At 36.2% G+C, this 288,358-nt stretch overlaps 1 protein-coding gene and 1 pseudogene across 8 annotated transcripts; both read right to left on the bottom strand.

Moving 5' to 3' along the window:
- Positions 1–49,395: 49,395 nt before the first annotated feature.
- On the bottom strand, positions 49,396–252,620 carry KCNC2 (potassium voltage-gated channel subfamily C member 2). Of its 8 annotated transcripts, XR_006784637.1 has the most exons (6): positions 252,367–252,614; positions 250,524–251,238; positions 59,591–60,518; positions 57,344–57,508; positions 51,529–52,477; positions 49,396–50,711 (listed from the first exon to the last, which is right to left on the bottom strand). XR_006784637.1 is itself a non-coding variant. In XM_045829885.1 (5 exons), the coding sequence occupies exons 2-5, from the start codon at positions 251,217–251,219 to the stop codon at positions 52,341–52,343; spliced, it is 1,887 nt and encodes a 628-aa protein (XP_045685841.1). In that variant the 5' UTR covers positions 251,220–251,238; positions 252,367–252,617; the 3' UTR covers positions 49,396–52,340. The 8 variants fall into 8 exon arrangements, 7 of the variants coding, with proteins under 7 accessions (XP_045685841.1, XP_045685844.1, XP_045685843.1 ...); XM_045829885.1 differs by having other exon boundaries at positions 49,396–52,477; positions 57,383–57,508; positions 252,367–252,617; XM_045829888.1 differs by having other exon boundaries at positions 49,396–52,047; positions 252,367–252,616.
- On the bottom strand, positions 252,315–284,715 carry LOC123812538 (annotated as a pseudogene).
- Positions 284,716–288,358: the final 3,643 nt, after the last annotated feature.

Here is a 288,358-nt window from a genome sequence, read left to right as displayed (position 1 = left end):
TCAGTTTTATTTTTTCTCAATGAACCTAAACCAGTTACTATTAATAAAAATCCATGTTATATTATGTAATGCTTTTCTTTAAAGTTTAACCAACCTTAAATCTAAAGCCCTGGCACACTTTAATTCAACAAAATCTCACCCCTAAGATATGTGACATTAATGTCACTCTTTGTTGCATTCTGTGCATTGATTTAGTAATCTCTGGATTCTAAATGGAATTGTGCTGCTTTATCTATATGCTGCCTGTGGGAGAGAAGGAAGGAAAAGGCTACCATTACTAAGAAGGAGACTATATCTCTGCACTCACTAATTTGTAATAATTGTTCTATGTTTATGCCAAACAAGAGACACTTCTTATATATTTGATTCCAGTGGTAATAAAGATTCCAGTATAAATCTAACATTCAAACTGGAAAAAAAATTTTACTGAATCAATGAAGGAGTTTAGGTTTCATCTTAGAGAGTCTGACACATGAACTTGTGCTTAACCAGTAAATTAAACTTCCTCTTTTAGACAAATGTTCCCCAAAACTTATTATGGCATCACTTAAAAGTTCTTTATAATTTGTGCAAAATTAAAAAAGAAACCCACCCTGGCTGGCATAGCTCAGTGGATTGAGCTCGGGCTGGGAACCAGTGTCCCAGGTTTGATTCCCAGCCAGGGTACATTCCTGGGTTGCAGGCCATAACCCCCAGCAACCGCACATTGATGTTTCTCTCTCTCTCTCTCTCTCTCTCTCTCTCTATCTCTATCTCCCTCCCTTCCCTCTCTAAAAATAAATAAAATCTTAAAAAAAAGCACAAAAGAAAAAAAAACAAAAAAAAAGAAATCCACAAAAAACATAGAAATTTTCCAAATAATTTTTATTTGCTATTTCTGAAAATTACTAACATTTTCACCTTTTGTATAATTAATTGTCATATATTTATTATACATTCTACTTGACTTTCAAAATTTTTATATTCTTTCTAGGAAATAGGTGCCAATACATTATTTCCTTCATGCTACTACAAAAAATGAACTTCTCTTTTCCTCTCCTGATGTTACAGAATGGTTTCTATGGACAGACTTGAACATTTTGTAATCATCCAATTCCAAAACTCCTTAGCTAAAAAAAAAGTGTGTTTTAGTCAAAATAAACAATCTTTACAGGTAATTAGTGTTTAATTGTATGAAGAAATATGAAATAATGAAATAGTTCTAATATTTCAGCCCTGGTAACCCAGAATTTCCCATTCTTCAATTCTTACCTTCAGAACTATAACTTTCCCATGGGTGATATCCTTAGTGAGAGAAGTAAGTTCATTACATAAACGGTATCTTTACTCAGGGGAAAAATTTAAATAAGTACAATGTTTTTTTCATTGATAATGTTGAAGAAGGCAAATTCTGTCTTGATTCTGACACATTTTATGTCAATACGAAAGTATAAGCTTTGCTTTGATCTACTTCAAAATGAAGAACCTTCCAAAGAGAAATATCTGCATAAAGCTTTACCTTTTTTACCCAACTACATAAGAACAATGATATGGGAGAAATTTTTAATAAAAGAAAATGAAACTAGGATCTTATACTTCTGGCCAAGATGGGAAAACTGCCATTACCACTGACAACTAGGAAACTGAACAAAATGTATGAATAACCCTTCTGACATTGTACAAAAATGCAGCTCGTATCCTTGAGATAAGAAATACAAATGAGATGTTCAATATAATCATTTTGTCTTTCTGCCTAGAACCACAATGAAGGCAGAAGAAATCCAAGCAGAGAATAGCTATGTCACTGAATTTAGGAGACAGAGAATCAAGTGGGGTCAGGGGAGGTTAGGGCAACTATTATGCTGAAAAAAGTAATATACACAGAAAGAGCTTCAGAAATTTGAGCAGGATTTGCTTTGGGTCTCTATTTTTTTCCCACATTTCTGTTCATTGTTGTTGAAGTACAGTTGTTGGGTCTTTGGATGAACACTAAGCTATCCATGCCCAAGGTTAAGCTTAACAAGGCTAAGCAAGTGCCATGGATTTGTAAACTGAACAATTCCCAAAGCCCTCACAGAATAAGAGATACTCGAATTCCAACCAGGCACAATGTAGGAACTTTACTGAGGATCCAGCTTTCATTAGACACCCAGAAAGTTATGAGTTAGTGACAAAGACTAAGAGGTGTTAGGGGTTTTGGCTGTTCTCTACATATACTAACAAAGGTTAAAATCCTCAGAAAAGCAAGCTAATCCACAAGTAACTTAAATTATTGAAAAACAAAACAAAATGTCCCAAAGTACCCCAAATTTTTTAATAAAAAGGCAGAAAAATGTACTTAACAATAAAAAAGAACTTTAAAAGATAAATAAAAACCAATAAATCCAGACATTAGAAAACTTAATATTTACAGTATCTAACATCTAATAGAATCATATCAAACATGACAAAAAGCAAGAAAGTGTGATCAATAACCAGGAAAATAATCAATCAATAGAAACAAACTCAGAAGTCACAAAGATAGTAAAAGTAACAGAAAGGTACTTTTAAAAACTATCACAAATATACCCAAGGACTTAAAGCAAATTTTGAATATAATATAATGAAAAGCAGAATATGGAACTTCTAGAGGTGAAAAATGCAGTATCTAGAAAAAAATTTACTGAATGGGTTTAATATCAAATTAGAAAATGTAGAAAATAATAAAAGACTATCCAAACTTCAACATAGAGAAAATACTTATAAAATCAACAGTATCAAGTTTCCTCAAAAAAGTTAAAAATTGAATTGCCTATGACCCAGCAATTACACCTCTGGGTATGTATTCAAAAAAACATGAAACATCAATTCAAAAAGATAAATGCATCCCTAATGTTCATGGCCACATTATTTATAATAACATCTATATATAGAAGCAACCCAAGTACCCAACAATAAGCAAGTGGATAAAAAAGCTGTGGTACATATATACAATGGAATATTATTTGGACATAAAAAAGAATGAAATTATACCATTTGTGACAACATGGATGGACCTAGAGGGTGTCATGTTCACAGAAGTACAAGTACCATGTGATTTCACTTACATGTAATGTAAAGAACAAAATAAATGAACAAAGAAAATTGAAACAAACTCATAGACACAGAGAATGAACTAGTGGATGCCAGGGGGGAGGGTTCTTAGGGAACTGAATTAAAGAGATGAAGAAACTAAGAAGTATGAATTAGTAGTTACAAAGTAGTCATGAGGCTATAAAGTACAGCATAGGAAATAGAGTGAATATTATAATAACTATGTATGGTGTCAGGTGAGTACTGGAAACATGGGGTGGGGGAACATTGTATAAAGTATATGATTACCTACTATGTTGTATACCTGAACCCAAAGCAAAATTATATTGAAAGTAAACTATAATTAAAAGTTGAAATTAAAAATAAATTAACAGCTTCTGGGTAACATGTAGAACAATACCAAGCAGTTTAAAATCCATATAGTTGGAATTACAGAAGGAAGAAGTGGAATATTTGAAGAAACAATGAAAAATTTACATTCAGAGGAACAAGGATCAGAATTCTACTGACTTCTCTTTAGAAACAATGCAAACTAGAAGAAAATAAAATATATTTATGATACTGAAACAAAACAAAGTGAAAAATGTTTTCAGAAAATAAAAAGGTGAGATAATTCATTGCTAGCACACATGCTACAAAATACACTAAAGGAAGTCTTCTGGCTGAAGGAAAATAATTTTTCATAAAAACTCAGATCTACGCAAAAGGATTAAGAGTGACAAAATGGTAAACATGTAAGTAGGTGAAAATAAAATTTTTGTTATTTGTTTCATAAAGTATTTAAAGATAATAAAACACCCATTATTTTGACTATTTACCACAAAAGTTTATCATTAAATGGAAATGGGAATGTTCAGTTGGCCATATGCAAGCTTCAGTATCAGAAGCATGAGCAAAATCTGACTTCATGAATTCTATCAGTGATATTTTAATTAGAGGGTAATTAAAAGGAAAAAATTAAGACACAGGAATTAATTTGCAAATTTTGAAGACCAAAATTCAAGACTTTCTACAAAATGAACTCAAACTTTCCAGAGTCATTTTTCAATATTTCCTAATATGTATTCAGTAATAGAGAATTCAAGAAGGCTGGAATGCCTTCTGCATTGTTTCAATTAATTATAATTTCTTAGTGATTTTTGATGCTCTCACTACCTAGAATGAATTTTTCATTAATTCACCATACTTGATCATCTATGCTCAGTCCACCCCTACCCACCATTTGAAGTCTGTCTCAGATGTGACTTCTGTCATAAAGTCTTTCTTCTCTTTGACGAAAAAGTCCTTTTCTTTGAACCCCATGATTTGTTATAAGAAACTCTATAGCATACAATTTGCGTTTATATTACTTATGCACTTAGCTCATCTTCATTGGTTAGCTGTAAGTTTGCCTACTGTGGTACCATCTATCTTATGCAAACTAAAAGAAAGGGACTACCTATACTGAGTATTTATTATGTGTCTTTATGAAACTAATAATTTGAAAAATAATAATTTTCACCAAAACTGAAAGAAATGAATACTAATATTTCTGTTTCACACATCATGAAATAAAACCCATGTAACTTGTTCAAAATTAAATGGTTACTAAGAGCAAAGCCATAAGAACAACCCATGATTCTATGATAGCAAAGTACACACTTGTTTCAGTAAATATTGCATATAGTTAATTGGCAAAAATAAATATCTAACTGAACAGTTTATATCAATAAGTTGTTAAATTATTAAATGAAAGGAAGAAAGAAAGAAAGAAAAAGAGAAGAGAAGAAAAAAGAAAAGAAAAGAAGAAAAGAAAGAAAAGAAAGAAAAGAAAAGAAAGAAAAGGAAAAGAAAAAAAGAAAAGAGAAAAGACAAAAGGAAAGGGGAGGGAAGGGAAAGGAGGGAAGGGAAGGGAAGGGAAGGGAAGGGAAGGGAAGGGAAGGGAAGGGAAGGGAAGGGAAGGGAAGGGAAGGGAAGGGAAGTGAAGGGAAGGGAAGGGAAGGGAAGGGAAGGGAAGGGAAGGGAAGGGAAGGGAAGGGAAGGGAAGGGAAGGGAAGGGAAGGGAAGGGAAGGGAAGGGAAGGGAAGGGAAGGGAAGGGAAGGGAAAAAAGAGGGGAGGAAGAGGGAAAGAGAGATGAAGGGAGGAAAGGCAAAAAATCTCTGTTAGAAGTGGACAAAGATGCTAACAAGTATTTGAAGCAGAATTTCCAAGCGTTTGGGGGTAGAACATTTCAAACAGAACACTAAGGAAGTACAAAAAGATAAATCAAAGTACATTTCAGCTCAATACAGACAATGTCATTTAAGAAAAAAGCACAGGTACCACTAAAAAACTATTATTTTAAAGGGACAAAATTGCTGGTGATTTAGATTTCTTAGAGTTAGTGGAAGTAACCTGAATAAATCATGCCTTAGCATACTATTACCAATTCCTAAAGCAATCCTATGAATACCTGAACAAGAAACTACCTATATTTTTTCAGGTAGATCAAGTATTTCAAGATATGTTTTAAATGTATACAATTAAAGAAATTTATATCCTAAGAATTAAAATGATGATTATTAGACAGTTTTTATTTTATATATCAAAGTCTAGAAGCACGTTAATTAATGCCTCAGTTACTCCAAAAGTGTCAGGAATGCTTTTGTGTTATGAAACCTCAAAGGATATTGGGCAGTCTTCCTCACTGAAAGTGAGTTTTGTTGTAAAAAGCCACATGGTTCTTTAAAAATATGATTTGGAGCAAGTGCCACATAAATTCTTAAAATATTCACAAATATATAATCTCCAACCATATAATTTGAAAAATAGAGACATTCATTGAAGAAGACACAAGGTACAAGAAACAAAGTACATAGGACAAGGACACTTCAGTCCCCTTCAAAGTAGGCACCTTGGGACCTCACACATTTCTCCCAATTGCCATCAGCTGTCTTGTCCTATTTTCCTGAATCTCACTGATGGTCTGAAATCTCTTCCCTTTCAAAGATGATTTTAGTTTTGGGGAAAGCCAGAAGTCACAGGGCACCAAATCTGGGTTGTAGAGGGGCTGAGTCACCTGGGTGATTTAACTTTTTGCCAAAAACTGTGCACAAGATGTGATTCATGAGCAGGGGTTCTTGTGATAAAGCTGCTAATCACCAGTTGCCCATAGCTGCAGCCTTCTGAATCATCCAAATAGTTTCCACAGAGGAATGTTTAGGTTTAGTGCAAAGTCTAATACAGATTTGTTACTCTACTCAGCTTAGTCATTTTTAGTGTGACAGCCACACAGTACACATGCTCACTCAATGGCATCTACCAACCCCACTGACTACTATAGTGAAGTCCTCACTGTTCACATATGCACATTCCAGTCCACTCTCCTTGGCTGCCAGGTTACATCGATGTCATGCAAACCGTTCTTATTATATTAACAATAGCTGGACATTTTCCAGACAGGCCTCTGCTTGCATGTGTAAATGTAGGAGATGTCTAATCATAAATATGTCTGAGTCTTGTGACAGAAAAAAATAAAATATTGGGGATTACACCTACATATATGTCAATACATGGCTTATTCTGATGGATATATAATGACCAAATAAAAAGACTTACACAATCTACTAACATGTAAGTAGAATGATCAGACGTCACTAACTTCCATTTGGTTACATTATATCACACATGTGCACTGTAACCTGCCAGCAGTGCTTTGTCAAAATGACACACTAAATATTGAGGCACATGGAGCTAATATCCAAAGGATATACATCTTACGAAACTACACATTTAAATATACTTCTAAAACACATTAACAGAATTTTTCCACTATGCAATTTTAGGATATTTAATTTTATTTTTTTAAATGTATTTACTGAGGCTCTCTTCAAAATATACATGAAAGTGGTTCATAATAACAATTAACATTGAAAATAATGATGACCTTTTATAATAGGAAACAATTATTGTGATAATCTGTGGAAGATAACTTCAAGCAGCTTAATAGCAAAGGTGATATTATAGAAACTAAATAACCATGGTAATCAAGAGAACAATTTTCCTACAAATGATGTTTATTTCATGGCAACGTGGTTAATAAATAGTGTCAGTTGCAAATCAAAGAAAAAATAAACAAGTATATTAGCTAAAATAAACAGGCAGAAAACCTTTTAAAATAACTTAGGGAAATATTCCTAAGTATCACAGATATTGATAAATATTTGTAGAAATTTACTTCAATCAGGTAAATAGATAAAATATAAATGCAGTGTTGAGTTATGAATCATAATACTAATTGATATAGTTTGTATCATGTAACAAATATAATCTAATGTATTCCATGGACATTATCCAAGATAAAAGGGCAAAAAGATCACTGAATTGCTAATACAGTACCTAGAAGGTTATTTTTTTCTCTAGAATCATTTTACTAAACAACATGTGGCCCAGAGGGGACTGGAAAGCTCAGCATTTGAGTCAAAGTGTTCCTTTTGATGTTTCACTGTGGCACTGAACAGTAACATTTGATAAATTCCAGGAAAACAAAGAAAAACAGTAATTCAGATTATAGTCTAACTATCTCTATAACCTTAAGTTTTGTTCTCACAGCATGGACATTTTGGGAATTCTTACTAGAAAATTAAAATTTCTGAATCAACAGGACAATTCAAACACACAGTCATTTAACCCATCAGAGAGGTCTGTGTTACAGAGGAAGTTGGAATGGTAGGAACCTCTTCCAATTCATTCTTTTAGATGTCAGAGCGGGCACACGATTTCTGATTTCATGATTTCTGGTTACTAGAGCCCACAGAACCCTTATATGAAAGCAGTTCCTTTCAGTCCCCAGCCCCAGCTCTAGCAGGTATGCGCAAGATTTCCTCGAATGTGATAAATAAGAGATGAATACTGTCAATGCTTATGAAATTGAAAGTATTCTCTAAAAAAGTATTAAAATGTCTTAGAAAGTTCCTTGAAAAATAGATTCAGTTTAACAAAATGAGTATGTACATTTCACAATTGAGGATGAGAAGTTCATAGCTGGGCTAAGAAAAGTGTTAACCACAGATGCAAGAGGAGACACTGGAGGGAAATAAAAATATAGAGGAAAATTTTGATTTGGAATATTTTAACTACCTACCTATAGTTTATATGTGTAAAAGCAGCATGGGAAAGCCCACATTAATACAACAAACACTACGGAGCTTGGTTCTGGAACTTCAAAATTCTTCAGTATATTTTAATAGTTCAATTATATGTGAAGTGCTACAATTGGTATAGTAGGTGTCAGGGTTGAATCAATAAATTAATGTAAAAAATATTACCCAGGACATACATAAAACTTCTTAAAATTCATTTAAATCAATATTCTAGGCACATGAAATAAAGTTACTGGGATAAACTCCAGTTGGCTTTGTGGTTTTCTATTTTTAAATTGTATCAGGGTTATATGTGAAATCTTATCTGCTTCTTCCTCTGAATAGGGAATAATACAAAGAGCGCAGCTTTTTTAAGTAAATGGAAAGGAAGAATGACTAAGAAAGCAACCCAGGAGGGAGCATGTTAGGCTTCAGAGATGAGAAGAGTCAACAACCAAAGGATCACCATCTCCAGTCACAGGAGACACAGCCTATTGTCAAAGGGTCTAAGGATGATTTCAGATCCTCTGTGTAATGTAAATCTTTGCATTAAGAAAATACAGCTTTCCTATTAGTCAGTTTCCTTGCTCCATCCTTTGGCTTATTTGATACACATAATCTCAGCTATTGAGACACGGTTAAAACAGCCATATAATCCTGGATTTTCTGAATCAGTGATAAATTAAACTTTTCAGTCATGTTGTTGATTTGTGTGTCCTAGACTTGGACTCAGGAAATAATGTCCCCTTGTATCTGACATCAATATGCATTTAAAAAATCCCTACCTTAATCAGGTAGAGAAAGGAGAGGGAATTTTTCAGCTTTTTAAAAAAATTTTATTTATTTTTTAAAGATTTTATTTATTTATTTATTGAGACAGGGAAGGGAAGGAGAAACATCACTGTGTATTACCTATTGCATGTCCCCTACTGGGGATCTGGCCCACAACCCAGGCATGTGCCCTGACTGGGCATCAAACCAGTGACCCTTTTCTTTGCATACCCATACTCAATCTACTGAGCTACACCAGACAGATATTTTTATTTTTTATTATTTTTTAAATTTTTGTTAAATTAGCCCTGGCTGGCGTAGCTCATTGGATTGAGTTGGGCTGTGAACCAAAGCATCACAGGTTTGATTCCCAGTCAGGGCACATGCCTGGGTTGCAGGCCAGGTCCCCAGTGGGGGCCATGTGAGAGGTAACTACACATTGATTCTCTCTCTCTCCCCCTCTCTTCCCCTCTCTACAAATAAATAAATAAAATCTTTTAAAAAAGATTAAAAACAATTTTTTGTTAAATTACAGTTGTCCCACCTTTTTCCCACTGCTCTCCCCTGGCCCCCTCCCCTCCCCACTCCCTTAGTCAATACCCACCCCATTGTCTGTGCCCATGAGTCCTCTATTCATGTTCCTTGATTTGCCCCTCCCCCTACTTTCCCTTGTTAACCCCCTTCCCCCACCCCTCTGGTTACTGTCAGTTTGTTCTTCATTTCCATGCATCTGGTTCTATTTTGCTCATTTGTTTGTTTTAAAGAAGTGATTCATTCAGGCTTTGAAATATTAGAGACCAGAATAATGAAGAGGTTAGCAGAAAAATATGGATTGTTTTTAAATAAAGGATATTTGAAGACCATAGATTAAGCTGAGACTCATCTGTGATATTTCCTGGAGTGAAACTGGTATAGCTATGCATCTAAATTAATCAAATGATCTTATTTATCATCATTGGGGCAGTTTAAAAATACCCTAAAATGACTATAGAATTGAGGGCTGATATCATATAGAAGCACCTGCTCTTGTCTCGTCTATTTATTTTTTATGCTGTGTGTGTTTTCTCAGCATTCTCCCCACTACATTGTGAGTTTTCTTGGGGTGAGGATATATTTTTTAATATCTTTGTGTTCTAGAACCTGACACAGGATTAGCAGTTAACAGACACAGGTTTGTTGCATCTGTGAATCAATGACTCAATGCTATTCCCAAGAGAAGAAAATTAAGTAAAATAGTAATTACATGAGTTTTAGATAACAGACTCAGATACTCTGATAAAAAAGTAAAATCTTGTTTTATTTTAAAGTGGACTGCAATTCCTTTCTCTAGCTTGTATGTAGGAAGCCACAGACTCAGAATGGTTACCTAGCAACTGCTTACCACTAACAGGGAAAGGTCTTGGAGACAGACCCAAAATCACAGAATTTATTTACTACCTCAGGTACAGTCAGTTCTTGATTATTTAATTCAACTTTATGATATGGTTTATGACTAGCTACGACTACTTGACATGCCTCCTAGGAGAATAGAACAAGCAGTATTCTTCATTTACCATATTCAGTCAAGCCTTTGAATTTCTCTTTGCCACACTCAATGCTGAAGAGATAAGGCTGAGTCAGCGTTCTCAAGGAAGGGGTGAGGAGAAAGGTATATGGAACCTGCTTTTGTGGAATCAGGTCGAGGTATGGGGAAAAGACACATGGAGCAAAGATGACCATTCCTGATGATGCTTGGAGTTCATTGCACCCAATGTAACTGTATTATTCACTTTTCATCTTAAAATCTGAAGAAGGTTGCACTGTGTACCACTTCATGACCTTCAGACTGAATATATCTGACTGACATGTTTTCTGAAGTCTTTTCACTATTGGCACCATGGATTTTTTTAAAAAGTGATTTTTCAACAAACACAATTCAGTATACTTTACAAACAAAATGTGTGATTCTATACTTTTTGAAAGATTGGAAGTTTTGGCAACACTGGCTGATGACAGCTGGGGTTCCCTAGCAGCCACTTGCTTTAAACAGAGGAGATGGTCTCCAATCTCCCACAGCCTCCGTCACTCCTAAATGCTCAAACGACTGCCTGGTCAGGCCTCCTTATGAATACAAAAGGTCACGGTGGGATGGAGGCAGTCAGTGTACTGCTGGAGCCAGCTGCTCCTGCTTCCAGAGAAAAGTACGCACATCTCTTTCCAATTTCCAACTTGAATTTGGCCATGGTGGAAATATTCACACAACAAAAATCTGCAAATGTTATCAGCCAGGTTCTCCACCTCACATCAGAGACCAGGGTTAACATCTACCAGGGCACCACTGGCTCAAAGTGAAGTGAAAAGCAGCTACAATTCACAAACCCACTTTAATTATATATGTGACCTGCCTTATAAAATAAAATCATGGCCCTACACACACACACAAACACACTGAATCTATCATGACTGACCTCTACATTTATTCTTAAACATAATAGCAAACAATCCATTCAGCCATACTGAACAATTTGCCATTTCTAAGATGGGATACTTTTTCTCTTTGTTCCTTTGTAAATATTATTTCCTTTTTCTGGGCCTTTGAATTTTGTCCATGAGACTGATACCTACCTGTCCTCTAAGATTTGACTTAGGTATCCTATCCTCTGCTGACATATCTCTTTAATGGCCCTCAAGGCATATTTTTATGCTCTGTGTGTGTATGTACTTCTGAACAGTAAGCACATTCCTGTAATAGTCTCCTAGTGTTTGGCAACTGCCTATTTGATTTTCTTTTTTCCCCTAGTGGACTTTTGGCTACTTGAAAACACAGCTTTGCTTCAAATATCATTCCAGAAAGATGCATTGTCTATTACCCAGTAGGTGTTCATAAAAGTTTCTTAATTTTAATAAATATTTAGCATCCAGGAATGTAAGTTTTTGTATTTTGAGACATTTCATACCTGCTTGTTATAGTCATGAGTACTTGCCGTCTTGACTGAAAATGCCTCCCAATCCTAAAGCATCAGAGATAAAGTATGGTGTGGGGGAAGAAGAGCAGAGAAGATAAACAGCACGGCTCACCCAGAGCACAAGGCTCTGGGTAACTGAATGAATCAAGACTAGTGCAGGCTACGAGCAACAACACAATCATCTTTCCACTGGATTCCAGCTACTGCCCTTGGTGTTTAATTTTATGACTCAAACTTTACCTCCCTACTGCTAAAAATTCCAGTACAGGTATTTACCTTATTCTCAAAGGCACAGAGATTCAGTAAATGTCCTAGCTATCTCATTTTATTATTTAACGCCTTAAATCTCTACTTGTACAATGTGAGTTCATTACTACCTTTCCTGGAACTCCTCAGAAACATCCTCTATGGTCTTATCATTGAGATTTATTGGTATCATTTCATGTACCAACCACCCTTTTTGTTTTATATCACATGCAGATGTTCAATTGGGCATCTTCCCAGCTGCAATCAATGTGCGTGATGCCACAGCCCCTGATTGGCCATGAAACACTCTCCTGTCTGCAAACAGGAAAACGGTTTAAGGTGTTTGGTGACACATTTCAAGTGATGCCACTTAATTCATCACAAGTGATGCCACTTAATTCATCAAACTCCTCTCAATATTGTAATTTTTCCCTATTGATTTTTATAAATAGGTTCTGGAAAGTGGGAAGCTGAGAAGTGATCCTAAAAAAGTTAAATTAAAACCATGGTAGTGTAATATAGTACCAGCATTCTATTTCACTATGAGTATTAAAATGAAAATGTTGAATAAAAACCTAAATGTGTTGGCCATGAGAAGTTAGAGAACCCTGCTGGGTGGTAAAGTTGTTTACTGCAATAGTTGTTGCTTTCATATTCAGTTTCTCTTTTTAAGTGCTCTTACGTAGACAAAAATTTTCTTGGCATTACTGATATATGATTTCTATGATCTATAATAAAATTATAGAATGTTTTCATGATAATTCTCATATGAATTTTCTTATGTTAAATTAATACAAATTGCTCCAAATTTGTTTATTGTTTGTTGTACCATACAACAAAGCCAAAGTTTTTGTCATTCACCATTGAATTTGGCTCAGCTTTGACTATCCTCATCTCTCCACCTTCTAAGACAATCAAACCTGGACCACCCAAAAACTTTTAGTGTTAGTGGATGGATTATGAAAATGAGGTGACTTTTAAATGATCTTTCTCACAAAAATCAAAATAGGCAACAAGCAAGTGAATTTTTTTATTCCTCTGTTTTGTAGAGCTGTGTTTACTTTGTCTTCTTATTATAAAATGCCATTTTTAGGTAGATTAAAACAACCTGGTGTTAAAGAAATCAATTAGACTGACTTTTAGGTTTATGCTATTCTTTTTAAAGATATTATTTTAAAGAATTTTAAGCAGTATTTGCACTGCAGGGTGGCCAGGATATATCTGGAAGGTGGAATGAGGTAAGTGTTTTTGCAAAGTGACAGTTATAAGTGAGTGAGACATAAGAAGATGAATCACTTGGTCATCATATTGATCTGAATTCTTGGAGGGCATAGATCATAAATTTGAAGGAGAAAGGCAATGCTTCTCTGAGAATGGATACTGTTTATATCCCTAAAATGCTCCTTGAAATAAATGGGGCATAAACGAGGTTTCTTTACCCTAAAACACTCTCACCTTCATTCTTGACAGATTTCTGAATTCTCGAGATTTCCAGATTATCCTCTTAGATCAGGGTATCTTTAAGAAACTAGGTAATGGGGTTTTCACTGGATGCAGCATCAGAGGATTCAGGTTTGAAAATTAGCCATGCCTCTTACTAATCTATTAGCCTTAAGTCACTCAAAGCCAGGATGTTGCCCTGAGGATTAATTACCCCATTTTAAAAATAGTGTCTGTTGAAGAAAATCTTCACAGATCTCACAAATCACATAACAGAAAACAGTGTTATGTAACCTCAAACCAAAATCCATTCCATTTTCTTTGTAGAGCTGGGTCTCTGTTTTAGCGGCCAGTGGAAATATTCTAGGAAAACATCTAGTAATTTCTGAAAATTCTTGCTCTGGATATTATTACATTTTTGTTGTTGTATGATAAGGCACTAAATACATAGTTTAGATTTCACTAAAAATTTATAACCAGTTCCATGCCAGAAGAAGTTGGCAGGCATACACATAAATACACAAAATTTCGAATTTCATCTCTGCTACTTAATATAAGATTTTCATCTTAACTAAATAATCTTGGCCATCTCACTTAAATCCTCTGAGCTTCATTTGTTTATCAGGCATAGAGAACAATCCCAACTCTGATTACATCATGAGGTTATGAAAAAGTAAATAAAAATTTAGTTATTATATAAGCTAGGAATGACATATGAGAAGAAGCCAAGAGTCTCTCAGAAACAGTGAATTGCTTTAGTGTCAATGCTCAGAAGAGGGGCTGATAATGAAGTGAGACTCACTCATTCATCTACCCACACTGATATTTTTCCAATGTTGTACCAATGGGTGGAAGACACTGCCACCCATTAAACACATCCCCGAATGTCAAGATATGCATAGTCCAGAGAGAGTTGCAGACTTAGGTCATCATGACTCACAGATATGCTTTTTGCTAACATGGTTTATTTTAAGTTTGAGTTAGAAAGTCTTTTGCTATATTCTCCAGCTAGCCACATGCTCAACCTCTCCCATTCTTCTTATATCTTCTTGATTCAACTTAGTACATGTACTTGTCACCCAAAGGCCATGCAATGTAGGTACTCCTTCCCTTATCCAAATGAATACTGCAGCATACATGCCTTATTGATGTTGCAATTTGACTGTAAAGCTACTTTCAAGAATTTTTGTTGTGAGGCAAGCTGTTGAAGTAACATTCACATCATTCATTCATATTTACATATTTGTCCTAAAAGGGTTTTAAAATTGTTTTCCCTCTATATTATAAATACTTCTAAATATTTATTGGGTTTTCTGTCTTTCTTTATAATTTTGCCAAAATACTGCCCTGCCATACAGAGTATCATTCTCTTACATCTTTCTGAGGTCTCTAATTCTCTCAAACTCAACAAAGTAACTGAGTTCTTTATCACTAGACTACTCCAGTCTTCACTAATTGCTCCCTTTTCTGAATTCCTGTAGCATTCCTCATGCCTATGTGAAAACACTTCTTTAGCCCTGGCTGGTGTGGCTCAGTGGATTAAGTACCAGCCTGCAAACCAAAGGGTCACTGGTTCCATTCCCACTCAGGGCACATGCCTGGATTGTAGGCCAGGCCCCTAGTAGGGGGTGTGCAAGAAGCAACCACACATTGATGTTTTTCTTCTTCTCTTTCTCCCTTGCTTTCTTCTCTCTAAAAATAAATAAATAATATCCTTAAAAAATAACAAAATAAAAATAAATAAAGTCTTTAAAATAAAGAAATAAAACATTTCTTTAGCTAGTCCATATTCTTCTAAAACCTCACTGTTTTGTGGTTTTTTGTTTTTTGTTTTTGAGAGCAAGAGTTGGGTCTTACATTCTCTTATTTCCAGACCTTCTCCCAGTGAAATATTAGTGAATTGAAGTTACAAATAAAAGTCACAGAAACATGATGTGTCCAAAATTCAGGGAGTTTCTCCAAGTAGAAATGGAGCAAGCAAACTGCCAATGGCTAAAATTTATGCAATTGGTAACATTTAAGACAAAGTAGATGGACAGTCAGCCTTCACAGAAACTCAGTAAAATTTCAGTCTAGTCACAATAACATGACAATTAGCAGTAAAGACAATAAGATTCAACTGAAAAGGCCCAATTATTATAATGGTTAGTTAATTAATAAGAAAGAAAATTTTAAAAGAACTGGGGTTTTTGTTTCATTTTTTAAAGAAATAAGGTACAGTGGCTAAAATAACCAAAATCTCTGTTGCACAAAGTACAAGAAAGACTTACTATTTTGTTATATAGCAGTGACCCTAGGACTCTTTTTACTCCTATCAGCACTCTCAAAAAATCAGGTAATTGAATATATTTCAGAATACAACCACAGAAGGCATTGATAGACTAACCTACTAGTGTAAGAGCAGTTACATTCAACTCCATTGTATTTCTAGTCTTTAGCAAGTTTACCATGTATTAATTGAGAAATTAATCTAGGAAGAAACACACAAGGCTGTAAAATTAAACTGTTATAAGCACTATATCAAAAAGATGGTGATACCATTAAGCTTCTAAATGGAGCATTTACTTACTTGTGTATGGCAGCAAAATTACCCTGAGAAAATAATAATGAAATTGAAATATTAAGAACAAAGAAGTTAAATGATGGGGAAAATAAGACAGAAAAGGAAGTCCTCAGGCAGAAGAAGAGTATATAACCACTTATTTACCCTTATTCAAAGGTAAATAAGGCTGAAGTACTACAAGCAAAGGGAAGGGTGGAGAAAAATAAAGTTGTGAAGGTAAATAAGGTAAAAAATTAAAGACCTTGTTTGTGGGCCCTGCCAAATATTTTGACCCTATAAGTAATGGAAACTTTGAAGTGAGAGCTCAGTGTCTAAGTTTACATTGTGTAGACCAGTGGAGCCTCAGTGTGAAGAAGGGGTTTAGTGGTGCAACATCGGATACGGGGATCATAGTCAGGGACAATTGCTGTAGGAAGGAGATAATACTGTGTGAACTGGGGCATAGCAGTGGAAATGGGGAGAAAATTCATTTGGGAAATATTTAGGATGGAAGGTCTATTTATAGGGTTGAACTCTATTTGGCAGAAAAGAGAGGGCAATGGATGTAGATGCTGGAAATGCTGGAAGAGGTCCCTTTTGGTGGGACAATAGTAAGTTCACAGATGTTGACTTGTAGCTGCCTTTGAGATATCCAGATAGGAATATTGGAAACCTAGTTCAGAATCCATTTCTAGAATCAAAATATCAGGGCTATAAATATAACTTTGTGAGTGATTTGCATATGTTTGGTAGTAGAATGGTTGAACAACATCCAGATTTATTTTAATTTGGTGATCACTTTGCTGTATTGTAAGACTTTTCTCGACAGTGTATGTCTGGTCAAGTGCATTCACAGAGAGAGCCGATGACTGGCCTTCATTATAGTTGGGGTTTTGCAGGAAGGATGTGACAAAATATAAAGAGAAACCAGGGAATTAAGAGTATTGTTGACTGTTGTGAAATCTGAATTGTAGACTCTTGTGAAATTAGAGGTACTTGCAGGCAGGGAGGTAAGAAAGATGATCAGTGGACTTGAGATACCAATGAATACAAAAGAGTTGGAATGGGAGAATTCTGAGATCAGAGTGGGATGTGCTTTGATTGTGATTGAAGATGAAATAGTTACAGGTGGCAGCATGACACCCATCAGATTGAACGTGGGGATAGAGTGGAAAAGAAACATTTGGCAGTGAGCTCCAACTGCCAAGGAGCTGCATGTTGAATATTTCATGACTAGAAAGCAAAGAGGAAGAGAGAGGAGTTATGGAGATAAAATTTCAAAGGCCCACGTACTATTTATACTATTTTCACTTAAGGGTATTAAAGAAACAAAGGCATACGCTGTTCCAGGAGCTTTAAATAAATCATCACAATAAACGCTTTGGGGCTCCCTCAATTTTGAATATCAATGCCAACGATTTTTATATCAGAACCTAGTGCTTTTGGATATTTCACTTTCCAGCTGATGTTATGCTCATGTGTCTCATTATCACAAAAAATAAAATATAGTGCAGGAAAAATCTATATTGACAGTTTTGATCATTAGGAAACAGTGAAGACAGTCACACAATATTTCCTAGTAGCCTCTTGGACAGAGAAAGGAAATGTAATTAAGATGCTGAATAATTTAATGATGTACATTCTCCAGAGCATATCAACTTTTACTGCTGTTGCTATTTCCAGATCTTATTTTCCAGCCAGCGATTTCTTCATGAGTTGAGATATCTACTTGAAACCTGAATCATTTTCAGAGATCTAGCTCTAAAATGAAAGCTAGGGATTTCCCCCCCACTTGAAACTCACTTGAACGAACTAGAGCTGCTCTGTCAACCACTTTCGAGAATTATGGAGGGCAAACCAAGGAAAATGCTTAAGAATAATGTAATGGATTTTTGAAGGCACTGGTTACACAGACTTTTCCTGTGAAAACTTTCATGTTGAATTTTCAGGTCACAGATTAAAATTCTAGTTAAATGCACCATATGATCTAGATAAGAATCCCTAATAAAGACCACACCATCATAAAATAAGTTTCTGATGGCATACCTGAAATAATATAACTAGAGAATAATTGGGAAGCAAAATTTTTGCACTCCACTTGCTAATTTGAAAACTTCCATTGATTTTCAACTTGCATTTAATATTACTTCAATTAATTTATTTTCCAAATTCTATCATTGCTACCTAATACTATATACACATTTTTTACCTTTGCCCCTGACTTTAAAATGTAACCCTCATTCAATGCCAGATTGTTCGCATGCTCAGCTTTGTCTCTGTTAGTCTCCCGGCTCTACCATTGTTTTCATGCAGTCTTTACCTCATGATGTTCTGTTCTGCAAAGTGTCTCTTCAGTTTTGCTAACTTTTTTCTCTTCCAAGTGAAGTAAAATACATTGATTGATTTCATCCCATCATTGATTTCCAAGCTGCATCAGGCAGAACCATGTGCCTCCAGAGATATCTATGTGATTATCCCAGAAACCTATAAATGTGTTATGTTACATGGCAAAAGGGAATTAAGGTTGCAAGTGGCCTGACATTGCTTATCAGCTGACTTTAAAATAGAGAGATTATTCTGGGTTTTTACAATGTAATTGAAAGAACCCTTAAAAGTGAAAGAAGGCGATAGAAGAGGGGTCAGAGAGAGATATTTGATGGAAGGGGCTTTGAGCCTGGAAATGCAAGTAACTTCTAGAAGCTAACAAAAAAGAAAGAAACAGATTCTGTCCTAGAAACGCTGGAAGGAATACAGCCCAGCCAACACCTTGATTTTAGCTCTGAAAGGCCCACTCTAGAGTTCTCCCTCAAGAACAGTAATATAAATTTGTGTTGTTTTGAACAACTATGTTAGTGAAAATTTGTTACAACATAAGAGAAAACTAATACACAAGCTTTACCTATGTATCTATCAGCAATTTTCTGTTCTAAATTCTTACCTTTGTCAACAACACCCACCAATTCTCTATCCACATCAGTGACTAGCATTGCTCTCAAATCCAGTTGTTAGTTTACTGCATAGTAGTTAGGGTTTTTCATTACTAATGGGAAAAAAAATGGAAAACACAGCATTAGAGATGATGAAGGCTTACAGTAACACTGCAGAGAAGGATCGCTTTCCTCAATGTTTGTTCATGCATTCACCAGGCTGTCTCATCTGCCGGTTGTTTCGCCCTTATTCCTGAATTCTCTCCTCTCATTGTGTACCAGAGTCAGAGCCAAACCCAATGGAATGTACTCTGTTTGCGCCCTAAGTTGGTATCTAGGATACATCCTAATAACTCTTGTTGTTGCTTATTAAAGCAGCTTGCGAAGTATCTCTTCTTCCTGGGTATTCCACCACTAATTGGAAGAGACATGATGATCATCTAATTTATCTAATAATAACAATTTCCAAATGTATTAACTTCTAAAAATTTCTAATAATGATTATCTGAATTATTTGTCATAAAATCTCCCCAATTAGTATTAAGAGCTTAAAAGATGAAGAACTTAAGTCCAAAAAAGATAAAATAGGAAATGTAAGATACATACGAAGCCTAAAGTTTTAAATTTTTATCATTGGACCTAATATAACTTCTCACAGTTGTCAAATATTGAACTGTTTTTCTTAAGGTAATATCAAGGTTATGATTAGCCTATCAATGTTTATATACTTAAAATGTTTCCAGAGTGTGAGAAAATGTTAATAATTAATTAATTTCTGCCACCAAGGATGGAATATATTCCTTAGATTGATACTGAATCAAAAAGGTTTAAGAAAGATCTTTCCAGAGAAACACAATATCTCTATATTTTAAGCTGGTAGTTTGGAAAGAATCTAACATGTAGGTGAGTCAGCATGAAATAAACTCAGATCAAATTGTAAAACAACAAAGCCTAGGAAAAATATTCTGAATCTCCTTCTCTTACCCTTTCTTCTGTAAAGTTCAAACAAATAATCTTAGCTCTATTCTATTGATGGAAAATAGCTATTCACTTACATAGGTAGATGTTGAATAATACTGAAAAATAAAATACTTGTTCTTAATTACTTTAGGTAAATATTGTACTATTCTACAAATAGATGTCACATTACAGACAAACTAAGAGAGGATGAAAGAGAGAAAGAGTGGGGGAGAAAGGGGGGAGAAAGAGAGACTCTGTCTGAATAGAAGTGGGTTGTCACAGCATTTGATGATTAAAGCAAAAATATCCAAAAGTCAGGCCTTTTTCCTATATATAGATATCCCCATTGTGCCTAGTTAAACTTTCCAACAGGAATACTTGATGTCCAGTTACCTCACCTGAACTGCTACAGAAAACAATATCCTTTATATTCTATTAATAAAAATAGAGTTCATGAAAGGCTCACAGTTTTGCCATTCTGAGTCATTAAACAATCTACATCACCTGTGATAGATTTTAAAAATAAGCATATAAGTTTCCTTAATTCTTTTCATGAAGCTTTATATATGCCATACAACATAAGCAATGTTTCATTATTATCCAAACTTTCCTACTGCAATTTGGATTGTCATAGAAATAGAATTATTAGTATGCATCTTAAATATGAATGAAACTTCTATTTTCATTTATAGAATTAACCTTCAAATACTTTGAAGTTAAAACAACTTTAATAATTAGAATATTATATTAATTTCATCTTTGAGAAGTCATACCTTGAAGAAAAAGACTACTAGGATCAAATACAGTATATTACCCATAGGTTTATAAAACTAGTTTGCTTCTGGTTTAGATAATCAACTAAATTTGGCAAAAATTTCCCTTTTGTCTACTACCATACATTTCCATAGTTTACAAACCAGAGGAAGTTTTAAGGAATAAAAAGAAAAATAAGAGTAATTTGGATCTAAATATCTCATCACTAAGTCATGGAATAAAATACACCCTACTTTTATTCAATTATGCTCCAACAATATAAACCTACTTGCAGTGGAAAATGGCCTATTTTTCACTATATGATTTTTTCATTAGAATGTGATTTTTAAATATTTCATGTAAGTTCTATGTTCCATTTTCTGAACAGGTTATGTTGACGGGAGAGACCTGGTTCTTCTTGCTGACGCATGTAAAGAATTACATATCAGCAAATCTAGTAGTATGTAATCAGTTTATTAGTGGCTCACTTCCAAGGAAGAGAACAGGACTAGGTAGATTAGGGGGTGAAAGGGAAAGTTTCAGAGCAAAGCAAGGTGAGAGAAGCAAGAGAGGGTGGAGACCAGGGTGGCAAGCCCTTGGGCAGCCTGAGGCCAGGTGGCCAGAGGCCCTGTGGCCCAAGAGCCAAGAGCCCCTGAGAGAGCAAGAGCATCCTGAGCCCGAGAAAGAGAGAGAGAGAGAGAGAGAGAGAGAGAGAGAGAGAGAGAGAGAGAGTCATTTGTTCTCAGGACCTATATAGTTGGTGGGATAGGAGGGAAAAAGTTATATACCGATTAACGGGGGTCTGTCCGCCCAAATTCTTATCTTGCTCTAGACTCCATTTGGTCATCCTGTTGTAAAACAAATATGTGACAGGAGGCAGTTAATTAAAATTGGAGCACTTTCCAAAGTTATTTATAGGCTCTTTCTGTGAGTATCAGGGACCCTCTCCCACATTCAGGCCTTGGGATGAAAGCACAGTTTCAAGGCTTTCTTTCCCAGATAGTGTAAATGTTACATAGAATTTCAAGGACTTTCTTTCTTGCTGATATAGTGTTTCTTGTGATATTGAAATACCTGGCAATATTATCAGAACAGGCTTAGGACTGCTGAGTTAGCATGTGAGATTTGTCTCCTCCCTCCTCCCTGCCTCAGTTTACTGTTTATTCCACCTAATTGATAAAGGGCATTTCCTGGCAACCAGGGTGCTAAATGCTGGCCAGTGACATTATTGCAGTCTCAGAGTTCTTCCTATGCTGTCTCCTGCTTCAGTTAGAACATTAACTGTCACTTTGATTATTTTGTCAATTCATTGAAACATAAGAATCAATGTTTAGAAGAGAGAATTGTTGATTTTTGCTGATTGTTTTAACAGCCAGTTTGAAAATTTGTAAATTATATTAAAGCTCTATTTAAATATTATTAAAGTTATTAAATTTTTTAAATAGTTAAGTAATCTAGAGCATCAACTTCACAAAGGAAACCATCTTTGTTCACTAATGTAACCAAAGCACTTAGAAGACTGCCTGTAAAATAGTAGACAATCAGTACAAAAACAAACAACAAAAACCCAAAATTATCTTCTGGAGGTTGGGCCCCTTGTAGTATAGGTTACTTGTTGTGAGAAGCTGCGTTAGGCTTCAGTGCTTTTTTATTTTTATTTTTGAAGACTCTTTCAAAGCATTATTACCCATTTCATGATGGGTGATTCATGAGTGCACCTGACTGTTCAGCAGTTTTTGACAAAACCAGCAGGACCTTTGTGTCCCACCCTCACTGTTGACCTGATCTTGCCCCAAGCAATATTTTTTTGTTTCCTTCCCTGGGTGAAAAGTTTCTTTAAAGGAAACATTTTGCCTGTGTGGAAGAGGTGAAACAAAAAATGTCAGAAGCACCAGAAAGCATCAAAAGCAACGAGTTCAAAAACTGTTGTGAACAGTGGGAAAAAAATGTCTCAATACGTGCATTGCATCAGATGGAGAGTACTTTGAAGGTGACAGAAGTTTGAACATGTAAGAATAAATACACAATGTTTAATAAATAAATTCCACTTTTGGTGTCCCCCTAATATTTTTACCACTAAAGCTATCACACACTTTCTAAAAATTGCAGAAAATAATCACTCATTGCTCTGATCTTTGGAATCAATGTATGAATATTTATTCATCGTATTCAAATTTAAGTAAATAAAATATATTTCACTTACTAAAAATGTGATAGACATTTTGAAATATTTTTTTTAATTTTTTTGACTCTTTTGATGTGATATAGCAGAGATTCAAAATATAGTATTAGTGTATGAATTTATTATTCCATTTAAATTACTTCTCAATTCTATTTTAAGCTTAAGCTATGTGTCTTAAAGAACAATAGATTTATAAATTCTTCAGCAGTTCACATCAAGTTTTAAAAGTTGAAATATAAAGGTCTGTAGATTCTACTTTTAAAAATATTTTATTCATTTATTTTTAGAGAGAGAGGAAGTGAAGGAGGAATAGGGGAGAAGAAACATTGATGTGCCAGAGAAACATTGATCAGCTGCCTCCTGCACAATGCCAGCTGGAGACCTGGCCCACAGCGCAGGCATGTGCCCTGACAGGAAATCGAACAGGCAACTTTTCGCTTTGTGGTTGACACCCAACCCACTGAGTCTCATCAGTCAGGGCATTTAGATTCTACTTTTGAGGGTGTTTCCTTTTATAAAAACAACATACTTGAACTTTATATTTAGCACACTGAATATAGGAGATATTTTGCCTCAGGATTAGTTCTCTAACAGCCTTTTTTTCCCCTAACGTAGAGAAAATGAGAGCATTGATTCTTTAGTGAATATTACTTGTCCAAAATAATGAGCCCCATTTCATCATGACATTTAGTCTAAGGCACCTGGTTCCTTTATATTTTGTTCTATTTCAGATTGAAAATATTAGAACTTGCAAATAAACTTCAATTTGAAAGTTAAACTAGTCCTTTGAAAATCACATGCCTAAGAAAATATCTCTTTTATCATTGATATTTAATACAGAAACTATATTTTACTATGTAAGCCCAAAGTTTATTCATATTAGTAATTATAACATAAGCCCACTACCACAGCAGGGTTCTAGATGGAGGAGAGTAGGTGTGTTTTATTATTAACATGATATGTAGAGAAGGAAGCTCTATAACTTTCCCACTTGCGGGATTTTTCATTCCTCCAGTAGCAAAAACTTACGTAAAGACTCTTCTACTGTTCACAGTTTTTTATGTGTGAATATGATGAAATAAAATGCTAAAAATGTATTTTATATAGGTTTACTTAGTCACAAATAAAATCTCACTTTTTGTATGTGGTTTCTTTGTAGTATATGATTACTATTCAGATCTGCTATCAGACACTACCTCTGGACAACTGCAACTGATTCTAATTTCTACACAAATACTGTCCTGCTCATTTTTTCACCTCAAATTTTACCATTTTCTTATTCCAGCAAAAAAAAAGTATTTTTGGTAATTATTTTAAAAAATAACTGTTATCTGAATTCATTTTTTCCTCTTGGTCCCCCAGTGACAAGAATTGAATTAATCAATCTTTACAATTCACAGCTTTCATTTTATTTTGCTTTATTATTTTATTTCATGCTTATTAGCATCTACACCCACTCACTCTCCTTCACGGACAACCATTGTCAAGTATTTAATTTGTGACCTCAAAAGTGTTGTGTACATAGAAGATACATGACACCTTGTGTGTGCTTAAGTTGCTCTGCAGACCTCATTCTTTGTTACATTTTCCCCTTGACATTATGATTTTCAGATCTATTCACCTCATTGTTTGGTATCCCCTTTAGTGCTTCAGGTGCTTCATAATGATCCATATTTTGCTTTTCCATTATCCTAAAACTTACAAAACTAGGTTTATTTCCATTTTCTACCAACAAATTTGTATTCTGATGGAAAGCTTCATCATTCGGACATGGACGTATCGGTGAGAGATTTTCTCAGTGATCCATGACTGGGTGGTACTGCAGAGCACATGCACACTCCCCATCATTAAGTGGGGCAGGAATGCTCTGTAGAGCAGCTGTGACCATTTATACTCCTGCTGAAACATAGGCTTCCCACAATTCACCGATGCTTGGAAATAATCAGACTTGTTAAATTTACCAAGAACAAAATAGCACTGCATTGTCATTTTAATTTGTTCTTTTCTTTTTTATAAATTACTTTATTGTCATTATTGGTGGTGAGGAACAAATAATTTGTTCTTTTCTGATAAGCATAAGCTATGAGAATTTCTACATATGCTTTTTAGTCATTAGTCTTAGTTTATGAATTACCTCTTTTGCTTAGATTTCTTTTTTTAATTATATTTTACGGATTATGCTATTACAGTTGTCCCAATTTTTCCCCTCTGCCCCTCAATGAAACACTGCTCCACTCCCTCAGGCAATCCCCACACCATTGTGCAGGTCCACAGGTCATGTGTATAAGTTTTTTGGCTACTCCATTTCCTATAGTGTACTTTACATCCCCATGGCTATTCTGTAACTACCTATTTGTCCTTCTTAATTCCTTCACCTCTTCATCCATTTCCCCACACCACCCTCCCATCTGGCAACCATCAAAATGATCTCTATATCTATGATTCTGTCTCTGTTCTTGTTTCTGAGTTTGTTTTTTAGATTCAATTATTGACAGATGTGTATTTATTGCCATTTATTATTCATAGTTTTGATCTTCTTTATCATAAATAAGTCCCTTTAACATTTCATATAAAATGGTTTGATGATAATGAACTTTTTTAGTTTTTTCTTTTCTGGGAAACTCTGTATCTCCAGAGTTTCTTCTATTAGAATCTTCAATTCTAAATGATAGCTTTGTTGGGTAAAGCAATCTTGGCTGTAGGTCCCTGCTTTTCATGAATTTGAATACTTCTTGCCAATCCCTTCTGTCCTGCAAAGTTTCTTTTGAGAAATCAGCTGAAAGTCTTATGGGAATTTCCCTGTAGATAACTAACTGCTTTTCTCTCACTGCTTTTAAGATTCTCTCTTTATTTTTAATCCTTAGCATTTTAATTATGATGCGTCTTGGAGTGGGCCCCTTTGCATCCATCTTGTTTTTCAATAGAAGTTCCTGGGATGTGCACATTCACTGCATATTTTCTTGAAAACTAAGTTCTTTAATGTAAAATGACATTTCAAAAAAAATTGTTTGTTAGAGTTTAGATAAGGTGTCATTTCTTGTGCTGAAATTTTCTTATTTAAATGTAAAATCCATCATGTATTTGCATTATGATTGCCAACTACGTTTTTTATTATTAGTTTAGAATTATCTCTTTCAAATTCTGTTTTTAATTCATTTGGAAGTAAGAAATTGTCCAAGTATTTTCACCATATAGTGAGTCAATTTTTCTGTGGATGATACCGGCCAGCAACATCTATCTCTGCTGCAGATGCTCATCAAAACAGGAGAAAAACATACACAGAGACAACCAGGTCCCATGGGGAAATAGGGACAGAATGGCCACTCTCTCTAGTGGGGAGTGCCCCATATCTATTCCCAAGCAGATTTTTGTTGAGAATACAGACTTAGTTTGTGGATTCACAGTCTGGCAGAAAAGATCAAAAGAAGTAGGTGACTTACAATGGTGCAGACAGAATCCCCGTTGTGTTTCTGGGCAGTGCTTGGGGTTTTCTGTAACATGGCTCAAAGGGCTAGTTTTGGTTTCCTGTCTGTGCCTTCAAATTCTAATCTAATAAGATCCTCCAGCAAACAGATCTCACAGGATCTTGCATATTCTATGTCCCAGGCCTGATTACCCAGGGGACCTGCCGTTTCTGGTCTGGGCTGCACTGCCCCTGCTATGTCCGCAGGCTTGAGTCAACAGAGACAAAGGAAGCCAGGAGACATGGATTACTCACTTCTAAGAACAAGGACTCAGGTTTTGACAAAGCCAAGGGGGCAGGGGTTGATGTCCATCACCCCTTCATTTCCACAGCCCCAAGTCTCTTCCCAGAGGTCTCCACATGATCATGCCTGTCTTAGAGGATTCCCTCCATGGGAAATCTTACCCGTCACTAGCTAACTGATCAAGCTAAGGAGGCCAGGCACAGAACAGGCAGCATTCATGCCAGGGAAATAAGTTTTTGTCTCCTTAGTGGCCCCTGGTCCGGAGGTCTCTCACTCAGCCTAAGTCAAGGGGGATTACAACTTCCTGAGACCAGGCAGGGCGGTCCCCAACATTTTTCCAACAATGTTTCCTATTAAATAATATACTTTCTTGTGCACAGGGTCAGTTTCTGTGTTCTTTATTTTATTAAATTGGTCTATATGTCTGCTTTTCATAAATATTATATTGTATCTTTGAACTATATTCTAATTTTTGTACAGTGAGTCCCCTACTTTGCTCTTCTTTTTCAAAATTGACAAAGTTACTCAAGGAAATTTTATGCTTTTATAGACTCTTAGCAAATACTAATTATATTCTGTAAAAAATTCTGTTGGAATCAAATCTAATTTGTAGCCTAATTTTTGGATAATTAACATGTTTACATTAAGTTATTTTATCCATGGTTAGATTCTGTCTTTTAAAATAGATCTATATTTATGAAGATATATTTATGTCTTCTTTTATGTGTTTTAATACTTTTAATTTTTTTCCAGAAAGCATTTGTATATCTACATCTTTTATTCGCTTAATTTCTAAATCATTTGCAATTTTGTTATTTGTCCGACAGATATTCCTACTATAAGATCTACTTGATTATTTGTAGTATAAAAGGATATTATTAATTTATGAGTTAATTATACCAATTTATTTTTATCGGCTTTACAAACTACTTTGTAGTTCCATAGTGCTTCTAGGAATTCTGTAGAGTTGATCAAAAGTCTTAAAAAATGACAGTATTTTTCTTTTTACAAATCCTTATAGCCTTCCTTCCTTCCTTCCTTCCTTCTCTCCTTCTTTCTTTTTGAAGATTTTATTTATTTTTAGAGAGAGTGGAAGGGAAGGAGAAAAAGAAGGAGAGAATATCAATGTGTGGCTGCCTGTCATGCACCCCCCGCACTGGAGGACCTGGCCTACAACCCAGGCATGTGCCCTGACTGGGAAATCAAACTGGAAACCCTTTGGTTCACAGGCTGGCACTCAATCCATTGAGCCACACCAGCCAGGGCTATTTCTTTCTTATAAAATTAAGACATTTAGTAAAATGTTTTAAAGTGACAGTATTAAGGTATATATACCTTTAGTAATGTTTATCTTAAACAAAAGTAAATATTTCTGCCTGAATTTTCAACAAGTTTTTGGTATTACACCACTTCATAATCTATAGAAGATTATCTCTAACTATAGCTTCTAGAAATAATTTTTAAATAACTAAAGATTAATTTTATCAACTTATTTTTCTGATTCTGATAAGATAATTGTTTTCCTTCAATGTGTCAAGTTGACAAATTTTCTGATGTAGAATAACTGCATTCTTAGACTGGATTCTTCTTGATAATTTTAAAATAGTTTGAATACATATTCTACTTTTGCATCTGTTATAACTTAAATGAATCTATCATTTTTTTTCTTGTCTCATTTTCTAGTTTGAAATCAAAGTTACATTAAGTTCATAAATCTAAGTGGAAACTTCTCTTTTCATAATCTATAATGATATATGTAAGTATAAGCTGTTCCTTGAGTGTTTTTAAGAACTCATTAATAAAAGTCATATGGTCTGTGATTTCTTGATTGAGGGTGAGGGATGAGCTCTAACCATCTCTTGGATTTCTTTAGTAGATAATGGTCTACTCTTGCTTTCTATTCTGCCCTGTACCAATTTTGGCATTGTATGTATTTTCCAAAATTGTGAACATTTCTGTTAGGTATTTAAAATGTATTATTATGTAGAATTATTCAGATATTCCTTTGCTATCTTGCAATCACTGTTGTATCTGTAGTTGGACATTTCTTTTTTATTCTAGATTTTAGCTGTTTTTAAGTTCCTTCTATTTTTTCCCTTATTTCCTAATGATTGTGTTTTTATTAGTCTTTTCAATGAACCATGTTTTGTTTCATTAATTAATTTATTTTATTTATTTCTATTTCATTGATCTCTTCTTTACTTCCTTCTTGTTGGAATTGATTTTCCTATCATTCTGTCAGTGTTTTACTATTTTCTTGAAGTAAATACTGGCCTCAATTTTTTCTTAGTACTCATTCTTACTCTGACAAGTGTACTTAGAACTATAAATCTTTAAGCAGAATTTGTCTGTGCCACATAGGTTTTAACATGTCGGTTTCAATGTCATGCAGTTATATAAGTATTTTCTAATTTGTCTTATGAGACACTTGTTTATGCAAGGATATTTAGTATTACATTTTTAGTTTCCAGAGGTATTAGATTTTAAGTTATTCTTTTCATTGATTTTATTTTTTTGTATTACAATCAAAGAAGATACTGTTTAGGTATTGGTTCTTTAAATGTACGAAGCTCCTTTTAATTCTTAAAACAAAGTTGATTTCTGTAACTGGGATTAAAAAGAATGTATGAAGTTTTACACTCCTTCCAACTCTTGTGTACTGGATCTATTGTTTCTTTTAAAAAATACTTCTCATATCAAGTTTTTTGTTATTTTTAAATTCACTTTTCTGTTATTAACATTGCTAATCCAGTTTCCTTTTGTTTTTTTTGTAGGATATCTTTTTTCTATATTATTATATTGAAACCTGTTTTTTTGTTTTAAATGTGTCTCAGACTTTTGATGAATGCATAAATAATTTATCTCTTTTGATTACTGTTATCTGTCATCTTATTTTATAATTTCTATCTGTCACCCCTTTTATTACTTTTGTCTTCACTTATGCCTGCCATTAACTGCATAATCTTCTTCAGAGTTGAAAGTAAAGCATGTTCATTTTATTTATCTCCTATTTAGCCTTACCTTTCTACTACTACTCAGGCTAATATGTATTTATTTTATCTATAAATTTTTTTCAGTTTAATAATATCCTCATCTTCCACCAAATCAAAGAGATGCCTTAGCACATTTATAATTGTCCCTAATCTTCCTGCATCCTCAACTGCTTCTCATATTGTTATCTCCTATATATCTAGTCCTGGAATGTTTCACATAGAAAATTACATAGGTAGGTAGATAAATGTTTAGATAGATACATCAATATATTGATTGATACATAAGTTGTATTTAATTCTTATATTTTTCAATGAAGGTAAACTTTTTTTCATTTACTCAGTATTACTTTTAATGTCATAGGCAATAACTCTAAATTCATATTCTGGCATTTGCTTGAGTACTTTCTCCAAGAATGATGTGAAAGAGAACCTTTGGATTATAAATTCTTTGAGGACTTAAACCTAAGAATATTTTTAATTTCACTTTCACATTTAAATAATATATTACCTGAATCACTAATATTGATTCCAAGTCTCTTGTCTCTAAAATTTCAAAAATAGGAACTCCATCATTTTCTTGCATTGACACATGCTGATAAAATATCCAATATCATTTTTATTATTTTTCATTTGTAGATTATCTGCTTTTCTCTAGAAGTTCCTAACAGGTTTTTACCCTCTATTTTTTAGTGGGGAGGGAGTTGGAACCTCTAAGCCATTTCAGCCTGAAATATTTCTCTTTTTTTCTGAGACATCCTAGTCATTGCTTGTACAAATATTTCCATCTCTCAATATTTATCTCCTAAAGGGACTCCTAAGTTTTTTTCTATTTTTAAATTTTTATTGTTGTTCAGTTACTGTTGTCCCCATTTCCCCCCATTGTTCTCCACTGTCCTTCCCACCCCTCCCTACATTCAGCCCTCCCCCCTTCCTTGTCCCTGTGTCCTTTATACATGTCCCTTGATTTGAACCTTCCCCTCCTTACCCTCATAATCCCCTTCCCCCACTACTCTGATCACTGTCAGTTTGTTCTTTATTTCCATGGCTCTGGTTTTATTTTGCTCATTTGTTTGTTTTATTAATTAGGTTCCACTTATAGATGACATCATATAGTATTTGTCTTTCACCATCTGGCTTATTTCACTTAGCATAATGCTCTCCAATTTCATCCATGCTGTCGCAAAGGCTTGGAGCTCCTTGTTTCTTTCTGCTGCATAGTATTCCATTGTCTAAATGTACCACAGTTTTTTGATACACTCATTTACTGATGGGCACTTGGGCTGTTTCTAGCACTTAGCTTTTGTAAACAATGCTACTCTAAACATAGGGGTGCCTAGGTTCTTTTGAATTGGTGGTTCAGGATTCTTAGGGTATATTCCCAGCAGTAGGATTGCTAGGTCAAAAGGCAGCTCCAGTTTTACTTTTTTGAGGAAACTCAATACTGTTTTCCACAGTGGCTGTACTGGTCTGCATTCCCACCAACAGTGTACTATGGTTCCCTTTCCTCCACAATCTCACCAGCACTTGTTGTTTGTTGATTTGTTTATGATGGCCATTCTGACCAGCATGAAGTGGCATCTTATTGTGGTTTTAATTTGCATCTTTCTGATGGCTACTGATGCTGAGCATCCTTTCATGTTTGTGAGCCCTCTGTATGTTCTCCTTGTAGAAGTGTCTGTTCAGGTCCTTTGACCATTTTAAATGCAATATTTGTCTTCCTTGTGTGGAGTCATGTGAGTTCTTTATATATATTTTGGATATTGAATCCTTGTCTGAAATATCTTTGGCAAATATATTTTCCTATATGGTTGATCCTCTTTTCATTTTGTTGATGTTTTCTTTAGCTGTGTAGAAGCTTTTTAATTTTATGTAGCTCTATTTGTGTATTTTTTCCTTTGTATCTCTTGCTCTAGGGGACATGTTGGTGAAAATATTGCTGTGTGAGATATCTGAAGTTTTACTGCCTATGTTCTCCTCTAGGACTTTTATGGTGTTATGACTTGTATTTAAGTCTTTTATCTGTTTTGAGTTTATTCTGGTGTAGGGTATAAGATGGTGGTCTTGTTTCATTTTTTTGCATGTACCTGTCTAGATCTCCCAACAGCATTTGTTGAAGAAGTTGTTTTACTCCATTTTATGCTCCTGCCTCTTTTGTCAAATATCAATTGACCATAGAGACTTGGGATTTATCTGGGATCTCTATTATGTTCCATTGATTTATGTGTCTGTTCTTATACCAGTACCAGTAGCCTTGTAATATAGCTTGATATCAGATATTGTGATCCCTCCTACTTTCTTCTTCATTCTCAAAATTGCTGACTCTATTCAGGGCACTTATGGTCCCATATACATTTTTTAAATGTTTGTTCTTTGTGAAATATGTCACTGGTATTTTAATAGGGATTGCATTGAATCTATAAATTGTTTTGGGTGGTGTGGACATTTTGATGATGTTGATTCTTCCAATCCATGAACATGGTATATGCTTCCATTTATTTCTGTCTCCCTTAATTTCTTTCTTCAATGGGGTGTGGTTTTCTGAGTACAGAAAACTGTACCTCCTTGGTTAGGTTTATTCTTAGATTCTTTATTTTTCTTGTTGCTATAGCAAGAAATGGGATTTTTTCCTAATTTCTGTTTCTGATATTTCATTGTTGGTTATAAGAATGCCATCAGTTTCTGAATATTGACTTTGTATCCCACTGTTGTACAAAATTCACTTATTAGGTTGGGTAGTTTTTTGGTGGAGTCTATAGTGTTTTCTATGTACACTATCGTGTCATCTTCAAAAAAATGACAGTTTTACTTCCTCCTTTGCAATTTGGATGCCTTTTATTTCTTCTTCTTGTCTGATCACTGTGACTAGAATTTCTAATACTATGTTGAATATAAGTGGTGAAAGCAAACATCCTTGTCTTATTTCTGGTTAGTGGAAAAGCTGTTAGTTTTTGCCTATTGAGTACGATGTTGGCTGTAGGTTTCTTGTATATTGACTTTATTATGTTGAGGTATGCGTCCTCTACTCCCACTTTCCTGAGCATTTTGATCATAAATGGATTCTGTACCTTATCAAATGCTTTTTCCACATCTATTGATCATGTAATTTTTGTCTTTCCTTTTGTTTGTGTGATGTATTATATTTAATGATTTGTGAATATTGTACCATCTTTGCATCCCTGGGATGAATCCCACTTGATGGTGGTGTATAATCTTTTTAATGTATTGCTGGATTTAGTTTGCCAACATTTTGTTGAGGATTTTAGCATCTATGTTCATTAGCAGTATTGCCTTGTATTTTGCTTTCTTTGTTGCATCTTTATCTGGTTTTGGAATTAAGATTATGCTGGCCTCATAAAAAAGTGTGGGAGTCTTCCGTCTTCTTGGATATTTTGAAATAGTTTTAGAAAGATAAGTGTTAGCTTTTCCTTAAATGATTTGTAAAGATTTTCTGTGAAACCATCTAGTCCAGGGATTTTGTGTGCTGGGAATTTTTTGTTTACTGCTTCAATTTCAGTAGCTGTTATCAGTCTGTTCAGTCTTTCCACTTCTTCTTGATTCAGTTTTGGAAGATTATAGGTTTCTAGAAATTTGTCCATTTCACCCAGGTTTTCAAATTTCTTGGATACAGTTGTTTGTAGTAATCTCTTACAATCCTTTGTATTTCTGTGGTATTGGTTGTAATTTCTCCTCTTTTGTTTCTGATTTTATTTACTTGAGTCATCTCTCTTTTTTCTTTGTGAGTTTCATTAAAGGTTTGTATTTTATTTATCTTTTTTAAGATTTTATTTATTTATTTTTTAGAAAGGGAAAGGAGGGAGATAGAGAGAGAGAGAGAAACATCAATCTGCGGTTGCTGGGGGTTATGGCCTGCAACTCAGGCATGTACCATGGCTGGGAATCAAACCTGGGACACTTTGGTTCCCAGCCCGCGCTCAATCCACTGAGCTATACCAGCCAGGGCTTTATTTATCTTTTCAATGAACCAACTGCTTGATTTATTGATGCTTTGAATTGTTCTTTTAGTCTCTATGTCATTTAATTCTGCTCTGATCTTGATGATTTCCTTCCTTCTATTGGCTCTGGGCTGTTGGTTGTTCTTCCTCCGGTTCTTATAGGTGTAGGGTTAGGTTGTTTATTTGAAATGCTTTTATGTTTTTTAGGTAGGCCTGTATCACTATGAACTTTTCTCTCAGCACTGCCTTCACTGTGTCCCATAAGTTTTGAGCTGTTGTGTTTTCATTTGTTTCCAGAAACTTTTTGATTTCTTCCTTCTCGTTCTTAACCCATTCATTGTTTAATAATATGTTATTCAGTCTCTAAAAATTTGAATGTTTTTGAGTTTTTCCTTGAGGTTGGTTTCTACTTTCAAGCCATTGTGGTCTGAGAAAATGCTTGATATGATTTCAATTTTCCTGAATTTGGGGAGGCTTGTTCTGTGTACTTCATGTGGTCTAACTTTGAATACACTCCATGTATATTTGTAAAGAATGCATTGTTTTTCTTCTTTGGGGTGAAAGGTTCTGTATATATATATTTATTGAGTCCATTTGATCTAGAATGTCAATCAGTGCCACAATATCTTTGTTGATATTTTGTTTGGAAGATCTATCCTTTGTTGACAGTGGGGTATTAAAACCCCCTTGTATAAGTAAGCGTGTTGCTGTTTATATCTTTCTTGAAGTGTTCCAAGATTTCCTTATACATTTGGGTGCTCCTATGTTGGCTGCATATATGTTTATAATGTTTATGTCTTCTTGATAGATTCTTCCCTGGAGTATTATAAATTGTCCTTCTGGGTCTCTTTTCACATCCTTTGTTTTGAAATCTATTTTGTCTGATATAGATTTCTTCTTCCTGTTCATTTGCTTGGAATATTTTTTTTCAACCATTCACTTTCAGTCTATGTAGGTCTTTTGTTCTAAGGTGGGTCTCTTGTAGACAGTGTATGTGCAGATCATGTCTTATTACCCATTCAACTACCCTATATCTTCTGATTGGAACATTTAATTTATTTACATTTAAGGTTATTACTGATAAGCACTTATTCATTGCTATTTTTCCCCTTTGTACCTGTGTTCCTCTCTCTTGCTCTTTTTCTCCATCTTCTTAAAGCAGGACACCCACAAATTTTAAAAATTCTATTTTTATAATTGCAATATATTTTTTGAAATATTTTCCATGTCCATTTCATTTTTGATAACATCTAGAAAAATGTCCTAACTTTGTCTTCTAGAATATTATTTTCTGGTGCCATTCATTTTGTTGTACAAAATGTCTTCAGTCTCTATTCCACTTTTACACTTGTTTGATTCATGAAAGTGTGTGCATGAAACACAGTGAGAGACAGGACCAGTGTTATTGCAGTAATGGTGGGACACCTCCATGGACTCAGCTTTGACTGAGAATCATTCTGTACTGACACTGACATTATCACCTAGACCTTGAATGCAGATGTAGAAGAGTTGGAGGTTGGAAAACATTCAAGGCTGGTAGATAGGATAATATTTCTTTTTATATTTTTGCTACTCTAGAAAGGCTTGATTTCTACCTTTGATTTCTACCTTTATTCATAGGCCAGTGCCAAGTGGCACTGTTGGTTTCTGCCTCTCAGTTCCAATAGGACAGGCAAGGATCTTCCGAGAGAAGGAAAATGACAACCTAGTTAAAGCATTCTTCTTGGTAGACCTTCTGTACATGGCCTACTTTGTTGTCAACTTCTCCTCACACTTCAACCCCAACAGCTCTGTCTCTACTGAATTTCAAGTAACCTATATTAAATACAATACCTAATGATTCTGCTCTCTGTTTCTGTGGTATGTCTGAAATTGGGAATGGGAAAAAGAGGTGATAAACTGTGTTTTTTATGGTCTTCTTAGAAGTTAGAACTAAAATTATCTTCTCCAAGTCTCCTTTTGTCTTAATTCACTTTTTATCAATTCACATTAGAGGGAATAAAAGAGGTTTATGGTCTATAAATTTTATTTTAACCAGTTGTTATTCTTTTAAAATTTTCAGAGAAATAGCATTATAGCATGGGCTAAGGTTCAGGCATGTGTTTAAGAACAGAGCAATATTACATATGTTAGTTAGCAATTACTTAGTATTTTAAAATGTTAGTGAATATCCTTAAGAGAGTATAGTAAATGTCAAAAATAAGATGATGCTCAAACATAGAGTACTTTTCCAGGATATATTTTGCATATAAAACATAAAATTAAAAAAAATTTGGACATTACTATTTATATGAGACTGAGTCAAAGATGCTGCATTAAAATATCATTATTCTACTTGAACAGGTTCTATATATTAATAGGTCTCATATTTATGTATTATCTACTAAGAGCCACGCACTGCAACATGCTTCTGCTTATCACTTAGGAAAGTGATTTCATACACATTTTCTTGTATGATTCTTCAGCCACACAAAAGGTGAACTTATCCTAGAACCCAGGTCTCCTGCTTCCAGAATTTCAATACTTTTGTTCTAGACCATAATAGCAGCATTAACTCTGAGTGTTATTAGTAATACAGGCTAACCACTTTTCTCTTTATTTCCAGTGCCCTCACTCTGACTCCCAGTTGTCCAGGGATCCCTTTCTAGTAGTTTCCATGGAAATGACATGTTCACAAATTTGACATTCACCATTTCATGAAACCTCGCCTTTATCCCATCCCCAGTGTCTTAACAGGTGACTGCCCAGCTCATTTGTTTTGAGGGGTTTTGTTTTTGTTTCTGTTCTTAATTCTACTAAATCAGATTGCATTTTAAATGCATAAGGAGCTTACTTATTTAAAAGAAATGTGTCAATGAAGGTGAGATGATTAGCTAAAGAACATATATGCATAACTCATAGACTCAGACAACAGTGTAATTATGGCCAGAGGGCAGGGGGCTGGAGGCTGGGTGGAGGTGGACAAAGTGTAGGGCAGGGATAGTAATGAGGACATACGTAAGTGTCCACAATAAAAATAAAGTTAAAAAGAGAAAAATCTGTGATTAATTCTTTTGTAATAACTTTCTAATTCATCTGTTCAGGAAGATGAACTTCTCATGTATTAGATTGTCTTTTTAAGGGAATTTTGTAATTGCATGTATTAATTTGCCTCCCTCTCAAAGCGTATTTTGATAATTATCAGCAACCTGCAGTGCCTTAGCTCAAGGGAATGAATGATGTGTTAATTTCCAGTCCTGTGGCAGGCCAGTGGGAGAAGTGTGTTGAATCTTGGGGTGTGGGAGTAGCAAGAATTGGACTTGACATGAGATGAATTACCATGTGCAGGCAGCAGTGCCCACACTGCCCACTCAATGCTCTCTCTGAGTAGTCCACCTAAAGTTATAGGTATGTGAAGACTCAAGCCTCCACCTGAGAAAATGAAAGAACTCAATGCTTTTAAACCATTTAAAGCCATTTATACATGCCTTAGTTATGTGCATACGAAATTTAATTTTATCCAAGGTACATTACAAATGCACATTAACATATTTTGTTCTATACTATGTACTCATATCACTTGAGAAAAATTAGGTCAACTAGATTGCTAAAATCATAGTTTTGAGTTTTTGTTTTTCTTTTCATTAATAATGTTATTACGGTTGTCCCAATTTTTCCCCCTTTGCCCTTTTTCCACCCATCACCCTCCACTACATCCAACAGTTCCCACTCCTTTATTCGTGTCCTCAGGCCATGCAAATTAGTTCTTCGTTTATTTTTCACTGAGTTTCTTGCAGTTGCTTAACTTATGTGTTCCCTGCCTCAGCTCATACCTCACCTTCCTTTGCTCACTCTGTCCTAGCCACCCCGGCTCCTCGCTGCTCCGTGATGACAACAATCACAGTTCTGCATCTCGGTCCTCTCAGCTTCATACACTCTTGTCCCAATGTCTCCAGGCCTTTCCTGACTAGCCTAAACACATGGCACCCATAAAGTCCACTCCCTGTCTACACAGCCTATTTATTTTTTAACCCTTATCACCATCCAGCATATAATAGATATCATTTATTTATGTATTCTTTGTCTTTCCCTACTAAAATACAAATTCTCTGGGAGCAAAGATTTTGCTTCATTTGTTAAACCAATGTGCATGGGAAAATGACTGGGGATGCAATAATTATTTGTTAATGAATAAACCAAAAGAGAATTTAACCATGTTTTTTGCGGCCTTATTCATAATAGACAAGGTATGGAAACAACCCAAATTCATTTATCTATGAATAAATGAATAAAGTGTTGTGGTATTTATGCCATGTGCTTAGCACATCATGCTAAGCAGGGTAAGTCAGACAGAGAAAGGTTAAGTACTATAAGATACCACTTATATGTGGAATCTAAAAAAAAATGAAACCAAACAAAAACAATAAAACAGTAGTTACCAGGGGACAAGGGGTCAAGGGATAAGGCTGAGGGTGTTTATAGGTACAAATATGTAATGAGCACTAAATAAGCCAGAGAGACCTACTGCACAGTATACTGGCTATAGATCATCCTATTGTGCTATAAGCATGTAATGCCATCGACATCACTACAATGATAACCATATTGCAATATATAATTGTAACAAAATAACAGATTTTACACCTAAAATTTACACACTGTTACATGTTGAATTTATCCATTTAAAGAAAAAAGAACCTCACAGATTCCAGGCACTGAACAGGTTTGGGGGAGACCCTTATGAAATAAAAAATAAAAATAAATTCTTCTGTAAAATAAAAAATAAAGGTTAAAAACATAAAAGAGAATTTAAGTACCATGCATGTTACTATAGGAACCATATAATTCTGAAGTAATGCTATATCAATGAAAATGGCATAATGTTTCTTCAAATGCCTTAAAGTACATAGTTATTTATGTAAATAAAAGACCCTATTAAAAACCTACTCACTTCTGATACTTTGTACAATTCCTAAGTATTGTTTTTAACATGCAATGCTTGTGGAGAAATGAGATTTAATAATCTAAATCTTGCTTAATTGAAAATATTTGGAGACAAAAGCATGCCAATAAAATCAATGAAAACTAAGTATCTATGTGCAAGTTTTCAGATATTTCTTTTGTTCTATAATATAAATGAAAAAATTAGTAATTATGTTTTGTGATTGAGATTTTAGGTTATCAGAGTCAGTAATATAACAGTATCATAAAACTGAAGAGCAGATGTGATTTTAATTCCACCACATAAATCAGGCACAAAAAACATCATATTACTATATTTGACAGTCATATTAAATCTGTCTCTATGCCTTTCTTTGCCAGTGTGACAAGAAATTCAACTGCAGTCTTTATTGAGGCATTTCTCCTTTTCTGAACCTAAGATTCTATGAAGATCCCAGGGTCTTATGTATCCAGAAAATGAAAGATCCTTGGTCTTTTGTTCTCACTGATGGCTGAAGGAATGCTTGTATTTCAAGTTGACATTTTCCCTTGGAGGAGGCACATGCCACGTGCAACAGAAGTGATAAGGGCTGTGTGACTGACCCTCCACTGCCCACTTATCCTCGTGTGCCTTCTTTGAACGTAAGAGACTATAAACACTAAAGACTTAATTTACCAGGCTGTTTTGCAGGTTGGGTTAGACATATGATGCACAGTCTGGGCAACGAGCCAAACACAGAAGCTCACTGATACTGCATTTTCCATGGTCATTTCCCCATTCTGCTTCCTGAAACAGTGACATGAAGCTGGAGGGACATCCAGATGCTCAACAAAAAGTAAAAGGACAAAAACAAACATGGCAGAATAGACAGCAAGAGTCTATCATTGCTGAACAGCCGAGCCAATGCCAAGAACAAAATAATGAGGGACTAAATTTTATATCTGGAAAATAGATGTCTACTTGTTTAAGATATTTTTAAATCCTCTTTCTTGTACCTAAACACATCTCTAATTGAAATTCCAGCCTTGGTTAAGAGGATCATTGCCGAGCACGGCAGCCCTGCTGCCTAGGGTCCCACCTCTCTAGTATATCATGCTAGACGGTGTATTATGCTGTAGTTTTCCATAGTAATTGCTCTCTTTTTAATCAATTATGATAAAGTGGTACAGTTGTCTGTTATTCCTGGTACCACTGTCAAAAGCCTGACTCCTTCCCAGTATTGATTTCACCTTGGCCGAGAGGGAGAAGCTCCTGCCTTTACCCTACAAGCACTTTGTTTATTCTCTTTCTTTTTGGAAATGTCAAGCATATTCACTGCAAAAGGGCCTTTAGACCCCTAAATTTTTATCTCCTTTTAAGGGTAGGATAGAGGAAGCAATGGAGTAAGGAAAGTATAGCTGATACTAGATACTTTTCTCCTCTTAATTTGCTTAGCTACACTATTTTAAACTATCTTCTCTGGGGGTAGACAGACATTCTCAATCCCATTTGCCGGTCCTGACTGACAGTCTCTCCTACTCCAGGTGGAAGTGCCCTTAGGATCAGGGTGTTATCCACGCCAGCCCACTATGATAACTTGAAATGCTATCTTTATACCAACCACTCTTAAATGTAAATCTCTAGCCCAGACAACTTACCTGAGATCCAGGCTCAAATATTTACCTGCTTACTTGAAATACCCACCCGGGCAGAGAATGACAAGCTTATATTTACTAGCATAAAACTAAAAGAATTAAAAATGGTTTTTTCTTAAAAATAATGAGGCCATCAATTTATTTTCTAAGAAAGAATTCTACAAATACATAAAAATAATAATACCCACTTCTTATACCTAACCAGTTTCTTTAATAATTGAATTTTCACAGATTAATATATAGATATTAGACAATGTTATAGATATGTAAAACAATTTCTAAATTAGTAAATAATGTGTTTTAGAAGTGTTAACTTTTCTCTTCTCCCAGTTTTATTTTCCTCAAGTCAAAAAAAAAAAACCATGCCAAGCTACATTCCTGAAAAATAGTTACCATATCTCATCTTTGTTCATTTTAATCACAGAAAAGAACAATCCTAAATTGTCTTACTGCTACTGTTAACAACAGAGGCCACTACTTCCCTTTTCTTAAGCTAAATGAGGACATGTTTTCCATTTTCATAAGATTTTGAGAAATAGCTAAGCAAATAACTATGTGAGCATACCCATTATTTTAACCAGTTCAATATAGAAACTCTTCCTAATGTGAAAGAACCAAACAAGGTACTTTTGTGAATTTGATAATTTCCTGAAGAATCTAAGATTATGTTTAAGTTTGGATGATCTTAATGTGATCCTAGGGTAATCTTGGATTCTCTTCAAGATTAAAATAGAATCTTAAGTAAAATACAATAAAATAGAAATTATATATGTTATATTTTCATATTCTTCAGGAATTATGATAAGGCTTTCATCATATTAAATTTTTAAATTTCCAAAGATATTTTTTGTTTAATTTTTAAATATTTTATTGTTGTTCTATTACCATTGTCCCAATCTTTCCCACTTTGCCCTTGTCGGCCCAGCCCACCCTCTGCTCCCACAGTCCATGTCCGTGGGTCACTCATACGTGTTCTTTGCCTAGTCCCTTCCCCTTCTTTCCACCATTATCTTCCTCCTTTCTAACCGCCCCCTCGTCCCCTCTCCCTTCTGGTCACCTTCAGTCTGTTCCTTATTTCCATGCCTCTGGTTCTATTTTGTTCATTTGCTTTGTAGATTAGGTTCCTGTTGTGAGTGAGGTCATATGGTATTTCTCTTTCACCACCTGGCTTATTTCATTTAGCATAATGCTCTCTAGTTCCATCCATGCTATTGCAAAAAATAGGATTTCTTCATCCTTTCTGCTGCATAGTATTCCATTGTATAAATGTAGCAGATTTTTGATCCACTCATTTACAGATGGACACTTAGGCTGTTTCCAACACTAGGCTGTTGTGAATAGTACTGCTATGAAAATAGGGTTGCCTAATTCTTTTGAATTGGTGTTTCAAGATTCCTAGGCTATATCCTCATAAGTGGGGTTGCTGGGTCAAAAGGCAGTTCCATTTTTAGTTTTTTGAGGAAACTCCATGCTGTTTTCCACAGTGGCTGCACCAGTCTGCATTCCCACCAATAGTGCACTAGGGTTCCCTTTTCTCCACAAACTCACCAGCACTTGTTGTTTGTTGATTTGCTTATGATGGTCAGTCTGACTGGTGTGAAGTGTTATCTCATTGTGGTTTTAATTTGTATCTCTCTGATGGCTAGTGATGTTGAGTACCCTTTCATATGCCTCTGGGACTCTGTATGTCCTCCTTGGAGAAGTGTCTGTTCAGGTCCTTTGCCCCTCTTTTAATTGGATTGTTTGATTTCTTGGTGCTGAGTCATATCAGTTCTTTATATATTTTGAAGGCCAAACCCTTGTCCAAGGTATCATTGGCAAAAATTGTTTTCCCATACAGTTGGATCCCTTTCTATTTTGATGATGTTTTCTTTAGCTGTGCAGAAGCTTTTTACTTGATGAGGTCCCATTTGTTTATTCTTTCCTTTATTTCCCTTGCCCTAGGAGACATATTGGTGAAAATACTGTTGTGTGGGATATCTGAAATTTTATTTCCTATTTTCCTCTAAGATTTTTATGGTGTCATGACTTATATTTAAATCTTTTATCCATCTTGAGTTTATTCTGGTGTACGTTGCTGGTGTATTCTGGTGTAAGTTGCTGGTCTCGTTTCATTTTTTTTTTAAATGTACTTGTCCAGATCTCCCAACACCACTTACTGAAGAGGCTATTTTTACTCCATTTTTCTGCTCCTGCCCCCTTTGTCAGATATTGACAGTAGAGACATAGGTTTATTTCTGGGTCTCTATTCTTTTTCATTGATCTATGTGTCTGTTCTTACACCAGTACCAGGCTGTTTTGATTACAGTGTCTTTGTAATATAGTTTGATATCAGACACTATGATCCCTCCTGCTTTTCTTTTTCTTTCTCAAGATTGCTGAGGCTGTTTGGGGTTATTTTGGTTCCATATAAATTTTTGAAATATTTTTTCTAGATATGTGAAATATACCATTGATTTTTTCATAGGGATTGCATTGAATTTATATATTGCTTTGGGAATGCTTTGGGTAGTATAGACATTTTAATGATGTAAATTCTTCCAATTCATGTACACAGTATATGCTTCCATTTATTTGTATCTTCCTTAATTTCTTTCTTCAGTGTTCTGTACTTCTCCAAGTACAGGTCTTTTACCTAATTGGTTAAGTTTTTTCCTAAGTACTTTATTTTTTTTGTTTTTGTTGGTATAGTAAGCAGGATTTTTTTCTCTAGTTTCTATTTCTGATATTTTGTTGCTGGTGTACAAAAATGCCTTCAATTCCTGCTAATTTCCTTTTATGGTTATAAAAACCCCTCAATCTCTGGAGATTTAGTCTGAAAACTAGAAGGAAATCCTTTTACAGTATGTTCATATTGCTGTTAAGATGAATTTAAAAGGAAAATTTCATTATATTTAAAAGCAAATGGCAAGGGGTTTAGAAACTGTTGCCAAAATTTTATTCAATATTACCTTCTACAGCGAAAATCAATACTAAAGAAAAAATTATAAGTTGTTATACTATAAAATTTCTTTGTGAAAAATCCATAACATAATTATAATCATAATAGAAGTTTATGCAATAGCAGAATGTCTGTACACAATACTGTCCTAAGTACATATACATGTCTTTTCATTCAGAACTCATAACTAAATTATAATATAGATGTTATGATTCTCACCATTTTACAAGTTCCTATAAGACACAGTTTAATTATTTGCCAGAAGTTATATAGCTGGTTAAGGATGAGAACAAAATTCCAACTCAAACTTATTATGACTCTAAATGCCATTTCCTTCATTAAGTTAGCAGGGGGTTTTGTTTGTTTGTTTGTTTTAACAAGGTACAATAAGACCTAAGTACTTGTGCAAATTGGTGGCAAGGTATGATAGGGAACCAGGGCAGATCTGCAAAGTGAATAGTACTGGCAATTAACTCCAGCATGGCTATTGAAACCGATTAAAGGAATATGTAGGAGGTTTAAATTATAGAAATTATAGTAGCCATAGAATCTGAAGTTTCATTTAGACTGGTATTTGAGTCTGAGAAGGTCCAGTCCATTGGGTGAGGCAGGACAGCAAGGGACACAGGGACAATGATAACACTGCCTACTACCTCTCAGACACTTTGTGAGGCACTGGACATACTGAACCAAACAAAAAATGAACCAAACAAGAACCAAACAAAAGAATGACCCTAGATAGGTAAGAAGGAGCCAGATGATAAAACATCTTGAATGGCAAGATGGCAAGATTAAAAGTCTGTGTTGTATTCTGATACTACAAGATGAACAGCCAGGAAAAAAATGGTGAGATGTGAGTTTCAGGGGGTAAAAAACCAGTCTAAATTCAGCTTAACAAATATAGATTAGACTCTTCCATGAGACAGGCAATGGAGATGGAGAGCTGAATACCTGTTGAGGGACTCTAAGGGGCAGTGCCCAGGAAAAGAGTTGGCCTAACTAAATCACCTTATCAAGCTTCTTGGCAGTAGAATGTGAAGAGATGAATGGCAGCAACTTATCAGTTTAATTACAGCTTCCTGTCAATATAGTCATCTGAAAAGAAGAAACTTAACAGTTTCAAAAAAGAAAAGCAAGCCATAGATTTTTAATAATTTTCAAATAATATTTCTCATAGTATTCAAATCTTCTATAGATCTATTTCAAAATTAAAGTGACTAACATAGTGGTTGGAATCCCACCCCTATACACCCCTCCAACACCAATCCTTATAAGTTCTCCAAGCTGTTTTTTTGTGATTCACTACAATTATAATATCTATCAAGGAAATGTCAGAGAGAGATTATACCAAACCAAATAGTCCAAAAAAGATTATTTTCAAGACTGTTGCCATAGGGAAGAGAGGCTGAACTCAACTCTGCTGAAACAAAAGCAAGAGAATTCCTAAGTGATGGGGTGACAGGTGGGAAAGCTCTGGAAGACCTTAGGGGAGACAGGATTAGACCGTTTGAAGTTTGCTAATTGGCACTTTCTTATGACTTAAGCACCTACTTCCCCACAGACTGATAGGTAGGGGTGCTACCTTTCATAATTTTTACATTTTAAAGGAATGGCTCCCTGCCCTTGAGAAAGATATTCATGAGTTGTAGAACTGGCAAGGAGCAGAGAAAGACTTTACAACAGCAGTTTCCTATAGGATGTGCTCTGAGACAAGGGAGTCAGGGGCCTACAGTCAGGAAGAAATGTGTAAAAAGCTTAATGGAGCTGAGGGGAATATGAAGGCATCCTGATCCTAACTACTGATGGCAAATCAATGTTTCTTAAGAAAATATTCAACCTCATAGTTAATATAAGAAAGAGTCTCATATTTAACCTGCTATGATTAGATAAGGATTATCTGATGGGATGGTGTGAAGCTGCAGCAGTTTCTGCCTGTGGTTCTCTAGTGAACCACACATATCAGCAAATGCTGTCTATGTATTAATTCTGTGTTTTCTGTCATGTGTCCAACAAACCACATGTCAGTACCAGGACATCGAGTACTAAGGAAAGCTGCTGTCAAAAGCAAACCATCTTCTACTTTAATATTTTGACACTCAGGGTTATGGTTGTTATGCATAAAATTATCAGTTCTAAAAACATAAGTAGATAGATCTAAACCACAAAAAATAATTTTGGAAAGTGAGCCTTGTATTATTTGTCTCAAGACTCTCACTGGTGCCATTGAGAAGTTTTACATCAAAAGGCAGTTTGTTCTCAGTAGTACTCTATCACTAGCTGCCAAAAACTTGCGCAAATCCACATTTTACAAATCAGAACAAAAGAAAACCAGTGACATTTTTATATTTTGACAGTTATTAGTTGATTCTGAAAGTATTTAACCACAATATTAATATAAACAAAAAGTCCAACACAAATAATGACTTTTTATTACAAAATCTTTTATTACAAAATCATAAGCATGCAATTCAGTAACATAATAGCTTCACACTCAAGCACAGCATGTGACATTTTAGGCAAAATGTTCAAATTAAAACTATAAATTATTACACCCGTATTATTACCCTACCAACCACACTCAAGCAGGTGTTACTTCCACTGGACCCTGTATAAAGAAAGAATATTTCTCTGTTAAAACTAAAAGAAGAAACATTTTTTTGAAAAGCACCTAAGATCAAGTTGTGTAAAATCATTCCTTGCTATGGAATGTGAAAATTGATGGTCTCATCTCCTGCCCATTTTATGCAGTACAAACCTTTCAAGGTCTCCAGTGAAAAGAAAGGCTGGTCCTTTTGGGAAAATTTATTCTAACATGGTTTAGGAAGCAGAATTATAGAATTATTTCTTTAACTTTGACTTGTCTTTTTGTTTATTTCACACTACATGATCTTGTTTCAGGCAATATTTAGTTTTCAAGGCTTTTTATCTTAAGCCTTTTCTTATATGCCTTTTTTTATCTCTGTATATCCAGCTGTATGGAGGAGTGTGTGTATTTTTAACCATTATTACCTTAGATTCTGGAGCTTCCTACCAGCCAGCCAGCCAGAATCCCCATAACTTTTAGGCATCCTGCTGGCATCCAGTGGGAAAAGAAACAGCTACTGCAACAGGAAAGAACAGCAGGTAAAGCATTTAAACTAGTGCCTTGAAAATGTGAGCTCTCAATAGGAAAAAATATATCTAGTCATTTCTTAGGTAGTGGCTTCATGCTTAATCCTGCACAATAAAATTATAGGTTTGGTTTTCATTGGCTTTGTTTTGTTTTTGATCAAAAAACATAGTCTTCAGACTTGTCTTTAACATAACTTTTTCTCTTTGCCATCAAGAAAGAATGTGATTTACATTACATTTTAGATACTTGCTAAAGAATCTCAAAAGAAAATAAATAAAATTGTTGAGGCCATTCATCGAGGAAAGACTTCAGGTACTGCCACATTCAAATTATATTAAGAATCCTTCACATATAGTAGTGTTTGTAGCTGTTTTATGTCACTTCACTACTCCTAAGAGGAATGTAACATTTTCATTACTGCCAAATTATTTTGGTGTGATAATATTTCTTCCTGGCTTATAGAAAAAATTGTTAATGTTTACCAAATTTAACAAAGGTAAAATTTTTATTTTCCTCCAAAAACAAATTACTTGATTTTTAAGTTACATGGAATGCCCTTGTCTCATTATTTTTATTATGGGAAATACACTGAAAAATAAAGATATAACTTCTATGGTTTATAATACACACTATTTTACAAACAATGGTACATAAAACTTGATTCCAAAATTTAAAAAAAAGACTTTCCTAATAAAGATACTTGACTAGCCTACTAGTAAGTGACTAGCTAACCTATAAAGTAAATAAAAACACGATATTTATAAAATCTATAATGGTTCAGTTCATGGTGATTTCTATACTTTGAATTTAATCACAGACCATTAATAAATGGTCATTGCCAAAACCCATGATATTACTATGATACTCAATCATATCCACAAAGTCTGTACACAGATGTTTAGCCAACTTAATGCATGATCATCAGAGCTTGGAAACAACCAAACTGTCTTTCAGTAGGTGGCTGGGAAAACAATGGTGCATCTAGACAATGGAATATTATTACGCACTAAAAAGAAATGTGCAGTCAAGCCATAAAAAGACACGGGGAAATTTCAAATGCACATTACTAACTGAAAAAAAGCCAATTTGAGAAAACGATATACTGTATGATTCCAACTATATAACATCCTGGAAAAAAATACAACTGTGAGGAGAGTAAAAAGATCAACAGCTGCCAAGGATTGGAGGGAAAGGAGGGATTAATACGTGAGGCACAGAGGACTTTCAGGGCAATGAAACTATTCTGTGTGATGCTAGAGTGTTGGACGCATTTCCTTATGCAGTTATCAAAATCCATAGAGTGTACAACCCCAAGAGTGACCCGTAATGTAAACTGAGGACTTGGGGTGACAACAATGAGTCAGCATCGGTTCATGATGGAACCAAATGCACCAGGTGCATCACGCTGGAGTGGGAGCTGATAGTGAGGGAGGTTTTGGGGAGTTAGACGGGAACTCTCCGCTACTTTCCGCTCAATTTTTCAGTGAACCTAAACTTGTTCTAAAAAATAAGGTCTATTTAAAAAATGAGTATTAGGTTACCTGGGACTCTAGGAGACTACCATAGTCTTTGAAGATTTTAGTGCTTAAAATGCATAGTCGATGGTCCATCACTTTGACATGATAGTGTAATAAATATAAAATAAAATTATGTAATATTAATAAAATTATTTAATTTTTAGACAATAATGAAATCATCACAGCCTCAAAATAGAGTTAGTTTAAGGAGAAGAAGAAATTATAAAATTTAGGATCAATATTAATAATACTGAATCCATGTTAGAAAAAATTAGTATACATCCATAGTTTAATAATGATCAAGCATTTCAACAACTAATTGAATTTTGGCAAGGAAAATTGGAAGAAAAAAGTTAATTTTTTCAACAAGGAAAAAATTTAAACCACTTATTTTAATCATTATAAACCACTAGGGATTTTAATATTTTAAAGATCCATTTAGCTCTATCTTCAATCATGTTATAAATTCTCTAGAGTTCCTGCTTTGTAATATAGCATTTTAACATAGTCATTGTCTCTAAGACAAGTTCACCATTGCTATTCCATTAATCTGTCTTGTGATTTGTTTCAAAAATAAAATGAATATTTTTGCTTTTCATTTATAACTACTTAATTTATCATGTATTAAAATGTATTATATTATCATGTTTAAAATGTATTCTTTCCCTCTCATACATATTTTTTACAGTAAATCCTACATTCTGTCATCATCAATAAAAACATATTACCAGTAATTATATTTAGACAGATTCCCTTTCCTGAGCTCAGTTTCCTGACAGTCCCTTAAAAATCAACACTGAACATTTTTAGACATACAAAAGATTCTGTTGATTCATGATGGGAAAATGTTTCATTGGTCAACCTGATTTCTCTGTATCATTTTCCCTTCCCCTCATCCTATGGTTTCATAGAATGTTACAGAGAAAATGTACATGTGACCCCACAATATAAGTGGAACACCAGCTACATGTGGTGTGCAGCTGACACAAAGGTCCATTCCCCAACAGTGAGATAGCAGCTGCCTTTGGAAGGTAAGGCATTTACCACTAGAGGCTCAGTAAATATTTAAACTATGAGAAATTATGCCAGGGAAGATTCTCTGTGGCAAAAGTATAAGTGAACAGTTCTGCCTCTCTGATCTTTTGCTCAATCACCATAAAAAATATTGACTTTCAGAATGTCTGTGATGATTAAGTTGGAAAGTATAACTCATAAAATGCCATATAGATATCAAATACCATAATAATTCATAATTTGGTCATCTCAAAGTATAAGAAAAATTAGCCCTGGCTGGCGTAGCTCAGTGGATTGAGCGCAGGCTGTGAACCAAAGTGTCTCAGGTTCGATTCCCAGTCAGAGCACATGCCTGGGTTGCAGGCCATGGTCCCCAGCAACTGCACACTGATGTTTCTCTCTCAGTTTCTCCCTCTCTTCCCTCTCTAAAAATAAATAAATAAAATCTTTTAAAAAAAGTATAAGAAAAATTAGACAGACAGAATACTTAGAAGAGTAAACCACTGGCTACATGCTTAGGAGTTGAATGACACTGAGAGCTATGTATATTTGTAAGTCCTTCCATCCCAATTTCTTTATTATGTGTGAGCGTCTGGTTTGCTGCCACGAAACATAAAAATAGTAAAGAGAGGAGCTCAGAAAAAAGTGAATAATTTAATCAGATAGGATTCAAGCTTACCCCAGCTTAGGTGTCTTTTATTCTTCATTTCAGTGAGTTACATTTCCACAGTTATCACCAAGGTTGTGCATGCACCTTGAATTTTTCACAAAAGGTCCACAATACAGAGATTTATAACTAGGTTATATGTTATATTCAGAATCCCAGGGGAACTAATAGATCCTAGAAATACTGATTAAGCAAGATGAAGAATTCTTACACAGTTTCAACCACAACAGTTTTAAAGACAAATACAAGCTTCATTTGCCACAAAACTCACCAAAAAGTAATTCATTGAAGAATATCTCTCTTATGCAAAATATACAATTTAGGATATAATTTGATTAATATTCTACTATATACTGACATTATTCCTTGGTCATTTAGTAAAAAAATACTCTCATTGCCAGAATTTTTCTATAATATTTATAATTGAGGTAACAATGACAAAAGACAAACTATGAATAATGGTGCTTTTTGTCATGGTGATTTTCTAGAACTAAACAACTATGTGACTAAAACCAGGTCAGTTTCAATAAATAGGCACTGGAAATTTGACAACATAATATGACAAGCTGAAAACGTAAGTGCTTGATAAGAAAAGGATACAATATTCATGAATCCAACCAACAAAGGGGAAATAAGAGAAATTAAGACAGACCGATATTACACCGAAATCGCTGCCTTGTGTGATTCACAGCACAATCTACCGCAGGCCCACGAGTAGTGGTAGTTCACAGAGGTATGGGCCATACTTGAAGCTTCAGAGATGTGGATCATGAATTTGGCTTCCTTTGATGTGAGATGTCCAAAATTATTGACCCACACACACATGTTGGTATTTACATTTGTTTCACGGACAGTGGCCAGTCCACAAGCAAACCACTCATACAGGCAGCACCAAATGAGTTCCAGCCACAATCCTTTTACGAGCTTTAAATGTTTCTTGAAGACACGGGAACTTCTTCCAAGTGCATCCTGGTTACATCAGGGCACATTCAGCAGCAGAAGCCTGTTTCCAGTACAGTCCTTGATATGGCTAAATTCCACTGTCCCTTTTTCAGCCATCAAAAGTCCATGCTAAATTCTGTACAACACTGCAGTCAATAACAGCAGCACCAGACAGTAGAGTATTATAATTCCTTTACCATAGAGCTCTGAATAATTATAGCTTTCTATGTGTGGTGTTAACAAGAGGATCACTGAATCTCTAAACATCAGATGGGTACGTCTGGGTAAATACATTGCTGTACAAGGTCTCTGACATGCAGGTCATGCTCTAGGACTTGGGGATCTAGAGTAATATAAGTTACGTGGCCAAGAATAAAAGTGATAATTGTCCTCCTAACAAAAAATAAACATGAGAATTAGAAATTAATCAACAATCTCAATGATCCTGAATGCCTTAGAAATATGGTTTATCCCTCAATATATATTATGGCATTTTTCTTCCCTCACATATCCAATACACCAGACACACTGTTGCTATTGCATTAGTGGGGATGTGTAAACAGAATTTCTTCCACTTGGACTGAATAAGACTCCCTAGAAGTTTGATTAGAGTGTAGAGATGAATGCTGGTTGGTAGGCAGTAGAATCTGACACTTCAGCAGGCAACCAAATGCAATGGTAACATTGCTGCTGCCTAAATTCTGTTTATCAGAAAGGTTCACAGTATCGATTAACTTAGTCTATCGGGCATCCTTAATTCATACACAAAGCAGAGAAGCTGTTCCAAGTAGCAAGGAAGGCAAGGGGATGGGAAAAGGCCCAGTACTAAAATCATGAACACCTTATCAGGCATTTCTGTGCTTTATGGAGACAGATGGCATATACAGTTAAGACAGGGAGCTAAGACAGACAGACAGAACAACATTCAGGACAAAGCACCTGATTAAACATTGACTGAAAATCTGATTATTCTTGTGAGTCAGAAACTTAAGGCTGGTCAAGTAAGCCTCCTGTGAGCAACGATGTTCTTTGATGTTTGCACAAAAATTAATAAATGAAATAAAGGAGGTTTAAAAAAGGCATGAGAGCTTTGGAAATACTTGGCGCTCTGCCTCTGAAAATGATGACAAATCCTGGGATTTAAAAAAAAATGATTCAATTATCAAGCAGCAATTCCTGTTTCAGCAAGGCAAGCCTGGCTGACAGTTACCTGTCTCTCATGTTTTGTGCCTTCCCCAAGCCATTAAGTCAGGGATCTGGCCTCGGCTTGCATGTAACCAGTAATGACAACCTCTTTGTAGTTATCTGTGTGCAAACAACCAGAGACATTCAGAACTCCAATACAGCACTTTTGAAGAAAGGTAAATCAATCAAGAAATTAAGCTGTTTAAGACAAATATTTCTTTCAAACAATAAATGAAAAAATGTCAAAGAGAAACTTGCCCACCTGCCCCACCATTCAACATGCAGAACAGTCGACCAGTTTCATATCAGTAGGACAATTGGATGCAAGTACACATATCCCGAGCCCTCCATGTCCCCTGAACTCTGTGCCATCACTTTCAGGTGACAGAGACAAGATGGTCCATGCAAATGAGCTGACGGAAGTCATGTGGTATGCAAGCAAGATAGGATCCCAGACATCTTCAGAATTGTGTAGAAAGTCACAGAAATGAAGGTCCCGTGAAGTGGTTAGCATTTGGAAGCACACTGTTTTAAATATATCTCCCTGAAAATATGTTTATGTATTAGTGTACTGGCCAATATCTGATACTATCTGTTATTTTATTGCAAAAGGACATCAGGGCAATTAATATGGAGAAGTAATACCACTACTTTAGATAATCTTTAAAGCCAGGATAAGATTCAATAACTACCCAAATGGCATTTCTGACTTCAGAAAACGTCATGCAGATTTGTACTGTGTTAATGGAGGTTGGAGTAACTCTACATTTAATTATTCCCATGATGGAGTAGACTGTACTCGAATTAATACAATTTAGCCGACTGATGCAGTTTGATTTACAAGATAGATGGGATGGGAGATCGAGAGCGCCTCAGAGGACAAGGAGAGTTGTAGGGTGATGTTACTGGAGAGAGCCTCAGAGCATTGCCTGTCAAGCCCGCTATGTTGTTTAAGCTTCGGGATTTTTCATATCCTTTTATGAAAAAAGGCACAGACATAAGTTGAATTCAACCAGAAAATAGACACAGGAAAACAATACCATGCAAGATAATCAAAAGTCCTATTTTTGAGCTCAAAACAGAGTTTGTTTACAAAGAATTCAATATTTAGACAATGTTTAACTCTAGAGAAACTGAAGTTCACTGCAGCTGTCATTCCCAAAGAGTAAACCACCTATCACAAATTATGGCTGCAATACTTTCAAAATCTATTCTTTCCCAGATTGTTCTTTGTTTTGATGTAATTTTGGCCTATGCAATACCAGAACTCTTTTAGAATTAGGCAAAGCAACTTAAGTAAGATATACACTTGGCTAATATTACTAAATTTCAGAATATGTTCCTGGAAAAAAATAAATGGATTATTTCTCCTTTTTATGTTTTAGTATTTACTAAGCTGTTAAAGCATGCTTAACTTTAAATGGACAACTCTTTTTATAGCATATTTAATCTTCCAGCTTTATGGAGTTAAAAGAATGGTTCTTAAATAATGACATTTGATGCCATTATCCAAATGATGTTGAATGAATGTCCTTATCTAATATTTTCAATAAAAAAGTAAAGAAAATATAAAATGAATGAAATATAAATTGAGTCATAATTTCAGTGAGTTAAAGTCTAATTTTAATTATATGTTTTCAGCTGCCTTCTCTGCTAGGAATTGAAAACAATTTTAATTTAATTCGCCTTTTCTTTTTATTATTTTGCATTATAACCTTTTGTTAATGAAATTCATGGACTTACAGAATAAAAGGTTTTTCTCACAACCTTTAACCCAATAGTTCATCTTAACTACTCAAGAAACACTCCAACAAAAAATGAATACAAATAAAATACAAATAAAAGAAACATCCTATCAAAGTAACCTTTGGAAGAATTCATATATTGTAATACTTTTCATTAGAAAATATCAGAGGCAGTTAAATGAGGTAGGCAGCACTTAGTGTCAAGTTAGAGGAAAACTATCCTGAAAATAGGGCAACTATTGACAAGAGAAGCAGTCATACAGCCTAAGAAAGATATGTTCTGACAGCTCCATTGAACAAGTGTGGTGCAGCAGGAAAGTAAAATTCTCTGTTGGACAGCCAACACTGAGCAAATAGTCACAATTCCAGTGAGCGTCTTGCCTCCCTCAGACTGATGGCACAGTCCTTGGGCCCTGATTCGCCTCAGTGTGCCTGACGACTCTACAAAAAAGAAAGTGGGCCTGGTGTGTTTCCTTATGTTCCTCTCAGCTACTTCCTTCTCTAATTCTTTTACTCTCATGAAACTTCTGGGGAAGAAACCACAGCTATCTCTCCCCCTTTCCCTGGAAGAGAGGTGATTTAAATGATTTAGTGATTATTCAATTTACAAGGGCCCAGGACAGATTTGGATACGGGTATGGATGGCAATAACAGCTCCTTTGCAGAGTAGGGCTGGACTGAAGAGGAACCCCTTCCTCACATACACACACAGAAATATTCAGCAGACTGGATGTCTTCTTTGGTATTTTGTAGATGGAAATTTATGCCATCCATTAACTATAGTGAAGTTCTCCAGGAAATAAATTCTGCTAATGAGAAAATTATCTGCCAATATATTTTGTTAGCTATAAAACATGGGAGGTGGTATGTACTTTACTCTCCTCTGGTGAAGGATGGTATAATTAATGGGAGGATGTCTTAAGTCATTAAAAAAGAATTCTAGGTGAGTTATCCTCACACAGGGACCTTCATGTGCCTGGAGGGCTACTAATTACCTCTCTTTGGTAAAGTGATTGAAAATATAACTGGAAATTTCAGAAAGAATAATTTATCCTACTTGACTGTGTCACCTGAAAATATAAACTTTACCATAAACATTCATTGGGTTTGATGAAAAGCAAACTTGTGAATATGCATGGCTGGAAGGGGTTGTTACTACCTATGAATCATCCACATAAAAATGCACACTTTGTCCCCCACAATCTCCATGCTCCCTACCTGACCTACAAAAATATAAAAATCTGTTTGATAGTTTTATATTAATCATACTGGTTACATGTAAATCTTGGCGGCCATTCTAAATGCTCGATTATTTTTCTGAAAAGTAGATTTTAACATAAATATTATCTATTTTGTTTATTAATCCTTTTTTAATAACTATAACTTCATTGTTCATTTGAAAGGGCTTGCATTCTAATTTAATAACAAGTATTTTAATAGGAAAATTATGTTATTCATATAAATATATTTTTCTTTATTCTGCAGGTCAATTTATGATTAGAAAATTTGTTAAAATTTTCCCCAAACTTTTATTATGTTTACATTACTTTGAACTAACATCTAAATACATGGTGTGTATTTTATATAGTTCTGAAGAGCAAGTGTTTATTTGAGGCAATATTGAAACTGCCTATCCATGTATTAATAATGGGTATGTTTTTGTTTCCAATAATGTGATTTCCTAAAAATGACTGCATAAATAAAATCATGGATTCTAAGTACAGAGAGTTTACTCTTTTAGGGAATCTATAAGGTGTCTTAATGTATGCTCAACTATATTCATATCTGTTAATAGAAAAAGAAAGGTAATCCAATATTTTTTTCATCTATATAGGAGAGAATTTTCAGGACTCTAAAATCAAATCAGTAAAGAGACTAATTTGAAAAGTAGAAAAAAAGGGGGGATCATATAGGAAATAAACATCTGAGTATGAATAATAGGAGAAATCTACATCTACATAAAAGGAAATATATAATTTACATAAAAGCAAACAAAACACAGGAATGAATTCTTGATAAAAATGACAAGACAACACGCTAAGAAGATTAAGTGAAGTTAGCCAGAAATGTTACCAGACCTAGGTGAAAAATACAAAGCTGCAAAAGAATTAAACAAGAGTGAAAAAAGAAGTTGATTATGGTAAGAAATGACAAAGAATAAAATGTCATAGATAAATTTTCAAAATTTTTCCCATTGATAAAGAAAATTTGTATTTGTGAAATAAGATTGTATGCATAACTTTTCCATACAGACTAAATATCTTATTAATTGCTTTGCTCATGAAACTTTGCCATTTTACAAGAAAACTTTATATTTACATAGTGCTTTATAATTTGCAAAGTTTCATATGTGATCTCCTTTGACAGTTTAATATTCTTACATTAAAAAACAAAATGTTCTTAAACATGTAATATAAATACTGCGTGTTATATTTTATGACTATATTAAAATGCAAAAATTTAATGACATAATACATATAAATACATACATATGTATATACACTCATATACATGTATATACATATATAGTGAATTAAGATGTATAATGTACTTAAAATATTGTTCTACATAAGGTATTATTTGATATTATTATGATTATTTAATGCATGTACATATTTCTTGTTCAAGTACTATAATAGAATATTAACTACCTTTATCAAATATTTAAAATTTTTTAAACAATATTTATATGTTAAATAGCAATCAAACATATTCAAATGACTGAAGTACATTTCAGGGAAAGGAATGGATGCAGAGAATGGAAATAATTTAAATGAGGAAAGATTTAAAATATTGCATACTGAAGAGACAAAAGAAGAGTCCTTTGTCTTCTGAGACTCAAAGGCATGGAGACAGGATGATGTAAAGTGCTCAGAAGAAATCAAGTAGAAGTATGACAAGGGTAATGAGGTATTTCAAAGAGAGAGAGCATCATAAAATAAATATCAGAGGCTTAAAATAGTAACATTCAATAGGGGGAAACTGCAATGAATAGCAAAGAGCACAATATTTTTAAAATTCAGTTGCATGAATATGAAAGTTTTGGAGTGGCTTTTCATTTAAATTCAATCCACTGCATAAGAATTACTATAAATCTTTTTCCATTCTGTCAATAAACAGAGAAAATAATCATGTCAATACAGCAACTGGAACCATCAAAGTAGGAGTTAATAAGGAGCATATTGTCACTTTGACAAGGATGGGAAATGTAATAAAACTAATTCTTAAGGATGACATAAAAAGGGCTCAATTGTTCTAATATCTGTAAAGTTTACACAAAACGAAAGCAAAAAGCAACACCCAGGAAATGGTCAAAATGGCCCAGTCTAGGAAAAATGAACCATGTGAGGGAGTGAAGCTTTGGCATTACGTTATATTCCTTAACCAAGATGCTGGCCCAACAAAATTATACATTCAACATACTTTCTATGCACCAGGCACACTTCTGTGTGGGTTGAAAAACAGTAATAAATTTAAAATTATTATTACCTTGAAGAGAAATTATGTAATCACATTTTATAAGTACATAAGTAGCCTTTCAAGTGATTGAGCACAGTATTCTAGATGGCCAAGGATCTTGTACCTTTTCAACCTTCTAACACTCATGTAAACTACAGCAAAAACGTGGTCAAACATTGGGTAACAGACTTAATTACAGCCCATTTAGTGCTTTTCTTTGAAAATACACTTACTGTTTTATAATCATCAATTACTTATCAATTATATACATAGAGCCAATTAGTGAGTTTTATTAGTTGTGGGGAAAAAAGATAACTTTTAAAGATTGCTACTCAACAATTGGATGAATTAACTTTTAAATACTCCATTACATTTCTTCCCATAAAGGTATAGAAAATCAGAAAAAAACAAAGGAAGGAAGGGAGGAAGGAAGAAAATGACATTCAGACATGACAGCCAAGTAGACTGTTATGATACATATTTTTAATGTTTATGAGAAAAGATGTGATGAGAATTGGAAAAGAGCACTATGTGTAGTCTTTCCAAGAAAATGAAAAATAATTTTACATCACTCTGTATATTTGCAGCGCTTCATTTCTAAGTCACCTGTGAGGATCTGACAAAATGCATGCCTACCTTTCCTGATCCCTCCATCAGAAGCACACGCGTAATCACCTGTTGTCAGTAGGAAACATGTTTCCCCTCTTCTGTTTTTGTCTCTGGTACTAGAGCGTCTGATGGGGAGCCTTTCTGGGGGTGATAATGATGGCTCACGTCCCGAACTGTCATCACCTGATAACACTGGTCACAGCACCAGGCCCATTGACAGACAGTGATGGATGAGGAAATGAGACAGACAGTACAAAGAGTTTACACCAAATGTCCATAGTACAGTCACTCGGTATACAAAACAGAATAATCACATCAGGATAAGAAAAAGATTTTCATCACTCACCACGAAAATTTACATGGACCAAAAAATGGAAATGTATTGAAAGAGATAAAAACATTCTTTGGGAAGTTTTAATTACATTTTGGATTCTATCTAATAAGAAATTTACTTTTACAAAACTAACATGAACTCAAAGTAAGTGTGATCATGAAGGAGAATACAAATTAATATCTTACAGTTTTTGACATGCGATCTAGTTACTATAAAAAGGAACATTTTTTTAAGTGGAGCCTATTTAAGGAAAAACTAAGTAAGTATCTGTCTTCGCAGCTCTTTAATAAACAAACTTTTATTATTTTCTGGAAGTAGCTTTTCCCACAAATTATGATAAAAATAATCCAAAAGCTCACAAACTTTGTGTCCAGGTTCTATACTTTGAAGTGAACAAATAGTTTTGTACATAATGAAAGAAGATCAGGTTCTCCAAATGCCCTTGAAAGAACTGTTTACTTCTGTATGCTTGCCAAAGATGGTCACAACCCATCCGCCTGGTACCAGCTTGTTATAACAATGTTCCCTGGGCTGAGAGTGTGTGCTCTTCCTCCATGCCCTTCACAAGGTGCAGGTCCTCTGAGAACAGTCTGATGCAGCCAGCACCACCAACTAAATGCCACCTTTCTGAAAGACACTCTTCACCTGACAGTTTCTGATATATATTGACAGAATTTGCAGAGCAATCTACTGACTAAATATAAGGACTGTGAGTAAAATCTTTAAGAAGCAATTCAGCTCAGGCCACATGTTTTCCTATTTATTCCATAAAACCTTTGTAAACTAAGGAGAAAGCCAATGAAAATGTCACCTGCCTTTGTTTGTTTGTTTGCTTGTTTGCTTTGTTTAATTGGTGATATTTCTAAATTATCCAAAATGATTCACATAGGATTATCACAAATCATTTTTCTATAAGAAAAAAAATACATGTAATCAAGTTATAGTGAATGTATATATATCTTAAATTTTCATAGTGGGCTAAAAGGTAATTAAGTTGTTTAACCTAAAAATATTTTACTGGTACCAGACATAATAGACTAGAGGTGATAACTACTGATGATCACTTTTGCAAACGGAACATCAATTTCCAGTCAATCGAGTCCATCTATTCCAGGTTATCTATGGCAATGGAGAAGAGTAGGAATTCAGCTAATGTCAAACAGTTAATCATCCAGTGTCCAGTGTAGGAGGGATGAAAGCCCAGTGCATAGTGCATAAAAGAAGAAATCCCACAGAAAAATTCAACATTGCCATTGATTAGCCAAAAGCAGATCATCTATCCCCAGAATAGTGGTGAATTGATTATACAGCACCTTGCCCAATCCAAAGGTACTATGTTGATACACTACCTAATTTAAGAATAATTAAATGTAATCAATCCTCCAGAATATTATTAGGGAAGATCTTTGTTATTAAGAAGGCTATCTTCCATATCACCTCTTTGATGTTTATGCCTTTGAAATGTAAACATCCATTCTTCTTAAGTAACTGCTTCTTATGAGTTAGGTGCAAATGCATGGCCCCATGTGGCAAAGATAAAACTGAGACAAACACACCAAGCCAAATGATATGGGGATCAACATTTTGAGGATGAAGGATGGAAAATGGCCAGTATCATACCATCACATCATGCAGGGAAACAAAGAAACATTGGCACAAATGCAACACACAGGCAAAAGAAAATATTGGCACCATCAGCAAAGGACATTCCCACTGAAGCAGGAAAACTCTACAGACCAGCTAGACAGACTTCTACTTAGAATTCATTTAGAAAAGCTACAATCTCGCTACCCTTAAGCCTGACACAAACACAGGTTTTGTGAACGGGTAGAACTGAAAACTCATGAACATTAGTAGAAAATGGGAATGATCACCTTCTACCTAAGGGACATACTGGTCTATAAAGTACTTAATGGCATGCATGTGGAATTGTGCCTTACCTGATCTGCTACGTTCCAGAAGTCGATTGTCTTTGCCCAGGCATGTGTCACCCTGTGTGCTATTGCAGGCCATATTTAATTCTGTCTTGCAAAAAGTTGGTGAGCTTGCCTGAGGGGCAGGAGGGATGTGCTTCTTTCTTTTTCTCGGAAGTTTCTGCTTCGCCATTGCCAAGGAGTAGTACATTCCAAAGTTGTTGACAATGACAGGCACCGGCATGGCAATTGTCAGCACTCCAGCCAGAGCACATAGGGCTCCCACCAGCATGCCTGACCATGTTTGGGGATACATATCCCCATAGCCCAATGTGGTCATGGTCACCACAGCCCACCAGAACCCAATGGGAATGTTTTTGAACTGTGTATGCTCACTAGCTGAAGGGTCGTTAGGTTGAGCGCCTACTCTTTCGGCATAGTAGATCATAGTCGCAAATATCAAAACTCCCAGAGCCAGGAAGATTATCAGCAGCAAAAATTCATTAGTACTAGCTCGAAGAGTATGTCCAAGCACCCTCAGACCTACAAAATGGCGGGTGAGTTTGAAGATTCTCAGGATCCGCACAAATCTTACCACCCTGAGGAAGCCAAGGACATCTTTAGCAGCTTTGGATGAGAGCCCACTGAGTCCCACCTCTAAGTAGAAGGGTAGGATGGCCACAAAGTCAATGATATTCAAGAGATTTTTGATGAATTCAAGTTTATTGGGAGAAAAAACAATACGGACTAAAAACTCAAAAGTAAACCACACCACACACACTCCTTCTACGTATGTCAAGGCAGGATCCGTTTCAATTTCATACTGTAGAACAACACTTGTGCCATTGATGACTGGTTCCGTCTTGTTTTTAACAATGTTGAAAGCTTCGTGGGTCTCCAGGCAAAAAGTTGTGATTGAAACCAGGATGAAGAACAAAGAAGCAAAAGCAATAAACTGTAGTGGGGGAAAAGAAATATAAGAGACAGAGTGATTTAAACTATAACATACTTAGATTCAAACTGAAGAGCACCACTCCCTGTAGAGGAAAAACAATAAAGGCAAATGGTAAGATTTCCCTTGGGATGTTGCTCGAGCGAAAGAAAAGACTACAGGTAACATTAATTAGAGTCATGCATGCAGTGCATTTCAAGTTCTGTTTTCAGCTTATACAGGTAAAAAATTTGATTTATATTGGAAAAAAAAATTTCTTAACTGTTTTGTATACCTGTGAAGACAGCATAAAAATCACTCCTAAAGAATTTTAAAGGGCAACGGACTAAAAAGAATAACAAAGGTAGACTATGGTTCCAGATATTATTTATGGTCCTAGAACTCTTCACGTAGCAGATCAAGTTTCCCATCTATAAAGCAGATGTAGTCCACACTACAGAAACTTGGGAGCCACCCAAATTTAACTGTAGGCTTCTACCTAGAAATAATATGTTCCAGTTATCATCAAGTATGAACATGAGAAAAAAAAACCTCTGAGTTATGTTACTATCCAAATTATACCAATTTAAGGAGGAGACTTTTCCAAAAGATCAAATCTAGGCAAGAAGATAGGCAACATGGCTGAAGAGGAAGAAACGGAGTTAAGGAACAAATTAAAAGACAATTTCTTCCTCTCCTGAAAAAGAACTCTAAATGTTAGAGTATCATGTAAGTTACAAAGTATCTTTTACTCAACTTTTTCATTTCTTTGGTCATTAGTACATGAGTACACACAGCTACTAACACAGAATAATCATAAAAGTTCTCTTATGTAGTTCTTACTAGTACCAGACACTCTTAAAAGCAATTTACATAATTAACTCATATCAGTACTTATTAACAACACGATTCCTACGGCATTTTACAGTTCTGGAATGTTAGCTACAGAGTGTGTAGATTGGAACAGCAGGTTTTCCAATCTGCGCTTCTGTTCAAATTGCAATGAATAAATCCCAACCTTGCACAGAGACCCTGACTTTTTAAAGGTGAGCCTCTCTTTCTGAAAGGCCTTAAGTCAGCCAAAAACATTATCTTGGTTTTAAAATTAGGTTGTAAGGTGACTTTAGAGCAGCCTGACTGTTGGTAGCATTCCTTTTAACTTGCTGATCTATTGGAAAACCTACATAATTCAATTATCTTAAAGTATTCCTACCAGCCCCATTGTTCAGGATGAAGTGAAAATAATGATGTATATTGAAATGTTTTTTATTTAAAGTACTATACAGGTATTATAAATCATCATTATAGATGTTTTAGTACACATTCAAAATATAATTATTACTTCTTTAAGAACTACTAGAACTTTATGTTTATTAAATGAATTATTATGTTGTCAGTAAAAGATCAACAGAGTCTTAAGATACCACATTTGGTGGTTGGAATGACTAACATGAATCATCTTGCACTTGGAAATCATTTAAATTGCCCATCCATATTCCTAGAAGAGGAGTGTGACCTCCACACCACATTCATTAAATATATTTGGGGAGTTCACACCAAGAGAATTCCTCACCTCCTTATCAGACATCAGACATGTGGGAAGAAGACAGCTGCATTTGTGAAACTTCCTAGATGATTGCTGTGTGTACTAAAGTTTGAAAACCATGATAACAGTATTTTTTTTTCAGCAAATTGATAACACAATTGATAAATCATTATTAAAAGAACTGGAGGAGTTTTTTAAGTTATAAGCATTTGTGAAATCTTAAAAGAACATTAATAAGAAATGGCTACTACCTCCTCAATAATGGGGTGCTTGCACCTTTGTGTGTGTAAGTTGTGACATAATTCTGGCCTTCACACAAATACCTGTGAGCAAACAAAGGAACTGAACAGCCTCTCTCCATATATACACAACTCCAACACACAAAACTTTGGAAGCCAAAAGTTGTTTGTTTGTTTTTATAAGTCATTTGGGATTTGCATTTATCAATATTTTTTAAATATTTTATTTATTTATTTTTAGAGAGAGGGTGAGGGAGGGAGAAAGAGAGGGAGGGAAAGGGAGAAAGAGTGGTTGTTTCTCACTTGCCCCCTCCCCCACACTGGGGACCTTGCCCACAACCCAGGCATGTGTCCTGACTGGGAATCGAACCAGCGATCCTTTGCTTCACAGTCTGGAGCTTAATCTACTGAGCCACACCAGCCAGGGCTGCATTTATCAATATTTTTATTAGCATTACTTAAAGTACAACATGACAATTCTGTATTTGTATCATTATTGTGATTTTAATACTTCACTGTATCTTTACCTTTTAAATACTTTTTAAACCTGCTGGAGTATAACAATAATAGAATAATAAAAGTATAAAAAAACAAACTTTGGCATTCTGGAGACAATATTCATCTCAGAAATAGGTAATTATTTTGCTTTAAAAACTCAGCTAAACAATTTCTTTTTTTGTGTGGTAAAGAGTAAGGACACTAAGTGTGGTATAGAATGAGAGAGTTGCAACAGAGAACTCAAGTAGAGTGCCTAATAATATGGTAGGAAATTGGAAGTTGGTCTGACAGTGTGGAAGTCTGAAAAAAAGTTGAATTCTAAAGAGAAGAAAATGGGAAAGTTCTCAAAAAGAAAAGAAGAAACACCTCTAATATGATGACAAGAAAGGGAGAAATCCCTCCACACACAGAGCTGCAGAAGTTTGGGATACTAATGGGAATATTAAATTGTAAGATGCTGTTGTACGAACAGCTCAGCATTGACAGTGCTTTGAGTAACAAAGGTAGTGGGCCCGAGGAGGACAAATAGAGGGCAGCAGTCAACCATGGGAGGCAGGATACACAGTGAGGTTCAAAAACACAGGATGGTAACAAGAGTGAAAGGTAAATTTAGTCTGCATGAGGGTCCTGGGAGATATTGGGAATGACAGAGCTGTCCGTGAGATGAAGAATAACTCATTGTATTAGGAACTGAGCATGACTGTCAAATGAAAGGGAGACCCCAGAAACCCTGAAGACATGGAGTTACCCAGAGGTAACACGTGATTGCACAAGCAAGGAATCTGTGCACTTGATCTGAACTTCATTTAAAGAATCTTGGATACAGAAAATGCCTTCTTTCGTGTCTGACTCACTGTGCTTAGCTGAAATGGGAGAATATGAGGTTAGATTGACTAATATTGAGAAAAAAAATAAAAAGAAATAGGGGAAAAGGTTTTATTTACTTGTGTTTTTCCTCCACTGAACTGTGAACTCTTAAGGACTAGAATGATATCATGACCATTTTTGTCTCTCTTGCTTCTGGCACAGTTGTTAGTATTTAGTATAGCTGGATGAATGGATAGAAGGATGGGAAAATTAAAGAAAGAATGGGTAAAAGAACAAAATAATAAGGTAGAGTGCATTCTAATGGAAATACAAATGATGTTAAAAAAAGAAGTAACAAGTATTGCAGGTTCAATTCCCAGTCAGGGTACATGCCTGGGTTGCAGGCCATGACCCCAAGCAACCGCACATTAATGTTTCTCTCTCTCTCTCTTTCTCCCTCCCTTCCCTCTCTAAAAATAAATAAATAAAATCTTAAAAAAAAGAGAAATAACATATAGAAACCAGAAAGTATAAATATGGAAGCAAAAAAAGTCAAGTCTATAGCAGAAGCCAATGTAACTGGTTTATTGATCCAAATGTTGCTAATAGTAGCTTCCATTCATTCTGTTAATGGAGTTTGTGTCTTAGCAGGTAATGTTGGAAAACAAAATCACATTGTCATTTCTCTTTCTTTTCCCCTTTGATAAGACTACAAACTCTACAGGCATTAAATCAAACTGAAGTGAGGTATTATCACAATTTAGAAACAAGGTATGTCGAGGCTTCCAGCCAAGGTGGAGGCATAGGTGGATGTACTGTACCTCCATGCACAACCAAGATTGGAACAACAATAATTTAGAGGCAGAATAACACCCAAAACTGATAGAAATTTTATCTGAATGGAAGTCAGACAGCCAAGAAGTTGAAATAGACCCGTTCATCCAGACCGGTAGGAGGGAGCAGAGACCAGCAGCCGGGTGCAAGGCGCAGCGGAGAACAGGGAGAGAAGGGAGCATAAGGCAACCAGGAGCACATAAGGCATCTGGGGCGCACAAGATCACAGCGGGTGGACCCTGAGTACGCAAGCAGCAGCTGGCAGACCCAGTGAGGCGGTGATTGTGGAGCAGGGCAGAGCGCACAACCCAGGATCCCAGGGAAGGGACTGAGATCCCACGGAGAACAGAGCTACCGCCATTGTTCCCTCTCAACCCCGCCCCCACATACAACGTCACAATCTAGTGACTGGGGTGCCCAGCCCTGATGAACACCTAAGGCTCTGCCCCTCACTGTAACAGGAGCGACCAGACCAAAAGAGAGAGAGAGAGAGAGAGAGAGAGAGAGAGAGAGATGGCTCAAACAGAAGCACAAATCAGTGCCCCAGAACTCATCCTTTTGAGTGACTAAGAGATAGCTAACCTATCAGATGCACAGTTCAAAACACTGGTGATCAGGAAGCTCACAGAATTGGTTGATTTTGGTCGCAAATTAGATGAACATATGCAGGTTACCATAAAAGAAATGAAGAAAAATGCACAGGAAACCAATAATGATGGGAAGGAAACTGGGACTCAAAACAATAGAGTGGACCAGAAGGAAGAAAGAAATAACCAAACAGGAAAGAATGGAGAAATAAGAATTCAAAAAAATGTGGAGAAGCTTAGGAACCTCCAGGACATCTTTAAATGTTCCAACATCAGAATTATAGGGGTACCAGAAGGAGAAGAGTTAGAGCAACAGATTGAACACGTATTTGAACAAATAATAAAGAAGAACTTCCCCAATCTGGCAAAGGAAACAGACTTCCAGGAAGTCCAGGAAGCTCAGAGAGTCCCAAAGAAGTTGGATCCAAGAAGAAACACACCAAGGCACATCATAATTACATTAGCCAAGGTAAAAATGAAGGAGAGTATTGTAGAAGCAGCAAGAGATAAGGGGACAGTAACCTACAAAGGAGTTCCCATCAGAATGTCAGCTGATTTCTCAAAAGAGACCTTCCAGGCCAGAAGGGGCTGGAAAGAAGTATTCCAAGTCATGAAAGACAAGGACCTATATCCCAGATTGCTCTATCCAGGAAAGCTTTCATTTAGAATGGAAGGGCAGATAAAGTGCTTCTCAGATAAGGTCAAGTTAAAGGAGTTCATCATCACCAAGCCCTTATTTGATGAAATGTTAAAGGGACTTATCTGAGAAAAGAAGATACAGAAAAAACATGTGTAGTAAAAGGACAGCAAACTCACAATTCTTAACAACCACACCTAAAGCAAAACCAAAAGAAAGTAAGCAAACAACTAGAACAGGAACAGAACCACAGAAATGGAGATCACATGGAGGGTTAGCAACAGGGGAGTGGGAGGAGGAGAGAGGGGGAAAAGGTACAGAGAATAAGTAGCATAGATTGTAGGTAGAAAATAGACAGGGGAGGGTAAGAATAGTATGAGAAATGTAGAAGCTAAAGAACTTGTAAGTGTGACACATGGACATGAACTAAAGGGGGGGAAGTGGGTGGAAGAGGGTGTACAGGGTGGAGGGGAGTGAAGGGGGGTAAATGGGACCACTGTAATAGCATAATCAATAAAATATATTTTAAAAAAAAACAAGGTATGGCATGTTCACTGAAATTATAGAACTGATATATCATTTCAGGCATTTTCAAATGGATATACCCTGCTAAAATATTGGCTTGTGGGTCCAATGAGTAAGTTGCCTTTCCTCCATAAGCCCAGCATCCATGTTTAGACCCACAGAGTGCCCAATGCCCTTTTCCAATTAGCAACCATGAAAAGGAAAGTCCTGACTCCAAGTTCTACATAGAAGGCCTTATGTCAATGTACCTCAGTGAAAATATTCAAGTAGATCTCTAGGTATGTGTAATAGGCTGAGAGAAATTGGGGAGGGGGGATGTGATATATGTTTATGCTTTATCATTTTCTCTCCTATTAGTATTAAATATAAATGGACTTGATAGCTAATTCAAAAGTGCCAGAACTTTCAAAATGAAAAGAGCAGCAGACACATTAAGTGACCCTCCTCTGTGCTCTTGGAGCCCAGGATCACTGATGTTGTAGGAAGTGTCACACTTTTGTTGCCGATTCCACACATCTACAAGTTGTTCAAACACAGGGACTGAAACATCTACCCCCAGAGCTGAGGACAGGTCTGACCAAAGGCAAAAGGTAGATGCTCAGTTCTTCTGGAATCAGCAAAAGAACAAATATTAAAAATGTTTATTTGGTATATAAAAATTCCTTTGTCTCACACAGAATCTGTGCTTTAAAAGTCATTTTATCCACTTACTTCACAACTAGAAACCTCACCATACAGTATTTTGCAAATCTTAAAGGCAAAAATCAATTGAAAAATTAAACTCAGCTCTATTTGTATAATAAATGTCAGTGAGATCATTTAACATTTGGAGATTAGCATTACAAGGAAATTTTTTTCTGTTTGCTGTTGCTTTTATGAAAGTTAGTCATAGGTAGAAATGACAAGGGCTCAGCATTTTTCTTCAGAATCTGTTTGCCATCCACATGAAAACAAAAAAAAGTGAAGAAATTCTTCAAAAGGAATTTCTGCTTATTTTTTCCTTTTGTTGTTGCTGACACTGTTACAGGTGCCCTCCATTTTCTCCCCTTTATGCCCACCTCCAACCAGCCCCTGCCTCTCCTTCCCCAGCCTTCACCACATGGGCTATGCACATATGCATATAAATTCTTTGGCTAATCTCATCCAGTCCTCCCGACCCACTCTGGGATCTGCCAGTCTCTTCCATGTATCCATGCCTCCGGTTGTATTTTGTTTGTCAGTTTATTTTGGTCATTAGATTCCACATATGAGTGAGATCATATTTTAAGACAAGTTACTTAAAACTAAGGAATTTCAGTTTTTAATATTCCACATGAAATACATCTATTTTTAGTTTGTATTTCAAGGACATTATATGTTTTCTAAATGGGACTCCTTCATTCCTATTTTGTTTATTCTGCTTTTCTCTCCTAAATAATGAAGACAGGAAAGGTGTAGGTATTTCCAAGTATTGAACTATCTGGCCTCCTGATCCAAGATTTTCACTTTGGGAAATTTATTCTGGTAAAATATTTATATAAAAGTACAAGGGTATGTGTAATAAAAAAACATTCACTGAAGTATTTTTGGTACAAAACAAAATGTAAATATCCGTGGGTTGATGCCACGCCCATCATACAGCATTACAAAAACTGTCATAGCCACTATGCACTGGTGAGGCATAATCAATCTCCAATGAAACACTGAGCCAAAACCAAACATGACTGTGGCACAACATACACAGTTTGCCCGCACCTCGCTATGTGTAACTAATGCACGCACACACGTAGAAACGCTGTATCCTCAGCACTGGGAATGTCTGGGTATAAGAGTGTCACTGGTGAGTGTGCTATTAATGGGCAATTCTGATCTTATAAGTTTAATTTTTTTTACAAAAACTTTTATCATATATGATTAATTTTCAAACAAAGTTCAAAGAAAATAATGACCCAGACAGGATTAAACCTAGATCTTTATTCTTAGTGATCATTAAGCTGCTTTTACTAGTCTGTAGGAATTACACATTGGCAGTTTGCCATTTTTCTTTTCTATAGCACCTTAAACCTGGCAGATGCTCTTAATTATGCATGTATTCAAGGCCCATACACAGCTTCGCTATAATTAACAAGAGTGCCGTGGTTCATAGAACTGCAGTCTCCAGAGAGGAAAAAAGACTCCTTTCATTAGTAAGTCTATCCTCACAGGCCAGCCATACAGAGACAACTAGTGCCCGTGTCTGCTGGTTCCATGCCAAGTTGACAATGACTTCAGACTCTTCGTAGGCCAGCAAAATGAATTTTTCTTCACCCAAGTTTTACCATGTAAAAAAGTACTACAAATTCTACTGCATTTATGGTACAAATTAGGTTGAAGAAGGCTGATCTTTCTTCAATGCAGGCACCATAAAAACATGACTATTAAGTTCAAAAGTCAGTGATACCTGAAGCTTAATCTTCAGGTATCACTGTATAATCATGTGTGCGTTTATAGCACATTGTTTTACATCTGTAGCTACACATAAAATACATTTAGTATATGGCTGGATATGCATTATATATGTATGTAGAACTTACATACAGGTATAAGAATATTAATACATTTTAAAAATATAATGCTTAGATATTTCAAATCAAGAAAACATACCCAGCCCTGGCTGGTGTAGCTCAGTGGATTGAGTGCGGGCTGCGAACCAAAGTGTGTCAGGTTCGATTCCCAGTCAGGGCACATACCTGGGTTGTAGGCCATGGCCCCCAGCAACTGCACATTGATGTTTCTCTCTCTCTCTCTATCTCCCTCCCTTCCCTCTCTAAAAAATAAATAAATAAAATCTAAAAAAAAATAAATAAAATAAAATGAAATTGGCATTTGATTTTAAAAAAAAGAAAGAAAGAAAACATACCCACATATTACTTTTGGCTTCTGAAATTTATGTGGCCTCAGATAAATATTTCTATGTATGTTTTTTGATATCCTTGTCCAATATAAATACACACCATTCCCTCTCTCTGTATTTTTCCAGGTCACAGGCTGAGTTCACTGAAATTTTAATTGTTTATAGTTAAGGCTCATCCACTCACATCCAACTGTAATTTTCTGGGATACAGGAAAGGGGGCCTATACATATATTACAATAGCATTATTATAGTGAATTATGGTGTTTAAAGTTAGTTGACTTGAATTAAAAGCAATCAAATATGAATATGCAGTATCAATTTACTTCTCTAAGTCTCACAACAAAATTTAAAGTGTTTGTGAAGCTAATATAGTTCATTAAAATGATTTTTGGGAATTATTTCATTAGACAAGATAAATTCTCTACTTCCCAGTCATAAAATGATAAATTATATGTAATCGTTTCACTATATAAGCATGAATACAAATTGTAATTCCTAAATTTCAATTATTGAAAGCTCCCCCCAAAATGTCCTACTTTAACATATATTAATTTGTTTATAATTCATTTTTTAAATAGTTCAATTTGTCTTTGAATGATATGACCTATACCACCATGATCTGGGATTACTTAGAGGGCCATATTTTTTAGCCCTATCTGCCACAAGTTCCAGTATATCCTTCAGGAGACTAAAAATCACTTTCTAAAAGAAAACTATCCAAGAATCTTTGGCTTATTTAGTTGAAAATGAAGGTGGTGAAGGAATGATAAAATTAAAAGTGAAGGGAAGTGACCAACTTATAAACAACTGCCAGAAATTTGCTGATTTAGATATACCTGTTTGTTTCTACATTACAGCCCTGTGGTTATAACATACTTTCCAGGGGTGTCCAACCTTTTGGCATCTCTGGGCCACACTGGAAGAAGAGTTGTCTTGGGTCACACATTAAATTCATTGTAATACATAATCACAAAAAGAAACCTTATAATGTTTCAAGTAAAGTTATGATTTCGTGTTGGGCCAGATTCACAGCCATCTTGGGATCCATGAGGTCCGTGGGCCACAGGTTTGACACTCCTGCTACACAACACCATGTATGCCTGTCTACCAGGTATGGATGCTAAAGGGGCTATATACAAAGCCTGACAAGCTCAGGGGAGCCCTGCATGGTGGGCCTTACAAACTCAGAGACCAAAAGTCTTGTGTAGTAAACTATATAGAAAAGTCTGAACATAAAAATTTCTAACTAAAACCTGTCATGGTGGGTAGGCATCTCCTAAGCTAGTAGCTTCCTTGACAAAAATCAGTCTTTAAGTGAGCCTCTCTATTGTTTTCTTGCATCTAAGATAACATACCCTTGTGCTGTCAGTGGACATCAGGCTCTCCACAGGGTCATGAGGAAACTATTTCAAGGATCCATACACAAGAGATTGTGATGTCACAAGGTTTATTTGGGTAGAAATACAAGCTGCTCCCTGGGTTTTCAATGTCCCATCTCTCTCTTTGCTGCCAAGGAAAAAGTCCAACTTTGTATTTAGCAAGGCCAAAACAAAAGCCAAGGTGCATAGTTTCTGCTTCACATTAAAGGTTAGTCCTTTGGAGTCCAGGCTATCTGCTGCAGCCTCAGTATTTGCTAGACCCACATGATCACATGTTCCTGGGTGAGAGAGAGCACAAATGTACAGGGCAAGTGCATTGCCAGGTGGGAGAGAGAGAGAGAGAGAGAGAGAGAGAGAGAGAGAGAGAGAGAGAGAGAGAATGCTTCTGTGTTTCCCTGGGAATATACTAACTTGGGTTTGGGATGGACCAAGTGCTTTTTCAAAAGAACCAATCAACTTCCCAAGCTTTTGTGGGCTTTTAATGGGCCACCTCCCAATGAATCCTTTCTTTCCACAGATCAGATTGACAAACCTCTTTGGTCAAGCACCTCCCCCTGCATCCTCCTGCTACAATCCATTGCAGAGAGGGGAAGGGAGGAATGTTAATACCCTTGGAGGAGCAATGCTGTAATCCCCAGGGGGTAAGAAGCTGTAGCTTCCTGGTGAAGCAAACTCATGCTCCCTACTTTGTTAAGCTCAACACCTAATTTCTTCTGCTCCCATTTCTTAATAATTAGCTAACTACCTGTGATAACACTTGGTGCATCAAAGTAAGCCCTTTGTTCTGGACGCCTCAGGGTTCAGCCTTCCAGCAGATCAGGAGACCACAGAAACCTCATTGTTGTCTCTATGATTTGCAAATTGTTACTTTACCCACCAATGTAAAAGAAGATAGGTGTCTTCACTTTACTCTTTCTCCAATCTCAGAGATTTTCCTACTCTGCTTTCTACTGCCTCCCTAACCTACCATTCTCTGGATCAAAATCACAATTCATTGAGATTTTGTTTCCCACAACTGTAGTCAGTCTGGTTCAAATAAACATAAAAATCCTCTACAGATTTGGATGTTTCTTACATCAACACCTGGAGTGCCACTTTTGCTGCTCCAAGGACATTAAATGGTGTCCCGAGCTTCAGTCCCAATATTATTATTCTCTTTTTCCTATTTACTTGCTCAGCAATACTTCCTAAAAACATGCCATCATGCCCAAGTAGTCAAGCTCTATGAGTCTTCCCAACAAGGGTTCTGAAGGAGCTGGCCCCTCACCACACATATTTACATATTTGTTAGGACTTTAGTGCTCCTTCATCAAGTTCATTTCGTTTAGTGAATATTTGCTTTGGTTGGCTATGCAGTTAGATCAGGATCCTCCAGTCCACTCTAGTCTCTCTCAGCAGGCATTCTAAAAAGTGTTAGTTGTTCCTCTTCTGCCTAACTGTCTTGGTCAGTCTTGCAAATAGTTGCAAATTCTTCCCAGAGGGCAGAGGCAAATTTTCTATATTCCACAAAACAAAAGTTCCTGTGTAACTTGTAATTTTGTTACAAGATGTAGAAAAGCCATTTTCAAAATCTGGAGGGGATTGATTGGCTATTTAATTGGAAATCCAATACAGGCCAACATTAGTGTTGCTTGTCTTAGCAATTTAACTATTCCAACAGCTATCAAAGTGTAGTCTGGGGACTTCTAGTGAATCTCAGATTTCTTCTAGGGATCCATAAAATCAAAATTAGTTTTGTAATAATGTAATTTTTTTTGCCTTTTTACTCACTAGTTTACAGGAGAGTTTTCCAGAGGCTGCACAGCACATGTTATCACGGCAGAGCAAATGCTCAAGCAGATAAGAGAACCCAGCCATCTTTTATTAAGCCAGATGTGAAAGAGATTTACAAAAACATAAACCAATGTCACTTACTTTATTTCTTCCTTTTAGAATTTAAAAAAATATATTTTTCATTAAATGCATGTTCTCACACTCAAATGTTAATATCTTCTAGAAACACCCAACTAGACACAGTCAGAAATAATGTATTATCAGCCATCTGGGCATCCCTTAGGCTAGCCAAGCTGGCCCATAAAATTAAGCATCATGATGACTACTATACATTTAATTATTGATGGTTTCGAAGGAACTTCAAGCTTGGTTTGCCCAACACATCATTCAAATCTGATCTTCCTATTCCATTATATTCTTCTGTTAAATGGACCCATCGTTTACCAATCAACCCACTCAGCACTTGGACTCTTTTTCTTTCCTCAACACCTTCATCTGTTGAATCACTGAATCCTGTAGATCCTCAGACTTGACATATCTCTAGTTTTACTCCCTTCTCTTCATTCCCAGTGTCAGTTGCTTAACTTTTAATTTGCCTTCAATTAGCTTTTCCTGGAGTACTAGGACTAAGCACTCCTTTGAAGGAAAAATATGTTTATGTCATTCATTTGCTTAAAATAGTTTAATGGCTCCCAATTATAGGATAACACATAATGCTCTTACTATGTCATTCAAGAACTTTCTGTGGACTTCACATACATTTCTACTGTGAACATTACCACCCTCAGTGATGACAGGTGCTCCAGTCCTCATACTTCTGTACATATAGTTCTTCTCTGAAATACACCTCTTGCCTTTGAAGGGTTGGCAAAAAACTACTTAGTATTCAAAACTCAACTCCAAAAGCACTTGGTCATTGACAAAAGTTCCTGGAATCTGAGGCAAAATTAAACACTTTCTTGTCATTTCCTATTCATGTCCCTGCTATAGCACTGACCACATTTCTGTAATATTCTATTTTCTGATCCTTCGGTAGAACACACACTTGTGCCAGCAAGAATTTTTACCTGTCTTCTATGTCAAGGAGGCTGAGGTAGCACTTAATAAATATTTACAAGAAGTAATAGCAAAAACTATGGCCACACCAAAAAGAAGGCTTAACTCCGTTTTAATGTATCTGTTTACACCCATCTACTACCCCTAGATGGAATTTTAAGAAGGCTTATGAACACAACAGCATATGAAGACTATAACCTTTTACTTATTGTAAAAAGACTATAGTGTAAGACTAATGAAGGAACAAGTTGTCAGTTTCAGTGACAGGAGCAGGGCAATGTCAGGGACGAAAACAATACTTCAAGGAGGAGGGATTGTGATGCCAATTTCTGCAGAGTTAGGAGAAGATAAAAATAGAGAAAGGCCTATTAGGGAAGATAATTAGGGCATCATTAGTTTCACCTGGTGAGGTTTTACTAAAGAAGAAGAGAACAGAAATTTCAGGATTGACAAGTTAGTGGGTATTGAGAAGTGCAAGTGTCAAATACACACACACACACACAACTCATTCACAAAGGTTTAAGTCAGTTTTGTCCATAGAGATCATTACAAATTTAAACAATTTTTGGCTCTGCTCTAAGAAAAACAAAATGGGCTAATTCTAGACAGTATAAAAAGATAATATAGCACTGAACCATATTTTTGAAAAGGTAAAGAACTTAGTAATAAAAGTTGATACTGAATATTCCTGAATATTTTACCAAAACTATCTATAAATAGACATTTTCTATCCATAACCGATCAGCAAGCTTTCCACTTGTCTTGTATCATGTTTAACTAATTCTCCCAAAATCTAACTGTGCATCCATTGTCCTACAAAGCCTCAGGAAAGTAAGAAATTCAGGGCCATGATACTGATAACAGTTCTATAGGATTGATAACTAATAATAGAAAAGTGTGATAGCTTGAAGATGCCAGGAGGAATACAGCATTTGCCATTGAAAAGACTGCAACCCCAGCAAATACATGTATGTTTTTTCTTCTAAAAGCAATAGCACTACTAACACGAATAGGTAATATTCAGTGAGCACATCTGTATTAAAAAATAATTTTCATCTCATTTAACCCTGCAAACATATTACCTAGTAGGTTCTGTTATTCCATTTTACAGAGAAGTAAACTGAGGTATAGAGACTAGGGTCAAAACTGTCTGTTTTGTAACATATTGCTTGTCTGATTCAACCTCCTTTCTTCAAGACTCTTCTACTCTACTGAACATACATGCTAACAAAATAAGTGCTATAACATCCCTATAGTGTTTTATGCACATATATGCATGTGAACACGCACACATGCTAAAGTTTAGTCACCAATAGTGCAAAAACAATAAAACCAGGGAAGTGACATTCCTAAATTTTAATCCTGATCTGCCTGATGAATCTTTACACATGGTACCTTTTCAAGGGCTTTATAAAATAAATGGTTTACTAATCAAATGCTGATTCTAAATAGGCAAAGATAACCAAGCAAATGAGTTCCAGGCTAAAAAAGTAAATGTGTTTTTTATTATTTGAACAAAGTTAACTATACATTTGGGGGCTAAAGTATCTACAGAACTCTGAAACTTGCATGAATGGGCAAGTACAGGGAAGGTTCTTCCTTCTTCCTATGCTTTCCTTTTAAACTCTATTTTCTGGATGAAGAATGTGATTTCTGTTTTCATAGATTATTCAGCTAATTTCATAGTTCTCAGAGCAAGGTTTACAGAACTTGCCCTTGATATAGAGACAACAGGATGAAAGCTTCTTAATATTTAATAGAGCTAGAAAATACTACATTTAATATTCTCTTCAACTTGCACAATGCTGACTTAGAAGGAAACCGAAAGGTGTCCCTTTTCTACATGAAGACTCTTAAAAGTGCAGTCCGTAAAGTATTCTCTAAAGTGACATCCACAATTTGAATGGTTACATTTTTTAAAGATTTTACTTATTTATTTTTAAAGAGGGAAGGGAGGGAGATAGAGAGAGAGAAACATCAATGTGCGATTGCTGGGGGTTATGGCCTGCAACCCAGGCTTGTACCCTGGCTGGGAATCGAACCTGCAACGCTTTGGTTCGCAGCCCGCTCTCAATCCACTGAACTACACCAGCCAGGGCTGAATGGTTACATTTTTAAAGGTAAAACAACTCTTTAAAGATATGTGTTGAAAGCTTAGTTAATTGCAAACAGATAATTGAACCATGTTTTAAAGTTTTGTTCATGTTCTATTTTTTATCACCTTATTGCTTCTTTTAAAAACCAACCATTTGGCAACAGCCAGAATTTTATCTAGGCTTTGTTTATTTTTTTTCTGCTTTGTCATTTTTTTAGTAAAAATAAATTTAAGAATACCAAGCCAATCAGTTTTCCAATCTTACTTAACAGTTTCTGCACATCCAAAACGTTTTGTTGATTTTCATTGTAAGAATGTGAGAGTTCCCTTAGATAGGGTAAGCTTTTGAAAGACCTCAGCCTGGAAAAGGAACCCTTGCCCACATATCTAAAAGTACCTCTCAAATAGTTATATTCCTTCATAGGACCTTTTTTAGTGCCCTATAGTTTTGTTTTTCTCTGTTCTGCAATTTCTTTATAGGTTGTACAAGAGTCTGTAATTCATTTCAGTAAATATTTCTTGTCCAACTATTAAGTTGAAGGCTCTTTGTGGTGAGTTGTGGAGAAACAAAGACATTACTATGCGCAAGGAACATGCTATCTATGTGGGGGAAATGATATAAAAATAAATACTTCAAATAAAAGTAAAATATGGTTTATTCAATACAAAGAAACAAAAGGTTTAAAGTCAGCCATCAATCAACCCACCTCACTCTTCCTTCCATGCCTGTTTCTCCAACTAGAATAGCTAGCTCCTGCAGAGGTCATCAGGTGTAAGCCTGTTTCTAGTTCCAATGGATATTTTTATGTTCACACTCTCAAAAGCAGTAAGCGCTAAAGGTGCTGCTCTCCCTCTGAGATGCTCTCACTAAATGAATTCCAGGATACTATGTTCTTCTGATTTTCTTCCCACTTCTCTGGACAATACTTTCCTGTTTTCTTTGCTTGGCATTCTCCTCTACTTGATCTCCAAATGTGAGAGTGACATAGAAATTCACCCCAGACCTCTTTCTGTATTTAGGTACCGTGTTATGGTCCAATTATTAAAACCTACATTCACTTGCCCGTGATTCCAATTTGTATATCCAGCCCTGACCTCACTGAGCTTTTTAAGCTGCTTTCTTGTTCAATTTCTTTCTCGTCATTGTCACAGGGCCTGATGTCAAACAGGTGCATTTTTTAAAATTTCTTTTCTCTGAAATGTGTTCTGCCCCCCATTCTCTTTACTTCAGTAACTGAAACACTGTTACTGAAGTCAAAACTGAGAAATCATCTTGGTGCCTCCCTTTCCCTCCTCAGTCACTGCCTAATCCACTGACTCACCAGACTCCAAGTGACAGTCCACTCTGAGAAATTATCGCAGTCTGCTAACTAGTCTATTTGTCCCCACACTTCTGGACACTGTTGCAGTCATCTATCACTCTGTATATATGATGCCCCAAACATAGCAACTTAAAACAACAAATATCTATTATCCCAATTTCATAGCAGTCAGGGTGGGTCTGCGTGGGTCTGAGTCAGGGCCTCTTGTGGGTTGCAGTCAAGATTTTCGTCAGCAGCTGTGGCCATCTGGAAGTTTAACTGAGGCTCGGAGATCTGCTTCCAAGGTAGCCCTCTCATAGGCTGTTGGCAGGAGATCTCAATTCCTCCTTGTCCATTGAGAGAAGACCTCAGTTTCCTGCCAGAGGGCTCCCTGAATATCCACAACATCACATGTCAGCTGCCTCCCCAGAATGCAAGATTCAAAAGAGAGTGCGCACAAGGAAGACAATGTGATGCCTTTTGGGCCTAGTTTCAGATGTTATTTTATGTACCATCACTTTCTCCACATTCTGTTTGTTAGAAACACATCACAAAAGGCCAGCTTATATTCAAAATGGTAAAATTAAATTACCCCTCTTGCAGGAAGAATTACCAAGAAGTAGGAAAATAGAGCCCTGTCTGATGTAGCTCAATGGATTGAGCACAGGCCTGTGAACCAAAGGGTCACGGTTCGATTTCCAGTCAGGGCACATGCCTAGGTTGCAGGCCAGATCCCCATTTGAAGGCACACAAGAGGCAACCACACACTGATGTTTCTCTCCCTCTCTTTCTCTTTCCCTTCCACTCTCTCTAAAAATAAATAAATAAAATCTTTACAAAAGAAAAAGAATTACGGAAATATTTTAAAACCATCCCAGCTGTTCTTTGCCTAGAGTGCAGGGTCTTTACATGAAATAATTCTAAGACCATTGTGACATGTAATGAAATGGAACAAAAAGGTTAAGCAAATGAATAAACTCAAGAATGTGAGTTTGTGTGGATATTGATGGAGAGAATAGCATTGAAAGAAGTCTAGGTAAAACGTTTGATGTTAACAAGTAGGGTTGGAGGAGATTCAGATATTCCATGTGTAATTTCAATGATAAGGAATGATGTAAATGGAAAAAATACAGCTACAAACTCTATTTCAAATGAAGAAAGCTTCAGACAGTGATATGAACTTGGCAGCAGGGAAGAAAGTGAAAAAGTATTTTTTTCCTAAGGAATTGCACAAGGAGGAAGCACTAATAGAAAGCAACCTTGGGAAAATTTAGGTTTCATTTATGCAAGGACATGGAAGAATGACAGGAAAGTAAACTATAATCTGGATATATTATTCTGCTCAAGGAGCCATAACAAAACAGTGCAGGCTAAGTGACAAACAAAACAGCAAAAATTTACTGTTTCATGGTTCTGGAGACTGGAAGTCTAGGATATTGGCAGGGTGCATTTCTAGCAAGACCACTCTCCCTGACTTGCAGATCAATACTTTCTCTCTGTGTCCTCACATGGCCTTTCTTCCGCATGTGCTCATTCCTGGTACCTCTTCCTTTTCTTATGAGGACACCAGTCCTATTGGTGTCCTTAGGAGGCCCCATCATTATGACCTCATTTCACCTCAGTTACCATCTTAAAGGCTCTGCCTTTAAATATAGTCACTTTAGCAATGGGTGCTTCACCATATGAATTTTGAGGGTGAGGAGGGAAAAAAATTCAGTCCATAACACTAATGAATTAATTCATAGTAAAAATGAGTTACACATTTCATGGGACCAAGTGAAAGAAGATGAAGAGCATCATGGCCCAGGTTGTTGTAGGCACAAGTGGGAACATCTGAAATGGAGAACCCGGATTCAGATTCAGGGACGCAGTGGCTGAGGAACCATGAGATGCTGGTCTACAGGCAAAAAAATTTGCCAGCAGTACAGTGAGATGGCAAAAACTCTCTTGTATGAGAAATGGGAAATTAGAAGTCATTAAATGGTTTGAATTGGTGCCAAATTATTAGCCTTCCCAGATTATCTGCCTGCCACATATAAAAATGATTCTCAACACCAAGAATGAGAGACATAGGACAGTGATGCGTGTGTTAGCACTGGGCTGAGGGTACAAAGCTGAACAGGCAGAAGGCTGTCATTGCATAAACTTTGTGAACAAATTATCTCAAATACCTTATTCAATAAATAATAATTAACAATGTTGGTGGTAAATTTAATAAAATATTTAAGGTCCTTAAGTTTCTTATTATACATTTTGGAAGCAAAAATGTGCATGGACCAGAGACAGGACACACCCTTTCACAATTTATCATGAACTTGTTTTAATCCAATGAGAAGCAGATGGGAACAACTAGGTGCAAGGGCAAGACTCATCGAGTTTGCCTACACTTCTTTACCAATGTGTAAATTTTCACAATCAATTGTTCTTTTTTCAAAAAATGATACATAACAACTTGGATGAATTTTGAAGCTTTATAACAAAATTTCATATTTTTTTACCTTCTTGGTGTTAAAAAATTATTTAACTATTAGCATCTAGAATAAGAATACACTAAAAAAGCTTTTCATCATGTTTAATAGTTTTGTTTATTATGTTTCTAAAACTAGACTGATTCCAAGATAGATAAATACTGAGAAGTGAAAATCAATATGTGCCACTTATCTCTATTAAATTCTATTTTGAAATAATCTCTCATTAGCTCCCTTATTCCATCACTACACTATTCTAAAGTGCTACAAATTGCTATCTCCCTATTAGGTTCTGAAACATTCTAAAGACAGAAAAGGCCACATTAGACAATATCACTTCTTCATAACACCTTTGATCTTTCATTGTGCAGCCCTATGTTATAAATATTATGGTTTTAGAGAGGTGTCCTAATTACTATTGAAATAAATTTAACATTTTTACTTCCTGGGGGAAAATACACTAAATTCTATTAAGAAATATTCCATGTAATTGCAGTAGAAAGACTGAATAAATATTTCTCTAAATCATATGGATTATAGATAAGACAGAGAAATAACATACCTGATCTTTTGTTATTGTTATTAGAAGACAGGTTTAAATTTCTTCGATTGAATGTTGTGCTCTGGTATTAATAGCAGTGGCAATTGTTTTCAACAACATGGTGGCTTTCAAAAGTAGAGTTTGAAATGACAATAGAGCTTATGCTCAAAAATAACATTTCTAAGTTTATTTCTTCTGTCAGGTAAATCAATGTGGTTTGAATGTAGTTGATCAAAAAATGGTTTTCTTGCTCTTTTTTCAGTTTTGAAGTTTCATGCTGGAATTTTGTGAACTAACTCTCCATTAACATATATGATTTACAACTTTACTCCAGTCAAAATATTGTAGAATGCATTTTTTAGTCTGGGAGTATATACACTTCACTATATATGCATGTGTGTGTAACATAGCACCAACAAATATTGTGTACAGATTCTATAAAACTTATGAAACTGTGATTCCATTTCCCCAAATAACATAAGCAACTTGGTAGGTAGAAAAGAGAAACTAATGTTAGTGAATTTCTTTATTATATGAGCATCTAATAATCTTCATTCACTAATTTAATTTTTATAAGGTAGTATTTATATTATAAAAACAGAAAACGGAATTAAATATAATTACTAATAGTTCATGATAAATGGATTTCAATGGTACACAAGATGAGACCACCAGCAGTTAATGATTCCCTAGTGGAGATTCAAACAATAATGGTCAGTAATTATTGGCTCAGTTTCTTCAAAAGATGCCGATACCAATGAAAATATAGTCATTTAATGTATTGCTGTGCCTCAGGTGAAGTCCCATGTAGATTTAATTTGGACAACACTTTTGAAATTCATGAACATATGACTTTTACTTAAAGTTAAATATTTATAAAACAATTGCCAGCTATCATTAGTTTTCTCTACAACTTTAATTTTGCAAATGTTCAAAGATAGTATTTGAGAGAATCGGGCTTGCCTTGACTATTTAAAGTAAAATTACACTCATGTTTTCAGTTTGCTACACAGCCTTTTTGCACCAATTAAAACAATGTGAAATATATTATCAAAACCTTATCTTGAAATACTATTAAATATATGTGATCTCCATTAAAAGTAAGATATCCTTCTGCTTTTATAAAACCTATAAGAATAATTTAAGAGAACCTAACGTTATGATACTAATATTGCCTTTTCAGATTTCTTTATCATCTTCTGATTTCTTCAACATTTACCAACACTAATTTTTTATGGTTAGCCAATGTTTAATTTGTCACAATAAAATTTCTTCTCTGCATTTTTCAGTTTTGCTACAAATTTTGTTGTTACATAATTTCTATTATAGTTAAGATTAATGTTTTCCTACAAAGACAAAGGTTGAACTATGATGTGCTCCTTTCTCCATTGGAAGTAATAGTGTGTTTTCTTAATAGAGCAATTTCACTTATAAATTTGGATTATATGCATGTCACAACCTATGACTAAATTAAAGTTTCCTAGATAATTTAAGCCTTTGGATTATATTTGGTGCTCTACTAAAGCAATTCATTTGACCCTAGTGAGTCTGGGGTAGAGTATGCACAGCTGGACAAAAGTCAGGCTACGGAAGCAGGAGCAACTGCTTGCAGAGCAAAGGATGGGGGATGCACTGGATCAAAACTGGGAATGGCCTTAGGTGTCACAGTAAGCACAGTGTATTTTCCTGTTCAACACAGGTACCCAAAGGATGCTCTGAAAATAGTAGTGATATCTTTAAACTTTATTTTTGTATTATTTTAATTAATGAAAAGAAAGAACTTTGGGAAGAAAAGACTAAAAAGAAGTATTTTCCAATCAAGTAAGCAATGGAAAATGAGCACAAGAGTCAAAGCCATGGCAGTAGCCACTAGGATGAAGAAGGAAAACAGGTTCAAGATATATTTCTAAGGTAAAAGAGAAAAAATGTTAGTATATTTTGTTCAGAATTCTTTAATGAGGTTAACTATTAGTAAAAACCAGAGTTATAAAAGATAGGAAGTAAAGCTATATAGTCAAATCAAGGGTGACTTATTCCTATAGATACTGCCTACTGACAAAAAAATATATTTTTACTGATAAGAAGTTTGATTTCCAAAAAGCCAAAGGAGGCAGGAGATTTGAGGAGCAGAAGATAATTCACAGTTACAATTATCAGGAAAAAATCAAAGAGTACTTAAAACTAGTTTTGAGATGAAGGGAAATAATCAATGACCACAATGAAAATTCTTTTGTGGGGTTGTGAATCCCAGAGGCAAACTGTAATGGGTTCAGGAATGACTGGGGGAGGGAGAGGAAAGGAGCTAACTATTCTTTATGAAACTCCCTGTCATACAAAAGAGACAGTCAGAGCAGTGTTGAAGGAGAGGAACCATTAAGGAAGGTCTACTTGCCTTTGCTTAGTGTTTGCTCTTCTTTTAGAAGATATTTCAAGTATGTTCATAGGCAGAAGATAACAAATCAGTGGAAAGAGCCTGAATATACAACAACAGACACACTTATCTGTGAGCATATCGTAACAGAGAATTAAAATTAAAGAATTATTGAAACATGTCAAAAGATCTAAAACATAGCTTCAGTTCAATTCATAGCTTCAATTTTATGTAATCTAAAAATCAAAACAATTTTCACCAAAAGCTTAGAGTATTGTTTCCACTGAACAATTTCAGTGGACAAAGATTTCATATGCAACATAATTGTTGCAGAGTGACTTTTGTGGACAAATTGTGGTGGTTTACAGACACCTTATTTCTGTTCTTTCTGTCTCATCATTATTGGGCTCATTTAACTATTCTTTTTTATCAAACACTTAAGAGAGGAAAGGAAGTCCTTTAATGGGGTATACCAAGAAAAGGAAAGTGTGCCTTCCCACACCTTCCATTTCTGGGTAGAGCTTCTTATAAACCTTTGAAATAAGTAAGGCTTCAAGCTAATGAGGAGTTAATACCTCCTCTAAGCCTCAGCTACACTGTCTGCATCTTTCCTAATCAGGCAGACCTAGGATAGTAAGGTTGGGTCTCAGAGGGTCAGTTTTTGAGGCTTTAAAAATTTAGCAGCCCCATCTATACAGCAAGAAAGCAACTAAAAGAATCTAATCAATTTCTCTGCAACAAATTTCATGAGATATGGGAGACTTCTCTCTCTGGTGCCTTTATTCATGCATAGAAATGTAGCTGTTAACAATCATTAGCTAAACTATAATATTTGAGTTAACTTAAGAAAATGCCCTTAATAAGAATATTCTTCCAGTTAAAACAAAAATATGTCTATGACACATTTTCTGAACAAAATAAAGTCGTTGTTTAAATTGCATAACATTAAAAATTGCAAAGGCAATTTCTTCAAAGAGAATTAAATATTTTCAGGTGAAAATTTTCATAGTCTGATACCGACATTGCCATTTCATTTCAATACTTAGGGTCAGATATTCAAAAATTGAACTTAAGGCCCTGGCTGGTGTAGCTCAGTGGACTGAGCACAGGCCTGTGAACTTGCCAGTTTGATTCCCAGTCAGGGCACATGCCTGGGTTGCAGGCCATATCCCCAGTATGGAGTGTGCTAGAGGCAACCACACATTGATGTTTCACTCCCTCTCTTTCTCCCTCCCTTCCCCATCTCTCTAAAATAAATAAAATCTTTTAAAAAATGTAAAAAAAAATTGGACTTAAAATTTTTTTTAATTTTTTAAAAATTAAAAAACATTTACATATTCTAAATACAGTACTATCTATGATACTATATAATATATAAGTGCATTTATAGTACACTTAATTTACATGCACCCTTTATAAGATTTGTATTTATTTAATTTAAAAGAAAATGATTGCATAAATTATAAATTATTAAAATAGTGTTTATGGGAAATAAATAAAGAGTACAAATATTCTGAAAACATTTTCAGACTAAGATGCTAAAATATACCCATAAGACATATACATGCTGATGCAGAAAATTATGTATTAAAAATACATGCCTTAAAATTAATAGTCCATTTCTTATCAACAGACATATTTTTCATTTTAATTTTTATATTTATTATGCTCGGTTTTAAATTTTCATCTTCCTATATCTAATTACAGTTTCATGGTATAGTAGAAATAAATTTTACAAGATTGGAGATGAATCATTTCTTCACCATTTACTATTTGTATAACTCCAGGCAATTTACTTAGGCTGCATCTCACTTTAGGGATATCAATAATAAAACTCTTTATACAGTTACTATTTGTTCCTCAGAATTATCGTATCTATGTAAAAGGCATTGCATGATGTGACGGTCTCTTCTAGCATAAAAGGTGCCTTTGCAGTAATTTAAATAAACATTATCTCTGGGCAGACTAATTTATAAAAACTCTCCCATACTTCTCCAGGTTTCATGGCTTAAGGAACTGAGAGAGGAGATTTCAGTTCCCCACTTACACCCCAGGACAAGGGCTGTTCCATAGGGCACACCCTAGAAAATCTATACACAGCCCCGCGCATTGATCGTGGGGGTACTCGGTATGCATGTTTCAGCTCCATGTCCTCTTAGAAGTGCCAGGTTGATGAATAAAAGAGTATTTTTTAAGCGATGGTATATATTTTTCATGAATTTATAATTTTATTTTTATAATTTTCCATAAATCTATTTGTTCATATACACAATTCAAAATGCACATCCTTTATCTTAAATGGTTGAGTGTGTATGTTATTCTCTTATTGAGAATTATATACCTTGTGCATATTATGTAAGTTTTCAAAAAATTAGAAAATGATGGACTATGCTTCCTGCTGAAATTGCATCCAACCCAATGAAGCCTCTCTTGAGATTCAGTAGACACTTCAAAATACTCTAATTCCTCAGTGCTGTGATTATGAATGATTAACCTGACATCCCAGTGAGATTAGCTAAATTGCTGGATAATAGACCACCAAACACAGAGATTTTGTTTAATTAAATCTCTTTTTATAAAAACTCAAATGGAGTATTCTTTAATATAATGTCAGTTTGATATGTGTGATTTTGCTGATGTAGAATTCATATGTCATGGAGCTAGTTGTGAAGTTACATGTAGTTCTCTTCATCTGTTGATTTGTGTGTTTGTAGCTGTCACTAAACTTCATGTCATCAAGAGGAAGAATTAAAGTGACCTTGACATTTGTGAACACTGTGGCAAGAAAGGTGTCTAATTTGATTCAATTAAGAAAGTTTTAAATTCTCAGTGGATTGAGCTTGGGCTTTGAATCAAAGGCTCACTGGTTTGATTCCCAGTCAGGGCACATGCCTGGGTTGTGGGCCAGGTCCCCATTAGAGGTCATGTGAGAGGCAACTGTGACATATTGATGTTTCTCTCCCTCTCTTTCACTCCCCCTCCTCCTCTCTCTAAAAATAAATAAATACAATTTAAAAAAAGAGAAAGTTTTAAGTTTTGGTTATCACTGGTAGTAGATCCAACATAGGCAATTCAAATTGAGAGTAAAGAAAAAAAAAGATTTAATGGTTAAAGGAGAGGAATTTAGTCTTCTGTAATTATCAAAAACGTTTGATACGATACTTCAGAAACATGTCTGAGATCCTTCAGGAAGTCCTGCTGTTTAAATGTGTGTTAAATCTTAATCTCTCTACATAGTTGACATCTACATAATAGATATCTGGGAAATCCCAAAATATAAAATTTTAGAATATTTAAAAGAAAAGCAACAAATAATTAAATAAGTCCCAAGTACAAAAGGTTGTTATTTTATGATTAGCTTTTCAGGAATTCTATAAAACTCAAAGAATTCTCGGGAGCTTGCCGAGTGCTTGGGGATGGCGACCTTACCTGCCGCTTTCTTCCCCTTGTCAGTTTAAATCAGACTTTTAATGTTATTTCAGGAAAGGTTTTTCAATGAAACATCTTGAAATGGCTTTGATCTGACATGATTTTAAGACACAAATCTGTCAAAACTGCTGAATAAATGTAACTTGCTGACTATTATAAAATTTAGGATCCTTCCACTGAAGTGAACAGAGTGGTGCCATTCAAAGAAATGAAATTATATCCTTCCTAACAAAAATGTCTACTTATATCAAAGAAAAACAAGTATCACCTTAACTTTAGCAAACTGAACTGGAATTATAAAGCTCATTCCCTGATTTCACAATTCTATACATGTCGTTTATCTGTTGAGACTTGATAGTCTATCATTGTTAAAAGATCTACTGCCATACCTCTGATTGTTCTAAACATACAAAGCCTGTCTGACTTTAAGCTACTGTGAAACAAATGTAGTCCTATAAAAATAACAATAATAATAATGTTATTTTTAAATTAAACATAATTCTAAAATAAGTGTTTGGCTGGCTACATTCTGCTGGAAAGATCTTTTAATTTAAGTAGGAATTACATAAAATAGCTTGCAAAGTCAAAGCAGTATTTCTATACCTATTTCTTAAACTCATTTTACTTGCAATTTCACATGTCTTCTCGTTTCTTTGGATTGGCAAGATTTTTACAAAATTAAACTTAGGAAAAAACTCAATGAAGGGGCATCATCATGTTTAATAAAAACTTTCTCCCTATAGTTACAATATTACATTAGTTTCAGGTAGATCCAGATGATCTTATTTAAGGATCTGGTTTCTTGTTTAAAACATGCTATACTATTATAAAGGCTGCACATAAATTTAGGAGACTGAATTATTCACATAAACTATATGTAATCAGGCCCTAGCTGGCATAGCTCAGTGGATTTAGCTCGGGCTGTGAACCAAAGTGTCGCAGGTTCGATTCCCAGTCAGGGTGCATGCCTGGGTTGCAGGCCATGACCCCCAGCAACCGCACATTGATGTTTCTCTCTCTCTCTCTCCCTCCCTCCCTTCCCTCTCTAAAAATAAATAAATAAAATCTTTAAAAAAACTATATGTAATCAAGATAACTGTTTAGAGGAAGAAGAATATAAAATTCCAAAAGTACACACATAGATGATTTTCAAATGCCTTTATCAAATAAACCATGACAAAATTTTAAATTCTAGATAGTGTATAAATTTATGGGATATTTAGATCTAGGTAGTAATTATCCTTAAGATATTACTATGCTTTTTAATACACAATTTTAACTCAATGAATCCAAATAAAAGTAATATAACTAATCTAATTGACGTTGCTGCTTTGTATTGAAGTTCTTCCTGTACATTCTGGACAGGTGACGTTTCTCTGCTTCAGTGTCACACGTCGCAGAGGCTGACCATCCACCCTCTTTTGTGGCTTTCAGTTTGCAATTGAAAGCAAGTTGAGAGAAAAGATGATGTCATAAAAAAGTCATCAACAAAAATAGAGTTTAAAATGGTTGTTTGGTTTTAGGATTATAGTAAGAACCTATTTAAATAAAAAACAATCTGTTACAATAACAGTTATCAGTAAAATTAAGTAGGATATCAGCAAGCTGGGATAGTCTAACCATGGCTTGAACTCATGTATAGTCTTTTGTGGATTGATAAAATCGTTATTGGCGTTCTGCAAAACTCATCAGTGGACTGTTTCCAGGGTTTCCAGGGTAAGATGTGTAAAAGTGTTTTTTATCCAGATCTGAGGTAAGCACAGGGAGAGGGAAGGAAGTATTATGGTCAGGGTTCTCTCTCTAGGGTGCTCTCTCTGATATCCAAATCTTTATGAAGTGTCTGCTACTTGATCAATTCCATTTCCTTATCCTTTGGGAAATCGAGAATCAAATTAATTTGCCTCAAATCAATAACTGCATTGACCCTTATAATTTCAGCCTCATTTAGAATTTGGTCTTGATCTGTCAGCAAAGTCCTAACCTCTTCATTCCTGTGTGTAATTCAGGATTTGGATATGATCTTGGAAATCCCTTTCCAGTTTAAATGTATCAGCCTGGCCTCATAACTGAGCTTTATTCAGGTCTTATTCATTTTATGAATATCAATTATATACCAATCATGTTCCAAACATTAGTATGAGATATTGACACCACAAAGATATATATATTTGCTGCCCTCAAAGAGACTGACACATTAAACCAGAGAGACATGAATTACTATTTAATATAATGATACAAGAAGTGTTGTTTTAGGGAAGCACAGTGTGCTTATGGAAGCACAGAAAGATGCATAACTAGCTCAGGAGGACAAGGGAGCGCTCACTTGAATCCAAGTCCAGATTACTGGAGAAAGAAAAGGTGTCCCTATATGAAAAAAAGAGAGAGAGAGAAGAAGGGATAGAAATATTAAACAGCAAGAGGTGTTGTGCTCTTGGATTAGAGTTGCATGTGAAGCAGTAGAAAAAGGTGAATCCAAAAAGATTAGACAAAAAAAAAGAACAAGTCATTTAGGGACATGAATGCTAATCTACAGGCTTGTAACTTCAATCCCAAAACAACACTGGAGGTCTGTGCAAGAGAGTGATAGATTTGTACATTTGAACTCTATTAAAATGAGAAACAGCCGTATGTCATGAACTTTGTTGTTTTTCATCTTGCTTTATCGATTTATCCAACCCCACCAAATCAGGCCAGTGTTGGTGGTTACGCTCTGCTCTTATCAAGAAATGCTATGGTTCTTCCTCTCTTTATCCCTTCAGAATAAAACGTCTCTTCAGTAACTGAAGAATCTCCTTAATATCTTTGGGGAAAATTTGAATGTCTCCAAACTTAAATTCCAATTCTTAGGAAAGCAAAACAGAAAAAATAACTCAGCATGTAACCCTAATATGAAGACTGAATGGGAATTAGTGGAAGCTTTTTTTTAGAGAGATTTATTATCATTTATGACAGGAATTGGCTCACATGGTTATGGAGGCCACAAAGTCCCACGATCTGCCGTCCGCAAGCTGGAAAACAAGGAAAGCCAGGGGTGTGATCCAGTCCAACTCCAACAAGCCACTTTTGTAAGTCTCAGAGCGGTGTGAAGTTAGGAGAATCAGGCGATAGATGCCCCAGCTCAAGAAAAGAAGAGAGTTCACTCAAAGAGAGTTTGCTCTTCTCCCTTTGACGGGTAGGCCCAGTGGATTGGATGACTCCCACCCACAATGGTGAGGGTGATTTTCCTCAGTGTACTGAATCAAATGCTAATCTCCAGAAACACCTCCACAGACACACTCAAAATGTTTTACCAGCTCTCTGAGAATCCCTTAGCCCTGTCAGGTTGACACTTAAAAAGAACCATTACAACGACAGTTTTTAAATTTGAATGTTATCACCTCCAGCTTATGCTAAGTCATTAACTCTAAAACTGCATTCATGAAAAATGGCAACACTATTCTTCTCAATAATGTTAGGGAGAGATTGTTCTTTCTTTTCTTTTTCTTTTTCAGTTTTCTTTTTTTCATATTTCTCTCTCTCTTTTTTTGTTGGTCAAGTAAACTTATCTCAGTTTTCCCCCCACCATTTCTCCCCACCCCAGCCATTCCCACCTCCCACCCTGGATTCTACTTCCCTTTGGCTTTGTCCATGTGTCCTTTACACATGTTCTTTAATGACCATTCCCCTTTTTCCCCCATAACCTCCTCCCACTTCCCCTCTGGTTACTGTCAGTTTGTTCTTAATTTCAATGCCTCTGGTTATATTTTGCTCAGTTGTTTGTTTTATTGATTAGGTTCCACTTATAAGTACAATCATATGGTATTTGTCTTTTACCGCTTGGCTTATTTCACTTTGCATAATGCTCTCCAGCTCCATCCATGCTGTCATAAAGGGTAGGAGCTCCTTTCTTTCTGCTACATAGTATTCCATTGTGTAAATGTACCATAGTTTTTGATCCATTCATTTACTGATGGGCACTTAGGTTGCTTCCAACACTTGACTATTATAAATTGTGCTGCTATAAACATTTGCATGCTCAGGTTCTTTTGAATTGGTGTTTCAAAGTTCTTAGTGTGTAATCCCAGCAGTGGAATTGCAGGGCAGTTCCATTTATAGTTTTCTGAGGAAATTCCATACTGTCTTCCACAGTGGCTGCACCAGTCTGCATTCCCACTAACAGTGTACTAAGGTCCCATCTCCCTACAAACTCTCCAACACTTGTTTATTAATTTGTTTATGATGGTCATTCTGAGCAGTGTGAAGTTACATCTCATTGTGATTTTAATTTGCACTCTGATGGCTAGTGATACTGAGCTTCCTTTCATATGTCTCTGGGCCCTCTGTATGTCCTCCTTGGAGAAGTATCTGTTCAGGTCCTTTGCCCATTTTTTAATTGGGTTGTTTGTCTTCCTAGAGTGGAGTCATGTGAGTTCTTTATATATTTTGGAGATCAAACCCTTGTCTGAGGTATCATTTGCAAATATATTTCCCCACAAGGTTGGTTTCCTTTTCATTTTGCTGACATTTTCTTTAGCCATGCAGAAGCTTTTTATTTTGATGAAGTCTCATTTGTTTATTCTTTCCTTTATGCCCCTTGCTCTAAGGGACAGATCAGTGAAAATATTGCTGTGTGGAATATCTGAGATTTTCCTGTCTATGTTCTCCTTTAGGACTTTTATGGTATCATGACTTATATTTAAGTCTTTTATCCATTCTGAGTGTATGGCATAAGTTCGTGGTTGAGTTTAATTTTTTTCATGTAGCTGTCCCGATCTCCCAACACTATTTGTTGAAGAGGCTATTTTTACTCCATTTTATGCTGCTGCCCTCTTTGTGAAATACTAATTGACCATAGAGACTTGGGTTTATTTCTGGGGTCTCTGTTCTGTTCCATTGACCTATGTGTCTGTTCTTATGCCAGTACCAGACTGTTTTGATTACTGTGGCCTTGTAGTACATAGCTTGATATCAAGTATTGTGATCCCTCCTACTTTGTTCTTCTTTCTCAAAATTGCTGCAGTTATTCAGGGTTGTTTATGGCTCCATGTCAATTTTTGAAATGTTTGTTTTATATCTGTGAGACATGTCATTGGCATTTTAATAGGGAGTGGAAGCTTCTTTAGAAGAAAACCACATCATCTTGAATTTGTTCAGACTGGGTGGAAGGCAGAGGACAGTTATGATTGTATTACTGATTTCTGAAATGTTAAAGTCTTTGACTCATGTGTTGAAATATGTGACATTATAGTTTTAGAAGATGAAGGTAGTGGTAGCTGTATTCATGCTCCAAATAATACTATGTACCATTATTCATGTTATCTCCTCAATAAGTACCCCTGGGAAGAGACAGAGTATAGGATCTTTTTTTCTGATAACCTTTTACAAGTCTCCTTTAGAATGGATTTGAATAAAATAATTCTTATTTAGATCTGTCTTAACAAAGATAACCTATCTTGGTATTTATACACTTGAAAAACTGCAATGCACATTACCATAGTTTCAGCAGGGAACTTCTTGACTTTAAAAGTGTTTATTTTAATATTTTGTATTCTAGGTAAATATATCTATTTTCTCTATGTATACACATATATGACAAGCACTATTAATTGGGTTTTAACAAAGATTAAGAGTAAGGCTTTTTTGTGGTTAGACGTATTTTCAAACTTAATCTACTCAATGAAAAAAATGAGTTAATTTATAAATGTTTTAGTTGTACCAATGTTTACTAATACATGTATTATATCAGTAATACACCCTGTTATCACCAGTGCTAATTTCATTAGTGTTTGCTGTGGGAAAAAAAAAGTCACCTTAGTCTTCATTATTTAAGTAAGAACACAACCATTTCTTTATGGCAAAATCTGTTAAAATCAGTCAATTTTCTAAGACTTAATATATTCCTGTTTTTATGGATCTGAGTGACTCATGCAATAATTACTTTCCACACATGGCCATTTTGATAATATTTCATCCCATGCTGTCTGAGCAAATTTAAGTTTGTTTCCTTAATGGGATGTTCCAAGGCTCTAGTAACCATAATGAGAAAACAAAGTAAGGTTTCTGATGCAAATCAACTTCTTAGCATTACCCATTTGTTCTTTTATTGTTTAGTGCATGATACCTTTGAAGGACTAAAATTTCTTTTCTTCTAAAGGACTGCAAGATTCATGTTAATTCTTAACTATGGATCTATTAACTAGCTTTTATTTTTAGTTTATTTTTATTGTATTTTTCTCCATTAGCATTTATCCCTCTGATACCCTCATCCCCGTCCTCCCATCCCCTCCCTCCCCAGCAATCACCACAGTCTTTTCTGTGTCTATGAGCTCTTTTTCTTTTTTGCTCCATCCCATTATCACCTACCTCTCCACCCCAAGCTGTCAGCCTTCTCTCTACTCTCTTAAAATTAACATGGTATCATTAGAATCTTATGCAATGTAGATAATATCTTCTGTGTTAGAATAGCTAAGTAATGATAGGATAAGACCAATAAAGTATATTTTACAAAAATACAAATACAGGGGCAAGTGAGTTGAATCCCTACTTCCTCTGGTAATTCTGACAAGAAAAGAAGAGGGAGAGTGAACATGTAGGGATTGAAATATGTAGTATACAGGCATCCCAATAGGAGACTGATGTTGGAAAAAACTGAATATCACATATTCGTTTATTTTCTGAGTTACAAGAGAAGATTCCCAATTATCATTAGTATCACATTCCACTTTCTACTTCAGGACTCAAGCTCTCTGGCTTCATTGTTTTTGTTATTTGTTTTCATGTTCTGTGTTGTTACCCTCAAGCTTCTATTTTTGTGTGAATATGTTTGATAAATAAAAGATAATGAATTCACTCATATTAGGTACCTTATATATAATGCCCATTAAAGAGATTGGGCAAGAGTAGGAATTCACAAACTGTAAGTGCTAAGAGAACGTAGTCTAAATGAAGACTGGAGAATGCTGGTTGTGTTTCTCCAAGAGGACAAAAGTCCAGAGCAGTACAGACCAAACCTGGCAGGAGGGCCCCGTACGATAAGTCAGCTGGTTAAGGTACATAAGGAAAAAGGAATTTAACCCCCACCTCTGCTCAAACTTATATATTTGAACATTCAAGTCAAAAAGTTCACATAAACCTATCTTCTTAAAACATTTTATTTATTTTTAGAGAAAAGGGAAGGGAGGGAGGGAGGAAGAGAGGGAGAGAAACATTGATAGGTTGCCTCTGGCCCACGCTCCAAACAAGGACCGCCCTGCAAACCAGGCATGTGTCCTGACCAGGAATCCAACCAGCAACCTTTCACTTTGTGCGACAATGCCCAACAAACTAGGCCACACCTGTCGGGTTATAAACCTATCCTTTATCATTGTAATAACTTTCAAAAATGTAATCAAGAGAATATAGAAAGAACTGTTGAATGGCAACAGCAATTTCCTTCAGTATGGTCAGTCCTCACCATCATAACAGTTCAACACTTACTGAGAGCCCCTATTACAAAATCAGCACTGTTCTAAGTTCTGCACATGTGTCAACTCCTGTAAGACTCAGAGAAGCCCCATGGGGAGCACATACTACTCTTTTCTTCATTTTATAAGTGAAAAAAGGGAAGCAATAGACATTAACTTGTGCAATTCACATAATAGTAAGTGGAAGAGCTGGGATTCCAATCCAGTCAGTCTGCTTCTGTATTAACCATGAGAGTGAATCTGGTAAGAAAAACAAATGACTAGACCATGTAGTAAGGATTCTTTTAACATATTTGCATTCTTGTTATATTGAAGTTTCCAAGCTTCTCACTTAAAATGGCCTTTGAACTCAACAAGTTAATTAACTGGGGTATGGTTAGAGAATGCCTAAGATATGGTAAGGTAAATTCCTCTAGATTCTATCTTTGCCCAAGTTTACATAAGGGCATAGTGAATTTTATTAAAGTGTATTTTTTTTACTTCACTAAGATAAATATGTATTAAAACACAAAAGCTTCAGATTTTACCATGAAAAGTTGCAATTAAGTTAGGATGGAAAAGAAAATTGAATTTTATTTGTTTTAACATAAATCATATAATATAATGTCAAATAGTGTTTGAAATCTAGAGAAATGTTTTTGATGTTGCGAATAAGAAAACATGGGAGTATGTTAAGTGGCATTTATGGCTGTGCCTCCTCCACTGGGGAAACCTGTTAAAAGTTGAAGGAAGTTCAAACCTTTGATTTTTCACATGAACAGATTCCTAAGTGCCCTAAAGCTACAATTTCCCCAGGATTCCCCATAAATTCTCCAGTGACCTATAATAAGGATGAAGTTTTCTCTATCCCTGAATGGAAACACTATATGTAAAATTTCAATTTCAGAAAACAAAAAAAAAATGTTCCAGTGTGAGAAAAAAACCAAAGGTCTCAAGATCTTAAAAACACAATTACATATTTTTGTAATTAGTATATAATACATATTAAGAAATAATTTGTTAACTAAATGACTGAATAAATAAATGCATACTGAACTGCTTTGTTAGCATATTTGTATGTTTAAAGTATATATGTATGTGTGTACATGAGGGTGAACAAAAGCAAGAACGCTGCATTTGTGACATTGTTTTTGTTAATAAGGCTATTGTAATAATCATAACCTGCATGTCTTTCCACTGGGGCAAATGTAAACCTACTTATGCCTCCCCTGTATATGCTTATGTACTGTTTGATCATCATAACTACCTGCAAGTTAAATGATGTCAGACATGGTAAAGTAAGCAGTCTCCATACTAGGCTGGAATTCTAACCAGAAATAGAACAAAAACTCGATTACTGGATAACAAAACTTTGAAAATATCTAAGCATCCAAATGACTAACTGAAGTTTATAGCTCTTAATCAGAGTTCTCAATATAAAATAACTAAATAATCAAAGATAATTGATAATTAATCAGATAATTCCCTGAGACATAGTTTTCAACATTTGAGAAATAGAGAAAAAATGTAGCATCTCAATATGATATAAAGCAGGGGTGTCAAACTCATTTTCAGCAGGGGTCACATCAGTCTCATGGTTGCCATCAAAGGGCCAAATCTAGAGCTCCTTGCCCCTAGTTAAGGAGTAGCTACATTTATACAGTCCTAAATTACATTTGGCCCTTTGAAGGCAACCGTGAGGCTGATGTGGCTCCCCGTGAAAATGAGTTTCACACCCCTAATATAAAGCATTCCTTCATCGATGCAACTCTTTCAAGGGAGACAAGGGGTTCCTGCTCTTGTCCCTAACACTTCTACATTTCATCAGCAGTGAGAATAAAAAGGAACAGATGAGATGCTAGATTTGGCAGTGATGGCAAGAGAGGGAGCTTGGGTCTATGACTATCTGGATCCTCTCGTGAAAACTTTCACCTCATTTAATTCTACAGAAAATTGGTTTGGATTTCAAAATATATTGTTCTTCCTATTTTCTTGCTCAGTCTCATGAGATACGTTGGCAATAAATTGTTCTTCCAAAATAATTTAAGAATTTCATTGAAAATGATTTGTTAAATCAGAAATGTAGAAAAAGTAATTAAATAACTTGCTAAGACAAATGCAAATGTGCTATGCTGTGGAAATAACTCTTCCTTTGGGGTTTTTGTATGCTAAGAATTCAGATTAGAAACTGTTTTATTTTTAATCTGTGAGAGAATGAGTGTGTGTGCTCATGACCATTCATAAGCCCCACCTGGAATGGCAGTGCTATCAAAGAAAAAAATGTATCTCTACATAGAAGAAAAATGAAACTCTTAAGAAATCACTCGAGTCATCTCTTGATATAAACCAACTATTCATGCATAAGGAGAACATGCAGCTCAATCTAACACTAGAGATTTAGCTTTACAATAAAAACAACAAAAGGCATTATTCAATATGTGTAATTTCTCTATATCGGAAATGTTGTATTGTGCTGGAATCATACCAAATGACACATAACAGATTCATTTTTTGAGATCTGATTATCCTTCAAGGACTAAAGCAAGGACCAACTCTACACTGAAACCTTTCTTGGTCCTTTAGCACACAGAATCTTTCTGTATGTGCTAGTCATCTAGTGTTTCATTCCTGCTTTCTCTCTTTCTCTCCCTCTCTCTCCCTCAGCACACAGTGTGGGACAAAGCATGTATCAGAAGCCATCTACGTTAATTGACGGTGATTGATGGTTTCTTAATCTTCTTATGGCAAATACTACATTAACATGGGGTAAATTTGGCAATTTTTAGAATGCCTTCCTATTTTCTGTAATTATATTCAGTAGTCTCTTGCAACTCCATACACTAAATATATTCTCAGTATCCATCTTATTGGAAATGAGTGTATTTTTAACAACTTTCCCCAGAAATCTTTAAATATCTTGGAACAGTATTTAAATTGAGCCAAATCCCATCCTAGAGATTTTTTTTATCATCAAAGAACTGGCATATCAACTGATTTTAATAATCAGTGTATTTTGTCAAATTTAATTAATGGGCAATTTAATTTTTCATATCAGTATCTTACTGGAATAAAGCAAAGCACAATATAACACTGCTTATATTTTTCTTTTTCAAAATGGACACTTTCTAAACATTTATTTTGACCTTAGAATCTCCTTTAGCCAAAGACTAGCTTTAAAAAGACAATAAAGTATAATAACAAGACCCTAGACTGCCTGGACCAACCTGAAAATGACTTTGTTCTAGAAATTTATAGCTCTTTCTTAACATAATAATTTGGTTACTGGGAGTAGCTTGCTAAATATTTTATCTACAAACAATCTGATTTACTTCTTGTAATAAATTTACCTAGCTACCCTGGAAAAGCCTAGCAATAAAAATTTCCATTGTAGGTAATGAAGCCATGACTATATAATAGTTTGAAAATATAAGAATATAAGAACTAGTTATACCTCAGAAAAAAGAAGCATAAATGCTTCGGTAGAAGCACACATAATTGAAAATTATGATGCACATATGCTACATTTAGAAAATAAGCAAGCATCACCCATATTAGTCGACTTCCTCTGGTCTAACTAGTTGGCATCTAGAATTCTATGCTGGACCCAAAGCCAGTCTCATATGAACTTTCCCACTGGTTTCTTCTCATCCCAAACATCTTTGGAATTAATATGCTTATAATACTAAAAGATGATTCCAGTTTCCTAGATGTACACATTTTCACATAATCTCTTGAAAACCACATAATTTCTGTTTAGGCTTGAACAAGTTGTCTTTCTGCTAAGTATTTGCAGAATACAAATACTAAAAGAAGCACAAGAATACTTATTTTTTACTATTACATCACAGGGGTGCTGTGAAGACCAATGAAGGCACTGCTTGCTGACAACTCTGAAAAGTGTTATATAAACTCAAGGTATTATAATTTTGAGAAATAAGGAGACATCTCAGGATAAATCCTGGAAATTCAAGATGCACCACCAGGTATGTGGATGATAAAATCCACAAAATAAAAATAATAAAATTTATTATAAAATTATAAACAATTATATTATGATAAACATAATAATATTAAGTAATATAATTATTATTTCACTTAAAATTAAAGAATGACAATGGAAATGAGTTTCTAAACCTGATCTTGCTATCATCACCAATGCCACTTTTGCAGTAAAAGACAAGTGTTCTATGGACAATAACCACTAGAAAAATACAACAATTGCACTCTTAATGCATGTATGGGGGAAGGACAGACTGCATTATTCATTGAGCACTACATTGTGTGGTCGGTCATATGCCAATTGGTTTTACACAATTGTCTCACTTGGGTCTTACAACATTCCTTAAGGTACACAGGTATAGTTTTGATTATTTCAGACTGATGAAACCATTTCTGGCACTTTTAACAGTGTGCTCAAATTAAAAAGCTTTTAACTACCAGAGCTTTTCCATTTAGGTGTTCTGCCCTTGGCATTTCAATATTTTGTGAGTATTTCTTTTTCATAGTTATTAACCAAAATATGATTAATATTTCTCCTATTTAATGATAATTTAAATGTTCTGAAATGAGAATGATTGCTATATAAGATTAGGCCCTGCTCTATGTGGGCGTGACTACCACTTGGTGTGCAGGTAAATACTGCTCTATGTGTCTGTACATGATCAAAACTTAGCTGTGACTGCCACTGTAAAGAAGGACAATTTAGATTGTTAACATCACAAATAAAATGAAGTACAATAAACAACCTCAGAAGAAAATGACATTTGGGACATACGTGACCTAGATTAATTCTTTACATACCTTTAATAAAGAATTCTATTTCTTAAAAAATTCAATTATACAATATTTTTAAATATGAGATATGAGTCAAAGAACACAAGCAATGAATTCACAAACAACGAATATTAATATCCATTATGGTTTTTAACATTTAGCTTCACTAGTAATAAAAAATATACAATTCACCCTGGTTGGTATGGCTCTGTTGGTTGGAGCATCCTTCAGTACACCAAAAGGTCACCAGTTCAATTCCTGGTCAGGGCACATACCAGGCTTGTGGGTTTTGTCCCCAGGCAGACACCTCCAGGAGGCAACCAGTTGATTTTTACCTCATATCAATGTCTCTCTTTCTCTCCCTCTAGAATCATAAATTATTTTTTAAAATGTGTAGTTCAAAACAATGTATTTGTTGTCAAATGCATATTTGAATGAGTGTTGATGAAATTCAAGGATATCCGGTTGGAGTGCTAAATGGTACAATCTTTCAGAAGATTAATTTAGTAATAATGAAAATTTAAATTCTATTTGATCCAGAAATTCTTCTAGAAAATCACCCTAAGTAATTATGCACTGATGTGTTTAAAAAATTGGTTATAGGAATATTCATTATGATGCTGTTTTTTATGGTAAAAATATGGAAATAACCCCAGATCCAAGTAATAAAGGATAATTTAAGTAAATTCTGGTACATTCATATATTGAACTACTTTGTAACCAGTTAAAATGATATTCTGGAAAAACACTTAATTTTATGATAAAATGTTCACAAATTAACTGAAAATATCAGGTTACAAAAAATACTAAGCTGATTCTATTTTTGTTCATGTAAAGATAGCATACACTTCATTTTTGCATCCAGAGATAGAAATATCTGTGTAGAGAGACAGAAACAGATCTGTACAGCGAGAGTAGAACTAGAGGTAAATTGAGAGAGACAGAGACTGACACACCAACACAGACAGACTTGGAGATAAAAATAGAGATAAAGATATCTACAAAGAGTGATAAAAGTTTATCTATAAACATATCTATGGAGATAGAATTATCAATTCGAGTACACACAGGGTAAAGCAAAAGTAGGTTTACAGTTGTGAGTACATAAAACCGTTTACTCTTGTACTATTATTTCTTAATTATTGTATCATTTTCCATATGAACCACTGTAAACCTGCTTTTGCCCCACCTTGTATGTATATATGTCTGCAGGCATGTATTTGTAGGTGTGTAGAAGTGGTTATCTATAGGTAGTGAGGACTAGAATTTTTTCTTATGTTTATCTATATTATTTTGTTTAGGAATGTAGAAACTTTAGAAAATTTCCAGATAAATATGTATCATTTTGTAAACAAAAGATAATTTGTAAAGGAAAAGGCCATCATTGTACCAAAAACAGTGCCACTTCCGTTTTCTGTTAGCCATCTTAATTGATAAAGAATTAAAAGTAAAAACTGAAAAATCAAGACTGTTTTAGTCTTCTCTAATCACAATTTAATTTGTCTGTTAATTTATTGGTAATTAATTGGCATCACATTTGAAATTTTTCAAGTTTAAAGAAAAATCCTTAAAGACAACACTAGGTGCATTTAACTGGTTGATGTGTGAAGAACACACTTAGTCAGTCATTATTTTGATACCATCAGTCGGGTACATGTTAAAGTTGAAAGAGAATAACAGATTAAAATCATGAAAAAAGGAGCTCCAATCCTGGTTCTGCTATTTGCAAGGCATGAAGGCCTAAAATGTTCCTTAAAAATTTCCATGTCTCTTTTCTTCATTTATAAAATTGGGCTAAAAATAACTGCTGTTCTACCTTAAGAGAGAGAAGTGAATACAGACATTGATAATAGGCATAAAATATGAAGGTTTATATAAGCATTATAATCAGTGTGATTATTATTTAAAAATAAATCAGGAAATTGGCAACTTAATTAGCACCTTTGTACAAAAATATTTAAGTCTAACATCTTTACACCTTTAGGAAGATACTTTAACAAATACATGGTTTTCTAATGTCTTCTTACTCCTTTTTTACAGACTAGAAACACACAGTACTAAAATTAGTAGAAATTCAGAAATATTAAGATATATAAAATAACATTTAGTTAAACTCAAAGAAAAATATATTCATTTTTATTCCTTCCCTATTGTCTTCTTGAGCCTAGTAGAATATGTGTAGTCAATGATGTTTCTAAATTGGGTGCATCTTTTTAATTAGAATCCTATTTAACTTTTGACTTGAGAGCCCATACTTCTCTTGAAGTATCCTAGAATCAAACCACTCTCACATGTGTTCACAGAGAAAGTTGAAAAGATGTGAATGTCAAAGAAAGTAAATGGCCCAAAACTATCTAACAAACACTTCCTCCGCTAGATACAATACATAATGGGAAGGTTGCTCTCCAGGGACCCATAAACTAGTTGATTTCATGTATACAGGTATGTTTTATGTACATATTACACAGAGATTAATATATTTATACATATATTATATACATTATATACAAACCAGGTAGGGCAAAAGTAGGTTTACAGTTGACAGTACATGAAACAGTTTATTATCTTATATTATTATTTTCCATATGAACCTACTTTGCCCTACCCTGTAATTAGCACAGGGTCTGGCATATAGTGAGATCAATGGGATTTAGCAAACCGTACAAAGATGAAATTCTAAGTTTCAGTTTCCAAATCTGTGAAACACATGTAAAAATAATCTACCCCACAAATGTTAAGAATTTAATAAGGTAGTGTATGTAAGCATTTAACTTGGTGTCAGGCCCATTCTATGAGCACAGTAAGTGTGAATTCTTCATGTGTATACAGGCATAAAGTTACAGGGGAAACTCTCTTAACTTCCAATTAACTGACTACCCAGATTACATATTTTTCAGACTATAAAACACACATTTCCACCCCTACTAAAATTTGAGATGAAAATGTGGGGGCAACCCTGCTCCTGCCTCCCATGTCCCCGCTATACCACTGCCCCCCTCCCCACAGCAAGCCAGGTAAGCTACATTCAGACTATAACACGTACCCGCCTTTTCCTCCCAAAATTCGGGAGTGCATCTTATAATCCAAAAAAAGGTAACTAAAAATTTTATTTTTGTGTGTAAAGCATATGAACTAATATCCAAAGTAACCAAACACCATGGCTAACAATATAACCTCTGGTTACGGTAACCATAGGCCTCAGCTAGTCCAGGCCAGTTGGAGTTTATGTCCCCTTCCCCTCCCCAAAGCACCTAGGCTTGGATGGTAAGTCACATGACCACCTTTCCAGGGCACCCCTGGTTTCTATCCTGCCAGAAAATGTGTATGTTTACCACCTACTCCCTGTGTCAATTCCCAATGCTTTCTTTTTTGCCAGTTTAACTTATTATAGTAATGCTATAATTCAATTAAAATCTACATATACTAATGAAAATTTCTATAGCATTTGACATGAGAGAAAAGACAAAAGATCAAGAGATGGGGCTAGAGAGATTTTGAAAACATAGAAGTTTCTGCACTCATTATGTCTCAACTTTCTCTAATCCAGAGAAAGTTAAAGTAAAAACTGTAGAGAATGCAGAAAAATTTGAAATTTATCAGTAGACGCATACTCACATAGCTACATTACCATTAAACCTCAAAAGAATCTTGCAAGGGAATAGTGTGTCCAAGTCCACTCATCTAATACACAAGTGCTGACTCACAAACCCAATGTGTCTGAACAAGTAGTTCTTGCTTTCAGTTGCTAGATAGTAGCCTCTGCTGCCCCCATAATGAGGAGACAATCTATAAAGGCCAGAGTGAACAAGAAGATACAATGTTATGGTTAGAATGTAATTTGTTAGTTCTAGTAAACTGATTACAAATTTTTATAAGAAAAGAGCATCACAAATTAAGAATAAATCATTATTCTCTATTTTGGCATCATATATGTGTAAATTATAAGAGAAAAAAGTGAATAGAGATTGGGTACATCCTGGTGATTTATTTTCTCTGGTAATATTCGACTAAAACTAAGTGTCTATATAATCCTGCTGTAACACACCAAAGAATACAGATAATATACAGTTAGTCAAAGCATAAACTTTTATGTGGAATAAGAACTGTCATTGCATCCTCAGCATTCACAATGTAATACTCCCAAACTGAAATTGTCTACTTGAACGCTATAACTAGAACAATAAAACAGACTCCAGTTTCATATGTAATTGAGTTGGGCTGTGCTTTGAAAGATTATCTTAATTATAGTGACACCAAAAAAATTAAAATGCCAACTAGTTAGGTTTAAAATATGGTTTATGAATTTTTAAACATGGAACATTGGTTCACCTACATGTTTCATTAACATTAATGGGAGATGTCTAGCTAAAAGAATGTGCAACATGGAACAATGTTATACTTTATTGGATTCTTTTTTCTATTTTCTTTATCAGTGGTGAATTTTATGAAATTATTACAAATAAAGTTTTGGTCTCCAAATTGTTAACAATGTGCTAGCTTTAGATTAAAGTATTTGCTAACCATCTTGGTAGCCACTAGCCACATCTATTTACTTTTAAAGGGATCAGAATTAAATAAATTGTGAAATTTAGTTCCTCAGTTTCACTAGCCACATGTCATGCTCTTAATAAACACACATGACTAGTGGCTACCACAGTGGGCAGAAGAAATATGGAACACTTCCACCATCTCAGAAAGTTCTACAGGATTGCCCTGAGCTAGGCTTTAGTAGCAACTATTTTCAGCTTTGATTTTTTTAATGCATTTGGTCTAGTTTAAGACTTTCTAAGAAGCTGGAATGAGATATTTAAATATATTGCTACTATTATTAATAAACCAGTTGAATATTGGATGTCACCTTATAAGGAGCTTCAGATCCTCATTTCAACAGTCTAAGTGATATCTCTACCAAAAGTTTCTATAAACTCTCAAACTCATTACTTACAAAAATTCTACTCACCTTTCCTACACTGTTTTCAAAAAGTTGTTTTCCTGCTTGCTCTTTTTATGTTTATAGTAACATCATCTCCATAGACACCTAAATGTAAGCTTTCTAAATCATGTCTTTGATTTTTTTCTCTTTGTCTCCTCATACCTCTGAATTTGCCACCATGCCCTGTACAATGTGCACTCTTTTGCCCAAATTTTTTGAGGGAAAAATAAGGATGCACATTATACCTGTGTAGGGCTAAATCCCTATCCATATAAATGTTTTTCATTATTCTACTTATGTTTATCGGTTAAAAGTATAACTCTAGAAAGCAATAATGATATCTATATGTTCAAAAATAAATGCTAAAATTCCTTTATAATACTAAATAAATAAATAAATAAATAATTGAATTCAAAAATTAAAATGAAAGTTATTTTTCCTGAAGGTTTGAGCCAGAAACCTGGGTGTACTTTATACACGGCAAAATATGGTAATTTTTGTCCTTTCTTCCTCTCCACCCTCACTGCCACTGGCATCCATCTTTCTCTCACTTTAATCCATCTTCCAAACAGAAGCCACAGCAGCTTTCCTGGAACACAGTTTTGATGACACGTCCAGTTACAAAATGAAGTGCAGACTACTCTGTATAGCATTAAAGGCTTCATAAACCCTTACACATGCTACCAACTGCTCTCACAAAGCCATGGTAACTACTGTTGGGATTTTTTTTAAAGCTGTTTCCAAATACCTGAAAATAAGTTCAAGGCCTTTCATCTCTGTGACCCTCAGTTCCTTCAACCATAAAGCAAGGGGAAAGAATATTAACTTTCAGGGACAATTTAGAGATTAAAATTAAAGTAAGTAATAAATTGTTATTGTTAATATCATTGTAACTGTAGAAATGTAATTTCTTTAATATGACCTTTTTTTCTTTCTTTCCTTTTGATTCAAACTGGTCTCATCTGGCACCCTGACTCACCTGCCTCCTTCTCCCTTGTGGGACCACTTCCTTAAGGATTAAGCCCTCAGGACAATGGGTTTCTGACCTACATCTATTAATCTTAAAAACAAAGCATCTGGTATGTTGATGTCAGAGACAGAGTTGCCAAACAAACTGAGATAACATGCAGTCCTCAGTTGCGTTTCAGGTCCAGACCCTGAGAAGCAGCCATACCAGACAAAGTGGCTGACATCAGGAGCGGATGTACTGCTCAATGATGCTCCTTCCCTAGAGCCAATCAGTAGAGACCATGACATGACCACATAGCTAACTCCCTTAGTCACAGTGATTATTTTTAACCTGTATAACCCACGTCCTGGAAGCCATCAGGGAGCCAGGTCTTTGTGAATTAGCTGACCTGTCTCCGGACATGGGCCACTTCCTAAAAATAAATGCTTACTTTGCTCCAAACTTTAGTTTGTGTCATATTGGGCTCTGATGCACACAGGCAAATGGACTCCTTTAGTCTGGTAACATCATCATCAACTTCTACGTCATCATTAATTTGGTTCTAGCCTCCAAGCTTCTAGCTGCATTGTCAAAGAAGTCTGCATAGACAAATTGGTAAAGACCTGAGTTTCATTTCAGTGGTGAAGGAAAATGGGTCAGACAAGGCACCATCCACTTGCCAGGACTCATCATATCACCGACGAGTAGCCTCAGGATACCAATGACCTTCTCCTTATCACCAAAAGTTACTCAAAGGTTGTTGAAGCCCAATGCTATAAATAACCTCACATTGTTTTTGTAGGATTTCTGAATTTAGAGCAAAGATTTCCACTGTATTTCTACCTCCTGGTGCAAACATCACATCTGTAGTCTGCATGCTTTATTCTCAGACACAATACCAAGCCTATCAATATAGAGAGTAATGTTATCCCATTACCACTAAATAAAAATTATTGGAATATTGTTACTGTAAGACTTGTGTCAGTTTTCATTCTTTCATTTTCATAACTTTCAATTGAGCTTTTTAATACTTTAAGACCCTGTTTTCAGCTCTTCATGTAGCAACCATTTAGGAGCAGTCTTCAGTGAAAGTAGCTGCTTTTTGATTTAACAAAGCAGCTTATTAGCAAAAGCATTGGATTTGCTGAATGACTATAACATCTGTGTGAAGCTGTCTTAGCAAGTTAATATTGAATCTCAGCTTTCCTCATACACAGTCCTATTTTGAGTAATAATAAAATAATGCTTGAAAACCAAGTTATAAAATGAGAGGTCTTTTAAAAAATAGTACTTTGATGCTCATGGAAAATGGGGAGTGAGTTAAGTAATAAGTTGCTCTAAATAAGAGGTCTTCAGTTTGTAAGATGCAAATTATGCTTTCCCTTTGTTTCCTCTTGTTTCCTAAATGAGGTTTAGCAGTTCTTAGAGTATATGGAGAGTTCTCTCTCACTGACAGTAAAAATGTGGTTCTAAAAATAACTACGAGTGAGTGGGCCCCTATAGAATGCTCATGTATTAAATACACACACACACACACACACACACACACACACACAGCATGTACAAAAAAAAGAATGCCATAAGGTCTGCAGGAAAATATAAAATTGCACCCTTTAAGATACATCTGCAAAGACTATCCATTTTGCTTGTAGGACAGAACTTAAAGACCTCAATTATTTTTTCACATATGGTAAATGTTCAGCAACTGAATTACAGTAACATGGATTGAAGGGGACAGTATACATGTTGCACTTCTGTATAATTTGCCTCAAATACCAGCATCATTCCAATATATCCATAAATGTCAGAATTTTGCTCCCTGAATCAACAGTATCAGATCTACCTAAAATGCTTATTTGAAGTGCAGATTCCTGGAAGTAACTTAATTTTGGAGATGGAGCCTGATCTGCATTTTAACAATCACCCCAGATAATTTCTAGGTACTCAAAATTTTTAAAAAAGCGCTATATTGTTTAGAATGAAATTGATTGAATTACAAAACCAAAGACAGAGGAAAGGCCATGTGGAACTTCATCTCTCTCTCCAAAATCATGCTTCACAACTGAAGTCCTTACTTCAGATGTCATGAATAGTCAGCCTGTATAATTATCCATTACCATAACATCTGGTTTTCAAATTTTCTTGACAAAACTTTGATCAATTAAATAATAAAATAGACTAAGGCTTATACACCCAACATAAATTTATTTGTAAAATTATTTGAATTAGTGTAACACTTCTCTGGGGAAAAATAGTTTTCATTGCCTCGCAAACATATTCAAATATATTTTCCTCGAGTTTGCATTAAAATTCATTGATGAAAACTTGTATAAGTATTTTTAAGATAAATTGAAAAAAGACATCTATCCTGAAAAATGAGACTCCTATGGGTAAGTGATGATTATGATAATTGGTTGTACAAAACTGTAAGCAACAACAATAAAAAAATAAAATTTCATAGTTAAGAAAAACAATTGTCAATCTTCCCTTCCCCTAACTCTTCATATTTCCATCAGAATCTCTAAAGGAAACACATATCAAGTACTGCATTGTAGTTCTGAAGACAACATTCTTTTAATAAAAGACCCAAGTTAACAGCTTTGATCAGAATTAAGCCAAATAGGTGGATAAGCTTATATTTCCATAGAAGTCATTCTTGCATATAGTGTTCAATCAGTTCACCACAAATTTTTATCACAAGAACGACTATAACTGTGAAAGGTCCTGAATTCAGTGTGTGATTGTAATTTGGCCTTCAGATTCTTTTTTAAAGTTGGTTGCATAGCTATCTTTTCCTTCCCTTATATTTAAAAACTCCCAGTGAAAATGAAGGTGGAGGGTAGGAAAAAGCTAATGTAGCAATTGAAATTGTTCCTTTTTATCATTTCATGAATGCATAGAACCAAAATAGTCTGGCAACCATAACCGTTAGGAATGTGCATATTCAGATGGAATAGCAGGGATTCCTAAATTAAATGAAATTTGGAAAAGTCTTTTAAAATCTGTTCTCTTTTTTTCACATTAATGGCCTCAATAGTGTCAACTCTGCATATGTTACAAAATCAGTTTATATCCACAAAAAGAAAAAAAATATCTTTAAATGTCTCTTTCCTCATGTGATTGTGGAAAAGCAGTCTCTGTAAGAAGCCAATAGCCCAGCAAGCCTGATCTCTCCAGATACAACGTCTGTTCTTGTTGAAAATCAGGTCTATTTACCACACATTAGTCACTCGTGGATTTTTGGGTTATTAAAAAAGGCTTGAAGCCCTTTTTCAGTTTACTTGGGAATGGAAGGCCTAATTTCATCTACAAGTATGGACAACAACATACTAAAAACTAAATTATTCTTCATTTGAAAGGGTTACTAAAGTTGCCAAAGATGATTACTTCACAGCTGGGTCTGCGTGTAAGGAGATCCTACCACAACATGAAAATGAGTAGAGCTTATTGCCCTGTTTTTGCTTCAACTTAAATGGCCAATAGCAACTAAGATGCACAAGTACCCACAAAACATTCAAGATTTTAAGAAAAATTAAGTTTTGAATCATCATTGTTTCGATTAATAAACATTGTATCTACAGACCAGCAAAAAACTGAGGTAATATGAGACTGTTTTCCTAGGAAGTTACATTTAAAGGGTTCAGTGTAACACATTGTAAATTATAACAATGCTTAGGCCGAGTGTGGTGCTTTATTAGATCTTTCTTTTAAATTTTTTATTATTTTCCTGTCAACTAAAAACGAAACTCTTGCCTTCTTTTGGTTTGAGGTTCAGAATGTCAGTGTTGCACATTTAGCTCTGGTTCACAATTTGAGTGGGTGCAACTTTATGCTTGTTAAAAGTAGAGTTAAACCCTGGTTGGTGTAGCTCAGTGGATTGAGCACGGGCCCAAAGAGTTGCCGGTTCAATTCCCAGTCAGGGCACATGCCTGGGTTGCAGGCCAGGTCCCCAGTGGGGACCACATGAGAGGCAACCACACATTGATATTTCTTTCCCTCTCTTTCTCCATCCCTTCCCCTCTCTCTAAAAATAAACAAAATCTTTTTAAAAAGTAGAGTTAAATATGATTTTTAAAGTTGTATTTCAATTTTTCAATTACATAAGATTTAAACACACACAAAGTACATATCAAAAAATGAAAAGTTATCTGCTCCCCTATATGAACATCTACTAATATCAAATACTCCATCAACTAATATACTTTATAAATGGACCACCATAAAACATAATTCTGCAAAGATAATACATAAGTGAATGAGTTGTAATTCTCAGCTTGAGCAAAGTAGTAGCCTGATTTGTTAAAGGTAATAAAGCATAGAAAAATTATTCTGCTCTTCTATGTATATATTCTCATATTCGTCTAGCTCAAAAACATAACCTGAACAGCAAAACTCTCATCCACCCTTCAAAATTATGTTCAATATGTTGTCTTTTCTAAATCAATTAGTCAATATAACCCTTCCCTTCAGGGAAATTCTGACTTGTAAAGTCCCTGTTTCTATGTAATGAGGACTTTCACCTTGCTCATAGCAAGGGTTCCATAAGACAATTCAAGAAGATAGTGAGAAGTTTCCCAGAATTTTTTAATCAATTCAGAATTGATAAGGATTAATTAACTACATGTCTTCCTGACAGTACTGATGTGGAAATAATAATCAAATGAAAGCTCAGTCAATAGAAATTGGCAGTGATAAGTACTTACTGCATCTGTCTCTCAAAAGCAAATCCCCACTTCAAAGACATTACAGAAAATAATGCTATAGTGAGGTAGAGGATACAGTTCCACTGAACTCAGAAATGGACCAAGGTAGTCTAGGAACATTTAGCTCTTTTTAAAGTAACTGAATAATAACAGAAATTCACCACACCCAATGTCCCCTACATAGAAAAAAGGCTTAAGGCATCATGCTTCACATGGATGGACTACACATGGTCAGCAAGTTCAAGTACTGAAGACAGAGGGTCTGTACAGAGGTGGGCAAAAGTAGGTTTACAGGTATGAGTGCACAGTTTATTTTTGCATTATTATTTATTTATGTGTTACATATTTTTTGACATGAACAACTATAAACCTACTTTTGCCCCACCCTGTATTTACTCATCTCTGTTTTATAGATAACAGAAGTATAAGGATGGAAGATGGTTTATAGCTGATCATTAATAAAGAAAATTATACAACTATACGGATTGACTGTTCTCATATCCACCATGCAATCTTAACCTTTAAGTAGTTCCTCAGTACTGGCAAGCAATTTTACTGCATTCTCTTAGGTTAAGATGCATGGGTGTGGTTGCACAGGGCTCACATGAAGAAAGCCCCATGTTTGGTTTAATGCTTAGCTGTCACTCCATTGAATTTCTAACAATTTAACAACAGAATTATGACACTTTGCCTTTTTCCCCAGTCCCTGCAAACTCTACTGCCAGCGCTAAGCTTTGTCAAATCACACCTACACTCTTCAATTCTCCCAAATGACTATTTCATACATTGTTTACTTTTCTTCCTCCTCTTTCTTGTTTTCAGTTGGATAGTTTGTGTGTATTATTTTACTACAGAGAAAAGGAAACAATCAAAAGAGAATTTCCACCTCCTCCTACAACCATATGCAATAACCTACCTACATCTGAGCCCATATAATCTTGGGTTTTTGCCTATTAAGTTGGGTAAATGTTTCTTCCTTATATGTAAAGCTATCTATCTAACCCACAGGGAATGAGTTTTACTCAGTGTCTGGTCTATACAATCCCATGACAGCCAATAAATCAGCCTAATTTTGGAAGACAGTATTAGGGACCCCATTTTACCCTCACCGCTGAGCCACATTCTCCATTTCTACCATATTAGCACTAGGGATGATATTTTGGGTTTCTGTATTTTCATTTTTTATTTTTCAGGGAAAAAATACTATGTATAGGAGTCCCTCAAAGGCCTTAACAGCAATCACTTAATAAATATCTGTTCAGAGAATGAGTAAATAAGGCTAATAATTTTCATAAACATTTGTTTAATCTGCCAAGTAAGCTTAAATTTTAAAATTTCCTAATCTTGACTTTCTTACCATAATTATGATGTTTTATTCTCATTTCCTTAGAGAATAATGTGGATAGGTACTGTATTTGTGATTTTGCCAGCTATATAAACCTATTTCAAGTAAGATGATAGTGTCAAAGATTCAGTTTCCTTGAGAAAGTAACCTACGATTTTTTTTTGGTGAAATGGTAAAGCTATGTATGACTCTACTGAATTCAGGCTTTACCCTCTCCCTGTCAAAGGCCATCTACAGTCTGGATGAAATCCTTAATATTCCTCACACAACGAACAAATCCCACAATTTGTTCTTTCATCACCCCACTTCCAACCAAGCCAAGTGCAAACAGCTCAGCTCAATCTTAGTTGTCTTCAGAAATAAAGATACAATTCAATTCCCTATACTTACAGGCAATTCAACTTACATGTGAAAATGAGAAGAATGAACTAGATGAATGTTTTCTAATTGTGTCAGTTGCATAAAAATATTTTAGGAACAGTACTTGGAAAGTGGGGAAAGTAGGAAGGAATCCAGCGAATTCCCCACTTTGTAGCAAAGCAAATCCATATTTATCTTCCTTAATCATTCAGCAACATTTAAGATATCCTTCTGCTAAAAACTGCCTTAAGATCCCTTACAGTTCTAAATGCTTGCATAAAACATTTTTTGTTGAGTATGGGAAAATCATATAGTAAATTTGTTATTCAAAATATCTATATCAAAGAAAGAAATGGTATATTTCTTCAGAAGAACACTGAGTTACAGTAAAAAAGTGCAGTGATTTTAGGCAGTTACAGGAGAAAAAGAAATGAGTAACAAATGTCAGAGAAATAAGGAAAAGTTGTAGAAAGCACATGCCTACCATGACTATCATTATTCCACTATCCTTAAGTACTTAGAAAATGAGCTTACCCAGATTTAAAAATTTGAAAAAAATTGGAATTTCTTAATTAAAAAAGAATTAATTTAAAAATCTGCATAACTCCTAACATAACTCCTAACATCACCCTCCTCACCAAGCCCCCAACCCCCTCTTCTCTGACAGCTGTCAGCCTGTTCTCTGTACCCATGAGTCTGTCTGTCTCCACGTTGTATGTTAGATTATTTTGTCCATTAGATTCCACATACGAGTGAAATCACATGGTATTTGTCTTTCACTGACTGACTTATTTCACTCAGCATAATGTTCTCCAGGTCCACCAATGGAAAAAAAAGAAAAAAAGAAAAGATTCATGGATACATGGAGTACAGTGATTACCAGAGGCAAAAAGGGGAGGGAGGGGGTAGAAGAGGATAGAGGGGGAATAAATGGTAATAGAAAAATATGCGACTTGGGGCGGTGAACACACAATACAATATACAGATGATGTATTATAGAATTGTATATCTGAAACCTATCTAATTTTATTAACTAATGTCACCCCAATAAATTCAATGTAAAATAAGATGAAATCATTGTGAATAATTTAATTTATGGAAATGTAATTTTAAAATCAATGAAATATGTCAATGAAAAAAGAAAAAAACATGTATGTAATTATATATATCAGCTTTTATTTTATTGCCAAACCTTGGAAGAGACCAAAATATCCTTCAATGAATGAAGAGATGAACAAATTGTGGTACATCCATACAATGAAATAATGTTCAGTGATAAAAAAGAAATGAGCTATCGAATCAGGAAAAGACAGAAAAATGTTAAATGTGTATTTCAAAAAGGCAAAACTATGGACAGAATAAAAAGATTAAAAAGACTGGTGTTACCCCGGACCCCGGGGGAAAGGATGCCCGATGAATAGGGGGCACACGAGGGATCTCTAGCACAGTGACATTATTCTGTGTGATATTTTAATGGTAGAGCTATATCATCATACATTTGTCAAAACATATGGAATGTAACACAAAGAGCAAAGCCTAATGTGAACTTAACACTTTAATTGATTATGTTTATCAATATAGACCCATCAATTGTAACCAATGTCCCACACTAAAGCAAGGTGTAGTGACAGTAGAAGAAATGGGAGGAGAGGAGGGAAGGCATATATGGGAACTCAGTACTTTCTGCTTAATTTTTCTGTAACCCTGAACTGCTCAAAAAACAAAACAAAACAAAAATATATCTATTTTTAAGGCCCATTAAAAAATAAGAGAACAAAAGTGTACCAGTAAAGCAATTCTACTGCACAAAAAGGATCAGCAACCACAGAGCATGTTTTTTAGCCACAAGGATTTTGAGGAAAATAGACAAAAACAGACAAACACTTCAATTTAAGCTTTGCTGTTCACCACCCAAGACCTCTGGAAAATATGTTAACTTCTCAAAATCTAAGTTTCATCATTTGCAAAATAGAGACAATATCTGTAGGTATATCTGTGTCAATATAAAATATTCAAAAAACAAAGTTTACTTGTTCTTGTGAAAATCAGAATGATATCAAGTTATGATATGGTTCAGTTTGAGCCAGTGGTATAAATTTACTGCCTTTTACCTACTGGAGTTCTAGAATAAGAAAGTTTATTATTTACATTATTATGAATTGTATAATTAAGAAGTCTTGCTGATTTTTAAGTCTTAAAGAGATGGGAAATTTACAGCAATAATGCTCCAATCTGAACTTCATAAGTAGGTGCTATCCTTTTCTAGATAAGAACAGCTTAGGGACATGACCATTTTGTTGAATATTTTATGTTAAAACACATTTTCAACATTCAGTAGAAGAGGAGTTTGCCTCTGTTCTTCCTAATAAGAAGCATGAGCAGCCCTTTAAGTATTCACATGTCTTACTGAGCACTTACATTACTGTGCAATCTATTGCTATTTGTAAAATATTTATTTCACATTACTCTCGTAGCTTGATTCAGGTTTTATTTCCACAGAGAGCTGTAGAGAAGCTTTTCAAACATTCTAAACCTAACTGAAATCCCTTTTCTCTGTGGAGTTCTTAAATTGTGTTGGTTTGCTACCAGAAATTATTTCTCAGAAATCATATTTGAAGTATTCTGGAGCTGCCCAAAATCATAAGCCACGTGTGGCCTGAGAAAGGCTTGGAGAGTGGCTGATTCACAGAGTGGGGTTCTGCCCTCAGAGAACTTGGAAAGGCTGTTCCCAGTGTCCTGCTGATTCATGTTTGACCTTGCTCACGGTCTCTTTCGCTGGAGGTAGGAAACGAGCAAAAAGTGTCAATATCTTCTGCATTCTTTAATAACAGCTTATAAATTAATAGCATAATCTTCAGATAAAAATCTTAAAAACACATACTACTACTAAATATCACTATTATTTATGCAAAATGAAATAGGAAAACTAGAAGATATTAATTCTTGATAAATATGAATGGAGGGCTGGCACAAAGGCAAGATGCCATTTGTTCCAAGTTAAATTTACTTTCTATTCTAAGATTCAAAAGAAAGAAAGAAATTGAATATTGCACAGAGAAACCCACAACTGTACAATGCATTCAGGGATTTTGGAGTTGAATTTAGTTGACACTTAAAGTTCAGTTTTCACACATTGTTGCTTTGTGTTGTCCATGAAAGGCCCAGCTGCTTGCCCAGCTGTCTATCAGTCATACTTGATTGTAGCTTTATTTGTGGAATTCTGTACTCCTGCAATTTCCTTTGGAACTAAAAATGGTAGACATATTTTCTTTGTTTGAAGGTCATACAAAAAAGTTTCTGACTCTATGAACATAAAGATTACAAAGGAACATTACTTAGAGATTCTTATACAAACATATGGCATTTATAAAAATTCAACCCTAATTGAGTTATTAAGGCTTCATTAGATAGCTGTTGAATGGTCCATCATGGCAAGATAAAGAACTCAGCTTTTGCTCAAATACTAGATTTCTGTTATTTTTTATCTCAAGTCTCTATGGAATAACTTCAAATTAATAAACAAAACATATCACATGAGACAATGCCACATTTCTTAGACTTACCATTTGTCAAAATGAACAGAATAACTGTGAGCTGTGGGAGAGCGGGGCAGTAGACCAAAGTTGGAGAGCTTTCCCTGACACCTAAAGATCATGTGGCCATGGGCAAGGATCTAGGCCCCTGCCTCCACAGAACAATGGAGGATAATGGACTCAGTGAAAAATTTTCTAATTGTGTTCCAGAACCTCTGGGTTCTATAGTGTTGTTTTAGCAAAGGCTAAGATGGAAGAAAAGAAGTTCAGATGGCCAGGGTTTTTATTTCCCACTTCCATTAGAACCACTCCGTATTTAACTTTTTTATTCTTGGGGTTCATCATAAAATTTAATTTAATAAAAAAATTTCCGATTTTACACTTTAAGTAATTAGGTAATTTATATACTCCATATATTACTAAGTGTGGGTCAGAAAACATAAGTCCATATTATCTTTGCAAATCTGATCAAATCAATTCACCACAATGGTACACATTTTATTTAAAGTCTCTTTAAAGGTTAAAATATCTAATTCTCTTGGTTGCCAAGAGAAAAGGAAGAAAATGTAATTTTCCAACCAGTTATGTCATGACATAAAATTTAAATTATACTATTAAAAAAATCTTAAAATTTAAAAAATGTTTAACTTTTCAAAGTAACTTTACACACATTACTTCATTTTTAGTGCATGAAGTTATTATGTGTTTATATTTATCACATATCTATGTGTATATATATATAAAAATGTATTTATCAAAAATTAATCAATGTAACCTATTAGTGAGAACTTACTCGTTAATAGATTAGAAAAAGTAAAAGTAACCTGGATATTGTCAACATAGTGTGATGACAATTCCTGATTTTTCTGGACAATGGTATCTGTATTAAAAGAACCACCTGAATGTACACTAAATAATTTTTATTGTATTGAAAATGGAAATCAGCCTCCAAAATACAGCAGGTTGAGACACATCTTCAATCACATTTTGGGGTACTAATAAATTGTGACATTGACTATATAAGATAATTTATTTTTAGGGAAAGAAACTACATTTAAGAGGAGGATGTTTCCTTTCCTCTGTTACAAGTATATTGATAATTTTAAATTAATGTTTCAACTTTAAACTCTTATTTAATAGCAGATTCATTTGCTATCTTGGACATGAGTTTTTTCACATACTTTATACTGCTTGTGTTGTCATTGCAAAGCCCACATATACACAAAATTAAAAAGACAAGCTTTTACATTAAGGAGATTTGTGACTCATGCTCCACATACCTACTTAGAAATTCAATCAAGCTCAGTATAAAAAGACAGCTTATCAAGTTTGACTTAATAAAAATATGACTTTTACAATGAAAATGTTTTCACTTTGACGAGAATGGTTAAACTCCAGGTCACGACAGTGTTCAGAGACAAGCTAATTCATTCTGGGACAATTTCACAGGTTGGCACTATTCTGGGGATACCCACAAGAAGTTTTGATGTGATTGGCCAAAAGCTGCCCCTTGTTTCAGAGCTGGCCATCTTGTCTGTTACACCCATTGAGAGTGCGGCTCTGTACTGAACAGAGCAACAAAAAAGAAAGAACTAGTTGATCCACAATCTGAGCATAAATAAACCTCTATTTCCACAAAACAATTTCCCTAAACAAAAGAGAAAACTGGACTAGTCCCTAAGATCACCTCTTCTTCCTAAGTTAACTAATATAAACATCCTTCTTCTTTAGTTAATTAAAAGGACCAAAAATAACTCGTCCATACCATCCAGTTTAATGCAGATTTCTCAAAGCTTTAGGTATATTACTAGAAATTCTGAGGACTCATTCCCTATCCTAAGCACCATATTTTCCTCTGTGGCTTAATCTTACAAGCCTTGAAATTGCTAGAAAATGAGCTTTCATTGAAGAGGAAGGGATGGTATTTAAAACAAATCATCAAATTCAAACTTCTTATCCTACCAGTGCAAACTGACAACACATGTGTACCCATAATCAAATGAGAAATAATAATTGTCCATCTCAGTGGATTGCCCAGCACAAGAAAGTCTACAGCCTAAAGGATATGTCAAGAATAATTTCTTCTCGCACATTGCTCTCGTGCTGTGCTTTGTTACAGGGTGACTGCATCAATGGAGAGTGTATGAAGCACTCAGGCAACAGGATTGGATCTTTATTCTTATGCACTTCCTCACATGGGAAGAAGGAATCAGGTTATCCTCCAGGAGCAGGCAGCTCTTCTCTCAGTCTAGTGGTGGAAGCTTTTCCTAAATAGCCATATTTTTGTTTTGCATAGAAATTGAAAGAGAAGGAAAAAGAGCTGTTTTCCAAAAGTGAGCTGGGACAAAAGAGAGAATTATGTAGCAAGGCTAATTTGACTCTTCTTTTACAGAGAAATATTCCATCATGTAGAGTATTTTTTCAAATATAATCATTAGATGCAAATTGGATGACTAAGGTGTTTATGTGCCTCTAATTTTGGAAAGGCCCAGTAGCAGCCCAGGAAGAAAACATGCCAGCAGCCAAAACAGTCCCCCAGAAAAGCGACAGCATGCAAATGTTGTCTGCATGTGTCCTCAAGGTCTGTACTTTTTAGGACTCCTTCCATAATATTTATTACCAATGGCCAAAGAAAAGTAGGATTTATAATTATGTGTGCATATATATGTGCAAACACATTTTTCTAATTATATATACATGTACTTTAAATTATATATACATGTATATTTCTAATGATATATACATATATTTAAAATTACATACATATTTCTAATTATATATTATATGTTTCTATAATATATACATATCTATTCCCTATTACATATGTATATATATTTTTTACATGTGTATATGTTTTTAAGATAGAAGATTTACCCTGGCTGGTGTAGCTCAGTGGATTGAGCGAGGACTGCTAACTAAAGTGTCGCAGGTTTGATTCCCAGCCAGGGTACATGCCTGGGTTGCAGGCCATAACCCTCAGCAACCGCACATTGATGTTTCTTTCTCTCTCTCTCTCTATCTCCCTCTCTTCCCTCTCTAAAAAATTAAATTACATTAAAAAAAGATAGAAGATTTATATCTTAATGGAGCTAATTAGTGGAAGTGACAAAAAATTATGTTCTCATGAACATGGTGAGCTTCTGGAAGTTTTCAGAAAGTGCCACTGCCCACGTAACACATCCCCTCCTGTACATGTTTACTGATACTAGACCTTCTAACAGAGAACAATGTCTTCGATTTCACAAGGTAATTTGTATCAAATAGCAATGTATGGAGTACAATTTTTTATTTGAATCTCCTATATGACATAAAATATTATAACTAATACTTTCCTCAGAACAGGTCTTTGTGGTTGGATGATGGGCCCTGGGACATCAGATGCCTCGAAGGAGTTCAGGCAAAACCAACAGAGCCAGGAAACCAGGAGGGGAGGCTGAGAATGTTGAAGACACATTCTGGTTTTCCCTAAGAGGGTACTGAGTTGCTTGAAAAACAATCTTCAAGGACAAAACATAGGCTTTCTAAATGAAGACCATAAAAAAGGTTAAATCTAACTCCACAGAAAACAAACAAGCCAATGAATGTAACTGAAAATTTCCAACCATAGGCAGACTAGATGTATGGGTTTTATATCCACTATTGTAATTCCCAGATGCATGGAGGGTTTTTTTTTCCTTTTGTTGTTAAATAGAATTGTTAAGGAAAGCCTGTGGTTTGTTCTTATTGCTTGTCTTGAAACCTGAAAATATAGCCATTCATAAAATACCACCAGTAACTTTCTATAAGATACTGAAGCGAGGACAATAGTTATGTGCCCTGGGGGCTGATCCTTACTCTTCACTGCCAGAGTTTCTGATTTATTGGTTTATTTAGTATCTACCGTTCTGCAGGGTACTCTACATCTGTTCCCTCACTTGTACATTATATAGGCCTATGGTGTGTAAATACCACTTTAAAATGAAATGGATAAAGTTTAATATCAGTGACCTGAAGCCACATAGCTAGTGGGAGAACTGGTACCACAGGCTTATTCTAAAAAATTACACTCATTGTATAATATGATACTAATATACAGCGATGAGTACCGCATATTCCCTCCCAAAATAGGTCCTGCTCCAAACGCTTTCCAAATATCAGTTTATTTACCTTTGTAAATAAAGGAAATTGAGACACAGAGTTACATAACTCACCGAAGCTCACACAAAGTAAATCACAGGGCCAGGATTCAAACCTCAGCAGTATGGCTCCAAAATCAAGAATCTCACCACCAGGTTATACTGCTTTTCAGTAATAAAAGCATGCTCTTAATATTAATGGCAATTATTATAATACATTTATTCAACAACTATTTTTGAGTGCCTGCCTATTTCAGGTCCTGATCTAAGTGCTTGAGATGAAGCTAGAATCAAAACCCATCAAGGCCCCTGCCCTCAGATTGTATTCTAGTGCAGAAGTCAGAAAACAAGCATTATCGACAAGTAAAATCTACTGCATGTCATTCCTGTGGAGAAAAATAAAGCATATAGATGAAATAAGAAAATCTAGGTGTATAGGGAGTAAATATTTACTATTTTCAATCCCCTTACTGTAGAGATGACATTTAAGGAGAAGGCTGAAGGAGGTGAGTGTGCGAAACACGCAGATGTGTGGGGGAAGAGCGTTCTATCAGAAAACAGCAAGTTCGAGGACCCTGAGGCCACAGGACATCTGCCTCTGTGAGTAACAGCAAGGCCAGCGGGGCAGCAGCAGGACAAATAAACAGATAGACTTAAAAAGTGAAGTGAGAAGTGACCTAGTTTTACAGAGCCTTGGAAGGACTTTAGCTTTTACTTGGAGAATAATGAGATGCCATTGTTAGATTTCAAACTGAATGGTGTTTTGGTCAGGAGTGGACTAAGCAGGAAAAGGTGAGAGTGGGGAGGTCTGTAAGAAAGTTATTGTGCAAATACAGGTGAGATGACATTGGCCTAGGCTTGAGTAGTGGGGGTGGAGATGGAGAGAAGTATCAAATTCTAGCTGTATTTTGAAGGCAGAGCAAATAGAATTTCCTAAGGAATAGAATATAGGGAGTAAAAGAAGAGAAAGAGAAGGGTTGAACTTGACTCTGATGTTTTTGGCCCATACACATTACAGGATAAAGTTGGCTAATCTCAGAGAAGAGGTTTACAGGAACTGATTTAGAGCTTACTAGAATTTCATTGGGAGGTCTGTGAAATCCAGTGGAGACTATAAGGCAACTAAGAAGAAATGTCAATTAAAGCAATTGAAAGAAGGAATCCAGAACTTGGGAAAGAGAAGTGTATGCATTGCCCCGTAGGTGCAATTTAAATTTCTAAGACTGGCAGAAATTGTCTAAAGAGGGAAATCCAGAGAGTAAAATTTTGAGAACTGAGAGATTGAGAGAACTCAATCCTTAGAATATTGACAAAAGAGACAACCACAAAAGAGATGGAAAAAGAACAGAAAGAAGGTAAAAGGGCAACCAGATGATATGTGAAGCAAATCTTTCAAACAGGATGAAATGATCAATTGTGCCAAATGCTGATGATAAACATTATTGTTGTCAGAATCAATCATTTCACCTTAGTTTTAGCAACTGGTAGTCAGTGGTAACCTTGAAAAGAAACATCTCAGAAAAGGAGGGTTGAAAACCTGAGAGTGGTAGGTTCATGCAAGACTGGTAGGACAGGGCATGCAGAAAAGGAATATGGAGTACTTTTTGGAGACATTTTTCTGTATAAGGCAGCCAAGAAGTATGTTGGAGGCTGGAAGACATTAGAGTATGTTTCTATACTGTTGAGAATTACTACAGGGGTGAACAAGAAAGCAGTGATACCTGAGAGAGGAGAGAGATTTCCTGGAGAGGTGTTACTGATGAGATAAAATGAATGGGACTACTGAACATGAAGAGACACTGTTACCCATAGGAGAAGGAGTTGTTCATTCATAGAAACCGGAGGGAAAGCAAAGAGGGTGAGGACGTGGGTGAGAGAGGCAAATAAGTAGGTACATGTGTTGCGTGGGTCACCGGCCAGCAGTGACCATGGAACGCTGTGGATGGCTCGATGAAAACACGCGAGAAAAAACAACATGCACAGAGACAGACCAGTTTCTGTGGGGAAGTAGGGACGAAATGGCCACCCCCCCTAGTGGGGAGCGCACCGATTTACAGTCCACACCTGTTTTTATTGGGCTCATTTTGCATAATAATTCAGGTAAAGTACAGTACTCATTAGGGAGAAGTAAGGAACCATAGAAAACAAGGAACTCTGCTGGTGTATTGAGTCGGGGTCAAAGAGCTGTAAGACTTTGAGGAACAAACTTCCTCCTTGGACCCCTCTCATTCAACTGAGAGCATTCTAAACAAAGAAGGTTTCACAGTAATTTACATATTCTTTCTTAGGCCTGATCACCCGGGGGAATCCACCTTTTTCAGCACAGGGCTGCACCACCCTGTCATTGTTTCAGGCTTAGATGGAGCAAGGGAACTAAGGCAACCGAGAGACAAGGAGGTTTTCTCCCAGATGCTGAGAACTCAGGCTATGTCAAAGCTGAGGACCTAGGGTCCATCACCCCCTTTTGCTGTAGCCCCCCAAGTCCTTCTTTTGGGGGGCCTCCCAAAGTGATCGTGCCTGTCTTAGGTCATTCCCCCCGTGGGGAATCTTACCCGTCTTTGGCTAACCGACCAAGCTTTTTGGGGTTCAGTTATGAATAAAGCAGCAGAAGCAGCATTCCTGCCAGGGAGATAAGCTTTTGTCTCCTTGCTGGCTTACAGTTCCAAGGGCGTTCCCTTAGCCTTAGCCTAGGCGGGGGTTTCAGCTTCTGATACCAGTCAGGGCGGTTCCCAACATACATGGACACGTAGGTTCCTTTCAGATTAGTCCTATTTCATTTTTCAATGAAATATGAAGTGAATATAAAACACCACAACTACCACTAACATTGATCAAGCATCAACTATGTAACAAGCACAGAGTTGGGTCCATTATGTCATTTAATACCTCATAATTTATAAAATAGATACTGTTCTTGCATTACTATAGAGAAACTGGATAGCAACAAAACAACTCCAATTTCATTTCAAAAATGCATTTTTAATTCAACACATGTTAATAGGAAAAGCTAGTAATAATAAAGCATCTATAAATACTAATAAATAATAGTTTTTAGAGCAAGTCCATTTTCTATCAGCAAATTTAAAGTTAATTCTTGTTTTCTTTCTTTTATATTAAGAAGATGAAAATAATACAACACGGGAATATAAATGGAATTGAAAGAGTGGGGATTATTACTTCTTATAAAGAGCTTTTATTATGAAGTTTACTATAAAATAAAATATACATAAAAGTAAAATAATATTTCCCATCTTCTCTGTATTATCTGAAATGTTTAGTCTATTTTAGTAACCTCTAAGTCAGAAAAAAAGAAAAGATTTCTCTAAGACTAATCTCCAATTAATGACATGGCCGGTCAATCTTCTCAAGTCTTTGCTGGATTTATGCTTTCAGAGAAAACATAAAATGTGTCCATTTATCCAAATGTGCTTCTTGCACTACCTTTCACATGACACAGCTATAATATTTAAGTTTAAGAGTCAGAAAAGTAAAAGGAATGTGATGATGGCAACCTAAAAAAGGGAATTTTAGAATAAGCTATAGGAGAGCAAACAGAAAAATAAGGCCTAACTCACTGATGTTTTCCCTTCCCTGAAACATTCAGGAAAAGCATCAAAAAAATCACTTTTACTTGACACAATTAAAGCACCAAGCTCCCCGGACACTCTCATTTTCTCAAAGTAGCAGACAGCAATCTGTGTATAACCCTCATTTACTTTAAAATTCTGATTCACATCACAACAAATTGAAAGAAAAAAAATGGAAGAGAAAGCAAACAATTACAGAGTAGAAAATGAAGTCGCCAGAACTGTCCTAAGGCCTGTGACCTCTGCGAGCTGACGCATCACTTCAGTCCATAGTGAGAAGGAATGTTTGCTGAGTAAGTCAATGAATAAATACCAAGCAAATATTTGGTACATTTTTAGCTATTTTCCACCTACCTCTTTATAAAATGATTTCCCAAAAGCTAATGAATACATTAAAAATTTTAACAGTTTGTATTTTGACCCAGAATGGCTAGAGTTTTCAAAAAAGAAATAGATATGCAACAGCCTAGGTGTGCCCTTGGGCAAGCTACTCAGACTCTCCGGTCTTCAGTTTCCACATTCACCAAAGAGGAAACAAAATTACTTAATGAACGATTGTAGCATACCAAGATAATACAACGAAAACACTTAGGAAGGTGTCTGAAACACCACAGAATGAAATCTCTGCTGCCATAATTACACCCTAGCCTCATGCAGCCTTCCCAAACCTTCCTGTCAGGACATATTTCTTCCTTCTGTTTCATTTTTAATGGATTTGGAAACACCCATAACCATTCTTTAGCCATCCCACTGCCCCAACTACTGAGTTCGTTGTATTATCTTATGGCAGTGAGTTTCAGAGAAAATTGTATTAAAAATTAGAGGAAAGAAAAGAATGGCTAAAATTTGGTTCCAATTAGAACTATATAAAATGATTACTTATATTTGTATACTCGTGTTTATCTTGTCTTTCCCATGTGTATTGAACTGAAGAGTGTTTAGGAGCACGAGAAAGAAAACCTGTCCTCTTCTTGCTTTTAATCCTCCACAGCTTCTAGAACAATTCTTCTAATGCTGTTGTTTAACCACCTCCAAAGCACTTATTTTAAAAGTAAACTCAGAATGGGGACTACTGTTTGCCACCATTAAGCCTTTGACTGCCCTTATCCATTCCAAAGCAGTTGCTGAATTTCTTAAGACCAGCAATTACAACTTGCCTGCCCAAGCCCTCACAGCTTCTTGTAAATGGACTTCTTGCTTAAATGTACTTTGAACCAGAAGGAAATGATGTTTTTATGAGTCCAATGTGCCAGTTTCAAGGCTGAGATAGTTTTGTTGGGCATGGATATTTAAGCATTTTTTTCCTAAGGTGTTTGACTGAAATTCAAACTCTCAACTGCAGCCATTTAACTGTACAGTAACTATCTTCCCAAAGTAATATTTATATATATATATATATATATATATATATATATATATATATGTGCTGGGAGGAAACGGGGAATATTAGCAACATTTACAATTTCTCAGCAATGAAGTTTAGGCTGACTTGGAAAGTAAAACACTTCACCTACTGGAAGGAGGGCAAGTTTAGAGTCCAGAAAAATTGGAGTCAAAATCTAAGCCTCTTACTAATGCAGTTGTGGGCAAGTAACTTACTTATCTAAGCCTCAGTTTCCTCATTTAAAACAGAGCAATTGTTACATACCTAGAGAGACCTATAAGATGATTTAAATATAGATATGGCTTGACACACAGTAAACTCCATTAATACATTAACTTTTATGTGTAACTGACCAGTCTTATAGAAAGACCTGGAAGATTCTAGAAAGACAACATCTCCTGAACTTAAATATTAATGTTGCCACCATACTCCCTCATACTCTGTGCTTCAAGATAGCTGTTACTGAAGACAAACTGTTCGCTCTTTTCTGGGTCTTGATGGGAATCCCGAAACCAGTGGTCTGGGGGCATTATTTAGACCTTGGTGCACCCACGGATAACTTCATCTTTGAGGACCTGTGAATTATTTTAAGGAACACATGCTTATGTAGTATTTGATAGCCTATAGGGGAGCCATAATTAGGGCCACATTGCTAACAATCTTGGAAGTTAAGGGAATATTTAAACTTGCATCATACCCCAGCAGGTCTGGGAGCATCTGAGAAGCTCCTTTAAGTTGTCTCATCAGATTTCAGGGGCCCCATCTATTCACTGCAGGCCCAAAGGAACAAAACACTGTTGGGCTGATACCTTTTGCCGGTTGGCCAGCACTTCCGAGACCATTATAATCTGACCTAGTGGCTACTAACAGGTAATGGAGCCCAGAAACCTGTAGGGGGACTTTAAACAGATGGTCCCAGGCTCAATGCTTTTATTTTAAATAGTTTATTAAGAGTCTGATGATCATTTGAAACTAATAAAAAGCAATAAGATCACATAAGGATATCCTTTAGGTCTTGAAAAATAATCTGGATTTTTAACTCAGCAAAGAAAATTAAAAATGGTGACAATGTTTAAGAATTTGTAAAGATCACAACAGCATGGGTGGATCTGAAGAATATTATAATTAGTGAAGTAAGCCAGGTGGTGAAAGACAAATACCACATGATCTCACTTACATATGGAATCTAAAAACCAAAATAAGCAAACAAAGTTGAAACAGACTCACAGATACGGAGAACAGACTGGTAGTTGCCAGAGAGTTGAGGGTGAAGGGATTAAAAAATACAAATTTGTATTTACAAAATAGTCACGGAGATAGTCACAAAGTACAATATAAGGAATATATTCAATAACACTGTAATTAATAACAGTGTATGATGCCAGGTGGGTAATGGAAATATTGAAGGGATCAATTTGTAAAGTACATGATTATCTAACCACTACCCTATACATCTGAAACTAATACAAAATAATAATGAATGTAAATGGCAATTTTTTAAAAAATGGAAAAAATCAATAAACAAGAATATATAAACCCACAGAGAAGAAAATACAAGAATATAAAAAATCATGGAAGAAAATTTAAGAGTCTGAAGGAAAAATACAAAAGACTTGATATGCAAATAATAAGATTTTCAGATGAAGGGAAAGGAACAGATGGAGGAGAGAGAATAATCAAGCCAACAATAGACAAAACATTTTCTAAAATGAAGAAATATTTGAGTTGCAGATTGAAAAGATTTAATACATTCCAGACATGACTAATGAAAAAAGTCCACCTCATTTTTTTATGCATTCTGGCAAAATATTCTGAATTCCTAAAATAGGATAAACTCTTGGAAGCTTCCATACAAAGTAAGGAACTTTCACAATAAAAAGAATGAGACTAGCATTCAAACTAAGAGTCACAGACCATGAGATAAAAAGACTGGAATAAACAACCCATACCCAGACGAGACACCTGCCACCTGGGAAAATAAAAGAAGTATATCTCTGAATAGGCATGGATTCTGAGAATATGTCCACCCTGCATTCTCATCTGAGAAGAATATGTAAGAAGGCACCAAACACCAACTGAGCAGCACCAGAAACCTGGGGATAGGAAAAGCTGGAGAGAGGAGGGGGAGGTGGGTGAGGTGTGAGCCATAAAAAGCACATAGATAAATCTATATGAATGATATCCATGAAGTGACTGACAATTTATATACTATGTTACAAATATACATTCTTTTCTGTAAATCTTTTTAATGCAATAGTTGTATTTATGAAGTATGTTACATAAATAAAAGGTAGAAAGCACAATAAGAAAATGAATATCCATTAACCAACCACTTGACTGTTAAAACACCTTGACTCTAGGCTACAATTCCTCTGCCTCACTGTACCACTAGTGTTTCCTTGCTTTTTCTGAACTTTTGTTTTTTAAAAAAAATGCATGTGTATATCTTTATATGTTCCTTGCTTTTCTTGTTTTTAAAATTTATAAAAACTTGTATTACACTATATGAGATTTTTCTGGAACTTACATTTTATGCAATAATATGACCCTTAAATCCATGCATGTTTTCCTGCAGATGATCTGTTTCCACTGCAGGAGTATAACCCACTGCATGAACGCATGGCACTGTGTTCATTTTCCTATAGGAGATCCCTGGTGGTTAGCAGTTATCAACAGTACTGTTATGATCAATTTTGTTCATATTTTTCTGGTACAATAGTTTTTCTATAGAATGTTCAAAGGTAAACATACCAACTTATTATATATTAATAAATATCCATTCCATAAGGTAACATTAATTTTTATTGTCACTAGTAGTGTATAAGTTTTCATTGAAAGTTGTCAAAACTTGGCATTGACACTAGGGAAGTTTTAAAATCTAAAGTGATATATTAAGAAAGAAAGCTTTATTAGTCTACAACTCAGACTATTAAGTAATCTTCCCAAAATCTAGGGTGTGGAAGTGAGTCAAAGAAAGATGAGGAATAGATGCATTCTAAAAAGTTGTCCTCCTTTGTGAATAGAGGAACCTTATACTTGTTTTGTCTTTAAAATAATAATCACATAATATAAACTTGAAAATTAACAACGTGAATAGCAAGGTAACAGCAGCAAAATGGAAAGATGGACTCAAAGGTCTAAACTGATCAGTTTAGAGGAAGAAAATTCCTTATTAATTTATGTGAGAAAAATAAGAATAAACATATATAAATCCAGAGGCAGAAGAATCATGTGTTATAATAAAGCTATCATTAGTTGCATTAATGTGATTGACTTGGGTGACCCCCCTTACAGCAGAAGAGAGTCCACTGGAAAAAAAAAAAGCACTACAAAAAAAACCTGCTCTATTTTTTCTTTTCTCTCATAGTACCCAAAACAAAGAGGTTAAAATTAAAATGATGTTCAGTTACCAGATGAATGCAAACAAAAGCAAAGCAGAAGTGGCAATGTCGATAGAATAGAATTTAAACTCAAAGTATTCAATAGGACAAAGGTACATGATGTAATCATAAAAGACAATTTACAAAGGTCTATAAATTTTGCAGTTAAATATAAAAGCTCAAACTTACTAAAAGTACAAGGTGACCTAGATAAACATATAATTATAGAATGAGATGTGAACTTACATCTTTCTGAATAGAGAAAAATCATTTTAAGGAATGAGGGGTTTTGGGAATGCAGGCTGGTGCAGCCACTGTGGAAAACACTATGGAATTTCCTGAAAAAACTTAAAATGGAATGGCCTTTTGACCCAGCAATTTCATTGCTGGGATTCTACCCTAAGAATCCTGAAAACACCAATCCAAAAGAACCTATACACTCCAATGTTCATAGCAGCACAATTTACAATAGCCAAGTGCTGGAAGCAGCCTAGGTGACCATCAGTTACTTAGTGGATCAAAAAATTGTGGTACATTTACACAATGGAATACTATGCAGCAGAAAGAAAGAAAGAACTCCTACCCTTTGCTACAGCTGGGGTGGATCTGGAGAGCATTATGCTAAGTAAAATAAGTCAGGCAGTGAAAGACAAATACGATATGATCTCACCTATAAGTGGAACCTAACCAACAAAACAAACAAGCAAGCAAAATATAACCAGAGACAGTGAAATAAAGAACAAACTGACAGTAACCAGAGGGAATGGAGGAGGGGATAACATGGGAAAGAAAGGGAAGGCTCATCAAGGAATATGTGTAAAGGACACATGGACAAGCACAGCGGAGAAGGATTGAAAGTGGGAGATGGGGGTGGGTGGGGCAGGGGAAAGTGATGGTGGAAAAATGGAAAAACTGTACTTGAACAACAATAAAAAATCTGTAAATAAAAAAAGGAATGAGAGATTTAAGAAAATACAGCTAAAAGCCCAGTTATGTTAGCCATTTCTTCATTTATTTCTGTGTTTTTCTAATTATGTTTCATACTAGAGTACTAAATTTCTATTCATAATTTATTGCCAATGAATTTTATAAAAATACATCATGTGGTTCATGATAAAATATATTCAACACTTTTAAAGAAGATATTTTATAGGTGATTAACCAATAAACTTAGAAATGATAAAAAGATAACTGCAAAGCTAACTGTTGGGTTGGCTAAAAAGTCCATTATATTTTTTCCATAAAATAAAAGACACATTTTTTATTTTCACTATGAAATTTATGGATTTGGATATTTTGAATATATCGGCTATCTCCCGCTATTGGCTTCTTGTGGGTGGAGGCCAGGGGCGCGGCTAAACACCTTCCAATGCATAACACAGCCCCACAGCAAAGAATTACTTGGCCAAAATGTCAATAGTAACAAGGAACTTCGCAAGCCACTTTGACACATTTGATCAGTAACAGCACCTTCTCCATACACTGCACAAGTTTTTTTTGCATTTCATTTGCATTTTTACCTTTTTTGAAATAATAAAGCATAATACGTTGAAAATGTTGCATGTTTTCTCCATCTTCAATATTAAAATGGCTGCACAAAAATTCACCAATTTTGGTAAGTTTTTTTAATGCATGCTGATATGACAGCTGACACAATACAATCTAACAAAACTGTTTCAAATGAAGTTAAAGACAGCTATGCACTACCAGGGCCATCTTATAGAAAAAAGTAATAGATTTTCAACCCAATCAAGGGCATTTTCTAAATGTTTTTCTTAATCTTTGGTTCAAAGAAGTAATCAAAAGTTAATTTACAAAATGTATTTGAAATTACATTTTGAAATAGCTAAAGATCTACTCAGACAAAAATCTTATGGACTAGAGTAGCATCATTATCATATTAATAAATAAGAACTAAACAAAGTAATCTCATACTTTCATACTCATCTTAAGAAACTGGAAGATTTAAAAAAAATAAATGAATGAATATACTAGGATGCAATTGATAAGAAAAATATTAAAATACAAGAAATGCAAAATAAAAAGGAATTTTACAAAATATCTTTTAACATTTCATTCTAGCTGCCTTTATTTTCAACATGTGCATTAATTACACTTTATAATTAACTGCCATAACACATTCATAATAATAAAGGGTTTGGGGTTTTTAAAATGATGATTGATCTTAGTTCATCATTGTCACTTCAACTGATCAAAATGTGTCACAAACTCAAATGCCTAAAGAGATCGTCTACATGAATAAGTAAGTGGAGCCAGGAGTGAGGGTGGGCAGAGCAGGGAGGACACAGTATGGCAGTGCCATGAGCTGTTTCCCCGGGGGCACCCCTGCCTCAGGCAACACACCATGTGTGTAGGCCAAGTCTGCAGGCCAGTGTGGCCACGCCTTCCAGCTTTTCAAAAGAGCCTATTAATTCAGTTTTGTTTTGCTTTTATAGAAAAGTACTTGACTACTAACTGTAAATTTTCAAAGCACAGTGAGGAATTCATATGAACTAAACAAACTAAGACTACTGGGCCAGATCTACAGCAACTTGGTCCATGTTTTCACCCACTCTTGTATTCCAAAATCACATGCAAAGAGTGTTACAGCAAACAAATAAGCAGTGAACACAGTGATTTAATTTTAAAGTTCCTTCAACAAACTGTCCCTTCAGTGTTGTGTGGAAAATTAGCCAATTTTAAAATATTCTTATTGTTCAAGAAATAGACATTCTATAGACAACACAAAGAAAATTATGGAAATTTTGGATACTCCATCGAATTTATACTACATTTTTTATCTTTAAGTAATTTTAGAAACATTTACTATTAAAATATAAAATGCCTGTTACAATTTCTTTTAATTTAAATTGGCTTTATCACTTTATGTAATGTGAAGAAAAATAAAATTACCAAAAGGTTACTAATATCTTAAAGAAGTGTATCCAATTCTAATCCATTCTTTCAAAATATTATTCATGATTCACAAATGAGTCTCTAACTATCAAGCATTAAACATTTTTCAAAACACAAAAAAGAGTCCAGTTGAAGTAAAGTTCTCCGAATTAATATAAAGATAATTCCACCTTGATAGCAATGATTGCTAAAAATTACATTTAGTTTAACAGGACTTCTAAGAACCAGAAGATTTTTTTAAATATTAAAAAAAATTGTGTGTGATTTGTTAACCCCACCTACAATTGCCCTGTCCCTGTGTTTTATTATTGTCTCATTTGGCCATTCCATGTTTGTTCTATCTCATCTAAAAATTCTATTCTGTTCTACTTCTTCTATGATTATTGATCTTTGATCCAGTATTTCTTTTCTTTACTCCTCACCTGCGACTTCTTACCTATTTTCTCCATTTACTTATATGACTAGAATATACTCGAATTGATCGATGCAAGCCTGAACTTTGTTTACAAGCAATACTGCCCAGAAGTGGGCATACCACAAGTATCACAAAATGTAACAAGCCATCAAAATACATATCACTCATATGATTGAGCATAAAAAAACCAAGAGTCTGATAGAAATCTTAAGAACATTCCTTTTGAGTTAATTGTAACCATACAAAGGATACATGAAAATAAAAATGCACCATGCCAAAACTAAACACTTGAAAATGTGGGAGATAGTGCTAACAAATACCTAGAGTATACGAATACTCAGTCTTTTCTTGACAATCAGCCTTGCCTCGGTATTTAAGTGCTAGGAAATTGAAACTCCACAGAAAAATCCTCAAATATACACAAAGTAGAACCAATGTAGTTTAATTAGGAAACCTGAATTCAATCCATTATTTAGCTTAAAAGCTAAGCAATAAGCAACCAAGTGTAGTTCAGAAGACATCAAAAGGAAAAAAGCATGTTATATGACAGAAAACGATGCTTATAATTATGCATCTAACAACCTTTGAACACCCGATGGTTCAAAGTGAATCTGCACACATGATGGCGCCTATCATTCGATGCATTTAAATGTTTAAAATTAATGTGCTGACATTAATCACAATTTTCATAGCAAGGGATTTGGACCATCAAGGTGAATATACTTGATTTTCATGGGATAAGACCTCAGCATTACCCCTTGAACACTGAACTCCCAGCCTTAATTCAAATGTTATTAGTCATTTGGATATGCAGCTTCTGACCAATGGAACACTAAGACCACTATTTCAGCTGTAATTATCCAAAGAAAGAAAAGAAAATTTAGTTCAGTATAATCTTCCAAAATATTCTTGCATTTAGGGTTTATATTTATAAAGGAATCACACTGTCTTATGCCAGAAATCCCAGACTGGTAACTTCCCCACACCGCAACCCAACTTCCACACCTCCAGCTCCAAATGCTATCTCCACCCCCTCTTCACCAGGAGCTTTGAGTGACTAATACTTGGGCTGCCCACTAGTTATGAAAGACTGTCACCTAAATTCAGAAACCCATTTTTGTAAATTCAAATGTAATAGATGAGGCAAAAAAACCTCTTATCCACTTGTATTTTGATTCTTAAGTTTAGTCTTGCTCACAGGACTTTGGTCCATTCTCCAGCCGGCATCACATGAATACTGTGTTGACGCTAAGACATGGAACACTTAGCCATTTCCTATCTCCTCTGGAAGGCGTTTTTTTTTTAATCAACAAAACCACAACTTAATTATGGTGTATTTATCTGTAACTGTATTTTCTCTTTCCCAAAGTAAGTCTACAACACACATACATATTGTTTATGAAACGTTAGGTCCTCAGACCATGACTTAAGGTAAATATTTTTTAATCAGACAATTTAATTAATTTATATTTGAACTTCAGCTAACCAAATTTTTAATTTGAAGCAGAATGGAAGACTCTCAAAATCTGATGGAATAGTATGTAAAAAATTCAACCAAAATGAGATTTCTTTTGACACATTGGCTAAGACACTCAAAACCAATAATGGATAGATATACTTTAATATTAAAAAAAATCACTAAACAAAAAGAATCCCAAGTTAAAAGATGAAATTGTAGATGGCTGCCCACTTTGGCCCTGGTCTCTTCTGTATTCTATAGCCAATCTGTCAGTAAATATGGTAGGCTCTTGTTTCTAAATATCTTGGAGGCATTATTCATTCATTCAATGAACAGAGAGAGAATTTAATGAATTCCAGGCCCTGTTCTACCTGCAAGGATATAGTAGTAAGCAAAATTGATTAATATTGCCCCCTTGAGCCTGTGTTCTATAACGTACTGCTGTTATAAATTTTATTGAGAAAAATAAATCATGACAAGAAAATGTTAGAGGATAATATTCAGATATTACCCAAAGAAGTAACATTTGATCACAGCCTAAGGGGTGTGATGAACTGAGCCTTCCTCCAGGTGGGTGCAAAGGACTTGGGGTCTTCTCTGTTCCTAGAGTTATTCCCATAATACTATTTATTGTATCTATACTTGGGCTTGTATTGTTTTCTCCCTAAAATATCCACCAACTTTTCTGCTGCCTTTTGAAATCCAATCAGTTCTTCACCTGCTTCCATGACCTTGACTCCAAAGAGTCCAGACAGCACTCAACTTCTTTCATGACTAGCTATTCTACTAATTGTGATTTGTATCAAGTATCATTGCACTTGGAATCTAAAAGACAAATAATACTCAAAGGACTTTTAATGTGAAGCAGGATCTCTGCCAGTAGCTTTTACATATTATCTCATTTAATATTCATGACACTTCTATCAGATAGGTATTACTATTCAATTTTATAGATAGGGCAACTGACCTTTAGAGTTATTTGGCCTGTACAGCTAGTAAATGGCAAAGCCAAAATCTATCCCCAATTTCATTTAATTTCATATATTTCATTTATTTATTTATGCTCCCACATCAAAAAAAAAAACAAAAAAAAACAAAGTTTGTCCCATCTCTTATTTCCAAATAAGGAGGCAGATAATTTTCACAACCTTTTCCTGGAATTCTGTTGAGCTTCTCCTCTGCATACACATTCTTCAAGCCCTGGATGCTACAAGGTTTTCCCAAAAGAGTTAAAGCCATTCTGATGGCTCTTCTCTGAATTGATGGCCCATTTGGAGCCAGAATTGCAAGAGTTGGTACCATTTATTTCTGTCTTTGTGTGATTTTAATCCTTTTATTCTAAACAAAATTATTTAAGAATCTAATGAGAGCCCCAGATACCCTCCCAGAAAAAAAATGAATATGATAACAACATTATACATACCTGAAACTCATCCCTGGACTCCTTGGTTTAAATTCATTTACTTCAACTACCCAGAAAAATTGACAACAACAACTATAATTTATTTTCTCTTGAGCTTCCTGCAGTGCCTGGCACAAGGCTGAACAAATACTAAGTGACTAGCCTGTCAAAAGACCTGTGCTGCAGATGATGCAAAGTGATAGGTTTTCAGCATAAACTCATCTAATTCTATCTTGCTAAATAAAAAATGATAGATCCACTTTGCAGACCCCCCAAATTGGGACATTATAACTTTTAAAATGTTCAACCCCACTGTATCAAGGTCCCTGAGCTGTGAGTTTCAAAGCTGGCTGCAGCAGCTGGAGTCACATGAGTGTCTGAAGGAAAGTTTAGGCTCAGCTGCGTTCAACTGGGACTTCATACTCCCTGCCCCAAAGACAGTATCAGATGAATATTTCCTCCTAGTGATACTGTTGAAATTGCTCATTATAAAAATAATAATAATAAAGTGAAGGGAATTATTAAATTTTGAAAGAGAAGACTATAAAAGCAGCTACTAAAAACTCACTCTTTTTTTTATGGAATACTGCATTTTTTAAAGATTTTATTTATTTATTTTCAGAGAGGGAAGGGAGGGGGAAGAGAGAGAGAGAGAGAGAGAGAAACATCAATGTGCGGTTGCTGGGGGTTATGGCCTGCAACCCAGGAATGTACCCTGGCTGGGAATCGAACCTGGGACACTTTGGTTCCCAGTCCGCCCTCAATCCACTGAGCTACACCAGCCAGGGCTAAAACTCACTCTTATGAATTCTTCCATAATATAATTTCCTTACTCAGATTCAAATAAGATGAACATTCTGAGGGAACTAGAATATGCACATGAACATTCGAATAGAGAAAAATACTGTAAAAGCAAAAACAACTTTTAAAAATAACCAAAGAGGAACAGTAGGAATAAAAGACAAAACACAGTATTTTGTCCTGAAATTTAGATCACTAAATAACAAAAGGATATTTACAAGTGGAACAAAGACATCTGTAATAGTGTTAACAATAGGAGAAGAAAAAGAGGAAAGAAGAAAGGAAAGTAAGAAAGGAAGAAAGAAAAGAGAGAGAGAAGGAGGGAGGGAGGAAAAAAGAAGAAGAAAGGAAGAAAAGTGAACAAAGCAGTAATGTAGAAATAGCTGGGCTACAAGATAGCCCAATTTTTAACATGCTCAACCCACACCCTGGGCCCACCCTCATTAGCAGACTCCTCACTTACACATCTCCAGCACAAGGCTTGGTTCATACAACTTGTTCTCCACTGCCCATCACCTCCAAAGAAAACTGCCTTGCTTTAACCGTCTAACTTTAAAGGGTGGCATCTCACTTGCTCTAGCTATAATTTCCAGCCTAGCAAAGAAAGCTTCCTCTTACAATTAATCTAAGATTCCATTCACAGAGCAATGATTTTTTTTCTGTCTTAGGCACAGTTACTCCTTGACTTTCATTATAACCGATAATTGAGGTTTTTTGCATTTCAGTTCCAAAATAAAGAAGATAGAGAAGACAAGAAGAAAGAAATAACTTCCAGATTTAATTACATGTTTGTCTCCATACATTAAGTTTCTACATTTAAAGGCTTAATGTTTTTTGTGCTCTCTGATGCTCTGAGAAGGTTTTGCTTTGAATTAATTTTGCCTGCTCCTTTCAAAATATACAAAGGAGAAAATCTGGGGAAGCTACAAGCTGCACTGTCAACAGGCTGGCCCTGCATTGCTTTGCCTACAGCCACCAACAGGATGGCAGATGATTTACATAAATTACCAAAAACAAGTGTCCTCCAAAAAGACTATAACACTGATTTTCTATTGTGTCAATTGTTAAGATCATGGATAGTCATGAAATATCCAAATGACTTTTATGGTCAAACACTATTTTTCTTTATCTCCAAGCTCTTTACTATAGTGTTCATCATGACTCTTTAGCAAAGGTAATGCTAAAAAGTATTCAGGAAATTTCTTTTAAAGAGGAAAGAAACCAGCAACATTTGAAAACAAACTAAAAATTAGAGCTTTTGGTTTTGCAAAAAAAAAAGTCAAAGAAGGTAATAAAGTTAAAATTTATGCAATATATAAATAATAACAAAGTCTTACATTTTAATGAACTGAAAATTTGAAAATTAAAGTTCCTTCCTCATCAGTTTCTTATAAATATCTGCTTGAGTTAGTATAAAGTGTTTAAAAACAATGCATAAATTAATTTAGGGCAATGAAGTTGGGCACTACACACCACACATTGAACAGCACCTCCAGAGCTGCTGCACTCTGCAGTTCTGCATCGTAATCAAATGTGCCAAAGCTATTTGTCCAAGTACGTGCTTACCTCATTGCACTGTACACTCCTGAAAACAGGACCTGTCCTTCAACTGTACATCTCAGTTCTACCTTTTGAGGAGTGTCAACAAGGTCTTAAGATGTAAGTGATAACATTTTTAGACAGTTTCACTAATCCCTAAGAATTAGGAAGAGCAGGTATTATCACCCCCTTTCAGAAAAAGAAACCAAATCACAGAGTATGTGTGACTTAATCAAGAACTTCAGTTAAAATGGTCATTAGCCATTCTCTGAGCTCCACTACTAAATACCAGTGATGTGGCAGACTCCAGGGTACAGCCAAGAACAGTGTATAATCACTGCTGTGAAAGCTACAGGGGCACTCACTTCACATGCAATATGGCTCCAGCACCAAAGATGTCTGGGAAATGTATGACTCTGTTTTACTCTTTGTAGCCTCAGGTTTGGCTGACTACCCAGAAAACCAGAATGCCACCTAAAGATAAAAGTCATGCCCTCAGGAAGGAGGTTAATGACTGTACAGAGTATGATAACTGCCTGATGAGTCTGTTAACTCAGGAATGTGCTTCTCTTTCTGGTGGTCTACATGACTACTCACCATGTGGCTTTACTATTAACCACCTATATGAAAGGATGCAGTCCAGGGAGGGCTGTGGATTCTTCCCAGCCAACCACCACTGGGAGCAGCTGCTGTGTATGTAAGTTTCTCCTATCAAAACTCTTATGAATTTGAATAAGACTGTGTGTCAGTTCTTCAGAATCAACTCTGGATTTAGACATTTTGGGGCTTTCTCCCAACAAAAGCTAGTATTCTAATGGGGGGAAATAGGTGATAACATGTAAGCAAATAAGTAAAATAACTTCAGATACTCCTAGTGAGTAAAAGGAGAACAATAAGGTAGGGTGTTAGGGTCTAGGGTGGCTTAGCTGGCAGGTATATGTAATGAACCTGGGGAAAGCCTCTCCAAAAGGTGACCTTTGAGTTTCAACCTCCATGCTGAGAAGACAGCCATGCCAGAATCAGGAGATGGAGCACCCCACACAGGAGACCATCAAGGATGAGACCTGAACACATTGGCAAAGAGTACAAAGAAGCCCAGAGTGGCTGGAATGCTGTAAGGAAGCAGGAGATTTGTAGGAAGAAGTCAGAAGGAAAGGCTGGGCATTACAAGTCATGGCCAAGAGGATAGATTTTATTCTGGTTACAATGGAACTCCACTAGAGGCTTTAAGGAAGGAAGCAGTGGAATTTCTTTTCAACTTTACAAAATTTAACCCAGCTAATATGCAGAAAATAAAGGAAGAAAAACGTAGAAAGGTCAGTTAAGGGCCCAGTGCTATAATCCAGGAAAGAGATGATTTGGGGCATTACATCCCTTACTATCACCATCTGAGAAAGAATATGTAACTGAACAGAACATAGTACTGATTGAAAATGATATTCTGAATTTTATGTTTTTATGACTTATAGGCACAGGAAAAGGGTATGAAAAGGGTATTCGCTTATAAGCCAAATGTGGTACCTACATCTTACTTTTGATCAACTTCACTCTAGGTTACCAGACCCGGTGATAATCCATCTAAATCACAGCATAACATCGAAAATACAAAGAACAAAATGGTGCATCAATTGCATTGAAAGATTACGTGGGATGTATTCGCTGGATATTCCCTCCCATTATGTCCTCTCCTTTCAGGCCTTCCTTTTCATTCAATGGCCCTGTTAAGTAGATTAATATTAAATGCACAACTTGGCAACGGCAAGACTGGGATCTGAGGCTGCTCACCACTGTTTTCAGGAACACAACCAAAAACCCAGCGAGAGACTGCCAAATGAGCCATTCCACACATAACTTCAAAATTTAGATTTTCTTTTAAAAGTGGCTACGACTGAACCTAATCACAGCTAGGAAGACAGATTATTCTCTAGCTCTAATAAAGACAGTGAAAAGGACTTGGTTTAAAGTAACTGATTATATACCACTTTACATTTGTAAAGTACCTCCCCACACAATGCCTTATAAACTCCTCAAACTCACACTGAGATATAAGATGATGATGATGATGATGATGATGATGATGATGATGATGATGATATCCAATACAGAGGTAAACAAATATGTTCAGGGAAGTTAATACTTAACTAAGAAAAGTCAGCCAGTAACTGGCCAACTCGGCCAGGACTTGGCAACCAGTTCAAAGTCATGCTAGTTCCATCACCCTATGTTGCTGCATTTAGTGCAAGTCTCTGGTCCCAGAAAGCTGTGCAGCGCCAGGGTTAAGAGTGCAGGCTTTGGAGCCCCATATATCTACATCAGACTGTGTGCCGATTCCGCTGTTCACTGACAATCTCTATACCCGCAAGTTTTCAATTTCCTTATAGGTAAGATGGGGATAACAAATTCCATCTCAAAATAATTTTGTTATTGAGAACTAAACTAACATATTCAAAGATTTTAGCACAAAGCCTTAAGCAACAACAATAGCTCAATAAATGATAGTTTAAGAATTAGATGACCCTTGCAACTAAATGAAGAATATACTCTCATTTGGCTGGTGGCTCAGGTGGTTGAAGCGTCATCCCATACACCCAAAGGCCGTGGGTTTGATTTCAGGTCAGGGCGCATTACCTAGGCTGCAGGTTCCATCCCTGTTGGCTGTTAGGGCATGTTTGGGAGGCAAGTGATCAACGTTTCTCTCTCATATTGATGCCTCTGTACCTCTGTCTCCCTTCCTCTCTCTCTCTCTCCCTCTCTCTATCTCCCTTTCTCTCTCCTTTCCTCTCTCTCTAAAACCAATAAATATATCCTCAGGTGAGGATTTAAAAAATAATAATATACCCTAAATGATCTTTAGGACACAACTGTAAAACCAAACCAGGCATAAGGTGACCCAGACAGTTACTATACTCTGCATAAAACTTCCAAAGACAGTTTCCAGCTAGGGATTCAAATGTAATAAATACAGATTAAATAAAACAGAAAGTGAAGTCTCTTAGGAGCTTCAATTTAGTATTTCTAGTCACCTGTGTTTAAGGGGTGTTCAGAGCATCTTGCTTCCCATTAATCCAAAGTACGCTATCATTTTAGTAGTCGCAGAGATTTCACCATGTGACAGCGGTCTCTCACCGATATCTAGGATTGATTTATGTTGGAGCACAGACCACAGGTTCCTGGGCATCCTGGCAATGAGGCTTGGCAGACACAGCATCCTGCCCTGGCTTTCCACCAGAAGCTGCAACCTCCTGTGCTGGTCGCCTTCAACTCCATATTCTAAATCAAGCAGGATGTACAGCTAAGACTGCATGCCACAGCACTTCCCTATATGCAATTCCTCGAGCCCAGCCAGCTTTTTGCAACTGGAACTAATCTGCTGTATGCAATCTCCTAAATCCTAGGGAATAGCATACCTTTGAGATTCTGAAGCTGTGTGGACTGAAGCCAGAAATGAGGCCAAAGCCATCAAAGGAATGCCCTGACCCTGACACAAAATGCTACATTTGATGAAAGACTCTAACAACAAGGCGAACCTCTTACAAAATATCCCTTAGCACACGGCTATTAATAATCCTGCCAGGAAAGCAGTTGCTGGTCCTCAGAAAGTGCCTCCCTCGGAGGATATGTGGGAATTCTTTGAGAGAGCTTCATGTATCTTCAGAAGGCTTTGAGAATATGCTCTCATTTTTTTAGCCACACACAGCTTTTCACTTACTTTTAATCATTGCAACATTTTTTCCTTAAACCTAGTTCTGGGTATAAATCCACAAAAGACTGACTCCATACATTTCCTTAACAATAAGTGATGCTGTATTTTATCCCTTTCTCTGCAGCTAATGTGAATTAACAGGAGCATCCCGCCGACAGCAGGCTTCTGGACAGCGCCTGCCTTCTAACTGCACCTCTGTGTGCACCTCTCTCTGGGCCGCACGGTCCACAAAGCTAAGGTTGGCCTTGACACCTTCTGTTTTTCCTCCCAGCCCTTACAATATTTCAAGTTCTTAATTCATCTCACCCCTAGTTCCTAATGCCACAGACTTCTATGACCAGTGCTACTGACTCAACCATTTGACTCTTCAAGACTCATCTGTTTTCAGTGGACCTCCTAGTCATTACATCTGCTTTGTTTCCAAAATTCTCCCTTTTCAGACTCACAGAGAAGCTAAGCATTCTCTACACCAAGTCAGCTACTTTAGAACAATTTGCTAACAAGTCCTTTTCATGGAGGGTTAGTTCTGAGCACAGAGCCAGGCACAGGGTGAGACACTAAGGACATGAAAAATGGACATGATCCCAGCTCGCAGGAAGGAGCGAAAGCTCAGCAAATAATCACATGTCTAACTAGAAAGTGCAAGTTGCAATATGTGCTTGGAAAACATATAACGGGTGGGAGGGAGTCAGGGAAGGTCCCTGAGGAAGTGATTGCTTTTGTCACAGGCCCATAATCACTCTTGTTTGTTTAATTGTGCTTTCTGATTAGCAATTGAAATTAGAATGTTGTATTAGTTGGGTTAATATTCAGCATGTGACTCAGATATTCTGCAGCTGTGTCTGGAGAGCTGGTCCTGTTTCTTTCAGAATTCCCCATGGAACAGAGGCATTCATTTCCCATGAACACAGTTTATGAATTAAAATTAGAGCTACTGATTTATCAGCTCAGTTTTCTTTTTTTATTTTTTTTATTCTTACCAAGGACATTTTTTCATTGCTGTTAGAGAGTGAGTAATGGAGGAGAAGAGAGAGAGAGAAACATCAGTTGGTTGCCTTCTCGTACGTGCCCTGACTGGGGATCAAACCTGCAACCTGGGGTATGTGCTCTGACAGGGAATCAAACCCACGACCTTTTGGTCTACAAGACAGCATTCCAACCAACTGAACCACACCAACCAAAGCATCAGCTCAGTTTTAATGTTAGAATAAAATTCTCCAATCCGTTTCTGATATCCCCTGCTATCCTTAGCTACCTCCGCTGTCTAGAGGAGAAAAGGGAGGTCCTCTGTGCTTAAGTGATCTCATTCATCCAAGGGCTTTTGCAAGCTGTTGATAGAGAAAAGGTCAGAACACGGAACTCTGAGGCTTTTTGAACATTGACTCAGTGTTTAGAGTGCTGCTAATGGCATTGCTCGAGGTCACACCTGCCGTGATCCGGCCAAAATGCTTAGAATGATGGTGCACTGAAAGAGAAAGATCATTTGGAGGAATTAAAAGCCATGTTCCACCACCACCGAGGCGAGAACATTAGTCTTCTCGCCAAAAGGAGGGAACCATCTCTGCTCTCCTATAGACTGATGGACAGTACAGTTCATTTGTCAGTGTGAAGGAAGAAGGGGGAGGGGGGTCTGCTTTATGGAGTCATGAGCAAGGGCACTCTACAAAACTTGTCATTGAAATCTTGCAACAGTCCTAAAGTGTAGGCATGGGATCTTGTTTTACAGGTGTAGAAATTGAGTCTCAGGTCCATTTATACAATAGAAAGCGACAGACCTATTTTAGAACCCACATACAGGGGAGTCCAGAGCAATCAAGCTTCTCATTATACCTAGAGAGGTTGGAAAAATATAGGTATGAGTTAAGAGTTAATTTTCTTCTAATTTCTGTAATATTTCCATTAATTTTTTAATTGTTGTTCAAATACAGTTGTCTCCATTTTCCCCTCACCACAGCTCCCCACCCCACCCTTGAACCTACTCCCTTTGGCCATGTGTCATTCATACATGTTCCTTGATGGACCTTCCCCTATCTTCCCCCATGACAAGTGCCCATTTTAAATATTGATTTATCAACAGAAAGTTTTAACTTTTAAAAAGTCAGAGATCAGGAAAAGCAGTTCAAAGATGAAGGCTCTGAAGTCCAACATACTTGTATTTTCATCCTAACTCTGCTGCTCACTCACTTTACTGACTGTCTCCCTGATTTTTTTTTATCACTGATAAAATTGGATAAATAATGGTTCCTCCCCATTAAGATTTTTCAAGTACTATATTGATAATGCAGATTTACTTATTGCTTAACTCAGTGTCTGGCACACACTTAGGAAATGGTAGCTATCTTTTTATCATCTATATTCACATGAATAAAATTGTTTCTTGAAGCTACATAAATGATTTTGTAAATCTAGCTGAATGCGTTCACACAAAACATTTTTAATAATAGCTGGGCTTTACAGTATATATCATAAGGGTCTATAGACTTTATATTCCATTGTTTCTCTCAACTTTCTAGAAAACCTAGCTGATAAATCCTTGGAGCAAAACGTAAGACACATCATGTAAAAAACATACATATATGGAATCCAGGATTCAGTGACGAAGGTTCAAGTCCTAAGTCTTCCCATCTGTAACTGTAGATCTGAGACTTTCATTCAATCCTTATGAACTGATCAGTAGTCTCATATTTAAGATAAGGAAAATAGGCTTCACCTGGTCCACCTGGCTTCACTGTCAGAGTGAACATGAAAATCTATTCAGTATGTTTTCAGTGAGTAAAACCAAAATTCAAGGGTAGGATTTCTGTTATGGCACATAAGCACCAATATCATTAAAAGAAAGCAAAGGTAAATAGAATCCAAGCAAATATAAACATTATTTTTTCACCTCTGGAATATCCATTATGATCTAACATTTTCTAAGGTTGTATAATGAACATCAGAAAGTTGGAAAAATATCAGGTAGTGTTTTAGGTCATAGTTTTACTAAAGTAAATGTATTCTTTGGAACTCAGATTTTTTAAATCACAATATTTTCATTGAGGTCTCAGGCTGGTCTGCCCTCGTGATTTATGAAGATATTTTGTCAAATATTATATTTTTAATTGAGTGCTAACAAATTCTAGGTGAAATAAAATTCCTATCTAGTGAAATCAAATAATTGCATCAAATTAAATATATTTCTTTAAAAGTAAGTACAAATTTTGCAGGAAAATTCTGAAGATTTGTATATAAACCTTACTCATTTTAAAGAATGAATGTTTCCCTAACATCATTATATGTATTTAAGATGCCATGTTAGAACAAAAACAAACATTTCCATAACATTTCAGCTTCAAATTTGTGTATAGATGAGATATATTAGGTTTTTTAAGGCAATTTTAATTGCATAGATTCAGCTTAAACACTGAGCTTATTTTAATTGTCTTAGAACCAGTTTTATGTAAATCTTAGTCTAGTATCACTTGAAAGCAATTTTATTCCTCATGGTACAAAAATAAATACAGTGCAATACTTCTCTGCTAATTAATGTTTAAAAAATATATTTAAGGAAAAGAGCAAAACAAATAACTTGGTATCCACCCACCACCTTAAGCAAGTACTTCTCCCAAATGCCTCTTTAGGGCTAAATTTGTAGTCCTCACCCTTCACCTGCAGTTCTCTTCCCTACTCATTCATTCCACAAAGGAACTGACACAGCAACACCCTGTCCTCCTTTTCACATGGGAACATTCCAACTGTATCTGACAAGCTTTAAAGTCTTGATTCTAGACCACCAATTTTTAACCTTTTCAGCTCATGGCACACATAAACTAATTACTAAAATTCTGCAGCATATCAAAAAATATATATTTTTGCCAATCTGACAAAAAAAAGGGTATAATTTTGATTCATTCACACAAAATAGCTACTGTGTTGTGTTAGCAGTTGTCATTTTTTTATTTGACAATCTAAGGGAAAAGAGGTTAGTGCCCCACTAGCCATGGCACACAGTTTGAATCGCTGTTCTAGACCAATGCAGTCCAGAGTTAAAAGGTACCAGGTTCCCTGACCTGGTATCAGCCCAACACAATGAATATAATTCTTCCCCTGGGTTATGTACCACCCCATTCTTCTTTCTTTTCCCTTCAATTCTTTCCTACCATGGTGCAACCCTTAGGGACGTGATTCTCTTAGGGACACAGGAGTCCGTGAGTATCTCTCAGGATCACAAGGAAAGCAGAAGAAACTTCAATATCAGCCAGCCCTTGGCAGGTTGGTTATAGAGGAAGCCAACCTGTGGAGATTCCAATGGTTATTTGTCAAGAACCAAAATTGAACACCACTTTTGCAGCACAATGGAGCCATCCTTCAATAAACACTATGTTTTCTGAAGGCTTATATATTCCCCATTCATCAAGTCAAAGGGATAAAATTTCATCTAAAAGTGTTAAAGGAAGATAATAAAAAATTCCATAAAAGAGCCCAAATCTTTCAAATCTTGCTACATGAAATTTTATTATCATCTGTATACAGGATCTGGTTGCATACCAACTTAAATCATCTTCATATCTCCAAATCCATTTTCTTGTTGCATATAACTCCACAGGAAAAAACAATGTGGCCTCTGCTGATCAATTTCTATGCTTTGAAAAAAAACAGGAGTATGATTATTCCCACTTCACAAGCCTGTCTAGGCTATTTATACACCCTGAAATGCCTTTACAGGATATTTTTTAAGTTAAAAGGTTGCAGGTTTACTTGATCATAACTTTCAGCTCTATGAAGATTTATTACAGAGAAGGAAACCAGGTGTTTTTATACCTTCACTGAGGCCAGGACAAGAGTTTAGATTGCAATGAGAGGGATTTTATGAGATTGAACTATAAATATGAATTATTGGTAGGGGCAGGAGATATTTTAATGTGTCATTGAGGATTAACTGTCTGAAATGGTTCAAATATTTAATCATACACAATGAGTTCTGGGGACTCCTTGCAGACCTATGATTCTGTAGAAATGGACTATGATCCAGGTGAATCTTTGAAAAAAGAAAGGTTTTTCTATGTTAAAGAAGGATCAGAAACATAGACTCCCCACGTACTGTGATTAAACTAATATTTCTTACTGGCCTCATAAATCTTTCAAAATGAAAAACAATCTACTTTCTTAATAGTGTTTACAACATTCTTCGAAAAAGTTTGTAATCCTCCCACTGAAATTTACCATCCTTAACAACTTCATTACTATTTTTACTGAAAAGACCTGAATCACACTGCACCAAAAATTGAGGACAAAATGCTTACTAAACTGGCAAAGAACATCCAAGGGGCTCATGTGATGGATGCATCTTCCACCACGTTGGGAATAACTATGACAGTTCGCAGATGCATGGGGTTACCATACTCCTGAGCAATTTGTTCACAGTGTGGGTGATAAGTAGATCAAGAAAACACACAAAAGTACACATCCAAATTAATTATTTTTTTAAAATATCCTCTCTGTCTTAGACTTGAGACCAAATCAGAACAACCTATTTTAGCCAATCAACCAAGAGTTCAGGGCTACATGATTATATGTTATTCTTCTTCACAGAAACTTTCTAATATACTTACAATTAAAAGTAATCAACTTATTTTTCCTTAGGAAAGAATGCAAACCAAGAGAAGAAACAGGAGCATTTGGGTTTCTTAACTGCACTATTTTCATATGCTTATGGAATTGTGGAATCTTTCGTGTTTGGATCTTTCTACTTCAGAAGGTAATCATTTGGAACATGAGCTACCCCTCTATGACTTCTGTTTTAATATTACTTTTGTAAGGTATTTAGCCAAAATTATTACAATGTGCAGGGTCAGTTGTGGGAGTAATAATAATTGTGGGAACTAAGTTTCACAAATATGTCATTGATATTTTTTGTGCCAAACATACTTTTTCCTCTCCTTTTGCCCAGTTATGTGCACCACTATCAAACCCACACACTCAGGCTACTGGCCAGGCCTTTCAGATTCAGTTCATCTCTTTTTCTTGTTCCTCATCAAAATTCTCAGCTCAACCTTTTCTGGGCTCATCCATTAGAAATGTCAAGTGTTAAAATACATATTTCACTTGAATATTAACTTTAGATTTATAAAGCATACATATGTAAGCTTATATACATATCTCATTTTATTCCACATAAATAGTCATAAATACCCATAGCATGAATATTATTTTCTTCCTTTTAAGTGGTGAGGGAACTAAGACTGCAATGGATATCTAGTGAGTGTACAGCCAAGACTAAAAGGCAAGTGCCTTTCTCAATGTCATGACCTTAGTACACAAAATAGGAAAGAAAGTCATCTTTGTAGCTTAGTCCAGTGCTACATGCACTAGTTTTAAGTGGGTAGTTGTTGCACTGAAGGGAGTAAAACTAATAGTGACGTAATGTATTGCCTCATTTTAATATATGCATTTTAAAAGAGAATAATTTGGTAAGTCAAGTCTTTCAAACAACAAAATAAATTTCTAATGTTGAAATATTAAGCATTAATTTATCCATTCACACATTTACTCAAAAAATCCTGTGGATACCACCAATGCATCAGACATTGTGCAAGGTGCTAAGAGCACAATGTGAAAAGGCATTTTTACATGTCTAATGTCAGCAGAGATAAGCAACTAACCACCATTGATGACAGGAGAGTGATAAATAATACAAGAGAAATTTACACAGGAAACTAAAGACACAAAGAAGTCTGGGAAGACACCTGTGAAGGCTTCGTGTGCAATATGACAAGTGAGTGGAGTTTTGTACAATGAGGAAGTTGGTGATAAGAAAGGATGTTCCAAACATTTAAGATGACGTGAAGAAGACACAGGTGTGAAACATCTAGACAAGGCAGGAACCACAATTGTTAAGAATGTTTCTGAACAACATGTAAGGCATGAAGAGGAGATTAAAAATGAAGTTAATCGGCCTACTTAGGATCCTGAAATTTATCTTGACTTTTAAGGGGGACCATCAGAAGATTATAAGGATAACCCTTTTGTTCCAAAAGGTTACTCTAGCAGTAAGGAGAATTAGAAACATGCTTTGGACAACCATCTGGGGCCAGAAAGATTTCTTGATGGTTTTAAACCACATGGTAGAGAGCCAACTCTTCCAAATGATCTTGACACATTTAAAAACAAAACCTCCTTCCCCCGAAATCCCTTATGTGTAATAACCAAACACTTCAAAAAATTTCCATCATGCCTACTAACACAAAGCTGTGTTAAACACTGCTTTTTCCCCTGAAAGCACTGTATATTATTAAGGAATTTTGCCTTCTAGTTTGTCTGAGTGAATGCTTTGGCCTGGCACTTTTCTCAAGGATTTATGAATGAGAACTCACTGTGGAAATTACAGAAGACAGGTAGTAACACTTTCTGTGTTTCTGTCAAAAGCCATGTTTTAACAGTGAGAATTAGTGGCTACATGACAACACCAGTTTGAAATGCAGCTCAAATTAAACTCAAACAATACTTAAAATTAAAGGATCTCTCACTTGCTTTCATAGAAAAAGGTCAGTTCTCCAACTGTTGACAAGAAGAGAAAAAGGAGCTTGATATTTAAGGGAAATTGTCTGTGGCTTTAGGAAACTATAAAGAAAATTGACAGTCTCAGTGGTCTATTTTATTTAGTTCTAGTGAGGGTTTGGAAGTAATAATTGAACATGTCAATTGAAAAATATAAAGAAAAAATGATGAGAAAGAAACTAGACCTTAACTGGGTAATCAAGACACATGGCCTCTCATTTCCCCACTAAAAGGTTTCAATGAGGATGATGAGATGAATAAACACATTGTCTTTAGGAATGAAAATAATAAAGACCAGAAATGATGGAGAAGTAAAAGAAGAAAAAGAGGTGGCAAACAGTATTTCTCTAAAAAGAGGAGGCAAGTTAAAAAGAGTTAATTTAACATTTTTTTTAAAGATACAGATGTGAGCGTGTTTGGAAGACAAATGTAGTGCTAAGAGGGTTGACCTCATGAAGAGAAATTGCAGGAGAATATTTCCATCTCACAACTCAATGTACCTTTTTCAAATAAGTTATCGATTATGAAATTGCTAATGGAATTCTCCTTTCATCTTTAAGTAAAATATTAAAGATTTCTCATGGTTTTTACCTATAGAAAAACAAAGACTATAAGCATGTGAAAAATACATGGATATGAATTTTCTCCAAACTAAGAAATATTCCAAGAAAAACCATTAATAAAGGTCATAATGATGAACATACTTTAAAAAATTATTAATTGATTGGAGAGAGAGGGAGGGTGAGAGAGACTGGAGCAGAGAGGGAGATAATCAATTTGCCTATTGATTCTCTGCTTATTTATGCATTTACTGATTGATTCTTGTATGTGCCCTGACTGGAGATTGAACCCACAACTTTGGCTCTTTGGGAAAATACTGTAACCATCTGAACTACCCAGCCATGGCATAAACATATTTTTAACATTAAAATAGTATAGCAATCAAAATATCTAGTAATGTAATTGAATGTCCCAGCTTCAAACAAAATTCCGTGGCAAATTCTTATTCCAGACTACCCTCTGCAACCTATTTTCTATCACTTTCTCTCCTAATAAACATTCTTTTCTTATTATAATATCTTTAACTTGAAAATATTTACAATATACATTTCAAATAAAGGAAAATCTTCCATATAATAATCACAGAATTAACCAATGAAGCATAATAACTCAAATGATGTTTAATTCTCTAAGGCTCACATTAGAAATCTATTCTCTAACATGTTCAGACAGAAGTAGAAATATATTCAACATAGAAAGATATGCATGCAAAGATCTAATATCTTTACTTAGGTAAAAAAAAATCAATGCCACAGCACTTGTAAGGTTGAAAGGTGTAAATAATTCTCAGGCCAGCTTCACACCAGCTGTGCTTTACAACATGTCAGGGAAGAGCAAGATTAGATTAGTGTGTGTGGACCTCTCAGAGTCCTCAGAATCCTATGATTCCAATACATAACTTACAAAATTAATTTGTAACAAATTCCACCATTAAATAGATATTGTTTAAGACAACTGAATCCTTACAGAATGAAAGTCACTTGATGTTGGGAACAGCCCTGCCTGGTTTCAGAAGCTGTAATCCCCCCATGACTAAGGCTGGGTGAGCGACCTTGGAACCATAAGCCACTGAGGAGACAAAGCTTACCTCCCTGGCAGGAGCACTGCTTCTGCTCCTTTTACTCCATCCATAACTGGCCCCCAATGCTTGGTTGGTTAGCCAATGACAGGTAAGATTCCCCAAAGGGGGAAACGATGTAAGCCAGTCACGATCACATAGGAGGCCCCCAAGGAAGGACTTGGGGAGCTACAGCAAAAGGGGGTGATGAATCCTCACCACTCAGCTTTGACATAGCCTGAGTCCTCATTCTGTCTGCAAGAAGTCTCCTAATCGCCTGGCTGCCTTACTTCCCTTGCCTGACTTAAGCCTGAAACTATGGCAGAGGGGAGTGCAGCCCTGTGCTGGAAAGGGCGGGTTCCCCAAGCAATCAGGCCTAACAAAGAATATGTAAAATCTTGTGAAACCTGCTTTGTTTAGAATGCTCTCAATTAAATGATAAGGGTCCAAGCAAGAAGTGAGTTTGTTCCTCAAAGTTTTGTAGTTCTTTAGCTATCTGACCTTGACTCAAAATAGGCCCTCAGAGTTCTTTGTTATCTATTGTTTGATCCTTACTGCCTGACAATGATTAATGAGCTTTGCCTGAATTCTTTTGCAAACAAACCCAATAAAAACCCATTGAGGAAAAGGCTCTTGGCCCTTCTCCTTTGACAGATCAGCCACCTTTCCTCCCCAAGTAGATCATGTCTTAGTAGACTTATTCTCATCCATGGCAGATGGGGTGGCCCTGCGGGTGGAACCCCCCCCAACTTGAAATATTCAGTGTAAGGCACCTATTCTCCACATTTAGAGACTTAAAGAAAACATTGTTTGTTACCAAAAAGAGAAGTTCATGTTTACACTTCAGGGACTTTAGACTTTTATATCTATTTGTACCCAGGGCTAATATCCTTTGTTAATAAGAAAAGATCATCGTATCCAGGGTTTTGTCCTTCAAATTGTACATGAGGAAAAAAATATATATTCAAGCCTCAAGATGAATTTCTGTGCTGATATTATTCAAAACAAAAGTTAAGCTTTAAACTAATTTATTTTACATAGGAGGCATAGAGAAATGCACACAATCAGATAATCACCACTGGTGAGTACTGTTATCTATTGATTCATGCCTTCTCTATTTTCCTTGATTTCTCCAGAGAAGATGTAATTAGCTTCTCACCTGTTAATCAGTTCCTGGCTTCAAGCCTCCATGATTTCCATTGATATTGATTCACAACATTAAGGGAAGATTTTGGGGGAGAGTGGTGATGAGAGGAAGTGGGGAGGGTTGGGAGGGTGGGCTGGATTGGGAGTAAAAGGGAGAAAACTGTACTTGAACAAAGATTAAAATAAAATTAAAAAAAAGAAAGATTTCTACCAAATATGAAAATCTTCTTCACTGACTTGTACAAGCCAGGTACGAGAAGCAGGCTGAAGAGCCCTTTAAAGTATGGGTCATATGATCTCACCTATAAGAAGAATCTAATAAACAAAATAAACTAACAAACAAAACAGAACCATCAGCATGGAAACATGAAACAGACTGACAGTGACCAGAGGGGAGTAGGGAGGGTGATAATGGTGGAAAGAAGGGGAAGGGACAAGTCAAAGAACATGGACAACAGTGTGGGGACTGACTGTGGGAGTGTAGGGGGGTGGATGGAGGAGGGCAAAGAGGGAAAAATTGGGACAACTGTAATAGAATAATAATAAAAATGATTAAAAGCTAAAAAAAAGGTTTACAAAATGAAAAAAAAAATAAGTGTAGATCATACTGTGGCTGCCAAGGTGCCAACTTGAGATCCTTGTAAGCTGGTTATACTTTCGGTCTCAAGACCATGGTTATATGCTTCACCCCTAACTCCTAACACACTACTGTTGTAACAAATGACCCAAAGGCAGGCCATCAGTCTCCAGGGGAAATGACAGATGGTGGCAGATTAGCACAAACAAGCACATTGACACCACTGGCTGAACAATTCCTCAAGCACATGTCCCAGCCAAAGAGTCAGGACACTCACACTGTCTGAAACCGTCTTCCATCCCCTTCCCAGCTCTTCCACGGTTGTCGGGGAGCCTGGGGAATAAGTCAGGGCAAATACCCAGTGATATTATGGATAAAGTGGCTATATTGATCTCGATGTTCCCTACCCCTCAGTTTACCAAATGCTAAATATTAATTTAATACTTAGCAGAAAGCATTTGTCCTTCCATGGGAGTTTATAATTTTTCTCTTGCTTACATTCTAACTTCCTTAAGGGCAAGAGTGTGTCTTTACCCTAACTAGAGGGTCCCTTTCCAGTGCATAAGACAATGCCTGACACAGAAGAACTGTTCCTTGTATGCACCTTGAAATTGAGGAAACTCAGGAGTGAAAGCAGAGAAAGACTGGTGGAACAAATATAATTATTTTCTAAAATCTGTACCATGGTGTGGAAATCATACAGAAAAATGGCATGGGAAGTGTTTACTAGAGACAGAATAATCTGAAGGGCCATGGCAATCAGTAAACTAATAAAGTATTTGTATGATGCCTAAGAGCTTACTGTACTTTAATATATTATAGAATGCTGAAATATTTATGGCAGAATAATTTAACTATGTATTTGCTTGACAAGGTAAAGAACTAATCTAAATACATATGTAGAAAAAACCTCACACAGTTTCCTAAAATTATTAAATCTATATAATGCTATTTAAATTTGGTGTCATGGCTGTGATATGCCAGTAGCCTTAATTTTAAAAAGTATGGGGACTGCCCTAATCAGTTCAGAGGTGCTATCCCAAAATGGGTTCTCATATTGCTCTAAAATACATAATGTGTATAAACACAAAGATGTACAATTAAACATATATATACATATAAAATTGCCCAAGGCAAGCAGAAATCCATTTGCTTATAACACATTTTCAGTCATAGTACACCTCCTTTATGAAGGTGCACACTCACACACAGATATTCATATCTTTCATGTTTTTAGTCTCAATTAGGTCTGTCTCCTCCCTGTTCTTTTAATGCTCTTAATTTTAGCCCTCACTACAATATGAGTGCTACAATATCACAATAACTTATTTATATATTATTCTTTCTTTCTAGTCCACAAACATTTTTGAGAACCTGTTTCTTATTTCTCTCTCCCCTCCCAGGTCACGCCCATGACTAAGATAACATAGGCCAACAAGAGTCCTGTGCAAAAAGAGTGAATGAATGAATGGTGGGACTAATTCAGTAATGATAAAAAGTAAGTGCTTGCTTCATGCTAGAATCAGTATTAAGAACTGTTAGGGCTGTAAAGACAGATCACATGTAAGCCATGACTTGTATAAGGTTACAAAATCATCATAATGTAGAAAGTGCTACAAATGGTCAATAAGACATTCTTGTAAGGGTGTGGCTCACAGCCAACTCATCTGCACCAGTGTGGATGTTGAAGGACCATGTTATTGATATTTGCGAAGGCAAGGATTTTTTATTTGACTTGTGTATGTCTACTTTTAATATCATATAGTGGTTTTCATATCTTGTAAAAGATCTGTTAATAATTAAAAAAAAACACTAAACAATGCCTATGCAGGGCATGGTAAAGTGAAGCAGAAAAGACAGATAGAGAAGCTCAGCTTTAGTCCATCCTAGAATTCATATCAGCTCGCTGGCATTTCTGAATGAATGAGCAATATCTACCATCACAGATAAAATCAGTCCCATCTGTTGTGCCTTCTGAATTATTGCTGTTTGGATGCACCAATGCAATGATGTGTAGAATACCCTTCAGAATAACTGGAATAAACATGTGTTGAGAGAAGACCTAAGACTTGAGGGCAGTTGTGGTACTTTGTCTATTCTCCACTGAAATAAGTTTTTAGACACATGATACAAGTCAGCTAGACTGTCTCAGATAAATATAAAATGACTCAAAGCATTAAAAAAGGAATATGTCACAGGGAAGATGACTGCCATTTTTATTGACATCTTCAAACATTTGGCTTTCAGAATCTACCCAGAAATCAAAATGTAAATATAAACTTTATAATAATTTCATATAGATCTTATCCTCAAATATTAATTATATTCTTTATACTTGACGCTTAGTAAAAAGTATGTCTTTAAAAAATTGTTGGATGATCAGAAACCCTTGCTTAAAATAGAGGGCTCCTGAGGTTGTTTGAAATGCCAAACAATAGTGGCATTCTATTGTTTAGGCAGAATGACACACACCCCACTGTTTGCAAACTCTTCAGATTTGTGATATGTTATATTATACAAGAATGGGGACTTTGCCAATGTAATTAAGGTTATGTACCTTAAAATAGGGAGCTTATCCTGGATTACCTGAGTGGGTGCAATCTAATCACATGAGTGCTTAAAAGCACAGAGCTTCCTCTGGCTAGAGGCAGAGAAACGAAGCAGAGGAAAAGTTAGAAAGATTTGCTGTGTCAGAGGAACTCAACTTATTATTGATGGAATGGAGCTGCATGGAAAAGCAGAGAAAGAATCATGCAGCCTCTAGAGGGGAAGTCAGTGCCCCCCACTGATGGCCAGTGAAACAAGGGAGACCTCAGTTCCACAACTGCATGGAACTGAATTTGGCCAACACCTGAATGAGGCATAATCTTCCTAGAGTAATTAGTTAAGTGTAGAGCTCAGGGAACACTTTGATTTCAGCCTTATGAAACCTTGAGCAAAGGACCCAGCTGAACCACATTCTGCACTGACTTCTGATCCATGAAACTGTGAGATAATAAATGGCTGGGGGTGGGGGTAAGATTTTAATGGATTTTAATTTTGTTTTAATGGATTTTAAATTTTGTTTTAATGAATTTTAAAACATCCATTAAAATAAAAATAAAATCATTAAGGTTTTTTGTTGTTGTTTTAGGGAGAGGGGCAGAGAGAGAGAAAGAGAGGGAGAGAAGAAATATGGATGTGTGAGAGAAACACTGTTCAACTACCTCTTGTACGCCCCCTGGACCAGGCACGGAACCTACACACCCAGGCATGTGCCAGGATGGGAAATCCAATTGGTGGCCTTTCACTTTATGGGATGAAGTCCAACCAACTGGGCCACACTGGTCAGGGCTAAATGGATTATTTTTAGCTACAAAGATTGTGGTCATTTGTTACAGCAGAAATAGAAAATCAATACAAAAGCCCTGGCTATGGAATCAGACTTTCTAGGTTCAAATTCCAGCCCTACAACAAAGACATAATCTCATAAAGTTTACTAATCAACCTGTACAAGTTGACTAATCGAACTTGCAAGTTGATCAGTCTCTACAGGTAAGCATATGCTGGGAAAAGCTATGTCTGCATTCTAAGGTTCTGTATTTCTACTTGAAAAGTTGATTTAACAAAAGTAATGACTTCCTCCTAGCTCTGTCAGGGCATCACTAAGTCCTGCAAGTGACATATTTAGCCTAGCACTTGGTATCTAGTATGTATTCAACAAATATTAGTTATTTCTATTTAAAATTAATTACATTTGTTGACACATTCATTGGGATGTGTGTTTGTCTATAATTTACCTTAAAGTATATCAAAACTAAGTGGACTAATGAATAGACAGAGGGTTGGATAGAACAAGTATAATATAATGATAATGGCAGAATAGAGGTGGTAGGGACATGGATGATCACTGGGGAATTCTTGCAACTTTTTGTGTACTTAACAATTTGTATTATAAAAATATTGGAATAAAACAAAATTCATGCCAGAGGTGTTTGAACAAGGAAAAACCTTATGTTAGGGTAAAATACATAGTTATTTTTAGCAAAATTAATACAAGTTTAGAGAAGAAACCTAGAGTTTAGCCCTTACTTTTTCTCTCTCTCCTGACTCTGAGCTGCTAACGAAATCAAATTCTATAAGGTATGTACATTCTCAACACAAAACAACAGTGCTGTGTGGTATATTTTTATTATACAATTAATAATTCTTCATAAAGTAATTCATTCATATGTTTTAAAATAGGCACATTAAAAAAGCAAAGTAAATGATTCTACACACTGCTGAAGACACGTAACATGAATTAAATGCATGCTCCCCTACTAATCCATGCCCTCAGCCCATCTGCAGTGTCACTGTGGCGGGACCCTGCTCTCCTCCATTCCTCTCTGATTCCCACTCACACACACATGCCCATCCTCCATTTGGTTAATTAGCATGTGAGGTTGCTTTGAATCTTAAAAAATAATTAATAATGTTACCACAAAGATTGACTATAGGCTTTATCAAATGTATTATATACTTCATTTTTATTCAGACACCAAAAAGTTTAATATAATTAATAATTAGCTACTTGTAACCAAGAATTATAATTTATGAAACTATAAATATCTTATCATAATGTTTACCCTTCAAGTCTAGACTGAATATCATATGTCTACCATTTAGCAGCTGTATTTCATATGGGTACATAAAATGGCAAAAATTTTACTTTCATATTTTACTAAATCTGATATAGTTTTTAATTTAGTACCTTGAAATACAGAGTCTAGGCCTTATATGCAGGAGCAGTGTATACTAAAAATGAAAATTTAGGGAAAACCTCTATAGCCTTTAATAATAAAATGATATTTACAAAATTCAGCCTATGTGTTCCATGTTCTGGATGCTATAAGAATTGATAAGTCAATGAGTAGAGTATCCAGACTGCAAAAGCACCTCAAAATAAAAAGATGTAAGCACTTGATTTAATGTTCACCCGGTTCCCATCAATACACCTCAGAGTAATACTCAACAGAACTAGTTCAGGTATAACCTAGTTTGTTTGGTTTTTTTGATGACTCTTTCAAGAAGAGAGAAAACTAATCTTCACATGAAAACTCTTCAGTGAAAACTCTTTTCACGTGGAGAAAACTTATCTGACATTTTTCTAACTCATCTAGAACAAACTACTTGTTCTCTGAGATTAGTGGGGAAAATTATATGTCTGGTGTTTACATTAAAGTGATTCTGATAGATTATTCATTACATTTTTTTTAATATTTTATTTATTTATTTTTTAGAGAGGGAAGGGAGGGAGATACAGAGAGAGAGAGAGAAACATCAATGTGCGGTTGCTGGGGGTTATGGCCTGCAACCCAGGAATGTACCCTGGCTGGGAATCGAACCTGGGGCACTTTGGTTCCCAGCCCGCGCTCAATCCACTGAGCTATGCCAGCCAGGATTCATTACATTTTTAAATAAGCTAAATTTAGCTGATTTTTACAATCAGCTAAAATGCAAGGGAAAACTGTAACCTCAGTGACAATACATTTCATCATAATTAAAGAAGTGTTGAGGAATCCCATTGCTTCCACAAAGTCCAGCTTGATCATAATAAGCAGAAATAGCCCAGCTACTAAAAAGTCAATGTGGATGCTATAAAACTTTTCAAATCTACTTCTGATGATGACTACATTTCACTTATACAGGATCATTAAGACCAAGTAATCATTCTGTGTATAGAACGTTAACACATACAAGCCAAGTGAGTCAGCTTAAATCCTGGCTCAGGAGCACTCACTATGTGAATGGTAAACACAGAGGGAGGACAGGAGGCAAAGCAGAGCCCTAAAAGGTCACTGACCCCCAAAACACCTTTGGCCAGTGTGTTAGGAAAAGGCTATGGAATAATCATGACAGTGATGTCATGATCTCTTCAATCAGATCTTCTTCACATGAACAACAGCAAAACCAACATCAGGGCCAGAGGTATCTGAATTTTAATTATTCCCTCTGCATTTGAACTGTATGGTATCCTCATTTTTCTCTGTATCAGTTAAATGGCCCATTCAAGACTGGATAATTGAGGATCCTGTAATGAAGGAATGAGACAGTATTTATGAAGCTGTGAGAATGGTTATGGAAATCCACGAGGGGAAATCCAGCGAATCACCCTGGCGTTGGCAACAGCAGAAAGTGGTTACCATCCCTGGGCCTCAGGAGACAAATGATGGGACAGTAGCAGGGAGACCTGAAGCTTGCGGGGAGAAGCATTTGGCCAAGAAATGCAGCTAGTGCCATTTCAAGGTGCAGCAGGGAGGGAGATAGAGGAATAAATATAGAAACTTCTGGGCTTTGCCTTCGGGTGTCTTGCCAGCCCCTCCCATTGACTGATCTTATTGAGACACAGAGGGCAAGGAATGAAGACCTCTCTGGAACACAAAGGGAAGAGTGGGAAAAAATCTAGAAGATTCCAGAGAACAAACAAAAATATTCTACATGATTCCTGTTGCCCAACACAATTCATTCTTTTAAACAGTGAAAAAGAATGGGATGAGCAAAAATTCTGAGGAGAATTCAAAACGTGGTGATAGAATTCTACTGCATTCCAACAGAGGCTGAATCAAGTGGCTCAATAATTCCACTGATGTGAGAGAGCCAAGCCAGCCCTCCCCCAAAATGGTAAAAGTGGTAAAATAATGAATTTAAATGATAAAAGGGAGCTGTTCCCCATGAAACAGTAAAAAGCATTAAGGATTTTACCATTAAGTATGAGGATATTAGCTGTAGTATTTTCCTATATATATATATATATACATATATATATATATACACACACACACACACACTCACACGTACATATATATGTATATATACATGCAAATACATACATCTATACACATTTATACTTTAACTGATTGAAGATAATTCCCTTTTATTCCTAACTTACAGAAAATATTGCTTTTTTGCATCTATTGGGAAAATTATATTATTTTCCTTTGTTAGTTTGTTAATGTGGTGAATTATATTGTTTTATTTTCAAATAATAAACTCACTTCGTATTCCTAGGATAAAACTCAGTTGGTCAACATATATTATCTTTTTTATATATTGTTAAATTCAACTTGACAATATTTGATAATGATTTTCAAGTCTATGTTCATGAGAGATATTTATCTGTAGTTTTTTTTATTTTTTTAAGATTTTATTTATTTATTTTTAGAGAGGGAAGGGAAGGAGAAAGAGAGAGAGAGAGAGAGAAATATCAATGTGCGGTTGCTGGGGGCCGTGGCCTGCAACCCAGGCATGTACCCTGACTGGGAATCAAACCTGTGACACTTTGTTTCGAAGCCCACGCTCAATCCACTGAGCTACGGCAGCCAGGGCTTATCTGTAGTTTTCTTATTTCTAATGTCTTTTATTTGAAGTCTGGATAAAACTGGCATCATAAAATGGGTTAGGAAACATTTCCTCCTCTTCCATTTGCTGGATGAGTCTTTGAAGGATTAATATTATGTCTTCCTAAGTTGTTTTACAGGATCTACCAAGTGAAAGTATCTGAGTCCAGAATTTTCTTCATAGAAATACTTTAAAGTATAAATTTAATTCATTTAATAAGTTTGGGCTACTAATTTTATCAATTTATTTTAATAATAATTTTATTGAGATATTTTGCATCTCACATAATTCACTAATTTAAAGTGTAAAATTTAGTAGTCTTTAGTATATTTATAGTGTGCAACTATAACTACTATCTAACTTTATGACATTTTTATCACTCCAAAAACATATTCCATGCTCATTAGCAGTCACTTCCCATTTCTCCCTCCCCCCAGTCCATGTCAACTACCAATTTATTTTTTGCCTCTGTGAATATATCTATTCTTGGCATTTTATATAAATGGAATCATACAATATATGGTCTCTTGTGTTTGGCCTCTTCCACTCAGCATGATGTGTTTATAGCTCATCCATTTGGAGTGTATGTCCGCTCTTCATTTGTTTTTGTGACCAAATCACATACTGTGGTGTGGACATACCACATTTTATTAATCCATTCATCCGTTGATGGACATTGGGTTGTTTCCACTTTTTGGGTTGCATGGACATATGTTTTCAATTACCTTGTGTATATAGGTAGAAGTAAACTGCTAGGTTATATAGTAACTCTGTGTCTAACCAGTTGAGGAAGTATCAAACTATTTTAGAAAGATTCTACATTTTACACCCTCACCAACAATGTTTAAGGGTTACAATTTCTCTACATCCTCCTCAATGCTTCTTATTGCCTGCTCTTTTAAATTATAGGCACCTTATCAGATGTGGAGTGGCATCTCATTGTGTTTTTGATGTACACTTTTGTAATGACTGATGATGCTGAGCATTTATTGATGCATTTGTTAGCCATTTGTATACCTTTGAGAACTGTGTATTGAGATACTTTGCTTGTTTTTAAATTATTTGTCTTTTTATTACTGAGCTGTAATTGTTCTTTATGAATCATGGTGCCAGTTCCTTATTAATTGTACAATTTGCAAATATTTTATTTCAATAAGTGGACTGTCCTTTTACTTTCTGATTAATGTTATGACTTAGTTTTCACTCTCTTATTCTTTTTGTAGTTCATTGATGTTTCTCCTGATTCTATATTTTCCTGCTTCTTTGCATGACTTTTGATGATTTTACTAGATTCCCTCTGTGAAATCTTTCTACTCTTCTTTATTGGAGCATGAGTTGGCCCCAGTTCTATGTGACCTTTAAGATTGCTCCACTTTTCACTTTGCAGTAGTTTTTTCCCCATACGCAGATGAGAACTGGCCCAGAACCTGAAAGGGAATCTTTTGCATATGTCTGAAATGATTCACACTTTGCGCTGCAAATCACAGAGCTCTCCCCAAGCACACACTGGACTTTGTCTCTACTGTAAGAGATTAGTGGATTCCTTTTGGATTCTCTCTCTCTGCCCTCTAGTCCGGAAGGTATCTCCAGGGGGGCAGCTGGGGCAATGGTAGAATGCACCCCATTTGTTTTCTTTCTCTCAGGGATCACTACTCTTGGGCCTAGAGACAGTTAAGATAAGAGCAAATCAAGAGTTTGGAAAGTAAGGAGTCACAACTTCCATGCTGTGAAATGTATCACTCCTGTTTTTTTTATTGTTTTTGCACTGTTTTTCCCCAAAAGGGACATAATCAAGTTAGTTACATAATCAGAAAAATCACCAAGTAGTTGTGTGAAAGGTAGACTACAAGGCAAAAGTTATGATGAGAGCCTGAAATGGTAACACATTGCATTTAACACTCACTCTAGAAATAAATTTACTCTGATGGGTATACCACTGAACCTAAAGAATAACACAAATGAGAGAATCCACAATGATGCTAAGTTTTGTCACTTAAGAAAATCAGTGATAATTATTCTAGGGGAAAAACTAAGGAATGCAAAAGAGTAAAGACTATTTACTGGAGAGGAGGCTAAAGAGTTAAAATTAGGATATATGTTAAGTATTCTATGTGATATAAAGCTAAATTCATTAACCCTAAAATGTTTCTCTTTGATATTTGTAAACACTATTTTTTAGTTGGTTATCCCATAATTATACAGTGGAAAGAAGTTGAAATTCTAACAAGGGTCTGCCTTGAAACCACTGCTGATGAAGATCTTTAATCTCCCTTGAGTACATTTGTGCAGTTTAGGCAGAAGAGTCAAAATGCCTATGGAAAATATTGACTACTTTGAACAAACTAAATTAAAACATAATCTTACTTCAGCAGATACTTAGAGCAAAATTGAGCCAGAACTTTAAAATAAATCTTTTCTGTATTGACAACAAGAATAAACTTCTAAAAGATATTCTTCACTGTGTTCTGGCCTGAGAACCAAAGGGTCACTGGTTCAATTCCCAGCCAAGGCACATGCCTGGGTTGCAGGCCAGGTCCCCAATTGACGGCACACAAGAGACAACCACACATTGATATTTTCCTCTTTCTTCTTCCCTCCACCCTCTCTCTAAAAATAAATAAATACAATCTTTAAAAAATAATAAAAGATATTCTGTGTAAAAACAAAATAAGGAAAGAAACAGTATGTGCTGGAGGATGGATAATTCCCCCAGCTGCAGTATTTTCTTTTTCAAATGCAACATGTACTGAAAGTTAACTTGTGTTTCAAATGAGACTATAATTTATCAAAATTGCCCTTATCCCTTATCAAAGGAAAATGAGTTAAACTTACATTTACACTATAGCCAGAAGCTTTTCCTGATTAATCAATTGTTCATTTCTGTTTCAGGGCTCCTTTAGAGATTTTCTAATGCCCATGGAGGCATACATTTACATTAAAAGATTATGATCTTTTAAACCTATGATAGAAAGATCAGCAACACTGCATTACTGACTTTCAGCAGTGGATTTTTTATTTTTATTTTTAATGTGAGTGGCTTTTATTAACCCAAGAACTACTGCTAGCTGGTGAAGTATGAAAATGTACTCAAAGTTATAAATAAATTCCTGACTTCATCCATCACTAAAGAAATATCTATTTGAATTTGCCTTGAGTAATAAAAAGTATTAAATTAGTATTTTCAAGTTTAAAGGATGTGCAAGACTCAATAACTTCAAATAAAAAAAACATATACAAGTTTATAGAGGAGAAAAATTTCTATTAGTTATCTTTCATGTTTAAATAAATCTTTAAGATCTGGCTACCAGGTAACAAATGAATTAAGAAATATGTAACAGAATAATTTATAAACCAGGTATTTGATATTAATTGAGCATTGTTTATGTAGGGGAATTTGTAGCTAAGCTCAAAGGCTTAAAAATGGTACTTTCTATCATTTAGGACAGAGGAACAGACATTGAATTTGTTATAATTTTCATAAAATGAATGTTTATAAGAATCCACTCAAACCAATCCCTTGTTTATAATTCATATGACTAATAATATTATTTTCTCTGTGAGAGTACTTCAACAATTGAGTATTAGTCACTAAGTTTCATGTGTGAATTTGGTTACTATTTTGGGCACTCAGACAGAAAGGTAAACAGTATATAAATGGTCCAGTGGGGAAGGGGAGATTTGACACCCAAAAATGAGAGAAATAAATTCTGACTCTGCTTCTAGTTAGACTTAAGCACACATTTTGATTTCTTTGTAATTCACTCTCTGATAAAAAAACTTACTCATCTATTATTATAGAAATATGTCCTGTGACAAAAAAAAAATATATATATATATATGTATATATATGTGCCATAGCTACCAAGGAAGAAAGGGCATTAGTATTCTGTTTTCATATTAATTATGTATATTATTTATATATACTTTCAATTAAATATACTGGGTTCTCTATTTCATCTGCAAATAAAGACAGTTTTCCTTCTTCCTTTTCAAGTTCAATGCACATTATTTCTTCTTCTTATCTGATTGCTATGGCTAGGACTTCCAGGACCATGTTGAATAAGAGAGGTGAAAGAGGACATCCCTGTCTTGTACCTGATCTTAAGAAGAACACTTGTAAGTTTTGCCCATTGAGTATAATGCTTCAGTGGGTTTGTCATATATAGCCTTTATTATGTTTATGTATGTTCCTTGTATTATCACTTTGCTGAGAGTTTTTGTCATCAAAGGGTACTAGGTTTTATAAAATGCTTTTTCTGCATCTACTGATATGCTTGTGTGATTTAATCTTTCATTTTATTTAGGTGGTGTATCACATTTATTGATTTGTGAATGTTGTACCATCCTTGCATTCCTGGAATAAATCCTACTTGATTATAGTGTATGATATTTTTGATGTATTGCTGTATTCAGTTTGCTAATATTTTGTTGAGAATTTTAGTGTCTACATTCATCAGGGATATTGGCTTATAATTTACTTTCTTTTTTTTTTAGTGTCTTATCTGGTTTTGGAATTAAGATAATTCTGACCTCATAATGAGCTTGGGAGTCTTCTGTCCTCTTAACATTTTTGAAATAGTTTGAGAAGGACAGGTGTTCTTCTTGGAATACTTAGTAAAATTCCCCTGTGAAGCCATCTGGTCCAGGGCTTCTGTTTGTTGGGAGTTTTATGATGACTGCTTCAGTTTCACTAGGTGTAATCTGCCTATTTAGATTCTCTGATTCTTCCTGGTTTAGTTTTGGAAGATTGTGTGTTTCTATAAATTTATCCATTTTATTCAGGTAGTCCAATTTGTTGGCATATAGTTGTTCATAATTATATTTTCTTACAATACTTTGTATTTCTTTAATGTCAGATGATATTTGTTTCTCTTTCATTTGTTTTATTTATTTGAGTCCTCTCCCAGCTAAATATTCCACCAAGAAACTACTAGAACTGATAAATGAATTCAGCAAAGTAGCAGGACACAAAATTTATATCTAGAAATCAGTTGTATTTTTATATGTCAATAATGAACTATCAGAAAGGAAAATTAAGAAAACAATCCCACTCACAATCACTACAAAAAGAATAAAATATCTAGGAATAAATGTAACCAAGGATATAAAAAACCTGTCTTTGGAAAATTATAAGACACTGAAGAAAGAAATCAAAGAAGATGCAAATAAGTAGAAGTACATACCATGTTCATGAATGGGAAGAATATGCATCATTAAAATGTCCATGCTACCCAAAGCAAGCTACAGATTCAACACTATCCCTATCAAGACTCCAGTGATATATTTCACAGAACTAGAACAAATATTTCAAACATTTAAATGGAACCGCAGAAGTCCTGCATAGCCACAGCAATCCTGGGAAAGAACAAAGTTGGAGGAATCCTACTATGTAATATCAAACTACATTGTAAGACCATGGTAATCAAAACAGCATGTACTGGCATAAAAACAAACACATAGATCAATGGGACAGATTAGAAAGCCCAGAAATAACACCACAACTTTATACTCAATTAATATTTAACAGAGGGAGCAAGCACATTCAATGGGCTAAAGATGGTTTTTTCAATAAATTGGGTTGGGAAAACTGGACTAATGTTGGGAGCCCACAAACAGCTGATCTTTGACACAGTCGGGTCGGGTGAGACGCATCTGCACAGCAGAAGCAGCTGTGGCTGGGTGTCCTGTCTATCTCTTCCCGTATGCCTGTCCCTATTAACATCAGGTAGTGGGATTTTTGGACGCCTGTGCTTATAGCAAGGGACCTTGCATGATGCCTCTGGTTCTGCATGAAGTGACTTGTTGACCACTAACTGGGGGCCACTGGTAGCCATGGTGCTGCCCAATCCCCCCACCTGGAAAGTTAAGGATAGATTTAAACTATGGGCAGACTAGCCGCCAGAATGCTGGAGGAGGCCATTGCTAGGAATGCTTAAGGAGTCACCATTCAAAAGCTCAAGATTTATTAGAACCACTGTCTTTCCCATGCCCTGGGCAGGAGCGGTTATTTATGGGACCAGGTAAATAGAGGAGAAAGGAATTTTAATTTAAATATAATAATCTTAGTACATGGAAACATAATATGCCCCCCCAGATATGTAAATAGATCTAGGCAAAAAATCATTTATCTAATTTAGACAACCTAATTTCTATAAACAATAACTAATTTTTAAATCACTCCTTGTATCCCTTTGATTTAGACCAATCTATAGAAACTTAGTAGATATTTAATTATAATCAGCATTTGAAAGTTTGTGCTTGTATAGCTTCACTGGCTATCTGATTAATGACCCTCTTGGTCAAAATAATCTTTGTTTAATATGGTTGATCTGTGGGACTTGTACTTTTTGGTTATTTCTTTGTTTAACATGATTGATCTGTAAAATCTGTGTTTTTTGAAATTATTTCTATGGTAACCATTTCTGTTTTAATAATCATATTATGCATTGAATGTTGTATAACCTCCCCTATAAAAATAAAGATTGATTTTTCTCAGTGAGTCAGTCGAGTCTAGAGAGCCTGGCTGTCCTCCAGCATCACATCTGGTGTCTTTGTCTCCTTTCGCCTGAGCCGTTCCTCCTTTGGGGACCCAGAGACCCACTGAGGCTGGACCCCGGCAGACTAATACGTGCACAAAAATGAAACTGGAACACCTTCCTATGCCACACAAAAATAAATTCAAAATGGATTAAAGACTTAAATCTTAGACCTGAAACCATAAAAGTCCTAGGAAAAAATAGACAATAAAATCTTGGACATTGGTCATAGCAATATTTTTCCTGATATGTCTTTATAGGCAAGTCAAACAAAAGAAAAAATGGGACTACATCAAACTAAAAAGTTTTTGCACAACAAAGGAAATCATGAACAAATTAAAAGACAACCCACTGAATGGGAGAACATATTCACTGATACTTTTGGTAAGGGATTAATATCCAAAATTTATAAAGAAACTTAACACCAAAAAAAATTAAGAAATAGGCAAAGGACCTGAATAGATACTTCTCCAAAAAGGACATGCAGATGGCCTATAAATATATGAAAAGATGCTCAACATCATTAATTATCTAAGAAATGCAAATAAAACCCACAATGATTATCATCTCACACAGTTCAGAATGGCTATTATCAACAAATCAACAAACAATAAGTGCTGGAACCAGTGGTAAAAGTGGAACCCTTTTGCACTGTTAGTGGGAATGCAGTCTGGTGTATCCACTATGGAAAGCAGTGTGGAGATACCTCAAAAATTAAAAATGGTTCTATCTTTTGACCCAGTGATCCCACTTTTGGGAATACATCCAAAGAAACACAAAACACTAGTCTGAAAAAACAAAAACACCCTTATATACATTGCAACATTATTTACAGTCACCAACAAGTACAAACAGGCCAAGTATCCATCAGTATATGAGTAAATAAAACAACCATGAGACATTTACACAATGTAATACTACTCAGCCATAAAAAAGAAGAAAATTTTACCCTTTGCAACAGCATGGATGAACCTGGAGAACATTATGCTAAGTTAAATAAGCCAGTCAGAGAAACGCAAATACCATATGATTTCACTCATACATGGAATCTAGTGAACAAACTGAACTAACAAGGAAAATAGAGACCGATTCATCGATGGAGAGCAGGATGACAGCTGTGGGGGAAGGAGGGTGAGGGGGTAGAGAGATGGAGCAAAAAGGAAAAGGGACTCATGGACAACAGTGTGGTGACAGTGCAGGGAGGAATTATAAGGGGAATAATGATAATGGAAAAAATACAATAAATAAAAATACAAAATAGAATACAATTTAAAAATATTCTGTGTTAAACTCACAATGGATTCTCCAAGGCAGAAAGACTATGAACTCTTTTAAAGCAATATCATTCTTTCTAGAAACATCTATCCACAGGTAATTAATTGATATAACATAATCATCTAATAATAGAGTAAGCTTCTTAAAGCTTACTCTTTGAAAATATTTTCAGTCCCATATTAAATACAATGTGTATTTGCAAGTAATTACATCACATTTGCTTTACATGTTCTAAAATTCAAATTCAAACTAGAGTTATCTCCAGTTAGTCTGATTAATCAGGTTTTGTATAATTACAATACATGCACAAAAAGAATGTTTTTTAGTAAACTCATTCATAACCAGTGTCAGATCATTTTTCTCTAAATAAATCCAAAATATTTTCCTATTTGCACTCTCAAATATTACATAGTCCAAGTAACTAAGCAAATATTTTATTGATTCTTAAGATCTGAAGATGCAAATAACTATCCTCCTTAGAATCCCTATTCACAGTTACACAGAAAACGGGATTAAGTCCAGGACAGGACAGATGGAGAATAGCTGGGTTCATCAGGCAATGTTCCAGGTGTTTGTTTCTGGCAAAAAAAAAAAAAATGTGAGGAAAATAAACGCCACTGAATCCCTGACCAGTATGCACTCACAGCTCTGTGTGAATGTGATAATGATGGCAGTTAAATTAATGCATCCCTTTTTGTTATATGACAGGTCTGTATTATTTCAATCATATACTCAAACTATTACTTCGTGCAAACTCAATATCCAACTTTCCTAACATTACTGTCCTTAAATTCTTTCTAGAAAAAGTACGAGAAATAAATAGCTAACTAAATGAATAAATAAGTGTTTATACTCAAACTTAGGACACCATTTTGAAAAATAAAAATACTTTTAGTCCAAAAGGGAATTTAAAAACTAGGATACAATATTGATGTAACAGCAATAGCCCTGTAATGACAGGATTTTAAATGAGAGCTTATTATTGAAAATCAGAGGAAGAACTATAAGGACATTCCACATTGATTCTTTGACAAATGGCTTCCCCTCTTCACACATCACAGAATTGTGGTTAACACAATGGATGTGATTTCTGTGCACTCATTTCCTCATATTAATGACATATCTTAGCTCTTTGAAATCATAGAGGTTCATTATAAGTCCCCATTTTTACCATTAATTGTATACTATGGATAATAGCACTCTACATGCTCCCTGAGCACGATGATACTCTAATTTAATATGGTTCCTTCTTTTGACAAGTTTGTAATAAATTGAGAGAGAGCTAAGCATTTTTCACTCTACACATCACATTTACCTTCAACTCCTTTTCTCTAATCTCAGAGTAAATGGGCCCCCTCAGTTAAGACTGGTCAGTCAATTGTGTCGCTCAGGTTTCTCCATATCATTTAGGACTTAGTTCCATCTGTTATCCTTTCTCTCTTTCATATATTTAACTTTTCTTCTCACTATCATCTTCTCTTCAGCCGACAAAGAAGCTCCAGCTCCTCCCACTCTTTAAACTAAAACAACTTTCACTTTGTGAGCCATGCCCCCACTGCAACATTCCCAGTCCACTGCAGCCTTCTCTTCCCTTCTCAGTCAGACTTGCAATAATGGCCTACTCTAGCTTCCTCTTTCTCTTTCAACTCACTACAGTTTCTCCTGAAAATGCTTTTGCCAATGTCACCAGTGACCACCTAATTTCTAAATCTAATGAACACTTTTAGGGCTTTTCTTCTCTCTTCTCTTCGATCCTCAGATGCTGTCTCACCTAGCCCTCTCCTACCTTTTCAACTATTCCTTTTAAGTCTGGAACAGTAGGTATTTTACCCTGTTGTCTTATAAATGCTAATTTCTCAAGAATTATATCCTCAACTCTTCTCATACTCCACAAAACTTCCTAGAAAATGACATATTATCTACTGGTTTTACCTACCATCTACATAATAAAGACTTTTTCTAACAATCTGTGTTCCTGGCTTGTTCCCAAAATTTCAGGATCTTATCTTTTGTCATAACCAAGTTTCCATCAGGTCAAGAAAAAAATGGACAAATCATATTTTAATACGATAAATAAAAGAAATGATGACACAGTCATTTCCATTAAAATAGGGTTGTAATGAGTATTTTATCTCAATGCCCCATTTGCAAATGTCTTTATGCTTAAACATTTCTGTACAGATCATTTCTATTTCTGCACGAAGAAAGCTTTATAGTTAGTGTGACCTTTAAAGAAAACAAAGTAAAGGATATAAATAAGACATAAAGTCAGTTTAAATACCTTTTTTCAGTTCACATTCCATTAACAAGTATTTTTAATTATATTTTACTGATTATGCTATTATAGTTGTCTCAATTTTCCCCTTCCGACACTCTCCATGGAACACCCCTCCACTCCCTCAGGCAATCCCCACACCATTGTTCATGTCCATAGGTGATGTGTATAAGTTCTTTGGCTACTCCACTTCCTATACTGTACTTTACATCCCCAAGACTATTCTGTAACTACCTACTTGTCCTTCTTAATCCCCTCACCTCTTCACCCATTCCCCTAAACCACCCTCCCATCTGACAACCATCATAATGCTCTCAGTAACTATGATTCTGTCTCTATTCTTTGTGTTTGCCTAGTTTGCTTTTTAAGTTTTAATTGTTGATAGATATGTATTTATTGCCATTTATTGTTCACAGTTTTGAGCTTCTTTTTCTTAAATAATCCCCTTTAACATTTCATATAATAATGGTTTGGTGATGATGAACTCCTTTAGTTTTCTCCTGTCTGGGAAGATCTTTACCTCTCCTTCAATTCTAAATGATAGCTTTGTTGGGTAGAGCAATCTTGCCTGTAGGTCCCTGCTTTTCATGACTTCGAATATTCCTTGCCAGTCCCCTCTAGCCTGCAAAGTATCTTGTGAGAAATCAGCTGACAGTCTTATGGGAACTCCCTTGTAGGCAACTAACTGCTTTTCTCTTACTGCTTTTAAGATTCTCTCTTTATCTTTAACCTTTGGCATTTTAACTATGATGTGTCTTGGAGTGGGCCCCTTTGTATCGATCTTGTTTGGAACTGTCCGTGCTTCCTGGACTTTCATGTCTATTTCCTTCACCAAATTAGTGAAGTTTTCTTTCATTATTTTTTTCAAATAGATTTCTAATTTCTTGCTCTTTCCCTTCTCCTTCTGGTCTTCCTATAATCCAAATGTTGGACCTCTTGAATTTGTCCCAGAAGGTGCTTATACTACCCTCAGTTTTTTGGATTCTCTTTTCTTCTTCTTGTTCTGGTTGGCTGTTTTTGGCTTCCTTATGTTCCAAATCATTGATTTGATTCTAAGCTTCATTCACTCTTCTATTCTTTCCTTATAATTGTTCTTTATTTCAATTCATGTCTTTCATTTCTGACTGGATCTTTTTATGCTGTTGAGGTCCTCACTACATTCCCTTAGCATGCTTTTAACCAGTGTTTTGAACTCTGCATTGAATAGATTGCTTATCTCCATTTTGTTTAGTTTTTTTTTTCTGGAATTTGGACCTGTTCTTTCATTTGAGCCATGTTCTTTGTCTCTTCATTTTGGCAGCCTCTTTGTGTTTGTTTCTATGTATTAGGTAGAACTGCTATTACTCCCTCTCTTGGTATCATGGCTAAGGCAGTAGGTATTCTGTAAGGCCCAGTGGTACAGCCTCCTCTGTCACCCAAACTGGTACTAAAGGAGCACCCTTGTTATGGCTTGAGTACACCCTCCTCTTGTATTTGAGCCTTGATTGCTGTTGGCAGATCAATCGGAGGGACTTACCCATGCCAGTCAGTTGCAAGGATTGGCTATGATCACTGACCACCAACCTCTGCCTTCTGTGGAGGATCAGCTGTTCAGGGGCAGGGTGATGGTACTCTGATGTGGTCTGTACCTGTCCACTAGGTGTGCAGGCTCTGGGGTTTCCCAGGTGGTACAGGCAAAAATCAGCCCCCATCTGTGTTTTGCCCAGGGCTACCCTGCCTGATCTATAAAGCAATCTGATATGGCTATTACTTGTGCTGGGCTTGGAGATGGCCAGGTGAAGCTAAGCTGGAATCTAGGCTTGTTGCTGCTAGTGCCAGGTCTGGAGCCACTTAGAAAGAGGTACAAGACTAGGGGCTTACTGAGGGCAGATATTCCTTGTTTGGAAGGATTTAGGCAGTTGTGAAGCAAGTGCCAAGAACAACCATTCATACTGTTCACAGTTGTAAGTTGGGTGGGACAGAGCGTCAGGGGATCTCCAGGGTGGGGCCAACAGTGTTAGCCAGGTTGATGGAGTCTCAGATATGGCACCTGCCTACCTGCTTTGTTGTTCTGTGTGTGGAGGGGGAAGGGGATATTAAGAATATGGACAATGGCTTCTGTCTTCTTTTCTGTCTGCTGTGAGAAAGTTGTCTCCCAGCTCTCTCCTTGACATCAGACACTCCCATTCCTCCCTGTATGCCACTGGTGCTGATCTAGCTGTTACCCTGGTGTTGAAGCTCAGAGCGAGGGAGTCTGATTGAGTTCGTGTGTGGTTTCCTTATGAGGAACTGCTTGGGACTCGATAAGTTTCTTCCACCAACTCAACCCCTGCTAGTTTTTGCAGCCAGAATTTATGTGGACTTATCTTCCTGGCACTAGAACCCTGGGCTGGGGGGCCTGGTGTGGGGCTGTGACTCCTTGTACCTGAGATATTGTAACAGGGTGTAGCCAAGAGGGGGAGCCCCAAACAGGGATTTGGAATGGGATCCAGAACTCAAGGTGTCCAGGAAATATTAGGATGTCCTCACCACTTCCCCCCATAGGTGTGTGTTAGGGGAAGGGACACATGGAACAGGGACATTGAGTTGTTTTGCATAGCAACAGCTTTGCAGCTAACCTCTGGCATGGTCATTTAGTATATCTTTAACCTTTAACTGGTTTCATAGAAATGTTAAATAGCTGTGGCCATGCTTTGAGCCACAGGGATGGAAGTGACTTCCACCCAAGAGGTAACTAGGAGGCAACGCCCCCTGGATACAGGGCCTGCGTGAGAGATTGGAGATGATTGGCTCCATGCCATGGGGTCACGCCTGCCCAGACTCACTATGGCAGCCCAGTAAAGCTGGAAGGATATGAAAATGCTAGCAAATGTAGCTGATTGTGGGAGGAGTTGGAAATGGGGCTGCAGAGGAGGATTGGCACAAGGATTTAAACTGAGATGCATTAGCCACTGTGGGGAGAACCACACAGCTTTGGCAGAGTTGAGACCCCCTCTCAGCTTTGCCAGGGAGAACCACTGGCTTGATCCTGGCTGAGGACACAGCTGATGGTGTCAGGAGCCTGAATCTACTTCTTTTCCAGAAATACAGTACCCCAAATTAGGGCAGAGGGAGAAGAAAGCACTGTGTGCATATGTGGGTATCGTAAAGGACTTTGATATTTTAATGAAGACATTAGGTTACTACTTTAAGTCTGTATAGCTTTAAATAAACATTTCCTTTCCTTTTCACAAATCTCTGGCATTGAGAGACGTCTTTCCTCTGGCAGCAGACAATGTGAACCTTGGGGGGGGGTCCTTTCAGTAATAGTATATTGTACCCCCTTTGGCCCTGTTCTGTAACAATATCACTCTTGAATTTTTATCCAACACACGTGGATATGGGACCAGCTTATTCTGTGTCTCTGCCCATCCTACCAGTCTGGATAGATGTGATTTTTTAAATTCCATAGTTGTCAGACTTACATTTAACTCATTTTCTGCTGGTTCTGAGTCATGGTTGTTCTATATTTTTAGTTGTAATTTTTTTTAAGATTTTATTTATTTATTTTTAGGGAGGGAAGGGAGGGGGGAGAGAGAGAGAGAGAGAGAGAGAGAGAAACATCAATGTGCGGTTGCTGGGGGTTATGGCCTGCAACCCAGGCATGTACCCTGGCTGGGAATCGAACCTGGGACACTTTGGTTCCCAGCCCATGCTCAATCCACTGAGCTATGCCATCCAGGGCTTCTAGTTGTAATTTTGATGTAGTTGTGCTAAGAGGTGAACCAAGTCTGCCTATCTTAACTGGAGGTCTTTCCATTTACAAATATTAATCAGCATTAAATACTCTCAGCTTGTCAGACTAAGAAGGAGCACAACATCAATAACTGATTTAACTTTGATTCACAAACTTGTGCCTGTTAGTGGTCACATTTATTTTAATAGGTACCAAAATGAAAACACAATGTTGAGTTTATTTCCCTAAAGAAAAAAACGTAATTCATCAAGATTATGAGCATTACTGAAAGCCAAGTATGAGAATGTATTGGCTGCTTAGAATAGGTTGTCATTAATCAACAGTCACCTGCGCTGTACCCTCACGGGAACTAACTCTCCCATACGTATATAAACACAATCTTGCAAATTCCATTTTAATGCTTAATTTAGGATTGCATATCTGGAATGCTTCTTGACATGAAAGCATAGCAACCATCTGATATTTTTACTGTTCCTTTTGTTTTTATTTTTTGCCAAGAGAAAAAAATCTACTTTCTAATCATTTGCATGTCTCCTATCCACTACAGAAAGCTCCACCACTGATTGTTCTCACTTTTTGTAAAAGGCCTTAATATATTTTTGAGACATATGTGTGACTTAGCAATATCAATTGGAAGATAACAATATGAGTATACTGAAGGTTATGAAACTTGGTTTTTAGGCCAATTGCTTTAGAATCTCCTAAATCTTGTTTCAAAACAAAAAAAAACAGATTCTTGGAGCCCCAGAATATTTTCAGTGATACAACAGTCTATTTTTTAATAGACATCCCAGATAATTCTATGCACACTACAATTGAGAACAAGACACATTTTAGTTATGTTTTATGAGCTGACTTTGAACAAGAAATCAGAAAGCTAGATGGAAGGCAGAGGAGGTTGTCAAAATGTTTTACTTTTAAAAAAGAGGGGGAGGGACCTCATTAAAAAAATGTTCAAGGAGATGTCTGCCTGTGCTGACTACTCACCTGAGAAAATGCCAAAGCAGAGAAGGCATTCTAGCATGACATCCTGGACACCTCGGGGACCTAATAAATCACACTATTTACTGTCTACATCCTAAGTTCAGCTTAACTGCCTGTGCTCTCTTTAGGGTTAAAATAACCATTTCACTTCACTTCATTCTGTTACACAAAGAGCAGTCACTCCAAACATCTAAGATGGCCCAGATGTAATAAGACCGTGCCTCAGCGTGGTGATTGCTGGAGGGTGGGGGTATATGGGGACTAAATGGTAATGGAAAGAAATACAATCAAAATTAAATTTTAAAAAAGAAAATTAAAAAGAATAAAAACATGAACCAAAATTTTATATTTCCCTCAAAGGAAGCTTTGAATGAAAGTTAGAAAAAAACTGATAAAACTGTAAGTGATGCTTTGCTTTAAAAACAGCAGCAAGTGAAGTACAAGTTGGCAACCAGGAGAAAAGCACAAAACTCTCTTTAAAAAGAAATCACGATTAAGGTTGAAATTTTATTGCATGAACAAGAATTTTTTTGCAAATTTAGTTCAACTCTCACAGCTGTTCCACATTCATAATTACTACCTTCACTCAGGCCTCCTCTCTTTTTTAAGTACATTTTCTAGTGGTAGCTGATATAAAGGAGGTGTCTTAGCAGAAATATATTAAAGATAACTTCTCAAATATAAAATTAAATAATTTTACTTTAGAAATATAATTTATATTTCATTTAGATTTTTAAAAATTTCTGTAGAAGCTTACAACATAATTGCTAGATTTTGTTTTTCTTCTAAAGCAACTGTTGGAATTAATACAGTACAGTAGAAAAAAAAAAGAATAACAATCCCATTTGAGCCACAGATTCCTCAGATACAAAACTGGGACAATACCTTCCCTAACTGCTTCACAAGGTTGCTATCCCCATATAGAGTGGGGCACCCAAAAAACACCACAATTATCTTTTGGAGGGTGGGCCCATTATAGTACAGCTTCCCTCACTAGGCAAGTGTTCTTATGAACCCATCTGTATCACTGTACTAGCTGGCATCGTTGAAAGGAGCTGCATTCTGATTCAGTGAATTGTTTTTGAAGACTCTCAAGGCATTTGCCCATTTCATGATGGGTGATTTACAAGTGCACCTGCCACACCATGCTGACTATTCAGTAGTTTTTGACCAAAAATGGCCTAACTCCTGTGTCCCACCTTCCCTATTCACCCAACCTTTCCTAGAGTGACTTCTTTTTGTATCCCCAGGTGAAAAAAGTCCTCAACAGGTAATGTTTTGCTGATATGGAAGATGTGAAACAAAAAAAAAATTGAAGCAGTAGAAGGCATCAAAATCAGTGAGTTCAAAAACTGTTTTGAGCAGTGGAAAAAAACATCTGTGAGTTTATTGCATAAAATGGAGAGTACTTTGAAGGTAACTGAAGTTTTAAACATGTAAGAATAATTACACAATGCTTTAAATAGCTAAATTCCAGGGTTTTGGGGAGTTGCACCCCGTATGTTTGCTATAGCAACATATGTATCAGCTACCTATTATATAAAAAAATCTCCCTAAAACTTAGGAGTCTAAGTAAAAATCATATATTAACTCAGTATTCTGCTTTGGGAGGGGTTTAGCTAAGGGGTCTTCTAATGGTCTCCCCTATGGGCACCCATGAGATGGGTCTATTGGATCTGGAGGGAAGAAAGTGGTCTTATCGTGTCTGGTATTTCTCTGGGACTTTTGTTCTGGCACTTGTGGCCTTTACATAACTTCAGCATGTTCCAGGTGGGCAGACCACAATGCACAAACATTTTCAAGCCTCTGCTTGCATCACATTTACTAATATCCAGTTGTCCAAAGCAAGTCACATGTCCAAACCGAGAGTGTGGGAGGGATTGTGCAGAGACATAGGGGTCATATTCCTTCATGTTGATTCATCAGGGATCATAATTACCACAACCTGCCAAAATTATTATAATTATTTAGTTAACTATAAGAATAACACACACATAAGAAGCCTAATAGTAGAAGTAGTAGAAGAGTAAAATAACAAAAATAGTAAAAAAATATTGTAAAAATAAATTTGGACTAACTCTATCAATGCTTTCCTCCCTGGACCTTGTTTGCTAACAAGTAGTAAATTTGATTTTGCCAAAGGCAAAGTTTAAACATGCCTTTGGAAGTACATGGTAATGGAGACACATGTGAAATACGTATCTGCTCAAAAAAAAAATGAAAAGGCCAAAAGACAGGCAGACAAAAAGGATAAAAAGGTTAAACAAATGAGTAATTGCTAATTCATAAAATAAAAGTCAGAAACAATACACAATCTACCATTGTTTAAAAGCAGAATGAATAATGTCATAGACCCAGAAAGATGAAAACAACAGAGATATTGCCTCTCTCCTTCAAAACACCAGTTAATGTCATTCCAGAAATTCCAAAAAAAATCAACCAATGCTTTAAAAAAAAGTGAAGAGAAAAATCATCTATCTCTTCTATAAATTTCACTTGATTGTTAATAATTGCCAGTGAGATACAGACACTCTTGTGTCTGGCTGACGCTGTTCATGCTGAAACTTGAGCTTGTCATCTCACTCCTGTTCTTGGGCAGCTGCGTGACACTGGTTACCTCCTTCTCACAGTCTCACAACCCTCCATGCACTTGAGAGCCATTCTTATGACATCTCTTATTTTTCTCTTCTTTGACTAAATTACAGTTTCTAAATTCTTCCTCAGGGCTTAAGGGCTTTTATTTTCAAGCCCTTAAATCACTTTCACTACCTCTTTCCAAAAGTTCAACACTCATCTCTAAAGAGTAAGGATCCCTCATCCTAGGTCGTGATTAACCAGAGACAAGTATGAAGCAGTCAACCTCTCCGACATTAGATTGTTTCAAAGATTAAATAATTGATGTTTCCTTAGCGTTAGATTAAAATGGTAACTAGTATAAAATGTGGTTAGCAAGTATGTGTTCAGGTACTGACATTTTTACTAATAGTGTTATGTTCTCAACTAACAAGCATTTTCTCAGCCACTTTGCCTACTAGATCTTCACCTTTATTCACGCAGAATCAGTGATTTCCCATCTGAGCATTCTATTTTTTTAAATTTATTCAACAATCAGTCATTCAGAATTTAAATCTCTCTTCTCACTTTCAAAGCATTTTTTCCACGTGTGACTAAGGTTGTAACTAATATAAGTTTATTATAATAGACTAAGGGAGCAGTGAGGTCCTGAGAAGGAGGTAAGATAAAGACAGTACTCCTTAGTAGGAATCACTGTGTACCAGAGTAGGAAATAGCTGTATGCTTTAAAGGATCAACCAAAATGATAATAATGAGTAATAGCTATCATGTATTAAGCATTTCCTATGTACCATACTAGGCTACAATTTACATGAATTATCTATTTTATCCTCACAAAATTACAATGCTGGACTAGGTACTCATACTGTTTTATTTTACAAATGAGAAAGTTCACTCTTACAGAGATGGAGTGACCTGCTTAATGCTTCACACTTTGTAAGTGTCAATGTCTGATTTCAAATCTAAGTCAGATGCTAGAAGCAGAGTGCCTAATTCTTGAATAACCTATTGCCAATACTATTGCCAATTGCCAACACTATTGCCTATTGCCAATACTAATACTATTGCCAAAAATAGTCTTGTGTGAGAATTATTGGATCTACTTCATAGGTGGGGAAATTGAGGCAGGGTAAGATTAAATACCTTGTCCAAGATCCCACCATAAATGACAGATCTAAGATTTGCATCCAGGACAGCTGGGCATTAGGATAAAACAAACAAATAATAGACTGCTGTGGCCCCAGAAAGCACAAATCTGAAAATATGCACTCTTGTTAAACTACAAAGATAGACTTGTCTGTCACAAGTCCAAAACTAAGTTTTGAAGCAAAATAGAAACAATGAAACCTGTAAGCTAAACAGTTTTTAAAGGCCTCTTGAATAGAAGGCCTTGCTGTTATCCATCACTGAGTAAACAAGAGCACTGCATCTGACCTGGCAAACCACTCCCAAAGCTTAGCAGCTTAAAACAGTCACCTATTTTTTCTCATAGGTAAACAGGCCACTTCTATTCCATGCGGCATCAGCTGTTGGTTGTTTGAATGAGGTCTAGAGAGTCCACTTTCAAGATGGTTCAATAGATTGAAGATAAGTGCAAACTGCCAGCTGGGGCCTCAGCCAGGGATACTGAGCCCTTGCTAGGACTGCTCAGGCTTCCTCGTGGCATGATAGCTGGACCCCAAAGCAAGAATCCCAGCAAAACTACCTACAAGCTGTATTATCTTTTATGATCTAGCCTGGGAACTAACATAGTGACACTTTTTTTCATGTTTTTCTTTTTTTATTAAATCATTTTATTGTTATTCTGTTACAGTTGTCCCAATATTCTCCTTTTGCCATCCTGTGCACATCCCATCCTCTGCTCCCACAATCAATTCTCACACTATTGTCCAGGTCCATGGGTCATTCATACAAGTTCTAGTCCCTTCTCCTTCTTTCCACCATTATTCCCCTCCTCCCTCCTCTCTGGCCATTGTCAGTTTGTTCCATGTTTCTGTGCCTACGATTCTATTTTATTCATTAGATTCCCCTTATAGTTGAGATTGTAGGGCATTTGTCTTTCACAGCCTGGCTTATTTCACTTGGCCTAATGCTCTCCAGTTCCACCCATGCTGTCAGGAAGAGTAGGAGTTCCTTCTTTCTTTCTGCTGAGTAGTAGTTCATTGTGTAAATGTACCACAGTTTTCTGATCCATTCATTTACTGATGGGCTGGACTGGTACATGCAAAAAAATGAAACTAGACCACCAACTTACACCATACACCAGAATAAACTCAAAATGGATAAAAGACAAACATAAGTCATGACACTGTAAGAGTCCTAGAAGAAAAAATAGGCCAGAAAATTTCAGATAGCCACATAGCAATATTTTTGCCACTATATCTCCTAGGGCAAGGGAAATAAAGGAAAAAATAAATGAATGGAACTATATTAAACTAAAAAGCTTCTTCACAGCTAAAGAAACCATGATCACAATGAAAGGGGAACTGACTGTATAGGAAAACATATTTGCCAGTGACACTTTGGACAAGGGTTTGATGTCCAAAATATTTAAAGACCTGAAATCACTCAACACCAGGAAGACAAACAATCCAGTTAAAAATAGGGCAAAGGACCTGAACAGACATTTCTCCAAGGAGGACATACAGAGGGCCTATAGACATATGAAAAGATGTTCAACATCACTACCCATCAGAGAGATGCAAGTTAAAATCACAATGAGGTACCATCTCACACCAGTCAGAATGGCCATCATAAACAAATTAACAAACAACAAATGCTGGTGAGGATGCGGAGAAAAAGGAACTCTAGTGCACTGTTCGTGGAAATGAAGGCTGATGCAACCACTGTGGAAAACAATACAGAATTTCCTTAAAAAGCTAAAAATGCAACTAACTGCCTTTTGACCCAGCAATCCCACTGCTGGGGTATACCCTAAGAATTCTGAATCACCAATTCAAAAGAACTTATGCACCCCTGTGCTCACAGCCTAAGTGCCCAACAGTAAATGAGCGGACAGTAAATGAGCGGACTTAGCGACACTTTGCTGTAGTTGCAAGCTGTCTGCCCATATTCAAAGAAAGACAACAGGGAAGGGAGAAGTGTCAAAGTGATAATTATACCCTCACATTCCTTTAACTTTAAAAGCTGAAGTCCTTTAACCCCAATTAATAACTTTAGTCCCATTCCCAATTCTCAAGTTAACTGTCTCTAGCAAAGAGTGTACCAAATCCTGTTCAAGCAGCTCAGCAGCTTCATGATGAGTCATTCTTGCAGGACATAGAAATAATAATGCCGTTCAAAACAGAATTCATCTCAGAAGGTAGGAGATCCAAGCTCTAATTCCAGGAGGTTCAGTAACCTATGTGAGGGAGGCCTCTGTAGTCCTCAGTTCTCTCATCTATAAAGTAATGTTCTTGGTCTAGGTCAGTGGTTTTCAAATGATGTGCCACGGAAATTTTTAAAACATGCCATACCTGACTTTTTAGTCAGGGACACTGACCCCTTTGCCTTTAGATTATCAAATTAAAAAATGACAACAGTCAACACAACAATAGCCATCTTGCGTAAATGAATCAAATTATTCATTTTTCATCAAATAGGCAAAAAAATATATTTTTGGTGTGTGAAGACTTTTAGTCATTAATTTAAGTGTGCCATCAGATGAAAATGGTTAAAAGTTGCTGGTCTCGATGGTCTCTCAAACCTCTGAGATTAGTAATCAAAGTAACTCTTTGCCTATCTATCCTCTCATACTTATATTTCACACCATCCAGATACAAAATCTATCTGCCTCTGGAAACCCACCTCATTGATTAGGCAACTAGTGGTAACTGTTCCTAGAGCCCTCCCAGAGCTCAACCTGCTTCCCAGGGTCTCTGAACATGGACCTCTGTTATTCAGCTGCCCCACCTATTACGAGGCAGATGCTAGTTTGGGTTACTGATCCGGATGGGGTCTATTTACCTGTCCCTTCTGTTGATTGACATGTTAGAGACTTATCTTCAGACTGGTGCCCTGTGTGTCTTTCCCTAGAATAGCAAACCCTGTCTTCAATCCCTGCTTTCTTTGACCTTCACCTGACCATGGAAGTTCTGATAGAAATCTCTCACTTTCTGGCCTAGATCCTGGGTTCTTATATTTATTTTAAATGGCTTTCTCTTTCCATAACTAATGTTAGCAAAAGTACCAGTGTGTTCTTGTATTTTCACCTTGATTTTGGATTATTTTTGCAAAAAGAGCAGCAAAACCTTTTCACAAAGTCTTCCCTACCTCAGCTTGGAAATTCCTTTGTGTATAATATGCTGTTATGGGAGTTTGAATTAACATATGAAACTAATTTCAGTGATAGCAGTATTTTTTCTAATATTCATGTAGACATCTGATAATAAAAATGATAAGAAGGTAAAGAATTATTGCATGGGAGTAAAGATTGCCTAAGAAAACCTTGCCATTCGTGATGAATACCCACTTTTATATGGTTGACATTGTGTTCATAATTATAACTTTTACTTGTCACTGAAAGACAAAAATAAATACTAGCTTCATTGTACAAAGATTCAACAAACATATTGTCTCATGACTGCATTGTTTATTTTTTAAATTATTGATTGTTTTCTCAATTAGTATGTCATAATTAATATGATATGGGTATTATCCTTCAATACCTTTAAAATGCATCATAATAGGTTCATCATGCATTCACATGTAATACACCAGGTGTAATTAATGAATTGGCAGAGTGGTTTTCCACTATTATATTAATTTTGTATTAATTTATTAAACAGTTGGCTACTGTACTAAATTGGGGCTACTAGAACTACAAAATATGCTTGTACAATACACTGGAATACATTCCAGAGTTTCCTCACTGTTTTTTTGTTTTTGTGTGTTTTTTTGTCTGTTTGTTTTGTTTTAGATAGAGAGAGTAAAGAGAGGAAAGGAGAGAAACATTGATTTTTTGTGTGCCACTTGTTCATGCATTCATTGGTTGATTCTTGTATGTACCCTGACTGAGGATTGAACCCACAACCTTAGCATATTGATACATCACTCTAACCTAGCTACCCAACTAGGGCCCCCTCACTTGTGTGATATGTCCTTATTTATAGCCTAACTTTGTTAATATGTTTTAGATATCATTAGACCCTCAAAATTCTAGTTGCTATCCAAAATGTGAATTGTCTCTGGGAGTATCTCTTCTTTTTGTCATAGTCATTGCATTACCGAGACTCAGGAAGCCAAAAACCTCTCTATAATCAAAATATTCAGAGTTCTTCACTACCTCCAAGTCCCAATAAGCTTTATCTAAAGTGAATGGGAAAGTCAAGGAAGAAGGTATTGTTTACAGTATTGTTTACAACATCACGCTTCTCACAAATCCATTGGGGAGTTTTTAGGTCTCCTCTGATTTTCTGTGGTGTTTTTACTGAAAAAAAGAGTTACTGAACCAGAATGCTAAAGTCTTGCAAGGGCTGTGTGTCAGTTATGAATCCATAACCAATTCATTTACCTACTGACCTCAATTTTCTCATTTCCAAATTGCAAAAGTTGGTCTGCATGTTAACTCCATCGAAACTCTGTTTCCTCTCCACAGGAAATGTACCTAAAACTACTAATGAATGAAATTTCAAGATATGCAACTCCTTCTTAGAACTTCCCCATGTTCTCTTTAGAATATCCACAAATGCCAGCTAACATGCCTGGCCCAGTGATTTCTAATATGCTATGTACAGGTTCTAGAATTTTATGTTATCTGCTGTTTACTTCCACAGTGAGTCTAAGCCACTTTCATTAAGTTCATATCCTATTTTTTTCTCTTGTAGAAAAACAAAATGACAGGTATCATAACAGTTGTATAAAATAATGTTCACATCCTAAGTCTATTCTAAATTATTAATCTTACTTCATAAGGTCAAAGCAATACAGAGTTTTGATATTTCTTTGATGATCATCATTTTTTAATTGGTGAAGTGTGAGAGCAAAACTAAATAATTTAAAAATTTTTAGGGTCCTGCTTGCTATGTATTTTGGTAAATATGCAATATATGTTCTAAGATTTTTTGTAATTGTGAAATGTTTCCAAAATATTTTACATAATTCAATATACTATAAGGAGCACTTATGTGTCCATTCAGAATTAATGTATATTAATATTGTGTTCTATATTTGTTTCATGTCTTTTGTTGTTATGGTTTATTTCATTTAAGAAATAAAATATTATAGCTATAGCTAAAGTTCCACAACATATAGACACCCACAAACAAAAAAAGGGACACAATAGTTCAGGGTGATGTTAAAAATGTATATAAAAGACTTCTCACTATTTATTTGAAACTTGCATTTTATGCAACATTTTATTTTTGAGATTCATATGTTATTAGAAATAGATCTCATTTGTAATTCTAACTGCTATATAATAGTCCATTGTACAGATGAACTATAGTTCATTTATCTAATCTGCCACCAAAGCACCTTAGTTTCATATTTTGACAACTGAACATAGTGCAGCAATCACCATACTTGCTCAGGTGTGTGAGCCTCCCTAGAATAAATACCTAGAAAGAGAACTGCTAATTCATGGAGTATATGCCCTTTCAGCCTCAATAAATACTGATAAAATGATCTGTATAGCAGTTATACCAACTGCACTTCTCCCATCAATGTGTGAGTTTCCATTTCCTCACATCTTGCCAACAACTGTCAGTGTCAATAAATGTATTGATCATTTGCATGAGTATGCAACATGTCCATCACTGGTTTAATTTGCATTTCCTCAGAAAACACTTTACACTTAGTCTCTTTAACATAGTGCTGAAGTCTTAATATGAGAAATGAGAAAATAAATATAGACAAAACAAAAGGTGCAAAAGATTGAAAAGAAAAATATTTGCAGATCATAGGACTTTACACTTACAAAATCCAGGAGAATTTACACAATTTCAAATCTATTAAGAAAGCCTGGCCAAGTGTGTTGACTACCTAATCAATATATGAAAACTCTTAGCATCTCTATAAAAATGGGTATTTCAATTTTGTTGACAATAGCAATAAAATCATAAGACACCTTAAGATAAACAAAATGTGTGCAACATATTTATGGAAAGAAATAAAACTTTATAAAAGTTATAACTAAATAAATGAGGAGATAAATACTTTTCCATGGGAAAGAAGATAATCTTCCTCGCATTAATCTAAATTTTTAATGCTGCTTTGATCATTATCTAAACAGGATTTTCATAAAATTTTATTGTCTTACCATCAAATTAAAAGGAAGACTAAGGCCTTATACTAAACTAACTTATGGTTCTAGTTGATTTGAAGTCATACCACATGAAAATAAATTCCTCACAGTCTAAGAAGTGGTCATTTTTAAAAGAATAGTACAAGAAATGAAAGCTATAGCACCCCTAGGAAAGACCTTGCACTGCATCTAAGCTGGCCAGAGAAGACGTTTACATAGATTAAAGTTGGACCCAGAATTCTGTATAAAATTTGATTAGACGAGAAAATAAAAAAAAAAAAAAGAGGCATGCCTGAAAGGTCAGCTGGCCTAAACAGAGCACAGACATGATGCCCGTCTTGACCAAGATCACAAACATAATACTGAAGGGAAAACACAGAGTTAAAGTCCTGGGCTTATTTCGCCACACTTACACATTTCAGTCTCCAAATCCTACCCTTGAAAAGACCAAAGTAACCCAGCTTTCAGATAACCAAGGCACACAGCATATGTGATATAAAAGGTGTTTCTGGGGCAATCATCCAAGGTTTAGGGTCCTAGAAATGAAAAGTAAAGGTAAAAAATATTTCATCCAAATTATAAAGGCCTTTAAATCCCAGGATTAGAAGTTTGAACTTCAAACAAAAATTAGTAAAATTTTATCTGTTGCATAAAAATGTGATAAAGAACACACTGTGCTAATTAAGAATGTATAGTGTCCTAATGGTAAAGGAAGATGGCACAATATCCTCAAAAGATACAAAGTTATGATTCATTGTCACATGAAAATTTAACAAAGTCACAGTTTTCGCCTTCACATGACTAGTAAATGAGATAATCTGACAAAACTGTATAGTTTTTCTATGGCTGACATCCAAACTGTAACAAATATTTATTTAAAATGAACTACCAGGAGATGTTTTTCTCTGTTGATTTGTTTTAAACTTTTCATTCTTAAGTCAGGAGTCTGCCTGGCTGTGAATGTGTAGATGATACAGAACAAGTGTTTTGTTTTGTATGGGGTTTTTTGGGGGGAGGGGGGAGTAGGGAAGAGAATATGACTTTCTAATGTTAAAAGTAATTAGTTATTTGAATCAAAAACTAAATTGATGACTATGCTTCAATATTTCCATTTGGCAGACTAAAAGAAAAAGATTTCTCATGTGTTTTATGTTGCATTTTATAGGCAAAATAAAACTGCATTATTTAATTGTTTTTTACCATAAAAAATGAAAGCTCACTGGCAAGAGTTGTTATAGTTTTATAGTTTCTCACATAACTTTCGCCCGATTTTAAAGGAGAGTGAAATCTTCGTGTGACTTAATTCTCCTTCATATCTACCTAGGTAAGAAATAATGAGTCAGCATTCCCAATTCACTTTTTCTCCTTAATTTCAACTCAACCATTTGAGGATTTTTCCCTGACTGCCAATGAGAACATTTTTAAAACTGGCATTATTTCTTACAATTATTATGTCACATTAAATTTCATGATGTAAATGAGTGTGAAAATCTTTTTGATGATTGATGTGCTAAAACAGAAAGACTCTTGATGGAAACTGAAAAAATGATATCATCTTATAACCGTCTACCAGAATATTAGATTGTTAAGTGCAAGCAAGAATGGCCAATTTCCAGTAACTCAATGAATCCAGGATGCATTTTAAGGAAAACTTTCACCAATCATTTAAAAAGGTAACAATGTAGCAAAGTTGGAGGAACTCCACAAGTATGTGTTGCAGGTATGCATTTTATTTTATGTTGTTCCAGGTTACTCTACTCCTTGTAATTAGTCATCTAAATGTGCAAAAATATGGGACTCTTGTGTCCACAAATGTCCGTTCACAAATCAAGGCTCTATATCATCTGTTTTTCATTAGTCTTCTGAAGATCCTACATTAGCCTCTCAACTAAAAAATATGTTCAGTAAAATGAAGGAAGCCCCCCAAAAATGTACACCATTGTAAATGTAAATAAAGTTTCAGGTTCAGCCAGAACCTTAACCTGTGCAAGACTGTTTTCTTTGCCGGTCATTTAAAAGGTCACCCACAAGAAGAGCAGTCACTGTATGTGGCATGTCGTTTCACAGATAATCCACTTCTAATCTTATAGTCATCATTTTTACCTTAATTAGTGCTTTACATTTATAAATTAAACAGCCAATGTTTGTTTTTATTTATGTTTTGATCTGTGTCTCAGAATTGAAAGTATTCATTGGAAGGCATTTTAATTATCTGCTAAAAATCCATTTTTTCGGACCATAAGATGCACCTAAGTTTTGAAGAAAAAAATGTGGTAAAATATTTAATAACATAACATAATATTTCACCGATGTAAATGTAAACAGAACTCAACAGCAGCATTAACAACCATTATTACTAGCTTTAAGCTTTAAGTACAGAAACTACTCTAATCATCAGGGAACCCCAAGAACTCCTCGTCACTGCTGTCCACATTTATGAAGCTCGGTTCCTCAGAATCACTAGTATCACTGTCTTCACTCTGCTCATAGCAGATGTCATCTTCAGAGCCATCTAAGGCATTGCTGATGCCACATTTTTGAAGGACCTCACAACGGTTTCATCCTTAACTGACTGTCATGAGGTTTTCACCCACTCACAAACTGGGGTAATAGTGGGCCTCTTCACTTGTCCAGTCGGTGTCAGATTGTGATCTCCAGCGGCCATCCCCTTGTTCCATTCTTCTCTCATGAAAACTTTAAATGGCTTGTTGCTGGCAACACCCAAAGGTTGCAACTGGCTGGTAAGCTCCCCAGGAATTAAGGCTAGATGGGTTTTCTCTTCTTTAAATCTCTCTTTTGTGGCTTCAGTGATATGTGCCCTAAACTGGTCAAGCACTAATAGAGCAGGTGTTTTCAGAAGTCCTCCAGGACATTTGGACCACACTTTTCTATCCATATCTTCATGCCATTTTCGTCTATCCATCCTTTGTCATGAACATGAACAATAACTCCTTTGGGATTGCCTCTTTTGGCATGCTTTTTCTCTTGAAAATCAACATTGGAGGCAGTTGGTGCCATCCACACAGCAGGACAACACAACCATGGTTCAGTTTTATCAGGCTTTTCACGTCAACAGTCTTATTTGATGGAACATCAAAGGTTAACGGAACTTCATCCACATTCCCAATCTGGCTTATTTCAAATCATTTTTCTTTCTTGCATCCAGTGCCAATTTGTGAAAAGACACAATCTTGGATTCATATTCTGTAGGCTTTTTTTGTGCAATCCTAGTTTTGGTGTGCAGAGCCAGGCCCATCTCTTCGTAAATCTGTGGCACCGTGATGGTGATCCAGTGAAGTCCTCAATGCCTTTCTCTGCAGCAAGACATTTGGCTTCACATATGATCATTTCTGTAGATGCTGAAAAGCCATTGTTCCTGTGACATGTGATCCGCTCTTTCACAGTGACTTCTAACTGTGGCCATTTTGCAACATGCCCACAAAAACATTGTTTCATTTTGTTTTGCCCATTTTTTGCAGTTGATCCTCCTATTTCCTCCATTCCCGTATCATTTTTTCAGTTGGAGGTGGCCCCAAATGTCTCTCCACTGCTCTGTTTTCATGTTTTTTGGCTACCATGTACTTCACTACCTCCAGTTTAAAAGGGATTTTATAGGAAATCCTTTTCTGCTTTGACATCTTTCCACAATTACAGTAGATTCAGCAGGAGACTACGGTATGCTATCGTATCTTTCTACAACCAAACCCAGTAATGACAGAACTATCAGCACTGTGTCCTTCACAGTTATGGGTCACTATAGCTGAGAACATCAGTGAATGACACACTGTTATGGGGAGATCTGCTGCTGGCACTGTTATGAGGAGATCTGCTACTGGATGGTCACAGGCTGTGTAACACTCTTGTATGGAGGCAGCAGTTTTGCACAGACTGTGTGGCTCTGCAGCTGTTGCCAAATTACAGCTCCCATTATCCCAACCTGCCCAAGCATGATGGGAGTTGTAGTTTTGCAACAGCTGCAGGGCCACATTGACAGGTGACCTCTTTAATGTTAATGGGGGACACACAAGTCACGTGATGGAGGTGTGATCAGGTGCCACATGGCTTTCTTCTCCTAACGTGTCGGCACCGCCTGTACCCTCCTCCCTAACACTATAGTGTGCTGAAGTGGGGACTCTACTCCTGCCTCCCTTGCTTCGCACCCCTAGGACACCCCTCCTCACAGCCCAGGGCCTGCAGCATCACCTTACTCCTGCCGCCACTGGCTTCCTGCAGCTGCAGCCCTGCTCCTGCCTCCTGTGATCCTACCCCACCACCACCCCCCCACAAAGCAAGCCAGGTGAGCTACATTCAGACTATAAGATGCACCCCCCTTTTCCTCCCAAATTTGGGGGATGAGTCTTACAGTCCATATTTATAACATAAAAAAGGAGATAATGACTTAAAATACATATATATGGTCCATATATATGGTGTGGCTCAATGGTATGATCCCATAAACCAAAAAGTTGCTGGTTCAATTCCCAGTCAGGGCACATGTCTGGGTTGCAGGCCAGGTCCCCAGTTGGAGGCACGAGAGAGGCAACCTCTCAATCTTGCACGTTGATGATCTTTCCTACTCTTTCTCTTTTCCTTACTCTCTCTAAAAATGAAAATAAATAAAAATTAAATATTTAAAAATAAGACATATACATGGTTATAATTTGAATTAAAAAGAACTAAGTAAAAACATTTTAAAAGCTTAAAACAGTTTCCTAGAACAAATGATCAACAAAGGTTAGCTATTTTTATTAATGAATTTAAGCATAGAAATAATACCTTTTAGTAGACATCATAAATATAATATTTATAAAGGCAGACAAATAAAACTGTGTAATTCTCACAATTCTTTGATTTTTAACACAAGTTTTAAACATCTTGGAAAGGTTTTGTGGCCAAGCATATTTTTACATATACATATGAAATATACAGTCTTCAAAAGAAAATATGACATGATCATATTCTAATCAAGAGTTTGTAGTTGTGATTAATCTAGATAACATACCAATGTCTTTTTTAACTTTATCTTTACTGTGCACACTATTACAGATGTCTCTATTTTGTCCTTTGCTCAACTGCACCCAACTCACACCCTCCCTTCCCTCTGGCCATCAGCACACTGTTATCTATATTATGAGTTATGCATATATGGTCTTTGGTTATTCCCTTCACCTTCTTATATCCAGTTCCCCTTCACCGCTCTGACAGCTGTCAATGTGTTCCATATATCCATGTCTCTATTTCTATTTTGTTCATCACTTTATTTTGTTCATTAGATTCCACATATAAATGAAATCAGGTGGCATTTGTCTTTCTCTGACTGGCTTATTTCAGTTAGCATAATCTCCAGGTCCATCCATGCTGTAGCAAAGGCAAGATTTCCCTCCTTTTGTATGACCACATAGTATTCCATTATATAAATATACCACAGCTTTTTTTATCCACTCATCTACTGATGGATACTTGGGCTTTTCCAGATCTACACATACACTAAATATAAATATATAAATATAAATATAAATATAAATAGATATAATTCTTCAGTGAGAAGTATTATACAGTGTATAATCTATCATACTGATAGAAATAGATATCTTGAGTGTTAAGAGCTACAAATGAATAGAAGACTGATTCTACCCCTAAATTTTACTGTAAGATTTTAAAGATCATGTTTTACAAAGCTGAGGGTTTATTATAATATACATTTTATTCTTTTAACTACATAAAGCACTATTTAGTGAATGAAGTGAATGAAGCACTATTGATATTCAGATACCAATATATGGTACCAATATCTTATATATCAATACCAATACATTTACCTTTAATAAATAATGCCCTTCTGAATGTGTGTGTAGTACATGTATTATTTTGAACACATAGTTTAAAAAAGGAAGCAGAAACTCTGGAAGGTGAGCAAATATAAAAGATGCCTTTACCTGGACAGATTCTGTCTAAAGCCAAAAGATTTTGAGCTTGATAACTAACTGGACAGAGTGACAAGACTAGTAAAGCTCAACCACACAGGGAGACTAACAGGAAAACCTTTCACAGAAGATTAGTACAGAAGAAAGAAACCCTTGCACTTGAAAAAACAGATCGGACAAACACAGCTCTCTAGACCTTGGATGTGGGTGAAGAGAAAAATAAAAAATTTCCCCTGAGAATCTTAACCACTGATTAGCTCTCCCAAGGCTTGCAGTTGGCATTCACACTATCTCTTCAGTCCCCAAGTGCTCAGATGGAGAATATAAAGGTCTCCTAGGCTGGTGCCCTGCCAGCTGACTGGCAGAAATGAATATAAATCCTCTCAAGAAGAGCTCAACCAGACCTTAAAGAATTTCCACACTTAAACATTCCAAGAGAAATGAATATCTCACAGTCAAAATTCACAACCTGCACAAACACTGAGCCACAATCAGTAAGAAACAGCAGAACAATATATAAAAAGACAGATGAGGGAAGAAGGAAAGAGAAAAGATTAGATAGATGATAGATAGATGGATAGATAGATAGATAATAAAACAATATATTCTGGAATTATCAAATACATATTTAACACATTGAAAGCAATTAAACCCCCTAAATAAATAATGTTTAATAATATGACCAGGAACAAGCAGATTTGGAAAAAAATGAATAGAACTTACAGAAATGACAGAAGAGAACATGAGACATGGAGGTAGTGAAAGAAAGTCTAATGCATGTATACCCATAGGTTAAAACAGTAGCCAATAAAGAGAAAGGGGCACAAATGATATTCAAAATGATAATGCTGAAGGTATTTCCATGACAATGATTAAAGCCTCAATTCTCAGATCTAGGGAGCTCAGTGAGTCCTAAGCATAAAAATAAAAATAAAAACACACAAACACATCATAGTAAATATCCATTACCAAAATGAATGGGTAGATCATAATATCAAACAGAAAGAAAAACACAATCTTTAACAGAATGGTTGTTTAAATATCGCTGGCCTTTGAACAACAATACAAGCCAGAAAAGAATGGATCCCATGGTTACTGAAAGCAAATAATTGTCAACATAGTTCTACTTTCAGTATTAGATTTCAAGTCATTTTCAAACAAAAAATAATTGAGAAAGTATATTACCAAAAGATTCTCAAAAAGAAATTTTCATTTATATACTTTAGGCTAAAGGAAAATTATGTCAGATATAAGATGTGAGATGTAAAAAGAATGGTAATTACTGGTAAATATGTGAGCAACTCTAAACAAACATTGATTGTACACATTAGCAATAAAAAGTGTATGTTTGTATAGGGTAAGAGATACATAGCTAGGATTAAACTACTGAATAAGAATAAGAACAATATGTAAGTTGTTATCATAGTGATCAGATTAAGAGATGCTAAGGTTTTTGATTTGTTGCAGAAAAAAGATATGGCCTAATACTTTAGAGGCCTCGAGTAAATTAGGCATATGATACATGCTAACTAAAAAAAGTCATAAGACCATATAACTCAAAAATTACAAGCAAAATATATAGTGAGACAAATAAGTTTTAAAAATGTGTGTGCATATATATATATATATATATATATATATATATATCCCAAAAGTCTGAGGCGGGGCCAAGGCGGGGGCTGAGGACAAGGAAAGAGTAGGTTAAAAAAGCAACAATAAACATAAATGAACTTCAAATTATTGCGATGAGGTAAAATCAATGAAAAATAACTATTGTATGATTTCATACATTTCCTTTTTAAGTTTTTTATTGTTGTTCAATTATAGATGTCCCCATTTCTCTCCATTACTTTCCCCTGCCCTACTCACCCCCCACCTCCTGCAATCAATCCACGCCCCCTTTGTCTTAGTCCATGAGCTCTTCATACAGGTTCCTTGGTCCTTCCCCTTCTTTCCCCCTTTATCCCCCACCCCCCTCCCCTCTGGTCACTGTCATTTTGTTCTTTATTTCCCTGTCTCTGGTTCTATTTTCCTCACTTGTTTGTTTTGTTAATTAGGTTCCACTTATCTCAGACATTTAAAGTTCACAAAAGGTCAACACCAAACCATATACTGTTTAGGGATGCATTTAAAGGAACTTATTTGAATAATAGATATCCAGAGAAAGAAAGGGTGGTAGATGATGGGAGAGGCAGACATGAAGGGCTCCTAATGTATAACATTCCATTTCTTAGTCTCAATGATGTAACAAATATATTTATCATTTTCCTTAAAGTATGCATGTATTTTTATGCACTTTTACTATGGTATATATTATAATAAAAACATTTTACTATCAGGACTCTTTATAAAGAAAACTTACTTTAATTTCATTGAGTAGTTTCCTGATAGAACTGGCTGGAGCATGCTGAGGCAGGTGACTCCTTAGGGTCCCTCCTCTCCCTGACATGTAAGTACTTAGCACAACATACAACTACGACATTTGTTGTATCAGGAGACTCAATGGTGGGCAATTTAGATGGGAACATCTGAAAGACAGGCATCTCAACGCAGCCACATTCTTTGGACAAAACTGGCTGTTCCAGAAGGAGCAGCTGAGACAGGGAGGCTTTGGTTGATCACCTTTCCAGGGATCATCACACCTGTCTTTGCAGTTGTCTGTTTCCAGGCCCCCACCCTGACGCGCTCATGGGGGTTCAGTGGTTCTGATTTTATGCAGCCTTTACACCTTGGCAAATGTCAGGCATGCAGGACTCTGGCATTTGTGGCGTATGGAAGATAAGCTACAATAAATCAAACTGACTAAATTCCCCAGTCCCATCTGGTGCTCCTGCCATGTAGATAGATGCCATCATGTTTTAAAAAAGAAATCTGACTGGCAATAGTGTGTCTCGAGTCACGAAATGTGTGAGCTGGTCACCCAAATAAGTACGAAAGAAAAAAAAATCACTTAATGTTTGTATAATTCTGAGCTATTTTCATTTTGTATCACTTCATAAATCATATGGTACTGGTGCTATAAGTAAATACACAGTATATAAATAGACAATAGAAAAGTCTGGGCTTTCTACAATAGTTGAACATGGCAACAGCTGTGTGAATTTTCTTTCGCATTTTAAGTATTTGGAAAAACTAACATTTGAAAAATGAAAATGTTTCTGCCAATGTTCCTGTTTTTATTGATTCCACCAAGGAGCGCCTTTCAAGTTTCAACACCCTTTTCACTGATGTCATGCTGTGTGATGAGTATGAAGAAAGTTCCATGACTACCATGAGTTGTGAGCTCACTCAAGTTCAGGGAAATTGCAAGAAGCTAGAATTAGTCCTGTGTTCCAACTCCCTCACCCAAGAATATTATCCCTCCTCATCATGCACAAATCTCTGGCCTAAATATTGCAGTAATAATCATCAATGTGCAAATTGGATTAGGGATTAATTTTACAAACTGACAAATTCTCTCAATTTCTCTCACGCACTCTAACATTTAACAGCTGAATTGGAGGCAGTGGGACAAATTAAAAACAAAGAAAAACTAAGAATAGCAATACTTTTCTCTCAAAAACTGGTCTCAAATTCAATTTTTAAAAATATGTCAGGGACAAGTAATACAAAGAAAAGTAAACTCACAATCACTCAAGAGAATACTAAAGTCAGTACCGGCGTGATCGCTCAAAGATAAAGTCCCAACAAATTAAGGTTGATTTCCTCCCACATTAAAGTTCCTGGTTTAGAAATTAGGAAAAAATAAGGATAATTTCTGTTGGCAAGGTTTTCTACCCAACCCTGACTTGTGAGGTCATGTGTTCTATTTACCCACCGATGACAGAAAATGACCCTAACGTGAGAGGGTCTTACAAAGGGAAAGGACGGGAGAAGAATGAATGAGTTAGACATTGCCCAAGCAGTTGAAGGGAAGCAGAGTACAGTTCCATAATGATGAGGTTAGGGAGGGTTAGGTCACAGGGCTAAGTCCTTTAGATACAGTTTATCATTTTCTCTCATACTAAGGGTTTGAGGTAAGTATTACTTACATGTGAGGACAATGTGAAATCCCAAAGAAATGGGACCACTTACATCTGAAAAAGGAGAAAATATTGTCATCTAGCAGCATAAATAAAAATAAGTACCTATGATGCAGCACTGTTTAAAAAAAACAAACTTGGGCTTCAATGTTTGAAAAGAGATTTTTAATGGTATGATTTCAAGTCACTGAGGAAGAAGGTTGTATATTTCTCCCTTGCAGTTTTTGAAGGCAGAGATGTCATAGAGAGTGCAGACATCTAGGAAATGCCAGCTTGATATATCTATAGTGGATGCCCAGGGCACAAAGTAGCTATAGGATATAGAGCAGACAGAGCACCAAGGTCAAGTGTACAGGATGTAGAGCACTGGTCAGCAAACTCTATGACCCATGGGCCCACTCTGACTCAGTCCATTTTTTGTACAGTCCACAAGCTACAAAAGGTTTACATACTTTAAGTGGCTGAAACCTATGAAAAGAAAAAACTTTATCTCGTGTGAGAGTCGTGGCTCCCACAAATGGAAATACTTACCATCGGACCCTTTACAGAAAAAGTTTGCCAACCCTGCTCAGGACTCATTGGGTTTTAAATTCAAACCTTGATTATTGTCTAGATGTGATCTTAAGAAAGTCACTTAACTTCTTTGAATCTCAGTGCCCCCATCTTTAAATGATACCTACCTTGTAGGTTTATGAGACAAAATGATAAACTAAAGCACTTAACTAAGTGTTTTGCATGTAATAAAAACTCAAAAAAAATTATAGCCATAAGTCCTTCACTCAGATTACTCTAACTCTCTATGTAACTCTACAGCCTGTCATTTTCACTGTATATCATGGGCTCCAAAAGCCCATTTAGATTTTGTCAATATCATTATCACAACCAAATAAGTCCATCATGTTGCCGTTTTCCCAGTGAAGTGGTTAATGTGTTTAAAAGGCAGACAGGGTGGCTTAGCTAAAATGAAAGCTCAGTGAGATAGCAACTATATCAAGTCAATCAAGAAATGTTTATTGAGAATCCACTATGATCTAGAGAAAATCGTAGGTGCTGCTCTGGCTCCTCCCTGTGCAGAACCTGATGGCTGTATTCTTCCTTCTTCCTTAATGACCAAATTTTGGTTTCATCATGAGTAGAAATGTGCCCAGCTGACACAAAACACTGCATTTTCCTACTTACCTAGAAGACTGTGGTAATGAGAAGTGAGAATTACTGGGTAAAAGGCTTGAATTTTGGGCTACATAGCCCCTTCTGCACTTGGTTTTTAGCCCTTGACCTTCTTCCTCCCTGAACTGTGCACATCATGGCTGGAGCTCTAGCAGTCATTTTGTGGTTATGAGAGAAAGTCTTAAAATATTACAGAAACCTAGCTTTGATATCCTTGAGCTGATGAACCAGCAACTATCTGCCTCAAGATTTCTTTTTAAATTTTTTTTATTGTTGACACTATTACTAATGTTCCCCATTCCCCCCTCCTTTGCCCTCTTCCATCCAGCCCCCCACCACCAGCCGTCACAATATCGTTGTCTGTCTCCATGGGCTTTGCATATATGCATATATGTTCTTTGGCTAAGCTTTTAAAGTCCCCCCACCCTCTCCCCTCTGAGATCTATCAGTCTGTTCCATATATCCATTCTGGTTTTATTTTACTCATCAGTTTATGTTGTTCATTAGATTCCACATATGAATGAAATCATATGGTATTTGTCTTTCTCTGACTGGCTTATTTCACTTAGCATAATGTTCTCCAGGTCCATCCATGCTGTTGCAAAGGATAAGAATTCCTTCTTTTTAATACCCATGTAGTATTGTGTGAATACATCACATCTTTTTTTTTCACTCATCTACTGTTGGGCACTTGGGCTGATTCCAGATCTTGGCTGTTTTAAGTAGCACTGCTGTGAACATATCAAGCTTCCTTAAGAAATTAGAAAAATAAAGACTTTAGTTGTTCATTTACTTTTTATAATACAACTCACCCATTTCAAGGGTACAATTTACTGATTTTTAATATATCCACAGAGTTATGCAACCATCATGACAATAAATTTTAGATCATGTTTGTCACCCCAAAAAGAAACTTCATATCCATTAGCAGTCATTTCTCATTCCTCCTGCCCCTCCTCCCAGTCCTACACAGCCAATAATCTACTTTCCGTCTCTACGGATTTGCCTATTCTGGACATTTGATATAAGTGGAAGCATAGAATAAGTGGTCTGCTGTGACTGTCTTCTTTAGCGTAACTTTTTTATTTACTAAATTGATTGGGGTGACTTGGATAATAAGATCACATACAATTTAGTTTGTCTTTCAGTTTCTGCTTCTTATAGCCAGATCTGATCTTAACTAACATATCCACTATCAAGAAGTTATTTGATCCATATAGTACTTCTTTGGGCACAGGTACTCAAACATACAGACTATATTTAGGAACATTAATGTTTCTAGCCCTGGCTGGCGTAGCTCAGTGGATTGAGTGTACGGGCTGCGAACCAAAGTGTCACAGGTTCGATTCCCAGTCAGGGTACATGCCTGGGTTGCAGACCATGACCCCCAGCAACCGCACATTGATGTTTCTCTCTCTCTTTCTATCTCCCTCCCTTCCCTCTCTAAAAATAAATAAATAAAATCTAAAAAAAAGAAAGATTAATGTTTCTTTTTTTACTAATTTTTATTGAATTCATTGGGGTAACACTGGTTAATAAAATTATATAGGTTTCAGGTGTACAGTTCTATATAGTATCATCTATATATTGCATCATGTGTTCACCATCCAAAGTCAAGTCTCCTCCCATCACCACTTATTCCCCCTTTACCCCTTCTACGTCCCCCACCCCTTTCCCTCTGGTGATCACTGTACTGTTGTCTGTGTCTATCAGATGGATTTTTTTCTTAATCCCTTCACCTTTTTCACCCAGCCCACTAAACCCCTTCCTTCCCTTTGACAGCTGTCACTCTGTTCTGTGTATCTATGACTCTGTTTATATTTTGTTTGTTAGTTTTTTTTATTCACTAATTTCCAAATATAAGTGAAACTGTGTGGTATTTGTCATTTTCTGACTGGCTTATTTCACTTAGCATAATATCTTCAGGTCCATCCATGCTGTGGCAAAGGGTAGGAGTTTCTACTTTTTTTTCCGCAGCTGAGTAGGATTCTGTTGTGCAAATATACCACAACTTTGCTATCTACTCATCTATTAATGAGCACTTGGGCTGCTTCCAAATCTTGGCTATTGTAAATAATGCTGCAGTGAACATAGGAATGCATATATTCTTTCAAATCACCATATTTTGCTGTGTATAATGAACACCCACATTTTTGTGCTCATTATACACAGGATTACTATACCCATTATTATACCCATGGTATGTAATCATTATGTGCATCCTTATTTTTCCCTCAAAAATTTGGGCATTATACACAGCATAACACAGTAATGTTTTGATGCTCTTCAGATACAGTCCCAGAAGTGAAATCAATGGGTCATAAGGCAGCTCCATTTTTAATTCTCTCAAGGACCCTTGACGCAGCATTCCACACTGGCTGCACCAGTCTGCATGCTCACCAACAGTGCACAAGGGTTCCCTTTTCTCCACATCCTCAGCAGCACTTATTGTTTTTTTTAAGATTTTATTTATTTATTTTTAGAGAGAGGGGAAGGGAAGGAGAAAAAGAGGGAGAGAAACATCAACGTGTGGTTGCCTCTCATAGGCTCCGACTGGGGACCTGACCCGCAATCCAGGCATGTACTTCTACTGAGAATCAAACTACAACCCTTTGGTTCACAGGCCAGTGCTCAATCCACTCAGCTACACCAGTCAGGGCTATTGCTTGTTGATTTATTGATTAAAACCAATTCTGACAGGTGTGACATGATATCTCAATGTGGTTTTAATCTGCATTCCTCTGATTATAAGTGTTGTTGAGCATCTTTTCATGTCTATCAGCCATCTGTATGTCCTCTTCACAAAAGTGTTTGTTTAGGTCTTACATCCACTTTTTAATTGTTTTGTTTTCTTGATGTTGAGTTGTATAAATTCTTTATACATTTTGGAAATTAACCCCTTGTCAGATGTATCATTGGCGAATATGTTCTCCCATTCCATGGATTGTCTTTTCATTCTGTTGATGGTTTCCTTTGCTCTGCAGTTCCATTTGTTTATTGTTCCATTTGTAGATGTAGTTCCATTTGTTTATTGTTCCTTTTGTTTCCCTTGTTCAATGAGCTATATTAGAAAAAATATTGCTAAGAGAAATGTCAGAGGTTTTACGCCTATGTTTTCTTCTAGGACTCTTATGGCTTCGAGTCTTGCACTTAAGTCTTTAATACAGTTTGAATTTATTGTGTGAGGAGTAAGAAGGTGATCTAGTTTCATTTTTGTTGTACATATCTGTCCAGTTTTCCCAACACCATTTATTGAAGAGCCTGTCTTTATTCCATTGTATTTATTGCCTCCTTTGTCAAATATTGCCTGTAAAGGTATGGGTTTATTTCTGGGAGCTCTTTTCTGTTTCATTGATGTATGTGTCTGTTTTTATGCCAATACCATGTTATTTTGATTACTATGGCCTGGTAGTACAGTTTGATATCAGGTATTGCAATATCTCCAACTCCATTCTTCTTTCTCACAGTTGATGTGGCTAGTCACAGTCTTTTGTGGTTCCATATAAATTTTTGGAATATTTGTTCTCATTCTGTGAAACATGCCATTGGCATCTTGATAAGAATTGCACTGAATCTATAGATTGCTTTGGGTTGTGTGGACATTTTAATTATGTCCATTCTTCCTATCTATGAACACAGTATACACTTTTGAAGATACCTATTTATATCTTCTTCAATTTCTTTCTTCAGTGCCCAATAACATTCCAAGTACAGGTCTTTTACATCCTTGGTTAAATTAATTCCTGTGTATTTTATTTTTTTGATGCAATTGTAAATAGGATTGTTTTCTTAGTTTATCTTCCTGATAGTTCATTATTGAATATAAAAAAATGCAACTAATTTATGGATATTTAGTTTGTGTCCTGCTACTTTACTGAATTCACTTATCTTCTAGTTTTTGGTTTTTGGTTCTCTATAAACAGTATCATGTCATCTGCAAATGATGACAGTTATACTTCTTCTTTTCCACTTTGGGTGCCTTTTATTTCTTCTCCTTGTCTGCATGCTGTGGCTAGGACTTCCAGTATTTATGTTTCTTATTTTTCATACTTGAATACATTTACTCAACAAGCACCAATCATCAAAAGTGATAGAAAAAGATAAAAAATACACTGTATCATTCCTTGGAGAAAAGGAATTGGAGATGCTGAACTCTGAATGAGACTTCTTGCCAGCTGACTACTGACAATGGCCATCTTAACTGACAGAATCTTGGTTTTGGGAGCTTGAATTTGAATTCTTTGCTTAAAATCCACACTACAATTATATTACCACTTAATGACATTTTTTAAAGATTTTATTTATTTATTTTTAGAGAGGGAGAAGGGAGGGAGAAAGAGAGGCAGAGAAACATTGATGTGAGAGAGAAACACCTATCAGTTGCCTCTCATATGTACCCCCCTGACCAGGGACCAAAACTACAGTCCAGGCATGTGCCCTGACCAGGAACCGAACCAGTGACCTTTCGCCTTGCAACACGACACCAAACCATCTGGGCCACACCAGTCAGGGTTAAAGATATTTTTAATTGGAAACTTCAAGCCTCAAATCATTTAGGTCATAATTCACTCAGACAAGTCACTGGTTCAAGTCACATCTGACTTGACCTTGGCCAACCTGTGTCATAAGTAGATTCCCACCAACCTCATTTACACAATTTACACTTGAAGTCAAGTCAGTGGGAGGCTTATTTACATTTTCTCAGCATTCAATAATAAATGGATACATAAATTTTACCAATCTTTTAGCTTAGTAATTTATTACCTAAATAAATCCATCATCCACCAAAACTCAAACTGTGAAATGGAACAGTAATAAAATAAATAGTATTGCCTTGTAAACCAAAAAATGTAGCTCCACTTTTCTGAACTTATGGAATCTAATTTCTAACTGTAGTTGAAAGTGGGAAAAGACTTTTCCACACAACTCTGCTGACCACCTTTAATAAGAATGAAAGCACACCTATATTTGGAAATCATTCATTAAATTGCTAAAGATTACACTTTCAGACATGCTTCAAAAAGGAAAAAGGAAGCAATCACAGATTTTTAGGTAATAGCAAAAATAAAGTAACAACCTGCATCCTCTTATTTTTACATGGCTGTAACTTTGGTTATTTCCTACTAAGAGGGCCTGGTGCTTTGAAATCCAAAAGGAGGTTATTTTCATTGTTATGACATTTCCCATAAAATTTACTTAAAAAAATCAATGTTTTTTTTTTCAAGCACTGGAAGGTCTTGTGAAATGAGGAAATCATAACAAGGCTTTTTAGCCCACAAAGTTACTTTGATTTTTTTTTTTGTGGCCCAAATACCTTCTGAGGAGTTTTACCTGAAAAAGGTTCTAATAAACTTCAAAGGCAACAGACATCTAAGAGGCATTTTATTAACAGCAAGGTTATCTTGGTCTACAGATTTCATTTTAGTGTCCAAGACTTTAATCAAGGCTTAGAGTCAACATTGAGCAAAACTTAACTTGGCCTTATCTAATCAGACCCAAGAGATACAACCCAAAGGGCAAAAATTTCTGTTTTTAAAGGGCGTGCAGGCGTAGGGTGAAAATGTGACTCTGGTAAGGGCTGAGGGAGCACCTGGAGATCTGGGCAACACACTTAAGAAATACGTGAACTCTAAGTTGCAAAACAATGTGGGTCTTGGTTTCATTTTTGTGTTTCTTCCAATAACACTTCCTTAAGTTCTAGTAGAATTTAAGAAACGAGGGCTTTAGGATAATGGTATCGCTGGCAAATGCATGCAGAACCCGAAGATAGAGCCCTAATGGACCCAATGGTTTACGATTATCTCACAAAATAATTAAAGTGGTATTTGTGTTAGGGAAATGAAGTAGGAAGGCTCAGTCCAACCCCTGACTCAGACCAGATGGGTAATCTTAGGCAAAGAACTTAAGATTTTCTTAGCTCAATTTCTTCCCTCATTAGACTGTGTAGGACTAGAGGGCATAATAATCACAAAAGGGCTCAACCACCTAGAAAGCAGTCTCTCTCTCTGTATAAATTTCTTTATGATTACTATATATATGTAGTAATTATTTCTGATTTAATTGGTGGTAACTGAACTCCCATATCTCACGGAGAATTTTCTTGTGACATACTCAAAGCCAATTCAGGGAGATCCCCACCCACTCAGGAGCCTGTGTAGCCAAGTTTGCAAACCACTGAAACTTTACTGTGAGTTCATTGAGGGCAGGCACAGGGTCAGAACCGTTTTTGAATCCCTGGCACCTTGCTCACATAGGTGTCTGCCCCAGAACAGTATCTTTATAAGTGAATGCTTAATGAAAAATATATAAATGAATGAAAAGTGATAAAAAAAATTCTTAGTTACTATTATGGGCTAAATTGTGCCCCCTTCCCCCAAATTTCACAGTTGAAGCCCTAACCCCAAGTACCTTGGAATGTGACTGTATTTGACGATAGAATCTTTAAAGAGGTAATTAAGTCAAAATAAAAGTGTTAGAATGGACTCTAGTCTAATATGATTGGTGTTCTACAAGAGGAGATCTGGACACACAGAAAGATACCAGGGTCCTGACCAGTGTGGCTCAGTTGGTTGGGCACTGTCATGCAAACCAAAAGGTCACAGGTTCAATTCCTGGTTGGGGCACATGCCTGGGTTGCAGGTTCAGTTGCAGAGTGTGGGGGGTGCAGGTGCAGCCAGGGCACATAAGAGAGGCAATTGATCGATGTTACTCTCCTATTCCTCCCTCCCTTCCTCTTTCTCTAAAAATAAATAAATAAAATCTGAAAAAAAAAAGAAATGAAAGATACCGGGGATGTGCCCACACACAAGAAAAAACACAGGAAGAAAGTAGACATCTACAAACCAAGGAGAGGGGCCTCAGGAGAAACCAGACCTGCTGACACTTTCACGTCAGACTTCTGGCTTTCAAAACTGTGAAAAAATAAATTCCTGTCATTTAAGCCACCCAGTCTGTTGTATTTTGTTAGGGGAAACCCAGCAAACTAACAAATTTATCAAGGAAAAATCAAAGCCATATTAGGATTTGCTATAAACTGACAAAGAATATTTTATACTTATTAGTTATGTTAATTACTTCAACATGAGCCAAAAAATTGAATGCTTTAACCAAGATCACATAGCCAGGAATCCAAGTATTTCCTAGGCAGGGTGTGAATACAGGTTTAACAGGCTTTGTGATTTTAACCCAAATAATTTACCTACTGTACCACAGCACTGGAAAGTGCCCTTTCTAGTCATAAAATTGGAATTATAATTATTTTCTAAAACAGGATCCAATATGTAAAACTGTGAAATGCACATTGATATCTGGGGCATTCAGAGCCCCATTTGCTCATCATAAGATAAGTACACTAAAGACTTCATTAAAATCTAAAAGAAAAGATGCAGTTAACATCTCAGTCAAAGGCATGCTCATAGTTTCACAAGTGACATGCCTGGGCCATAATAACTGCAAAAAGTAGTTTTAAAACATGTAACAATTTTCAAGTATAATCTCAATTTAAAAACTTTGCACCTACCATGAAAAGCAAATGAGACAAAAACAAATTTAATAAGGTAGGTGTTTTGTGTCTAACTTTAAACACAAATTACAATAAAAATAAACCAAAACAGAGTAAGTTTCATTCCCATTTATTACTGGGTTATGCAAGGTAGCAAATCCACAAACTGGGGTGGTAATGAGCCCACCTCACTGAAGTGGTAGGCACTTCCACAGATTAGGTCTCCTCTTATGGAGATGGGTGGACACACAGATACACTGAAGTATAAACTCAGATTGTGTTTGCTTTCAAAAAGAGTCACAATGGCAACAATAATAGACATTATGTAGAACTTTATATTTTCAGAATTAAATCAAAGTATCAAGTCTAAAATGTTTTTGTAAACATCTATGGCTTTATTTCTACAAACACACTTTTAAAATGTAAATGATATCTACTCAAGTAGAAATTAATTTTACCCAAAGCCAAATGGGAAACTACTTTCAAGAAGTAGTACAAAAATGGAGTTCAAAGACATAAAAAACAGTGCCAAAGGGAGCACTCTATCTTTTAAATAAAAAATTCCCTGTATCCAACATCAGGGTAGTTTATGTAATAAACTTTGGAGAAGTTTAACAGCATGAAGCTGAGGTGTCCCAATTTCTACTTAGTAAAGAGTGTCATTGTCATATTCTCCTCCAGCAATGTAAAGAAAGAAAAATTATGACTTCTACTGAGTTGGTAAAATTTATGGGCTGGTGAGTTTCGCAATCTAGAAGTGTCACATACCGTTACTCAGACTGGCCATTGCCAATCTGGAGAAGTCATACCCATGGACTTGAATGTGAATTGCACGCACCTGGAGTCATGCAACAGTGTTTCTAACTAGGCAACACAGTTTTACCCTAACTTTTCTTACTAGGGACAGCCTTATTCTTCTAACCATGGTGTATTACTATGGTATCTTAAAGTGTGTGTGAGTGTGGGGGTGGGGGGGGACCTACTTTGAGGAAAATCCCATAATCCCCCCTTTTTTGGGGAATTTGCAAGAACAGTATGAAAAAGGGAAAGAGAAGGGTACCCAGATTCCAGAACTCTCAAAAGTCTCTTTAAAGAATGACCTTTAATATATGACTTAGTTCTTTGTTATGACCAGCTTCTTTTTGGTCATTTGATGAGACTACAGACCAGCATCTGAGCATTATTGTCCTCATATTTATGTTTTTGTTGTATTTTTTCCTATGTGTTCTCAGTGGTGGAAGTGGCCTGGACTTCATGCAATACTCAGGTGTATGTGCCGGCCCTGGCTGTGTTCACTCAGCCGGGCCCCACACACCACCCTCTAAAACTGAATTTAATTCACTTCATTTCATTCACAGTAAACTGGCATCCATTTTGAGGACAATTCTGGTCATTTTATCATATAAATATCATGGGGTGTCACATGTCAAATTGTACCCTCAGCTCCACACATAATTTAACACATTTCACACATTTCACAGTGTGCACTAGCTAGAAAATACCAGTTCCTAGAAACCATTCAGATTTCTGATCCTTTGCCAGTAGCCGCTGTCTTTTCAGGCTTTCCCTTAATGCATTTGGGCATAAATATTTATCCTTAACTGGAATGCATTCCTCTGGACTAAAGTGCTGCCAGATAGAATTTCGGTAATAGGGCCACTAGATATCTACAGGGAAGACATGAATGTTCTCCGGGTGAGTAAATTACAGTTCCTTAAACACTGACGTGTAACAACTGCTGTTGTATTCAGTCCTTCTCCTCTCAAATCTATTTTTGATCTATGAGTTTGCTAATGGTACGGTGGCTGGAGTTTTCTGTGTATTATTCATAGACCAAAAACAGTTGAAATAGTATCACAGGTTCGATTCCCAGCCAGGCACATGCCAGGGTTGCAGGCCATGGCCCCCAACAACCACACATTCATGTTTCTCTCTCTCTCTCTTTCTCCCTCTCTTCCCTCTCTAAAAATAAATAAATAAATCTTTTAAAAAAAAACAGTTGAAATAAATGTATCTTTATCTGCATGAATTGTTCAAAATGGAATATTTGAAAACCCATTTAACAAAATTGGTCAATCTCTCAATTATGTGCTTCCCTAACTTCACCACCAAGGGACCCACAACCTGCTGCATGTTTCCTAAGCCAAGCCATGACTGCTACACATACTTAAATTCCTACTTCATTTCTTAGGAATTCTTATTTGTTGAGGTTGGACAGTATCTTTTACAGTTGCCTCATAATGTCTCACAAATCCATGGAGCCCATTCATGGAAAATTCTAAGGGAAACTGATAGAAGGAGGTCTGTATTGTTATTTTTGAGTCTGATCAGAAGTATTTAGAATATCTACTCTTTAATGATTCTTTCCCTGTATGTTGTCAGTGGCCCAAATAGAACATTTCAATAGCCCTATACAAAGTAAAAATATTTTCTATCAGTAATTTTTAAAACTTTCCCCCCAAAACCCAACCTAGACATGAATAGCAGTGAATTCTACCAAAAATGCAAAGAGTTTAATGTCAATCCTTCACAAACTATTGCAAAAATAGAAGAGGAGGGAACACTTTACAATTAATTCCATGAGACCACTATTACCCTGATACCAAAACCAGAAAAAAAAAATCACAAAAAACAACTACAGGACAATATTCCTTGTGAATATAGACCCCACTAGAAAGCATCTTCAACAAAATACTAGCAAGCTGAATTGAGAAAAATATTAAAAAGTATTGTGCATCTATGACCAAGTGAATTTATCCTAGCTGTACAAGACTAAATTAAATCTGAAAACTCATCAATGTAATACATTATATTAATAGAATCTAGGACAAAAATTACAACTAATTTGATAAAATTCAACACTCTTTCATGATTAAAAAACACCAAAAAAATTAGGAAAAGAAGGGAACTTTCTCATCCGGATAAAGAGCATTTATAAAACAAACAAACAAAACAGCTAGCATCACACTTAATAGCAGAAATTCAAGACCAGGAACAAAGTTTAAAACCAGGAACAAGACAAGAATGTCTGCTCTTGCCAGCTCTATTCCACTTTGTGCTGGAAATCCTAACCAGAAAAATTATTCACAAAAAAGAAATAAAAGGCATTCAAATTAGAAAGGAAGAAATGTTTCTATATGCAGATGTCATGATCACAACGATAAGAAATCCACTAAAAAAAAGTTATAACTCATGAACAATTTTAGCAAGTTCACGGGATACAAGATAAATATGCAAACATCAACTGTAATTCTATGCACTAGCAATAAACAATCCAAAATTGAAATTCAGAAAACAATTCCACTTAAAATGACATTGAAAATACTTAGGAATAAATTTTTTAAAAGATGTGGAAGATTTATACATTAATAATTACAAATATTTTTAAAAGAAACTTAAAACTTAAATACAGGAATGATTACCAAAGTTCATGGATTGGAAGACAATATTGGCAAAATGAGAATGTTTCCCAACTGATTTACAGACTCAGCAAAATTCCTATCACAATGCCAGCTGCCTTTTTTACAAGTATTGACAAGTGGATACTAAAATTCACCAGGAAATTAAAGGGACTTAGAATAGCCAAAACAATTTTGAGAAAGAACAAAGTTGGAACTCATTTCTCAACTACAGAACTTACTACAAATCTACAATAATAAAGACAATGTAGTATTAGCATAAGAATAGATATATAGATGATTTTGACAAGGGTGTTAAGAAAATTCAATGGGAGAAATCATTGTATTTTCAACATGTGGTGTTGATGTAACCACAGGCAAAAGAAGAAAGTTTGTAGTTTAACTTGGACCATACACAAAATTAACTCCAAGTGGATAGTAGACCTAAATATAAGAGTGAAACCATAAAACTCTTAAAAGAAAACACAAGAGTAAATCTTTGTGATCTTGGTTTAGGTAATGGCTTCTAAGATGCTATATAAATACACAGAACAGTACCTGGCAAATAATTGGGTTTTGTTTCTTTATTTTTTAAATCCAGTTAAATTGCATGTCTTTTAGATGAGTAGATAAAACAACTATGGGGCATGTATAATGGAATAACACTCAGCTGCAAAAAAGAAGAAAATTTTACCCTTTGTAACAGTATGGATGGACCTAGAAAACATTATGCTACGTGAAGTAAGCCAAGTCAGAGAAAGACAAATACTGTATGATTTCACTCATACGTGGAATCTAATGAACAAATTGAACTAACAAGGAAAATGGGGACAGACTCAGATGTTGAACAGGATGACAGTTAGCTGGGGGGTGGTGAGGGGATGGAGGGATTGAGCAAAAAGGAAAAAGGGCTCATGGACATGCACAAGAGGGTGGGGATTGTGGTGGGGTAAGGAAGTTATAAGGGGACTGAATGGCAATGGAAACAGTTGATAAAAATTTTTTTTAATTTTTAAAATTATTTTATTGTTGTTCAGGTACATTTGTCTGTATTTTCCCACCACCACTCAAAAATTTTAAAAATATGTCTTTTAATGTAGTATATTCAGTCATATAAATAATGTATCTACTGATATATTTTGTTTTAGGTCTACCATCTTACTCTTTTCTTTCTCTTTTCCCCACTATTTCTTTGTCTCTTAATCCTTCTTTCCTACCCTATTTTGGATTAATAAAGTTTTCATTATTCTTTTTACACTTATTAATATTTTAGTTATACATTTTTGTATGACATTGGTAACCCTCAAGATTACAATATGCATGATATATCTTAAATTAGTACTTTTACCTCTTCCTAAATAATTCAAGAAACTCAAATTGTATAGCACCATTTCCTTCCTCCTGCCCTTTGTGATACTATCATCCTATGTTTTAGTCTACATAGGTTACAAGCCCTGTAATACACATTTACCATTGTGGCATCAGTCAATGTTCTCTTATATTTACTCACTTCCAGCTCTCTGCATGCCTTCCTGCAGTTTAATGCTTACTTTCTGCGGTATTTTCCTTGACATACATAAAGAACTTCCTTTAGTATTGTTTACTCTACTGGTATGCTGATACTGAGTATATTAAGCTTTTTTAAATCTAGAAATGTATTTATTTCCTTGAATTTTTGAAAGATAGCTTCACTGAAGATAGAATTCTGAGTCGGCAGGTTGCTGTTTTCACTCATGCTCTATAGATGTCATTCTACTGTCATCTGTGTTCCATAGTCTGTTAAAATGTGAGCAGTTCTGTTATTCCATTCGAGGCAATGTCTCTTTTCTCTGAATGCTTTTAAGGATGTCTTTTTATCTGTAATTATCATCAATTAAAATATTATTTGCCTAGGTGTGCTTCATTTTTCCACTTAGGGATCTCTGAACTTCTTGAACCTGAATCTATCTGTTTTGGAAAATCCTCAACCACTATCACTTTAAATAGTTTCTCTCATGCATTCCCTTCACTTTCCAGAACTCTAGTTTTCCAGGGTTTACAGCATTTGATTTCACCCCCAGTATCTCCATTTTTTCTGTTTCTTTCATTCTTTTCCCCTCTGTGTTTCAGTTTGTGTTTTCTATTGACCTGCCTTTCGATTTCACTAAACATGTGTTTCAGTGTCTCTAGTCTGCTGTCAGCTCGATCTAATAAATTCTCAACTGTAGAGTTAGTAGAATATCCATTTCAATCTCTGATGGTTTGTCTATGAAACTCTCCATTTTTAAATTTATTGTATTCTTCATTTTCCTTAATGTATAATCTGTAGTTAAAGTTCTTGTCTGCCAGCCCTACCATTTATATTATCTGTGTATCTGCTTCCATTATCTATTATTCTTTTGAATTTTTGGCCCATTAGCATGTCTTTTAATTTTCATTTACATATCAAACATTATGTATTAAAAAGATAGGCTGAAGTTGAAAATGTTTTCTCCAGAGCAGATTAATCCTTTCTGTTAGGTGGACATTTTGGGGAGTATAAATACCCAATGCAATAAGGAATTGAGATGGATCAGGAATACTCTGCATTTCCTATATGCTCCAATACATCTCTGGGTTTAAATGTTTAAAGATGAGACTCCTAGAATATTGGTTGCATCAGCACTGAGAATGTGTGAGATTTCACACTGCTTTCCCAGCCTAAGATTAATTGTAATTTACAAGTGTTATAATTTTTATCATTAATTGATTAAATCTTTAAAACAACCCTGACATAACTGCTATTACAATTTTTGTTTCACCTGTGAGGAAGTGATGAACATAGTGATTGAGAAACTTTTCCCAAATCACTTATCCATTGATAGCAGAGCTGACATTTGAACCAAAGAAGTCTAGATCCGGGAACCACACTTTTAAAAACACTACACACCCATTGCTCCCTTTCATAAACATTCCAAATGTTCAACATGGGGATTGGTTAAATCAATGATGCAGCTTTCCAAGGAATATTATGTATTATGTTATCATTATAATTTCCAAGTAGCTATATATGTGAGCATATAAAATAACAGTATGTGTATATTGTTATGTAAAAAGAAGAGAACCAAACTATATTATAATTTAATTTTTGTAAAAAAAAAATGATGTGGTATATGCATTCATGCATATGTGTGATAAAGATGTGTGAACACATGAAAAATATACAATATATAGCCAAATAATACCAGTGGTTATCAGCAGACATAGGACTAAGGTGAATTTTTCCTCAGTTACCTGTATTTTTATTTTCTGCTTTTGTGTTTCTTTAACAACAAGTATAGAACACTTATTTAATGTTTTCACTTGTAAAATAAAATTCATTCAGTAAATACTACAAAAAATAAATTGATTTATTAAAAGTGACCTGGCACTTTTCAAAAATATAAATAAAAGCTCCTATGGGCCCCATTTTTCTCTTTAGAAATAATGAAAATTACAAACTAGGAATTATTCATAAGTATAATGCATAAAAAATCATAGATAAATGCAAAGTGACAGAATGAGGAAACTGCAAAGAAAATAACCTCAAGGTTAAGATATGTACAGATGCATGAATTTTAAAGTAAATAATAAAGGTTGATAACAAGAGTGGCCTTAGCAGAGTGTTCTTTCTTCCACCAGTTCAAGCTGTAACTGATGCATTGTATTTAAATGGCTTTATCCTTTTGGCTCTAGTGTTTTCTCAAAAGTAGAGCTGAGAAAGATTGAAGTATTAAATCATTCATTCTACCAAATAAATTTTAAATTATTTTCATTAACATCTTTTCTTTTCATATATCTCCTATTTTATAATAGAATTTAATCATGGTTGCATATATGACAGTTAATCGAGATTTTCCAACTCTCTGATGGCCTTTAATCTATAATGCATAAAAAGGTTATGTTAAACCCTCAATTATCATTTCCAATTTTACTTTAATCTCTGTATTTTATCTTCCACATTAGAATGACAACACTTTGTTAAAAATGTGTAATAGGAGGTTGCCAAGGGCCAAAATGAGCTCCATATACAAATAACCTGGAGTTACTCCCTCCAAAAATCTAATCTCCTTGGTGTTTATCATTTACCCTCCTATAACTAACAAAAATGAATGCAACTTTTTCTTTTAATTGTAAATAGTTTGAGAAAAACTGAAAGGCGCTGCTATGTATAGCAAAGCAATCAAACATTGGAGAAAAAATTCTATAATGATTTTTAAATGTTTTGAGTATGCATTATTTGTTAGTCTAGTAGATGTGCATATTAAATATATTACATAATAATATAATAATAATGCATTATCAGTTAAGCACTGTCTATTTGCCAGGCATTGTATTTCAATCCTCTACTAAAGCAAAACAAAAGCAAACATATCACCAGCCCTGTTTTGCAAAATAGAGAACTGTCAGGGAAGCTTATTGCCCAGTCTCATAAAGAAGCTAGATGCCCTGACTGGTGTGGCTCAGTGGACTGAGCACCCACCTGAGAACCAAAGGATTGTGGTTCAGTTCCCAATCAGGGCACATGCCCAGGTTGTGGGCCAGGTCCCCAGCTGGGGGCGTGCAAGAGGCAACCACACATTGATGTTTCTCTCCCTCTCTTTCTCTCTCCCTTCCTCTCTGTCTAAAAATAAATAAATAAAACCTTTAAAAAACAAGAAACTAGAAAGTGGGGATGCCAGGCTGCAGACTCAGAGAACTGGTAGTTGCTCCTCCATATAATTATCAATTGTATGGTTTCCACACACCAATAAATTTCAGTTTCATATAAACTTACTAGGAAAATATAATTAAGTAAAAATCAAAGAAAACAATTGTTTTAGAATCACAAATGATAAATATAATCTTTTAATTTTCTTTATTTTGACAATTCTATTTTCTGTTTCTTACTAAAACCGTACTGACAAAAGAAAGATAATTGCATGAATATCTTTGAGAAGTCATTAGGGATTGTAAATAATATATCAGTCTATGATTGGAAAAAACTGGAATCTGTTCAAATGTATTTAATTAAGCCAAAATAAATATTAAAAATCAGTTTCAATATTTTGGAAGCAAAATTTACACTATCTCCATGTAAAGATTGTCTTATTTGCTTGAGGCCATAGCTATGACTATGTGTAAAGACTGTCTCACAAATATAATCCAAATAATAAGACTAACAGAAAGACTTCCCTTTGCAAAATCAGGCAGATGATAATATTTTAATCATTAATCTTCCCTTGAGATAGATGCCGAAAGGAGGGAGCATTTTTGTCTAAGCTCTCTCTCCACCAGACAGTTAATTTACTGCATATAGCCTCCTTTTTGGAACCCAGAGGTCAATGCAGTCGTAAGTAAATCATAGTAATTAAAGATCTCTTTCAATCATAAAGATAATTGGGACTTTGGTCATCTGTCCCAGGTAAATCTCCATCCTAGCCCCTAGCACAATGCCCGGCACATAGTGAGCACTGAACAAAATATTTCTGAATAAATGGATAAATCACTAACTATTACAAAATAGATAAAAACTAGAACAACTCTGTTGAATTAATAATAATTAGTAAAACAGCACAACTGCCCTGGCTGGCGTAGCGCAGTGGATTGAGTGCAGGCTTTGAACCAAAGTGTCAGGGCACACGCCTGAGTTGCAAGCCACAGCCCCCAGCAACTGCACATTGATGTTTCTCTCTCTCTCTTTCTCCCTCCCTTCCCTCTCTAAAAAGAAATAAATAAATACAATCTTTAAAAAAAAACACAACTTATAAGATCTTCAGTGATGTTCCACTATTAGTGACAATGTCATTCAGGATGTAAAATAAATTATTTTAAAATTCATCAAATAAAAAAAATATGTATAATTTTTTTAACCAACTGAATTTCATTTGTACTTTCTTGTCACTGAGCATCAAGGTAAAAGCCTAAAAAGGAATTTTAACCAATACAATCAGTTTCAGGGTACTTTCATCCTCTGAGTTTATTTTATTAATCTTTAATATATACTTAGTCCTTCCCCCTCAGAAAATTTAAAGGCAGTGATTTATTTAATATAGATTTTGATATAGGTTTGGTTAAATATTCCTCTCACTCATAGTTCTCACATTTCTCCAACCAGTTTCCTTAATTTAATCAGGTTATCAAAACAACAGCAAACTTGAATATTGTGGATCATTAATTAAATTATTAGAATTCTTCAGTATTATAAATACATGGCTAAATTGTCATAAAATGGGTACACACTAATATATAACACTAGTTTTTCGAATGTTCTTGAATATAATAGATGAATGTCTTCATCACTCTTGATATTGCCTATGGCATATATGGATTCCCCTAGTAAATGTAAACAAGGAGTAACAAGAACGTATCTTTGCTCGCCTCTTTCTCACCACCAGGGAGATGGAAACTTGGCAGCTGCTGTTACACAGTCTAAAAACATCTCCTATTGAGAAACAAATGAACTTTCCTTGACAGAGTACACAGCTTGGATCTAATACCCTCTTTTTCAGGTTCAAAAATAATCATTTAAAGCCAGACTTCACTTGATGTTTGAATCCTTCAAATTCCTTCCATTCTCCAAGTCTTGATATGTATGGAAATGCATCTTCTCAGTTGTTAGAAAATGAAGTCTATTTCTGGTAGAAATCCACCAAAATTTGGTTATTTATCCCAAATTGATTCAAAAGAAGTCTCTCACTGGAATAGCCAACATATTCCCTAATACATTCCACTGAATTTAACTCTGGTTTTCTACACATGTGCTTATCTGTGTGAACATCTATTTATTTGATCTGGTTGTAAGGATAGCAGAAAAGTAAAAGGTTAAGAAAAGTAAACTAATACCAGATTTACTCCTCCGAGCTGGACATAGCTATAATAAAGCAGTACAAAAAGCAGAGCAGCTGTAGTGTTCAGGAGCAGAGGAATGTGCTTCCTGTCTGTCATACAGAACCTCCAGAAAAACAGCCCGAGGGGACAGCCAGGCAAATGGGAAGGAAAGGGGCCTGTGTACTGGAAGGTCAGTGAAGGTCACAGCACTGGGCGCCTCCACAGAACCCCTAAAATGAAATCACGCCTTTACACAGGGCTGGACCTAGGGTGAGGTGAGTGCGGTACTCACCTCAAGCACGGAATGGAAGATCAATGCAGCATACGTGTATTGAAGGTCTACTCTCTGTCAACATAATTCTCATATCTGCTTCTCAAATAATTTCTTAGCCCAAAAGGATTAAATAAGTAGAAAATAATTAAACTGTAAATTAAAACAAGATACATATCATTAGGGAATTATAAATAGATTACATAAAAAGACAGAGGTTCTGGCCCTGGGGAGATACCTCAGAGTGTGCCTGGGTAAGCCAGGGTGGTGGGTTTGACCCCGCCCCACACAAAAGGCACACACAAAAATCTACCCATGAATAATGCATAAATAAGTGGAACAACAAACAAATCAGTCCCTCTCTCTCTCCCTCTCTCTCTCTCTCTCAAATCAATAACTAAAAAATTTTAAAAAGAAAGCGATTCCACCTCTGGAAAATTGTATCTAGGTATTACATCACTGGTATACTCTAACATAGTTCCAGTCTTTCCCAAGATAAGGTAGGGTTGAACATCCTGTTCTTCTTCTCTTGGTAGGGCCAGGGGACTCTTTCTGGCCAAAGAGTAACAAAAGGCACTGATGTTTGTTCCTTCCAGGCCACCACATTTTATTGCTAATGTGAGAGTGCACAGCTCTCTTTCCTCCCCTCTGGCATAGTAAGGAACATCTTTGAAATGGCAGTCTGGAAGAGCTACAATTAATAAGGCTTTCCTGCTGACCCACAACATACATTTATGAGCAGGAAATAAAACTTTGCTGTCTAATATCTCTAAAGCTGTGAGATTCATTTTATTGTGGTATAATATACATTTTCTGACATAAATGACATCAAACTTAAGTGTTCAAGAATAGTTTAAGAACAGGATTGCCAGATAAAATTCAGAACTCTCAGTTGAATTTGAATTTCAGTAAATGATAAAAAAAATTAGTACAGTTATGTCCCATGCTGTTTTGGGGACATACTTATACTAAAAATTATTCATTGTTTGTGTGAAATTCTAATTTAATTGGACCTTCTATGTTTTTACTTGCTGAATTTGTCACAACCTTATGTATGAAGACAGTGAGTGGATCAAATTTGTATCTGACACAAATTTTAAATTAATAGAATTTTGACATGTAGGAAAAAATAAGCAGGTATTCAAGCAAAGGGCCAAAGACCAAAAAGTACAGGAAAATTTTCAAAGATTTGGAAGTCTAACAACTGAAACACTATACCTGGAGTGGCAAGTGCCCTTACATTTCAATTTCCTAGGGTTTCACACTTGGTATGACTGTCATTATTCTAAGTGACTGCCTTCAGCATTATCATCCACTCCAGCCCTTGCTCTCATATGAGCTGGAATGCGACCAGAAAGGTAGGCTGGGCTAAAACTCACTTCTAACATCTTCTCCCTGGTGAAAGCCACTATCTATATTCTTACAATAGCCACACTTACAGTGTGTTTCAATACAGTGACCTCAGTAATTTTCAAACAGAAACCAGGTCACGTCACTCTTCTGCTCAACACTTTACGTGGCTTCGATCTGACTCAGAGTGAAAGTTGCCGTGCTTACAGAGGCTTATGGGCCCTGCACCCTCTCGTGCTCCACGTGCTCTCGGACTTCCTCCACTAAGGCTCTCCTCAGCCCGCCCGGCCAGATGGCCTCCCTGATGTTCCTCAAATGCACCAGGCACAGTCACAGCATGGAACCTTGTACTTGCTCATATTTCTCCCTGAAAACATTCTTGCCCTATTTTACACAACTTGCTGCCTTACTTCCTTCAGGCCTCTGCTCAAACGTTACCTTTCCAACAAAGCTTTTCCTGATGACTATAATGTTGCAACCCTCATCTCTTATCAAATATTTTTCTCCATACTTTTATCCCATATGATATACAATATATTTACTTATTCATTTACTTACTGTCTGCTCCCTCAGTAAAATGTAAGTTCCATAAGGGTTAAAAGGTTTGTCTGTTTTATTCACTGCCGAATCTCCAGTATCCAAAGCTGTGACTTGCACAGAGAAAGTACTCAATGAATACTTAAAATGAGTGAATGCATAAATATTTTGAAAGACAATAGCCTTTGACAGTTTAAAGCAGGTGAGCGTATCATCTGCGTTGTACTTTAGCAAGATCACTTTAACAGAGTGGAAGAGGAATTGGGGTACCCTAATAAACTGTTCAAAATTTATTAAGTGTAATGAAGTCCAATAAAGTTGATTTTTTCTAAAATACTTTTTTCAATTTCTTTTTAAAATAACTAATACCCATTTTTAATTACATTAATCACCTTCCAAATCTTTTGTCCTCTATCTGTTAGCAGAACATGTTTCAATAAGCTTTGTTCATCCCTATCCTGTATCAATGGTTAGCAAACTGTTTGCGTTATCTCAAGAAAATAAAAACAGTTTTATTGTATCCTAATTTTCAGTAACTATAAAAATGTTTTCATGAGATATACTACTTTTTAAAAATAGTTAAATTTTAGATACCTACTTAGTTTTATTTCAGCACTACATTTTTTATTCATAAGCTTTAAAAGTAATCCTTGTGATTTATAACTAAGAAGAAAATATAGAATAAAACCTTCATAATGTTGGATATGGCAATGATTTCTTAGATATGACATCAACAGCAAAGGGAACAAAAGAAAACATAAATAAACTGGACTTCATCGACATTAAAAACATTTGTGCATGAAATGACACTAACAACAGAGTGAAAATGCAACCCACAGAATGAAAGAAAATATTTCCAATCATATACCTGATATGGAAATAATATCCAGAATATATAAGAACTCCTACAGTCAGCAATAAAAAACTCATAAAAAAGACTTGAATAGATATTTCTCCAAAGAAGAAATACAAATGGCCAAAAATCACATGAAAAGATGCTCCACATCACTACAGACATTAGAGAAGAGCAGATCAAAACTACAAGGAGACACCTCTTCACACTCATTTAAAATGACTCCTGAAACAAAATAAAATAAGTGTCGGCGAGAATGTAGAAAATTTGAAACCATGTGCATTGCTGGTGGCAATGTAAAATGGTGCACCTGCTGTGGAAAATGGTACAGTGATTTCTCAAAAAACTAAACGCAGAAATAGCATATGATCCAGAGATTCCTCTTTTGGGTATAGAAGCAAAAGCACTGGAAGCAAGGATTTGAACTTATATTTGTATACTCATGTTTATAGCAGCATTATTTACCATAGCCAAATATAGAAACAATCCAAGTGCCCATTAATAGGTGAATGGATAAATAAAATGTGACACATACATATGATATTATTCAGCCTAAAACAGGAGAAAATTTTGACATATTCTATAACATGAATAAAACTTCAGGATTTCATGCTAAGTGGAATAAGCCTGTCGCAAAGGACAAATACAGTATTACTCCTCTTATATGAGATTCCTAGAATAGCCAAATTCATGGAGACGGAAAGTAGAATAGTGGCTGCCAGGAGCTGGGGGAAAGGGAAAGAGATGCCAGTGATTCACGGGTACAGAGTTTCAGCTGGGAAGATGAAAATGCTCTGGAGATGGATGGTGGGGATGGCAGCATAACAGTGTGACTGTCTTTAAAGCCATAAAACTGTACATTTAAAAATTATTAAAATAGTAAATTTTACATGATGTATATTTTTCCACAAAAAAGATAAGCCAATTCACACTCTTTGCAGCTTCCAATTAAAATACTCTTTTAAAAAAATCAGTAACAACTCTATATACTAAAGAAAAAGAATACAACATTCCATATCCCATGACAATTACCATTAGCTGTCATCCTGGTGACAAAGATGAGAATCAAAAGATTTTTCCTACTCTCCCTCTCCACTCCTGTCCACAATCATCCCTCTCCATTGACAAAACTCTCCAAGCCAGACAATATCATAATAATTGTGTATCAATCTTTCCTCCTACGTTTCCTTTTTCTCAGTAATTTAATATGGTACAAGCATTTCATAGCCTCCCAAGTGTCCTATTCAACTTCTCATTCCTACTTCATCATAAAAACCAAGGCTTCAGACATGAAATGGTTCATCTCCTGGCCCATTTGGAATTTTATCTAACATTAAACCTAATGCTATCCAATTATTTTTATACTCAGAGGATATGTAATTCTTGTGCTGTTCATTAATCCTTTCACCTATACACATTCATTCAGTCATTTAGGATATATTAATTAAGAGTTTAACAGGAATCATTACATATTTTGCCTTTTCCTTGACCCATTTCAAAAACTATTTCCCTTTTATTCAATTTCTTGCTCTCTCCTGGCTCTGAATATGTTCAAGTCATACCCAAACCCAAACAATAGCTTCCCTTGAATCTAAATTGACAATTCTCTGAGTCTGCAACACCCTCTTACTGGAACCCTACCTTTACTTTCTCTTCTTGGGAAAATTTCTTAAAAGAATATTTTATGCTACACATTTTTCTTTTTAATTATTATTTTTATTGTATTTTTCATTACCATTTATCCCCTTTACACTCCTCCCTGAACAATCACCACACTGTTGCCCCTGTCCATGAGTCCTTTTTTTTGGGTTCCATCCCTCCACCCCCTAACCTAACCTTGCAGAGCTGCCAACCTGCTCTCCATCTATGAGTCTGTCTCTATTTTGCTTGCTAGTTCAGTTTGTTCATTAGAGTTCACATATGAGTGAGATCATATAGTATTTGTCTCTCTGACTGGCTTATATCACTTAGCCTAATATTCTCCAGGTCCATCTATATTGTTACAAAGGCTAAAATTTTCTTCTTTTTTGCAGCCAAGTAGTATTTCCACTGTGTAAATGTCCCATAGTTGTTTTATCCACTCAACTACTGATGGACACTTGGAATGCTTCCATATCTTGGCAACTGTAAATAACACTGCAATGAACATAGGGGTGCTTATGTTCTTTCAAAGTAGTGTTTGGATTCTGTTGGATATTCCTAGAAGTGAGATTGCTGAGTCATAAGGCAGTTCCATTTTTAATGTTTTTGAGGTATCTCCATACTGCTTTCCACAGTGGCTGCACCAATCTGCATTCTCAGCAGCAATGCATGAAAGTTCCCTTTCTCCACATCCTCACCAGCACTTGTTGATTTATTGATGATAGATATTCTGACCAGTATCACCAGTACCATATCACTGTATGAAGTGATATCTCACTGTAGTTTTAATTTGCATTTCTCTGGTGATTAGTTATGTTGAACATCTCTTCATATGTCATTTGGTCATCTGTATTTCTTCTTTAGAGAAGTGTCTATTCAGGTCCTTTGCCCATTTTTAAATTGGATTTTTTGTTGTTGTTGTTTTTTGGTGTTGAGTTTTATAAGTCATCATTAAAATGTCCACACTACCCAAAACAATCTATAGATTCAATGAAATTGCTATCAAGATACCAATAACATATTTCCCAAAACTAGACCAAATATTCAAAAATGTGTATGAAACCACAAAAAGCCTCAGACAGAAACAGTGATCTTGAGAAAGAACAAAGTTAGAGGAAACATACTACCTAATATCAAAGTATGCTATAAGGCCATAATAATCAAAACAGCATGGTATTGGCAAAAACCAGACAGATCAATGGAATAGAATAGACAGCTGAGAAATAAACCCACATTTTATAGCCAATTAATATTTGATGGAGGAAGCAAGCACATACAATGGACCATCATTCAATAAATAGTGTTGGGAAAATTGGACAGATACATGCAGAAAAAATGAAACTAGACCACCTTCCTATGCTACACACAAGAATACATTCAAAATGAATTAAAGACTTAAGTGTTAGACTCAAAAACATAAAAAGTCCTAGAAGAAAACACAGGCAGTAAAATCTCAGACAATGCTCGTAGCAATTTTTTTCTGATCTATCTCCTCAGACAGGGTAAGCAAAAGAAAAAATAAACAAATGGGACTTCATCAAACTAGAAAGTTCTTACACAGCAAAGAAAACCATCAACAAAATAAAGACAACCCAAAAAGACTACGGGAGAACATATTCGCTGGACATCTGATAAGGGGTTAATATCCAAAATTTATATACTGCACTTTTCTATTTCCTCTTGTCCCACTGGCACTTCAGCTTACTGGAATATGGTATCTCCCCACATGGAAACTGCTTATCCAAAAGTTATCAATAATCACTATATTGACAAATTGGATAGGTATTTTTCAGGCCTTAAATTATTGGACTCTAGACTGTGCAAAGCTTGTTGGCATTTGTTTGAAACTTTTATAAATCTTTTGTTCCCATAGTTCTATGGTGGGCTATTTCTTCTGTGACCATATCCTACCACCACAGCCATTATTTCTCAAGCAACTTTGTGACTACTTCTCTGACACTCTTTAATTTTGCTGTCTCCTAGAGTTCTATACTTGGGGTACAATCATATTACTCTACCTGCTTGCCTTCAGCCATCTAATCCACTCCAGTCCTTCCTCTTATCTGTGCTTCAGAGATATATTTAAATACCTAATGGAGACAACCATATACATGTCTAACAAACACCTCAAATTCAACATGCTTAAACTGCATTTATCATCTTTCTCTTATAATGCCAACGTCAATTAATGACATCTGTCACTCAGAGCAAAATCTGGGAGTCACATGACTCTCTCTTTCATTCTCTACATATAATCACTTCAACATCATGTTAAGATTACATTCTAAACACATTTTAAGTTTAAGTCTCTTTTCCATATTTAGTAGCTGCACTGCCTGAATTGACATAATGATCATAGCCTTCTAACTCCTTACTGCCATTCTTGCGTTAATTTCTGCAAACCTATCCTACTCACTACAGTAAGAGAGGGCTATTGATCTGACTTAACTGTGTCTTTCCCCTGCTTTACCGAACAATGAATCACTACCACCTTAACTTCAGAAACAAATAGAATGATTTATTTCAAATGATAATTTAAATTTATATAATCTCTTTGCAGATGAATTTAGTACTTTTTTAAAAGCCATTTAAATATTTGTGACCTTTGAAACAAATTCCAAGTCCCAAGAGCTGTCCAACAAAAAGGTATATTTGTATTTTCAAATATGTCCTTACCACTAATCCCCAGTGTTGTTCACAATGATTCAACTTATAATAATGAAAAAAGCATGTTGATGGAATATTTTATCTCATTAAAACTGGAAAAAGGAAGACTGTATCAACATAAAAAAGTAAAATAATGCTCCAAATTATTATACACTGCAGTTCACTGTTGTTCTTCGGAAAACAGGAAGATATGAAAGCAATTGTTTTAGAGTGTTTAGTTTGCTAGGGCTACCATAAAAACATACCCTAGACCAAGTGACTTAAACAACAGAAATTTATTGTCTCATGATTCTGGAGGCTAGAAGTCCAAGACAAAGCCATCACCAGATTTGATTTCTCCTGAGGCATCCTTCCTTGGCTTGCGATGGCTGTCTTCTCCCTCTGTGTTAGCTTAGTCTGTGTTGTCTCTGCCCTAATCTCCCTTTCTCATAAGGACACCGATCATGACAGTTGAAGGCCCAACCTAACAACCCCATTTTAACTTAACTATGTCTCTAAAGGCCCTATCTCTAATGCAGTCATATTCTGAGGTACCAGGGCTTAGGTCTCTAATGTGCGAATTTTGGAAAGACACAATTCAGTCATAACAGAAGATAACAGATTTATAAATGAAATTTTTTTATTATTTTAAGTCTTATTAATATTATAATCAAGTTTTAACATTAAAAACAAAAAATAAGAACTACTTTCCAAGAAAAGTTGCTATGAAAAAAGTGAGAATTACAGGGAAGATTTAATAAACTTACATTAAGGAATTTAATAAAATCTGATCTGATCTATTCCCTACTTCCTGGAAAAAAGGACAATAAAGAAACACCAGGCCCTGGCTAGTGAGGCTCAGTGGATGGAACACCAGTCTGCGAACCAAAGAAACACCAGGAAGAGGTAATACTATTGAATAAACATAGTATTGAATAAACTCAATGAATAAACATAGGGTTCAGGAAATGATCATATAATTCTGTAAGCTTACTGTGGAATCTCAATAATTATTATCTATTTACGCAATGTAATTATATTTATATATTACATATTGTTTAAGTTATTGATTTGGAGTAAATTTAGGAACTGTATAAAGTAAGATGTTTTCAGCTACAATCATCAAAGACAGGGAAATCCATCTTAAAGTTTATGGGAGCAAGAAGAAGAAGTTTCAAGGTTGGTCGTCTCATCAGCTCAGCAAGGTTGTCAAGGGGCCAAGTTCATTCAAGTGTTCTGATATAACATCCTTTGTGTTCACTTCATCTTTTGTCAAACAACAGTCTCATTCATCACATCCAGATATAATGTCAAACAAAGAATGAAAATTAAGTTCTCATCCTGAGGTGCGCTGTTTAGAAAGAAGCTGTTTTCTCCCAAAAGTTTCCTTGGAGCCTTGACCCAAAATATCATTGTTTTATTGACAAATTCACTGTTAAAAGAAATGGGATTGTTCTCAGACCTGTCAGGCCCTCCACACTATCTGGGTAAGGGTCAGCATCATCTGAAACATATAGCTGCATGCAGAGAGTGGTGGCTACCTGAATGAAACTGAAATTCTCTTCTGAGGAAGGATAGTGCAGAATGGAGGTAAACAACAATATTCCTTGTCTTGCACATCAATATACTAAAGCCGATATCCAGACAGATTAAATATCTTGTCCCCAAATCGAGTGAAAGGTCCACCATTGATGCTCATGTCTTCTTGAATGTGAAGTACCCAATGATAACACCGGTTAATCCTCTCAACTTTCATAATATAACTTATCCCTGGGAACACACTGAGGGCATGGTCCAGACTTGAAATGCTAATGAAAAAGTATTTCTCTACTTCCACTTTTATCACAGTCTCTGTCTATGCTTAGTGATCCAGTCCTACTGTGCCACAAATCAGCATAGATCCGTAGGTCTACCAGCTGTCACTAGAAGCTAGACCTTTTCAAAAAGAAATCAGGTGACAGGAAACAGCTAAACTGGAAAACTGATCTACAGGGATGGCCAAGTTATTCTTGAAGCTCCATGTAACTGACATCAAATTTTTTAGTAGAGTCATTATTGGTGAAGGCAGTGTGGAAAGTCTACTTCCTGAAATTGTGTCTTGTTGACTGTTAAAAATCTTTTGCAAGACCTCATAATAGAGTAACAAGTGTCCTAAATCTGAAGTCAAAAGTCCTAAATTCAGAAATTACCTTTGCAGCTTAACAAAACTTTGTAAACATGGAATTCTTTGGGGAGTCCTGTAGCCCTCAAATGGGAATTTAATCAAACAACACAATGACAAAATTACACCACCACCACCACCACCACAGCAGGGAGGAAAACTGAGTAATACATACGAAAGCATTTAGAACATAGGTTAGCACAAAAAAATACACTTCTGCCATTGATACAGAAGGCTCCAAACTGCCAGTGTGAAGGGATTAATTCAGAGTCATAATTGACATTTCGTAATTGTCCAAGCATTTCAGCACACCTTCGGTCAAGATGAAAAATCATGCATAGGGAAGTTGTGGGATCAATGAGCTAATATATCAGGAAATAGCCACCCAGTGCATGGCTATTCTGTCTCTGTGCTTGAGTGTTTCATCCTTATAGAAAACAAGCCAGGAGGAAATCTCACTTCAAGATTAAGTATGAGAAACAGAAATATACTGAAGAAAGGATAAGGAAGGAATAAGAACTAAATCTATCATTCTAAAAAGTTTCACCCACATGTTCCAACAATTTTGATCTATATAATACGTAATCAAACAGTTCACTTCTAAGGCTGAATCACAGTACTAATAAAAATTATGTTTTATGGAGAAAATGTTATTTATCTATAGACATTCAAAGGGTAAATAATTTTCAAAACGTGAGAATAATTGCAACTTAGAAAAAATTTGCTTACTTTTATCAATCTCATTTTTTTATTTTGGTTAAAATATATAAAGAGTAAATCTAAGATATTTAAAGAAGTGTTCTATAAATCAGATAACAAGAAGAAACTTACAAAATCTTAAAAAAAAACCATGATTGCATGTCAATTCCAAAATGTGAGAAAAAAGTTAAAGTTAATATGTTTTTTCCCTAGACCTATTGATGTATTTTGGATAATTTATGTGTATGTCTCCATTTTTCACAGAAGCAAAGCTTTGGACTAAAGGTGTTGCATGTATTTTATAAACAATAGTTTTTATTACTATTATTATTGGAAAATACATGAACTGTTGCTTTTTCAAAGGATATTTCTACTACTATTTCAACAGCACACACAGTTTCTTTAGTTTAGCATTCCATAAAAACTCTAAAGCTTCTAATTGCATTGTATCTTCATCATCATCAACAAAAAGCATTTATGGAATATTATCTATTTGCAGATTTTTTGCTGACCACCAGGAATAGAAATAATATTAAGGCATTAAATTAAAAGCTCCAATATTTTACTATATTTTTCTTATTTTTTTCTATTATAAAAGGAATAATACATGCTTGATATAGTCATTTTTAAATACAGATGTATAAAAATGTTAAACACTCAAAATTTTGTATGTTAATATTTTGGCACATATTTGCCTTATTTTTAAACAATATTTTATATACCTAGTATCACACTCACTTTTTCCTTCTAATATTACAAGTTCTGTGTGAAAAATCATATCTGCATATCTATCTATAGCAGTAGAGATCTGACAGATCCTCAATAATGCTGCAGAGTAACTAAGTTATATTTAATATTTCTGTCTCAGCCTTTGTTTTCTCCCTCCTCCCACTAGTACATGTGTCCTCCTTTTCACGGATACCTTCCCCAAACAACCTCTCATTCTCTCAAGCTTTCCATTCCAATCAGCACATTAAAGCTCCTCCTTTTACAGAGGGGCGATAGATACTCTGAGGGGCAATGGCAAAAATAATTAGAGATTTGGTGACCTCACAGATAAAGATTCAAACTCTTCTCAATGACTTTCCAGCTTTGTGAATACAGACAAGTTATTTAACCTCATCAAATCTCAATTTTTCCATCTATAAAAAGAAGATCTTTGTGCCAATATCACAGTTTCACCAAAATGATTAACAATGATTTGTGAAGGCACACTTTTAAGTGCTTCACGACTCTTAAATCATTTAATCTCCATCACAAGTCTATAGGGGAAATGTTATTTCCTTTGTTTTAAATGAGAAAGCAGAAGTAAAGGGAGGAAAAGCACCATCTCCAGAAGCACACAGGTAGTTAAAGGTAAAGCCGGATTCCCAGCCCAGGTAGTCTATCTTTCAAATCCCTGCTCCTTCCTACCACTCTTCAACAGCTGCCTTGCACTTTAACAAGGCAATGTGTATAAGTGCTGTGCTCTGCCTGACTCATGGGAAGCACTGAATACATGGTACTTTCTAAAGTCTTCAGTGTCTTACTAAAATCGTGCGAGCTAGATATACTTCAGAATTGAGATTTTTTAGATTTTTGATTTATAGTACCTTTCATAAGTGTTCTGTAAGATCTCCAGCAGGTTCTGGGGCAACACCCCATAATCAAGCACATTAACATTTCCACAGCAATCAAAACATTCACACTAAGTGGGATAAATAAAGAAAACTATTAATAGCATCACTCACTTCAGAACAAGCTATACTGCAAATCATTACTAAAAAATACTCTGTTTCCAGAGCTTTTTGGATTTGGGAATTGAGGAAAAGAGATAGATGGTGGGCTCCTTTGTCCCACGCACCCCATCAGCAGCTAAGAACTCAGGATATCTAACAGCACAGCAGTACAGACAGAATGAACACCCTGTCATCCCCAGCTTGTATCGCAAAAGCCACTCTTCTCCTTTCTTACATCTTTCAGATCCTCACTGATGGTGCATTTAGCAATGAGATCATTAGTTCATGGCAGCGTTTGTGGCTGAGAAAAACCCAACAGGTTGGTTACTTCTCTCAGGAAACATATTTATATGTTAACAGAGATATTCAAACATCACAATGCATTTGGCCCTGGCTACTGTAGCTCAGTGGACTGAGCATGGGCCTGGGAACCAGAGTTGCCTGTTTGATTCTCAGTCAAGACACATGCCTGGGTAAAAAAAAAAAAAAAAATCACAATGCATTAATTGAAAGGAATGACTCCACTACTAGAAGTTCTTTTGCCATTTTAACAAAGGAACATGTTGCAGAGATTCTGTTCCCCTCATGTCAAATATTCTCCAGGGACTACCTACCCATACAGCACAAAATCTGAATTTGACAACCCCTTTGTGGTAAGAACATAAGAGTTTCTATAGCCATAATTTCTAAAACAAAGTAGTTTATTGCAGAAAATATCCACCATAATAAAACTGTTAAGCTTTTTTTAGTGCTCGATCCAAAAACATTTTTTAAAAAACCTATTGCTAAATACACCAAAATTATTGATCATATTCAGGAATGAAATAGTTACTGGAAAGATCTGGTTATAATAAGACTCTAGAGATAAAAACATACTAAATTTGAAATTTCTGTAAGGCTTTCATGTGTCTTTGAAATATTATCTACAGATGTTAGGAATTTTAACATAATCACATGCTTCTTTTCAAGTCCAGCTGAATGATATCTCCTCTTCTCACCAGAAAAGGGATGTAAGAATATGAAATGTCAATTCCCCAAAGATGGTCCCACAATCTTAATAACAGAAATCCATTTTACACTTGAATTTTAAATTAAGTAATATTCATGTTTTAAAATATTAATCAAAAAGTGAAGCTGCTACTATTATTCCCAGTTAAAAAAAATGAAGTCCAGATTGTCCTGTAAAATGTTGTTTTGTTTTTAAGAAACCTGCAGTTGTTCAAGGTTTCTATTCACTGCATTCACTTCTATAGAGGGAAAAACTGTGTGACAATTAGACATGAAAGAAGGTATACTAAGATATACAAATAGAAAAATCTTGCCTAGATTAGTGTCATGCCTCTTTAACTGGTAGTTCTCATTTTATTCTTGCTCTTCTATCCATTCTCCAAACTGCAGCAATGACATTTCTAAAACTTAAAATGGATTTTGGTCACTACTTGCTGCAAATCCTTTGCTAACTTTTCATGACTCTTAGGATAAGCCTCAACTTTTTTACCTAGCTTACCAAGCTCTCCACAATTTCCATACACCTTTGAAATCTCATCACTCTCTCTGTCCATTCCCCCCTTAGGTTATCAGGGTTCCAACCTTATTCATGTTCTTGCTAAAGAGTATCACCCTCACCACTTGTCCACCTAATGCCCTTCATCTCATCTCACAGCTCTCACACAGCTCTGTTCACACCCACTTCTCCTAATCCACACTCTTCTTTCGAGAATAGATGTAGCCCTGGTTAGTGTAGCTCAGTGGACTGAATGCCATTCAGCGAACCAAAGGGTCCCCAGTTCGGGGGTGCACAAGAGGCAAACACATTGATGTTTCTCTCCCTCTCTTTCTCCTTCCCTTTTCCTCTCTCTAAAAAATAAATTAATTAATAAATAAAAGAATAGATATATTGGCCCTGGCTGGCGTAGCTCAGTGGATTGAGCACGGGCTGCAAACCAAAGTGTCGCAGGTTCGATTCCCTGTCAGGGTACATGCCTGGGTACATACCTTCTCTTTCTATTTATATGTTTTTTATCACTGACCCTTACTACATCTCCCTTTTCAGCAAGGATGAAAGGTAATTTCCTGGAGGTCAACAATGTTATTGCCAGAGCTGGCATGGGAACGCAGGTCTAATTCTGTCAGGCACTTCTTCCTTTCACTACCTTACACTGCCTGATAAATGTGCTGCCTGTCACACAGTATTTCTTTCTTGAATAAGAAAACGTATTGGTCACCAGGCACAGTGGTCCCTTTTAATTATCTCATTGCACCTGGGAAAGATTATATTAAAATTATTCATCCAGTCCTGTATGATGCATTGATTGAAGAGCCATTCACATACCTAAGTGCCTGCTTTTGAAATGATATGTGAATCCACAGAGAAAGAACACAGTTTAAATGAGTGTGGTGGTTACATGTTAAATCCTCACTATTCAGAACCAGGGTCCAGCATGGCTATCACAGGCAATATGTTCATGAGAAACTTTTGGTGTGTAAACATTCATTCATAGGCATGTGAATGCAAGCACTGTCTTAAGGGAGCAGAGGTGGACTACAAAAGAAATCTGGACTACATCTGAATTCATTTAAGAATCATTGAATTTTCTAATAGAAGAAATGGAGTAATCAAAAGGTATAAAAAGAATGATGAATAACCTTTAACAAGAATGCTAACAGATGCTGTATTTAATCAGATAATAGAGAACAGAATTATGAAAGACATTGTGGACTGCCACAATGGTAACACAAGCTACTAAGTTTATATGACTTAATAGTTTGCATACTTATTCAATTTCTATGTATTTCTGAAAACAAAACTATAAAACCTGCAGTCTACTAAATAAAGGGACCATCATAGTCTCCTATAAATGCTACATTAGTTATTGATTCCAATCTCATTGTACTGTCAAACAACAAGATAGAGGAATATCTTCAGTGAAGTCCCACAGTACAAAAGAGTCTACAAATTCTATGTTTCTGGAAAATTTCTTTAGGATTCTCTGAGAACACTTCTTAGAATTCCAAAACCATCTAGTGGTGCATTTTGAAGAAAAACATCTGTCTCTTCCTCACCACGCATTCTGTGCCTCTGCACACTACTCAAGCCAAAATGACAGACTTGTGGCTGCCCTCAAACTCCAGGCTTTCCCTCTACCAAGAATTTCTTTTCTTCTTCCTCTTGCCCTGCCTACATTGGTCCTATCATTTAAAAATCATCTCAGGTGTTGCCTCCTCAAGAAATTGCCTAGACTGCTCAATCTGGGTCAGATACTCATATCATGGGTTCTTAAGACATTCTGTTCTCTCTCATGAATTTATCAAACTGGGTAATTGTCTGTTTACCTGTTTGCTGCACCCCCAAACCCAAGTTAGACTGTATGATTCTTCAGGCTAAGTATGGTCTCCAAACCAATAGCACTTAATAGTCTTAAAGTTCAGTAAATATTTAATAAATGAATAAATGAAACTTGATTAGGCTACTTAGTTTTTCTCACTGATAATTTCTCTCTGAGGTGTGCATTAGAGTTGAGACATTAGAGGTGAGAATTTTGAAAATTTTGCTAACTTCTTTAAAGCAAAAGGACTTGCGGAATTCCCAAGCTGTGACATCTTTAGTACTACAAGCTTCATTTGCCATGCCTTACAAACATGATTTTTAAAGCTATCACATTTGTATTTTTAAAGAAGTTAGTAAATAACCACTGAAGTCAGAAATACATATTTCTAGGATAAAAAGTAAGTAATCTCAAATATATACATAATTCAATTATATACTATAACGTTTATATCAAATAAGTATAATTTACATGTGCTATGATAATATTTTATGATAAATATTTCTATATTGATAAAATTTTTGTAAAAATTTTTTTCACAGTAGAATAATATTCCATATAGTGAATTACTATAATTTACATAAATCTCTTACCTCCCTTTGTTGGATAAAGTTATTTCAAGATTTTCACTACTATAAAATAATTATTCAAGGAATACTTTTGTACAAAAATTACTTTCCTCATACCTAATACACATATTATAATTAAATCCTAAACATAACCTTATGAGATTGAGGAACAATTTTGCCTGTTTATGAAGCTAACAGCAGGTCACCAGTTTTCTCTATGATTGAAAGAAGATATGCTATTAATATGTATGAAGACACTCTTATTATCATTTTACTTTTATTTTTTAGTTCTTGATTCCCTACTTTATTATGGAATCACATGATCAAAACCTCAAATGTTGCCCTGAATGTTGGCCAAACTCAAGGGCACAAGGACTTGAGCTAAGTCCTCACTTCACAAAATTGGTGTCTTCCCGTCCTAGTCCTGCAGCTCCACTGAGATGCACGAATCTCAGGTGTCACTTTCCTTTCTTGAGCCATTTTAACACATTTCCTGCAATACATGACTCTACAGCAGTGGCCTTAAAAACATACAAATCAGAACTCAGATACACAATAATATGATCTCCTCCTTTTAGAAAGTGTCCTAAGGGCTGTATTTTACAAAAGATATTCCATGAAACTAGATGTTTTTGTAAAAATGACTGAAAGATAAAAGATTTTTCATTTTTGTTTTAAATGGGATCTCTCAGAGGCTTAATGCACTCCATGTCTTTTTATGATGCAGCATCTCAAAGGACTTGTGTACTAAAGAATACACTTTTGCTTGGGGACATTATGCCCTTAGTATGACATTGTCATTGTTTAAAACATTTTTAGAAGTCCTCTGTTGGAACTGATTTCAGCAGGACATTTATGAAACACTGGAAAATCAGTTCTACTCAATTATAGGACACACTCTTTTGTTCCATCCTCATACTTTGTCCTAATTTTCTCAGCTGCGTTCCTCCACCTGCTTGTTCCTCACCTACTGGATTATCGGGACTTCACAGGGAGGCAGGCTGGCACTGCTTGGCGCGCATGTTATTTGCAGAAGACACACACTGAAGGCCGAAAGGAATGACTGTGGAACCAAACTGAAGGCAGAGGTTACCAGCAACCTTGCCAAGAGTATATCATGGAACAGACTGCTTAATTCAAGTTTAATTGCCTACTGAATATTCCCTGTCTGAAAACACCACAATTAATAATATAAATATATTAACCTGAGGATTATAAATGAAAATTATGAGAACTCACATTGCCAGAAGTTAAAAATGCACATACCCACATACTTTAAAACACACCAGCAACAAAAACATGCATGTCTATGTGGCACTTATGTTACTCAAATAACATAGCCTTTGTGTGCAATTATTGAGTAAAAACTAAAAGCCCTGCCCTGGCTGGCATAGCTCAATGGATTGAGTGTGGGCTGTGAACCAAAGTGTCACAGGTTCAATTCCCAGTCAGGGCACATGCCTGGGTTGCAGGCCATGACCCCCAGCAACCGCACATTGATGTTTCTCTCTCTCTCTCTCTCCTTCCCTTCCCTCTCTAAAAATAAATAAATAAAATCTTAAAAAAAAACTAAAAGCCCTCATTTTTGCAATAGTCATACCTTTTCTGAGTAAAAGATTTTAAGATGAGGTTATTAACATCTACACAGAGATTGCATTAAAGCCAACAATAAAAGCAAAAAATACAAGGTCATTTAAAATATGTTGGTCCAACAACATCTGAATAAAAATTATATTAAATTGTATCCCTTTCCCAGCTCTGGGACCACAGAAATCACCCCCAGCAAGGACACACCAATCACTTCCGCTACTGCTCTGGCAGTGGTGTCACCAGACAGCTAGAAGAGTCATCTACCTCTATGTGAGCACTAACTGCCTCCAATATCTGAGCTAGTGCTACAGTAGACCACTATGCATCACCATGAACATGTTCGGTCCAGATATAGGTAGGCACTAATGCTAACACAGAGACAAAGGCTGCAAATTGAGAACCCTCCAAATGTTTTTCTAAATTCACCTGAAAATGCAACAGAGGGTTGCCAAGCTTAACAAATAATAATACAGGATACCTATTTAACTTTGAATGTCAGATTTTTATGGTAAGTATGGCCCAGAATTTAGTATACAATGTCTATACTAACAACATGTATTTATTGTTTACATGTAATTGGAAGTTAAGTGCGTATCTATTTTATCTGGCAACCCTACAGCCAAAAAACATATGATGATAACACATTATGATAGTCCAGAAAATTAAGGACAAAAATAAACAATATGCTGGAATGCAAGAAAAGTTCATATTAATTAAAATACGTCTTGGTGAGAATAGTTAAGAACCCATGTCTACAGTAATTGTGCTAAAAGTCTTGAAAAGCAGTGGAGGGACTATAGACCAGGATTAGAGAAATCTGAAAACTATTGAGCTTAAAAGTTATAATAGTGAGGGCTTTACCTCTGACTCAAAACCCACATTACCCAAGAAGCAGTCCACCAATAATTTTTCAAGAAACAGGAACTATTCAACAAGAGAAATGAAGTCTATTTCTGCAACATTATTTTTCCTCATTGTTATTCTTTCGATCTAAGAAGGGACGAGATTTGCCAGGGTGGTTATGTTTTCCACACCAGCATGTATAACAGTGTTTGGGGGTACGCCTGCCCTTTGTTCCTTATCATCTGACAATCATTTTGGGGAGCCACCAACCTAAGGGAAGGAGGAGGGTTGCAGCTGCTTCCTTCAAGAATGTGTTTGTAGGTCAAAGCAGTAGAAGCTTTTGGAGTGGTACATGCTAGGAAGTATACCTCTCCACTTATGAAATACTCAATTGGTCCGTCTCTCAGGAAACACTTCTTTAAGTCCCTACTGTGTGCCAGTCTGTCCTAGGCAACAATAATTCATTAAGCAAAAGGGATCTCAGTCTCCCCTGTGCTCTTGACTACTCACTACTTTCACCTAATTCAAAGAAGTAGGCAATGTCATCTTACTTCATTTCAATGCAGAGTCCAAGCATCATGAAATTATGGTCAAAGCAAGATAGAAAGCTGTCAGCTACACTCAACAATCTATTGACAAAAATGCAGATAATCTCCAAAACTCTCTATCATAGCCTCCTGGGTTTTCTACCTGTGATCTAACGGGAAAAAAAAAAAAACACTCTCTTGTCCCCAGATATAGACATAAAACAATCACTTGATCAAGGCCACCAATTATTAAAGATTCTGCACATCAGCCTGCTTATAAGAGATAATAATAATAATAATAATAATAGTAATAATAGGCTTTCAGCCAAGGGGGGTTGCAGGTAGATATACTTCACTTCCTCACACAACCAAAAGAAGGATAACATCCAATTTACAAACAAAAAAAATAATTAGAACTGCCAGAAAATTGAACTGTGTGGAAGTCTGACAACAAAGGAATTAAAAAAGAAACATTCATCCAGACTGGTAGGAGGGCCAGAGACAGGCAGCTGTTGAGGAGAAGACTCAGGGCAAGCAGTGGCTGGCAGAGGAGAGGACTTCAGGGAGTGGGGCAGCAGGTGGCAGACTAGGCACATCCACGTGCTGATAAACCAAGAGGAATAACTGGGGAGCAAGACAGACCATGGAACCCAGGGTTCCAGCACCAGGAAAATGAAGCATCAAAACCTCTGGATGTAAAAATCTGTGGGGGGTTGTGGCAGCAGGAGAAACTCCCAGTCTCATAGGACAATCTGTTGGAGGGGTCAAGAGGGGTCCTAAAACATACACAAACCCACCCAAATAGGAATCAGCATGAGGGCAGCACCTGAAAGGACACAATTCATGTGTGGGAAGTAGGGGAAGTGACAGAAAACAAGGTGAGAGCAGAGCAAATGGCATTGTTCCCTCTCTGATCCCTTCTCCACAAACAGTGCCACAGCACAGTGAAGTAGGTTGCCGTGCCCTGGCAAAGTCCCAAAACTCTACCCCTTACAATGTTACAGGTGCACCTAGACCAAGAAATATGGCCCAAATGAAAGAACAGATCAAAGCTCCAGAAAAAAATCTAAGCGATAAAGAGATAGCTAACTTATCAGATGCAGAGTTCAAAACACAGGTAATGAAAATGCTCAGAGAAATTATTGAATACAGCCTCAAAATAAAAGAAGAAGTAAAGGCTATACAAAGTGAAATAAAGAAAAATATAAAGGGAACCATCAATGAAGGGAAGGAAACCAGGATTCAAATCAATGATTTGGAACAAAAGGAAGAAATAAGTGTTCAATGGGAACAGAATGAAGAAACAATTCAAAAATTGAGAGGCTTAGGAACCTCTAGAAAAACTTTAAACATTCCAGCATCCCAATCATAGGGGTGCCAGAAAGAGAAGAGAAAGAGTGAGAAATTGAAAAATTTATTTGAAAACATAATGAAGGAGAACTTCCCCAATGTAGCAAAGGAAATAGACTTCCATGAAGTCCAGGAAGCTCAGAGAGTCCCAAACAAATTGGAACCAAAGAGGAACACACCAAGACACATCATAATTAAATTCCCAAAGATTAAAGATAAGGAGAGAATCATAAAAGCAGCACGAGAAAAGAGAGTTACCTACAAAGAAATGCCCATAAGACTATCAGCTGATTTCTCAAAATAAACCTTGCAGGCAAGGGGATGGAAAAGAGTATTTGAAGGCATGAAAGTCAAGGACCTACATCCAAAATGACTCTATCCAGCAAAACTATCATTTAGAACGGAAGAGCAGATAAAGTGCTTCCCAGATAAGGTCAAGTTAAAGGAGTTCATCATCACCAAGCTCTTGTTATATGGAATGTTAAAGGAACTTATCTAAGAAAAAGAAGATCAAAACTATGAACAGTAAAATGACAAGAAACCCACAACTATCAACAACTGAACTTAAAAATATAAATAAATAAATAAATAAACTAAGCAAACAACTGGAACAGGAACAGAATCACAGAAATAGAAATAACATGGAGGGTTATCAGTGAGAAGGAGAAAGAAGAAGAATGAAGAAAAGTTACAGCACATAAGAAGAATAATTGGTAGATACAAAATAGACAGGGGGAGTTAAGAATAGCACAAGAAATGAAGAAGCCAAAGAACTTATATGTACAACCCATGGACGTGAACTAAGGCAGGGGTAATGCTGAAGGGAAGGGTGGTATTGGGCAGAGGGGGATAAAGGGGAAAAATATGGGACAACTATAATAATATAATCAATAAATTATACTTAAATAATAATAGTATTAGTATCAAAATATGTAGGCACCTTACTTTATGTTACACATTCTGTTGAATACATTAATTACATTAGCTCATTTAGTTTTTGTATCATTTAATACTCATAATACCCATTTTTATGAGAGGGTTCTTTTATAAATAGTGAAACCTGAACTTAAGGAAGTGAATTATATCATCCAAGGTCATGCAACTAATATGTCATAAGACCCTATCTAAATCCAGGTCTTTGTGATGCCAATATCTATACTCCTAGCCATCAGCACAATACGTTGTCCCTGAAAGGGAGATTATGCTAGAACATAAATAGATCACGAGGAAGTTCAGGACAATTCTCAGACTTGGCTGCATTCCAATGCTAGATGTCAATCGTCTCCCTGGGTGGGATGAGGAGACTTGGGAAAGGGAGAGTCCAAGAGCACTGTAGGGTAAAACTGGAAGCAGAGGTGGAATCTGCAGCAAGAGATAAGTGAAAAAGCATTCTGCTGTTGGAGAGTGAAGTTCTTACTGTAACACGACCTGCTTCAAGTTTGCCACAAGACAGAGATACTGATTCAACAAAACAAAAGCAAAGATTGAAAAATGTTTTTTAAGACAGAAAAAGTGAGATCTAATCTAAGTGAGAAAGTAACCAAGCAATTTAATAAAAGAATGTGCAAAACCCAGAAACATGTTAGAAAGTTAAAATATTTAAAATATTTAAAAATACATTAAGAGTATTAAAACTGAAATATATTCTGTTGAAAATAGTGAAGAACAAATTTGACGCAGCAAAAAAAAATGAGATAATCATAACTGTAGAAGGCTACTTAGGAATTTTTGCAAAAATGCAAAATAAGAAGGAATAGCACAAGTGATGAAAGATGATGAATAAAATTTTAAAAAGGAGAGTGAACCTATAAATATAGGTAGATTTGGTTTCTTAAGTTTTTTAAAGAATGGATGTGAAAACAGAGAAACTTCAGGTGGCTCATGAGGCCTTTCTTGATTGCCCCATAATTACTATATTTTTCATGTATAATGCACACTTTTTTGCCCAAATGTTTGAGGAAAAAATAAGGATGTGCATTATACATGGGTAGTGCTAATTTCATCTCTATATAAATATTTTTAATTCTTTTATTTATGCATATGCATTAAAAGTATAACTAGAAAGCAATAATGATATCTGTATGCAAAATAATACCCTGGAATATGATCATTGGTTTTTTTTCTAAATATAAATAAATCAAAAATTGACTTAAAAATTAAAATGAAAATTTTTTTCCTGAAAGTTTGGACCCAAAACATGGGTGCTCATCATACACTGAAGCACAATATACACAGCAAAATACCATACATTTCCAGGCCCTCTTTCCACAGTTGCCTCGGCCCTTTATCCCCTAGTCACACCTATCCCCTTTCAGTTCTTTCAGTCCACTTTTCTCCCTCGTCTCTAGGCCTTCCATCCCACTACTTTCCATTTCTTAAATACTCATTTCTCTCCTATGGCTAAATCTTACTCTTTCTTTATATTTTAGCTCATGTCCTTTTGGGGGCTAAGATTTGTTTAGGGTTCCTGCCTGTGTTTACAACATGTTGGGAACCGCCCTGACTGGTATCAGAGGCTGAAACCCCCACCTAGCTAAGGCTAAGGGAACGCCCTTGGAACCGTAAGCCAGCAAGGAGATAAAAGCTTATCTTCCTGGCAGGAATGCTGCTTCTGCTGCTTTGTTCATAACTGAACCCCCAAAAAGCTTGGTCGGTTAGCCAAAGACGGGTAAGATTCCCCACGGGGGAACGACCTAAGCCAGGCACGATCACTTTTGGGAGGCCCCCCAAAAGAAGGACTTGGGGGGCTGCAGCAAAAGGGGGTGATGGACCCTCGCTCCTCGGCTTTGACATAGCCTGAGTTCTCAGCGTCTGGGAGAAAATCTCCTTATCTCTTGGTTACCTAGTTCCCTTGCTCCACCTAAGCCTGAAACAATGACAGGGTGGTACAGCTCGGTACTGAGAAGTGCGGATTTCCCAGGGTGATCAGGCCTAAGAAAGAATATGTAAATTACTGTGAAACCTTCTTTGTTTAGAATGCTCTCAGTTGAATGAGAAGGGTCTTAGGAGGAAGTTAGTTAGTTCCTCAGTCTTACAGCTCTTTGACCCCAACTCAATAGACCGGCAGAGTTCTTTGTTTTCTATAGTTCCTTACTTCCCCCTAATGAGTACTGTACTTTACCTGAATCATTATGCAAAATGAGCCTAATAAAAGCAGGTATGGACGGTAAATCAGCACGCTCCCCACTAGGGAGGGTGGCCATTTCGTCCCTACTTCCCCACAGAAACTAGTTTGTCTCTGTGCATGTGTTGTTTTTTCTCGCGTGTGTTTCGGCGAGCCATCCGCAGCGTTCCGTGGTCACTGCTGGCCGGTGACCCACGCGCAACAACAACACACTGGAATTTCCCTATCTTCTTTTTCTAAATATCTTCATTATTTAATAACAAAATCAATTCATTATTTCTAAATATCAGACAGAAAGCTGCAGACTTTAATAAACAGATCATGTATCAAAAAATTCTATATTGAGCCAAGATAACTATTAATTGTGAATGCAACAGAAAAATACCCTCAGATATATGAAGACCCACAAAAAAATAAAACTCAAGTCATTTGTTAAATAATGAATTTACAAATATGTAGCATATCATAAAGAAGTGTTTCCAAATTGGCTCAAGAATGAGAAGATAATGACAGGAAAGCAATAATAATAATTTGTTAAACAGGTATGTCTTTAAATTATGACCATGAATACAGTTATAAATTATATATATATATGTAACAAAGATAAAGATAATAATATAGATATATATTAATTATAACTCTCAGAAATTATGAAATGAATTACCACTTATTAAATGGCACATCCACAAAACCTAAAACAATATACTAAAGTGCTATTTCCATCAATGAAGATTCAATAAGATAATCATACCTATGATTGGTTAATATATTAAAAGTGATGCTTACTCATACATATCAGTACTAGCTAAAATGTAAGTAAGAGAGAGCAAGATACTATTAACAAAACCAAGTACCTGGCTGGCATAGCTCAGTGGATTGAGCACGGGCTGCGAACCAAAGTGTCGCAGGTTCAATTCCCAGTCAGGGTACATGCCTGGGTTGCAGGCCATGACCCCCACCAACCGCACATTGATGTTTCTCTCTCTCTCTCAATCTCCCTCCCTTCCCTCTCTAAAAATAAATAAATAAAATCTTTAAAAAAAATACCAAATAAACACAAAACAAATAATAATAACATCTGAAAGAAACATGTAAGACATATGTGAGAAGTAAACAATAAAATTGTTTTTTGATATCTAAAACCAGATTTGAATGAAATGGAAAGATACAGTGTCTCTGATTACAAAGATTAAATATTAGATTAAAAAAATTCTCTACGCCCTATAGTTAGAATTATCTTGAGAAAATAAAAATGAAATAATTATACTAAAGTTTTAATAGTCTTTAGGAGATAAGAGATGTTTTCTTCTTCAGTATATTTCTATACTTCTATACTTCTATACTTCTATACTTCTCTGATTTTTCATAATAAAAATATTTAATGAGTTATGAACTTATTTTAAAAACAAACTATGTTCCCTTCTCAAATACATGAACTTGTTCTAATATTTTACGGTATTTTATAATTTTTTTATCTACTATCTCCATTTTTTTCTAAAGCCAATATAGTTTCAGCTGATCTCTATACTAAATGTGGCGTGTTTGTGTAAAACAATTCTCTCCTGGCTGGTGTGGCTCAGTGGATTGAGTTCTGGCCTGTGAGCCTAAAGGTCACCAGTTCAACTTCTAGTCAGGGCACATGGCTGGGTTGGGGGCCTGGTACCCAGTAGGGGGAGAGAGAGAGGCAACCACGCATTGATGCTTTTCTCCCTCTCTTTCTCCCTCCCTTCTCCCTCTCTAAAACTAAATAAATAAAATCTTTTTTTTAAGAAGGGAGTTTCTCATTCCTTTTATTTGCATGACCACTATAGGGTATGAATATTTCATTATATGTCTTTCTCAGTCATTCTACTTGTCACAGCTCAGAGTAAATATCTGAACACAATTAGGTTTTAGATGTATTGATCTTCATTACTGCCTTGTTTTGATAAAGTGCATTCTAGATAACATGGGGCAAAATCACTTTTGGTTATTCTATTTTATTAAATGAAATAAGATAATAATACTATGATTAGTAAGAATCTTTTATTTTTTTTCTGCTCTCATTGAATTTCCTTGCTGCTGCAACATCCATTCTTCAGCATCTTAGGACATAACATGCTTTGGTGAAAGCCTGGCTTCCATGTAATTAACAGGACAATCCGTGCCATCTATTATCATCAGCCAGATGCTTCTCTACAAAATAGGGACTAGGCATTTGGTCCCAGTGGCAATGTCACTATGTAAAAAATGAAAGCACACAAATATGTAAACATTATTTCAACGTAATGCTGTTACTTTATTTGGGGATTTTAAGTACCACAAACATCTGTTAAACCATCAAAGTTCATGTTCTTACAAATGTATTCTCAGTGGGCAGTTGATAAATTAATGTATTACTATTTTCCAAGTGATAATTTTCTAGTATTTTGTGTTATTGTTAGCCCAACAAGCTTCTTATAATAATGATAAATTCACACACTATATATAAGTTTTGAATTTTTTCACTAGTATTATATATTGGGGGATCATAATAGATAAAAAGATAAAGAATGGTTTGAAGAAAGTAAGAAGAAACATTGACTTTGTGTGGAAGAATCATAGGAGAGAGCAATTCTTGGAGTTGCTCCATTTCTTCCCAATGAGATGCAGAATCCATAAGAACCTCAAACTCAGAGGCAGCAGGCACTAAAATAAGGAGTTGGCTATGGGACAACTTCTTGGAATTTTTCCACTTCCTACAGAATTTGCCCTCAGCATACAACCAGCAAGATCAGCTTTCTAAATTAAGTAGAGAATCAAAAGAAAAGACAGTTCCTAATTAGATGTGTCGGTGTGATACAGAAGAGTGAAATGAACTTCCTACCACCTCAGATTTCCTCAAGGACACTGGAGAAAAAACAAGGAGGAGAAGGAGAAGAAGAAGGAGAGGAGACGGAGGGGAAGGGGAAGGATAGGAAGGAAGAGGAAAGGGAAAAGAAAGGGGAAGGAGGAGAAGGGGAAAAAAAGGGAAAGGTCACTCCATGTTAACTGAAATATACTGAAGTCCTGTCTCCAAATGAAACTTCCTTTCTTAAACCTGGAAAGTGTTCCTAGTTTGCCCACCTACTTCTACCCATCCACCCTGAAGGGAATCCTCTCTTTCTTCATGATCCTATTTACCCACATAACATTATAATCACCCCCATCATATTTCAAAGGAAAAGATATTTGAAAATCAATAGTAAAAGAATGAAGGAAAGTGAAAACCAGAAAGAAATATTCATAAAGGGATCAGAGCTAATACCAAAAATGAAACAATGTTAAAAATTACCTAACTGGTATCTTCAGAAAGATACACGAAGACACTGCATCCATTAAATGAGAGCACACTGATATTAAAAAAGGAGAAATCAGAAAATAAAAGATTTATTGGATATTACAAATATGTTGCCAAATGTGAAAAGTCAACATACTGGGTTGAATAATATCTCCCCAAAGTTCATGTCAATCTCAAACCTCATAATGTGACCTTATTTTGAATTAGCATCTTTGCAGAGGTAATTAGCTAAATTAAGATATAGTTATACAAGATTATTATGGGCTATATTCCAACTGCTGGTGTCTTTTTAAGAAGTGAAAACTGAGACACAAAGACACACAGGGAAGAGTGGCATGGGAAAACTGAGTCAGAGATTGGCGTGATGCATCTGTAATACAAGGAACACCGAAGATTGTCAGCAATCACCAAAAGCTAGGAGGGAGCTATGGAACAGATTCTCCCTCAGCACCTCCAGAAGACAGCAATCCTGCTGACACCTGGATATCAGACTGCTAGGTTCCAGGACCATAAGAGTATAAATTTGTGTTGTTTCAAGACATCCAGTGTGGGGAAATTTGTTACAGCAGCTCTGGGAAACTAATACAGTCAGTTAAGTACCATAATACTATATCTACAAAGTGATACGGAGACAGAGAAAGAAACTAACTGTTTTTGAGAGAACATAGAAAGTGTGAAGTAAAACTTAATAATTATATACAATGTTGAAAGGTGATCAAGTCAGACTGTTAAATCCAGAAAGAGAGGTGTGTTCCAGGCTGTGATAACAGTAATGCACATGTAAACTACATGAACACATCATTCATTTTCAGGAATGGCAAAACACATGGCCTGACTTCAGCAGTATTTTTACTAGTGGACTTATAAGAGGTATTATTAGGAGCACATATGGTAGACAGATTCTAAGGAACCAGACTAAGGAAAGTAGCTTAATATGTAGCCAAAAGAAAAGGACAGAGATTTTAAGTAAGAAAACAATGTGGTACATTTATGCTTTAGAAGGAATTACACTGCCTTGCATTTGAAGTCACCATGTTCTGCCCAGTTCAACTACTATGAGGCCTGTTTTCAGTTTTTATCTCCTTCCTCACCACCTGGGCTGTTTCCTAGACTTTTATCTAAAGGAAATGTGTATTTATTTAAAACAATTTCTAAAGAGTGTTTAAAGCCACAGAATCTTATTAGTATTTTATTAATCTCCAGTCAATTTAAGCTTCTAGTTTTGGAGTCTACATGAACTACTACATTGAATAGTCAGTTCCATTTCACAGAAATTATACAAAAATTAATATTATGTTTTTGAGCTTTAAACCAAAATAATAGCAATGCAAAGCTGATACTTCTTGAGATACTTCTTCTTGTTCTTCACCTCTTTTTTATGGTGGTGAATTACTATAATCAAAAAACTTAAGGGGCATACTTTGCATCTAATGTCACAACCATAAAATCTATGAAATTGCTGCCTACAAGACATTAATCGGTACTGAAATATAAAAGAAAATCATAAAACATAATATAAAATATTATGGTGTTAAACCCCATAAAAGAATAACTATTAATAAACCAGATTCTCAAATCATATAATCACTGACTCTTGAATTAGAAAAGTTATAAAGCTTTTCCTGTCCCATCGTGCAAACAGAAACTAGGTAAACATTCTTGATGTCTCTCTCTGTTTCATTCACTGCACCTAATCAATCAACAATTCCACGTTAACATGCAACCATGTCCATTATACTTCATCTCTCTGGCCACTGTCTTAACCCAGGCCACCAGAATCTCTAACCTGTGTGAAAATTAGTGAAAAGGAAACCTCACTAAAATGGAGTAGGGAGATAGAGGGAAAAGCTCCCACACTCCATGTCAATGACAGGAGGAACTGTCAATCACAGACCACAACAGAAAAATCAGTCCTCAGCAGGAAACAATCATCAATTATAGGCTCCAACAGGAAAAGATGTACATTGCGTCTTCTGTAAGAAATCAAATACCCCAGCAACTCAGCCAATGAGAAACTGTGACCTCCCTGAATTCTTGTTCTTCTCTCCCAATCTCCCCCTTTTACTCCATAAAATAACCTTCCTCTCCTTTGTTTGTTGACCTTACCCATGACTTTTGCAGTACCTTGCTTATCATGAACTGCAGTTCTTTGTTGTTCCCAAATGAACCCATTTTTGCTGGTGAAATGACTGACTTTTATTTTTAAGGTCAACAGCTGCTAAACTGCAGGCCTCCACCTCAGCTCAATGCCCTCTTTAGGTAAAATAGATTCAGAATGACATTCCCAGTTATAAATCTGCATGCCATTGTTTTGCTTAAAATCCTTCAAAATCTTCCCGTTACCACCAGGGGAAGAGGAAGACATTTCCACCTGATCTTTGCTCTGTCCCCTGCCACCTCTCCCCACCCCTTACACAGTGCTGCAGCTGCACTGAATTACCTGCAGTGCCTTGCACAAGCCATGCCTCCTTCCCCTTTTAGAACTTTGTTTAGGCTTTTCCATCTGCCTCAAGAGTTTGACTATTTCCTTTTCATTTCCTGGTACCAGCAGCGACATATTCTCCCCAGGAATTTTCCCCCAACCTTGGGAAGAATATGTTAACCTCCAAAGCACCCTGTGTTTACCTCTTCTGGACCTCTGATGACATTGCACTATTTTTCCCCTTTTACTTTTCTCTTCTAGGAGACCACCAACTTCTTAAATCAAGAGATATGCCTTGACCTTGCCATTTGCAAAATGCCTGGTATGTAAAATGTACATATTAGATACTGTTCTAATTAATCACTCTTTATTTATGAGGGACAGAATTACTGTTAACAAATTTCCTGACAGTTACTCAGTTTTCACATGAAAAATTTCAGGGACAGACAACTTATTTTTTTCATGAACATTCTAAATGCCAGAATGATTCTTTAAGTGGCTATTGCAACTACACCATCTTCCAAAACAACTAATGCTTGCCTTAAGGGATGAGGATGATGATGATGATGATGGCAACGATGATACAAGTGACTTTATAGAACCAGGCACTATGCTGGATTCTTCACGTGAATGTGCTTAGTCCACCTTCATAAAATGTCAGATACTATTGACTCAGATACTAGTAATACCTTCCTAGTTCGCCCTGGCTGGTGTAGCTCAGTGGTTAAGTACCAGGGTATGAACCACAAGGTCCCCGATTTGATTCCCAGTCTAGGGTATCTGACTGGTTTGCAGGCCAGGTCCCCCCAGTAGGGAGCACACAAGAGGCAATCACACTTTGATGTTTCTCTCCCTTTCTTTCTCCCTCCCTTCACCTCTCTCTAAAAATAAATAAATAAAATCTTTTTTAAAAAAAAAACCTTCCCAGTTCAGATGAAAAGGAGGTTTAGAGAAGCAACTTGGTGAAAGCCACACAGCAAGCAAGTGGTTGAATCAGAATTAAAACTCAGCCGACTGAGTCCTGCCCTCAGCATTACTCCACTTCCACCTCAAACTAACCATCAGAGAGTCTGTCAGTTTTTCAATTCTTTGACCCTAAAAATACTTGTATTTAAACATATAATAATAAATAAATTTTAAAAATAAAAACCTAGTTGACTTTGCTTTAAACTGGTTTCCAAGTTCATCTATCCATGGATCTCTTTTAAGGGTCAATACCTGCTCCTATCCTGAAGGACTACAGACCTAAAAAAATGCATTTTGGTAAGCACTGGTCTAAGCATGAGTATCCTCCTAATTCATTGTTAACTTTTATTTGCTTTTGGAGCAATCACATCATGATACCAGCATGTACGGGGCCAGTAGCCAACTACAACCCCAAAGATGTTCACCTCACCGGAATCTTAATCAAATCCTACTGAATTACAATCTCTGGAGTGAGAACTGGGAATTGAAATTTGTAGTCATCGTGCCTATTTCTAGACACACCTAAGTTTCAGAAACACTATTTTTGAATGAACTGAAATAATAGTTTTCAGTTCTGCCCTGGACTTAGTTAGCATCTTCCATCTCATCAGGAAATCTCATTTATAAACCCAGAGGTGCCTTCATTCCAGTTTCAACTCTCTGTACTCAGGTCTGTTCTCCTGCCTTCTGGTCCCTCTATTGCCCCATATTCCATGGCACAGTATTCTCTGTTAGTCCTCCATGTCTGCACACTGCTCGACTGGCCTTCCCCTTGAATGCTGGAAAACAAGTATCTTTTGGCAGCTAACTAAAATGTCATCTCCTCTGTATAGAAAGGTGGGTTCCTCCTTAGTTTTTGTGTCCACACTATACCACTATCTCTATTTTAGTGTTTAATGCATTCTATTATCACTATGGATGTACATTTCTTCCTTTCCAACAGAATACAAGTGTCTTAATGGTAAATGCCAAATTTTAATGCTTCTTGCCTTTTCAATACTAATGCAGTCCTGGCCAATAATGGAAGCTCAATATTTATCAATTGAAAGATTCAAAAGCATTTAAAAGCCTTTATTTTTGATGCTTGATTATTTTCCAGTTTGTTTAGCCAAGAAAGAAATACACAAATGCCCAGTGACAACACACATCAACCAATCGATGCAAACCATGGTGGAGGAAACACAAAATGTGGTCGATAAACCTAGCACTGGAGCACAAAGTACTCTGACAACTACACTCACTTCTAGAAAACAAATGTTACCAAAAAGCCACCTCACATAGAAGTCAGAGGTGAACTAAATCAATGACTGATACATAAATAGAAAAATGAACTGATGTTGAAAACAATCACTAAATTAAAAATAAAAACAAGAGCTGATAGCATGCACAACTAAATATTGAGCAGTAGACTCAGAGGAGAAAGTGAAATAATTAAATAAACCTATTTTCACACTAAGATTAATCAATTTTGAATGTCCTTGAAGCCTATTGGTGCATTAAAATATTTTATTTCATTAATTTGCTTGAATTGTGTATTTCTAACATTGTACTCTAAGTAACAAAACATCATCAACAGCATTTAGAACCTAGGAATTAAGCATAAGCTCACAAATGTTTATTCATCATGACATAAATATGATTATTGTTCAACTTGATGCACCCTCTAATCATTTTGTATGATTGAGAGAGGTTCACTTAGGACTAATACATAATAAATTCTCAATATCTTAAAAAAAAAGGTTACCTGCATTTCCACAGAACAGTGCCAGCTAAGGATCTATTTTGTCCATTTCCTACTTAATTTAAATGAAAAACAGGTTTCATTAAGGATATTTTAATATTCATAATTGCCTTCTCATTGCCCACCCCAAGAGAGAAGCAGAACGATTTAAATAATAGATCAAAGTGTAATAACTATACTGTTCTGTTTTCCTAATTATCAATTTTATTCACTTTATCAAAATTAATATGTCAAAATAGTAAGGATGTTTATTTTGGCTATGATTATTTTGCTATTGTTTCCAATTGAATTGTGATACAATACTCACTTCTGGCAAATAGCATTATATCCTAACTCAATAAACATAAATATACCAAAATTAGCAACCTCATATCTGAATTTCTGTTGTGTAATTTGCAGACACAGACACAAATTTCACATAAGCTCTGAACAACATCTGGCCCTTTCATTAAACCCAATCTAACAAACTACTCAACAAATACCTTTATATTGGTACAAATAGTTTTGCTTTAAAAATTCATAATCGTGTATAAAATTTAGAATCAACAATATCAGCTGGATATATTGACAATATTATTTAAATATCACCTAATTTTTTAAAATCTTTTGCAGTTTATCATTTAGTGACCAATTTAAAAGTTATGTGTAAAATGTAGTAAGTAAGAGAGAGTTGGCAGCCAATAGGTGGCATAATTTCACCTCTGGCACTGTCTCTAAAGAGACATTCAAAAGAAAAACACCGTTCATGAATGATACTAAGTCAGAGAACACCTGCCAGGAATGACTGTCTTGGCCTTTGCTCCAGTGTTTAAGCATGTCAACAATGTTGTCAGATACATAAAAAATGGCAAAGCTCTAAGATCTGACAGCAAACCCAGAAGGTCTTCAAACAGAAAATGAAGACGACCCTACTGGGTTGTCTGCATGGGATTTTCTTAATACATGGAACATGGAGGATCATACAGATGTCCTTACCATTACCAACTTTCAGAAGAAAACATCAGTCAAGTGACTGTAGCAAATTATGGAGCATTTTTTCCCCGATATCACCAGTAACACTTGGGCCTAAGTTCTTCTGTTGATTCCTATAAAATGAATTCTCTCAGAAAACATTCCTAAAATTATAGTGTTGCTTTACATTGCATTCCAGCACAGTAAACACAGACTAACCATCCATTAAACAAAACAGGTTCAAGGACGAGCTATTCTGCCCTGTATTTACTGGCCTCACAACAACATCCAATCTCTTTTGCAGACCTTAACAACAATTCCAAACATCTTTCACTCCTCTGTGTACACCCACCCTATCCGGTTAATTCTGTATGAGGAGAAAATGCCCTACAAAACATGTTAACCATCACCAGTAGGTTTTGCACCAGGGTTGCATTAAAATATTTCAAAAACAATAAATCAAACAAGAGTCAAAAACCATGTTATAAAACACACACAGAGATAAAGGGGAATATAGAAATTATTTCTTAATTATCTAAATATCTCCTGAAGCCTTTTATACATGGATGGCTGTTTGGGAGCTAAGACTTCTATAGATCTTCTCATGGAGATTGTGAGCTAAAGGAAAAAATAAGAGGTAAGTTCATAGTTTTGAGGCTTTAGAAGTAGAGCAGTGAGATGTAGAACTGGTAGAGAAGGCAGTGGAGAGAAACCTGGAAATAAAGTGAATGCCTGCAGCAGTGACGATTGCTGACTTTTGTTGAACGATAGGAAATGGAAGAGTGCAGACCTTACCCTAACTATTGTTAACATGCTCGCTGCTTCCCAAGGGCTACAATTTGTGCATCTCACGTCAAACACAGTCCAGCCTAGGCACTCAAGACTGAATGGGAAGAGCATCCAAAATCAGGTCTAAATGCTAGTCCTGTGCCTGTCACTAATGAACCATAGTTATGAACAAGGCAGCTGCCTTAGCGTGAATCGAGGCAACTGTGCCAGATGATGGTTACTTTCTTTCCAACTCTTAGTTCTTGTAAACACCAGAAGTCTGGCATGTGTATCAGCCACTGATATCATTCAAAAAGTATATATTTTCGATATATGTAATACACATGCATGTACACACACACACTAATGTTCTCACTCAAAACTTTAAACCATATTCCTCAATATCTCTTCCATCCCTATAAAAACTTTATAAACATATTCTCTGAGTATGTATCTGTTATTTTAGTGACTATGTCTTTTTTATGTAAATATGTGTATCCTGACTTAGAAAAACTATTTTCTCAAGAGAAATTTGGAGCACTACAAAATACATATATAAATATCTTGAAATGTTATTAATTAATGAGTATATAAAATGTAAACTTATGAACTGTGTTAGACAGCATTATATTCTCCAAGCTTATTCTGATAAAACAGGCTGTGAAACAGATAGAACTGAATAATTTGACACTATTTTGTAAACACTTAAATGTGTCAGGCATATCTGTAAATCCTCAAGTGAATAAGATTTTCCCTTCTGTATAAAATACAGGAAGGGGAAAAGGATGGTGTCTTTGACAAGACACTTTTCAAGTGGAAATAAAACTGAGATTATCTCATCAGTTATCCTTGTGGGTGGATAGATTTACACCTGCGTGGACTCTTAGATTTAGGGAATGACAGAGCCAATCATCTTTATGGATTTCATGACAGAGCCACAGCAAAAGATTTCCTGAGATCAAATGTGCAATTGAGAGAATGCTGTTTTCAATGGAAACAGGAAGCTCAGGGCCACCCTGTTTCTATGGTAACTAGAGCAGCAGTTACCCAACAGCTGTAGGGGGAAAAAGGGCAGAAAGTTATAAATGCAAAAAAACAAACAAAATTGATGCTGGCTTACCTGATCAGTGTAATATTCCTTATGGCACAATCAACATCGGTGCAGAGATGCTGTCCCTGCACCACCAACCCCAGGGGTCTTCAGTAATTAGTGTCCTTGCTTTTCCTCCAAACCTCAAAATGTTAGACCTGGAAGAAGTTTTGGCTACTATCTAGTCCTATGGGTCATTCCCATTTTTTTCTTTTTCTTTTTCTTTTTGTTCAGAATAAGGCAAAGAAAATCAAGACTCAGAAAGATGAAATGAATTCTCCAAGGTCACACAGCCAGCAGTGAAATCAGGGGTAATGCCTAGGTGTCATACATCCCAATCCAGGCATTTTCCAGTGCTGTTTCCACATGTTCCCTATTCCTGATCTCTTCTCCTCCAAGTACCCACAGTTTAGTCACTTTCTGTAAAAATATTGACTACACAGTATTAAAATTAATTACTACCTTTCAACCCATAAGAGAAGCAAAGAGCAGTGCTGTTCTGTCATAAGAAACAAAAATCTTGACTAATCTTCTAAAAAAAATCTCTTCATACTTCAAGGAGAACTGAATTAAATTTACATAATATATTGTTTGGATTATGTTGCCACTATCTATTTCCCTCTGGGGATCTGTGTTTACCTTTTATCAATCTTTTAGTGCCTTTTACTATTTCGCTTAGGCACATTTTTAAAGGTTGCCATAATAAAAAGGACTTATGACTTAGAAGTTAAAAAAATATGAGACCTGAAAACTACATTTATTTTATTTGTAGTAGTAAAAATAAATGGTAATGATAGACACTTTCAAATGGGAAAGATTGGCCTGCATACAAACCCACACATTTCCTTGTTTTTAGTTGCTTTGAAAATGTGCTTCTTGACAGAGAAGAAAAATTTCTTTGACTCTTATTTAGCTTTGTCAGCTGAAGTACACAAATGAGCTCTTAGAAAAATATTACAGAAAAAATCATGCCTAATCTGTCCAACTACATTCACCCTTGGCACACCTAATGCCCAGCCTAGTGCTCAGATCATCTAGTTTGTGATTCAAATATAGTACTGAAAATACAATTGACTATTGAAGTTACTTAGTTCTTTTAATGATGTATTGAATTCGGTACTTTCTGGTCCTATCCAATCCTCAGAATATAAGCAGATTCTGAAAATATAAGCATGTCAACTTCAAAATAGTGGCCTGGAAAATGTCAGAAGATACTTAGACGCTTATATGGCAAATGCAAACTGTTACTGTTACAGCAGATTCTTTTCAGGGTTCCGAAGGTCGGATTCGCATTGCTATATGGCTGGCCATGATTTTTTTAATTAATATAAAAGGGATGAAGAGACTTGACTATATCCCAAAAAATCCAGTTGTTCGGTATAAGTACAGCCTTCATCATCTTCTCCAATAATATGACAAAGAGAAAGCCAATAACTCACTTTGAAAGCAGAATAATCAAGACTAAAACAGCCTAACATTTTCATAATAAAATATAGACTAACAATACTTGAACACCATCATTTCTAACTAGAATATTTTCCTGCATGTGTCAGGCAGTATTTCCATGCAAGCTGTTTTTAAGGAATATGTTTTAATATCTCTAGAATTTTGTTTGTTGCATTTTTAAAATTTAACAGATCATGTTTTTAGGAAATATTTTATTATAAATACAGTGATGAGTTTATTGAGGGTGAAAGACTATATCTTTTCCATGCATTTGCAGTATCTTGCATAGTTTCTGGTCTAGAGTGACTGCATAATCAATACTCATTGAATTAATAAATGCTCTAAAATTTGTAATAATTGACAATAATATTTTGTGAACAAGATATATTTGGCCATTAATTCTTTTAACTGAGCTAATGCTTACAAAACAAGAATTAGAATATTTTTCCTCTTTAATCTTAATTTTTGACTCCAGATGTCCTTATCATTTTTTATATTTTTAATTTATTTTATTTTATTAAGAATTTATTTATTTATTTCTAGAGAGCGGAAGGGAGGGATAAAGAGAGGGAGAGAAATATCAATGTGAGGTTGCCTCTTGCACGCCCCCTACTGGGGACCTGGCCAGCAACCCAGGAGTGTGCCTGCACCAGGAACTGAACCAGCCACCCCTAGATTTTACAGGCCGGCACTCAATCCACTGAACCACACTAGGCAGAGCTGTCATATTTTTAATTAAATGTTACATTGAATGCCAGCAAATAGTCATTTAGGTTCTTCCCTTTCTGGTTTTGTTATTTATTTACTTATTTTATTTATTTACTTCAGTTTGAAGAAGAGGGAAATAAAAAAAGTGAATTAAGTATGTGAATTCTGAAACCAACTCCAGGTATTGAAACTTAAATTCTAGTAGTTTTAAGGACCGAAATTCTGGGAATAAAATAAATATTTTCATGATTAAAAAATGATGGATTCACTATCATAACCTGTGTGTACTTCGGGATGACCTGCACACAGCAGTGTACTAAAGAAAGGTCTGGAGAAGAGACATAAAACAGGCTGGACCCACACAAAAATGCAACGCCTTTGATCTGATTCCATGTCAGTTCTTCGTTTGTTTTTCTTTTCTAAAATGTTCTTTGAAAGTAAAAAATGGTCTATCAGGTAATCAAAGATCATTCTGCCAAGGAAGAGCCACAATCTGAAAAAGAACCTAACTCAATCACCTTCCATCTCCCTGCGCCCGCCCCCCCAAAAAGTAAGTGAAAGGAAGTGGAAGAAGGAGATATTTATAACTGCTCTCAGTTCTTTAATATTGGGAAGAAACTATTTAATAATTTTAATTCTAGTATTTTGTCACTATATTATCTTCTTAAAACATCTAACAAATCTAAAAGTTCTATCAAGGAATCTCTTCCTGGTTCCTATCTGCTTACCTGTGACAGAATGTCTTCGGAAGAAAGCACATACAAGCTTCGTTTCCTTCTAAAACTTAGATAGATATTAAATTGAAAACATACAACGCAGAACATTTTCACAGGTACAACTATGCATCTTTGCTTTTTACTATTTGTAAATATCTCTCAATGGCATCAACAGAATTATCTCTTTTTTCCCCTTGATCTCATTCTCCACACCAGGTTTCCATGACAACTTATTTGTGAGTTTTTATAAATTTCTATTTTTGAATACTATTCTTAAGGATAAGAATTCAAAAATATAAAATATAAACTTATTTACCAAGTTTACTTGGACAATTTAGACTTCTCAAATATGTGTTTACATCATAAATTAAAGGGACTAGAGGAGAAATGCCAACAAAAAAATAAACACAAAAACACAATGCTGTAAATTGTCCAGTTAATTATCCAGTTCCTATGACTATTGTTTCAGTCTGACAGTTTAGATCACAAAAGTTAGAAATAAAACACATCTGTTATAAAACTGAGACAATGTCTTCAATATTAGAAAAGATGACAATTTTAAAAAGGTGTTCAGACAAATTGTTCATCTCAAGTATACCAATAAAAATGCATTAATATAAAAAATGAGGAAAATCATTAAAGTTAAATATTTAACTTCTCTTAAGAATGATACTTGTGGCAGTTAAGACCAGAGCCAAAGCAAGCCACCTGATAATTGATATATGTCTCCTAGAACTATGTCCATGTCCAATGTAATTCTATTTATCAACCTAGTCAGATCACATTAAGTCAGATCATCATCTGAACTAAAAGCGTTCATATAAAAATACTAACTCACATTTAAATGGAATGGAGGTTTACTTCTGATTATTCTTTTTTAGGCAACCCTAGCAATTTGAAAAGGGATTTCCCTGAAGATAAGTCCTACAAATGTTAGCCAGTCTGAAGGAAAGCAAAACATTACTTATCAACTGGTGAATAAAAATGGAAGTTCAAACAGGGCTGGTTTAAAGAAATTAATTTCAATCCCATATTTTTATTCCAATGTTGGGTGCTGCAGGGTAAAATTTCCACCAGCCAAAGTCCAGGAACACACATATAAAAAAAAAGTCACAGATGATCTTTCGAAGTTAGCATGCAAGTGAATATCTTATGCTGCATTAGCTCTCCAGAGCAACAGGATCTGCAGGGATTTCACAAATCAGTCCGTTAGAATCAGTTGTTGTGGTGGAAGAGCCTGCAGAGGACGTCATAAGACCTCCAGATAATTTTGGCTCTACCATTAACTTGCCATATGACCTTGGCAATCACTTAGTATCTGCAATCTTCATTTTCCTCATCTACAAAATAAAGGGTATTCACAAGGTGATGTCAAAGAAATTGTCCATGTCTATGATTCACAGACTGATTCTGCTTCTAATGGCTCTGTGACCTTAAGTTAATCTTCAATCTACCTGTGTTCTTCCCTCACCTAAAATGGATACAATTCAAATTCTTAGTACTATTAATTAACGAAATCTTAGAAAGATTTATAGAAGACTATCTTCAACCTAACGGTCTACCCTTAGACCAATAATCAATTGAATCAATTTTTATAGCAATAATAGATGAGCACACTCTTATTAAAGTTTTTGCTATGCAGTGTCCTACAATAAAATGTATGCTATGATCATGAGGGAAAGATAACGAAATATTCTTTTTACAGAGCATGATCTAGAAAAATATATATATCACATGGTGAACCTGCAAACAAATTCAGTTATCTTTTTACCAGTTATCTCCACCAAGGAGAAAGAGCATTGTGGCACTCAACTGGGGCAGCGGCCGGGGGGCAGGAACACAGATGTGATGGTCACGAGTTTGAGGTTTAATTTAAATAAATACGTACTTGTTTGTTTGTGTTTTTCTGAATGTCAACTTTTGTCTGAAAGGAACCTTTCAGGGTTGAAGTTATGAATTCTATATTCAAATATGGTAATGTGGACCTCCTAGAATTTATGTATGCATTTAGATTCCAGATTCAATGGAGTGGCAGTGTTTTAAGTTATCTCTTTTATATTCAATTTCATACTGAAAACAAAACATATCTTCTGACTTCTAAAGTGGTGTCAGAAGCACATTTTCTGACAAGTTGGTAGAGGGACAGCTGCACAGTATCTCAGAGGCAAAGACTTCCGACACACAAAGACAGTAATGAGAATGGAGCCAACGTGAAGCTGGGAGAACTCCCATTCTGCCCAGGGGGCATCTTTTCTGGGTGTCAGAAGCAAATGAGACACATACAGTTGTAGAGACTTAACAAAATACAGTATTCTGTTCTCACATATAATTAAAAACCATTCACGTACCATATAATTTTTGGTTATTTATATTTCTTTTGTTTCCTTTAAACCGAAGAAATCACTATTGGTAACTTTTATAGCCCCTTTATGGGATTTTGAAGAATTAATTGGGAATGTCAAGAACCAAATTTAAGCTGTCACTCAAGCTGGAAACTGCAAAGAAAAATTGAGGGTGGGATCACAATCTAAACAGTAAAATAGAGTTTGCTACAATTTAAATTACCCAGATTTAGAAAATGTTATGAAACTTGGATCACCAAAGTGACTAATTCACATTCAGCCTGTGACAAACACTGTTACAGACCAAGGGGAAAGACACCAGCATCCAAAATTCAGTGTGCAGGTGGGCTCTCCCCTCAGCTCACTGGGAAGAGCAATCCCAGCACTCTTCTCCCTTGGAAAGAGACCAGCCCAAACAGCACGCAGGAGACTGTCTTCACAAAATGAACCTCCTGGCACACCCTCTCCCACGCCAGCCACGGGTGCATGGATTCCATTTCCCCTTCCTCTGTCCTCAGATGAGATCCCTAATTGAGCCACTGCCCTGGGTGAGTCAGATGGGAAGCAGTGTCAGCCTCACTGAAAATGTCAGATTGGGGTGACCAGAAGGCCTGAAGAGACATCGGTGCTAAAAGAAAAGTTATAACAAAACCATCAAGAAAAATGAGCAAACCAACAAAACACCCTCAAGATGAAGTCTGATGCTGGTTTCAAGAAAAAGTTCCAGACAGACTTGCACAGAGAAGTCACCATAGGCCCTTCAGGTCCCATCTGCTGAAGTAAATCTGAGTTAGAGTCGAGGAGAGGAGGGAGGTGAAGGGGACCTGGGCAGATGGGGGTCCGGGCCCCTGAGTTTACCTTTCACCCGACCGACCGACAGGCTTCCAATCTCCTGGTCTAGGACCCCGATCCCTGCTCCCCTCCCCCACTCCCCATGCCAGAGGCCCTCGGGGCAAATGAACAGCAGGGCTGGGGAAGGTGTTGGGAAAAGTTGGAGCAGCAGGGAAGGGGTGTGGGGAGGAGGGAGTCTGGCCTTACTCACCCTGGCGGCTCGGGACGAGTAGGGGTCCTCGAAGAGCGCCCACATGCGGGGCTGCAGCCGCCTCCAGCGGCCAGACTTGCCGTCGGGGCCCCCCGGGCCCGCGGCGTCCTCGATGCCCAGCCTCTTGGCCGCCAGGTCCTCGTCGTCGCCAGGGTCGCCGCCGATGAGGTCGGGGGTCTCGAAGGTGTCGAGGGCCTCCTCGGCGTCGCGGTGCTGCCTGTAGGTCATCCAGCAGCAGGGCTCCACGTCCGTCTCGTCGATGCCCCAGAAGGCCAGCTCCTCCTCGAAGAGCGGCCCGCACACGTCGGCGGGGCAGTGCAGCTTGCCGGTGCGGTAGTAGTTGAGCACGTAGGCGAAGACGCCCGGGTGCCGGTCGAAGAAGAACTCGCGGCCGCCCCCGGCGTGGTCCCCGCCGCCGCCGCCCCGGTGGGAGCCGCAGTTGCCCGCTCCGCCCTCGAAGCAGCGCCCGGGCCCCGGGGACAGGGGGGGCGGTCGCGGCGACGACGGAGAGGGCAGCGGGGGCGCCGACTGCGGCCGGTCGCCCGCCGCCGTGGTCAGGCAGTCGCCCTGGGGCTCGGAGGCGGCGAGCAGGGCCAGGCGCGTCCCGGGCAGGGTCTTCAGGGTGCTGCGGTAGGTCTCGTGCCGGGTGCCCCCGACGTTGAGGATCACCCTCTCGTTGTTCTCGATCTTGCCCATCTCTGTGGCTCAGACATGACTGGGGGGGGGGTGAACACGGCCCCAAGTTAAGCGTCTCGGCCGTCAGAGCCGAGCCCCCACCCCCACTCCCAGCCCAAGAGCCCCGAGATGCGGGCTTGGCAGGCTGGCACAGGGCGAACGACCCTCCCCGGGCCGTCGGCGCCCGGTGTGCTCCCGCCCCACTCCTTTCCCGGGTTCCCAGGGCACCAAGGGGGTAGCAGTGCAAGTCTTCCTTGACCTTCCAGGACACCCTTTTCCCCGCTTCACACCTCACCTTTCTCCCTTTGCGCCTTCATCTTTTCACCCTTCACCCTCGCAGCCCCGAGCTCGCTCTCTCTCCTCCCTGTCTCCCCCTCTTGCACTTTTCTCCCCCTCCCCTCCGCCGCCGCACCCCCCGCCCCAGGTCCCTCTCGGCCACTCTCCACTCCCTTAGTCGCTCTCCCCGTCCGCTAGCCTGGAGACAATTCCCTCAGGCAAGGAGTCCTCTCTGCTGAGCCAAGTTGGCAGTGGCAGCTGAGAGCCGCCCCCCGCCCCCCGGACTCGGCCTAGCGCCCCCTGGCACGCTTACCCTCGGTCGACTCTGGGTGGCTTCCTGCTCCCTGGTGCTCGGGGCGTGCCCTCTGAGCGACCTGTTCCAGGTTCACCTCTACTCTCCCTCACTGACCAGGCAAAAAGACTCAACGCAGAAGTCAAAGAAAAAAAAAATCTCCCTGATGTTGCCTTTCACCAAGGAGACCTCGGACCAATTTCCTGATCCAATTTTCTTTTCACCTTATTGCTGTTGCTGCTTATATTATTACTACTTGGGAAAGGAGAAGACTGACTAGCATCCATTTTTGAGAATAGTAGTGATTAATGCATCCCGCCCGGTCTCCTCTTCCTAAAAAATAAATAAATAAATAATGCCTCGGGGATGGGGGTGGGGGCTGCTTTCTAGGAGGGGCGAGGCCGCGGGAAAGGCTGCGGGAGGCACACCCCCTGGGCTGCGAGTCCGGGCTGACAGCGTCCCCGTTTCCAGTCTCCCGTCCACCTTCCCCCGGGGCTTCTCTTCCACACTCCTCCTGCGGAATGGAAGGGGGGCGCCTGCCTGCAGGGTCAGCGCGCCCTTCCCAGCACATCACCCCCTTTCCCTCCCGCCCCCAGATACCTTCGAGACCGAGATAAAAGTGGTTCTGCTTTGGTGTCCGCGTGGACGAGCCTCTCCCGGCAGCGGGACTTGGTCCCAACACCCAGCCGAGCCGCCCTTCTCCAACGGGAAACTACTTGTTGGTGTTTTGCGGGTTCCGGTGGTTGGGCCGCCCGTCTGGGCGCTGGGGTCGCGGAGACAGCCCCAGGGGGCCGCCGGCCACGCTCCCCGCCCTCATTCCGCGAGAGGCTGGCTCGCCCAGCGCCAGCCTCGGCGCCGCGAGTCACCATCGCGCGGGGCTGGGCGAACCATGGAGCTCGGGGCGGGTCCGGCCGGAGCTCCGCGCCCCGGGCGCGCGCGGGCAAATAGGCTGGCCGCGGCTGCAGGCAGCGGAGCTGGCCGTAGAGGGCTGGAGAGCTCAACCCTTTGAAGGTGAAGCCACCCCGCTCCGATTGCGACCTGCAGATTCTGTTTCGCCCCTGAAGCAACCGCTGCTGGAACTGCCCCTGCCGCACCACTCGCCGCCAACCGCCGCCGCCGGAGCACGGAGCTCGGGGAAGGGTGGGTGGGAGTGTGGGTGGGTCTGGGTGAGCTCAGCTGTACCAACCAGGTTCAGCTATTTTTCTTTGGTGAAGCTCTACCCCCACCCTCTCTGCCGGCCTTATTTACACCCGGCTCTCCACATCCTTTCTCTTCCCGCTGCCCCACCGCCCCTCCCAACAAGTGAGAGAGAATCTAAGACCAATTGTGGGTTTTTTTGTTTGTTTTTTTGGTTTTTTTAATGGCAGCTGATGGGAAACACGTCTACTTACAGGTGACCAGTGAGTCTTTTTTCTCGTGTCTTATACATGGCTCTGGCTTGCTCTTTTCAGTCAAATGTAGGTCTCCAGACACCACATCATGGTTATGTAAAACAAAACAAGTTTTAAAAGTTTATTCAGGACCATAAATCTCAAGCAAGTAAAAATTCAGGTTTCTTTATCAGAAACGAGAAAGACAAGCTACAGATTTCCAAGTCCCAAAGCAAGTGTCTAATTAGCCAATCTCTCACCTTCTTAAATTTGTATCGTGCCTTGTATTAGTTTGTTGCGGCTCCCATAATAAAGTATCACAATGTACATTGTTTACAGCAGAAATACATTATCTCCCAGTTCTGGAGGCTACAAACTTGAAATTAAGGCGTTGCCAGGGTTGGTTCCTTCTGAGGGCTCTGAGAAATGGAGCTATTCCAGCCCTCTCTCCTTGGCTTGTGGGAGGTGGTCATCTGACTGTGTCTTCACATCATTTTCTCCTTAGGCAGATGTCTGTGTGTCCAAATTTCTCAGTTATATAAAAACCCTAGATGTAATGATTAGAAGCCACCTTAATGACTTCATTTTAAATTGATCACCTCTGTAAAAACCCTATCTCCAAACAAGGTCACATTCTGAGGTGCTGGAGATCAGAACTTCAACATCTCTCTTTGGAGAGGGTGCTGGAGGGTTGCGGGGTGGAAGGCAGGGAAACAGTTCAACCCTTATCAGACCTCACCACCCAAAAAACGTGTGTGTTTCTGTGCCTGTGTGTACATTTCTAGGGAGGGAGGTAAAGGGGGCAAGCACCTATTCCACAGGTATGTTTTCATAGAATTGATGTCCACATAGTAGGCAAAACATCAAGTTGTATGTAGGAGGAAATCTCTTTGAAAAAGTTGTTCATAGTGACACTGTGATCTGAAAAGAGCAAAAGTTATTAGTTACTAATAAAGTTTTAGCAATATAGAGGACTGCAAGGTGCATGGTTAAAGATAAACAATTCACTAAAAACACCTGTTATGACAGTAAATAAACAAAGTGAAGAATTAAAAGGTTTTTAAAAGGGCACTGATTTCTAGAAAAGTAATGCAAGAAAATATGTATGTGTACATGTATAAAAATTTACTAATAATATGACAGTCAATGTGTAGTAATAACCTAAGAAACTGCTCTGTGAAAATATAAATTTCCTTTACTAACACATGCAAAAAAATGTAAAGCTTAAATACTGAGGGAGTGATTCTAGTTTTTCCCTATTATAAATCACAAAGGAATTTCTAAAAATAATAGTGATAGTTAATTTTAATTGCCATAAAATTTACAAAGAAAAATTCTATTCATATTCTAACATGCATCTTCATATTGTCTAGATGGTTCCTTATATAACTTAATGTTGTAAATCCAGTGAAGAGAGAAGGTGCATGGTTTGGTTTAAAATAAACTGGCAATAGTAAGGGTAGTAACAGAAGCATTTATAATAATAATAATATTTACTGAGCTCTTACTACATGCAAAGTGCTTTACCTAAATTACTGATTTTTAATTTTTTTTTAAAGATAAATCTTTTCTTTTTTTTAATTTATTTATTTTTAGAGAGGGGAGGGAGGGAGATAGAGAGAGAGAGAGAGAAACATCAACGTGCGGTTGCTGGGGGTTCTGGCCTGCAACCCAGGAATGTACCCTGGCTGGGAATCGAACCTGGGACACTTTGGTTCCCAGCCCGCGCTCAATCCACTGAGCTACGCCAGCCAGGGCCTGATTTTTAATTTAAGTGGAAGAAGTATTCACATTAAATTACAAGACTTCTAGAAAGATAACTCATACAGATGGCAGAACCAATAATGAAAACCTTCAATTTGGGATTAAATTTGTATTATGAGGGATCTATAGAGGAATCTAAAAAGGGGCTGAGGGAGATGCCAAGGACTCATGGGGGAGGGGAGATAAGAAAGAGATGTAATGAATCAATTTGTGTCTAATCTTATATAAGCTATCTAGAAATAATCAAAGGATAAGAGGATCATCTTATAGAAGAAGTCAGACTTTTCTTATGATTCATAAAAGGATTAGATGTGAAATTAGAGAACATGCCAGATAAGTTTGAAAATAAGAATGTGAGAAATAAAAGATGAGCTTGTATTTCACTGGATAATTGATATTTCACTGGATATTTCACTGGATAAATGATACAGTCTTTGTTATTTTTTTTCCAGTCAATATAAGAGGGGAAGATCCTAGGACAAGTATCCAGGCTTCATTATATAGGACAGGAGAGAACAGAAAATCCCTCCAGCTAACTCCAAATCTTTGATGAACAATGGCAATGGAAAGGTGAAGGGGGAAAAAAAACAGCTATGGTTTCCTTTGTTGGTCTGTGTGCAGTAAGGATCTACATGACTGTTACTCCTTACAGTGAAGTAGCTGAAATGCTGCTTCCTTTGCATCCTTGAGTCTGCATCATACAAGGCTGTGGAAACCTAGCACTACTTCACCACCAGACATACGGCTTGATCTCATGAAGCCACGCTGAGAATATCAGAATGACATATCTGTAAGTTTAACATTTGAACAAATTAACTCTTTTAAAGAACAGCTATAAGGATTTAAACCTTTACGAAGCAAAATGCTATTTATAGACAAAATTCCTCTGAGGTAGATTTAAAAATGGCCACAATGTCCCATCCCTCCCTGTAGTTATGATCCTTTATAATATGACTTTACATCTTCTCCTATCAGGTCTCTTCAGCCCTTGAATCTGTACTGGCTGTATGACTTGCTTTGGCCAATAGAATGAAGCCAAGTGATGTAACAGTTCAAAGCCTCAACTTGAAAAGGTCCTGCAGGCTTCTGAATTCTCTTTCTTTTTTGGAGCCCTCCTCTGGTGCTGTGAGAACAAGCCTTAGCTGGTCTGCTTGATGATGAGATCTCTCTCCCTGACATACACACATACCTCTTTAGTACAAAAAGAAGTAGAATTAAGAAACAAGTCAAGAACACAATAGAACAAGGATTTTTAAAAAGGAATAAAGTACTTGCCAGCAGCTATAACTTCTCATCTCTTCCCCTAGATGAGAGCCACTTAATTCCCAAAAGTAGAACTGCTGTCGTGCATATCCAGAACTGTCCGGGGGAACCTAGTCCAGATGCATTGAGCCACAGAGTCACTAGCTACATATAAACCTATATTTGGGTTATTATGCTCTGGAATTTTCTGTTACACAAACTGATTCATCCTCTGTGTTTTCTTCATCTGAAAAGTAAAAAATGTGAGCCCACTTACCTGTTTTTTAACAATAACTAATATTTATATCATACATTATGAATCTTAAAAGAAAACTAATATGTGATTTATACTTTCTCACTTCATAAATTTTTGAGAGGAAGTATTTTATAGTGGTTAATTACAAATTCCATGGGCCTTGAAGGCCAAAAAAATGGAGTTCATCTTCTAAGCATTTTTCATGAGATTTCTGACCCCTAAAAAATCACACAGCTCCTTGAACCTCAATTTCCTCACGTACAGAATGAGGATGATGACAGTATAGTTACTATTATTATTAAATTACATAAGGCCAAATAGAACACTTAAAAAATTAATGACACATTTTAGGCATGTACTAACAGTACCTTGTATTGTAACATGAAGAAAAACTATCACCCTCAAATCACAGTTAATAATTGATAGGAGCAGAACTGTAACCCACATCCTCTGATGACATCCTCTGTTATTCTACACTGTCTTGTGCAGAAGTCAAAACTAGCTCAAATACTGGAGATTCCATAGAGATAGAATGAAATACAAACTAGAATCCATGCAATAAGTCTACATTGTTCTCAAATTATTTTTATTTAAAAATATATGCAATTACCATCTTTTAATAACCTACCTTATACAATATGCTTTTTTTACTATCCAACATAGTTACTTGTGACAATTATAAGATGATGATAAATGTACATGTGAAAAATTCTTCTATTACTAATTTTACAATTTGGTCATTTGATTTGTAAGAAATACATAAGAAATACAAAAGAGAATTTTCCCTAATTGTCCAGATCCAGAGGCTTTGCATACCCAGCAAAACAATACATATTTAGTCAATTTGAGCATATTGTATATTTAGAAAATTAATGTGCAAATAGTGCTGAGAAAGGCATTTTAGGTTGAAGGAAAAGAAAAATTCTCAGTGAGCATAGATGTTGACTGATGAGCATTTAAAGCAAGAGTTGAAAATGGCCTTGTTGTTATGAAAAATTCCATATCATAGCCCTCTGTACCAGTCATTCAGATAGATAGGTAGATAGATAGATGATAGATGATAGATAGATAGACAGATGATAGATAGATAGATGATAGACCCTAGTAAATGGCCACCTATCACACTACTTAAAGTCACTATAACTTACAAAGGGAGCAATATGCAGGAGTTATTCTTAGAGGATGGTCTACTTCTAGGTGTAAATTATTGACAGATATCAATAAAGTGTACTTTCTATTGTTCTTGTTCCATAATAGATCATGGATGTTAGGTAAGACATTTCATTAAAATTTTATAATCTGTATTTTAGTACTTCCCTGCCTTCTACTGCTAATGATTTCATACATGTATGACTTACTCTACTACATTATATGTTTGTAGATTCCCTCTCTTTACATTGTCTTTATGACCTCTCAGCTATAGTAGAGTTCTATGTCTTGAAGTGCATTCGACTGTCCTGTGCAGCTTTTTAAAATGCAAAAGGCACCGCCCTGAGTTTCTGATTCAGTTGATTTGGTCTGCACCAATTCCTGCAGTCTGAAATTTGTATTTTTAAAAGCATACTACACTTTATGAAACATCCATAAGAAACTATATTGAAGAGAATGTTTATAAAACTATGACAAGAAATTAGCTGAAGTTTGCATCTGCAGAATATATTAAGGGAGGAGTAGAGCAGGAAAAGAACTCACATTTACTAAGCACAAGCAGTAGACTTCATATTTACATATATTATTTCATTACAAGCAGTGCAACAAGCAGGTATTGAAACACTCATTTTCTTCATATTAGGCAAAGGATTGACAGAGTGATTAAAGAAAAGGAATCATTAGTGACTGCAGTAGTGCAAACTCTTTAAAGTACTGAGGTCAAAATAAAATACCAATAGGTTTAGATTTAACTCATTTGATCCTCAACCTATGATTTTACCAGCATTTTACTGATGAGGAGTCTGAGACTCTAAAATTTTAAAATAGCTTGCCCAATATGGCATAGCTAGTAAGGGACAGCTGGTAACATTCATGCCCACAGGTGTTTAATTCCAATGCCTATGTCCCCATCAGAGAGCAAATGGTAGAACCATGATTTGAATAGAAAATAGAAAATAATAGACAAAACAAAATATAAATACCATAAAGTACATCAATTGTTTAGTGAATGGAAAACCTGTTATATCCCAAAGCTATATATCCTCCTGTTTAATAAAGAGTGTACGCTAAGAACACTAATCGAAATAAGTTAAGTAAAGCAGATTTTTTAAAAGGGCTATGTTTGAATTTCTTTAATATGGAAGAAAAAGAATGGAAACCATGAGTTACAAATATTGTTCTGCAAGAGGCTGAAAATAATCCGGTTGGTTTACCCAGGAAATAAAAATAAGAGCACAAGGAATGAGGAAGTTGAAACAGACTTGTAATTAAACTAAAGCAGATATAAGGACACCAGTTTAGCTTCATTATTTAGAAAGACATCTAGACAGCTGGAAAAGCAGGCTTCTGAAAAGCTACTACATGCAGGTTTCAAACAGAATTGAGGGAAATAAAAATAATGTGAAGGCAAAGAAGCAATTCTAGGGAACTAGACAAAGGCAAGCATTATTGAAATTCTTCTCTTTTAACTAGACCATGGAAACCTGCTTTTCAATTTATCTTCTAAAAAAATCAAACTATGGATAGCTTAAACTATCATGCAATTTTGGGGACAGAAATAAAAAATAATTTAAAACCCCAGTATAAATTAGCATGGCAAAATAACTTCATGGAAAACATTAAGCCACGTGCAAAAACACACAGCTAATTGTTCCCAAGTGATATAAAACATTTTTTGAATTTCTGTCAGGAGAAAAAGATACATCAATTTTAATTCCATATTTAGATACATAATCTTAACAAGTCCAGTATTCTCTGAATGTCCTGAATCTTTTTATCACCATAATTAAATTTGTTCATTTAGTTAAACAGATTTAAGAGCATCTTTCATTGATTGCATTTCATTATTGTGATAGGTGACACAACTTATTAATGAAACATGAACCAAGAGAATACTCACAGTGCATTCCTCCTTAGTCCTAAAGACAATATTCCCTACTCTTACTACTAATCATTTCAATCATTTTGTTCCCTTTTAGGCAATGACCACCAAAAAAAAAAATAAACAAACAAGTATTGGGCAAGAGAACCAAGTTAGGAAGCTTAATCGAGGACCATGACTAAGAGAAATAAATTATCCCAAGGCATAGCAAACAGAATATCTAGGACTAAACTCATATCCATTATCTCCAATCCCCAATTCAGCCTTTCCAGCAACCTTCTGAATCTAGGGGTGGGGCACAGATATGCTCAAGCTAAAAACTTGGAAAACACTCATAACTCAATCCTTTTTCTATCTAATATCAAACATCAACTTGTTAACCAAGTACATAAAATTCCTTCTCCTAAGTATCATTCAAGTCTATTCACTTCTTCCATTCTTAACTGTCCAGGGAGTCAACCTCTTTTACCATCATGCTATCCGTGACTTTCTAACAGAGCTCTCTACCTTTAATATTGATGCAAAAACCTATTCTGCATACCACCAGCAAAGTGGTCTTCCAAAAAATAAAGATATTCCAGGTGCCCCTGACCTTTTCATTGTTTGTCAATGTCTATCTATTGCACTTAGGATAAATCCAAGTTCCTTATTATAACTCTGTCTCATCTGAGTTATATCTTTCTTTCGTCTGTGGCCTCAGAGAGGAGAACTGAATGGCTGTAGACTGTATCAGCTGGGTCTGAGAATTTGCCATCTACATAGTCTTGGGATCTTTTAATAGGATGTCTCCATGGAATCTCCCCAGTATGGCAGCCCAAGGGCTACCAGGGGAGTGGGACACTTGACATTGAAGCTCAGGACTTCAAAAGCAGTACATCCGATACACCATGGTGGAAACAACAAAGATCTCTATGATATTGCAAACCTAACCTTAATCTCTAGTCCCTGAAGTCTTGTTTCTATTCACTAATGTGCTAAACTAGTTCTTACCTTGGAACCATTTCATTTACTGTTCTTTTGCCTGAATTGCTATTCTTACGGATTTTTTTTTCCTGGATTGCCCTTTATATCATTCAAGTCGGTGCTCAGATTCATTGTTACATAGTGATTGTCTTGACATAGTTCCTTACTTCTTGCATCAGTCACCCAGAATCCTGGAAGGCATGACACTTTTCTTAAGGAGATAGAGGTGTGCAGTAGAAAGGTCAAAGGGACAAAGAGAACCCTCTTTTGCAGATGGTGAGATACTGCAAATACTTATGGCTTTATTTTTTCCATCCTTTAGTCTTTGTGGTTTTATGAAAAGCAAAGTTATACACGATTTAATCATATACATTTTTCCCTTGTCCTTCACCTCTAAGTTTAGGGAAGGTGGAATCATAAATAGAACTAAGTTTGAATTCAGACCAAAAAATGTGGGGACCATAGAGCAGAATCTACAGCCCTAAAACTTCTCAACTTAACTCCCATCAACTGTATCAATCACCATCTTCCTTATGTTTTATTCCCAAACCCTGAGTAACACCAACCATATATACAGAACAGAAAATATGTTCAGTATAAAACCAAAATGCTTATGCATTTTTATTCTTTCAAAATATCTCTTAAACTCTCTTTATTTCTCATCTGAACAATAGAACACCAAAATGAAATTGCAAGTTTAGGAATTTATGTTAGGCACAGGGAGAAAGTTCTGACTTCAATGGTTATGAGAGAATGAAATATGTTGTGTTGTCACACAGAGGCAAAAGAAATTATTAGAAAGCAATGCCTGGATCGGCTTGCATGAACTCTCCCTCTAGGCAATATGGGAAACTAGAGATTTAACTGTAGTCTTGTCCCAGTTATAAAAATGTGCATTCCAAATCACAAGGGAACATCATTAAACATCAAGTTTCATCATCGCCACCAGGATTTCGAAGCCTGTTAATTTCACATGCATTTTTTCTTGGTAAGGAAAATGTTTCCACAGATTCTAACTCATGGGAATCATACTAGAATCTATTACAGTAAAAAAACTAGCAATACAGAAATATCTTTGTACCATTGCTGAATGAAAAAACAACCACAGCTGGTAACTTGCACAACCTATTAGGAAAGAATGCCTGGAAGCCCCATTTCCAAGGTAGCAAAATAAAAGTCTTGAATCTTTTCTTTTTATATAAAGACAAAATTACTTTACTGGACCAAAAATACTTGCAACAAAAATAGAACGAAAGAATTCTGGCCATGAAGGACAGTTGGAAATATAATTTTCTAAATAATACTGTAGCATGTCCAGTACACATACGCTGCCCTCAAAGAGATAAGACACTGCACAAGGTTGGACATTTCACTTGCAGAAAAAAATGTAGCAGCTCTCAACATATAAAAACTTCAAGATTTTGTTTCTAATATCTAGGATGGCTTGCAAATGTTCTGGTTGTTTGCAATTTCAAGATATTGTAGCAAATATTCCTTTAGATTTCAAACATTTAGTTTTCAATATTTTAAGGATAGAATGTATCGATATCTAGAATGTATTCCATATTTTCTACCTTAGTAAATGGTATCAAAAAAACATAACTTACCTTCTTTATTGAGGTAGAAAGAAAATGATTTATTATTGCTTGATTACTTTATATTTATTTGATTACTGGTGAACTTAACTCACTTATTAAATACATATTAACTTACATTTATATGTATATACATTAACATAATACATACATATGGGTATATGTGTGTTTATTTTTTAATTAATTGTAAGTAAGTTATAAACAATAAGTGAACCCAACCCCTGTACCTCTCACTGAGTGACCCCAGGCCCCACACTACCAACAGCCATCTGATGATCACTTTACAACTTATGCCAAGGAGCTCCAGACAGAACACAGGTGGAGCTGACTTTGCCTGCACCACCCAGGAAACCTGAGAGCCTGTGCACTCAGCAGACAGTTAAGACCATGTTGAAGTATCACCTAACCACCTCCACAACCACAAAGGGAGGTAGTTGCTGGCCAGGGGTCACAGCCAATTCTACCAGCTGTACGGACCAGGCAGATCCCTCCAATTGACCTGCTGACATCAATCAAGTTTCAACTACAAGAGGAGGAAATACTCAGCCCACACAGAGGGCACACCTAGAGTACCCAGCTTGGGGAATAAGGGAGGCTGTGCCACTGGACCCCACAGGGCACCTACTACATTAGGCCATGCTACCAAGAAATAGAGTCAAAGCAGCTCTACCTAATATATTGAAACAAACAAAGGGAAGTTGCCAAAATGTGAAGACAAAGAAATATGGCCCAAATTAAAGAACAGATCAAAACTCCAGAAAAAAAAAACTAAACAAAACAGAGATAAGCAAACCATAAGATGCAAGTTCAAAACACTGGTTATATGGATGCTCAGGGAACTCAGTGGATACTTCAACAGCAGAAAAATGATCCAATCAGAAATGAAGGAGACACTAATTGAAATAAAGAAAAATTTACAGGGAATCAACAGTAAAGGGGATGAAGCTGAAAATCAGATCCATGATTTGGAACATAAGGAAGAAAAAGACATCCAATCAGTATAGCAAGAAGGAAAAAGAATCCAAAAAATCAAGGATAGTATAAGGAACCTCTGGGACAACTTCACGCATTTCAATATTTGCATCATAGGGGTGCCAGAAGCAGAAGAGAAAGCAAGAAATTGGAAACCTAATTGAAAAAATAATGAAGGAGAACATCTTTAATTTGGTGCAATAAATAGACATGCAAGTCCAGGAAGCACAGAGAGTCCAAAACTAGATGGACACAAAGAGGACCATACCAAGACACAAAATAATTAAAATGCCAAAAGATAAAGAGAGAATCTTAAAAGCAGCAAGAGAAAAGCATGTAATTACCTTTAAAGGAGTTCCCGTGAGACTCTCAGCTGATTTCTCAGATGAAATCTTGCAGGCAAGAAGAGCCTGAAAAGAAACATTCGAAGTCATGAAAGACAAGGATCTACATCCAAGATGACTTTATCCAGCAAAGCTTTCATTTAGAATGGAAGGGCAGATAAAGTGCTTCCCAGACCAGGTAAAGCTAAAGGAGTTCATCATCACCAAATCATTATTATATGAAATGTTGAGGGGACTTATTTAAGAAAAAGAAGAAGACCAAAACTATGAACATTAAAATGTCAATAAATATGTAACTATCAACACTTGAATCTAAAAAAACAAACTAAGCAAACCAGCAGAACAGAAACAGAATCACAGATATGGAAAATATTGGGATGTGGCCAATTTTGAGGGGGATCTGGTGGAATGCAGGAAAAGGTGAAGGGATTAAGAAGTACAAATTGTTAATTACAGAATAAATAGGCAGGGAGATGTTAAGAGCAAGTACAGAAAATGGAGTTGCCAAAGTACATACCAGGTCTGGCAGATGTAATGTCCACTTGAGTATGGTTGATAGGGTAATAATATGGGTGTAATAATTTATAGTTTTAATTTGAACATTTCACCTAATATTCATGGTGTGTGTGAATGTAATATTGTTATGGTACAGAATTGCATGCTTATGACTTCGTAGTAAAAGATTTTATGGTAAAAAATGGGTGTTATTCGTGCTGGACACTGTATACGAATGACCCATGGATGGGAACAAAGGAGGGGGATCACTGGAGTGAGTGGGGGTGCTGAGTGGAGGAGGGAAAATGGGGAAAACTGGGACACTTCTAACAGTATAATCAATAAAATAAATAATTAAACATTAAAAATTAAAACAAAGTCTTCTAAGGCTGCTTTACAGGTGGTTTGTGATTTTTTGGAAAAAAAAAACTATAGATGACACTTTATCTCTGAACATTTTTAGTATGTACAGAGTATTTCCTATGAATGAAGACATTCTCCTATATATCTATAATACCTAAGAAAATTAACAAGGATTCAATACCGTCTAATAAATATTGTACATTGGATTTTTCCCAAACTAGGATCTAATTACTGTTCACAGATTTGCATGTGTTCATTATGTCTCTTTAATCTCCCTTCATCTTGTATGTGTTGCCTTTCTTTTGTTTCTTGTGATATTTTCAAAAAGTCCAGGCCATTTGTCTTGCAGAGCATCCTACATTCTGGGTTTGTCTCCCATTATTATATTCAATTAAACATTTCTGGAAAGAATACTACCTACATGATAGAGTGTGTTTTTTTACCACAGTACATCAGAAGACATGCAAAGGTAGTTCTACTGATGAAGATGCTAAGTTGGTCATTTGATAATCAAGTGACAACCAAATCTCTTTATGCAAAAGTACATTTTGACTAGTGTAATTAGCATGTAATCGATAGGATGATTCTTTAGGATCATATGAAAAAATATTCCCCAACATTTCATTGATAGTCTGTCTGAATTAATTATTGTATTAGTTGTTGCAAAATGAGAAATTCTAGAAATGAAATACATAATTACTGAAATTTAGGAATTATTATGTTAGTGTAATGAGACATTAGACAGAGTTGATGAATAATTACTGAAGTGGAAGATCATCAAATTAGTAGCAAATGACAAGACTAAAACACATACAGGGAAAATGAAGAATATAAGAGTTATATGGGACACTATAAAATGTCTAATGCAGCCCTGGCTGGCGTAGCTCAGTGGAATGAGCTCAGGCTGTGAACCAAAGCATTGCAGGTTTGATTCCCAGTCAGGGCACATGCCTGGGTTGCAGGCCACGGCCCCCAGAAACCACACATTGATGTTTCTCTCTCTCTCTCTTTCTCCCTCCCTTCCCTCTCTAAAAATAAATAAACAAAATCTAAAAAAAAGTTACTTTAAAAAATATGTAGTTGAAAAAAATGTCTAATGCGAATGTTAAAATCATTGATGGAAAAGAGAAAAATAACTGGACAGAAGCAATATTTGAATATATAGCAGTTTGACAACAATCCAAGTTTTTTTTAAAAAAACCCTAAGCCAGAGATTCAAGAAGTACTCTTATATCCCCAGCAAGATTAATAAAATAATAAGTGTCCCTTGGCATCTCAGGATAAAAATGCTAAAGAGCAGAGGCAAAGAAAATAGTTAAATGTAGTCAAAAGAGACATACTCCCTTCAAATGACTCACAATAACACCAAAGCTGAATTACAAACAGAAGCAATGGATATTATAAAATAAAATAGAACAACTGCCAAGTATTGAAAGAAAATAACTGCCAGTCTAGAATTCATACACAATGAAAGTATCCTCCAAAAATGAAGATGGAACAAACATTTTCACATACATATTCACATACACCTGACAGGAATTGTCAGTAGCAGATCCACCTGACAGAAATAATACAAATTATTTGGGCCTAAGTAAATTGGTCCCAGATAGAAACACAGGAAGAGAGAAATAAAAATTGGAAAATGAGAAGGGTAAATATGTAACTAAATCCAAATGAATATTGACTTTATAAACCGTTAAACAATATTATTATACTAATAATATTGTGTGCTGTCTAAAATATATATAGAATTAAAACAAATATGGGGGATAAATAGAATTTACATGTTCAAATGTCTTTTGGATGTCTCACATATGGTAAAAGGTACTAATTTATATATGCATCAGAGTTGCATATTGTAATCTCCTAAGCAACCCTTAAATAATTGACTTTTAACTAAATGTTAGTAGAAGGATAAATGAAAAAATGTTTTTATACTCAACTAATGAAGCCGCAGATGAAAGAAAAGAAACAAACAATAAGTAGAAAAGAAAAACAATTTAAAACTATTAAAGAAAATGTAGCCTCATGATTAAAACATGTTCTTCATTCATATACAGTATACTTATTTCAACCCCATCTCTCTCATGCTTTAATTGTATAGCTTTGAAAAAAGTTATTTAACCTCTCTATTAATTTCTGTATCTATAAGTCAGGATAATATTAGTACTTCTTAGTGGTGTTTTTGTAAGCAATAAATTAAATAATAGAAATAAAATATGGGCATAGAGACAGTTACCATGTTAGAAGAGGTCATGAATAGGGTGTTGTCTCTGCCTGACCCAGACAGTGGGAAGCTTCTCACCCCCCTCTCCTGTCCTTTAAATGTGTGTTCTCCCCATTGTTCCCAGAATGGGAGCCTTTTCATGGATGAAGTCTTGAAACAGTAATGTGTTGTTAAGACCATCCGGGCTGTTCATGTGTCTGAACCCAGTGAAGCTCTATATACAAACTTAAGTTTCTGGCAGGTTGAAGGGTGCGGAGATCTCTTGCTCTGTGCCTGCTGCCCAAGACAAGCCTCATACAGAAGCCCCTTGCTTAGGGAGCCTGCCGCCTACTGACCTGGAGGGCCTACCGTTTTATTCCCTCCTGCCCTTCGTTTCGGATTTCACTCAGGAAACTACCAAGGGTGCAAACATAACAATAAATATTCATTACTAATAAGGTCTATATTTTTAAATGCTTGTTTTTTACTTGAATTCCTGCAATCCAGAGATTATTAAAGTCATAAAATTATATGATTGAAAGTCTGAGGAAAAATCTATATACCGGGTTGGTGTGAATATTTGTGTATATCCTGTCTTGGATAATGTCCATGTTCTTGAACTGCTTTTCTACTTCTAGTGTGATCTCCCAAAGGTGGGAGATTTGCCAATGCTATTTCTTCTGATGGGCTCCGGATATCAATATCCCCCTGCTCTCCTATAATACTACCTAAAGCTCTTCGTATCTCACAAGCGCAGACACCCCTTTCCCCGCAGGGCACGTCTCGCAGTGAGTGAGCGCGGCCCCAAATGCCAGGATCGCTTCCCTGAGTGCTCTCTGTTCCCAAATCTTTGCCTCATAATTCTTCGCTATCTTGTTAGTTTTTCGTGCCTTCAAGCAATTTTATTTTTATAATTTGCCCATTTTTCTGGGTGTTCTAGATGGCCTGCATTTGGGGGCGGGGGGTGGCTGCTATTATCAGAGTTCCTTCTCTGTGACCTTTCCTAAAGTTTACTCAATGGAAGTATGAATTGGCTGTTCTGATCTAGTAATTATGTACAACAAAGAACTGACCAACAATTTCATTTAATTTGTTTTTGGAAAGAATACATTTCAGTATATCTTTTATCACCTCTTTAAATATTATTTACTGAGGGTTTACTCTACAATAACGTAAAGATACAAAAATTTCCTACTGCATTTATCTTCTCATTGCTGTAACACAATAGACAAACACATAAATAAGTATAACTCCAGGTTACGATAAGTGGTTTGATGGGAATAAACAGCAGGTTATTATAGAAAAGTAAACATTAAACTGAAACTTAAAAATTAAGAAGGGACTGCCTATCCAGAGTGTTGGGCAGTGTCCAGGCAGAGGGAGTAAATACAGACTCAAGGCAGAAAAAAGTTGACTGTGTTGGCAGATCATGGCCAAGATGAGTGAGCAGAAAATTAGTATCAGCTGGAGCTGGAGAGGAGCAGAGTCTGGATCATGGAGAACCTTGTGGGCTACAGTAAGAACAACTCATCTTTGTTCTGTGACTTTTTAAAAATAGAATACAATATGAGTTATGGTGCTATACTATAACTAAGTTAACTACTATAATATTTCTACCCATAGTACCCATAATATTTCTACTACCAAAAAAAAAAAAAAGCACAGTTAAGACACTAAACTGGTAGGAGTGCCCTGGACTGGTTAAACAGTAACTACATTATTTCTACTGACGTTTCTACCTTTTAGATGGTAGTGAAGCAACTTGGAAAATTGCTACTCTGCAGTTATTCATGACCAAAAGGAAAAATAGGTTGGTAAAGCAGAAGTGACAAGAACCTTGAGAACAGGAAACAATGTTACCTTAAGGTTTTACCATAACAAAAGATAATTTGGGGCCCATTCAGACAACATTCTTTAAGTTTTTCAAGGAATTATTGATTAGTTTAAGAACACAGTGAAAATGGATTCTGGCTGTAGGCACCTAAGAGGGAAGGCCTTAAAATGCTCTACACAAAATGTTATTCTCCTCACATGACTATGGAAGAGATACTGATGAGGGAAACCTGGGGGCCAACAACAGTAAGGCTGATATTCCACAGAGAAAGCTTTCCGATACACAATTTGAAATGAAGAAGTAGTGACAGTGATAAGATACTGGCACTTAATGTTTTCAGGAAGTTTTGTTCACAGTGCGTGTAAAATTACAAAAATATTAAAGTCAACTAAAATATTTTTTTCTTCTTTCTTTCTCTTTTTTTGGAGCAAAAGACAAAGAAGTGGAAGCTTAAGGAAATGTTGAAGAAGAAAATAAAACTTTTGCATTTGTATTCTGCAAGGTAGGTGACTATATTTAAAGGATAGAATAAACACACCACAAGGAGAAAAATTAAAGGCTAGAACATAAAATATTTAGAGACAAAGTATCATCTCAAAATGAGCAAAATGAGGTCAATTCTCTTAAATTAGGTGAATAATCCAAAGAGTGATACAATAACTTGCAAAGGAGTTTGCTGAAGGGTGTATGATGGGCATCAATCTTTGTGAGGTGGACGCAAGAGTACTGAAAGCCTATAGAGAATCTAATGTCTTTCTAATATTCAAAAATGCAGAGAACCAAGTGAAAAACCCTGAAGACTCTTTTATCCAAATACAAGTTCTAGAATAGGCTGTAAAGGAATTTATGAAATAAAGTAGTAATTATTAAGAAATAGTTTACTAATGACAAGGGATTTAATACTAACATTTTCCTTCTCTCTGCTATGTTCAACCACAGAAGGCTCCTGCTCAACCAAAAATCTGGCACATAAAGAAGCCCAATCAATTTTTGTTGAATGTGTAACTCAGTTCTCAACTTTCAGTCTGTCCAGCAGTATCCTACACTGGGCTCTCCCACACAGAACTTCTGCCGTGCTCTTCCCTCTGACTGTAAACCCCTCTCTCTCTTGATTGGCACTCTTGTAAACCCCACAGCTTTAATCTAGCTAACCCAGTTCATCCTTTATGTCTCAGATTCAACCTTATTTCATTATTGAATCCTTCCCTGACACCACCTCTCCACACAGATTCTCCTATTATATCCTCAGTTCTTCTGTCATAGCACTTATTACCTTTATAATTGATTAGTTGTCTGGATAATTACTTGTTTAATATTTGTCTTTCTAACCATATACTGTAACCTCTATCAGGATGAGAAGCATGTACAAGGCCTGTCCAGAAGGTATCCAGCCATGTAATATGAAAAATAGAGACATTTATTGAAGAAGACACAAGATACAAGAAACATTGTACATAGGACAATAATGCCTCAGTCCCCTTCAAAGTAGGCACCTTGGGACCTCACACAGTTCTCCCGATTGCCATCAGCTGCTCTGTCATATTTTCCTGAGTCACATCAACTGTCTGAAATTTCTTCCCTTTCAAGGGTGATTTTAGTTTTGGGAAAAGCCAGAAGTCACAGGGCACCAAATGTGGGCTGTAGGAGGGCTGAGTCACCTGGATGTTTGGTGTTTCACCAAAAATCTCTGCACAAAGCATGATGTATGAGCAGGCCTGTCATCATGATGAAGCTGCCAATCACCAATTGCCCATAGCTGTGACCTTTTAAATCATCCAAATGGTTTCCACTGAGAAATGTTCAACCTTAACACAAAGTCAGATGCAGATTTGTTGCTCTACTCACTCAAGCATTTTGAAAGCAACAGCCACAGTACATATGCTCACTCAACAGTGTCTACTGCCCCCACTGATGAGGACAATGAAGTCATCATTGTTCACACATGTGCATTCTAGTCCACTCACCTTGTCTGTCAGGTTATATCAATGTCACTCAAACCGTTATTATATTAACAATGGCTGAACTTTTTCTGGACAGACCTTGTATGTCTTCTTCATTTCTGTACTACAAGCACCTAGGTCAGTGAAATTTTGTTTGTGCACATAGGCAAAGTCTTTTAAAGAAACCTCTAAGAAAAGATGGAGAACTATGAGCTGCTTATGGATCAGTAAGATTGTATAGCAACTTTAAATTAAATGTCTACATTGGGAAGATAGAGATTAAAGAGTGTTTAGAGATAGTATACATTATTGTGTCCAGTGCTATATCACATGATAAAACAGTGATTCATTATCTTTAGTGTGAATCTGAATTGCCTTTTTCCTTATCAAAAAAAGTAACCTCAGGTTCCTATTCCCAGCTATTCAGGTTAGTGAGACTCTCTGTGTTCTCTCTACAGAGAAACTTTCCAAGAATTTTGTGGGTTTTGCAGGGTCTCTGGCTGTAATATTATAAGGACACTCTTTCTCCCATTGATCTTTTTCTCTCAGGCGTATTCAGTTACAAACTACATTAGTAAGAGTCCATTTTGGTGGCTTTTCTATTTTAGGCTACTATTTAAATTACATGCAGGATAGAAATACAGATCAAAGGAAACCATTTTACTGTGTGGGAAAGAACATAACATTTACTACCACAATATTTTTATATGAAAGTTTTAGTTTAGAATAGTTTTAGATAAACAGAAAAATGGAGAAGGTACTAAAGAGAGTTTTCATAGATCTACAGCCAGTTTCCACTATCAGTAAGATCATACATCATTATGGCACATTTGTCACAATTAATAACCAATGTTGATCATTATTATTAACTAAGTCCATATCGTATTCATATTTTCTTAGTTTTTAACTGAATGTCATTTTTTTTCTGTTACAGGATCCCATCCAGGATACCACATTATGTTTAATTGCCATGTTTACTTAGGTTCTTCTTGACTGAGACATTTTCTTGGGCTTGTCTTATTTTTGGTGACCTTGACAGTTTTGAGAAATGCTGATCATATATTTTGTAAACTGTACCTTGATTTGAGTTCTTCTGATTTTTTCTACTGAGTAGACAGAGGGTTTGGAAAGAAAGACCACAGAGGTCAAGTCCCATTCTCATTCCATCACACCAACGGTGTGCAGATCAACATGCCTTCCTACTGTTGTTGTTAAACTCAGTCACATGGCTGAAGTAGCATTTGTTAGATTTTTTCCACTGTAAAGTTACTCTTTCACTCCCATTTCCATATTATACTCTTTGAAGTACTATGTACAGCTCATTTTTAAGAAGTGGGGAATTATGTCCCAACTTTTTGAGTCTAGAGTATCTACAAAAGTTACTTGGAATTCTTCTGCTTGAAAAATGGACTTACTCTCCCCACTTATGTATTTGTTCAATAATGTAAGTGTATCTGTATGGACTCATGGATATTTATTTTATAGTTTGAGTTATAATCTAACGTTTAGTTATTTTATTGCTCAACTTGTTCTGGCTTTGGGCATTAGGAGACCCCCCCCCATCATTGAGGGGGTTGCTTTGTTTTGCTTTTGAGCATTTTTTGAAACAACCAAATATATATTTTTTGTTGTTTAGTTACAGTTGTCCCACATTTTTCCCAATTGTTCTCCCATGCCCCATCCCCCACTCCCACAGTCAATCCACCCCCATTGTCCATGCCCATGAATCCTCTATTTGTGTTCCTTGGCTTGCCCATTCCTCTTCTTTTTTTTAAGTTTTTTTTTTAATTTATTGATTTTGGAAACAGAGAGGAATAGCGAGAGAAAGAGAAAGAAAGAAACATGGATCTGTTGTTCCACTTATTTATGTATTCATTGGTTGCTTCTTGTATGTGCCTTGGCTCAAGACCAAACCCTCAACCTGGAGTATCAGGACAATGCTCTAACCACCTCAGCCACCTTGCAAGGGCTATTTTTAAGCACTTCATAAGTTTTTACATTCTGTAACAATTCCTGGTTCTACAAGGTGCTCCAGGCTATCTTAAATATTTTCTATCCTCATCCTAAAATGAGTCATTTCCCCCCAAGGTGACCTGATTTCTTTTATTGGAGAATGATATTCAAAACCATAGTCTGGGTGCACTCATTGCTGCTTGGGTATCATTGCTTCCACTGTCCCTCAGCTGACAAAATTAGGAAATATGTGTATATAGTACTTGCAATAATAACTCATATATATATCCCCACTCCATTATGAGTTCTCTCAATCTCCTTGCTTGCAAGGTTCCTGCAGAGAATTCACATACCTTTCTGGGGGTTCCCTTGTGTGTTAAGAATTGCTTTTCTCTTGCTACATTCAAAATTCTCTCCTTACCCTTGAATTTTAACAATGTGATTATAATGTGTCTGAGAGTGATCATCTTTGGATTGATCTTGCTTAAGGTCCTTTGAACTTCCTGTACTTGGGTATCCATATCTTCCCCAGATTTGAGGAGTTTTTAGTTCCCCAAATTCCTTTAAGTAATCTTCTGCTCCTTTCTCTCTCTTTTTTCCTGTTGGGACTCTCATGATGCAAATGTTCATTGGCTTGATTCCTGTAATTAGTGTAGGTTTTCACTCTTTTCCACACCTCTTGTTTTTTGTTCCTCTAATGGACTGATCTCAAATGATCTGTATTAGAGTTCACTGACCTTTTCTTCTGCATGATCAAGCCTGTAATTGGAGCTCTCTACTAAATTTTCAATTCTATTATTGTATTTTCAGCTCTGGGTTTTCTGTTTGGTTCTTTTATGGTTTCCATATTATTATATCACTCATTTTGTTCATGTAATGAACAATTTCCCTCAGTTTTTGCATTGTGTCTGTGTTCTCTTGCATTTCCTTAAGATGATTATTTAAATTTTTTGTCAGGCAAAGTTTAGATCTTGTGGAAGGTTCTCTACTAGCAGGCCTGCACATGGATTGTGACTTGAAGGGGTCTAGAGTTGAATAAAAGACCCATTTAGGATCTCTGAGGATGCAAATAGGAGTGTCTCCTGTTGCAACCACAGACTCTCTAGACTGCAGGCCAAATGTTTATCAGGAAGCTAGAAGACCAAAGAGGGCCCTTTCAGGACATGTAGAAGTATTGATGTGTCCTCTGCTGGGTCTCTGTGCCAGCAGGACTGTTGTGGACTGTGGCTAGGAAGGGCTGAAGCCCCATTACAAGGCTCTTTCAGAATCTACAGTCCAAATAAGTTTAGAAGTCTTCTCTAAGTTTCAAGACTGAAGCTAAGAGGGGCTGAAGTTTGTTCAAAAGCTGCTTCATGGTCCACAGAGAGGACTGAGTTCTATATGCTTAGTACTCCACACACACTTGAGCATGACTTCTCCTGGGTCCTTTGGTGTGTGGTGCTAGTGACCACACCAATGTCAAAGAGGACTGCAGCCAAATTCTCAGTGTCTAAAACTGTTTCTGGGTCTGTAGGAGGGATCCAGTTGGCAAGTCAACTGCCTGAGTTTATGCCTGCATTTTTAACATAGTTGTCTCTGGTCTTGAACTGTACCAAGGTTTCAGTCTCCTACCTGGATTCTGAAGCTCACACAAAGGCAAATTTGACCATGAAAGGATGTTAAATTATTCTTGTTGAGGGAGGGATAGGAGCAAGAAATGTTTTATTTGGCCATTTTATTGACATCACTCTTGCCTGAATAGTTTATTCCAAGAAGTTGGCCATAATTCTTACAGTCAGTACTCTATAGTCAGATTCCCCAACCACCCCTTTGGGCAGTTTTCAGTATTTTCTCTTTGTCTTGGTTTTCTGCAGCTTCAAAATGATATGCTTAGATGTGGGTTCCGCATATTTATCTTACTTTATATTCTATGAGCTTTCTGGATCTATAGTGTTTGTCATTAATTTTGAAAAATTCTCAGAGATTATTACTTCAAGTTTTTCTTTTACTATTTCTTTCTTCTCTTTCAGGTATTCCAATTACATGTATGTTATATCTGTGAAAGTTGTACCAGTCTTGAATGTTCTAGCCTCTTTTTCCCATTCTTTTTCTTTGCGCACTTCAGTTTTGGTAGTTTCTATGTATCTATTATCACCAACATAGTGAAACACTGAGATATTATGTTAAGACATCTGGCTGCAGCAGACACATAGAAAAGAAAGAATTGAAAGTATAATGTTAGGCATCTGTGTTCTCAAGTGATCTCTTTGTTGCATTTATCATTATATTCTTTTCTGTTTAATTTGAGAAGATAAAGTACTAGCTCATTTATCAGTAAACTATACAATATACAGTTTTTTTCTTTATTTAATTTTCAAAATCCAGCAGTCATAATTTTAATCTCTAAATCTTCCTTGGATCTTTAATTCCTTTCTACTCTAATTTTTGTGTACCTTGATACACTTACAAATTATGGATTTTAGCAAGGTTTTTCTACATTCTTATAGTAAGTTTGTTTTATAGGTGGACATTTGTTTTACTTCCTCAGATTACCATCATTTAAAATTGTACAGTTTTCAATATATTGACCAGCTCTTTGGTTTATTTAGCCCTAGAGATAAAAAAACTTGTGTTTGAACAATATTGTAGTTAAAATGAGCTGTAAGAAATTTATTGAGTTCCTGTGCAAATGATAAGAGCAAGAAGAGAAAAACTTAGGAACATCATTTTATTTTGCAAAATTAGTACAAGGACATTATACTTTGATGCAAGCAGAGCATGGATTTTCTCTTCTTTGCTGGAGAGTTCCTCCTGTGTAATTGTGGAGTTGTCCCAATGCTTTCTATAAAATTGTTCCAAGTGGCCTGACAGCTCTCACTGGGAGCCACTTCCAGCTGTCTCCTGATTCAGTTAAAAGTATAACAGGAGAATAAACTGTAGAGAAGGCTGCCTCCCCGGCAGAAATCCTGGCATCTGGCAGGAAATTGTAGTAGTAGTGTTCTGATTAACTTATACTTCTTACCTAGTACTCAGCACTCAAACTTTTACCTAGCTCTTGCCATTTAAAATTAAGTAGTGGCAATAGTTTGTTGATTCTTTATGAAATGGGCTACAGTTTTATATTCAGTGAGGTTTGGGATAACATGACTTCCTAACACATTCTCACCTCTGTAAATGATCCACTCTTCACATCTTTTAAATAAGAACCACACTCTTCTAAAATTTTTGTTGTTAATATATTTTAACTATTATACTCCTTTGGTAATGTAGGTTTTATGAGATATAAATCGGTATAGACTTAAAAAGTAATAATAAATCTTTTATGCTTTCTATTATAATCTATGTTAAATGTGTTGATTAAATAGTACCAATCACAAATGCTGTATTCATCTAAATTTTACCTCAGTGAAGTCTCCTGACTCCTGTGTTTATTTCCTCTGACTGCTTTTAATATATTCTCTTTACCACTGGTTTTCAGCAGTTCAATTAAGATATACTTTAGTGCAGTTTTCGTAAGGTTTACTCTGCTGGGAGTTTGTTGAGATTCTTGAGTCTATAGGTTTATATTTTTCCTCAAACCTGGAAAATTGTCAGCTATTATTTATTCAAATGTTTCTTCTCCCACATCTCTCTCTTCCCTCCTTTTGAAACCATAATTGTATGTATGTTAAACTGCCTCATATTATTTTATAGGTCACTGATGCTCTGTTCATTTTTTTCATCTTTTGTGTCTGTGCATGATTTTGTATGATTTCTACAGCTCTGTGTTCAAGTTCTGTTTCTCTACTCTGTCTAATTTAACATGAATATTATCTGTATTACTCTGTTCAGGCTACTGTAACAAAAATACCATAAGCTTATTGGCTTAAACAACAGATATTTATTTCTCACAGTTCTGGTAGCTGGGAAGTCCAAAATCAACATACTGAAAGATTCAACATCTCCTGAGGGCCTACTTCTGATTCATAAATGACCATCTTCTCACTGTGTACTCAAATGGTGAGAAGGGTGAGGAGCTCTCAAGGGTTCCTCCTTAAGGGCACCAATTTCCCTCATAAGGGTTCCATTTTGGGGATCTAATCACATCCTCAAGGCCCCACTGGCAAATACTATTACTTTGGGGATGAGGTTTCAGTATATGAATTTAGGAGAAGGGAACACAGACAATTTCTATATTATGATCTATTTTATTTTTTATCTAGATAATGTATTTTTATCTCAGAAAGTTTAATCTAAGTTTTTTTATATCTTCCAATTTCTTCCTTTTCATAATCATGTTTTTCTCTACCTTCTTGTCCATATGGATCATAATTAAAATAGCTGTTTTAATGTCTTTCTCTGCTAATTCCCTTATGTCTGCAATTCTGAGTTGGTTCAATTGATTAATTAAAATTCTCTTTACACTTAAAAAGTTCAAGTCCAATATGTCCCCTAAAAATCTTCAACAAAAACTTAACAAAGCCAATTATTAATAGTAGCCCCAAACTGGAAAACAATCCAAATGGATAATCAAATTATAGAAGTTTATTAGTAATATTGGTAATATGGTAATATTGGATATTTTCTAAGTAAAACAACTGTCGAAGGGACAAACTAAACTAAACTAAAGCTTCCCCTAAAATAAATCATTAAGAAAGTTAAAATTCTAGCAAAGTTCTAGAAAAAATTTTGCATCATATATTAAGGACAAAAACTACTATCCAGAATATATATACAGAGTTCCTGAAATCAATTTTAAAAATAGAAATAACAGGCAGGATATAAGCAGGCAAGTCACAAAGGATAATCACAAATATCTACATAAATATACAAGTGTATAAAAGATGTTTAACCTGAAAAGTTAGTTAAAAGTAAAAAGCAAATTAAAAGGAATTATTTTTCATATGTTTGACAAGAATTACAGTGATTATATGAAGCCTTGGCAAGTATGCAAAGAATAGTACTTTTGTACACTCTTAGTGGGAGTATAAATTGAACAAATTCTGGAAAACAAGTTAACAGTCTATCCAAATAAAATTGTGCAACCCCATTAACTCAGCAGTTCTATTTATAGAAAACAATTCCAAAGAAATAGTCACAGATGGGCATCAAAATGTACAGAGTACGTGATTTCTTTGTTGTTAGTGAAAATTGGAAACCAAAATGTCCATCAATTAATTATTTTTATAATATTGTAATGTATTATATATCTATTTAAATGAATGAGATAGATTTTTATGTACTTGTTCAAACACTAACCCTACAAAGATGGCAGTTCAGAGATGCAAATACTAAAGGTTGAAGTACCAATTTCTACATAATAAAAACCCCAGAAAGAAAAAAAATAAATCAGAAAATGGTGAAGAGGAAAGAACTGAAGACAAAACAGTCACAAGTTTCTCACAACTAAAAAAAGATACATGCCCTCAGCTGAGAACCCTCTAGACTACAGAACAAGACAGAACTGATAAAACAATACATATACATGGTAAAGAAATATTTTTAAGAATTGAACATAAAGACAATTCTTAATGTTTTTAGAGTGAAAAGAGAAATACAAGTTTGAATTCGAATCATTTGCCTGAGATTTCCAAACAGCAACATTTGATGTAAAAATGTAAAACACTAAAATAGCATATAGTGAATTAAGGATGGATTATTCTGTAAACAATGCTTTAAAAATCAGTTCTTTCTATAGAAAACACAATTAAATCATGGTTCTATGTCATAGAAATAAGCTCCGTGGATTGAAGACACATTGCGAAAAGATAAACAACAGAATTAGTAGAAAAGGTATTCTAATACCTTTTATCTCTCCATGGAGAATGATTTTAAATAAGACCCAAAGGCATTCATGAAGTAAAAGAAAATCGCATGTAGTACTGCATCAAAAGTAAGGGTTTCAGCCCTGGCGGGTGTAGCTCAATGGATTGAGCATGGGCTGCGAACCAAAGTGTCGCAGGTTTGATTCCCAGCCAGGGTACATGCCTGGGTTGCAGGCCATGACCCCCAGCAACCGCACATTGATGTTTCTCTCTCTCTCTTTCTCCCTCCCTTCCCTCTCTAAAAATAAATAAATAAAATCTTAAAAAAAAAGTAAGGATTTCCTCAAATGGGCCCCTGTGATAAAGCTAGCAGGTAGAAGGTACAATATTTGCAACATCCAAAACTGACAAAGTATTAAGGTCTGGAATATACAAGGTACTCCTACAAATTTTCAAGAAATAAGGAAATCAGAAAGAACTGGGAAAGAGTAGGAATAGGCAACTTATAGATTCAGACACCATAAAATTATAAAGAGAAAACCAACTTCGGTGGTAATCACAGAAATGCAGATAAAGATAACGACATGCACTGCGTGCTCATCATAACGGCAAAAACTCAAATCTCAAAAATGCCAGGTATTTGACTTGGAAGAAAATGCTTATCACTTTTACATGAACACAGCAAGTCATTTGTTTTCCATCTTAGAAACTTATAAATAAAACGTATTTTTTTACTTTAAAATATAGGTCCATAGAGAAGACAAATCTAACAGGCAAAAATGATGTGTACTCAGCATGGCCGTTCCCCAAGGGTGATGAATGCCTTTTATTCTAATATTTACAGGTTAAGTGTATTGACTCCCTCTCCTGTTAGGTCAGGTTTTCATGCAGAAGCCTCCTCAGTCAGAGTAGGTAAACTCTCGTAGACCTTATCACCATCACATACATAAGACCTATCTGGATCCAGTGGTGGCTTGAACACAATCAATTGCAGCCACAGCCTCTTCTTCTCCATTATCACAAAACTTGTCCTGCAGGGAAGATTCACTTAGTATTTGGATTATTGCAATAGCTGCCACCACCTCATGTGCAGTGAATCCTTGCCAATCCAAAATATTCTTTTAGAGTCCTAAGTCATTGCTGCTTTTCTGTTTAAGAATGTGCAGTATTTTCTGTGAACTTCCTTATGTCACAATGGTTTTCTTTTTTAAACTAATTCAATTATCTCTAATCATTCCCACCTATTCTCAAAAAGTTGTAAAATTTTCTAATACAATTTTAAGTTGTCTTTTTTTAAAAAATCAGTAAATCATTTGACATTTAAATGTCTGAATAAGTTCAGATTTTGTTTAATAGATATCAGCTGATGTTTTATTGTATCTAGATGATAGCAGCATCTCTTAAAAGTAGAAATTCATCATTTCATCTCAAAGTTAACATTACTTTGATATTTCCTCCTTCAGACCAGCAAACCACTGGTAACAGCCCTATGTGTTACTCTTTCCTTTCTTGCTAGACTTAAACTCAGGAATTCGCAGCTAAGCCCCATCTTAACTAATATCCTCAAAAACCCAATCTGGAAATTTTATTATTTCCTGCCTGTATCCAATACATTTAGCAAGTCTTCTCTTCTGAGGCCACTGCCTGCCTTTCTAGAAAAATATCTTTTTGTCAATTGTTCCAAACTCCTAATTTTTTTAACTGGCTTATTTCCTTCTGGAAATAACCTTAGGTCTCACAGGCTAGAGTGAAAATATAATTCTTTAAATTCCAAAATTTCTCAAAAAAAAGTTATTTTTTAAATTTCACCATTCGTGTCCTTACCAGTTTAAACTGTTGCCACAAAATCATTAAAAAATTACAAAATTAGTTTATCTGAAGATAACATGACCACTTTTTCAATGACAGGGGAAAGAACTATAAATCAATATCCAATAACATTTGAAGAAGGAAGTATTTCTTTGTAAAGCCTTATAGATGAGAGTGCTACATAATTTCAAAATAACAGAATCATCTTGGCAATGGAGGAAAAGAGCTTCAAGGGTCTTGAAACACATCTTCACTCTGATCCATTTTTAGAGATCTCTTACGAGGAAGAAATAGCCTTTATGTGGGGAAAATGAGTGTTGCTGTAATTGTTGATGAAAGTAAATAGTTCCAACAAAAGGACCAGGGTTATGACACTGTGAATGGAAGACTGGAAGATCTGATATTTGGGACCTTAAAAGTTAAGTTTGCTGAGAACCTCATTGTTGTTTGTCCTTTTGTGCATACTTAACTGTCTTAAAGAGGATGAAGAGACAAGCATCATAGAAACAAAATAAAAAAAATAAAATCCTGTTCTTCAGTCTTCATTGATTGTATCTAATGTGGCAGGAATGAGTTATTGAGCTCAAGTAAGTTATCTTGTCACCATCTGAATTAATTATAAGACACACGGAAGGTTCCATGAAGGGACTGAAAGGAACTTAATGACCCATCACTGCTTCTCGCAAAGTGAAAAAGCCATGAACTTGTCAGAACTCTATTTTTATGGTTGTTCTATTACAATTGTCCCAAATTCCCTCCATTGCTCTACTCTGCCCCAGCCACCTCCCCCCACTACAGTCACCCCCCACCCTGTTGTCCATGTCTATGGGTCATTTAGACTTGTTCTTTAACTAGACCCATCCCCTTCTTTCCTCCCTTGTCCCCCTTCTGCTTCCTCTAGCTTGTTCCTTGTTTCCATGGTCAGAACTTTTGATACTTGCAGAAAAAAATTTTTTAAGATTTTATTTATTTATTTTTAGAGAGGGAAGGGAAGGGGGCAGAGAGAGAGAGACAGACAGAGAGAGAGAGAGAGAGAGAGAGAGAGAGAGTGAGAGAGAAACATCAATGTGCGGTTGCTGGGGGCCATGGCCTGCAACCTAGGCATGTGCCCTGACTGGGAATCAAACCTGCGATGCCTGGTTTGCAGCCTGCGCTCAATCCATTGAGCTACACCAGCCAGGGCAGAAAATCTTTTCATGTTTAGCTCTACCACCTCCTTGAGACAGACAAGGTATAGTACTTCTGGCACAGAAAAAAATGGGCTTGTGAAAAACTTAGAATGGGAAATATCTGAGGACAATCACCAGTGTCAACCAATGGTCATTAACACCAATTCGACACCAACAGAAATCCCTATATTGGGGTGCTGTGAGGCAGGAAACTTTATTCAGTACTAAACAACTCAATTGTGATATACCACATCTCTGACACAGCCCTGGGGCCAGGTCCCTCTTCTGCTGGACAGCTCTACTCTTCTCCTCAATGGTCTGCTTCACTCTGCTCTATGCTGTACCATTGTGTTTTGGTTGTTCTGATTTGTGCCACTCTGCTCTGGCAAAACATCTTTGGTGTTTCAGCTTAGCCAGGGAGACTCAGTCTACAGTGGACAGGGAAAGTACACTCTCTGAACCACAGGAGAACTGGCGTATATGGACAGAAGCCTCCACCCTTGGTCCTTGATTGGTCTGTCCTCATGCAAATGAAGACTCTAAATCCTCAAAGTTGGATTGGTCCAAAAGGCACTGTTCCAATTGGTCAGAATAGAGCCTCTCTGGTTGGTTGGCACTGCACAACTCCATTCGGATTGGGAAAGCCTCAGTCCTATTGGTTAAAGTATAATTCCAGGAACTCTGTATGTAATAAGGGCTGGCTCAAAGGTGAGAAACACAGTGCAGAACCAGGCAGTTCAGTGCAGACTTCTCCCTGAAGTGGCTTGTGTGGGAGCCTCCTGTGTACAGATGACTGCTAAGTTCCCTCTCTCTCTCTTTCTGTCTCTCCTCCTTTTTAAAATCTGAGCCCAGGTAGCCACCAAGAATTTGTCTTGGCAGGTGTCTTCTTTCTCAGTGTTGAAACTTGTGAGCAATCCCCATTCCATTTTTCTTAATCACTGAAAATTTCAACAGTCTGAGCACTTTCCTCTCTTTTTTTTCAGGGTGCCCACACCATTAGTTTTCAGGCTGTTCTTCATGATCTTTCTCTTTACTGAACAACCCAAACACCCTGACTCCGTTTTCCTACCACCCAGCAAGATCCTTTTCTGTGGACGATGAACTGCCCTGTATCCCAACCTTTCTTTCAGGATCTGTTCACTTCCTCTTACCTCTTAGATAATTTTAAAGTATTTTCACACAGACAATGGTAGAAAGACAGTCTTCTAAAGACACTGGAGATTCAGCCCAAAACAGTATTTCATAACTGCAAATTTCCTTTGGCATTTGTTGTTTTATCATCAATGTATACATATATTTTTCACCCAACTTCAAAATACAGGGTCTGGCAGAAGGCCTGCTTGAGTGAGGTTGGTAGGGCAATAATATGGGTGTAATAACCTATAGTTTTAACTTGAACATTTCACTTAAAATTTTATAAGGTGTGCTTGAGTATAATAGTGTTATGTTACAGAATTGCATGCTTATGATTTTTTAATAAAAGATTTTGTAATAAAAAGGGGCATTGTTTGTGCCAGACCCTGTATCTCTGAGTTGTATTAATGTAAGATGTTTGAAATTGTTTAGCATGTGTAGAAATGGAGGCCACAGGAAGATATACATTGACTAATTGTGGCTTTCAGTACTCCCATAAGCCTCTCTAGTGAAAGTGATTATTTTTCGTATATACACAAGAATGTGTGTTTATTGAGATATGGTGGAGGCAACATGCCACTGCTCCTCCAGCTCTGCTTCCAGGCCTTTACTCTTCCATCTGCCTGTGGAAGCCCAGCCTCACTGAAGGCTCTTTATCTTGTATCATCCTTGGTAAACTCATTCCATTCAAGCCAGACTTTCAGACCCGGCTCACAGTCTTATTCTGCCACAATCCCAGGAGATTTCAGTGTGCGTGTGTGTAGGAAAAGATCCCATCCTAATTTCAAATTCCCTCGATCTCTTTCACATCATCCTGTCTTTCACCGCGCACTACAGCCCTTCTCCAAGGGACATACCTTTAACAGGTCACTCAGAAACTTCAAACTTCCATATTCAGAGCTTTGCAAAAAAACTGTTGATTTTTTTCACCTCTCTCATACTATCATTCCTGCCAAATTTGTACAACAATCTCAACTAGCCCTCCAGCCCCTGGATTCTCTTTAAAAAAAAAAAAATTTATTAGTTCAGTTCCTAGGCTACCTTCCTTATTTACCTTGGGTTTCTAATATCACCAGCAATCTGCAAAACCCAAATGTTAAAGCAGCATCAACCAACTTTTTTTGTTTCCACCTATCGGTAGTTGAAACCACTGGACTCGAGTCTCAACGGATTTCAGCCCCTACTTCATGCTCATCAAGAAAACAAAGGCTCTGTCCTTCAGCTTCCCACATCGTTACCCACAAGTCCATTATCTCCATATAAACAAGTAACTGAAGATCTTTTTATTCAGAGAAAAACATGTATTTTCAATCATTTCAGAGACCCTAACTCATTTGATAGCTTAGATTTCTTAGAATATAGAAATAGACCCAAGCTGGTCTGAATAATTAAAGACAACAGGTGTTCTAGTCTATGTATTCCTGCCTAAATGACAACTGGACAAAAATACTTCCTACTCCCCCATTTATTGTTTATAAACCGTACACATGCTTTAAATTCTGACACAGTACAACAGATTTCTAAAATGGAGAGCATTTCAGAGACCATGCTTTTCCAAGCTGAAAACGATGGTCCATCTTTGATGACTGGGTCATAGAGAGAGCTGCTGAGACTTCATTCTCTGCAGCTCCCCTCTCAGAGCCCTCACTTTCATCAGGACGGCTGCCTGCTGGTATTACTGACAACTCAGGAACACTATAGTTGCTGTCTTGAAGAATCTGGGTTCTGTGCCTAGAAACAATCCAAACCAATTTTTTTTTCAACATTCAAGAGAAAACGTTCAGCTAACCATTTAGAAACTGCTTCCCTCCAGTAAAAGAACTCAGTGTCATTAATCTTTGAACACTTTACAACAAGCAGGAGGATTTGCAATAGTTTAATGAGCTATATTTCTACTTCCCCATTGAGAAAGCAAAAAGTGAATACAGATGGCTTTGCTTCTGAAAAGACTAGTAGAAAATTTTATGCTTTCAGCTGAGCTTCCAGTTTATCAGGGCTCAATATTTCTTCTCTTTCTGAAATATAAAATATAATGTCTTATGTAAGCAAAAAAAATAGTATAAGACACCAGTATGTTTCATTTCATAGGTCAGATTTTCTCCCCAGGAGAATTTTTCTTTTCATTTTCTGTTAGAAGCAGTGCACTTAACGTTGACTAATTGAGATTACTCCATGAGTGGATGAAACATTGCATTCTTCTTCCACTGTTCTGGAAACCAACAAAATAACAGACTCCAATGTAAGAAAAAAAATTTTAGGTTTCACTTTCATAAAAACCCAGGATCTGTCTAAAATATTGGTAGCCAGGATAAAAGTGTATGTGCAAGATCTACCCCCCACCAAAAAAAAGTTGGTTAAATACCTTATTTTTGACATTTTCCTGTCTTTGATACAAAATGTTTTTGTTCTCAAAGGTAGCTTTCACCAAGCTAACCCCCTTTTTTCTTAGGGTTGGAATTTCTACTTTTATTCCAGGTAGAGTTTCAACAACTCAGATAGCGGTGCTCAACCACACTGCTAAGACCTAGGCTCCTGGCTCCTTCACCAGGTGGGAGATGCAGCAGCTGACCCAGACAGCACTAAGCATAGAGGGGCAGAATGGACTCTTCCATGGTTCAGGCACTGGCCAGCTCAGCATTGCCCCCAACAGGCATCCAACCCTCCACTGCCACTGCCATCTCCTCCCCAGCCTCACAGCCCAGCTTCATGCCACTGCCCACACCCACCCTCTTGCTGGCAGCTCCTGATCCTGCAGGCAGCTGGCCTCCCAGCAACCCTGGGGCCATGCCGTGCCACCTGCAGAGACCAAAGCAAACCTCTTTTTATTATATTTTTAATTTCCAAAATTAAAAACTGTTTTCTGGTTTTTCTTTTTTTATATATATATATAACTTTTTGTTGCCATTTGTTTGGTGGCTTTCTATTTATTTATTTATTTATTTGTTTGTTTATTTATTTTAGAGAGGGAAAAGAGGGAGATAGAGAGAGAGAAACATCAATGTGCGCTTGCTGGGGGTCACGGCCTGCAACCCAGGCATGTACCCTGACTGGGAATCGAACCTGCAACACTTTGGTTCGCAGCCTGTGCTCAATCCACTGAGCTACGCCAGCCAGGGCTTTGGTTTTTCTTTCTTTTATGAGTGTTTTTGTTTGGGCATTTTCTCTTTACTTATATACTTGATGATACTAATTTATTTTTGTTTCTTCTATTCCATTGATTGTTTTTGTTCAGTTTTTTTCTGTTTTTGTCTGTCTTCTAAGTTATCTTTTCTCAAATGTCTCGTGATTGTTGGACATCTTTTCATATGAAAATTGGAAGCTTCCTGCAGGAAGTGCAGTGGTGGGTGTAGGTGGGACGGTCGTGAACCTGGCTGTCTAGGATTCTGGGACCAAGGCAGGAAAAGCAGCCTGCTTGCTGGTCCTGTATTTCAATATGTAGATTTTTCCATAATGCTACTATCCTTAGTTCCTATAGTCACCCTACCTTATCCTGTATCTATTGTCTCTGAATCCTGAAGCTCCTCGGCTCAGTTTCTTCAGACTAAGCCTGTTGCTTCCTATATGGATGTGAGTAGGGTAGTTCCCAGAATGTTCAGGGAAATACAGAAGAGCTGGGAAGTTCAAGTAATTGGTACATAGATTTTTCACTCAACCATGTGCCAATCATACTTCACCCCATACTATGAACATTCTATAAGGCAAATTAGATCAGGTATTATAGGAATTCCACCTCCTGCAGCCACTCACTTCCTATTTCTTCTAGTCTGCTAGGTCTATTAAGTCTTTGCCACCAGTTTATTGTGCAAATATTTTTGAAATTTTTCATGCACTGTTGTCTCTTATGTTCTCTTTGTCCTCATGGTTAACAGCTCTTTAATTCTTCACTGATATTTCAATACAGTTTTTGAGGAAGAGATGCTGAACAGGATGATCAATCTGCCGAATTTAACTGGAAGGGCTCAGTAGTTAGCTGTTGACATTTCTGCAACACTGGACATCGTAAGTGTATATATGAGCTGAGAGCAATATGTGATGCTATATTCCATTTGTGGCATTAGCATACCCTTTTGCTCAACCTTCAATGTATAATCAGAATTTCATTCCCCTAGCAGCTATCATCCTAATCCAGTGATATCATCCTTGATCAAGACATTACAATTTCTCTTGTGAATTAAAAACAAATGTAGGAAATGACAGAAACTAACCTGGATTTACCCTGATGCCTGAAATCTGCCCAACAGCTGACTTCAGCCGCACACCCAGTGTTGGAGGAGAGATCCTATTTCATGCCTGTACCATTCAATGAGCAAATACCTAGATGTCATCGTAAGTAATAGACTTCCAACATTCCCCAAATTTAAATTTGACCTAACATTCATCTGCCACCTTCATATGTGCTCACCCACTTGTTAACTGCCTTCCCTGCCTGCCTTCAGTAGGAGGAGTCTGTATGGCTGAGAACCCTGCATTTTATGGCAAGAAGAAAGGGGTGCAGAGTGAGAGAGGAAAGCCTCATGAGTCCTTATGGGCAGGAACCATCTTGGCTGATATTTTTTAGTTTTGTCAAAATAACTGTAGTAACCTTTCATTGAGTAATCAGCCTCCCCCTGCTTATGGAGTACTTGTGGTTCTTAGTTTTGCTTTTAACAAACCCATAAAGAGATGTGTAAACCACGTGATGCTAAGGGTAGGTTGCTGAACCAGTCCTAAAATGAAGACCTTAACCCTTGACACCCAAACACGAGCACAGCTAATACAGCTCGTAGAAAGGGTTCTGGGAGCATGTGAAGTACTACTTTCAAGTGAAACATGGTCAAAAGACCCCCTCACCTTCAGCATAAAATCCCGGTTTCTTTACATGACAAACAAGGCTTTCCAGGACCTGCTCCTACCAGTACCTTTGAGGCTTCTGCCATTCCTTATCAGATGAGTTGACTTTCAGGAAAACTGAGCTGTACACAAGCACGCATGTGTGTGCACGCACACACTGTGCCTTTGCTCATCTGGGCCTATCTAGAATGCCTTTCTCCTCTACACGTCTCCCACGTCCATCCCCAATATATACGAGCTAACTCCTCATCCTTTAAGAAGCACCTCTGGCTTCAGCTCTTATAAGTATTTGTCTCTGATCAATCTCTACCACCACATTGCTGGGGCTTTAACATTTTAAATGTAAGTTCTTTATATAGTACAGCTGTTTCCCACATCAGACAAATAGTCACGTGAGTATAGTGACTGTGTGGTTCGTGTTTGAATACTCTCCATGTCTAGCACAGTGCTTGCCAGAGTACTCGATATATATATTTGTTGAAGGAAAGAACAAAGGAGAAGAAGCACTGGGCTTGTTTAGGGTAAAAAGCAATTAGGCTAAACACTTTCAATTAAGATTAGTGTTTATCTATAGCTTCAGAATTATCCAACCATAAAGAATACCATTGAAACTCTTAATGAAAGAACTAAACTTCAATACTTTAATTGAGAAATAATACTGGCACAGGGACTGCAGAAGGTTAATGTCCCTGTTGTGGGCATGTGTACACCTACACACATATTCCTAGGCTCTGTTTTTCCAAGATAACTTCTCACTGAGCTCTGAGGAAAAGCTGGCTCAGGGGAGGCACTTGTTAGGTCCTAACTTGAGGTGGAGGGAAGAGAGCTTGCAAGTAAAAGAGGAAAATGGGGAAACATGCATCTGACTCCGGTAGGAAGTATCTTTCATGTAAAAAAGGTGTAGTGATACATAAACATGCCTGTTATAAAATATAACATTGAGATTCAAGAAAAATATATGGAATAGAAAAAATTATATAAGAGAATATAGATACGGCTATTATGCCATGAAATAATATCTTAAAATGGGAAAAAATCTGATTAATAGAGAAAATTGATCAAGATTACAATGAAAAAAATCTGAAATTAAAAATAACACAGATGAGCAACAGAAAAAGTAGAAAATATGTCTGATATCAAATGAACAAGCTGAAGACAATACTGTGATAGGTCACACTGGCTGTAAAACTCAAGAAGAAAAATAAGAAATCCCCAAACTTCAAAAGTAGTAGGAAAGGACACAGATTACTCTCAGGACACCACGCTTCAGAGAGCTCCAGCCTGCAAAAGACAGCGACGTGACCTCTGCAATGGTCTTACTTAAAGAGAGAGCACGCGACTGAGGCTGCTGGGCTCTCGTTCCCAGACAGGCCGACTTCCGATACGTTTTCTACTCCTGTGTCTTTTATCAGAGAACAGTCGAGTATTGTACTTAGAACACAAATAGCTAAAGGAACACTCAAAATAAAATTTTCAAATGCATTGTAAACAAACTACTCATTCTAGTCAGACATAAATAATATAAAGGAAGAAAAGATAAAAGAATGATCATTAAGAAAGTAAAATACAAACACCCAGACAGAGAAGTTGGTATGGATT

Source organism: Phyllostomus hastatus, unplaced genomic scaffold (assembly GCF_019186645.2).
Source record: "Phyllostomus hastatus isolate PE091 unplaced genomic scaffold, TTU_PhHast_1.1 phas_scaffold_93, whole genome shotgun sequence".
Lineage (NCBI taxonomy): Eukaryota > Metazoa > Chordata > Mammalia > Chiroptera > Phyllostomidae > Phyllostomus > Phyllostomus hastatus.
Note: the sequence above shows the minus strand (reverse complement) of the source record. Positions and strands in the feature narration are given on the sequence as shown.

Excerpts from the sequence above, each read along its gene's own strand:
- KCNC2 (XM_045829883.1), bottom strand. The coding sequence starts at position 251,219 with ATGGGCAAGATCGAGAACAACGAGAGGGTGATCCTCAACGTCGGGGGC. Across the intron at positions 60,519-250,523 it reads ACTCGTCCCGAGCCGCCAGG|TTTATTGCTTTTGCTTCTTT; the intron begins GTGAGTAAGGCC and ends CCCCCACTACAG. Across the intron at positions 57,509-59,590 it reads TCTGGAACGTAGCAGATCAG|TGTTATCAGGTGATGACAGT; the intron begins GTAAGGCACAAT and ends TGCTGTGACCAG.